The sequence below is a fragment of the Rhinatrema bivittatum genome, chromosome 10, assembly GCF_901001135.1.
Source record: "Rhinatrema bivittatum chromosome 10, aRhiBiv1.1, whole genome shotgun sequence".
NCBI lineage: Eukaryota > Metazoa > Chordata > Amphibia > Gymnophiona > Rhinatrematidae > Rhinatrema > Rhinatrema bivittatum.
The window spans coordinates 64,508,801-64,723,006 of NC_042624.1; the positions used below are offsets into that span (position 1 = coordinate 64,508,801).

At 46.9% G+C, this 214,206-nt stretch overlaps 2 protein-coding genes across 3 annotated transcripts; both read left to right on the forward strand.

The window, feature by feature from the left end:
- The first annotated feature begins 15,223 nt into the window (after nt 1-15,223).
- DHX9 (DExH-box helicase 9) lies at nt 15,224-179,320 on the forward strand. Of its 2 annotated transcripts, XM_029617881.1 has the most exons (28): nt 15,224-15,352; nt 24,810-24,960; nt 33,021-33,161; nt 34,730-34,826; nt 40,545-40,645; nt 58,977-59,125; nt 73,912-73,958; nt 79,875-80,011; nt 80,683-80,772; nt 80,866-81,027; nt 84,517-84,594; nt 93,672-93,863; nt 107,795-107,936; nt 108,069-108,151; nt 109,146-109,302; nt 115,885-115,985; nt 116,419-116,632; nt 116,890-116,984; nt 123,699-123,772; nt 133,579-133,731; nt 144,401-144,561; nt 144,877-144,988; nt 145,389-145,550; nt 145,689-145,816; nt 156,451-156,680; nt 162,519-162,634; nt 166,225-166,425; nt 178,501-179,320. In XM_029617881.1, the coding sequence occupies exons 2-28, from the start codon at nt 24,850-24,852 to the stop codon at nt 179,036-179,038; spliced, it is 3,972 nt and encodes a 1,323-aa protein (XP_029473741.1). In that variant the 5' UTR covers nt 15,224-15,352; nt 24,810-24,849; the 3' UTR covers nt 179,039-179,320. The 2 variants fall into 2 exon arrangements, with proteins under 2 accessions (XP_029473741.1, XP_029473742.1); XM_029617882.1 differs by lacking the exons at nt 15,224-15,352; nt 24,810-24,960; nt 33,021-33,161; ... (1 more) ...; nt 40,545-40,645; nt 58,977-59,125 and adding an exon at nt 72,605-72,704.
- Nucleotides 179,321-185,442: 6,122 nt separating this feature from the next.
- Nucleotides 185,443-190,544, forward strand: LOC115100394. Its single transcript, XM_029618841.1, has 2 exons — nt 185,443-185,909; nt 189,738-190,544. The coding sequence occupies exons 1-2, from the start codon at nt 185,732-185,734 to the stop codon at nt 190,268-190,270; spliced, it is 711 nt and encodes a 236-aa protein (XP_029474701.1). The 5' UTR covers nt 185,443-185,731; the 3' UTR covers nt 190,271-190,544.
- Nucleotides 190,545-214,206: the final 23,662 nt, after the last annotated feature.

Here is a 214,206-nt window from a genome sequence, read left to right on the forward strand (position 1 = left end):
ATGTAAGTGGCAAGCTCCAGCACTGTCCCTGGGAGAATGATAAATGCAGTAATCCATCTGTCTACTAGTGTGGGGCGTGGGTAGGATGAGGCACCCTGCCTAGGTAAGGGAGAGGAGTTGAACAAAGAGAGCTGCTGGCAATTAAAGGATGGCGGAAGTCTCATTGCTCACTTTCGGCTCGATACAGTAAGGCCGCGGTAAAAACAGTGCGGCAGTGTCAGGCGCACCCTTCCTCCCCGCACGCACAGTTCTCCTGACCTAACGCCTGATTCTCTCTTCTAATCGCATGCAAATGCATGCCGCGGTTGTGAAGCGTTAGGGAAGGGTTATGCCCGCGCAACCTATTTTACTGTATAGGCGCTGTAACAGCGCCTATACAGTAACCTGGGTGCGCTGGTACCTGTCATTTCAAATGACATTTGAAATGACAGGCACCAGGAAGTGTAAAAAAGTGTAAAAAAACAAAAAACCTGTGTGTTATATAAAAAAATTTGAAATACCTGTCGGAGGGCCGTGGGTCCAGGCGGCCGGTGGGCGGCGGGCAGCCATCAGCGGCATCCGGTAGTCCCTTCTCCCAAAATCGCACGGGCGGGTCGGCAGCAGGGGGGGCGGCAGCAGGATCCGGGAGCGGCGGGTAGGCAGCAGCGGGGTCCGGGGGGGCAGCGGCAGCAGGATCCAGGGGCGGCAGTGGCAGTGAGATCCGGGGGGCGAGTAGCGGCAGCGTGTTCGATCGGGCAGGCAGGTAGGTGGCAAAAAAAAGATGGCTGCCTGCACGGCAAAAGCGTGCAATTGGCCGCTGAAGACGTGACGTCACGACGTTTGGCGTCACGGGGTGTGACGTCACGTCTTCAGCGGCCAATTGCAGCTTTCCCCCGTGCAGGCGGCCATCTTTTTTTCCCACCTACCTGCCCGATCGAACATGCTGCCGCTACTCGCCCCCCGGATCTCGCTGCCACTGCTGCCCCTGGATCCTGCTGCCGCTGCCCCCCGGACCCCGCTGCCGCCCCCCCCCCCCCCCCCCCGCTGCCGACCCGCCCGTGCGATTTTGGCGCTCATCCAGGCAGGGGGAGCCGGAGGTCGTTCGCCGTCGGCTCCCTCTGCCTGGATGAATGCCCGTGCGAAATCGGGAGGAAGGGAGAAGGGACTACCGGATGCCGCTGATGGCTGCCCACCGGCCGCCTGGACCCACGGCCCTCCGACAGGTATATAAAAAAATAAAACAATTTTAAATAACACACAGGTTTTTTGTGTTTTACACTTTTTACACTTACCGTAGCAGGCCCGAGCCTTGCTACTTTTTCGTTTGTTTGTTTTTTTGCTTCGGGAGGAGGGGACCGGACGGGGCTGCAGGAGACCGGACGGGACCAGGGCGGGTAAGCAATGTTTTTACACTACACTACACTAACTCCTACTAGGGGGAGGCGATAAACTAGCAGGTTAAGGCCGCGGCAGAACAGCGGGTTACGGAGGAGATAATATCAGCGCCCGTTACAGTATCGCAGGGGAATAGCTAATTCCTTCATTATACAGCTTTTTCGTTCATTTACATGCTGGGTGCGGAAAGGGTTTAGGAAGCGCTAAGGACGCGTGAAACTGGAGACTGTATCGCTGGATGGCCTTACTCGTCTGTATTGTGCGCTCCCAGCACGTTACAGACGGGGAATCTTTAACTCAACGTTACTGTATCGACCTGTTAGTCCCCAAAAGAGTAGGGACAGAGAGTAATCGGGCTTGTATGGGAGAGAAAAATGTTCCTACTGTACTACACTTAATCCAGCATTTATCTGAACTCTTCTGTTGTACAGTGTTGTTGCATACAGGAAAACAGTCAACTAGTTCTTCTGGGAATAGACCATTTTCTTCTTAAAAGTGTTTTGTTTTTTTTGTTAATCCTTAGCTTTATAAAGTACCGATGAATATGAAATTCATATGCATTGTGAGCACTATTTAAGCTACATTCTTATGCTCGAAATTTAAGCCTAGTATCAAAGCTAAAGTAAGACCATTATTGAATTAAAAGATGGCATAAAGAAAGATTGATTTAGCTTTAGCATACTTTTTTTTTTTAATTTATTGCTTTTTCAGATAATTATGACAACAAACTGTCAGTACAAAATACAATTATCCATCATTAACACAAGTGAAGTCAGGAAAATATATAACAAACGAAGGGCAATTAGTACCATAGATGTAAGAGGAAATAAACATTTAGTAGTTAATCTTGATTTTTTTAAACAATGGATATTGTGTATTACTATGTAATATTACAGTATACATCATTTTGAGCTATGTAAAGGTAATATTTATTTTAATTTTTATATACTGACATTCTTACATTAAATGTAAATCATACCGGTTTACATAAAACTGAAAAAGCAGGAAGTATAATTCCATAGTCTGATACAATGAACATTTATAACTGAACTTGTTAACAAGCCAAAAAGGTAAAAACTTGGAAAAAAAGGTTAGTTAACAGAAAAAATAAAATAAAAGAATATTAAATGAGGCACCAAGGATTGCACGAAGGGGTGCACAAAGGGGAGAACCTATCTACTAATAATGAAGGTTTTGCACTCATTTACCTATTTAACAGCTACTGAGTTGGTTTATATTGCCCCCAATTAGTTTTTTTTGATTCTAAGAATCTTTAGTGTGTGTGTGTGTGTGACTGATATCCCTCCAAATGTACAATGAGATTAAACAACCATTTGTGCTCCTACTTGCTCTGCTAGATTTTTCAAGACTAGAAATTCTTTCCTTCTATGAGTTGACTTTGCTATATCTGGGTTAATCCATATTTGATAGTAACAAAATTTAACTAATCTATTATGAAGAAATTATCTCAAAACTGTGTCCTGCAGAAGGGAAAACAAATTTAACTAGAACTGTTCCTATCTTCTCCACAATAGCATCAGATGAGGACTCCAATAATTCGGAAACATTTAAAGGGGATATTTGTTTCTCAGTTACAGAACTTGATATGATATATGTTTGAGATTAGGGGGAAGGCATCTGATGGTATTTTTAATATTTCCTTTACAGGCTCAGTTTAAGAAATATATATAAAGTTGAAAGTCTTAGAGGAAAACTTACTATTCTTAGGTTTAAATACCTGTTTTTCATTCTCTAATCTTTCTAGCTTGGATTGTCTCCCCTTGTATTATATTTGCTTGTACTTTCTGTACGTGGGCAATTTTTTGTTCTAATTCTACCAACTGTTTTGTTTTACTAGATTTTCTTCTGTTAACACTCCGTTATTCATCTCCAATGTAATGTTAGTTAATTTTGAAATAGCTTTTTCTAGAGTTACAATCACAGTCCATACAGAGTCCAGAGTTGTTATAGATGGTTTCTCCAATTTCTTCATGGAGGTAATATTCACCAGTTCTGTCCCACTCCTTGTCCAAGATCTCTATTTGTATCTTAAGGATCTCTTCCATTTCTCTCTTGGAAGATTACTCTCCCAGCTCTTTATTCACATCCTTTTCATTTAATACCAAAGAAGATGACCTTTTAATTGCATTTATATGTAGTGCTTCTTTCGCCACTAAAACATCAGTTCCTTGTAACTGTATTTGAAAAGGAGGAGAGGGAGTAGCTGGTGCTCCTGGGCTAAGTGACTCTGAGGCAGGTAATTCTGTACTTGGCTCAGCTTCTGGACTTACAGTGCCTCCCTTGGGAGGTTTTTCAAGTGCTGGGCTGAAAAAACTCTAAATTTTCCTCTGAGAAGGTTCTGCTGGAGAGGATGATACTGCAGCCTCTCTGTTTCCCCTTCCGTTTAGTATGTGGCATATTTTATGCCTAATAGGGAAACAATATCCAACAAAAAAGTTGAGTAATCTGTACTTTCAGTTGGAAAAGTTGATATATACTGCAAACTGGAGTATCAGGAGAATTTTAATTTAACTTACATTTACTTACTTGGGGATAAGGAGTTCGGAAGCATAAACCTAAGAAGGATTTCTGGATAAGGCCATGTGTGCTGACTGTACCCTGTAAATAGTCTGTTTTTAAAGAGCCTTGAGGTGATGTTATCCCTGGAAATGGAAAGTCTCCATCAGGGCAATGTCCTCCCTGCCCCTGGTTCCCATGATGTTGAGCAAGTACTTAATTTTACCTGCAAACCTTGAATGTTCCTTTCTCCTTCCCCTCCATACTTTGTTTTTAAATGTTGCATGAGTGACAATATTGTGTAGGCTACCCTGCTCAACTAATGCCCCTCCACTACCACCTCTACCCACCCGCCTGGCTAGCACTAATATTCCATGTTGTAAAATGTAACAACCATGTGAGGGGAAAAATATGCCCATTTACAGATTGATAGAAATATCTGTAATGGGGTAAATAGGAGGAGAGGAGGAGAAAAGGAACCTGAAAGTGCAATAGTGTTGGATTATGTACTTAGATGCAAAAAAGTATAAAGCTATTAGTCTGGAGGAGTTTAACTGGAAAGTGCTGTTTAGGAAAGGGGTAATTATCTCAGATGGCCTGAAGATTGCTATTCAGATTCATAAAAGTAGCAGGACAAGCCAACCATTGCCCAATTGGCATATAGCCAAGGGGCCAATGTTGTCCTTGGATAGATCACGGGTAAGACTCCACCTTGTGTTCTGTTCTGGAAGCCATTGCTGAGGAAAGGTATAAAAGCATTTTAGAAAAGGGCTAAAAAAATTGTACAGAGCTTATACCAAAAAAATAATCTGTGGAAGAGAAGGGGAATGGAGATATAACTAAACATTCAAATGGGTAGTAGGCCTCAACAAAGCAGGAGTCTTTTTCCATAAAATTAAATTGTAGGCCAAGTGCTCAAACTGTAACGTTGGAGGAAGGCATGGAGAAAATATTTGAGTGGGAGGGTTTTGTATGGCTGGAAGCACTTACCAGCAGAAGTATGTACAACTCAAGTCATGACAAAATTTAAGCATCCTTTGGTGGGATAATGAGCCAGTCCAAGAGACAAGTGGGCAAGTTACAGGTTTCCAGAATACAAGGGAGCAGGATTGCTGTGCTCAATTGTTATGAAGCAGACCAGAGGGACGATGACAATTGAACCTACCACTTCTTGGAATCTTGATCCAATCAGGCCACTGCTGTGTGAGTTCCAACCACTATGAAACTGCAGGGAGCCTCTGAGCAGACTGTGTGAGAGAAATGGTCTTTATCTGCCATCACCTGTGATAGGAGAAGGCAGTATTTTGTATGTAGGTGCTTGGAGAGGCCTCTTTTTATTCATGAAAATTAAGCCTATGTTCAAGTATACCAATTTAAGAGGCATGTAACATTTTGTGTTGGCACTAATGTTCTTTGATAAATAGGTTCTCTAAGTATGATGTGAAGAAGGAGTTAGACCAGGCATAGGCAATGCTGGGCCTTGAGTGCCACAAGTAGGGTCTGGTTTTCAGGATCTCCACAATAAATATGCATGAACTACCTCCATTGAATGCAAATATATTACATAGTAAATGGGAGAAAAAGACTCAAGTGGTCTATCCAGTCTGCCCAGCAAGTTTTGCTTTCTTTCTCAGAGGTAGGTTACCCCCATGCCTTCTGGTAAGGGTGGTAACAGCCACTTTGTGCAGGTTACACCATCTTGTAATTGTACACCCAAAGTTGTTAAGGTTATCCCTTTTCTTAATTTCCTTCCTTTACCCACTAGGCCTTCTCTGTATTTATCCCACACCCTTTTCAATTCCATACCTTTCTTCTCTTCACTACCTCTGCTGGGAGGCCATTCCATGCATCCACCTCACTTTCTGTCAAGAAATATGTCCTGATATTGGTTGAGTCTAACCTCTTTGCAATAGCACTCAAAGAAGTTAAAGAGGACCAGCTCCAACCTCAAATCCTTGAAGCATTCCACCTATCACCCTTCTCTCCTCACAATAAGTTCCATTTACCACTACTCAATGGAGTTTGTCAATCAACCACTTTATAATCCACTCCCAGGCTTTTCCTTTTGTTCATCAACCTCCTAGGTGGGACCATTAAAAGCTTTGCTGAAATCCAGATACAATCACCCATCAAATTAATCGGATTTGTTTACCATGACCTTACTCTGCTAAAAAAAAAAAACCCAAAACAAAACATGTTGCCTCTGATCCTGCACGCTAATAGAGCAGTGGTTCTCAACCTTTTTTTCCTATCAGGGGACACCCACAAGATGATGCTCATATGCGTAGCACACTGAACCCATGCCCATCATGGGACTTAATATAAGCATATGCTCTGCATCCACAGGAATCCCCCACTTCCTCATGGGTGTAGGGCAGAATTAAAGACATTTCTCTGTACCACTCACAATACAAAAAAATATATTTTGGTGTCATCTTAGCATCACAAACTCCCTCTACTACCAGGTGCATTTTAAAATAATACAAATAAACCCCATTCTGTACAGCCGGCGCCCAACAGATTTTGATTGCTACTTGCCTGCAATCCGAATACTTGGGGATTTCCGGTACCCCTCTGTCACAGATTACACCTTCGGGAGTGGTTTTCCAAATCCTCAATTTTAAACAACCAGGCCTAAGTCCTGGTTGGAGCTTTGCAATTGTTCAAGCTTATTGGTCTGGGCATCTAGATGATTCTCAGACTCCTCTACTTTCTGTCCAATATCCGACACTGCTTCCTTCAAAGCAATGATTAACTCCATAATCTCTGCTTTAATCGTGTTCATATCCTGATGCAAATCGCAGAACCATGTGCAAAATTCAGCTCTCGGGCACATCACTCCCTGTGCACCACCATCATTAGTGAGGCCTACATCCAGGGATTCACAGCCTGCACCGTCTTCCATTTTGGCCTTGTCCTCTGATATCCCTGTCGTTCATATATGAAAATCTTGTGAAACCCACCAATTTTTTCTTAGTGGATGTCCGAGTATTGAGAGCACTGAAATTGTTTACAAATTCATTGTATACCTGGAGATGGATTATGATCAGGGGCATTCATGCTTGCAGGGTTTGGAGCAACTCATTCAGGTTGCTATGAGTAACAGTGATGTCTCTTTCCCCCCCCCTGTTTTTCTTTTAAGCAGTTCCCAATCCCATGACTTTTTATCTTTCTAAGAAGGCTTGTCATATCCCTAGACACAGCCATTGCAATCTTGGCCTTGTACAATTTCAACATCTCTAAGGGATACCTGGTTTTTTTTAGAGTAGTCCTGGAAGTTTAGAGACCACAGTTCAGAGTAGGGCTAGAGCTTGCTTATCAAAAGCCATTCTTCCTCCTCCCCCCCCAATGCCACCCCTGCTTGAGACAGTTTCAGAGGCTGCAAACAGTCTGCTCAGGCAGCCCCCTCCCTTCTTTGCTCCAGGACAATGGGTAGAGACCCTTCCTTGTTGAGCTACTTGTGTCTTTGGCGTGCTCCTTCATGGCAACTTCTGGAGTCATCTGTCCTGGGTGGTTAGAAACCACTCAGGGAGACTTCCCTATTACCTTCAGTGTAGGTCCATTGAGCAACAGTATTAAACTGGATCAATCAACTACAGGTTTTGGAGCTCCATCTCTCTCTTGAAAAGAAATCGGTTTAATATATATTTCAGGTCTCCCAGCACTGTCTGAGTTTTCTTATTTTTTAGGTCCCTATACAGAATGGCAGACTTTGTAGTCTGTTCCCCATATGGATTCATAGGGGTATTCCCCCTTATTGCCTCCAGGGTTTATTAGATATATCTCAGCTATGTTATCCTGGATCCCTTACTGAAAGCTATCAGACTCTCCCCTTCTGCTAAGCATTACCCCAAGTACTTGCTAGTTAAGAACATAAGAAAATGCCATACTGAGTCAGACCAAGGGTCCATCAAGCCCAGCATCCTGTTTCCAACAGTGGCCAATACCAGGCCATAAGAACCTGGTAAGTACCCAAAAACTAAGTCTATTCCATGTTACCATTGCTAATGGCAGTGGCTATTCTCTAAGTGAACTTAATAGCTGGTAATGGACTTCTCCAATCCTTTTTTTAAACACAGCTATACTAACTGCACTAACCACATCCTCTGGCAACAAATTCCAGGGTTTAGTTGTGCGTTGAGTAAAAAAGAACTTTCTCCGATTAGTTTTAAATGTGCCCCATGCTAACTTCATGGAGTGCCCCCTACTCTTTCTACTATCTGAAAGAGTAAATAACTGATTCACATCTACCCGTTCTAGACCTCTCATGATTTTAAACACCTCTATCATACCCCCCCTCAGTCGTCTCTTCAAGCTGAAAAGTTAAGGTGTAGTAAAGGCCTGCCTTTCCTAGGTGGGACTCTTGTTCCTTCTTTAATCAGGCATTTGACTATTTAGGGCCAAGTCAGAGTAAGAAAGCATTTTGGGCACAGCCAGGGTTAGGAGGTGTGGATCACCTAGGCTAACTGATGATTATCACAAAGAGGAATTAGTTTTTTCCCAGTGTCTCAGTATTGTTATGCATTTTCTTATATTCCACATCTCAAATTTGGTAATTGTGTGTATACATAGGGAAGCCTTACGGAAGTGTTTCCCAACCCTCTCCTAGAGGTACACCTTACCAGTCAGGTTTTTCAGGATATCCACAATGAATGTGCTTGAGAGAAATTACATACATTGGCGACTCTATCTATGAAATCTCTCATGCATACTCATTCTGGCAATCCTGAAAACCCAACTTGATAGATGTGGCTCCATTGGGAAATACTGGCTTATGGCCTTGGCTGTGAAAGGCTCAAGGCCTTAGTCTTTGTGTCCATATCTCCCACTTCCTTTGCCACATTTGAATAAAGAGACCTATGTGGCTTCACATGTTATACAGTAGGTTTAAATTTCTCTTCATCCAATGTGGATCAAGCTACTTCATTAAAGTATCACCTACAACTTGTCTCATAGCCTTTAGTTTCACATCTCTTAAGTGAACTAACATAGTAACCAAACTCTTATCCTTTTCAGGCCAAAAAAAAAAGTATCACAATCTACAACTGTTTCTGTGCTAGAGAATGCATAGCTAACTACATTTCCATGATATGCACAATGCATATGCCCTAAGATCAATTTACATAGATTGGACATCCAGTGTGTATCTAAAATTCTCATGAATCTTCATTATGGATATCCTAAAAAAAAAAAAAGTCTGAGTGGCTGTAGGTTCTCATAGACAGACTTGGAAATCATTGACATACATAAGAAGCCCCTCCTTTTCTCATGCAACTCTTTCATGCTATTTAGCCCAAGTCAAGCACTAATACCAATACAAAATTCTCCTGCTTATTTTCAAATGTATTTCTAGTCTAGCTCAGGGGTAGGCAACTCCAGTCCTTGAATACCACAAACCGATCTGGTTTTTAGGATAACTGCTGTAAATTAGTATGGACTGGAAATGGGTAGGTACTACCTCATTTACAGTGCACAAGGCTATGGGGCCATATGAGTTACATCCCAGGCTACTAAAGAAGTTCAAGAGAAAGGGTGGTAGGTCCACTGAAAGGCTTGAGCAATAGATCCTTGGAGACAGGAGTGGTGCTACCAAATGGAGAAAGGTAGGTGGGGTCCTACCTCACAAATATGGTAACATTGAGGAGGTTGGAAACTACAGGCTGGTGGTGGGAAAATTATCAGAGACTCTTCTGAAGGAAAGGATACAGAACTATTTATAGTCTATTGCAGTGGTTGTCAATAGGTGGGTCGGAACACACTAGTGTGTCATGAAGTCCCAGGAGATGTGTCGCAGAGGCAGCAGAAGACTGATCTTTCTTCATTAGTCTGGGCAGAAGTTGGCTGACTTCTCTCTTATTGGGTGTGACTGGAATCTGCTCTTGCTTTCTTCTCCTCTTCCTGGCCAGTGAGAGGTTGTTCTTTCCTCCTTCACCTGGATCATAGCCCCATATCACCAACTCCTGTTCATATGGGCCCGGCAGGACACCAACTTTTATCTTCCTCTGCTTGGTCTGGCAGTGACACTGCTGATGCTCTCTTCACCCCATGGGCCTGGATGTGAAAGCAGGAGCATAAAGGGAGAAAGGTGCATGCTCTGTAGATCTGCTGCTGTCTCCTCTTCCTCTCCTCAATGCTTCTTGCCCTCATCTACTGCTGATAAAGAGGAAGGGAGAGTGTGGATGGGACAAGTCTTTTCTGTTGGCTGGGAGCCCAGGAGCAGGAGAAAATGTACTGGGCAGGAAGGCATAGGAAGATAGGGAATCGGGTGGGGGAAAGGGAGGTTGGGGGTTGCTGGGTAGGGAGAGGATTGAGGGGTTGGGGGCTGCTGGGCAGGAAAGAGAGATGGGAGGTGTGGGGCAGTCAGGGGATGCTGAGCAGGAAGAGGTAGGAAAGAGGTGGTCAGATGTATTCTGGGTAGGGAAGGGGAAAGGGAAGGGCAGAAAGAGTTGAGCATGGGGAAGAGGATGTGGGGTGGGGGTGTTGGGAATGTTGGACAGGGGTATGAGCATCTGAAGGCACGATTGAGTAGTTGGGAGAAGTGAAGGGTGATGGGGGACTGGGTACAAGGGCCATACTATGTCCATTTTGAGAATATGCATTTCTTCTCTCTTTGAACTTTGCTTAGTGTAGGAGTCTCCAGTCTTGCACTGCATGCAGAAGGTGGTCTTGGGGATTCCATTCCAGGTTTTGTTTCCACATTTGTAATTTGTGGTCTTTTATTCCATATTTGGTGAAGGCAGGTCTGTCCATGTTCTGTGTATATGTGACTGAGATGAGGTACTTTACTAAAGGTTTGTATCAGCCCTGTTTGTTATATTTTCTCATATTATATTGCACTGGTGTTGAACTGCTGCCTTTTCATGGGTAAAGCTATTGCTGTTTCATTTCTTGGAGTTAGTCTGATATCTTCTAATCCGTCAAGTATCAGGGGGTCCCCAAAAGCGATAGGAAAACCCCATGAAATTTTCATGCGGTTTTCTTATTGGTTTGGGGGGGGGGGGGGGGGGAGAAAGGGCACACAGAAAAATAAATCCCCATTACCCCCCCCCCAAACTTTCCTAAAGTACCTGGTGGTCCAGCGGGGGTCCCGGGACCACTCTCGCGCTGTCGGCTGCCACTAATCAAATGGTGCTGATGGCCTTTTGCCCTTACCAGGTGACAGGGGCTATCTGTGCCATTGGCCGGCCCCTATCACATGGTAGGAGCAACGGATGGCCAACGAGGGGGTTCTGTGCCGGGAAGGAGTTTAATGGCACAGTCAAAAGGCCGATGAGGCAGGAGCTTCTCTGCCCTTCACTTGGAAAAAACATCCGTGTAAGTTGTGAAGAGTGTCGGCAGGACCTAGAGGGTTGCGATGGTGGTCGACCACTGCACTGGAACTACCGGTCAGACACAAGTGTCTTGACAAGTCTGCCCCATTGGGCCAGTTGTAAAGTTTTCCAGTCGAACTGGGGACAATGTTTTTGAAGCCAGGGGAGCCCCAGGACGATGGGGTGTATAGAACGTTCCAGAATGTGAAAGGAAATCCATTCGATGTGAAGAAGTCCAGTCCGAACTTGGACGGCTTCCGTGAAGTGTGTCACCCGCCCCGGGAGGAAGAAAGGACCAATGGAGCCTGGGCGCAAAGGTGTAGAATTTTTTAAATGGTCCACTAAACTCCTCATGATAAAGTTTCCCCCGGCTCCCGAGTCCAGCAGAGCTGAAGTATGGAATTTGCGGTCCCCAGATGTCAGTGTGACTGGTAGAGCTAGTGGAGGTGCAGGTGATGTTAGACCCAGAAAGAGTCCTCCGTCGGGTCCTAGGCCCGGGAGTTTCCCGGCCGCACCGGGCATGCGGCTAGTCTGACCCGCAGCGCCGCAGTAGAGGCAGAGTCCATCTCTTATTCGTCTTCGACGCTCCTGAGTGGAGAGCTTCCCTATGCCCAGCTGCATGGGTTCTTCGGCCGGTGCTCGGGAGGCTCCTGGTTCGGCTTTGGGGGAAGGTGAGCGTCGAGGGCATCTAAAGGAGTTTGGAGTTTTCTTGGCCATCTGGACCTCTTGGGAGCGTTCTTGATGGAGTCTATCAATACGCCCCGCCAGGTCGACGAGGGCATTCAAGGACCTAGGTAGCTCTCGACCCGCAACTTCGTCTTTAATCCTTGGACTAAGTCCCTGCAGGAAGATAGTTCTCAAGCAATCCAGGCCCCAGCTGAGCTCTGAAGACAGGGTCTGGAACTCAATGGCATACTCAGCAAGCGTGCTCGAGCCCTGGAGGAGTTTGGGCCCGGTCGATACCTCTTGAGTGGTATCACCAAAACTCATTCGGGAAAAGCTCCCAGAACTCTCTCAAATTACACAACACAGGATCGTCCCGTTCTCACAGGGGCGAAGCCCATTCTAGGGCCTTCCCTTCAAGGAGAGAGTCATCAGGAAAGAGGGTCGGCTCTAGGCGAAAGTGCATCTTGCACTGGTTGATGAAGCCCCTACAAGACCCGGGTTCCCCAGAAAGGCATGGTGGTGTAGGCAGGCAAATCACTGAACGGGCCCCGGGATCCAAAGAAGGAGACGGCAAGGTAGGGTTCATGGGCCCTAACGGCTCGAAGTGTTGGTTCAGGCTCTCCACTACGGAGACAAGAGCATCTAAGGTTTTTTGTTGGTCCATCATACATTGGGCCATTCCAGGAATGGCCGGGCAGGCAGAAGCCTCTGCCAGGTTCATGGACTTGGCAATCTGTTATGACCTAGAGAGATGTGAACCCTTGGACCGAGGGAGAGTTGGTACTACCTGAGGAGATGGCTCCTCGGGTTCCCCCGTCGGGTGGCGAAGCAGAGTCAAAGTAGGAGCTGGCCGGTTCTTCGCTGCTGGAAGCCCGTGGTCCCCCTGGGAGGAGCCCGTAGGGACCCAGGCTGCTGGGACTTAGGTGGACCTTTTGAGAGGTCGAAGAGGTGCGGAGTTGGTGCAAGGGCCAGCTGGATCTTCACCACTGGAAGCCCACAGTCCCCCCCGGGAGGTGCCCATAGGAATCCGGGCTGCTTGGACTTAGGTGGGCCCTTGAAGGTGGAAGATCAGTCAAAGGAGTCAGAGGTAGAGTACCAGAGAGTCACCGCTTGCCAGTCCGAAGTCACACGCCAAAGAATCACCGCTTGCCAGTCCGAAGTCACACGCCAAAGAATCAATCAAGAGGAAGCAGGAACCCAAGGCACCAGGAGACTCACCAAAGCAAGCAGACTTGTTGCCAAGTCAAAGGACAGGAAGAGGAAGCCTCCTTAAATACCTCCCTAACCCTGACCTATCTGCTGCAGCTGAAACTGGTTAAGGTGATGAGGCCCCTTTAAATGTGAGCATGAGGCGCAGCCTCGCGCCTAAGGGCAGGGCAGCCGGAGGATGTCCCTGGAATCGTGCAGTGTGGCCCGATGCCGCAAAGAGAAGCGCCCCCCCCCCTCCCGCCGGAGACACTGTTGGAGCGCGGCCCACTGTCAGCGGCCGGCGCCGTGGAGAAGACCAGAGGCCTGCCTCAGGGGGCTCCCTTCGCCCGTCCGCCGACGCTGACGGCAGCCCGGGAGCAGGCAGGAGAGGTAGGTGGGGCTAGCCGCGGCCGGCTGCGGGTAGGAGTTATAACATCACTAATCCACGTCAATCTCATGTTGACCGGAATTTTAAAGTTCCCAGGCATGGAGAATGACTAATTTTTTAAAAATTCTTATTGATTTTAATTAATTGGGTGTTTGATCTGTATGATGTTTTGAAATATTTTATTAGTGTTTGGGAAATTAAAAAAAATGAATTTTTAATTGTTGGATGTTCTGTGCATTGGCTGTTTTGAAATAATTATTAGTATGGTTTTACTCTTATGATTGATACTTTATATTTCTTGATTTTATTGTTTTGTTTTCTGAGGAATGGTGATTTTTCTGTTTTCCACTGGCTTGTTGTGGTTTCCGGTTCAGTTTTTGACTGCATTTTTCCATTTATACTTTATAGTCACTTTATTTTGTATTTGTGAGGTTCTGTCTTTGTTCTGCATCTGTGACTGAGGTTAAATATTCTGCTAACATATCATTTCTAGGTAGGGATTTATAGCATCTTGCCTTATTCTGTTTTTCTAATAGAAAGTATATTGGTGTTTTAGAGCCAGACAATGGTTGCAGTTAGTGCTGTTTTATTTATTAGTTGGTATAAAAAAGTTAATAAATTACATTTATATTCCACTTTTCACACTTCTTTCAGTGTTGCAAAGTGGATTACATTCAGGTACTGTGGATATTTTGGAAGGGGAGGGTCATTATATTGTAATTGAAATTTAATTTGCTCATGGCTTTCTGATGACCAAGCCCACACCTAAACATGAGTTAAAATAGTCCTGATACAATATGTGTTCCACTTGTTTTTAGCATTTATGCAGGGTTTTCTGGTTGACACCCCAGCAATGCATGTAAATATATACACTGTTGTGATACAATCTTTTAAAGTAAATGTATTTTGCATGTCCTTTTTCATATAAAGTCTTATTATAAATGTATCATTTAAAATTGTGTGTACAGGGGCGCAGGGTTGGGGAGGAAGGCTCTGCACAAAGGTGTACCCTTCACTTAAGGTGCCTAATACCCTTACAGTGGCCCTGATTAGAAAAAGAAAAACCAAATTAAATATTTAAAAAAAAGATAGACCAAGAAGGGGTCAGCACCGTAATTGTTTGTACGGAGCAGCAAACGACTATGCGTCCGTCAGTCTGTGTGTGTTTCTTGCTCCCCAAGCCACGACAATCTTAGGGTGACTGAAAATCAAAAGTTCCCAGGTATGTACATAACCACACAAACTCATACTCTATTATACCCGTCTCTACCTAAAGAAAACAAAACCACACATCCCCACTCACCCCCTACCCAAAAGCCATTCCTGCTCCCATCACCTCCGAAAGAGCAATGCCGTTTGCATCACCCCTTCGGATGCGAAGTGCCTCGGTTAGTATAGCATATTATTCAAGCCCCTGCAGCCAAAGTTAAGGTACATCAACTCCCCTCTCTACAGCTCGGTCTGGAATCACAGGGGATGGCTCCCTGGATAGCACGGAAGGTCGTTCTCCCTCGCGAGACCACGCAGCCACATGGTAACCCTCCCCATTGTGGCCGTCGGTTACCACCTCACCCAGATCTGCCTGCTCATCCAGTTCTGGTTTTTTTTTTCTTTTCATATTGCACACAAAAAGCAAGAGAACAGTACGCAACGGAATCTACAACTCGACCTGGATTAGCCTCCCGGTGCTAACATGGTAGCGGCACTGCCTCCTCCCCACCGCTAGGGACAGTCTCCCTCCGGCTTCCAGATCCGCCAGTCTCTTTCCCGCCTCACCTTTAGTCTTGAAGCGTGCGCATGCGTTGTTCTCTATTAGGCGGCGAGGGGCGAACGGGCGCTGCTGACTTGGAACCTCGGCCTTAGCGTGGTCTGTCGTCGCCGAGAGAGAGCGCGGAGGACGGCCGGACGGGGGAGCTGGGCTGGGAAGGGAGAAATAACTGCGCCGGAGCTGCGTGGTGCTAGTATTGGTGGCGGCAACGCTGCCGTCTTTGTTCTCAGGCGGTGGGCCGGATCGCGGGGTGCATCCGTTGTCCGTGAGGGAGGGAGGAGCGGGTCGGAGATCGGTTGCTGCAATAACAGTTCTTAGCAGCTGTCGAGAAAAACCGGCAGCGGCCTTTGGGCGAGGCGGCAGACCGTGTTGTTTCCGGCCCCTTGGGTTAGTAACGTAACGTAACCATTTACTGGCTTGGGAGGAAAAGTGAAACTGAAATAGCTGGCCTTTGAGTCATATGTGACGACTGTAGCTGTTTTCTCTTTCCTTACATCTGCATTGAAAAAACAATCGTTTTGCGTCCACTTGTGCCTCTCCTCCCCTCTTCCATGCCTTTGCTCACCCTCTCCGCCCCCTCCCCCCTCATCTTTCTAGCTTGCTTTTTGAAGATGTGGGACTTATGAGATTGTTCTGTTTGGTGTCCTATTCACAAATATTTTTAGGACATGTAGAGGGATAAATGAGGATGCTCAATGCCATGCAGGTGTTGCTATGGATGGTTTGGACTGCCAGTACTATGGCTCGTAAAACGGCTTTTGTTGGAAGACTAAAATGGCGGTATGGTGCATACATTTTCGTGTTAAGCAGGCCGATGCAATCAGTGCGTTCACGTGAACGCATACATTTAACTAGCGGTTGCACGCAATTACGTGCACAAAAAAGTGCGTTGAAAACGGAATCTTTCTCCCCCTCCGCATAGACATCCCAAGCAAATTAGCGCATTAAATAGTACTCTCCGATGCAGTCAGGCTGATACTGCAAGATGCGCTCTGCCGCGTGCACTGCTTAACGCGTTTGGACGAGTTAAATTACTCCTTATACTCGGGCTGATACACAGGTCGATACAGTTATGCCGCGTTAGAAAGAGTGCGGCATACCACCAATGCAAAGGGTGATTGAGATATCACCTGGGGAAACAGCCCAAATAGACTCCCTTAATGGGTCGGGAGTTAACACAGACCAGAATTTAGAGCATGAGGGAGGTGGCACCTCTGGGTCTGTGAGTGTAAGGGAGAGAACAGAAGCCACCGTTGGGTCCATGGAGATAACGACACGCCCTGCTGTGGTAACTTTGGACTTAGTGTGGGACTTGATGGTATCAATGTCAAAAGATATTAAGGTCTAGAGAAAAAGATAGATGTTGTTTCAGGGAAAAATCAGCAAGATATAGTACAAATTCAAAGTCAGATAAAGTCTGAAGATAGAATCGAGATATTAGAAGATCTTGGTAAGAGGAATATTGAATTACAAGCAGCTTTAATGAAAGATAGAGAGAGTTTATCTAGACGTATGGAGATATTTGAGAATAACTCCAAACGTTTAAATTTACCTGTACTTAATTTCCCTAGGGTAGCAGGGGAAATTGTTATAGAAACTTTAAAGAGATTTTTCTTGGAAGTATTATTATTTACAGAACAAGAATTTCCAAATATAAGCTATTGCTATTTCCTACCCAAGAAAAACTCAAATTTGAATGCTATGGAGCTACCTTTTCAGGGAAACTTAACAGATTTCTTGGAGGACTCTAACAACCCTATAATAGACAGGGGTATTCTTTTAGTATCTTTTATGAATTTTTCAGACCTGAATAAGGTCATGAAAAAATATTTCTCAAAATACCCTGTCTTATTTCATGATAATCCTGTTAAGATATTTCCGGATCTCTCATTCACTACTCAGCTAAGAAGAAAACAATTCTTGACTCATCGACAGGACGTAATAGATTTAGGTTACTCATATAATCTGAGATTCCCTTGTAATGTGTGGTAAGGAAAGATCAAGATGTCTTTATTTTTTTCTCGCCAGACCAATTAAAATTATTTGTAGATCAGAGGAAAGTAACCACCTCTTCCCCATTATCCAGAGAAGAGCAATGTTAATTTAGGGAACAGGTTCTGTTTTCTTGGTTAAAAAAATTTTTGTGTATGGAATTCTCCCATGTGTTTAATAAAGCCTCTACAAAAGGTTGACAAAAGTACAATTTTCCAATATGATATGTATAATTTTTCTATAATGTAGATAGGGAAGGATTTTCAACCCTATCGTGATTTCATATTTTGGTTATGTAACTGTTAAATATGTAAAGTTATGAAAAAGCAATAAAATATAAATTACAAAAAAAAAAAGAGAGTGCGGCAGTGCCAGGCGCAACCTCGTTCCCGCACTCACAGTTTCTCTTCACCTACCGCTCGATACTCTCTTCAAATTGCATGCAAATGCATGCCGCGTCTGCGAAGCGTTAGGCCCCGCGCAACCCATTTTACTGTACAGGCGCTATACAGCGCCTCTACAGTATCCTGGGTGCGCTGGTACCTGTCATTTCAAATGACAGGCACCAGGAAGTGGATGGTTCCCCCCCTCCCGAAGCAAGGCGCAAATTAAAACGGGAATAAAGTGTAAAAAATGGGGGTAAAACCAAAGGGAGTAAAGTGTAAAAAACCATGGACGACCTCCATATTAACATTGCAGCGTAAGTTGTTTATATGTATGTATAATACCTGTCACTTTCCGAATCCCCCAGGCGTGCGGTCATAGAGGCGGGAGCGGGCGGGTGGGCGCGCATTCGATCCAGGCGGCGGTGGGAGCCGGCGGGCGGGTGGGCGCGTGTTCGATCCAGGCCGCGGGCGGGTGGCCGTGCATTCATCCAGGCAGAGGGAGCCGGCTGCGAAAGCGGCCTCCGGCAGCCCCCGCTTTCGCCGCCGGCTCCCTCTGCCTGCATGAATGCATGGCCCCCGCCGGCAGTGAATGAATGCCTGTGTGATTTCGGCGCTCAAGGCGTGACGTCACGACGCTTGCACATCACGGCATGTGACTGCCTTGAGCGCCGAAATCGCGACGGGCATTCATTCACTGCCGGCGGGGGCTGTGCATTCATCAGGCAGAGGGAGCCGGTGGCGAAAGCTGCCGGAGGCCCTTTCACCGCCGGCTCCCTCTGCCTGGATGAATGCACGCCCACCCGGCCGCGGCCTGGATCCAACGCGCTGCCCACCCGCCCGCCGGCTCCCACTGCCACCTGGATCCAACGCGCGCCCGCCGGCTCCTGCCCGCCTGGATGAACGGGTGCCCGCCAGCTTCCCGCCGCCGCCTCCTCGATGACCGCATGCCTGGGGGATTTGGAAAGTGACAGGTATTTTATACATATATATAAACAACTTACGCTGCAATTGTTAATATGGAGGTCGTCCATGGTTTTTTACACTTTACTCCTTTGGTTTACCCCCATTTTTTACACTTTATTCCCGTTTTAATTTTCGAACACCACACTAACACCAAGTAGAGGGTAGGCGGTAAACTAACAGGTTAAGGACGCGGCAAAATAGCAGGTTACAAAGGAGATAATCTGAGCGCGCGTCACAGTATCGGAGGGGAATAGCTAATTCCTTCATTAAACAGCTAATTCGTTCATTTACATATCATATACATGCTGGGTGCGGAAAGGGTTATGCGTCTGTTTTAAGAAGCGCTAAGGACGCGTGAAACTGGAGACTGTATCGCAGGATCGCCTTACGTGTCCGAATTGTGCGCTCACAGCGGGTTACAGACGGGAAATCTTCAACCGCACGTTACAGTAATTGATCTGACAGAACGGTGCGCTCTGGCTTAGCGCAGGGGTTTAGCCCCTATTTGGCCGTGTGTTTTAGATGCGCTGTTATTACCTCCTTAGACGAAGGGCCGATTCAGTAAACATGCGGGAGAGCCGGCGCTCCGAGACCCATGCCCAGGCATTTCTGGGTGCGATTTTCTATTTAACAGGCTGATACAGAACAGTGCGCTCCAGCGGAGTGCACCGTTAACCCGCGGTTGGACGCACGTTTTCGATGCGCTAGCTTTACCCCTTATTCAGTAAGGCTGATACAGAAGGTGCGCTCGCCCCCCATTTGGCCGCGCTGTTATTACCCCTTATACTGTAAGGGGTAATAGCGCATGGAAAACGTGTGCAGCCAACCACCCCGAAACTAATAGCGCTCATCACATGCAAATGCACGTTGATGAGCCTATTAGTTATTACCCCAGAATTACTGAAAGTAAATGTGCAGCCAAGCAGGCGTTAACCTTAGAAAGCCCTAGGAAAGTGTAACAGAAAAGCAGAAAATAATGCTTTTCTGTACACCCTCCAACTTAATTTCCATAGCGATATTAAGTTGGAGGCTCCAAGCCCGTGGCTGTCAGCGGGTTCGAAAACAGCGCCATTAAAATTAAGTGTCAGTTGTCGGACCCACTGACAGGTGCAGCCTAATTTGAATAGAGAATTGTGTGCCCAGGCACGGGAGAGCGGGCGCTCAGCTCTGAGTGCCGGCTCTCCTGCCATGTTTTATTGAATCAGCCTGTGTGTATAAGCATTTAGCGCATCATAAAAACACACCCCCCTCCCCCCCTCGGAAAGTGTTAGTGCTCGTCAGAAGCAAGTGCAGGTTGATGAGGCTATTAGTTATTCACCTGGGATACTGAAAATAAAATGTGCGGCCAGTCAGCACATTTACGATCAGAAAAAGTGTACAGAAAAGCAGAAAAATTACTTTTCTGTACAACCTCCAACTAATATACTTGTGATATTAAGTCAGAGGAACCAAAAATGTTTAAAAAAAAACAAACCAAACAATAAAAGAAATGTGCTGGCCGGTCAGGTTATGAGACGGATGCTCAATTTTACTGGCGCCTGCTTTCTTAACTATGGCTGTCAGCAGGTTCATAAACCGCGCTCATAAAATTGTCGGTTTCCTGAACCCGCGACATTCACCTCTCCTGGTTGCGCTAATAAGGAGGTGCCAGGGACGTCCCCTCATCTCTAGCTCCTCCTTTTTAGCACAAACTTTCATTTAAATACTGGATCGCGCTCCCAGGAGAGGTGGCTGGGTGCACGTTCGGAGAGAGGGGTGCTGGACAGGGAGCGCCTGTTCTCCCGTGCGTCTTATTGAATAAGCCTGAGAGTGGTGCACTGGCCTAACAGATTTTCCAGATGCTGAAAATTTTGGGACTGATGCAAAACAGTGCGCTCAGTCGAGCAGGTGTTAATTTCTGAGCACCCTTCTTCTGATTTAATATTGTGGTGCTATTAAGTTGGAGGAAACCAAACGTTTACTGCGGCGCAGTAAACACTTTCGGGGCCGATACAGTAAAAATCGTGGGAGTCCCGGCGCGCGCACAGGCCATTCTCCTGTGCGCACGATTCAGTAAATTAATTTATTTAAATTAGGGTCCGCGGTAAAAAGAGGCGCTAGGGACACTAGCGCGTCCCTAGCGCCTCTTTTTGCACAGGAGCGGCGGCTGTCAGCGGGTTTGACAGCCGACGCTCAATTTTGCCGGTGTCTGTTCTCGAGCCCACTGACAGCCGCGGGTTTGGAAACTGGATGCCGGCAAAATTGAGCGTCCGGTTTTCAACCCATGATCCGAGGGCAGATTTTAAATTTTTAACTTTTGGGACCTCCAACTTAATATCGCCATGATATTAAGTCAGAGGGTGCACAGAAAAGCAGTTTTTACTGCTTTTCTGTGCACTTCCCCGGCGCCAGCAGAAATTAACGCCTACCTTTGGGTAGGCGCTAATTTCTTAAAGTAAATTGTGTGGCTTGGCTGCACATTTTACTTACTGTATCGTGTGGGAATGACTAATAGCGTCTGCAACATGCATTTGCATGTTGCAGACGCTATTAGTCTTGGGGGGGGTTTGGACGCGCGTTTGACGCGCTATTACCTCTTACTGAAAAAGGGGTAAAGCTAGCGCATCGAAAACGCGCATCCAAATGCGGGTTAACAGTGCGCTCCACCGGAGCGCACTGCACTCTATCGGCCTGTTTGTTAGCAATAACTGATGGTATTTTGCCTCTAATAATGAAAACATGGTAATGAGCTGCTTTGCATGCATTTGATCTAAAAAGTCAGCAGAATTGTGTGGATTACAAATGACACACAGATTATGGCAGATTGTTTATTGCAAATCAGTATGCTCTTAAAGTAAATTTTTAAAGTCATAATTCATTATTTCTCTGCATTTTTGGTAAAATAAATTTAAAATCTGAAAAATGCGACTTGCTTTAGTATTCAACCATGTCAGACTAGTACTTAAATCTGCTGGGGTAAGTTTCTGCCAGCTTTGCACACTGCTTGGGAGTGATTTTTGCCCATTCTCCTGGCAGATTTGGTCCAGGTTGTTCAGGTTGGTTGGATGATGCTTATGGACTGCAATTTTCAGATAGTGCCACAGATTCTCGATTGGATTGAGATCTGGACTTTGACTTGATCATTATATATCTTTCACCTTTTGGTTCAACCAATCCTTTGTTGCTTTGGCCTTGTGCTTGGATCGTTGTCCTGCTGAAAGGTGAGCTTCTCTCAAGATTTAGTTTTTTAGCAGCTGAAGCAGGTTGTCTTGTAGTATCTCCCTGTATGTTGCACTATCCATCCATCCTTTAGTTTTAACTAGTTGCCCAGTCCCTGTTTACTGAGGAATTTTGCAGTGTTAGGTTTATGCCACACATTGTTTTGAATTTTGGTTAAAGAGCTTTTTTTTTTTGTCTTATCTGACTACAGAAGTTTATCCCACATTTTAGCTGAGTCATTCTGACGCTTCTGACAAACTCTAGACATATATTGATGTTTTTTTCTTCAGTAATAGCTTCTTTCTAGCCACCCTTCCATGCAGAGCTCTTGATATGGTTGACTGGTGCACCTCCACTCCATTCTCAGCCTCTGAACTCTGTAGCTCCTTCAAAGTGATTGTTGGCCTCTCTCTGGTTTCCCTCACAAGTCTTCTCCTTGCTCTGATGCTGAGTTTTCAGGGACGGCCTTGTTGATATTATTCTAAGAAGCATTTAATGTTGTGTTATGCATTGTATATCGCTTTGAGAGATTTTTAATCGGGCAAGTGATTAAAAAGTTATTAAATACATTTTTTTAATTTCCTTAGAATGCTCTTTGGTCTTCATTTTCACAGCTTTCCTTCACATTCACAGTCTGATCATGGTACTGGAATTAGGGGGTCTTTTATCTAGAAAAGCTGACCTTTTTATGCTTCACAGGTAGAGGCCAATTGTAAGTCAATTCTTAGGGCAGTATCTTTCATCTGTGTAAATCTGGATCTTCCACAGCGCAGGAGTTGAATACTTATGCTAACAGCATTTTTTAGATTTTAATTTTATTTAACAAAAGTAGAGAGATAATGAATTATGACTGAAAATTTACCAACGAGCTTACTGGTTTGCGATAAACATACTGTTTGGCACAATCTGCAATGTCATTTGTAGTCTGTACAAATCCGTTGACTTTTTAGGGGGTCAAATATTTTTGCAAGCCACTATACATTGGAGAAAAAAGGGCAGTGCATTTGAAGAAAAGAAATTCTGGTTAACTGTGAAGTGGATGGGTGGGGGTTCTTTTATGCTTTGGGGTTGTGTGGCAGAGGAAATATTGTGTGAATGAAAGAGAGAATGGGTTCAACTAAATACTATGTCTTAGAAGCTAATGTCCCACAGACAGTGAAGGAATGTTAAAGCTGAAAAGAGATTGGATACGTCAACAAGTAAAGGATTCGAAACATACTTCAAAATCAACAATGGAGTTCTTGCAGAAAAGAAAGGAGGTTTTGGAATGGCCTTCATAGTCCCTAGAATTGAATATTATTGAAAATTTGTGGGGAGATCTCGTGCATGTAAGAAGAGCTATGGGTATTTCTGTATTAAAGTGGGAAAAAATTAGATGGCTACAGGAAGCTGATGTTCAGCCAAATGATGTTTGTTACAAAGTACTGAATAAAAGGGTGTACCAACTTCAGCATATGCCATATTCATTATTTTTCTTCTTTTGAATCTGTAGAGAAAACTGCAAATAGTAATTTATGTATTGAAATTGCAGAAAGATTGGTTTAACTTTTACCATGCAGTAGTTGCCAGCTTATTAGCTTAGATTATTGAAACATGCAATTTAAATGAGGGAGCCTAAACCTTTGCATATAACTGTGTATGCAAGACACCAGCAGTGGCACCTGATATTTTATTAACATACTTATTAATTTTGTATTTGAAGGCAAATAGCCTATATACACATATTGCACCTGTTCTTCAAGCATTGCACTAGCTTCCTGTTTTCTGGCGACTGAAGTTTAAAAGTGCTATCTTGATTCATTTTCTATTATACAATCCAGATACTTTATGGCTGAGCTCTCTTCTCCACACATACCAACCCTCGTGGAGTCTTAGGTCAGGCAATAAGGGAGATCCCTTCACTGAGTCTGGCCCGTCTAATCGAGACAGAGGACCGTATACCATGACTTCTCTATGGGCCTGGTTTCTCATTTCAGAATACGCTTTGTTTAGAGATACATTTTTCTGTGATTAACTTTTCTTTGGAGATTTGGAAAAACTGACTTTTCGAGGCATTATGGTATTAACAATCTGATTTCGCTCTAAATTTCTATTTGTTTACTATGATTTGTTTTTATCTGTAATCTTTTTTTTTTTTTTTTTTTTTGAATGAATATCTTGTGACCCACCTTGAACTTTCAAGAGGCAGGATGTAAATCTTTTAATAAAAATTCCTTAATTGTTCACACACTTCCAAAAATAAAATGGAACTGACTAAACTGTTCAAGAAAAGAAAATACCCCCAAGTGGAAAGAAAAAAAAACTATTAATATTATTATTATTTTTAATGAAAAGCAAAGTAATCCATTTCCCATCTAATATCCAAAGGTAGGAAATTCTACAAAACTGAGGCCATGATTGAAAAAGCCCTAGTTCAAAATCAGACCGTTCTCATATCCTTAAAAGATGGAACAACAAAGAGAGCTTCCTTGCACAGATATCAAGCTGATATCCAGGGGAATAGTACATAAATTTAATCTTAAGGCATTCAAGGCCTTTCCTTCTCAAGGCTTGAAAGCAATCAAGATTTTAATCAGGCACTGAATACTTATTGGAATCCAGTGTAGGGCCTGCACAGTCTGACATGACCCTATTTGCCACATTCTGGGCCACTTGTACTCTATGAATTTCTCAAGGAGGATTAAATACTGTTAATAGCTCTTTTGTAAAAATATAGAAGGAATTCAAAATCTGGCATTTAAAAAAAAGTGGTAATTTGAGTCCCAATGGTTTTCTTTCTCAAGTTTACAGAAGAACATGTTTTTAAAAATTACTGTATAATTGAGGCAAGCAAAGTGTTTGATGCAACTTTGCAATAAAATTAAAATTCAAAGCCTTTAAGTATAGCTAGGGACCTTTTATTTTCTGTTTTGGTCTTTATTTTTCCCAGGAATTTATCAGGGTTTATTATAAGAACAAAAATGGAGAAAAGGATTTTTGATATCTGAATGTGACAGAATAAAAAATCTCTTATGTGTGAAGTCTGTTACCAGGTGAATGATGTATTTTTATTTCTCCAGGATTTAAAGCAATACACGGCAGCAGTGTGAAGCTGCCCCCATGGGTGACATAAAGAACTTCCTTTATGCCTGGTGTGGGAAGAAGAGATTGACTCCCAACTATGATATTCGAGCTGCAGGGAACAAGAACCGACAGAAGTTCTTGTGTGAGGTACTGTATATGTCTGTCCTGTCATCTTAATATTTAAGAAGCTCTGGGTTGTTTTGAAATTGTACTACTAAAATCATTTGGCAAGCTGCTATTCCTGAACATACCCAGATCAGTCCAGAAAAGTGGGTTGTGTATCCCTACCAGCAGGTGGAGTCAGAGAACAGTTAGAACTTTGGGCATTGCTACATAATGAGAGTGCCACCTGCAGTCCCTCAGTATTTCTCTGACTCAGCAGGTGGTAGGGTGCATCTCCTGCAGTCTTAGTTTTTTTCAGGGTAGTTAGGAAATTTGTTATTTTATTTTTCCTTCTCGTTTGCTTCCTGAGGTGTTAGGCACCTTCGTGGACCTTCCCTCAGTGGCAGCCAGGCGTGCGGGGGGGTTAGACACCCCTGACTGTGTTTCGCCCGCTCCGTCCTGGGTGCACAGGCCGGGGGCTCCTGGTCTTCCTACCTCCGAAGCTGCTCCCTTGACCCCTGTTAGTGCAGGCTTCAGTAGTTTAGTTGTTTAAAGTTAGTTTAAAAAAAAAAAAGTCTCTTCAGTCTGAGGTAAGGAGTCGGCACCAGGGGATCCTGCTGTGGGGACAGCTTTGAGCCGTCACAGTTTCGTTTCCTTCCTCTCCCGGGCTCCGGGTTGATAGTGAAGGTAGGCAGTGTGTGTAACGGGTCCAGGCCGTGTTTTCAGCACCCGGGTGGCTGAACAGCGCGGTTCCTCGCGGAGGCCTTGTTTTTCTTTTTCCCGCGCTGCTGGTGGCGCTCACGCGGCTGCAGGTCCCTCAGCTGCTCTGACTGCGTGGCTACGCAGTCTGGCATGGCGCCACGAAAATCGGCGGTCTGCCGCTCCTATGGGGCATGTGGGCAGAATTTGAACTCTGCGTCGTTGTGCCCAGACTGCTCCGGTTTGGAAGGCCCGTCAGGGTGACTCGCAACATTCTGAGCAAGAAGAGGATTCCCCCCCTCCCGCTTTGGTCCCCATGGCTGTAGATCCGATGTTGGGGACTGGGGAATAGGCCCTGCAGGAACCCCCCCCCCCCAGATGGGGAGGTAGACACGGGAGATTTTTCCCCAGAGTTTATCTTGTTGATGCATCGGGCCTTTTTGGCATGGAGACAGCCTTCCTTAAAGAGACCTGGCGCGCTAGGGATCCTGCTGAGCCCCCTCTGAAGCAGGGACGTCCTGCAGCCACCCAGCAGCGCTTGGTGGTCCGCTCTCGCCCTGGGGAGGATGGTCGCAAGGATCCCCCATGACCCAGGTTTTGGGGCAGGGTTCCGAGTCTGGGGGTCGGATCTGCGCAGCTACCGGGTGCGGATCCGGACCAGACTCCTGATCCGGTGGATACGGATGATCCTGATGGGGATGACCTCCCTCCGGTGGAGAGTGGTGATCCTACTGTTGTCCGCCTGTTTAAGCGAGATGAACTTCGTCCGCTTATTCCCCAGGTACTGGATGTCCTCTGTCTTAAGGTTACTGAAGAGGATTCTGATAATGAAGGGGTTAATCAGGTTTTGGATGGTATTCGGGGACCATCAACAGCTTTTCCACTGCCTAAGAAAGTCCGAAAGCTGGTGACCCGCGAGTGGGATACTCCGGATGCGGGCTTAAAAGGTGGGTAGGGCGATAGGAAAGCTCTACCCGCTGTCGTCAGAGGTGCTGGACCTGCTGAAGATTCTGAAAGTGGACGCGGCCGTCTCGGCGGTCACAAAGATCATGATACCTGTGGCGGGATCTGCCACCTTAAAGGACACGCAGGACCGAAAGCTGGAGATCCAATTGAAGTGGGTTTTTGAAGTGGCCGCTTTGAACCTTCGAGCGGCAGTCTGCGCTAGTCTTATGCAACGAGCGTGCCTGTGCTGGGTCCAAGAGGCGAGTACTAATGCGGCAGATGCCAATGGTGGAGCGTTGCAGCTGGCCCGTTTGGAAGCCGGAATTGCGTATGGAGCAGATGCGCTATATGACCTCGTTCGGACTTCGGCTCGGTCCATGGTGTCCGTGGTGGCAGCTTGTCGCCTTCTCTGGTTACGGAATTGGGCAGCGGACTTCTCTTCAAAATCCCAACTTTGTAACCTTCCCTTCAAGGGCAAGCTTCTCTTTGGGGAGGAGTTGGATCAGTTGGTCAAGCTCTTCAGGGAGTCCAAGGGCCATAGGTTGCCAGAGGATAGAAGAATGACCAAGAACGTTTTTTCTCCTCGGGCTCGTTTTCGGGACTCTCGCCATTTTCGATCTGGCAGATATTCTGCTCTGGCGGGTCCTAAGTTGACACCGGGTCACCAACAGTCCTTTCGCGGTGGCCGCCGCTCCAGGAGGGACTCTGGACACCTTGGGGCAGGTAGCAGTAAACCCGCCCAATGAAGCAACGCGCACCCATTCTGTCGTAGAAGCTGTTGGAGGCAGATTATCCGGCTTTTACGCGGAATGGGCAAAAATAACCTCTGATCGCTGGCTCTCGGAGGTGATCAGGGACAGTTACTCCCTGGAGTTTGCGCGTCCAGTCCGGGAAATGTTCGTGGAGTCCCGTGTGCTCTCTTGCGCCAAACGCGAGGCGGTACAGGATACCCTGCAGCAGCTGCTCGACCTCAGAGCCATTGTCATGGTGCCGGAAGCGCAGCAGGGACGATACTCAATTTACTTCTTGGTCCAAAAAAAGGAGGGCACTTTTCGTCCCATCCTCGATCTGAAGAAACTCAACTGTTGTCTGTGTCCCTCGTTTTCGTATGGAAACCCTATGGACTGTGATGGCGGCGGTTCGAAAGGGAGAGTTTCTAGCGTCCCTGGATCTCACAGAGGCATATCTTCATATTCCGATCCGGATGAATCATCAGCGGTTCCTGCGCTTCAAGGTCTTGGGTCAGCACTTCCAGTTTCGAGCCCTTCTGTTTGGCCTCGCCACAGCTCCTCGGACTTTCACCAAGGTTATGGTGGTGGTAGTGGCTTTCCTTCTCAAGGAGGGTATTCTGGTCCATCCTTACCTGGATGACTGGTTGATTCGCGCCAAGTCTCGGGAGGATTGCGTATGGTCTGTCCAGACGGTGATGGTCACCTTACAGTTACTTGGGTGGGTCATCAATTTGCAGAAAAGTCATTTGGAACCCACCCAGAAGCTGATTTACTTGGGAGCGCGATTCAATACATTACAAGGCAAGGTGTTTCTGGCAGAGGATCGTCTGTGGAAGTTGCAAGAACAGATTTATGCTCTCCTGCGGAGCGAGCAGCCCACAGTGTGGCATCATCTGCAAGTCCTGGGCTCCATGGCTTCCACCTTGGATTTGGTGCCCTGGGGGTTCGCTCACTTGCGACCGTTACAATGTGCGCTCTTGTTGCGCTGGAGTCCGGTGTCGAACAGTTCCATCTCCCAATGCCGCTACTTCCCGAGTCCAGATTCAGTCTGTCGTGGTGGCTGTTGCGCGACAATCTGGAATGGGGAGTAGACTTGGATCCTTCGGATTGGATAATAATCTCCACCGATGCCAGTCTGTCCGGCTGGGGAGCAGTGTGTGCAGACAGAACTGCCCAAGGGCTCTGGTCTCCGGAGGGGTCCTAGTCCATCAATCGATTCAAGACGAGAGCCGTACGGCTGGCCTTACAGGCGTTTCTCCCCTGGATACGGAACAGCATGGTTTGCGTGTTCTCCGACAATGCGACGACGGTAGCTCACATCAACCGCCAAGGGGGCACAAAAAGTCCCGCAGTTGCGCTCGAGGCGTGCCTCCTGTTCACCTGGGCGGAGCGCCATCTCCAGGGAATTGCAGCTTCTCACGTCACGGGAGTGGAGAAAGTGCAGGCTGTTTTTTTTTTTTTTTTCTCAGCAGACAACAGCTCGATCCCGGGGAATGGCAACTGGCTCGCGATGCATGGTACCTCATTTGCGCCCGGTGGGGTGTGCCGCAGTTGGATCTGATGGCAACCAGGGCGAACACGAAGACGGACAGATTTTTCAGCCGTTGGCGAGAGCAGGGCTCAGTGGTTCTCGACGTGCTGGTGTGTTCCTGGCCCACGGCAATTCTTTTGTATGCCTTTTCTCCGTGGCCTCTCATCGGTCGACTTCTTCGTCGCATCGAACTACATCCCGGCAGGGTGTTTCTGATGGCGCCGGAGTGGCTGCGTCGCCTGTGGTTTGCAGATCTGATTCGTCTGGCCCTAGAGGGTCCGTTGCAACTCGCTCATCTACTGCATCTTCTCCGTCAGGGGCTTCAGCCTTCCATGTCAATCAGGCAGTGGATCTTCCCGGTTTTCCGCACTGGGCTCGGGATTCCCCTCAGGGCAGGGACCTTCATCTATTGGATGTCCAGCGTATTTTGCTGCGCTACCTGGAGGTTACTAATAATTTCCGACGTTCGGATTACTTGTTTCTCCTGTTTGGGGGGCACAAACAGGGTGACAAGGCATCTAAGGTGACCATCTCTCGTTGGATTAAGGAAGCCATTGGCTCCGCCTACATTTCCCCGAGGGCGTTAAGTACTGTTGGGTCTTGGAGCACACTCAACCAGGGCACAAGCGACCTCTTGGGCGGAGTGTCAACGCCTGTTGCCTCAGGAGATTTGTAGGGCGGCAGTGTGGTCTTCTTTACACACTTTCATTAAACATTATCGCTTGGACATTAAAGCTGATGATGAATCGTCCTTTGGTGAGAGTGTATTGCGTGCGGTTCTTTCGGGTTCCCGCCCAGTGCAGGGTGGCTTGGGTACATCCCACTTTTCTGGACTGATCAGGGTATGTTCAGGAAATGAAAATTGGTTCTTACCTGCAAATTTTCGTTCCTGTAATACCACAGATCAGTCCAGAGGCCCACCCCTTTCTTCAGATACCGAAAGACTGCATTGCCTTATGACTTGCTGTTTTTTTTAATTACGGAGCTCCGTGTTGACAGTTACTCGATGGAGCAGTTTCTGAGTCTGTCTGTTGAGGCCACAGGTTGTTGTTTTTTTGTTTGGGTTTCAATTTCGGCCGCTAGTTAGTTCTGTTAGTGTGGGCTTGGGTACAGGCCAATACTGAGGGACTGCAGGTGGCACTCTAGTTATGTAGCAGTGCCCAAAGTTCTAATTGTTCTCTCACTCCACCTGCTGGTAGGGATACGCAACCCAGTTTTCTTGACTGATCTGTGGTATTACAGGAACGAAAATTAGCAGGTAAGAACCAATTTTCATTTCATAGAGCAAGTGGTAAGCAATGCTCCTGGTTTCCTCTGGCAGATTTTTCAAGATTCTGCCGCAGTCGTTAATAGGTTGTCAGATTTTTTTCAAAATTCTAAAACAGTTGTGATTAATATGCTAATAAATGCAAATTTTATTTTTTTTTGAACTTGGTAAAAACTAATTTTCTGACATTTCAGTGTCCAGGTAATTTATTTGGCTCTCTATTGAAGGAAAAGAGATCTTAATAACTGGGGCTGGGAAGGAAGGCAGGGAGGAGAGGGTCTGAGGCAGGAGGGGAAGGGATGGAGGAAGATAGTGATACAGAGGAAGGGAGAGAATGGAAGGATGAGAGAAGAGGAAAAATTGGGATCGGAAAAAGGAGGAAAGAGGGAGGCCTGGGAATTGGGTTGGAGCAGGAAGAGTTAAGATCAGAATGGGGATGGAAAAGGAAGGAATAAAAATCAGGGATTGGGGGAATGGAGGTCCTGATATCTGGAGAGTGCAGTGGCCCTACCCTGCTCTGTTACCTTCTCACCCTGCACTCTCTCCACCTCATTTTTATTGTACGCCCATATACACAGACACCCATTCAGCCACCCTTCCCCAGCAACTTTCACACAAACCCTGATTCTCTAGCCTCCCCCCCCCCCCCTCACACATCTGTCCCTTTCCCATCATCTCTCCCTCTCTTCTTTCACAGCCCTGTTTCACGCAATCTCCCCAATCACACCCCCACCTTCTCCTTTGCTGCCCGGGCCCCAACTGTTGTGTTCAGCTGGGATGCCGTCCTACAATAGAAGTAGCAATTGGAATAGGCTGGCAGAGGAGGAAGAGGACATGGCTGAACAGGCTGCTGCTTTCCTCGCCACGTGATGAAACAAGAATGTGTAGGGGAAAATGACCCAAGAAGGGTTTAGCAGCTGTGACTGAAAGTGCCACCCTGGACAGCAGCTCTTCATCTGGCACCCTGATCTTCCATGTTGATTCTGTGGGGACCAGCTAATTCTGCTGCCAGTATCTGAGTTTGCAGCCCTTCCCACTGCTGTGGGATTGTGGGAAACCAGGTGTTCTGGTGATAGGTGGTTAAATTTATAAGACCAGAGAACCATCCAACAATTGTAGTGATCCTATGATTGAAACTTCCAAGGCTGCTGGTAAGATGGTAGATTTAATATAACAAAATACACAGTATTCTATTGCCATAACTATAAAATTTGGCAGCTGTTGCAAAGTGTGGTTATACGCTGCCAGTTCAGATGATAGTACCTGGAAGAAATGTTTTATTAATAATCAGACACTATATAACCACTGTCGAAAATCCAGTGCCTAAAAATTGAAGCCTGGTACCTACTGCTGTCTAAACTCAGGAGGAAATGCTGCCAGCTCGCGCCTACATGCTCCTATCAACCTAGGCCAGAAAAGAAACATGCACTGCCACTGGAGGGAATGGGATCAGGGAGGGCCAGATGTTCTGCAATAGGATGGAGAAAATAGGAGGACAGAGAAGGCTGGGATAGGGGTTTGCCTGAGAGCCATGTGGGAAGGGGGACTGCATATGATAGTGTGAGGGGAGATGAGAAAGCCAGGAATGGGGGAAGAATGGGTTTGAACGAACTAGGGGAAAAGCAGTAAAGGGTGTGCGAGAGCCAGAGTGGGAGGGGGAATGTGAAAGTAAGCTAGAGGTAGTAGTAGTGATGGAGGTGGTGTGGGAGTGGGGCAGAAGTGATGATGATGGTGTATGAATATGAGAGAGAATCTGTGAAGGGGGAAGGAGAGTGACAAACCAGAAGCATCAGGGGAGAGGTGGTGAGGATAGGTGACAGAAAGCTGTAGATAATGAAGGAGAAGAGGGAAAGTAACAACATAGCCAGAAGTGATGAGGAGGGGGAGAGAAAAAGGATGAGAGCTCAGAGGAGTCATGGGGTGAAAGAGCCAGAGCTGTGATTGGGAAGGGAGAGGGTTTGAGAGAGAGACAGGGGGAGGGTGGTGGTTTACTGTGTAGGAGAGAGACCCAGAGAGGGCATTGGAGGGGGAGAAGAGAGAAAAGGGGAGGGGGTGGGGCCATGGGGAAGAGAGCAAAAGAAAAGGATAGGGGTACTGTGCTGGGGGATAGATGTGTGGGGGCAGGGGGGGAAAAGAGGGTAAGGAGAGAAGGAGCAGAATAGCACAAGAGGTGGGGTGGGAGGTATTACTTTGCAGCCACTGATTTGCCATTATGGGAGTTGGGGCATGCAACACTTGGGTTGTAGAGAGAGAGACTGGTGGAAGAAGGGTGACAGGATAGAGAGATTGGGGTTAGGATGTGGGAGAGAGACTGGTAAGGGACAGGATAGGGGGAGGGGGAGAGAAGCTGGTGGGGAAAGATTGAGGGATTGAAAAGGTGAGTATGAGGGAGTCTTCATTGAAACCACCCCCCCCCCCCCCCCCCCCCTAAAAAAAAAAATGAGGCTTTTTGGTACTGAGCATTTTACTTTGTGAAAGATTGGCCACCCCTCTCATAGCACATGGAGTGTTTGTATCGAAGCACTGGATTTTATGGCTTTTCCTTTTGTACACCAACGACTTTACTCCTTCCAGTGCAAGATATTGGGTGATTTAGTACTTAAGATGAGCATGGTTCTTGGTTTTTTAAAAGATAAATATAAAAGTTTCCAAGATAGCTCATCAATGACCCCATGTCCTCTATTAATAGAATTAATAGAAATTCAAGAGATTTCAGTGTGTGACTGTCATGTAGCTGTTTCTTTCGACTGTTAATATTTCATTAGAACATATAGTCTTTGTCACTGTCTGCTTCTGGCCCTCCATTTGGCTCTGAGGATCTGCTTGTAGAGTGCTGCCTGGATGGTGGTATTTGAGCAAGTACTGGAACTCTGCCCTCACTACCCTCTCACATACTCTTTTACTGAAGATCTGGTTCTTGTCTCTTTTGCAGGTGAGGGTGGATGGATTCAACTATACTGGTATGGGCAACTCTACCAACAAGAAAGATGCCCAGAGTAATGCTGCAAGGGACTTCATCAACTACCTTGTTCGAATGGGAGAAATAAAAAGTGAAGAAGTTCCAGCTTTCACAGTAAGTTTCAACATTTCACATGCAGAATGCACTGTACTTTGCAAGCACATGGTATAAGTGAGAACTGAATATAAGAAATTGCCATACTGGGTCAGACCAAGCATCCTGTTTCCAACAGTGGCCAATCCAGTCTACAAGTACCCAAAAACTAAGTCTATCCCATGCTACTGATGCCAGTAATAGCAGTGGCTATTTTCTAACAGGCCGATTCAGTAAAAGTCGCGGGCGAGCACACAGGCCACTCTCCTGTGTGCACGATTCAGTATTTAAACGAAGGCCCATGGAGAAAGAGGCGCTAGGGACACTAGCGCATCCCTAGCGACTTTTTGGACAGGAGCGGCGATTGTCAGCGAGTTTGACAGCAGACGCTCAATTTTGCCGGCATCTGTTCTCAAACCCGCTGACAGCCACGGGTTCGGAAACCGGATGCCGGCAAAATAGTGTCCGGTTTTCGAGCCGCGGGCCGATTAAAAAAAAAAAAATGTTTTTTAAATTTTAATTATGTTTTGCTTTGTGACCTCCGACTTAATATCGCCATGATATTAAGTCGGCGGTGTACAGAAAAGCAGTTTTTACTGCTTTTCTGTACGCTTTCCCGGTGCCGGCAGAAATTAACGCCTACCTTTGGGTAGGCGCTAATTTCTGAAAGTAAAATGTGCGGCTTGGCTGCACATTTTACTTAGTGAATCACGCAGGAATAACTAATAGGGCCATCAACATGTATTTGCATGTTGCGGGCGCTATTAGTTTCGGGGGGGGGGGGGGGGGGGTTGGACGTGCGTTTTCGACGCGCTATTACCCCTTACTGAATAAGGGGTAAAGGTAGTGCGTCGAAACACGGGTTAAACAGTGCACTCCACCGGCCTGTAAGTCAGTTTGATTAATAGCAAGTAATGGACTTCTCCTCCAAGAATTTATCCAATCCCTTTTTAAACACAGCTATACTAACTGCACCAACCACATCCTCTGGCAACAAATTCCAGAGTTTAATTGTGCGTTGAGTAAAAAAGAACTTTCTCCGATTAGTTTTAAATGTGCCACATGCTAACTTCATGGAGTGCCCCCTAGTCTTTCTATTATCCGAAAGAGTAAATAACAGATTCACATCTACCCGTTCTAGACCTCTCATAATTTTAAACACCTCTATCATATCCCCCCTCAGCCGTCTCTTCTCCAAGCTGAAAAGTCCTAACCTCTTTAGTCTTTCCTCATAGGGGAGCTGTTCCATTCCTCTTATTTTGGTAGCCCTTCTCTGTACCTTCTCCATCGCAATTACAGAGAAGGGCTACCAAAATAGATATATTTAGTGACCCTTATTTGGAGAAAAATGGGTCAGGGTTACATCTGAAAGATTCTTTTTAAGTAAAATTTGACTAATACAACCATAACTTTAGCCCTGTGGTCTTTTGAGACTGTGCTTCTCTGGGCACTGAAAGCTAACTAGGAAAGGCTGGTAGCCTAAGTGGAAGGCTAGGTGGTTCTGTCTCTGTAGATGTCACTCCTTGTACACATTGAGAGAGGGTTGATCTTTCTGTATTTGTTCTGTTCACACTGTTTTTCCTTTGCAGGTGGGGCAGATGGATACTGCAGATGGTAAGGGTGAAGGGTTTGGTGATGCATCCAAAGGGCCTCTTTCTCCACACTTGAGCATTAAGAGTGAAGGAAGTAAGTATTTCAGATAGCTCTCTGGTGCTTTGCAGACATAGTGTCTTCAGCTACAAATGTTACTTGGAGCTAAATGTTGGCTACAATGTAGCATGCCATTATCAAAGAGTACCTGCTTGTTTTGTGATTTCTGAGGGCTGCTAGATAGAATCTCTGACAAAGAATCAGAGACATGCAATGTAAGGACCTGCCAAAAATGGCACAAGTGGCACAAAATTGTTCAGCAGCAGAACTATAGTTAGCCGTTGGTGAAAAGGTCTTTTGTGCTTTGAGAGACCCTGGTAACTCAACTATTTCCTGGATGAAGACACACAACTGTGATTTCCTAGCTTGTAGCCAGATGGACTCAGGACCAGAGGGTATTGTGCTCTTCTGCCAGCAGATGGGAAACGGAGTCAGATTTCAAAGCTGACGTCACTCTAGATATACTCCTGCAGTAACCTCAGCTCTTCAGTATCTCTCAGTCTCCTAGCAGATGCGGACACTATCCCACACACTAGAATATTGTTAAGAATTACAGCAAAGAAGAAAGAAAAAGAAAAATTTACCTTAAAGAAGATCGAGCCTCGCTCTCCTGTGGTGAAACCTAAGGGTCCCTCCCCCCCCAGTTGAGAATTCCTTAGGTGATTTCCGAGATCCCTCAGGAGTGCCTTGGTCCGGTAGCCGGTTCCCCCAGAGTGGCTGAAAGGCAGCAGGTGCAAAACCAAGCAATATGTATGTTTTTAAATGGGCGTGAGTATGGAATGAATGTGTTAGTTTAGGTTTTATTATGTTTAGTTAGGCAAGTTTGTTGTGTATTCAATAAACTGTTACACATTGAATTATATGTGTTCTCTCTATTTGTGATTTATTATTACCAACAAAATACCGGGCACTATTCCATCTATTTTATCGTTCCCAAGAAGGAAGGATCATTCCGGCCCATCTTTTATCTCAAGAACGTCAACAGTCATCTGCGGATACTACACTTCCGCATGGAGACTCTTTGCTCCGTAATAATGGCAGTACAACCAGGAGAGTTCCTGACCTCCCTGTACCTCTCTGAAGCCTACCTTCACATTCCAGTCCATCAAGATTACCAGCGTTTTCTACGCTTTGCGATACTGGGTCACCATTACCAGTTCCGAGCGCTACCCTTTGGCCTAGCAACCGTCCCCAGAACATTCTCCAAAATTATGGTGGTCGTGGCGGCAACACTGAGGAAGGAAGGAATCTTGGTACACCCTTACCTTGACGACTGGCTGATCAGGGCAAAGTCTCCGGAAGAGTGCCGGCAGGTGACCAGCAGAGTCAAGAGCCTACGGGAGGAACTCGATAGGGTCATGAACAGGGGCAAGAGCAGTCTGCAGCCCTCTCAATCCCTAGCCTTGCGATGCCGTGAAAAGAAATGGTGCCAAGACCCCGCCCTATCCCATTTAGCACTTTACAAATCCACCTTACAAACATACCGCACAACCATCCTTAGAACAAAAAAAGACTTCTATGCCAGCAGAATCCATGACCTATAATACAATCCTAAAGCCCTTTTTACATACATCGCTGAGCTCACCAAAATTCCCACCCTCCTCCTTGCCTGATGAAGATACACAAGCCAAATGTGATAACCTTGCACTCTACTTCTGCGACAAAATCTCCAAACTCATACAACGCTTTCCTTCCACATCCCAGCCCACTACATTTATTTATTATGTATTTATTTATAACTTTTATATACCGGCATTAGTATGCAAACATCATGCCGGTTTACATCATAACTAACAGACTGAAAATACAATTAACAGGGCAGGGTAAAACAGGGCGCATAAATACAAGTGCAGACAGTGAGGAGGAAGAGAGCAAACATCAACTTTGAACGGTGACAGGAAGGCAAACGAGAGTCTATATACAATTTAGGTACTATTTACAGGATATACAATTTAAGTACTACTTACAGGATTAAAGGAGAGGAAGAAGATGGAGTCAGTTATTCTGGGTAGGCCTGTTGGAAGAGCCAAGTCTTTAGTTTCTTTTTGAACTTAGAGTAGCATGGCTCAAGTCTAAGTATAGTCTGGAGGGAGTTCCATTGCTTAGGGCCTGCAATGGAGAGTGCACTGTCCCTTGTGGCGGATAGGTTACATCCCCCTTAACAATCCCCCTCTCCACACTTAAGACCTTTGAACTGACCTCCTTCACCGAAACAGAAGCTATTCTAAGGAAAATGAGACCAGCGCGGCACCCCTCCGACACCATCCCTACTAAAGCCCTCCTGTCCATCCCCAATACAATTGCCAAAACTAGGCTATTCCTCATCCCCTTCACTGACTCATTAACCAACACCCTTAAACATGGGAAAACGTCTTGTCATCTATCAATAGCCGCCTCACCAACCTGAACCTAGCCCTCAACTCATCCAAAACGGAACTTATCATCCTCTTCTCTTCCCCCCCCCCCCCCCCCCCCCCCCCCCCCCCCCCCCCCCAAAGCTTTTACATTCGCACAAGTACGAGAGCTTGGTGTCACCATTGACCACCACCTCAACCTAAAAATGTTTATTAGCCTGACAATGAAAGAATGCTATTTTAAACTTAACACTCTTAAAAAAGAGACCCAAGCCACAATCCTCACCAAAATAGACTACTGTAACTCCCTACTCATCGGCCTCCCCAAAGCTACTATTAAACCCCTACAGATGCTTCAAAACTCTGCTGCCAGAATACTTACAAACACTCATAAAAAAAACCATATCACACCCATACTCAAAGATCTGCACTGGCTCCCCATCTCCTACTGCATAATCTACAAAACACTCACCTTATTATATAAAACCCTTCACAACCAGAATATGTGCTGGTTAAATGACTCTATACTTTTTCATACCACTAACAGACCTACTAGATCTTCTTATAAAGGCACCCTTATACATTCCCTCACCTAAACTCTTCCACCTAAGCACCACAAAAGATTGTGCCATTTCCATTGCAGGTCCTTACACTTGGAGCTCCATGCCTCCCGACCTCCGACAAGAACAATGCATACAGAAATTTAAGAAAAAACTTAAAACTTATTTAAACAAGCCTACCTTTAATCCTCCTATCACTCTCGCATCTCTTATTTCGCATTCCCCATGCTAGCCCTATCCAATTAACCCCCCCCCCCCCCCCGCTGCTCTTTCTCAATCCATTGTTTCTCATCCTTTGTAATTGGTCATTTAATCATCTCTCTGGTCTAATTAAGATATTGAAATAACTTTAATGCCTCAAATACTTTTCTCAAATACCCTTGATTTATGTAACTTGTTTTATCCATTGATCAGTGCCCCATGTTTATTCCTATGTATTTGTTTTTATATGTTCAGCTTTAAATTGCTCTAGGCAATATCATATCATTTGTTTCAGCTTTTTCTGACGTTCAATTTAGTTTTTAATTACCCTTATTGCCTTAGGCCCTGTTTCAAATTCCCTTGTTCTATGTAATTTTTGTTTGTTAATACTGTTCGATGTAAACCAGCATGATGTACCTACGAATGTCGGTACGAATGGCCTGGGGGCCTGTTTCGACACCAAACAGAACAGTCTTCTGGACTTCCTAAAGGACGGTATGAAGAAAGGGTTGTCACTTAATTCCCTCAAGTTCCAAGTAGCCCGCACTGTCCTGCTTCAGAGCCGAAGTGGACGATATCCGACATCAACTCATCCGGATTTGTCCCGCTTCCTGAAAGGAGTTAAACAACTCTGGCCACTCCTAAAGTGGCTGCTGCCCCTATGGAATCTCAATCTAGTATTAGACTTCCTAGCAGGGACTTCCTTCAGACCAATGTGTGGTCTGACACTACGCCTCTTAACATTGAAGACTGTATTCGTGGTGGCAATATGTTCAGCTCGTTGTATCTCCGAACTACAGGCACTATCCTGTCGGGAACCATTCCTTAGGTTCACTCCTGGAACCATACAGCTGCGCACCGTCCCCTCCTTCCTACCGAAAGTGGTCTCAGAGTTTCATTTGAACCAGGCCATCTCCCTGCCATCTCCGGATGAATAAGGACTCTAAAGACTCAACGCCGCCTTCGCCACCTAAATGTCGGCAGACTCTGGTGCGATACTTGGAAGAATCTGAACTGGTACGCAAAACAGATCACTTGTTAGTTCTTCACAGCGGGAAGAAGAAGCAAGGAGAAGCGGCCTCAAGGGCAACCATAGCCCGTTGAATCAAAGAAGTAATCAAGGCTTCCTACATAGAGGCAGAAAAAGCCCTTACCACTACAGGTTAGGCTCATTCTACAAGGGCCCAGGGCAGTCTCTTGGGCAGAAGCCAAGCTGCTGTCGCCCGCCGAGATCTGTTGGGCGGCGACGTGGTTCTCCATGCACACCTTCTCCAGGTTCTACCACCTGGATGTTCAGGCCAGAGAAGATGCAGCCTTCGCAAGGGCAGTATTAAGTGGGCCAAGGGCAGCCTCTCGCCCTGCCCGGGAGTAGCTTTTGTACATCCCACTGGTCCTGAGTCCATCTGGCTACACGCTAGGAAATGGAGAAATTACTTACCTGATAATTTCGTTTTCCTTAGTTGTAGACAGATGGATACAGTATCCTGCCCACGGCTGCCCCAGAGAAGGAGAACCTCGGAAAGCGAACCTCAAGACTAAGCAAATATGGGAAAGCCACTGCCTACCCTTAGTTCAAGACACCCACAGTTTGTCTGGTGTCGGCGTTAATTGGTTGATTGCACTGGCGGACTCCAGTCTTGAAATCAGTTGAATCAGTTCAATCAAGTTTCATCAAGTTAATTAAGCAAAGATATATCCACAGTGGCTTTTCGAAGAGAATACTGAAGAGCTGAGGTTACTGCAGGGGTATATCTAGAGTGATATCAGCTTTGAAATCTGACTGTCTCCCATCTGCTGGCAGAAGAGCACTTAACTCACTGGTCCTGAGTCCATCTGTCTACACTAAGGAAAACAAAATTATCAGGTAAGTAATTTCTCCATTCCCTTGTTTAACATGAAGCTATTTTATTTTAAAAATAATAAGCCTATAATTTAAACATACACTTTTAGCCTCTTTGATTTGAAAAGAGGCTTATCGGATGATACTGAATGTGTGCATGTTGTGGTTTGTGTGTGCCAATTCATGACTGTGCAATGGCTGGATCACCAAGCTTTGTGTAGGGGCATAAGACTTTTCAACTTTCCAAAATGGTTGGGTGTGAGGCAGTTTTGGTACTTTTCCCATAAGAAATACATGGGTAGGGTTAAACCGAGCTATCTAGAATGTCACCCTTTCTACAAGTTTATTAGGACTGCATGTTTAGAGGGGAGAATCAACTAGAGTGTTTAGACAACCCTGGCATGCTTATCTAAATTGTTGCTATGGAGATTCACTAGGTAGACAAAAGATCAGAAAATATACTGTATATACACCATCCTTTAAAGAAAAAACATCCTGCCTTCTATTTAATTTTAACCATGCATGTAACAGAGAAGGCAATAAACAATTGCAATTTCTATTTTCAAAATTCTTAGATTGTATTACGGTAGCTTGATTCACAAGAAATGGAGAGCCCTATTAATCGTTATTACTGATGTAGGTTGTATCTCTTTAGTGCGGAGCCTTTTGAAATAAGTGTTTCCACTTTTCCTCTGAGCTGTTAATGTCAGTCAGACTCTACAGCAATAAAGAAGAAAGAAAACTGTAAACCACCACTCACCATGCATTTCAAAGGAATCTTTTTATGCATTCTTTCTAGATTCAATTCCCAGCTCTGGATATGGAGGAGGGGCTCAGTGGCATCGTGGTGCCAACCTGAAGGATTACTATGCCAAGAAGGAGGAGCAAGAGGCCCAGGCTGTAAGTTGCAAAAAAATTTCTTTAGCAAAATATTTTATGGGTATTAAAAAATATTATACCATTACAGCAAAGATCAGACAGACAATTTACGCATTTTGCCATACAATTTATTTATTTTATTTATTTGCTTTTTTATACCGACATTCAGCCATGGGTATCACATCGGTTTACATGGGAACTTTGTGTGATAGTATGACAACGGGTCATATTATCTTTACATTGTAACATTATTAATTTAACAGTATAGTCTCAAATTGTAGCATTTTAAACGAGGTAATAATAACTTTATATTGTAATATTATTCCTAACAGTTTGGGTAGCCATTATTCCTAACAATTTGGGTAGCCATCTGTTACAATACAAAAAGTTAACCACTACAGAAGTTTATTTTATTTAGTTTTTTTTAAATATAATATGATCCCCTATCTCATTAATTGTCACAGACTAAAGAAAAAATAATCTTGGTATAGTTGTTACAAACTTGCAATCATTAAAAGCAACTAATTTGGCTTTCTTAGCATTCGGATAGGTGGATCCAGAGCCAGTAGGTTATACATCTCTACCAGCATATGTATGGAGACAGAGTAAAGCTGACGTTACAGTATATAAATCCCTGTACAGACATCCGTTCTCAAGCATTCTCAGTCTCCAGCAGACGGTGAACATGCATCTCCCTACTGGGGATTATCTTAAGTTTTTTTTTTTATAGAAGGAAGGAAGAAAGTTTATTGCCCTGCTTTTGTGTGGTGATACATTATGGTCCCTCCCTCAGTCAAGTTTCTTGAGGTGATTTCTTCAAATTCTTCCCTCAGATGAAGGCCTTGGTCTGGTAGCTGTTTTTTTGCCAGCATGGACTTAACTGTTTAAAAAAAAAAAAGCTCAAAGGCAAGTGGGTGCAGGAAGCCGAGCGCAGCGGTGAAGCTAATATGCTCTCTCTCCCCGCAGTCGGAGACAGACTCTGTTCTTGGCCGGGTCAGGCTGAGTTCAGGTAAAGAGTATTTAAGATAAAAAAAATAAAAATAAAAACTAGGGGGAGTTGATTTTAGGGATACCTCTCCCCTCTGGTCTCCATGCTTGGCACGCAGATCTGACATCGTTCCTGTCTCCGGGGGAGCTTGAGGGACTCGGGCAACTTGGGTTGAGCAGTCTTCTGGGCTAGGCCCCGCTCTCAGGCTTAGAGTTTTTGCCGCATGTTGGGCCATGGCGGCGTTCGCACACTTTTTTTCTCTGCGCATAACGCTGTCCTCTTCAGGTATGTCTGTTCACGCTTGCACACCTGGCTGTGCATCTAGTTGTGTGCCTAGCTGAGCCCTCATTTGGGCGCATAAGGATGCCTACTTGTGTGCTTAGTTGGGTGCATAAGGATGCTTAGTTGGACGCACTGTGGTGCACTTCAGGATGTCTAGACAGGCGCTCAAGTTGGGCATCTATATGAATAGTACATTAGGCGCCTAATTTTTACCATATCAAAGACTGATGCAAACTCTTCACTAGTCTATATTTGATAACTATATTAGTTGAGTTACCAGCAACATCGGGCCATTGCTGTATTTAGAGATTGTTGTGATTGTTTATATTCATCCTTCTATTAAAACAAGGCATAGGTGAGATTTGATTTGAATAAGTGCCGTTGGATTTGAGTTGGACAATACAAGATCCAGTTGGTACCAGTTAACCATTTTTTGACGGTTGTGAATATAGATAAGGGGCTTCGGCCAATTTAAGTTATATGTATTGAAAATACTATTTATTTATTTTTATTTAAATTGTTTTACTATACCGATACTCAAGACGCGGTCTTATCGTACCGGTTTACAATATAACAGGGGGGAAACCAAATTAACAACTGTATAGAAGGTAAAGTTACATTAAACAGGGAGCGAAAAACATGGGAGCTGGAAGACAGGGAGCTATGTGTTTGGAATCTATGTAATTCCTATGTGTTTGGAATCTATGTAATTCCTATGTGTTTGGAATCTATGTAAAATATATTTTGGAGTTGGTCTAATTGTATTGTAAGTACCCCCTGATGAAGATTGTCTGGCACCATTGAAACTAGTTCCTAGTTGGGGTGTTGTATGTATTATAGGGGGTTTTCGGGTGGGTTTTATATGTACATTTGATATGTTTGAGTGTTAATAAAATGACTATATATAATGTGACATAAGTGTATGTGGGTTAGCTGCATGAAGGTTGTGTCACATATTGTTTACCCTCTGTTGTGGTCTCCATTTTGGTTACCCATACATTGGACAATTGGCTGATTGGGCCAAGAGTCTGAAAGAGAGCCTTTGGGTCTCACGAAAGGTGGTGATCTTGCTACAGAAACTAGAATGGGTGATGATGTTGGCCAAGAGCAGTCTACACCTATCCCAGACACTGGAGTATCTCAAATGTTTGCTTCAGCATGAAGCAAGGCGCAGTGTTCTTGCCGGAGGGCCTCATTCAGAAGCTGATGGTGCAGGTGTGAATATTGACAAATGATATGCCAGAGAGTGTGGTGTTATCTACAGGAGCTTGGCCAACCTAGAGGTAGTTCTGTGGGCAAGGGCACATATGAGTCCTCTTCGGCAAACTCTGGCTCATTGGAGTCCACAGTCTTGAGACTATTCAATACGGCTTCTCCTGCTGGTGAAGATTAGCATACAGCTGCAGTGGTGGTTGCAAGCAGACCACCCTAAGGCCAGGGGGTTTTCCTATGATCATAGGACTGGCTAGTATGACAGACTCCAACATTGCTCTATGCTTCAACGGCAAGAGGAAATGTGGAAAAAAGGATTTGCATCCACAAAAAAGCAGGGGAGTAGCTTGCTTATTACGGCGATTACTACCCCCAATCCAAATAAGCCTGATACTTCACTTTCAATGCATATCCAGCATAGCTCTCTGCTTCAATGGCGGGGAGAATGAAGAAAAGTTGATTATATTCAGACAACAACCAACAAGGAATGAATTACATAGTCTGGGTAAACAAATAAGCATGGGTGTAGCTTGCTTGCTACGGCGGTTACTACCCCAAATCAATTAAGCCTGATACTTCACTTGGAATACATATCCAGCGTAGCTCACTGCTTCAACGGCAGGGGGGACTGAAGTAAAGAGGATTTATATTCAGACAACCAACAAGGACGGAATTGCACAAGCAGGGTAAACAAGCATGGGAGTAGCTTGCTTATTACGGCGGTTACTACCCCAAACCAATTAGCTATATACTTCACTTAGATGCAGCTCTAGCACTGCTGTCTGCATCAGTGGTGGGGGTGGAAGGGAATTGGAACCAAAAAGTTACAAATAAGGGCCCTGACCTCAGCGGTCAGAGTAACAGATAAGTATGAAACAAATAGGTGTGAAAGCTTGCTGGGCAGATTGGATGGGCCATTTGGTCTTCTTCTGCCGTCACTTCTATGTTTCTATATATATGTAAGATGCGAGCCTTCCGGGTTGGGGGGCCCACTGTCAAGAGTTGACGGTACAAGGGCGCTGGAGTACAGAAGAGTGTCTAGAGCATCAATTGGCTGAAAGCCCGGGCCGTCTAGTTGGCTTGTTCATGATTGATCAACTGATTGCAGGGTCGAGCGGTCCAGATAATGTCAGACAATGCAATGACAGTGGCTTACGGCAATCATCAGGGAGGAACCAAGAGCCAGCAAGTGTCGCAGGAAATAGCCCAACTCATGGAATGGGTGGAGGTGCATCTTCATGAAATCTCAGCCTCCTACATTGCAGGCAGAGACAATGTAAGAGCAGATTTTCTGAGCAAGCAGTCTAGACCCACGAGAATGGGAATTGTCGAACAAGGCGTTCAGCTCATAGTGGAACGCTGGGGCTTACTATTTCTAGACCTGCTGGCGACATCTCACAGTGTAAAGGTCCCTTGCTTCTTCAGTCACAGGAGAGATCCAAAGTTCTTGGGCATCGATGACCTTGGGCAGGAGTGGCCAGTGGGCAAGCTCCTGTATGCCTCTCCCCCTTGGCCCATGTTAGGCAGAACGATTCGAAGGATCGAGTCACACGGGAATAGTGCTTCTAGTGACACTAGATTGGTCCAGGAGGCCATGGTATGTAGATTTGTGAAGGCTCCTGGTGGACCCTCCTATCTGATTCCTGGTTTACAGGAATCTATTACGGCAGAGGTCTATTCTTCATAAAGATCCAACTATTTTGTCTTATGGTATATGGCTTGGTTGCAGAGGCGTGGATATTCCACTGCGGTGATTGCCACCCTTGCTACGTGCGAGAAAGTTCTCCACTTCCTTAGCCGGTGTGCAGGTTTTGCAAGTGTTTGAGGCTTAGTGTGAGGGTCAAAGTATTCTCCTTCATTTGGTTAAGATCCCGCTCATTTTGGAATTTTTGCAGGATGGGTTGTAAAAAAGGTTGGCCTTTAATTCATTGAAGGCTCAGATGGTGGCTGTTGCCTGTTTCTGAGGTCATATGAATGGTGGACCCTTGTTTGTTCATCCAGATGTGGCTCGTTTCTTAAAAGGGGTGAAGCATCTTCGTCCTCCCCTACGGTTGCCAATACCCTTGTGGAGTCTTAACCTAGTTTTGGGTTTCCTGATGGGTTCCACCTTTCGACCGCTGTGCAGCCTTTCCTTGAGGTTACTTACGTTGAAAAACAGTGTTTCTTGTGGCAGTTTGTTGTGTGTGTGTAGCCTCTGAATTGCAGGCATTGTCTTTCTGGGAACAGTTTCTGCAAACGATTCCTGGGGCGATATACTGTGTACTGTTCCGTCCTTTCTGCCAAAGGTGGTCTTGGAATTTTCACGTGAATCAATACATTTCCCTGCCGACTCTGGATAGGGAAAGGGGTGTGGAGGAATATTGCTGTTATAGTCCTTTGATGTCGAGGCATATTTTAAGGCATTTAGAGGTTTGAGTCTCTCAGGAAGACGGATCGGCTGTTTATTCTCCATGGTGGGGGTAAAAAGGGTGAGCCGGGTATTGCAGGCTACAATAGCATGCTGGGTTAAAGGGGTCATGGCTGTGTATGTGGATGCTGAGCAGCCATTTCCTAGTCAGGTTAGGGCTCATTCTACTAGGGCTTAGGCAGTGTTATGGGCAGAGGTTAGACTGCTGTCTCCTAACGGGATTTGCCAAACTGCGACTTGGTCCTCCTTGCATACCTTTTCCAGGCATTACTACCTGGATGTGTAGGCCCAGGAGAAAGCAGCCTTCGCACATGCGGTGTTGATTGGATTCAGGGCAGCCTCCTGTCCTGTTCGGGAGTAGCTTTGGTACATCCCACTAGTTCTGGATCCATCTTATCTGAATGCTGAGAGGAAAAATTACTACTTGATGATTTCCTTTTCTTTAATAAGGATAGGTGGATCCACCTTCCCATTCTTGGCTCCCGGATGTTTGTGCTATTGTCCCCTGTGCGACTACGTGTTCGGATTACTAGTGTCAATCCAATCCCTAGACTAGTGTTATTACACTCATTGTCTGAGCTCAGTGTTTTCCGGTTAGCTGAGTGCTAGAGTGGTTGTCTGTTTAATCAAATTTTGTTAGTTTGTCCACAGTTGGCTTATACAGAGAATACTGGTGGGCTGATGTCTGTTCGGGGGTATATATACCGTAACATCTGCTTTGCTCCGTCTCCATCTGCTGGTAGATGTTCATAACCCAGTGGTTCTAGATTAGCCTATCCTTATTAAAGAAAAGGTAATTATCAGGTAGGTAGTAATTTCTCCATCCTGATTCATTTATAGTCCTTTACAGTTGGGGAATACAAATCAGCTAGCAAGGTAAGGGTAAACGGTCTTCAGATCATCAGACATTGTCCAGAGATGGACGTTATCGAATGCCATGAATTTCTCCATCACCATCATATAGTGGACCTGTGCTCTTCAGAATGCCTGATCTGGAGCGCCAATGTCAAGCCAGTGGATCATAGTACATTTCCTAGCTATTAGTAAACGTTTCCTAATAAATATATTAATATACAGTGCCTTGCCAAAATCACACCCTTGTACATTTTTCATATTCTGCTGTCTTAAGAATATATCATAAGAACATAAGATTTGGCATACTTAGTGAGACCAAAGGTCCATCAAGCCCAGTATCTTGTTTCCAAGTGGCAAATCTGGGTCATAGGTGTACCTGGAAGGATCCCAAAATGTTGATAGATTCCATGCGGCTTCTTAAAATACATTAAAGTAGGGTTTAATTTTTCCACTGATGTACATATGTTCTGTAGTTTTATCAAGAAAGAACAATTATTGAAATATTCCAAAAGTAGTAGTAGTGTTAAAAAAAAAAAAAAAAAAAAAAGTCTTGTTTGCAGAAGTCTTCACACCTTTTGTCATAGCAACCCAAATAAGCTCCGGTTCAAAAAAATGCCTTAAGGCTGTATTATTAAATACAGTGCACCTGTGTTCAGTTATAGTAGTTGAGCTGATTCAAATACTCCTGGATAAAGAATCAAGCAGTTTCTGTTGTATGGAGTGAATTTGAAGCAAAGGTCAAAATATGCAGAGCAAGGAGCTGCTGATAGAACTCCAGGATAATATTGTTGAAAAGTATAGATTGGGCAAGCTATGAGAAAATTTCGTGTTGGAATATGCAATGGGGCACTGTCAGGTCCAGCATTTTAAAGTGGAAGCAGTTTAGCACCATCTGAGATGGGGTTGCTCTTGCTGAAATCATTAACTCCAGTCTAGATCTTGGTATTTTCCCTTGTTCATTTAAATTGCTGCTGTTAGTCCTGTGTTAAGGAAATGCATTTGATGCTGAACTTCCTGAGAAATATCGTCCAATTTACCTTTCCAATTCACTTTTCCAAGCTTAATGAGAAGGCTATCCAGTTTCAGCTTTCTAGTTTTTTAGATAGCAGCTTAGTGTTGTATCCTAAACAGTTCAGCTACCAGAGAGGCCATAGTATAGAGACCTTAATGACATCAGTCCACATCTTGACAAAAGGGATATTTCTTAGTCTGTCTTGACATCATGGACCAATAGCTTTTGGTCAATCTTCTATATGATATAGGAGTTTGTGATCAAGCCTTACTTTGGTTCAGATCCTTTCGTGAAGATATATCCTATGTCATATGAAACTCCTTGCAGTTCACTCTCATAACTCTTATTTGTGTTCCTCAAAGATGCATCCTTTCACCTATCTTATTTAATCTATATTTTAGCATCACTTGCTATTTCAGAGTAAGGGTTTTATAAGTTATCTTTACGCAGTTGACATCTAGATCATTGCTAGTTTTGACTTTGTGATCCCATGTACCTTGTCCTCCCTCAATAGTTGATTAATTGAGATCGCAAATTGACTAAAGCTTTTGAATCTAAAGGTCAGTCCTAGTACATGAGGCACTGTGGTTTCTCAGGAAATCCTTTCCATGCTATTTCCTCTGCCTATTATGGTAGACAATCCCTTACAGATTAAAGACAGCATTATTACTTTAGGCATTAGGATTGACCCTTCGCTTACTTTTCAATCATATTTTACATCTGTTACAAAACTCGTATTTTTTCTTAAGGTTCATTTGCAGACTTAGATCATTTCTTGATTGCACAGATCTTAGGTCCTTATCTTTTCCCTTATTCTATGTCAGCTAGACTACTGCAATGCAGTTTTTTATGGTTTTTTTTTAATCTAAGTAGAAGACTTCAAACCATTCAAAATAATCTTTGGTAAGCGGATATTTGATCGTGTCACTTCTCTCCTGAAAGAACTGCATTGGCTCCTTGTCTTCATGCGTATCCAGTTCAAGAGCAGGTGTTTGACCTTTAAGAACCTTCACTGGGATACTTCTTCCTATCTTGCTAGTCAAATCGTCCAACACTCCTCCAGAGTATTGTGTTCATGCCAATAAGAACTATTAGTTTTCTCATCCCTGAGGGATATTAGTCTAGAGCGAACTAGAGAGGTTTACTTTTCATATCTAGCCCCCCAAGCCTTTGGAACACTTCCATTAGCATTACATATGGGGAAAGATTATACCAAGTTAAGGGAAGCTTTGAAGAAATATCTATTCTTACTAGCCTTTCCTTCAGATTACACTTTACTTAGGCAGAATTACTTAAAACTCAATACAGAATGAAAAAATATATCTATATGCACTAATTTTTTAAATGTCTTTTAATGTTTTATACAGTTTGGTTTTGGCTTCTTACTTGTATTGAAATATTCTCTGTAATTGAACCTCACTTTTCCTAGCTTGTAGCTAGATGGACTCAGGACCAGTAGGTTAATGTGCTCCCCTGCTAGTAGATGGAGACGGAGTCAGGTTTCAAAGCTGATGTCACCTTAGATATACCCCTGCAGTGACTTCAGCCATTCAGTATCTGTCTCCTAGCAGATGTGGATGTGCTATCCCCACACCAGCATTGTTTGTTTGTTTATTTATTTATTTAAACTCTTTTCTATACTGTCGTTTAGTAATGTACCATCACAATGGTTTACAGAGAGGCACGTATATTTAGTTTGGTTAAAAAATGTATCTATGAAAGGCCCTTACAGTGTCGGTACATGCTTATATAGTATAAGTTATAAGATAGGTGACATGGATCTAGTCCATTTATATAATTAATAGGGAAATCATACAAGAATGTGCTTAAATTGAAGTTCTCTAACATTATCAATTTGAGTATATAAAAAAAGATAAAAGAAAAGAAAGTGTGACCATGCATCCCAGTAACCTTGTTCTGTATTTTTTATTCTCCGTTCTCATTGTAAAATGCTTTTCTGAATAGCCATGTTTTTAAGCTTTTTGGAAGAGTTTTGGATCACTCTGTAATCTTGTTTCTAGTGGCAATGTGTTCCATAATGTTGGACCAGCCAAGGATAGTGCTCGCTCTCTAACTTGTGTTAGTTTTGCTGTCTTTACCGAGGGGATGGTTAGTAGAGCTTTATTGACTGATCTCAGATTTCTCTGGGGTACATGTAAGCGAAGCGCTGTTTAACCAGTCAGCTTTTTCTTCATTGATTAGTTTGTGAATTATGTATAATGTTTTATATTGCACGCTCTGCTCTATTGGTAACCAGTGTAGCTCAGCCAATGTTTGAGTGATCTCTTTTGCTCTTGCCAGTGAGTATTCTGGCAGCGGGATTGCAGAACTAGTTTGAAGAAGAAAATTTACCTTTAAATTGGAGACAGATCAAGCCCTGCCCTCCTACGGTAATACCTAAAGGCCCCTCCCCCAGTTGAGAATTCCTGAGGCAATTTCCAAGATTCCTCAGAGGTGTGCCTTGATCAGTTAGCCAGTCCCTGGTGTGGACTTTGCTGCTGAAGCAGCTGAAAGGCGTGGGTGCAGGAAGCCAAGCATGGCAGTCAGGGCCTAAGCCCTCTTCCCCCACAGCCGGAGACTGTCTCTGTACTCAGCCGGTAAGTGCTGAGCCCAGGCAAGTAGAGAAGAACTCCTCCGATTTAGAGACGTGGAAGTCGGTAAGTCTTTCCTCCGGTCTCCTTGCTCGGCGCGCCGTACCAATAACGTTCCCGACCCTTTAGGGCAGGGGTCGGGAACCCATGGCTCGCGAGCCAGATATGGCTCTTTTGAGGGCTGCATCTGGCTCGCAGACACGTGTCGCCATACTTCGCGGTTCCCCGCTGACCCAGCTGCTCCCCGGTCCTCCGCCGCCCGGGCTTAAAATGCTGTCAGCCCGGGCGGAACACGGCAGGACAGCTGGAGTCAGCGGCACCGGCGTGCTCTCTTCTCCTCCCCCCCGCGGCCCGGAAGAGGAAGTGGTGAGCATCGGGTGCCTGCGCGGAAGAAGAGACCACGCTAGTGTGGTCTCTTCTTCCCGCGCAGGCACCCGATGCTCTCCACTTCCTCTTCCGGGCCGCGGGTGGGGGGGAGGAGAAGAGAGCACGCCGACTGGAGTCATCCGGGTGCCTGCGCGGGAGTCATCGGGTGTCAGCCGGGTGCCAGCGCTGGAGTCATCGGGTGCCTGCGCGGGTCTTCCCGCGCAGGCACCCGATGCTCTCCACTTCCTCTTCCGGGCCGCGGGAAGAAGAGAGCACGCCGGTGCTCTCTTCTTCCCGCGGCCCGGAAGAGGAAGTGGAGAGCATCGGGTGCCTGCGCGGGAAGAAGACTGCAGCGCGGCTCGGAGGAAAATGAAAATCTTCAACCGCGGCCGATGGGACTCCGCCTTCGCCTCCGCGAGGGCTGAAAATGAAGGAGGTTAGCGTTGGGAGGTGGCTGCTGCTGCCGCGAGTTCCGGGGGGGGGAGAGAGAGAGTGAATGAGCGAGCAAGCATGTGTGTTTGAGATCCTGTGTGTGTGAGTGAGAGATTGCATGTATGTGAATGATTGAGAGCCTGTATATGTGAAAGAGAGTATGTCTGTGATTGAGATCCTGCCTGTGAGAGAGAGAGCATGAATGTAAGTTTACCATTGGGAACCTGTATGTGTAAGTTTGTAATTGAAAACCTGTTTGTTTGAAAGAGTATGTGTGTATGATTGAGATCCTTTGTGTGTGAGAGAGATCATGTGTATGTATGATTAAGAGCCTGTGTGTATAAGTAAGAGAGAGATCATGTGTGTCTGTGTCTGATTGACAGCTGGTTTAGGTGATGGAGCATGTGAGTATGTGATTGAGAGCCTGTGTTTAAATGAGAGAGAGAGACCATGTGTGTCTGTGTGTGATTGAGAGCTGATTTAGGTGAGGGAGCATGTGAGTATGTGATTGAGAGCCTGTGTGTAAATGAGAGAAAGAGAGGACATGTTTGTAAGCATGTGAATGAGAGTCTGTGTGTGAGAGAAAAAGACAGCATGTATTTATGTGATTGAAAGCCTGTGTGTGTGTAAGCGTGAAAAGATAGACAGCATGTGTGTAAATGTGTAATTAAGAGCCTATATAAGTGAGAGAGAAAAAACATTTGTATATGTGAGTGACTGAGAGCATGTGTGTATAGGTGTGTCATTGAGAGCCAGTGTGAGAGAGAGCGCTGGTATGTGACTGAGAGAGGAGAAAGTTCCAAGCAAACCACCCCACCTCCTGCTAATTCAGAACAATCTCAGGACACCTGGATATCAAACGTTCCCAGGTATGCAGAGCAAAAAAATTTTTGTATCCTTATTTTTCATTACTGGATCTTTGTGTCTGCTATTTTGAAATATTTTGTTGGTATCTGGAAATGTTTTATATGAGTTTTTAATTATTGGATATTCCACTCATCAGCTGTTTCGAAATATGTTCTTTTTGTTAGTACAGTTTTACTGATGATTTTATATTTCTTGATTTGTTTTATAAGGATGTGTGATGTTTCTTTTTTCCTTTGTTACACTGCATACAGAGACTCTGGCTTGTTGCAGTTTCCAATTCAGTTTTTGTCTGCATGCTTCTTGTTATGCGTTTTGGTCTCTTTATTCTATGTTAGGTGAGGGACAGCACGTGATTCAGGTGAGGTTTTCTGCTGGCGTGTAGTTTCTGTGTAGGACTTGGTCCGTTTTCCTAATAGGAGATGTATTGGTGTCTTAAGGCCTGGTGTAATATTTTCAGAGACTTATTGTACTTTAAAAGTGTGATCTTACATAAAATGCACACATTTACTTGTATTTAGTTTTAAACATATTGTATGGCTCTCATGGAATTACATTTTAAAATATGTGGCGTTTATGGCTCTCTCAGCCAAAAAGGTTCCTGACCCCTGCTTTAGGGCAAGGGAAGTGGGTTTCCGAGCGGATTGAGCAGCTCCCTGATGGGCTAGGCCCCGCTTCAGGCTCGGTGGGCATTCCACATGGCAGGCCGCAGTGGAGCCATCTTACACACGGTCTGGTTCGGTGCCATTTTCCCTCATTGACGTCGGTACGCGTGGTGTGGGCCAGTCCTGTTGTGTGCTTAATGCGCGCATAAGCACATGCATACATTCAGGGAAGTATCTTGTTTTTTTTTATCCTATTGGTCTTTTCCTGTGCTGGGGCTGCTATTTCTTGAAGAAAAGAAAATGTTTTGCAGCAGTAGCATTGGGGCCGTTCCTCACTGTGTCTGGGCATGCCTAGGCTGGGAAGGAAATGGTATTTTGGTGGTGGGCTGCTCTGGGAGCCAAAACCTGTGCTTGGCAATATCTCCCTTCTTGTCCGCGTGCCACAATCGTGCGGTTTTTGCAGCGATTAGCAGGCCTGACTGCATGAAAGCAAGATGGCGCCGGCTGCAGGTTCCCAGCGCAGGATCGCATGCCTTTCCTGCGACTTGCTTTGGGGTCGTCTTAATTCAGTGGCATTATGCCGTGATTGTGTGTTCGGCGGTGAGGGGTCCTCCAGGAGGACCGAGACAGTAGGAGGAGCACATGGTCTCAGGGCCCTGTGACAGACTCTGCAGTGGTTCTGGAGAGCCTCTCAGGCAGGAAGAAAGCGACAGACAGGAGGATGGCTGACCTCCACAAGCTTAGGGACTCCCCACTCCCATTGTCTCCAGCGGATCCATCCGGGAAAGAGATGGGGGAGAGGATGACGTGGGATTTTCCACAGAATTTGTCCTCCTAATGCATAAAGCTTTTCTAGCCAAAAAGAGTGCGGGTTCTAAGCGGTCTGCGAGCCAGCAGTCTTGTCCCTCTGTGAAGACACCAAGGACCTCTTTGTTCAGAGTGTCGGGAAGCTACCTGTGTTGCCTGGGCATGGACCACCCTAGAAGAGCAGGTAGTTTGGATGAATCTGACCTGGATGACCTGGGAAATTATATTGGGGTTGCTCCGGGGGTGGATTCTGTTGACCCAGCAGATCCCACATTGGATATTGTCCGGGGAATGGGTAGGCACAAGGTGGATCTGGAGGAGGTTCCGGTAGCTGAAGGGGATGACCCTTGTGTGGTTTGGCTGTTCCGCAAGGAGGAATTGAGGCCGCTTATTCCCCATGTCCTGAAGGAGCTGGATATTGGTCCAGGAGGAGTCTGATAGTGAAGGGGTTGATCTGGTGTTGGACGCCCTTTGGGGTCCTCATAAAGCTTTCCCACTCCCGAAGAAGATCCCACTCCTGAAGAAGATCAAGAAGCTGGTAATCTGGGAATGGGATTTCCCAGAGGTGGGGCTTAAGGTAGCTAGGGCTATGGTGAAGTTGTGTTCTCTAACAGAGGAAGTTCTACAGTTGTTGGAGTTGCTGAAGGTAGATGCTTTGGTTTTGGAAGTCACTAAGAAGACAACTATTATGGTGGCGTGGTCAGCGGCATTAAAGGACATGCAGGACTGTGAGCTGGAAATTCACCTGACACAGATGTTCGAAATTTCGAGCTGCACTAACTACCTTCTCTGGCAACAAATTCCAGAGCTTTATTGTGCGTTGAGTGAAAAAGAATTTTCTCCGATTAGTCTTAAATGTGTTACTTGCTAACTTCATGGAATGCCCCCTAGTCCTTCTATTATTCGAAAGTGTAAATAACAGTCACATCTACTCGTTCAAGACCTCTCATGATCTTAAAGACCTCTATCATATCCCCCCCCAGCCGTCTCTTCTCCAAGCTGAACAGCCCTAACCTCTTCAGCCTTTCCTCATAGGGGAGCTGTTCCATCCCCCTTATCATTTTGGTTGCCCTTCTCTGTACCTTCTCCATCGCAACTATATCTTTTTTGAGATGCGGCGACCAGAATTGTACACAGTATTCAAGGTGCGGTCTCACCATGGAGCAATACAGAGGCATTATGACATTTTCTGTTCTATTAACCATTCCTTTCCTAATAATTCCTAACATTCTATTTGCTTTTTTGACTGCTGCAGCACACTGAGCCGACGATTTTAAAGTATTATCCACTATGATGTCTAGATCTTTTTCCTGGGTGGTAGCTCCTAATATGGAACCTAACATCGTGTAACTACAGCAAGGGTTATGTTTCCCTATATGCAACTCCTTGCACTTGTCCACATTAAATTTCATCTGCCATTTGGATGCCCAATCTTCCAGTCTTGCAAGGTCCTCCTGTAATGTATCACAGTCTGCCTGTGATTTAACTACTCTGAATAATTTTGTATCATCCGCAAATTTGATAACCTCACTCGTTGTATTCCTTTCCAGATCATTTATATATATATATATTGAAAAGCACCGGTCCCAATACAGATCCCTGAGGTACTCCACTGTTTACCCTTTTCCACTGAGAATATTGACCATTTAATCCTACTCTCTGTTTCCTGTCTTTTAACCAGTTTGTAATCCACGAAAGGACATCACCTCCTATCCCATGACTTTTTAGTTTTCGTAGAAGCCTCTCATGAGGGACTTTGTCAAACGCCTTCTGAAAATCCAAATATACTACATCTACCGGTTCACCTTTATCCACATGTTTATTAACCCCTTCAAAATAATGAAGCAGATTTGTTAGGCAAGACTTCCCTTGGGTAAATCCATGTTGACTGTGTCCCATTAAATCATGTCTTTCTATATGCTCTACAATTTTGATCTTGAGAATAGTTTCCACTATTTTTCTCGGCACTGAAGTCAGGCTCACTGGGCTATCTAGAGCGTGATGGTAAATGGGCCCCACCTGGGAGAAGTAATCAGGGCAGTTTAGGGATAATCACATCATGCTGTTAACATGACAACCAATGTAAATTATTCTCTAGGGCAGTCACGCACTCTAGAATCTTCTACTCTTGTACAATATTGTATATTATCTATAAAAGAAGGATCACTTCCTGTATACAAGGAGATGCTAGTCAGTTTGTCAGAGAAAGGGCATCCAGCATCTCCCAAGAATACTTATACTGATCAATAAAACAAAATTATACTTTCTACAATCCCTCTAGAGCCAGCGACTAAGGAACGCCTACATTTCCCGAAAGTGGACACTATAGTCTGTGCCGTCTCAAAGAGAACAACGATTCCCACTGAAGGAGGGGTTGCATTGAAGGATACTCAAGATAGATGGTTGGAATCCATCCTCAAGCAGGCCTTCGATGCAACAGCAGACACTGCAGATTGTTTCCTGCTGCGCACTGGTGGAACGCTCCTGCTTGCTCCTCTCGAGAGAGGCAAATAACTCCGGAACTTATACCGATGAAATGATGGAACCTGCAGCAGCCTTCCTGACGGATGCAAGCTCAGATCTGGCGCGTTCCTCAGCCAGGTGCGTTGCCTCGGTAGTGGCAGCCAGAAGACAACTATGGCTACGGAACTGGTCTGCGGATGCGACATCTAAAGCGAATCTCACAAGAATGCCCTTTAAAGGATCTCTCTTGTTTGGAAGCGAATTGGAGAAGTTAGCCAGCAAATGGGACGAATCACCAGTGCCTCAGCTACTGCAAGATAAGAGTAAAAGATCTCTGCATCCCTTCCCCAGAAGAACCAAGGGCAAAGGCTCGCAGCGCTTCAGACCCTACAGGAATTCGCAGTTCCAGGCACCTCATCCCTCCGGAAGGTCCCAGCCCTTTCTGAACAGACAGACCGAGAGGAGCAGGCCCGGGGCAGGCTTCAGCCGTCCTCCACAGTGAGAATGGGCCGACCCATCCACAGGAAGAGGAGATAGGGGGTTGACTTGCCCTCTTCTACCAAAGATGGGTCAAGATAACATTGGACAAATGGGTACTAAACATCATTCGAGAATTACTCTCTGGAGATCCGCAGCATCCCGAGAGATAAATTTATGGTGTCACCCCTCTAACAAGACTACTCAGTTTGAAGGCGATAATTCCTGTCCCATGCCCCAACAAAGCATGGGGCACTATTCCATCTATTTTATCGTTCCCAAAAAAGAAGGATCATTCCGGCCCATCTTGGATCTCAAGAACATCAACCGGCATCTGCTGATACTACACTTCTGTATGGAAACTCTTCGATCCGTCATAATGGCAGTACAACCAGGAGAGTTTCTAACCTCCCTGGACCTCTCCGAAGCCTACCTTAACATTCCAGTCCATCAGGATCACCAGTGTTTTCTACGCTTTGCGATACTGAGTCACCATTACCAGTTCCGAGCGCTACCCTTCGGCCTAGCAACCGCCCCCAGAACATTCTCCAAAATTATGGTGGTCATGGTGGCAACTCTGAGGAAGGAAGGGATCTTGGTACACCCTTACCTGGACGACTGGCTGTTCAGGGCAAAGTCTCTGGAAGAGACTTTGAGTCTTCCTTCCTTCTCCTTGGAGGAGGGAGGAAGACTCAAACTGGATCAATTGCAACGATTGATGACAGCTGTATGGCCCAAGGTATGGGACTATCTTCAAGTCCTCGGCCTCATGGCATCAACTCTGGAGATCGTCCCGTGGGCAAGGGCCCATATGCGACCGCTCCAGCGCTCCTTACTGTCATGTTGGAGTCCACTGTCCCAGGACTACTCAATTTGCCTCCAACTACCAGCAGAGGTACGTTCTCAGCTCCAGTGGTGGTTACAGGAAGACCGCCTAAGCAGAGGAGTAAGCCTATCCCCACCGAACTGGACCTTGCTCACCGCGGATGTGAGCCTGGGAGCCCACTGTCAGGAACTGATGGCCCAGAGACAATTGAACAAGGGAGAGGCGAAATGAAACATTTACCGCCTGGAAGCTCGAGCAGTCAGACTAGCGTGCCTGCGATTCTGCCACAGACTCAGAGGCAAAGCGATTCGAGTAATGCCGGACCACGCTACAACGGTTGCTTACATCAACCACCAGGGAGGAACCAGGAGCCAGCAGGTGTTGCTGGAGATAGATCCTTTCATTGCATGGGCAGAGATAAACCTACAAGGGATCTCGGCCTCCCACATTGCAGGAAAAGACAAGGTCTCAGCAGACTTTCTCAGCACAGAGAGCCTGGTCCTGGGGGAATGGATGCTGTCGACCACAGCCCTCCAACTGATAGTAAATCGCTGGGGCCTCCCAGCCATGGATCTACTGGCCACCTATCTCAGTGCCCAAATCTCCAGGTTCTTCAGCTGCAGACAAGAACCACACTCCCAAGGGATTGACGCTCTTGTCCAGACTTGGCCAGAGGAAGACTTACTGTATGCCTCCCCCCCATGGTCGCTACTGAGCAAAATCATCCTCAAGCTAGAGCATCACAGGGGATTAGTTCTACTATTGGCCCTGGATTGGCCAAGGCGACTATGGTACGCAGACGTGCAAAAACTCCTTGCGGGGACTCGCACCTTTTTCGCCATTTAAATGTCGGCAGACTCCAAGTGCGGTACCTGGAAAGATCGGAACTGGTGCGCAAAACGGATCACTTGTTTGTTCTTCATAGCGGGAAGAAAGAAGGAGAAGCGGCCTCGCGGGCGACCATAGCCCGGTGGATCAAGGAAGTAATCAAGGCAGCCTACATAGAGGCTGGAAAGCTCTTACCACTACAGGTTAAGGCTCATTCTACGAGGGCACAGGCAGTTTCTTGGGCAGAAACCAAGCTGCTGTCACCCGCCGAGATCTGTTGGGCGGTAACACACACCTTCTCCAGGTTCTACCGCCTGGATGTTCAAGCCCGAGAAGACGCAGCCTTCACAAGGACAGTACTAAGTGGGACACGGTCAGCCTCCCGCCCTGTCCGGGAGTAGCCTTTGTCCATCCCACTGGTCCTGAGTCTATCTGGCCTCATGCTAGGAAATGGTGAAATTACCTACCTGATAATTTCGTTTTCCTTAGTGTAGACAGATGGACTCAGCATCCCGCCCACAGCTGCCCCAGAGAAGGAGGACCTCAGAAAGCGAATCTCGAGACTAAGCAAATACGGGTAAGCCGTTGCCTACCCCTAGTTCAAAGCACCTATAGTTGTCCAGTGTTGGCGTTAATTGCTTGAGTGCACTGGCGGTCTCCAGTTTTGAAATCAGTTGAACCAGTTCAATCAAGGTTTAATCAAGTTATTTAAGCAAAGTTATATCCACAATAGCTTTTCGAAGAGAATACTGAAGAGCTGAGGTTACTGCAGGGGTATATCTATAGTGACGTCAGCTTTGAAATCTGACTCCGTCTCCCATCTGCTAGCAGAAGAGCAAAATACCCACTGGTCCTGAGTCCATCTGTCTACACTAAGGAAAATGAAATTATGGTAAGTAATTTCTCCATTCCATCTGATATAAAGTGGGTCTGATGGGAAAATATCTCTTGGAAATATTCCAGTGCATTACCAGCTGGATTTAATGTTTTCTGTCAGTGGGTAATTGTGTTGAATGAGGTGATTTTTCCCATCATTTTACTTGTTTGTTATGCAACTATTACTGAATCAGCAAGGGAATTTTTGTATAATTCCTGAAGTAAGTGATTGGCTTTTTTTTGCATATAAAACAAATAGAGCAGTTTGACCATTTGATTTAGTATATAACAAGGTAAATTCTGATATTCCTCTTAATCTCTAGCACATTCCTATTTGTCTTTGGTATTAGCCTCATCACGCTTGTCAAGGGCAGAGGCGGATTGATATTTGGAATGTAATTTGAAGGTCCAATAATGTGTGTTAAATGAAAAATAAACCAACACTTTTTTTTTCACATTAGACTCTAGAGTCAGAAGAAGTGGATTTAAATGCTGGTCTCCATGGAAACTGGACCCTAGAGAATGCTAAGGCACGTCTGAATCAGTTCTTCCAGAAGGAAAAGACCCAAGGAGAATATAAATATACTCAAGTGGGGCCTGACCACAACAGGTTTGCCAATTTTATTTATTCCCTTCATGCTGAGAATTTCTAGCCAGGCCCTATCAGGGTGGCAGGGTTTCACCGCACATTGGTAGCATGTCTGGAAGAGAGGCTTTGAAGAAATTATTTACTGGACTTTCTTTTGATCTGTTTTCCTCCATGGTAACATGCTCACTGAAGAGCATAACCATTAATTTCTTAGCATTTAGACAGGTGCATCCAGAACACCTGTACCAGCAGATGGAGATGAAGCAAAGCTGACATCACAGTATATATAACCCTGCAGTGACATCAACCTGCCAGTATTCTCTTGTCTCCAGCAGATGGTGGATGTGGGGATTGCTTAAAGTTTTCAGAAGGAGAAAAGAGACAATTAATTCACCCCGCTCTCCTGTGGTAATACCATATGGTCTCTCCCTCATTTGAGAATTCCTGCAGTGATATATGTTGGATTTTCCCTCAGATGAGTGCCTTGGTCCAGTAGCTGGTTTCCAGCCGGCAAGAACTTAGCTGTAAAAGGTAGCTGAAAGGCAAGCTGGGTGGAGGAAGCAGAGCGCAGCGGGGTTGGTATATGCTCTCTTCCCCCGCAGTCAGAGACAGACTGTACTCGGCGCCAAAAAAAAGAGGAGGGTTTTTTGTATGGATTTCTCCGTGCTCCGCGTGCTCAGGTAAAGCACAGAAAAAAAGAGGAGGCTTTTTTTGTAGGGATTCTTCCGGTCTCTGTGCTCAGCGCACCAATCTGGCGTTCCCTGTACGTACCCGGATCAGTCCAGACCATGGGTTGAGCCTTCTCCCCAGCAGATGGAGACAGACTAAAACTGTATGGGTATCCTATAACAGGACAGAGCCTACCCTGCAGCCCTTCAGTATTTGTCTGTCTCCAGCAGATGTCAGGCAGCTCACCCTGTGGTTCCCTGGTTTTGCTCTTTAGCCCTTGCCCTGCGGGGTTCCTTTGTCTCTTTTCCTAAAGATCAAGCAAGTATTTCATCTAATATATTAAAAAAAAAAAAAAAAAAAGGAAATCTTTGAATTGACTGGGTTTTTTTCCAGTGGGGGGGGGGGGGGGCTTGCCCCTTGTGTTTTTGCAGCCTAGGCCCTCTTCCCGGTGTTCCTTGTGTGGGGCGATACTGGTGGTCCAGTCACTCTCCCTATTTGGCTGCCTTTCTCCTGGGACCTTTTCCCCGGTGGTGCCTGCAAGGAAGCTCCATTCCCTTGCTAGATCTGATTAACAAAATAAAAGCGAAAATGTACATAACAAAGGCAAAGACTTAATCCTCCTGGTCTTTTGCCTTACTCGGCAGCAAGTTATTTTTTAGCTGAGGAGCGTGCAGGGTTCACTCCACTGCCTCTGCTCCACCCCAGGCACCTCAGCTCAGCTGTTTCTGTTCCTGTTCCTGCTCGCGGCTCTCTATTTGATCATGCCGCGTTCACTATACTGCCTTGCCTGTGGAGAGCCCTCGTCGCGTTTCTCCTGTGAGGGACTGTGCTTGAGGTGTCTACCGGGTGAGGAAGGTCCCTCCCCGGCAGTGACCAAGCCGACAGCCCGGAGTCGATCCCCCCCACCACATGGCCAGGCTGTTCCCGGGTCGGCAAACCGTGGGAACGGCGGACATCTGGTGTCTCGGCAGCTCCCGATTTAGAGCTGCCTGAGAGAGAGGAGTCAGATTTTTTTTTTTTTTTTGTTCTTCCTCCCGTTTTGATCCCTGTGGTTTCTCAGGATGAGATTCCTGACCCTCCTCCCCCCCGGCAATTCCAAGCCACGTTTTACCTCTGAATTTGTGCTGTTAATGCACAAGTCTTATCTGGCCAGTTTGCAAGAGGAGGAGGATCCCCCTCCAGGTCCCTCTCCAGCCAAAATTCCACGGTTGCCTTCTCCGTCGCTCCCGTGGTGCCGGATGCGCACCCGGTACCACCCGCCATCAGGGTGCGGGTGGTACCGGGTGTCCCTACCCCTCTGGATCCTCTGGCCCAGCCTGCGGCTCCGGACCAGGATCCGGATGCCCACCTGGCTGGGACGCCGCCTCCTCTTGAGGGGCATGACCCCCGGGTGCTCCTCCTTTTTCAGAAGGAGGAACTGGAGCCTCTCATTCTGTTTATTCTTCAGGAACTGGGTATTGAGAGTCCTCCAGTGGACTCCCTCATGGCTGCGATGGCAGCCAACATGGACCTGGTCCTGGCAGACTTCAGGGCTCCTGCTCGCTCTTTTCCATCCCATCCCATGCATAAATTACTGCTCCTCCGGGAATGGGAGGCTCCAGAGGCAGGGCTCCGAGTGGGGAGAGCTATGGACAAGCTCTATCCTCTCCCTGAGGATTGTCTGGAAATGTTAAATTCCCAAGGTGGATTCTTCTGTGTCGGTAGTCACTAAGCACACCACTATTCCAGTGGTGGGAGCCACAGCCTTGAAGGATGTTCAGGACCGCAAGCTCAAATTCTGTCTCAAGCGGATCTTTGAGTTTCTGGGCTTGGGAGTTCGAGCGAGGATCTGCAGCAGTCTCATGCAGCAGGCAAGCATTCGGTGGGTTCAGCAATTGCTCAGCACCCAGGACCTCCTGTCTGCAGAGGCGGAGCAGGCTGAACGGTTGGAGGGTGTGATAGCATATGGAGCAGATTCTCTTTACGACCTACTCCGCGTCCAGGCAAAGGCAATGGTTTCTGCGGTGTCGGCCAGACGCCTTCTCTGGCTGCGCAATTGGTCAGCGGACTCGTCTTCCAAGACACGGTTGGGCACACTTCCCTTTAAGGGCAAGTTGCTTTTCGGTGAAAACTTCAAGCAACTTATTAACTCCTTGGGTGAGAACAAGGTTCATAAGTTGCCTGAGGACCGCCCTAAGCAGTCGAGAGCCTTTTTCCCTACTCATTCCCGCTTCCGGGGTCAGCGGAGGTATTCTGCTCGGGCGCGAGGTGCTTCTTCTAGAGGTTTCTCCTCCAGATCTCAGTCCTGGCCTCAGTCCTTTCGGGGCCTTCCGAGTTGGGGCCTCCCAGCATCCCACAGCCAAGCCTTCTCAATGAGATCCGGCCGGCCCATTCTTCCATTCCAGACTTAGGTGGTTGTCTATCACTGTTCTTTGAGGAATGGGCCAAAATCACATCTGAATGGTGGGTCCTCGAGATTATAAGCAAAGGTTATGCTTTTAGAGTTTTCTCGAGACCTTCTGGATCTGCACATTGTCTCCCCTTGTGGTCTTCAGAAGCGGCCTGCCATGTGCCAGACTCTCGCCCAGCTTCAGGGGCTGGGGGCTATAGTCCCAGTCCCAGCAGAAGAACAGGGCGCCGTCCAGTATTCCATCTACTTCGTGGTGCCGAAAAAGGATGGGTCCTTCCATCCCATCTTGAACCTCAGTCAACCGGGCCCTCAGGGTACCCCATTTTCGGATGGAAACTGAGGGCGGTAATCGCGGCCGTTCACCCTGGGGAGTTTCTGGCCTCTCTCGACCTGATGGAGGCTTACTTCAACATCCCAATTCGACGTGAGCATCAGAAGTTTCTTCTATTCCACATCTTGGGCCAGCATTTTCAGTTCAGGGCCCTGCCCTATGGGCTGGCCACAGCACTGCGCACTTTCACCAAAGTCATGGTGGCGGTGGCGGCTGCCCTCTGGTGAGAAGGAATGCTAGTCCATCCCTACCTGGACGATTGGCTCGTGTGGGCCAGGTCGGAGGACCTTTGCCAGCTGGCAGTCGACGGAGTCCTTGCTCTTCTCACCTCCCTGAGGTGGATAGTCAATTTTCCCAAGAGCAGTCTACAGCCCTCCCAGGTCCTGGAATTTCTAGGGCTCGCTTAGACACCCGGGTTGGCAAGGTCTTCCTGCTGGACGCTCGGGCGTTCCAGTTAATGGACCAAGTCCAAAATCTTCTTTCCATGCCACTCCCTACGGCATGGGACTACCTTCAGGTTCTGGGGACTATGGCTTCCACTATTGACCTGGTCCCCTGGGTGTTTGCGCATATGCATCCATTGCAGAAAGCGTTGCTATCCCGTTGGAAGCCGGTGTTGGAGCAGTTTCGGACGGCCCTCCCGCTCTCCGACTCTACCATCATCGACATACAGTGGTGGCTATTGTTAACGCACCTTTTGAAAGGAACCTCCCTACTGACGCCACAGTGGGTCGTTGTCATGACGGATGCCAGCCTCTCCGGGTGGGGAGCGATCTGTCAGTCTCAAGCTACCCAAGGCTATTGGTCCCCGGTCCAGTCTAGCTGGCATATCAATCACCTGGAGGCCCGAGCGGTCCGTCTGGCTCTCCCAAGTCCCGTTGATCCACCACAAGGCAGTGTGCATGCTCTTGGACAACGTCACCACGGTGGCCTACATCAATCGACGGGGGGGGGGGGCGCCAGGAGTCATCTGGAAGCCAACAAGTTCTTCACCTGGGTGGAGCGCCACCTGGAACGCCTAGCATCTTCTCACATAGCGGGCAAGGAGAATGTCCAGGCCGATTTCTTGAGTCGCCAGCGCCTCGATCCGGGCGAGTGGAAGTTGTCCGGAGTGATGGAGCTGATCATCCACAGATGGGGCTTTCCTCACCTGGACCGATGGCGACCCTGGGCAATGCCAAAGCTCCCAGATTCTTCAGCCGCTGGAGGGAGCACTGATCAGAAGGGGTAGATGCACTAGTCCTTCCTTAGTCCCATGATGTCCTTCTGTATGTGTTCCCGCCTTGGCCCCTATTGGGAAAGGTTCTCTGAAGAATAGACCTCCACACGGTCCAGTCCTTCTCGTAGCTCCCAAGTGGCCCCGCAGACCGTGGTTCGCAGATCTGGTCAACCTGGTGACGGATGGCCCTCTTCGCCTCGGCCATCTTCCAAGTCTGCTCTGTCAAGGTCCCGTATTTTTCGACCAGGCGTATCGCTTTTGTCTAGCGGCCTGACTTTTGAATGGCGGAGACTAAGGCAGAAGGGATATAAGGAGGAGGTTATCTCCACTCTCCTGCGCGCTCGCAAGACCTCTACTTCACTCGCCTATGTCCGGGTATGGAAGGTTTTTGAAACTGTCTGTGCGGAGTCGGGTGTGTATGAGCATGCGGCTCTGGTTTCCCTGATTCTTTCCTTTCGTTAGAGGGGCCTATCCTTTGGTTCGCTCTGGGTGCAGGTGTCCGCTCTCAGCTCTCTCTTGGGCAATATTGATGGTTCGCGGTTGCATCGCATCCAGATGTCTGTTTCCTCAAGGGCGCCAAGCATTTGAATCTGCCTCTCTGTTCCATTTGTCCTTCGTGGAGTCTTAATTTGGTTCTTCGGGCCCTCTGTCAGGCTCCCTTTGAACCCCTCCTACAGTCTACCATTAAGGATCTCAAACTTAAGATTGTTTTTCTAGTCTCTATCTGCTTTGCCAGAAGGGTGTTGGAGATCCAAGCGCTGTCCTGTAGGGAACCCTTCCTGCGTTTTTCTGATTCGGGAGTATCCCTCAAGACTGTACAGTCTTTCCTCCTGAAAGTTGTCTCTTCCTTTCATGTCAATCAGACGGTGGAGCTCCCTGCTTTTTCCTCTTGAGGATATCGCCAGTTCGGTTGGGGGTGACCTTCGCCGCCTTGATGTAAAATGCATCTTGATGCAGTATCTTCAGATCACCAATGATTTCAGAGTCTCGGATCATCTTTTTGTTCTTTGGAGTGGCCCAAACAGGGGCAAGCAAGCTTCTAAAGCTACGATCGCCCGCTGATTGAAGGAAGCGATCTCATCTGTCTATATTTCTCAAGGCCGCGCAGTTCCAGAGGGCTTGAAGGCTCATTCCTTGCGTTCTCGGGCTACCTCTTGGGCGGAGAGTCGTTTGGGGTCTCTGCAGGAAATTTGCCACTACATGGAAGTCCCTGCATACTTTTGCTCGGCACTATCGCTTTGATGTACAGGCTCCAGTGTTTGGTTCCTTTGGCAGGCAGGTGCTTCGAGCGGGACTATCTCGGTCCCACCCTGTCTAGGGAACCTTTGGTACGTCCCATGGTCTGGACTGATCCAGGTACGTACAGGGAAAGGAAAATTAGTTCTTACCTGATAATTTTCGTTCCTGTAGTACCACGCATCAGTCCAGACACCCTCCCATCTGTCCTCTGTCGCTCAAAGTTGTTTCTTTTTGTCCCTACAGGTACTCTGGATCTGTCCGTGGCACTGGAATTTCTCTACGATTATCTTTAAAGGCACCGGAAGCTTCTATCATGATGACGAGGGATATACAAGAGCGATCTTATACAGAGTCCATTCAATATTTGCAATTGCTTCTGTTCTGAGAGTTATCTCATTACCTGTTTAGATTCTTTTGTTACTTGCTTGATCTTTTACTGGTTATCTTTATTCTGCTTTGACAATGGTTACACTGAAGGGCTGCAGGGTAGGCTCTGTCCTGTTTTAGGATACTCTTATAGTTTGTCTGTCTCCATCTGCTGGGCAGGAGGCTCAACCTATGGTCTGGACTGATCCGTGGTACTACAGGAATGAAAATTATTAGGTAAGAACTAATTTTCCTTTCATTCCTGCCTTTGAGGAAGTTTAGGGGATGTGGGCAGCCTGGTGGGTTGAGCAGCTTTTTTGGGTTAGGCCTCACTCTTAGGCTTATCGTTGTGTGCTGTGTTGTAGGCTGCGGGAGCTTTTTTGCACGGTTTCATGTGCATTAGGCTGCCCTCTTCAGGACTGTTGGTTTCTGTGAAATGCGTCCAGTTATGTGCCCAGTTTTTTGATGCTAGGTTAGATGCCTGCTTGAGCATCCAGTTGGTAGAGGTGTCTGAGGCATGAGCTTACCTATATGCACAGTCTGAGCAGCAGTCAGGACGCTCATTTTTTGAGCACTTGTCGAGGCACATGGTTATATGCTTCCGAAGCGCCTTACTCTCTGTGTTGCTTGTCCTATTCGGGCATCTTGGCCTGGTGTTCCAGTGCTGCTTGGAGGCTCAGGGAAAATTGCCTTTGTCTGATTTTACTAAGCTTGGTTCTTCCCAGCCTGATGCAGGCCTGGGTAAAGATGTGTCAGAAGGGGCACCTGACCTTGGAACTCCCCTAACTGGTTCGTTAGCAGGGGAAGGTACTTCAGTGGGCACAGGACAGGTGCCTTCAGGTTTTGGCGTGGATCCTTCTGCATTTTTTTTGAGTGGAATTTTTTCAATGATTACATTCCTTTCTTCAGGCACAGTCCTTGGCCCTGACTAAACTCTCCAGGTCAGAGTGGCAGGTGGTGACCTCCCGCACGCCTGATGCTGCAGTTGAATAGCAAAATACACCTAGATCGGCAGCCAGTGTTCCCTATAGGGACCTGAATGGCATGGATGATGAAGCCGATCCTTACTCCTTGGAGGATTGGGAAATTCTTCCAGAATTGGAACTGTATAGGACTGTGTTGTGGTTCTTTCATAGAGATGAATTACAGGATCTGATTTCTCAGACATTAAAGGTCCTGGGAGTTCCTGGGGCTGAATCAGTGTCTGAGCCAAAGAAAGATCTATTTTGATTTCTTTGCGAAAAGCCTCTTTTTTTTTTTTTTTTTTTCCCTTTTATGGAGGCCATTCAAGAATTGATTGATCTTGAGTGGGGCAACCCGAAGCTAATTTCAAATGGAGACGAGTCTTAGGACTATACCCCCTGGATCCAGCTGCGAGAGTGCAATTATGTTTTCTGAAAGTGGATGCGCTTGTGTGTGCTTTCATCAAGTGGAAGACTATCCCCATAGAGGGAGGATTGAGGCCATCCTTAAGCAAACATTTTAAAGCAGTGGCAATGACTTTGCAGATAGCTTCTTCTTGTTCCCTGGTGACTCCCTCCTGTTTACTTCTCTCTCAGGTGGTCAATGAATCTGGCATGAATTCCAGGACAGTGATGGAGCCAGCAGCCAACTTTTTGGGAGATGCAGGCTGCGATTAGGTCCGCACCTCAGCCAGAGGGCTGGCTTTGGTAATAGCGGCTAGGCGTCAGTTATGGCTGAGAAATTGGTTAGCCGGTGTGTCCTCCAAGTCTAACCTTACAATGTTGCCCTTTAAAGGTTTGCTCCTGTTTGGGAGTGAGTTTGTGAAAATGGCCAATAAGTGGGGCAAGTCCACGATTCCTTGGTTATCGGAAGATAAGAAATGCTCACTCCTTTAGCATGAGAAGTCGTGCTAGGGGATCCATGCGTTTTCGACCCTATAGAGGATCAGGCTTTCAGAAGACTCGACTTTCCGGTAGTTGTCGGCCCTTTTGTCCCAGCCAGCCTAGATGGGGTGCAGGCTTAGGTAGTGGAACCCCCCAAGCCTCCCAATGAAGGTGTGCTGACCCACGCTCGAAAACAGGAGATATCAGAGGTGGGTCGAAATCATGTCAGGTCTGTGGGTCTGGGAGGTGATACGAGATGGATATGTGCTGGAGTCTCACAGTGTTCCTCGGGATGTGTTCATGGTGTCTCCCTGCCACTCTCCACAGAAGAGGCAGGTAGTGGAGTATACATTGTCAAGGCTTCTCAGTCTGAGGGCTATGTTTCCATTGGCGGTTCCTTGTTTATTCAGTTGCAGGAGAGATCCAAATTCTTTGAGAATCGATGCCCTCATGCAGGAGTGGCTGGAGGGCGAGCTGCTGTATGCCTCCCCCCCCCCCTCCCCCCCTATGATCTATGTTGGGCAGAGTGATCCGGAAGAATGAGGGTCTCAGGGGGAATGGTGCTTTTGGTGACACTAGATTGGCCAAGGTATGCAGATCTGAGAAGGCTCCTAGTAGATTTTCCCTCTTCCAGCTTACAGGGATCTGCTATGGCAGGGGCCTGTTCTTCATGAAGATCTGACTCTATTTTGTATGGCCCTTGAGAGGGCTCACTTGCTGAAGTGTGGATATTCTACTGTGGTGATTGCCACCTTGCTGCAAGCGAGAAAGTTCTCCACTTCCTTAGCCTTTGTGTGGGTTTGGCGAGTGTTTGACGCTTGGTGTGAAGATTGAGAGGTTCTTCATCATTTGGTTAAAATCCCGCTCATTTTGGAATTTTTGCAGGATGGATTGAATTAAAGGGTTGGCTCTTAATTCCTTGAAGGTACAGATAGCGGCTCTTGCCAGGTGAATGGTGGACCGTTGTTGGCTCATCCAGATGTGGCTCATTTCTTGAAAAGAGTGAAACATCTTCATCCTCCCTTGCAGTTACCAGTGCCCTTGTGGCATCTTAATCTGGTTTTGGATTTTTTTTAGTGGGCCCTACTTTGACTGATGCATAACCTTTCCTTGCTGTTATTGACCTTGAAAATGGTATCTCTTGTGGCAATTTGTTCTGCGCATAGAGTATCTGAGCTGCAGGCTTTGTCTTGCCAGGAGCAGTTCCTTCGTGTTACTCCAGGGGCGATTCAGCTGAGTACTGTTCCTTCTTTTTTGCCAAAAGTGGTTTCAGATTTTCACTTGAATTAGTCCATTTCTCTGTCATCTCTGAATAGGGGGAGAGATGTGGAGGAATATAGCCTGTTGCGATCTTTGGATGTTAAGAGACACATTGTGAGGTATCTGAAGGTTTATAAATCTCTCAGGAAGATGCAATGCCTGTTTGTCCTCCATGGTGGAAGTAAGGGTGAGCTGACTTCCCGGACTACAATAGCTCACTGGATTACGGAGAGTAGTCACGGCCCGTATGTGAATGCTGTGCAGCCGTTGCCTAGTCAGATTAGGACTCATTCCATTAGGGATCAGGTAGCGCCATGGGCGGAAGTTAGATTGTTGTCTCCTGTCAACATTTGCTGAGCTGCAGCATGATGCTCCTTACACATCTTTTGCAGGCCCAGGAGGACGCAGCCTTTGCACGTGCAGTTTTGACTGGACTAAGGCAGCCTTCCACCCTGTTCAAGATTAGCTTTGGTACATCCCACTTGTTCTGGATCCACCTGTCTAAACGCTAAGAAATGAGAAATTTCTACTTGCCTGATAATTTCCTTTTCTTTAGTATAGACAGGTGAATCCACTTTCCCACCCTTGGCTGCCAGCGGGTTGTGCTATTGACCATTGCGTGTTTCCAGGGTTACTGGTAAGTGTTAATCCAGTCCCTAGCCTAGTGTTAATATAGTCTTTGTCTGAGCTCAGTGTTTCCTGTTGGCTAAGTGCTGGAATGGTTATCTGTTATTAATCATTTTGTTGTTCTGTCCACAGTTGACTTTTGCAGAGAATACTGGTGGGCTGATACTACTGCAGGGCGGGTGTATATATACTGTGATGTCAGCTTTTCTCTGTCTCCATCTGCTGGTAGAGATGCATAACCCACTTGTTCTGGATCCATCTGTCTATACTAAAGAAAAGGAAATTATCAGGTAAGTAGTAATTTGTCAATACAAAGTCCTGCTGCTGCTCTAGATGACATGGATTTCAGGAGTGTGGTGAGGTGCAGGTTATACCATGGTGTGGAAGAAACAAGCAGTAGCCTTGCATCCAAGTGGAGAAGATGTACAGTCAAGCATCTCCTAAATATAGGACCTGCTTGAGTATAAACTTGTTCTAAGGCTTGAAGAGTGTTTTCTGATGTTCCCTTTTTGATGAACTGCCATATAACCCCCTCCATGCAGCAAGGTATAAGAACCTTTTAAGGGAGAGTTCATTGGGGTAAGGTGAAGAGGAAGGGAGATGCAGAGTCTTCTGGTTGGGAAGAACTTCCTCCTCCTAATGTCTGAGAAACATTTATAAAGGATATCTGAGATTCTAGGATCTGAAAACAAAGGTAGATATAGAGGATAATTAATGCCTGAACTGTTGGAGGAAGGAAATTGAAGCCTAGGTTTTGTGTAGTTTCTGAATAGAACAGAGGCATAGATACATCTTGTCTGTTCTTCTCAACTCTTACACTTTGAACCATAACAATGCATAATGAATATTTCATGGGAAAAAAAGTTCCGTACATAACAGAGCAGCTGAAGAAACCCTAGAACATTCTTCCTCTGTTTAATAAGAGAAAATAATTTTAATATCCTGTTATAGTATAACCTATCATGTTGCTGTAGAGCTGTTAGGAAATAGTTATGTTAATTTACGCTTACAAACCACTTTTCTTGGACAAAAGAGCACCCCAGAGCAGTTTACAAATACACAGGTCAATTCAGTAAAAGTCATGGGAGAGCGGGCGAGCGTACAGGCCACTCTCCTGTGTGTGCGATTCAGGGGGGAAGAATATGCTAATGAGGGCCCGTGGTAAAAGGAGGCGCTAGGGACACTAGCGCGTCCCTAGTGCCTCCTTTTTGACAGGAGCGGCGGCTGTCAGCGGGTTTGACAGCTGGTGCTCAGTTTTGCCGGCGACTGTTCTCGGACCCGCTGACAGCTACAGGTTCGGAAAACAGACGCCGGCATAATTGAGCGTCCATCTTCCGGGCTGCCAGCAAATCTAAATGTTTTTTTTTTAATTTTAGGGCCTCTGACTAAATATCATTATGATAATAAGTCGGAGGGTGTACAGAAAAGCAGTTTTTTCTGCTTTTCTATACATTTTCCCGGTGCCTGCAGAAATTAATGCCAGCCTTTGGGCAGGCGTTAATTTCTGAAAGTAAAATGTGCGGCTTGGCTGAACATTTTACTTTCTGTATCGTGCGGGAATAACTAATAGGGCCATCAACATGCATTTGCATGTTGCGGGCGCTATTAGTTTCGGGGGAGGGGGGGTTGGACGCGCGTTTTCAACGAGCTATTACCCCTTGCTGTATAAGGGGTAAAGCTAGCGCGTTGAAAAACGCACTGTATTGTATCGGCCCGACAGTAATTAGTAATACAATAAATATCAAAATAATAAATACAATCAAATACACCAATTAATTAAATATATCAATAATCTAGACACACAACTTAGCCTTACCCTGCTTTCATTAGGGATAGGTAGTTACAAATCCAATTTCTCAAGAAGTACATCACTTGAAAATCAAATTAATACCAGAATCTACATGCTATCTACGTATTCACCCTTAAACCATAATTAAATGTCAAATAACTCCGATCCTCCAGTTGCTCCCAAAGGGGTGACCTCTTTATGTACATCTGTGACACAAATATATACAATTTCTCCTCCTTTGTGCTTCTAGTTCAATCTGAACCAGTCTTTGTTGGAAAACAGTTCCATGATAATTCATTCACAAGTACCTGGGTTATTTTCCCTATTTTTACGATCTTTAGCCTAACTGTTGTGGTGACAGCCCTTTGCCAAAAGCCCCAGACTACAGTTTCCCTCTTGAACCTGGTGCACATGCACCTTACTTCTAGTCAGGAGGTGTCACTTTTGAGCAGTGGTCCCTACAAGATCCCCAGCCCTAACTGGCCTGGGAAGCAAACATTGGACTCTAGAATTAAACTCTGATTCTCCGTACAGCACTTGCTGCTGAGCCACTGGGCTGTGGCTGTAAGACGTTGATTTTACATTTAACCTAAATGCCTGTTTCTCTAGGTTTCCAGGTATTTGCTGGTAAATAAGATGTTTCAGTACTGCACAGTACTGGATACACAGTTGAGGGTCAATTAAAAGTTCATTCCCTGTACGTACCTGGATCAGTCCAGACTATGGGTTATGCCTCCCTTCCAGCAGATGGAGAAAGAGGAAATTTCAAAGGATGCCCTCTTAACCTGGTGTGCCTTCTGCATCCCTTCAGTCTTTCTCTGTCTCCAGCAGATGGAGGTGGTGCAAATCCTGAAGTCTTGCCCTGATTTGAGGGTGGACATGCGGTCCCTTTAAAAAAATAAAATAAATAAATAAATTAAAAAAAAAGTAGTACTTTAGTGTTTTCTCTGGAGAAAGTGATGAAATTGAAAGGGACTAAAATAATAAATCAGTTAGCATAAGAGATTGTAATGCTTGATCTTAACATGCATATTCTCTCCAGTAGTGACCCTGGGAAACATCTTGGTTTGATACATTGAACAGTTTCTCTTTGTGAGAAGTTAATGATATGGGACAGTAGTTAGTGACAGTATGTTTCTCAGCCTGCTTGTTGCTGTTCCAGAGAGTGTTCCAGGGACTGGCATATACTACTCCCAGGAAGACTCGCAGTGCTTACACTGTGGGGCGCAGGACTTCTTGCACATACTGACTGTGTGAAGACTGCTCTGGGGAAGAGATCTGAGACTTGTCCTACAAGTCAGTTTTTTCTTTTGGAGGGGGTTGGATTAGAAACGACTGAACTGTTTTTTAAAAATAAAATTATTTCGGGGGAACAGAAGATCCTTGCCACCATCCTGTGCAGTGATTTGAATTATCCAGAATTAAGATGGGAAATTGTTGTAGGATGTATTTGTGATGGGGAATTTGTACATAAATGTAAAGGGATGATAGTATTAAATAAGTTCAAGCACAGGTTCCCTGGTTCTTCACAGTAACATCAAAATATATCCTGGGGTGGGGAAGGTCTTTTTCAGGGAGCCCTGTTTGCACAATAAGGTGTGAATAGCATATGACTGCCAGAAGGCATTGCTGAAAAGGGATGATTGGTGACACCAGGAATCTGCCTTCATTCACACATGTGATACTGCTTAGGCTGTACTAAGCAATCCCATGGGAAGCTGTGTTGAACTCACTGATTCCTGGTGTCACTGTTCCCCCCTTCAGGTGGAGGAGAAAAGGTATTGAATGATGACTATTAAGCTTGGCTGAGAAGCATACTGTCTTGATCCTGGCAGTAATGAAGGGGCGGACTCTAGGCCTGAAGGTCAGTGATGTGTAGATGTCTGCTGTCAAATTTTTGTTTTTATTTGCAGCTAAAGATTGCAACAAACCCACTCCCCTTAAACTTGCAGCAATGGAAGAGCTAGTTAAAGCTTATGTGCAGACTAGTTTACCTATTGAAAACCAGCTGTAATTGTGGCTTTCATTGGGAGCCCATTCGAAGTAACCGGTGAAATGTTGATCTATTTCCAGTAAGCAATTGATTTTCAGTGTGATGTAGAGCTATTTTCAATTGCAAGGGATGCCTCGAGAGCATGGGCATAGACGCATTTTGAAGCTACCATACCCCCCAGTGTTATGCATTCTCTCCTCTGTTTCTTGTGTCTGCCTCTGTTGCTCTTGTCTCCTCTTCTGCTAAACAGATTGCTACAAAGGAGAATTCCAAGTAGAAGTTGGTGCTGTGTAGAACCCTGGCTCCAGCTGTCCAAGCAGCTCTGTCAGCTATCCACCTGCATTATCAGCCTAAGAAGAACATCAATAACTTAAAAGCACTAATTTTCGTGCAATTCTGTATTAAGTTTTTTTGTTTTTTTGTTTTTTTTTTGTTTAAAGGCTAGGGCTCATAAAAATTAGAACATAACCATACTTTCCCATCTCCCCTGCCCCAACAAAGAATCCCTTCTTTCTGCTAACATTTTGGAGTAACTCCAAAGGGTGATTTTACTGTTTTCAAGCACTTGACAACTGTGCCCCTAAATCTGCCTTGAAGCCTTCTTTAAAGTAATAATTACTTTCTTGATCCTTTAGACCTCTGAAAAGATATGAATGCAGAATAAACTCTGATTTGGGGATAACAGTGTTACTTAAAAAAAACAAAGCAGCCACCCTAATTGTAAAAACATCTTTTTATTGCCCTAAAACAGCCTCCTAGGCAATTGGCTGGTTTTGGAGGCTTAGCTCTTAGAGGGATTGAGCCTGCAAAGACCAAGAGCAAAGCTAATATGGCATTGAGAAATTGTTGAAAAAGTAAAAATATGAACTTTGAATCATATGTTTTGAGGATGGAATTCAGAAGTTATTCTGGACTGCTACCTTGATAAACTAGAACATTTGAAGCCAAATGTTATGAGCCCCCTCCTTGAAAAGTTATGGCTTTAAGGGACTGGATAACCTTATTCATTGCTCATAGAAGAGCTGCAGTATAGAAGCTGCAAGAAAGGACTTAATCCTACTTTTATCTATTTCTACAGGAGCTTTATCGCAGAAATGTCAATCTACGTCAAACAGCTTGGCAGAAGTAAGTGTTCCTCTTGCGTTAGTTCCCTCTCTTTGGCACATGGATTAGAATTTGGCGATTGATACAATGTCTGTCTTGTATGTCTGTTGAGCCTTCTGTGATGAAATATCCATACTGTAGGAATGGAGAATATTCTGTTCCTGTTCATACCCCAGATCAGTCCAGACAAGTGGTTCCCTGTACATACCCGGATCAGTCCAGGACAGCTGGGTCTTGCCTCCCCACCAGCAGATGGAGACAGAACAAGACTTTGCGGACTCTGTCCTATACCCCTGAGGTGCCACCTAGTGTCTGCCAGTATTCTTCTGTCTCCAGCTGCAGTCTGACATTTAGTTTAAAAAAGAGAGAAAGGAAAGAAGGAGATAAGTAAATAGTGGTGTTCCCTGAGGTGTTAAGTTCCTTCTTGGGCCATCCCTCGGGTTGAGCAGGGTGAGTGGGGGTGTTGGTAATCCCTAGCCAAGCTTGACCCTCAATTTCCAGGGGGAGGGAAAGCTAGGGGTCCTGGTTCCCTCACTCTCCCTGAGGCCTTCTAACCTTCCCACCCACTGGATCAGCCAGGAGCAGGAAAGTATATCCTCCTCTTTCTCTTTGGGCTGCTTGGTGGCTGCCACTCAAAAAAAAATAATTTTTTTTTTTCAGGACTTTGGTTGACTGTGTCAGGCAGTAAGCTTCCTCGGAGGTGAGAAGGGATGCACACAGATCAGCTGCAGCACCTGGGGTCAGGATCACGCTGGCAGCAGTGTCGCAGCGTTTTCAATGCTCTTAATGTTATTTTTGCCACGAGCCGCAGCAGAATCATGACACCTCCCGTGGAGCATGGGAAAGTTTGTTGGGACTGTGTTATGAGGCGATCACACCTCAATGGGGCCTCATGCACCGGCTGTGCCTCCAGAGGGGAAGGGGCCTCGACAGAAGGCTCAACAGGTATGCCCTGCACACATTCAGGCCCTGTTCAGGAGGCCCTGGGGGGGAGGTCGTAGGAGATAGCAACCATGTTGCCTCCACGTGGCAGGAGGTCTGCCATTGCTAGGGAGTTCAGAGACTCCCCTCCCTCACCTCCAGTGCAGCCAGGGCCTGTAGAGGACAGAGAAGGTGCAAGGGAGCCAGGAGAGAAGGAAGCCAGTGGGTCTAATAACTTTTCCGTGGATTTTGTTTTGCTGCTCCATGAGGCCTATTTCACTAAGTGGGAAGCAGCAAGTAAGTGGTCAGCCACCCAGGAGTCCCAGCGCTCGGCTAAGAAGCCTAGAGCAGAAGCACAGCCCAGGTTGGGGAGGGGGGCCATTCTTCGGCTACTGGGCCTGGGGCACCCGTAGGGGTAGAGGAAGACTCGGAAGGGGAAGCTCCCCAGGAGGACCCACGAGATGACCCAGTGCTGATCCTGCAATCACTCCAGCAGGTGGGGACCCTGATTGGAGGATATTCCTACCACGAAAGGGGACAACCCTAGGGTGGTGAGATTGTTCTGTAAAGGAGGAGTTTCCTGTACGTACTGGGATCAATCCAGAGAGATTGTTCTGTAAAGGAGGAGTTATGTCCTCTCATTCCCCGGGTAATGGAAGAACTGGAGATCAAGGTCATGCAGGAGGATTCTAGCAGTGTATGCATGCGGTTTGAACGGGCTGCGTGGACCGCCAAAGGCTTTACCTTTGCCGAAGAAAGTGAAGAAGCTAATTGACTGGGAGTGGGATTTCCCTGAGGCAGGTCTGAAAGTGACCAGGGCTATGGCCAGGTTGTATCCCTTACTGGAGGAGACTTTGGAGGTTTGGAAGCTTCCAAAGGTAGATGATGTGGCATCTGCGGTAACCAAGATGACGACCATTCCCATGACAGGGTTGGCGGTGCTAAAGGATGTCCAGGATTGGAAGCTAGAGATCCTGTTGGAGAGACTGTTTGAGTTCTCGGCTTTGAGCCTTCGAGCTGTAGTCTGTGCTAGCCTAATGCAGAGAGTTTGTTTATGCTGGGTGCGGGAGAAGACAGGGGCCTCTGCTGATTCCAACAGGAGGCTTGGTTGGAGCCGGGGGTGGCCTATTTGGCAGATGCTTTATACAATATGGTTCGGACATCGGCCAGGAATATGGTGTCCGTGGTAGCTGCCCGGAGACTTGTGGTTGCGTAATTGGGCGGCGGATATGTGGTCGAAAGCACCGCTTTGTAATCTCCCCTTCAAAGGAAAGCTGGTGTTTGGAGAAGATCTGGAGAAGCTAATGAAGCATTTTGGAGAATCAAAAGAGAATAAGTTGCCTGAAGATGAGGCCAGCAAGAAGACCTTTCTGCTATGTTCTCATTTTTTAGGCATTGAGGTTTCCCTCCAATAGGAGTTCTTCTGGATCGACGCAGAAACGAGGTTCAGGAAGGCAGCAGTCCTTTCGGGGGGGCTCGTAGACCTGCTAGAGATAGCTCCAGGCAGGGTACCGGAGGAGCTAAGACTGCCCAATGAAAGCGGGCTGGTCCACTCCTCACAAGAAGCTGTCGGGGGGGGGGGGAGGTAAACCTCCTTTTTATATATGTGTGTGATATATATATATATATATATAGAGAGAGAGATAGATAGAGAGAGAGATAGAGATATATATACCGTATTTTCCGGCGTATAAGACGACTTTTTAACCCAAGAAAATCTTCTCAAAAGTCGGGGGTCGTCTTATACGCCGGGTATCGTCTTATAGGGCACACCTGCTCTCTTACCAGTTTCTCTCAATCACACACACATGCTCTCAATCAAATGCATTCTCTCACTTACACACAGGCTGGCTGTCTCTCTCACTCTCTCTCTTTCACCCCCCCCCCCCCCCCCCCCCCGATCACAAATAGTAGCTGCAGCAGCTTCCTCCTCCAGCCCCCGCAGGCCAAGAAAGAAGAAACCCATCGGCCGCGGGAGGCTCATGCTGCTGTCTCCTTTCCCGATTACCAGCTCCTTCGACTGCTCGGGGCCGATGCTGCTATTTTTTCATTCGGCACAGCTTTCTTCTTCCCGCGCACCGCACTGCCGTTGCCGCTGGGCTATCAGCATGTTCAAGCCCAGCGGGAACGGCAGCGGTGCAAAAAAAAAAAAAAAAGCTGTGGCATCCGCAGCTGCCCTTTTCTTCTTCCCGCCCCCCCCCCCCTTTGAACCGGAACAGGAAGTGATGCGCGGGAAGAAAGAGCCGTGCCGCGTGAAAAAATTGCAGCGGCGACAGCAGGAACGGCCCCGAGCAGTCGAAGGAGCTGGTAATCGGGAAAGGAGACAGCAGCATGAGCCTCCCGCGGCCGATGGGTTTCTTCTTTCTTGGCCTGCGGGGGCTGGAGGAGAAAGCTGCTGCAGCTACTATTTGTGCTCGGGGGGGGGGGGGGGGGAAAGAGAGAGAGTGAGAGAGACAGCCAGCCTGTGTGTAAGTGAGAGAATGCATTTGATTGAGAGCATGTGTGTGATTGAGAGAAACTGGTCAGCGAGCTCATGTGTGTGTATATGTGAGAGACAATGAAAGTGACTGCTCAGAGAGATGACTGATGTGTATGTGAGTGTGAGAGAGAGAAAAAGCATGGAAGTGAGAAATCTGGGTATGTGAGAAAGCATGGGAGTAAGAAGCCTGATTATGTGAGAGAGCATGGGAGCGGGAGGGCTGGCTGTGTGTGTGTGTGTGTGCGCGTGCATGAGAGAGAGACTGGTTGATAAGGTGACTGTGTGTGTGAGAGAAAGAGACTGGTGTGTGTGAATGTGAGAGAGAGAATGTGATTCAGGGAATGAGAAGCCTGTGCACGTGGAGAGTGAGCATGGAAATGAGAGAGAGACTGGTGTGTGTGTGTGTGAGACAGAGAAAGTGATTATGAGAGTGAGAAGCCCGTATATGTACGGTAAGCAGAACACGGGAGTGGGAAGCCTGTGTGTGTGTATGGCATGAGAGAAACTGTTCAGGAAGGTGTCTGGTGTGTGTGTCAAAGACTGTTTGGGAAATGATTGGTGTGTGAGAGACAGAAACTGGTCATGGGGGCATGACTGGTATGGTGTGTGTGTGTGTGAGAGACATGGGCCCTGAGGAAGAGGAATAGGAGAGCTGCTGGAGGGGGTAAGGAAAGGTGGCTTTTTAAGTTTATTTTTCTTGATTGACTGCCATTTTAATTATTTAATATTATGTGTTGTGTCTGCTTTTTTGAAATATTTTATTGGTGTTTGGAGGATGTTTAATAGTTTTTATGAGTTTTTAATTGTTGGATGTTATTCTGTTCATAGCTGTTTTGAAACATTTATTCTGCTTATTAGTATAGTTTTACAATTATTTATGTGTGGGGATCTATAGCTGCTTGCTAGTTCTGTTTTCCTAATAAGAGGTGTATTGGTTTTTAGGGCCTGATATACGGTATTTGTAGTGTTGCCTTTTCATAGATAGGGTTGCTCCTGTTTGAGTGTAAAATTATTTTTTTTCTTAAAAATATGTATAAAAAAGGGGGGGTCGTCTTATACGCCCAATCATCTTATACGCCGGAAAATACGGTATATAGAGAGAGAGAGAGATAGACACACACCCAAAATCACTTATGATCAGTGGGTTCTGGAAGAGATAAAGGACGGCTGCGCCTTAAAATTTTCATGCCCCATTAAAGAGGCTTATGTGTTGTCACATTGTGTTTCTCATGTCAAGCAGGTGGCAGTATGGGATAGGTTACAAAGGCTGCAGTGCCTGGAAGTCATCGTCCCAGTTCCCCTAGGAGGATGAGGAAAATATTTGGTTTACTTCGTGGTTCCCAAGGAGGGTTGCTTTCGGCCCATTCTGGATCTGCAGAAGGTTAATGCAGTGCTGCGAGTGCCGTGCTTTCTTATGGAGACGCTGCGGATGGAGAATAGTGCACAAGGGAGAGTTTCTTGCATCCTGGGATACAATAGTAGCGTACCTGCACATTCCTATCCAATCAGACCATCAAATGTTTCTGCGTTTCACGGTGCTGGGAGAGCATTTTCAATTTTGAGCGCTTCCCATCGGGTTGACAACCACACCAAGAACTTTTTACAAAGGTGATGGTGGTGGGGCGGCAGCCCTCAGAAGGGAAAGGGATCCTGGTACATGTGTACCTGGACGATTGGCTCATTCGGTTGAAGTTAGAGATGGAGTGTCGCTGTTCGATCTGACGAGTAACTGTTCCTTCCTTTATGCCCAAGGTCATATCTGCTTTTCATCTCAGCCAGATGGTGGAATTGCTGGCCTTTCCGCGCCTGACATTGGATTCACATCATGTGAAGGAGCTTCACCTTTTCGACATTCGGGTTCTGTTGCAGTATCTCAGTTACAAATGATTTTCGGAGGTCAGATCATCTGTTTTATTCAGTGGAGCAAAGAGGGGGTTGCAAAGCTACTAAGAGCAGGATTGTATGATGGTTGAAGGAAATTATTATTTTGGCCTGTATCTGTAAGGGTTGCTGTGTTCCAGAGGGGATGTGAGCGCATTCTACTAGTGTGAAGGCAGCCTCCTGGGCAGAGTGCCAACTGGTGCAGAACTTGAATAAGATTGTACATAGTTTTGGGTTGAAAGTTTTTCATTACCCTAGGTTGAGGGTTCAGATTTGTTGGGGGTTCTAACGTTAATCCTCAGCTCATTCCAGTGGAAGAAATCCTTGGTGGTTTGCGAAGTAGACATCTTGGCTTGGGTACAGGTCAATACTGAGGAAGTGCAGGTGGCACTCACGGTTTAGCAGTGCCTGAAAGTTTCTATTCTCTGCCTCCATCTGCTGGTAGGGATGCAAAACTCGTTTGGCTGAACTGATCTGTGGTATTCCAGGAATGAAAATTAGCAGGTAAGAACCAATTATTCTTTCCTCAGTAATTCTGCTATTGGAATTGGCACTATTCCTGTATCATTTAATTTGCAGCTTTTGCCAGCATCTCTTTATAAAATTGTTGGTCTGCATTGAGCAAGTCGTCTTAGCCCTATCCTGATCTGTTGCAGAGATTTTTGGTCGTGAGCATGGGTCGAACAAGAAGCTTGCAGCCCAGTCCTGTGCTCTGTCCTTGGTTAGGCAGCTATACCATTTGGAGGTGATTGAGGCCTTCTCTGGGCAGACTAAGAAGAAAGAAGGCGAGGCGGTGAGTTCTTGTTGCACTTGTCATGATGTGACAAAGGGTTTCTGCAATGCAGAATTCTGCCAATTACTGGAATTAAAACAACTTCTGCAGCACTTCTTAGTGTGAAAAATACAGAGCTTGTGAGAAACAGAATCATTTCTGGTCTGCTGTGAGAAAACAAAAGAAATTGACATACTAACCGGACATCTTGTAGCAAACATCTGTAAGAAGTAGAGTTTAATATTTTCTGAAAGCTGGGTAAATGCTAACTACTGGTAGAATAAAATATCTGATTTTTGTCCCATGTGGGAACTGGATTGTGCCTAGCAGCTTCTATATTCTGGTAATGCTATGTACTACTTAAATACATTTGAAGCCATCTTGCTAATAGGTATCCTCTGTTTGACAGATTTAGACAATTCCTGCCTTTGAATCCTTTGCCTAAAGCAAGGTCTATGTGGATTTGAGTTTGTGAGGTGCTGACTATATTCTGTTTAGCTTTGGGGGAAGGATCTTTGTGGATTTAGCAGTGGGGGCATGAAATCCTGATCACTAGAAGTGCTGACTCTGAACTGGCAGCGTAGAATGCTACTGTACCCTGGATGTGTGCATATCCTTTGGACATGTTTTTGTGTTCTTATACTACAGGTTGGAGCACTTTGTTCATTCTATTCTTGCTTATTGTTTGTTAGGTTGAACCTTTTGAGGTGAATCTGTCTCCAGATATAGAAAAGCAGCTTCAGAATATTGTGGAAGAGCTGGGTATTGAAGTTGCAGTACCGGTGAGTGTGTATGGCACACAGGTTGCTTTCTGTTTGTAATAATCTGGGGCACCAACCACTTGATCCTTAAATTTATCCCATTTTCTCTTGCAGCCACAAGATCCCAGCTATCCTGTCTCACTTACCCTTGGAAAACTGGCCCATTTTGAGCCATCACAGAGACAGAATGTGGCAGGGGTCGTACCCTGGTCTCCCCCTCAAGAGAACTGGAACCCTTGGACCAGCAGCAACATTGATGAGGGTCCATTGGCATATGTAAGTTCTAGGGGCGCTATTTAGGTCCTACATATATTTCCACAAATGTGCTCATCATTGGTCAGTGCACACAGAATATGCCTGCTCCTTGTACATACCCAGATCAGTCCAGACTCATGGGTTTTGCCTCCCTTCCAGCAGATGGAGACAGAGGAAAGGCACCACCTTATAACCCGGTGTGCCGCCTGCATCTCCTCAGTATTTCTCTTTCTCCAGCAGATGGAGATGGTGCAAAACCTGCAGTTCTGATCCTGGTTAACAAAGTATTCATAATAAACATAAAAACATTCAAAGGAATTCCATACAAGGAATAAAAAATTCTGTTGGAACAGAGTACAGAATTAGCTGGGATCTCTTTTTCTCACAAAACGCGTTCACCTCCGCCTATTCCCCAAGTTGCACCAGCTAGGTTGGTGGGGAATCTCAGCATTGCTTCTTATACTTCCAATAGCCCTCAAAGCTGTAAGGCTCTAAGGAGGTACAGGGAAACCCAGGAGAGTTGGCAGCCTTTGGAAATGTACATGTATTGGGTGCTAGAGCCTATCAAGTCTATGGACTGTGTGGTATCTTTAATCCTGGCCCTCGTGCAATTTAATCTGCCTAAGGAGGGATCAGGAGTTAATGCTCAAGAGGAACCAATCGAAATATCTCTGAGACACATGGAGAGCAATATCTCGGATTGATAATTCTGTCGAATCTGGTGAATCAACTATGACTTATGCAGCAGCCTCCTTGAAATTTTCTGATATGGAGAAAAACTTCCAACTTGGAATCTCATGTAGTTTGCAGGCTGGGGCAATAGCTAAATTGCAATTAGCTTCAGAGGCAAATATTAAGGGCAACTTAATTATACATCAAACGTTTAAGGTAATGGGGATCAGATTATGTTGAAAAAATGTTACGTTTATTAAATTTTCCTTTTACTTGCTTCATGTCAGGAATAGAGTTATTTAAGAAATATGTAATAGAGGTTCTACAGTTCTCTCCTGATAAAATTTGTTATCTAATCATATTTACCCACTAAGAAGAGTCATTATCCCAGGACAAGCAGGATGCTAGTCCTCACATAAGGGTGACTTCATTGATGGAGCCCTATTGAGAAAAACTTTCTGTCAAAGTTTCTAGAAACTTTTGACTGGCCCTGTGAGGCCACTGAGCATGCCCAACATGCCATGATATTCTCTGCCACAGGGGTCTCTCTTCAGTCTTCGTTTTTCCGCACTGCTGTAGGCATCGTGGAGCAGGAGCCTTGTGAGTTTCTCAGTGTTTTGCTGACTAAGTCACTTAATTTTCTCATTCATTTTCTCCCACACGGGATCTCTCAGGTTTCCACCGGCTGGTGAGTAATTGTCTCGTTTTTACTTTGAGTAAAAATTCTCACAAATCTCCCCTCATTTCGTCGACGGCTGTTGACGTTAAAATGGCTACGGGATTTAAAAAATGTCGGAATATGTCCATTACAGACCCACACCTCAAGTGTGTCCTTTGGGGGGGAAAACATGTCACAACCTGCCCAAAATGTGCAGAAATGACTCCGAAGGGAAGAAAAGTTCGTCAAGAGAAGATGGAGCATCTATTCCATTTACAGCTTTTGCCTTCTCCCTCTACATCGACAAAATCGTCTCCGGCCGGAGTCTCAAAACTCATATTGAAAAAATGTCTTCCAGAAGGGTCGGGAGACCATCCATTGCCAACGACATCGATCGACCACTGACCTCGTCGATGCTAACACCGATCGAAACACCGTCAGACGCCGAAGGTGCTTCTCTCCCCGGAGGAACAGACTGTTAAGCGGCCAGAGATTCAGGAAACACAGGTACCTTCGCCGGGGCCTTGACCTCACTGAGAAACACCAGTTGTCACCTCCACAGGGCTCTGTGGAAGGGGCATCAACACCTTCACCGTCAGCGCGTACAGCTGCTCTGCCTGTACCAGCTGTTCCACAGGAATTGTCTGAATTCATCCGTCAAGCGGAGCTCCAGGCCCTTAAGGAACAGATGTCTATTCCAGCGCCTTTGCCGGTGCCTGCACCGAGGCTGGTGTCTTCACCGATGCCGGTTCCCGAACAGATGCCGGTGATTCCGTCTATGTCTGTGCCTGCACCGATGTAGACAACTCAGTCTATGGCCGGTGCCTGCACAGATGCCTGCACCACAGACTAAAGCGATGCCGAGGCGACCATCGTCTATGCCGACGCCATCTTCGATGCCGATGACACCTCTAGTGTCTCATCCGGATGTGGCTCGCTTTCTGAGAGGGCAAAGCATCTGCATCCTCCAGTGTGGAAGTTGTGCCTGGCATAGAATCTGAATTTGGTTCTTCGGGTGCTGTGTGGGGCCCCCTTTTGAGCTGATGCAGAGGGCATTGTTTTCCTGGTGGCTATTTGTTCAGCTAGATGAATCTCTGAGCTGCAAGCGTTGTTGTGTAGGGACCCCTGCCTCCATTTTTCCGACTAGGGAGTCTCCTTGTGAATGGTTCCGTCCTTTTTGCCGAAGGTAGTATCCTCTTTTCACCTTAACTAGATGGTGGAGCTTCCTGCCTTTTCGAACTTGGTGACAGATGGAGAAGGTACAGAGAAGGGCTACCAAAATGATAAGGGGAATGGAACAACTCCCCTATGAGGAAAGACTAAAGAGGTTAGGACTTTTCAGCTTGGAGAAGAGACGGCTGAGGGGGGATATGATACAGATGTTTAAAATCATGAGAGGTCTAGAATGGGTAGATGTGAATCGGTTATTTACTCTTTCGGATAGTAGAAAGACTAGGGGGCACTCCATGAAGTTAGCATGGGGCACATTTAAAACTAATCGGAGAAAGTTCTTTTTTACTCAACGCACAATTAAACTCTGGAATTTGTTGCCAGAGAATGTGGTTCGTGCAGTTAGTATAGCTGTGTTTAAAAAAGGATTGGATAAGTTCTTGGAGGAGAAGTCCATTACCTGCTATTAAGTTCACTTAGAGAATAGCCACTGCCATTAGCAATGGTAACATGGAATAGACTTGGTTTTTGGGTACTTGCCAGGTTCTTATGGCCTGGATTGGCCACTGTTGGAAACAGGATGCTGGGCTTGATGGACCCTTGGTCTGATCCAGTATGGCATTTTCTTATGTTCTTATATTTATTCCTTTGAGGTATCTGACTGTCCCTATCTTATCTCCCTTATGCCCTTCTCTCTTCTTAAGGAATATGTAATTAGGTCCTTTAAACTGACTTCTTAGTAAGATTGAAGGACCTAAGTGTGCCTTTCCTTGCCTCAATTGAAGTATGTAGATTTAAGCAGATTATCCTTTAATTTTTAGATAGTGTATTAAATTTTTGACATACCAGTAAGTAGTCATAGCTAGGTGCATTGGTATGGGATTCTCTTGTTTACTTCTCTTCCTCCTTATTTCTGTCCTTTCCTGCCCTCTTGTAAAGTGGTGTGTTGGAAGAAATTGATATTGATTAGTTCTGTTTCATGCAATATTTTGTGATATTGTGTTTTGCAGGCAACAAAAGAGCAGATCAGTTCTGACCTGAAGCGTGAGCTTATGTACCACCTGGAACATGATCAGAATCTGCAACAGGTAAGCCTGTGTCAGTTGAAGGGAGGGGGGAAAATGTATTTACAAGGTCTAAGATTTTCAGCAGTTCTGCTAGAAGTTCAGACACATGGGTTTATGCCCCCCTACCAGGAGATGGGCCACTACTTTCAGCAGCTTCACTGATATAAGGTAAGGTGTACAGGTACTTGCCAGTATTCTGTCTTCAACAACCAACCATCAAGGGAACTCCCTGATGTGCGGTTGCTATATGTGAGGGAACTACTCTGTGATTCTCTCTTTTGATAGCTACCGACTTTATTCTTAAATTGCTTTATTTTACTAATTTTTAATTTTTTCTTTTTTTTTTGTAATTTAACTATGTACTTCTCATAAACCAATCTGCCATATACTGCATTTCCAGTGAATGTCCTCCCCCTGGCATTCAGCTCGACCTTATATAGCATTCTTGCTCCTTTATGTGGGTACTTATCGGTTCTAGACGAACTCCTGCACTTCCATAAGCTCGAAGCCGCCTGCCCTACATCGGCCGTGTTTCGACAACTGCTTCAGGGACCTTCGGAGGAATTTTTTCCACCATCTCACGGTTTGTGCAAATACGAAGTACCTATAGTTAGTCTTTAAAAACCATTTTCATGAGCGACTCCTTCATTCTGATGACATATATCAACCACACATATAGCAACCGCACATTACCACACATCAGGGAGTTCCCTTGATGGTTGGTTGTTAATGTTCTTTTTGGAAGAGAACAGAGATTTGGTTGATGATTAATATTCTGTCTTCAGCAGATGGTGGCATATGTTGGACTGGTGCAGCAGGATTCCTTAGCTTTCAGATCTTGGACCCCAGGCCTTGTTCCTTGGTAGAGTAGGTTTGTTGGTTTGCTTCCCAGGGCAAGTTTTTCAGTTTTTGGGCTACCTTCCCTGATAGAGCAGGTACCTTGGTTCCTTACGAACTTAACTTGTTTTCCTGGTAGAACAGCGCCGCCCCCCCCCCCCCCCCATTTCAGGCTCCCAGGGAGAAATACTCCTTGTAGAGCAGGTTGGGTGAGGTGAATTGTGAGAGGATTCCTTTCTCTTTGGAGCCTAGGCCCTCTACCCCCACTTTAATTCCTCTATCTAGGCAGCCTTCCTAGGCAACTCTGATAAAGTTGCTTTATCTTAAAAAAAAAAACCAAAACAAAACCAGAGGGGGTACAGTTGTCCACAGATAAAGAGTCAGTTAGTGGTTGCTTTGCGGGGGTATGTTGTAATGCTCTGCAGTCTCTGAACCTTCTGCCCTCTAGAAGTTTGGCCCAGCCTTCAGGTAGCCAATCAGGAGGTTCTGTTCACCGATGGGGGAGCCAGAGCTGGAGAGGATTAGCAGGGCTGGCATGTAGAAATGGTGGCCAACTCTTTTATTCTCTTCCTGTGCTGCCAGAGCGGAGGCTTCCTTGAAGATGTAGGCATAGCAAGGTTCCCGGTTCTCTTGTATACAGGAAAGCTACTGAGCAAGGGAACAAGCGGCCTCTATTCCCACAGCGGACTGCACTTTGTGGGAGTAGCCACCATTTTGAATTTGTCATGTAGTAGTACTGTTCTGTTCCCTGTACGTACCTGGATCAGTCCAGACAGTGGGTTATGTCCCCAATCCAGCAGATGGAGTCAGCCAAAGCTTTGAGGGGGCGTCACCCTGAGTGCTACTACCCCCTCTGCAGGAGTTCAGTATCTTCTGACTCCAGCAGATGCGAGTAGTGAATCCGGGTTGCTCCCGATTACTCAAGCATTTCTTGTATTTCTTCTCTGCTTTGGTTTTCTCTCTGCCTACTTCTTTTCTGGATCAAGTTTGTTTAAAAAAAAAAAAAAAAAAAGTTAGAGGGCTCTAATTGGGAGGCGTGGCTTCCCTCGGTGTTTGTTTTGCTCTCTCCTTCTTCTTTTCTCCTTGCGAGCGGGGTAAGTGAGTGTTGTTTTCTTTTTCCCTTACTTTTCTCCCTGCTTACAGCTGATCTTCGACGGAGGGGCTCGCGGAGGCCTGTAGGACCGGCCCCTCCGTGTATCTCTCCCTTGCCCGCGGCCATTTTCGCGGCTCCTCGTGGGCTGCAGAGGCAGGCAGGGAGAGCGGCGTCGGCGGGTCGCGCGGCCAGGAGGCCCCCCCGCGGTGCCGTTTTGCTTCTTCTTCGGGTTGTGCGGCCAGGAGGCCCCCCCCGCGGTGCCGTTTTTTCTTCCTCCTCGGGTTGTGCAGGCCGCCGGGCCCCCTCCCGCAGCGGCGCTCCCGTTCTCGGGCCCCCCCCGAGGCTCTGCCGGGTGGTTTTACTCTGCCGGCCCTGTTTCCTTCTCAGCTCAGCTCCGATGCCGCGGCCAGAGCGCTGCTCTGCTTGCGGCGAGCCGGGATCGCGGATCTCGAGGGAGGGCATTTGTGCGAGGTGTCTCCCCGGGGGGGAGGGCACCTCGCAGCCCCCTCCTCGATTTCCCGCGTCTAACAGGTTTGCCCGGCGGCGGGGGCCGGCCCCCTCCCCCATTCCTGGCGGGAACGGCGGCCATTTTACACTCTGCACCCCCTGAAGGGGGACGGACGGCGCTTGAGACCGGGGATGCGGGGGAGTCCCCGCCACATTTACTCCCGGAATCGGACACGGAGGCAGTCCCGCCGGGGGCCCCCCCTCGGAGCCCCCCTCCGGTAGACAAGGGTTTTCCCCAGAGTTTATCCTTCTGCTGCACACGGCATATCTGCAGAGCCTTGAGACTCCCACGGGGCCTCCCCCACACAAGATACCGCGGCCCTCCCTACCTGTGGGGGCCCCTCTGCCTCCCCCGGCCCCCCCGCTCCGGCGGGTGTGGGGGCCCCCCTTCTTCCCACTCGCGCCCGGCTCCCGGGGAGCTCGGGGACTGCGGACACAGGATCAGGTTCCCCTGGATCGGATCCTGCAGACCCGGGTCAAGGGGATTCCACTTCGGAAGGTGATGATCCGCACACGCTGCGTCTGTTCCAGAGGGAAGAGCTGGAGGACCTCCTGCCACAGGTCATTAAGGAGTTGGACCTCGATCCCCCACCGGAGCCGCCCGCGCCCGTAGCGCCCGCTGTGGTCACTTCCTCAAGGAAGGGGGATCCGGTCTTGGCAGCCCGGAGGGCCGAGGGGCTCGGGCTTTTCCCATTCATGATTCCTTCCTTCAGCTTCTCACCGGGGAGTGGGATGCCCCGGAAGCTAGCCACCATTTTGAATTTGTCATGTAGTAGTACTGTTCTGATCTCCTTCATATTGTCCTCAGGCTGGGGTTCTGAGCCCTCCTGCAGTGTCCTGGAAGGGGAGGGGCCCAGGGAGCCTATTGGGGGCTTGTCTACTCTCTCCCAAGGCCAGTTTTCGCAAGATTTTGAGATTTTAATGCAGTAGGCTTTCTGTGCCATGCAAAAATCTGGTGAGAGATCGGTCTCTGAGATTCCTTGACTTGGGTTTGTGGTCCAGCCTCATGCTACAGAAGAGCTCAATATTCCCATTTTTGTGGTTCCAAGGAACAATGGTTCTTTTCGGACCCATCTTTGATCTCAAATGGGAGACCTGTCAGAGGATTCTTCATTTCTGGGATTCCCTTTGGGCACAGAATGCATGGAGGCAGAGTAGTTTGAAGGAAGGTGAAATGTCCTTTGAAGCAGAGCACCTCTCTTTTATGAATTACTTTTGGAAGGAGGGACTTGATTTGCTCTTCTCCAAGATGGTTTCTTGCTGTGAATGGCAGATTGAAATGTCAGGGAGGCTATGAAAGAGTTCCCATCCTCAAGGGGATCAAAAACACCTAAAGCTTTGTTGAGCCTTTAAAATCAGCTTCAAGGGTGCTGCCCCATAAACACAGAGGTACCATACAAAATTTAGTAGAAACAAATTTAAATTAATTATTGCATATCAAAAAGCAATCCTGGTACCCCTGGGAGGCACAGAGTAGCAGCTCCATCTTTTCAGAGCACCTCCTGCGTGTCTCCCCATATGTCAGTGAGTGCTGGCTTTTTATAGGTAAAACATACAATAATCCCTAATAGGAATCCATGAATGGGAGTACCATGTACCACATGTTTTGTGTTAAAACAAGTTAAGTTGAATCTAAGTTGTCCTGTCCCGCCTCCCACCTTGAGGCCCAGTTAAGGCCTAGTTGAGACCCACGTGTCTGCCACTTATTGTCAATCTTCTGTTAGTTCTTTGTCCTGTCAGTCTTTCATTCTCAGGGGGGGGGGGATCTCCAGGACTCTCTGATTTCACTGGGCCCCTGGTAGTCTGTGAGACTGTAACCTCGTCCATGTGCTCTTTGTGATCTCATGACCCTCCATCATATTTGAACAGCTCCCAAATGCAGGTCCAGAGGTCTCCCAGAGTCTATTCAAAGTTAGGGTCAATCTGAGGTTCTTATGGCAGAGTTTGTTATCCAGACTCCTTTGCAGCTTGGCCTAAGCCAGAATCTCTGTCTTGGTTTCAGACTTCAGGCACACATATCTCAGCTTTTACCCTACACAAACAGATAAATATATGGTCCTAGCTGAATGGGAGTGTCCTGTCAGGGTCTCAGAGAGCAAAACCATAGCCAGCTGTATCTTCAGTCGGAGGACAGGGAAGACTTGTTCTGGGTCTCTTGAGTTGATGATGTGGTGTCAGCAGTATTAGATGACCATTCTGATTAAATCTGGTCCAACATTCCCAGGATAGGAAGATTGAATCTCTCTCAAAGCAGATTTTCCCCAGTAACAACCTTAGATGTTATTCCTCTGTCATGTAATGCCTTAGTTTCCTGTACGTACCCGGATCAGTCCAGACTGTGGGTTGAGCCTCCTTTCCAGCAGGTGGAGACAGACTAAAACTGAAAGGATATCCTATGAAACTGAAAGGATATACCTAAATGTGACTAACGGGAAGTACAATGAGTTATTTATTTATTTTGTTCTGTGGACTTTGCAAAGGAAAGGCATCTTCAAAATCATGTTTGTCTATGTGGAGCAAAGATGATCTCTTCAGCATGTTTGCTGAAGGCCTACAGATTCCAAAGGAACTTCATGCTCATTAAGTGAGGGCTCAGCTTTCCTCTTGGGCGGAGTTGATAGTGACTGCTTTGGAAAACATTTGTAAGGCAGTCACTTGATCTTCTTTAAATTCGTTCACTAAACATTACAGATTAGATGTTTATAAATGGGGGAAGCTATGCCTTTGGGGCAGGCATCCTCAGAGCAGCCCCTGTCTTCTTCCCACTCGCATTAGAATGGGTTTGAGTACTTCCTACATATCTGGACTGGTCTAGCAGGATGATAAAGAAGGATAAATTTAGTCTTGTTAATTTTCTTTCCTTGAATCCTACTAGATCAGCCTAGTGCCTCTTGAAAAGTCAGTGGCTACTCCGTTCTTAAAGGAAGGTCCGTGATCTCTCTGTACGGAGAGAACTCAAGGATTGTCTGTCGCACTCTTTTTGGGTTACTGTTCGTTCTTTTCTTTCTTTTTCCAGTTAAGAATCCTGAGAGGAGTTTTGCTGTTGGAGGGTGCCCTCTTGTTGCATGGTTTTAGTTTGCTAGTTTGTTTCTTAGGGGTTTTGTATTTTCCATGCTATTACTTTGAAACAAGGATACTGGCAAGTGTCTATGCTGCACCACTCATAGCAGTGGTGATATCATGAAAATTGTGGTCCTCTGTCTCCATCTGCCAGGTAGGTGGCATTAAACCCCTTGCTTTCCTAGCATGAAGCCAGATGGTCTCAGGACCAATGGGTTTATGCTCCCCTGCCAGCAGATGGAGTCGGAGTCAGGTTTTAAAGCTGCAGTGACCTCAGCCCATCGGTATTTCTCCGTCTCCAGCAGATGTGGACATGCTTTCCCTATGGGGATTGCTGTACCATTCTGAAGAAATTATATTTTTAAATTGGAGAAAAGATTGAGCCCCGCTCTCCTGTAGTGATACCTAAAAGGTCCCTCCACAAGTTGAGAATTCATGAGGTGATTTCAGAGATCCCTCAGAGCTGTGCCTTGGTCCGATAGCCGATTCCCAGCATGGACAATGCTGCGAAGCAGCTGAAAGGCAGTGGGTGCAGGAAGCTGAGCGCGACGGGTGACGGCCAAAGCCCTCTCCCCCTGCAGCTGGAGACAGTCTCTGTATTCCACCAGTAAGCGTTGAGCCCAGGCAAGTTTAAAAAAAAAGAGGTTCCCTGTACTTACCCGGATCAGTTCAGGACCGTGGGTTGAGCCTCCTGTCCAGCAGGGTGGAGGACAGACCAAAACTGTGAGGTGATCCTATATCAGGACAGAGCCTACCCTACACCCCTTCAGTATTCGTTCTGTCTCCAGCAGGTGCAGGTAGCTGAACCTACGGTTCCCCTTCTTCTTCTTCCTTAGTTTCCCTGAGGGGATTTTCCTTACTTTTGGTCTGGATCAAGCAAGTATTTCAGTCCTTTTTTTTTTTTTTTTAAACAAGAATTAGTTTTCTCCCTTTTTTTCCTCACAGAGACAGTTCGGTCTCTTCGCTCTGCTGGGAGCCTAGGGAGGGGCTTTGCCCATCCTAGGCCCTTTTTTCCCGGTGACCATCTGGGGTGAATCTGGTGGTCCAGTCCCCTCCCCCATTATCTAGCTATCCACTGTAAAACAGTACCCTCTCAGGGAGTGTTTTTCCCCTGGCTTAGCTGAGCAGTTTAAAAAAAAAAAAAAAGGTACAAGCAGGCTGTATTTGTTACTTTTTGAGAACTGTGGGCAGCTCCGGCAGCGTGCAGAGTTCAGTCACTGCCTCTGCTGACCGACTTCAGCCCTGCACAGCTCAGCTATTTTTACTTTTTTAGTGATTTTTTTTTTTTTTTTTTCTTCAGCACTGATGCCGCGTGCTAGCGCCTATAAAGCATGTGGAGAGTCTGCCACGCGTTTTTTCCGCAGAGGCCTCTGTTCAGGGTGCCTACTGGGTGGGGAGGATCCCTCATCGGTCCCCTCGCCCACAGTGACCCGGGGGCGAGTTCCCCGCTGCATGGCCAGGCCGTTCCTGGCCTGGAAAACTGTGGGAATGGCAGCCATCTTGGAAGCAGGCTCAAATGCAGAATCGGATGTGCAGGAGGAAGGTGAGCCCGTTTTTTTTTGTTTTTTTTTAAGTTTCTCCTCCGAATTTGAGCCCCCCTCCTCCGGGAAGTCTTAAGTCTTGAATTCATTCTGTCTTACGATTTGGCTCTTGAAAGGGCTTGCCTGATGAAGCGTGGATATTCGGTAGCAGTAATTACCTTGCTCCGCATGCGGAAGTTCTTTACGTCCTTAGTGTATGTGCGGATCTGGAGAGTATTTAAGGTCTGGTGCAAGGAACGCGGTGTTGCCCCTCGGGCGGTCAAATTCCCACTGGTTCTGGAATTTTTGCAGGATAGCTTGAATAAAGGGTTTGCCCTTAACTCTTTGAAGGTCTAGGTAGCGTCGCTCTCTTGTTTCAGAGGCAAGGTGAGTGGAACCCGCCTGTTGGCGCATCAGAACATGACCCGTTTTCTGAAAGGTGTACAACGCCTCCGCCACCCCCTACGGTGGCCAGTTCCCTTTTGGAATCTTAATCTGGTTTTGGGAGTTTTTGGCAGGGCCGTCTTTTCGACCACTGCGCAGTCTTTCCTTGCGCTTATTGACCCTGAAAACGGTGTTCATTGGTGGCAATATGCTCAGCTCGTCACATCTCTGAAACTACAGGCAGCATTGTGTTGGGAATCGTTCCTCCGGATCACTCCAGGAGCGTTACAAACTTTGTACCTTTCCATCCTTCTTGCCCAAGGTAGTCTCTGAGTTTCACTTGAATTAGTTCATTCCGTTGCATCCCTAGGTAGGCACAAGGACATGGAGGGAATACTGCCTCCTCCGCCATTTAAACATCAGTAGGCTTTTGGTGCGGTATCTGGAAGTTTCAAAACCGGTGCGCAAGACGGACCGCTTGTTTGTTCTTCATGGTGGAAGGAGACAGAGTGAACCAGCTTCACAGGCTACCATAGCTTGCTGGATCAAAGAGATGGTCACAGGAGCCTATGTAGAGGCAGGAAACCCATTACCCTTTCAGGTTAAAGCTCACTCCAGTAGGGCTCAGGCAGTATCTTGGGCGGAAACTAGACTGCTGTCTCTCACTGACATCTGTCGGGTGGTGACCTGGTCCTTTTTACACACCTTTTTCCGGGTTCTATCACCTGTATGTTCAGGCCCGAGAGATCACAGCCTTTGCAATGGCGGTGCTAACCGGATCGCGGGCAGCCTCCCACCCTGATCGGGGAATAGGTTTTGTATATCCCATTGGTCCTGAGTCCATCCTGCTACATGCTAGGAAATGGTGAAATTACTTACCAGTGTAGACAGATGGACTCAGCATCCCGCTCTTGGCTGCCCAAGAATGGTGCTAAGGAATCGTCCATGAAATGAATATACATTCCAAGAGGTTATGGGTAAGCTGTCTCCCAGTCCCTAGATCAGAGCATCTATAATCTTGCTGGGATTCAGCGTTTGGTTGAGTACAGTTACGGTTATCTGTTTTTAATCAAGTTTTAATCGAGTTTTTTCAATAGTATGTCCACAATGGCTTTTGAAGAGAATACTGAAGGGCTGAGGTCACTGCAGGGGTTGTATCTAAGGTGTCGTCAGCTTTGAAACCTGACTCCGTCTCCATCTGCTAGCAGGGGGAGCAAATAATCCATTGGTCCTGAGTCCCATCTGTCTACACTAAGGAAAACAAAATTATCAGGTAAGTAATTTCTCCATTCTTCCTGTGGTTTGGAAGTACTACCAGAGGGAGAAATTGGTGGAGTGCATGTTTTTTTTTTAATTTTATTATTTATTTATTTACTTATTTTATAATGCTGTAGCTCCTTAATGTTTCCATCTGGTAACCACTTAGGACCTCTCAAAGTCCTAACACCACCACTACTTGCTCACCCTCTTCTTAAGTGCAATGGTTTCAGGTTTAAAATCATTTGCAAAGCAATCCTTTCTGCATAGTGCTGATTTTGTTTTGGTTGAGTAGACAAGGGAACTTTGAGGCCTCACCTGCTCATCATTTTTGAACTAAAGTTTGATGATCGCTCTTAGAGAGGACAACTGTTCTGTTTTTAGATTTGTTGAGACAGAATCATTTCCTTTTACACTCATATGCTCCTCCCTATTTTCAGATTATGCGTGACCGTGAGCTGCTACCCGTAAAGTCATTTGAAAATGAGGTCCTCGGTGCAATTCATCATAATCCTGTCGTCATCATCCGAGGAGCTACAGGATGTGGGAAAACCACGCAGGTCCCACAGTACATTCTTGACGAATACATTCAGAATGACCGCGGCGCTGAATGTAACATTGTAGTAACGCAGGTGAGGATTCCGTGTGCCCCTAGGCTGAAAGAACAATTGATTGCTCTGTAGCTTTCCCCATGACTATGCCAGGATTAGGCAACTCCAGTCCTCAAGGGCTACGTTAGTCAGGTTTTCAGGATATACAGAATGAATATGCCTAATATGTATTTGTATATACTGTCTCTACTACATGCAAATGCATCTCATGCATATTTAGGGTGGTTAAAGCATTTTTAAAGACTGGAGTTGTCTTCCCTGGACTATGCTATAAAATTCTTCTTCCATTTACCCTATATCCTTTTACTGTCTGCTTAATAGTGAGAGAGAGATTTTTTCAGTGGTCTCCTTTACAGGAAATGCAGATTTGTTGTCATAGCTGCATATTGACCTTTCTCTGTATTGCTACAGCTGAGGGTAATAGTGCAGAGTTTGCCATAACCATTACTACTTACACTGTAGTTTGAAAACATTTTGTGTTGAGGTATATAAATATGTTGTGTGCTTCAAAATCATGTTTTCTTTAGCAAGTTAATCCAGTATAAAGAATTTCCTGCAGCTCAATGGTGTATCATATAATCCTTTAATACTATGATTCTATATTGCATTTGTTTTACAATGCAACATTACAAAACAATTTTTATGTGGCAGAAAAATTCTCTAGCTGCAGAATTAGATAATCTGCTTCTGAATGTATTCTTACTCTCCATTGTACTAGATACAGTACTGTGCAGTGGCACTTAAAAAAAAAATTGTAATTCTCTGTACTTACCCGGATCAGTCCAGACCATGGTTGAGCTCCTTTCCAGCAGGTGGAGACAGACCAAAACTGAAAGGGTATCCTATATGAGGACAGAGCCTACCCTGTAGCCCTTCAGTATTTGTCTGTCTCCAGCAGGTAGAACAGCTCACCCTGTGGTTCCATGTTAACTTCTGCTTGTTCCTTCTAGGCGTTTTTTTTCTTCTGTGTGTCTATCGTGTTTGGATCAAGCAAATATTTCTGAGTTACTGTTTAAAAAAAAAGTCTGTGGATCCTTCACAGGAGACAGTACCTGTCTCCTCACTCTTTTGGGGGGCTTGGCCCCTTGTTCTATATAGCCTAGACTCCTTTTTCCCGGTGATCCTCGGCTGCAGGTGTGAAAATTGGTGGTGCCAGTCACTCCCCCTGTTCAGCTCCCTCTCTCCTTCTCTTCTGTACTGCTCTCCCTTCAATGGGATCCATGTTTGTGTGGCTGCTGACAGGGACATTTGTAAAAAAAAACAAAAACCAAAAAAAACCCAAAGACTAAATAAAAGATGATTTTACCTAGTGGAGTCCCTGATAACATTAACAGAAGGCTCCTACCTGCCTTACTTACTGTTGCAGCTTGAGAGAGTGAATTGAGAGCATGCACAGTTCATTCTTTGCCTCCGCTCCTTCAGCACCAGCAGCTCAGCTTATCTTAGTGCTGCCCCTCCCCCACCCAGCAGCATGCCAGGATCTCAGATGGTTTAGCCTGCGGGGATTCCTCGGTCAGGCTTTCGCGGGAGGGGCTCTGTTCGCTGCCTACTGGGGGAGGCTTCCTCCGAGGTCCCGATGCCCTCCGGGACCCGGACCAAGCCGCCAAAACGTTTTCCCCTGCCGTTCCTGGGCCGTCAAAACCGCGTTAACAGCGGCCATTTTGGGTTTTTCCTCCGGTTTCTTTATCGGAGTTCCCTGAAGCCCTGATCAGATTTTTTTTTTCGGTAACCCCCCCTAGAGGCAGGCAGTTGAACCTGCGGTTTCCCTAGCTATATCTGTTTTATACACTGGTGATTTCTTTCTTTCTCCTTCTGATTGTTTCCAGGATCAAGCAAGTATTGATTAACTCTATATGTTAAAAAAAAAAAAAGAATTTGAGGGGGAAATCAAACTTCTTGTCTATGTGAGACAGCTCTGTCTCACAGCTCTTACAGGGTCCCAGGGGGGATTTTCCCCTTGAGTACTCAGCCTGGGACCCCTCTTCCCGGTGACCACTTGCCTGGCTTAAAAGGCTGATTATGGTGGTCCAGTCACTTCCCTTTTCGCACCTGCCTCAGGTCTTTTAGCAGAAATAGAGGCTCCCATTCCTCTGCTTGTTTCTTTGAAAAAAAAAAAAAAAAGACCATCGGAGGCACAGCTTACCCACGCTTTTCATTGCAGGCTCCAGCAAGGTAAGCAGCTGGGGAAGTGATTACTGGTGGTCCAGGCCCTCTCTTCACCCGTGTGTGTCTAAGCACTGTGTAAAAAAAAAATAAATTCTTTTTTGGTCAGCCGCAATCCAGGACCCCTGCCCACCTGAATCGCCACGTTTTTTGGCCAATTTCGTGTTTTGTGAGCCGTTTTTCCCCCCCACCATGCCGCGGCCATCCTGGTGTATAGCATGTGAGGAATCGGCCATGTGGTTTTCTAGTACTGGAATTTGCTCGAGGTGCCTTCCAGGGGTGGTGGGCAGCTTTTTTTTTGTTTCAGGGTCTGCAGCAACAGCCAAGCCTCGTGGGGCTCAAACATGTCAGGCTCCGCAGGAGCTCAGACCTGGTCTTTTCTCCCTCAGTGCAGGGATGGCAGCCATCTTAAGCAAGCAGATGTCATGCAGCTCAGGCAAGGGCTGTGGGGGAGGGGGAGCTTCCTCCAACCTTGTATCCAGTCCCTGCAACTCCTGATGAGAATGCAGCTCAGGATCAGGTTTTTTTTACAGGAGGACCCTGCTTTTCCAGATCAGGATGTTGATTGTTTCCTTTTCTTTAGATTTTGTCCTCCTTATGCATAAAGCCTTCTTGGCTCCCTGGTCTATGCAAGGTGGTGCCTTGCCAGTCAGACCTACGCAGGGACAGCCCCCCAAGGTAGCCAAGCGTGCCGAGGTTCCTGCGTCTCTAAGGGTCGCGAAGTTTAAAAGGCACGGTGGTTTCAGACGGGTCTGCCACTTCCGGATGTGCCGGGCAGTGCGACTGCAGGTGCAGGAGCCTCTCCTCCCCCTCCCATGGGGGGGGGGGGGGCATGGATGAGGAGCAAGGGAAACAGGCTTCTTGGAGGGTGATGTCCCTCAGGTGGTTCGTCTGTTCCAGAGAGCTCGGGGTTTGGTCTCCACAGTCTGTGGAGTGGGCAAGCCTCAGGTGGGTTCAAACAATTACTCAGCACCCAGGACCACCTGTCTGCAGAGGCAGAAAGGCTGGAAGGCGCGATTGCGTATGGGGCTGATGCTCTCTATGATCTCCTCAGGGAGCAGGATCTCAAGAGGGTCAACCGGGCCCTCAAAGTGCCCCCATTTCCGGATGGAAACCCTTCGGCTGTGATAGCGGCGGTACAAATCCCGGAGAGTTCTTGGCCTCACTCGATCTGACGGAGGCCTACCTGCATATACCGATCTGTCCCGAACATCAGAGGTTCCTCCGATTCCATATCTTGGGCCAGCACTTCCAGTTCAGGGCCCTGCCCTCCGGTCTTGCCATGGCACCAGGCACCTTTACCAAGGTGGTGGTGGTGGCGGCAGCCCTCCGGAAGGACGGTCTCCTTGTCACCTGTACTTGGGCGATTGGTTAATCTGGGCCAAGTCAGAGACCCTATGCCACTAGTGGTGGAACCGCGTACTCGCTCTCCTCTCGTCCCTAGGTTGGATAGTCAACTTCTCCGAGCAATCTCCATCCATCTCAGGTCTTGGAGTTCCTGGGGGCTTGCTTCAATATCTGCATCAGCAAGGTCTCTCTCCTGGACTCGAGAGCTTTCAAGTTGATGGATTAGCTCCAGGGCTTCCTCTCCATGCCTCTCCCCATGGCATGGGATTATCTGCAGTTCCTGGGGACCATGGCTTCTACGATTGACCTGGTCCCCTGGGCGTTTGCACACATGCGACCGTTACAGAGAGCCTTGCTGGATCGTTGGCAGCCGGTATCGGAGCAGTTTCAGATGCAGCTCCCGCTTTCAGACTCTACCATCAGCGAATTACAATGGTGGCTTTCTCTCAAGCACCGTGGAGCGGTTTGCCAGTCTCGGACCACGCAGGGGCACTGGTCCCCAGCCCAGTCTCTCTGGCACATCGACAGCCTGGAGACCCGGGTGATTCATCTAGCACTCAAGGACTTTCTCCCTCTACTTTGGCGACGGGCGGTCCAGGTGCTCTCGGACAATTCTACTACCGTGGCGTACATCAATCGCCAAGGGGGCACCAGAAGTCGACTGGAGGCCGTCGAAGCAAGTCGCCTTCTCGCGTGGACGGAACAGCATCTGGACTGCCTCGTGGCCTCCCACATAGCGGGCAACTAGAACATTCAAGCCGACTTCTTAAGTCATCAGCGCCTGGACCCAGGCAAGTGGGAGCTGTCCTACGCCATGTCCCTCATTATCGACAGGTGGGGTTCCCCTCACCTGGACCTGATGGCAATTCTGAACATCGCCAAGGCTCCCCGGTTCTTGGCCCTTCCATGGCCGAGCGACATCCTGCTGTACGTGTTCCCTCCGTGGCTCCTCATAGGGAAAGTGCTCAGACTTATAGAGCTTCACAGAGGCCCGGTCATTCTCGTAGCTCCCGAGTGGCCCCACAGACCATGGTTCGCGGATCTAGTCAACCTGGCGTCGGATGGTCCTCTTCGCCTAGGCCATCTTCAGCACCTTCTCAATCAAGGTCCTGTATTTTTCGACCTGGTGGATCGCTTCTGTCTTGCGGCTTGGCTTTTGAATGGCGAAGGCTATGGCGGCGGGGATACACTGAGGACGTCATCTCCACTACTTTGCAGGCCCGCAAAACTTCTACTTCCCTTGCCTATGTCCGGTTCTGGAAGGTTTTTGAGCTGGCCTACGTGGAAGCGGGCGTTACGCGTTTGGCCCCAGTCTCGCTCGTTCCTCCAGCGAGGTCTCTTTAAGGGTCTCTCCTTTGGCTCACTCCGTGTTCAGGTGTTCTGCCCTCGGTTCTCTTTTGGGAAGCCTCAATGGCCACGTGGTTGTGTCTCATCCGGATATTGTCGTTTCCTCAAAGGGGTCAAACACTTGAAGCCACCGTTGCTTCCTACTTGTTCCCTCGTGGAATTTGAACTTGGTCCTTCGGGCACTCTGTCGGGCTCCCTTTGAGCCACCTTTGCTGTTCCACTCTCAAGGATTTGACTCTCAAGACGGTATTTCTGGTTTCTATTTGCTCCGCCAGACGGGTATCTGAGATCCAAGCGTTGTCTTGCTGCGAGCCTTTCTTACGTTTTTCGGATTCCGGGGTCTCTCTCAAGACGGTCCCGTCACTCTTACCGAAGGTCATGTCGTCTTTTCATGTCAATCAGTCGGTCGAGCTCCCCGCATTCTCTTCTGCGGACATTGCAAGCCCTGGTGGGGATGACCGACACCATCTGGATGTTAAACGCATTCTCATGCGTTACCTGGAGGTAACGAATGACTTCCGAGTGTAGGATTGTCTCTTTGTCTTATGGAGTGGCCCCAACCGGGGCAACCAGGCCTCTTAAGACTATGATATCTCACTCGCTGAAGGAAGCGATATCGTCGGCTTATATCTGTCAGGGACGCCCGGTCCCGGAGGAGGGCCTCAAGGCCCATTCCTTGCGTTCTCAGGCGGCCTCCTGGGCAGAAAGTCAGTCTGTCTCCCCGCAGGAGATATGCAGGGCAGCTACCTGGAAGTCTCTGCATACGTTTGCTCGACATTACCGCCTTGATGTTCCTGCACCAGTTTTTGGTTCTTTTGGGCGACAGGTACTTCGAGCAGGCCTCAGTCCAGACGCCCTTCCCTTTCTATCATCCTGTCTGCTCGAAGATCATTATGCTATGTATTTCCTCATTGGAGGCACCGGAAGCATCCATGTTATGATAGTGGACATTTATGCAAGAGTGTCCATGCACGGAGTTCATTCATTCATTCATCATTTATTCCCTGTTGTTCCTTGTTTAATTTTTTCAGAGTTCTCTTGTGGTTTGCTTGAGTTCTTCTGTTACTTGTTCCTTGGTGTTTATCTTCTCTTCTTTGACAATGGTTATACTGAAGGGCTACAGGGTAGGCTCTGTCCTCATATAGGATACTCTTTCTGTTTTGGTCTGTCTCCACCTGCTGGAAAGGAGGCTCAACCATGGTCTTGACTGATCCGTGGTACTACAGGAACGAAAATTAACAGGTAAGAACTAATTTTCCTTTCCTCTTCAGTCAGCCAGACCAGTACAGACAAACCAGCTAATGGATGTCACCCCTTATAACTTTTTGACCTCAAGTCTGTCAGTATTCTGTCTCCAGTATGTGAAAAAGGTTCATATTAATGATGAAGAGTGACCGTCATACAGCGCCCTTGCAACTTGTGGCTTATATGTGAAAAAGCCTTTACAAGCGCTGGGGCTTTATAATCATTGGTCACTTCTTATTGTGCTCTATAAAGTCTTGTATTCCCCTTCAAGGGCTATACCAAAATGGATTGTACTTATCTTGGTTTAGATAATGCAGTATATGCTTGTGCTTATAGTTGTGGTTGGAGTCTTCTGCACATGTCAATGAATAAACGATCAATGATGCAGCGATAATTGTGGCTTCCTTTGTGTCTTCTTTCCGGCTTCCTTTGTATCTTCCTTCCGACACTGCAATGTTTCGAAGCAAAAATTGCTTCTTCAGGGAACAGGAGCTGAAAGCTGTGCAAGCATATATTTTGTGGAATTGTGGTCAATATAACATTGGGAGAAATTTTAAGCTGTGTTTGGGTGCTAAAATGCTACCTGTCAGCGTTGCTTCCCGGCTGTATGATGGTCACTCTTCATCATTAATATGAACCTTTTTCACGTAGCGGAATATCTTTAATTTTGACTTTATTCAGTTTTTCTGCGGTTTTTTGGGATACTACTGTTATCTGCTGGAGACAGAATACTATGTGAGCATCCCATGATGTGGGCCAAGGCCTGCTTAGGCTGGATGAGAGGAATAGCAAATTGAAGGGCAGCTCCCGTTGTGAAAGACTGAAACTCCCTTCCTTAGTTGAGCATAGCCCTGGGCCCAGGGGGCTTGCAAATTATTTTGGATTGGGCTTCGGACTAGGTCTATCGTTAACTTCTCTTCGCCTCCCCCACCCGTTCCCCATCATTTTTTAAAGTATGAGTTCCTTGTACGTACCCGGATCAGTCCAGACAGTGGATTACGTCCCCCTTCCAGCAGATGGAGTCAGAGCAAAAACTGTAAGGACTGTTGATGCAACTGCAACATTGCTCTCTGCTTCAACAGCAGGGGAAGAAGGGGAATTGGATTCGTTTAGCATCCAAGGGCCCCAACTTTTATGGTTTGGGGAAACAAGTATGGGGGGGTAACTTGCTGATACGTCAGTTACTACCATTAACCAATAAGATTGATACTTTGATGCAACTCATACATTGCTTTCTGCTTCGACGGCAAGGCATAATGGGGAACTGGATTCAACAGCAACCAAAGAGGGTTTTTATGACTTTTATGGTCTGGGAGACTGATAAGCATGGGGTAACCTACACGGCACAGCAGATACTACCATAAGCTTATTGTGCAGACTGGAGGACCATTTGGCCCTTCTCTGCCGTCATTTCTATTTTTTCTATATTTGGATGTGTGAGCTACAGTGAAGACTGCTGTTGCCTCTGAGATCCTGCAAATGGGTTTGGAGGTATCCTGCCCACTTCAGGAATAGCTTAAATACATCCCATTTGTCTGGACTGGTCTGACTGAATGAAGAGGAAGGTGAAATGTGTCCTTACCTGATAATCTCCTTTCTTTCAGTCCATCCAGGCTAGTCCAGGACCATCCCTATTCTTCCAAATATTTCATTTTAGCATTTGGTATTTAGGGTAAGGTGTGCATGTGAGGTCTTCAACAGAAAAGATAAGTGGTATTCCCTGTACGTACCTGGATCAATCCAGACCCTGGGTTATGTCACAAATCCAGCAGAGGGAGGCAGAGAAACATTCTACTGACTCTGACGTACACCCTGGAGCACCACCTGCAGTCCATCAGTATTCTCTCTGTCTCCAGCAGAGGTGGACGTCCCTAACCCCCTGCAGTCTGTGGTGGTTTATTTTTTAGTCATGTAGTTTAGGAGTTAAATTTTGTAGACTTTCTATTTCTCTTTAAGAGAGGCTGCTGTTTTCTTTTAAGTTATTTAAAAAAAAACGTTTCTTTTCTTCACAGCCATTTCACTGCCTCCCGGGAGGCTGCCAAGTCCTGAGAGGACTAACCCTCCTGGTTCTGAGGCTGCTGGAGTTGGGGAGGTTTGAACCCAACAACCACTCCTGGCAGGGGTGATACCGGGGAGCCCGGCTCACTCACCCTACTTGGAGCAGCTCCTGGGGTCCACGCCGTTTGGCTAGGCAAAAATAAATAAATAAATAAAATAAAGTCTTTTCTGACAGCTGTATTGTGGTTTACTTACCTTTTTGGTGTTCGGTGGGCCCGTGCCTTTGTTTTTCGCGACGGTTTCTTTTAATTTTTAGTTTCTTTTATACTTTTTAATTTGCGCTGTTTTTTCTTTATTATGCCACGAGGTGCGGCCTGCCTCCCCGGGGGGGAAGGCTCGTCTAGTTTGCCGGTGAAGGAAGTGACTCTGCCACCTCGCGCTGCCCCGAAACCTCGAAGTGGCTGCTCTCCTGCCCCGGACCCATTTCGCTGCAGTGCTGGAACTGAAGCGATTTTATCTTCTCTGAGAGCGGCGACACAGCAAGTTATTCAGGGTGATTCGGACCCGCCTCCATTGTCGCCACAGCCGGTGGTCCCTGGGGGGACAAGCCGTGTGATACAGGGGCATGTTTATCTGACGACAGCCTGGAGGAGATTTCAAATTCTTCTTCTGCATTCTCAGGGGATTTTATTTGTTTTCTTCTCAAGGCTTACAAATCTAGGAAGTCTCTCTCATCTGGACAGGGTTTAAAGCCACGCTCCTCCAAACGGGCTAGATTTAGGGATTTGGGAGTTGAGTCCGCTTCGAAGTGTCCCCTTCGTCCAGGTCTGGTTCAGTCACTTTTTTCTTCTTCAGAGGATTCTGAGCATGTCTCTTTACCTGTCCCGGACAAGTCCCTGCCAGAAGGGGATCTTGATGGAGACCCTGCTTTGGGCACTAGTTCAGACCCTCACGTTATGGATGGGGATGATCCCAAAGTAGTCCGTCTGTTTAGAAGGGAGGAACTTAGTTCTTTAATTCCAGCGATTTTACTGGAATCGAGTCTGGAGGCTCCAGCAAAGGATTCTCGGATGGGTAGCATTGACCCAGTGTTACTTGGCCTTAGGGGTCCAACGACATCCTTTCCTTTTCATCTTTCTCTCACTGACCTTTTGTACCGGGAGTGGGATACTCCTGAGTTAGGTCTTAAGGTAGCACGAGCCATGGAAAAATTGTATCAATTACCTGAAGAGGCATTGGAAATTTTAAAATGTCCTAAGGTGGATGCCACTGTATCAGCCGTCACTAAGAGAACGACTATTCCAGTGACCAGAGCTAAGGCTCTTAAAGATCTACAGGATCGTAAGCTGGAGGTTCAGCTTAAGCAAATTTTTGAGGTTTCTGCTCTCGGTGTACGGGCAGCCATGTGTAGTAGCTTGGCTTTGCGAGCTGGCCTAAGGGTGGGTCCAGGCTTTACAAAACAATTCTTCCCTCTCTGATGAGGTTGCACAGGCTGGTAGACTGGAAGCTACAGTTGCTTACAGTGCAGATGCTTTATATGATCTCCTTAGGACCTCTGCTCGCTCTATTGTTGCTTCAGTATCGGCTCGCAGACTCCTCTGGTTGAGGAATTGGTCTGCAGAAGCATCCTCCAAAGCTCAGTTAGGGGCTTTACCCTTTAAGGGAAAATTACTGTTTGGTAAGGAATTGGAAGATTTAATTTTGTTCCTAGGGGAGAATAAGATTCACAAATTACCAGAGGACCATCCTAGACCTCGAAGCTCTTTCTCATCTTGCTCTCGTTTTCGGTCCAACAGAAGATTTCGTTCTTCTCATCCTTTGGCTCCTCCGGCTAAGCAGTCTTCAGGTAGACAACAGAATTGGTCTCAGTCCTTTCGTGGCCACCACTTCGGCAGACCTGGAACTTCCCAAGCCTCAGGCGGCACAAAGTCTGCCCAATGAGATGCGGCCGGTCCTTTTCCCGGTTCCCGTCATAGGGGGCAGGCTGTCTCTGTTTTACAGGGAATGGGCCAGATGTACGTCAGATCAATGGGTTCCATCAGTGATAAATCAAGGTTATGTTTTAGATTTTGTTCGCCTTCACCACCGCTTTCTAATTTCACCATGTTCTTCCCTAGAAAAGCGTCTCATAATCCAAGACTCTGCAGCGTTTAAGCGACCTAGGCGCTATTGTTCCAGTTCCAACATCAGAACATCGGAGGGGTCGTTATTCAACTTTCTTTGTCGTTCCCAAAAAGGAAGGAACCTTTCGTCCCATTCTCGATATCAAGAGTCAATCGTTGCCTATGGATTCCCAAGTTTTGAATGGAAACTCTCGGTCTGTCATAGCTTCGGTACACAGAGGAGAATTTCTAGCGTCTCTCGACCTCACCGAAGCTTATCTTCATATCTGCATTCGCTCAGATCATCAGAAGTTTCTCAGGTTTTATTTATTTATTTATTTCTCATTTTTATATACCAATGTTCCTGTATACAATACATATCGCACCGGTTTACAGAGAACTGAACTGTCGCCTCAGGGGCGGATACATTGGAACAAGGTTGAAAATGAACTTACAGTGAACAAGTGAACTGCAATTCGAAACATGATTAGCTAAAATAAAGCATTCTAGGGCAACATTATCAATTCAGGGCTCTTCCGTTCGGGTTAGCTACAGCTCCCAGAACATTTACCAAGATAATGGTTGTGGTGGCCGCACAACTCAGGAAGGAGGGCCTGTTGGTACATTCATACCTGGACGACTGGTTAATTCGAGCAAAGTCGGAATCTCTTTGTCGCTCTACAATCAACAGGGTAATTGACCTTCTGCAGTCTTTAGGCTGGGTGATCAACGAGGACGAGAGTCACCTAGTCCCTTCTCAATCTCTGGAGTTTTTGGGTGCACGATTCGACACTCGTCAAGGGAAAGTGTTCCTTCCGAAACATCGCCTTCTCAAGCTTCAAACGCAAATTCGAGACTTGCTGTCTATTCCTATACCATGTGTGCAGGATTACTTGATCGTCTTAGGCTCAATGACCTCTACTCTGGAGTTGGTTCCCTGGGCCTTTGCACATATGAGACCACTTCAGTCTGCATTGCTCTCACGCTGGAATCCAGTTTCGGAACTATACCACCTTCCCCTTCCTCTTATAGAGACAACTCGTTCCAGCCTAGATTGGTGGTTACAGCCAGCGAATCTACAGCAGGGTGTACCTCTAGAGATTCCAGAATGGACTGTGGTCACTGCCGACGCCAGTCTTTCAGGCTGGGGAGCGGTATGTCAGAATACATCTGTTCAAGGTCAGTGGTCCAAAGAGGAAGCGCAGTGGTTGATCAATCAGTTAGAGACCAGAGCGGTTCATTTAGCCTTGATTGTTCTTCAACCCCTCCTTTGCGGCAAGTCGGTACAGGTTCTTTCTGACAATGCGACCACGGTAGTGGACATCAACCGCCAGGGAGGAACCTGAAGTTTCCTAGTAGCGCAGGAAGCACGACAGCTGATTGCCTGGGCGGAACAACATCTGCTCAGCATCGCAGCCTCACACATTGCCGGGGCAGACAACGTTCAAGCCGATTTTCTCTGTCGGCATCATCTCAATCCAGGCGAGTGGGAACTGTGCGAGGAAGCCTATCAAATGATATGCAACAGATGGTCCACACCGGCAATGGATCTCATGGCCACATTTCAGAATTTCAAAGCTCCTCGGTTCTTCAGCCGCAAGAGGGAAAGAGGAGCGGAAGGAGTATTAGCTCTGGTACTTCCTTGGCCAAAGAATGTTCTTCTCTGTGTTTCCACCCTGGCCTCTGATCGGCAAGGTCCTGCGTTGGATAGAAGTTCAGCAAGTCAACGTTGTTTTAGTGGCACCAGAGTGGCCACGCCGTCCGTGGTTCGTGGACCTGGTCAGTCTAGCACTGGACGGTCCCCTGTGTTTTCGGGATCTACCGTGCCTTCTGTCTCAGGGTCCGGTTTGTTTGGAAGAGGTCGAACACTTCTCTCTAGCGGCATGGCTTTTGAGAGGAGTCGGTTAAAGAATAAAGGTTACTCAGATGCTGTGGTAACTACTTTATTACGTTCTAGAAAGCCCTTTACATCTTTGGCTTATGCAAGAGTATGGAAGGTGTTTTTGAGTCTTGGTGTAATGAGCATCAAGTAGATCCGGTTAACTGTTCTGTATCGAATATTTTATCTTTTTTACAAGACAGGTTAGCCAAGGGTTTGTCCTGTAGTTCCTTGCGGGTCCAAGTTGCAGCGCTTGGATGTTTTCGCTGTAAGCTTCGGGGATTATCCTTGGCTGCGCATCCGGATGTAGCGCGTTTTCTCAAAGGCGCACAACATCTAAGTCCTCCATTTCGGAACCCTTGTCCTGCTTGGAGTTTGAATTTGGTTCTTAGGGCTCTGTGTTCGGCACCCTTTGAACCCCTTAAACATGCGACTTTGAAAGATCTTACGTTGAAAGCTGTTTTTCTTGTGGCCATTTCTTCAGCTCGTAGAATTTCAGAATTGCAGGCCTTGTCTTGCAGAGAGCCTTTTCTTAGAATTTCCAATACGGGAATTTCATTACGAACTGTACCATCTTTTTTACCTAAGGTAGTATCTTCTTTTCATTTAAATCAGTCTATAGAGCTTCCGGCTTTTCTGTGTTTAGATCGTTTGGATCCTTCCTTTAAGGATCTTAAGAAATTGGATGTGTGGGTACTGCTGCGTTCTCTTGAAGTTACCAACAGTTTTCGATTGTCTGATCATTTGTTTGTTTTGTGGAGTGGCCCTCGCAAGGGTCATAATGTTTCCAAGGCTACTATTGCTCGTTGGTTAAAAGAGACAATTCGATCAGCTTATCTTCTGGCTCGTCAAGATCTTCCTGAAGGTTTGAAAGCTCATTCCACTAGATCACAGGCTACCTCCTGGGCAGAATGTCAGCTAGTTTCTCCTCAGGAGATTTGTAAGGCAGCGACTTGGAAGTCGTTGCACACTTTTGCTCGTCATTACCGTTTGGATGTCCAGGCTCCAAGTTCAGCAGCCTTCGGAGAGAGTGTTCTCTGAACGGGACTCTCTGGGTCCCACCCCAATTAAATCAGCTCTGGTACATCCCAGGGTCTGGACTGATCCAGGTACTTACAGGGAAAGGAAAATTGGTTCTTACCTACTAATTTTCGTTCCTGTAGTACCATGGATCAGTCCAGATGCCCGTCCTTTTATGTCTGTGTATCACAATTATCTTTTCGGAGAGTTCGCTCGTTCACAGTTTTGAGTGTTTAAACCGCTTTTCATGCTGTCTATTTTTGTTAATGTTTTCTTGTTTATTCCCAAGATTTTTTGGGGGGATTCTGCTTCCATTTAGGATTTGTGAGTTGGAAGTTCGTTATGCTGTTTAGATAGCTAGTTAGTATTTTAGTATTTACATTTCTGCTTTGATACCGTTCAATACTGATGGACTGCAGGTGGTGCTCCAGGGTATACGTCCGAGTCAGTAGAATGTTTCTCTGCCTCCCTCTGCTGGATTGGTGACATAACCCAGGGTCTGGACTGATCAGGTTACTACAGGAACGAAAATTAGCAGGTAAGAACCAATTTTCCTCTCTGACTGTAAACAATTATTTCTCTTGTTTGTCTCCTTGAAAGCCCCTTAGTTTGGTGTATTAAGATAATTTGTGAGTTAGCTTATTTCAGGTAATACTAGCAGGGTGAGGTCAGCATGGAAGCCTATAAACTGGTCACATCAGTGAACCAGTTCATCTCTATCTCCATCTTCTTGTTGGTGGCAATAACCCATTCATCTGAACTGGTCTCGCTGGAGTCAAGGAAAGGAAATTATCAGGTAAGAACAAATTTCATCATTGTAAGTTTTGTTTTTTGTTTTTAAATCTATGCAGCCCCGAAGAATCAGTGCTGTTTCTGTGGCTGAACGGGTCTCATTTGAGAGGGGTGAAGAACCAGGGAAAAGCTGTGGCTACAGTGTACGATTTGAGTCCATCCTTCCTCGCCCTCATGCCAGTGTGATGTTCTGCACCGTAGGTCTGTGATGATCTGTAATTTGGGGGTATACTACCATGGCAAGTTAGGGTTGGGTGGGCTTTGTGCTTTGGTTTGATTTGCACACTGTAGACTGTTCATTCTTGTATAGACAGCTGCTGTTCTTTGGTGCAGGGGTCCTCCTAAGGAAGCTGGAAGCGGGAATCCGAGGAATCAGTCATGTGATAGTGGATGAAATCCATGAGCGAGACATTAATGTGAGTTACAGATAGGCAGGTCTTTGTACTCTTACCCTGTGAAACACATTTCTGTCATCTTTCAGTTTTGCATTTTTCTCGTCTCACCCTTTGTTTATATATGTAGACTTCCAACTTCTTGGAAATTTTATTTAGCTATATTTAGTTTGATTGTTCTTTTGAGATAAGCTCAAAAATGTAACTATAAAAGGAACATGGTAAGACGCGCTCTCAATATAATAAAGAATGTTATATCCATTAAAAGCAGGGGAGAACATGACACATGCGCAGAATGTAAAAATCTCTTGAGACAAATTTTCATCTGCTCATTGATATACAAAATATTTTATAACTCGTCTTTTGTATTATTCAGAATCATAAAAAGATTAAACATAACAATTAAATCCAGTCCAAAAGTATAAATCGTTTTATTTTAACTGCTTTTAACTTGATCTAGAGAGGTTTTGTTTTTTTTTTTTAATTAAATAGCACTTGTCTGCAGCTTATGTCAAGTACTTGGATCAGAGCAATATTCTGTGTAACGTTTAGAAAATATTACTACCTGCCACAAAATGCAATATTTCCACAAGTTGATTACTAACAAGATAAAGAGGGATTCAGTGAATAGTTTCTACATTATTTCATCTTTTAATAAGATGTCACCCAACTCTACTTCCATATAGCTGCTCTTGTTTTGAAGTTACCTGCTCTCAGCTTTGACTCTGAGCATGTGACTTCAGCCTAGAGCACTGCTACATTGAGCCTAGCTTACATGGGTATAACTATCTGCAGCGTAATCAGTGCATTGCTAATATCCAGTTAACTTTTATGGAAAAGTCATTTTAAATGTAGTGCCACTTTCTGGTGTGACTTGTGCATCCCTTTAAAACAGATTTTGAATTGTAAATTGTAAACCAAAGATGTGACAAAATCATATTCATTGCTAAATTATTGGCTCTGATAAATTCCTTTTTATTCCTTGCTCGCTTGTCTCTGTTCCTGATTTTTATTGTAGACGGACTTCCTCTTGGTGGTTCTTCGGGATGTGGTCCAGGCATTCCCAGATATCCGGATCATCCTTATGTCTGCCACTATTGATACTAGCATGTTTTGCGAGTACTTTTTCAACTGCCCCATCATAGAAATCTATGGCAGAACCTTCCCTGTTAAAGGTAAGCGTCTACTCATTTTACTATTCCATGGAGGTCCAGTAATTTGCTCCTGTTCCTTTGGGCTTCCAACTCAATTGGAACCAGATAATACTGGACTATTATGCTATGAGCCACTACCTGGGTTTTGTGTTCTTTTTTTTTGTTATTGATTTTTAAATGTAGCTCATTTCACTTTAGCACAGCCATCACAGTGAGGCATGGGACTTCCAGAACCTGGTACATGTGTATCCTGCATGTGACTGCTAGCTGTTGCCATTGTGTGATGACTAAGACTCCCTCTCTCCTGTAAAGGCTTCTATACTTTTTGATAGACTTTGTTGGCATCTGCAGGGCCTGTCTTACTTTCTCTTCCTGTAATGTGCAAAGCATTTTAGAAATGTTCAACCCTTAGGTTCTTGCTTGGTCTCTGTCTACCTAGCATTGAATTTTTCATTCACTGTATGTACCCGGATCAGTCCAGACTCCTAGGGTTTTGCCTCTTTCCCCCCCCAGCAGATGGAGACAGGGAAGTTTTCAAAACAAAACTCCACCTTATATAGGATGATGCCACCTACAGTCCGGCAGTATTTATCTGTCTCCAGCAGATGGTGGAGGTGCAAAATCCTACAGTCTGTGGCTAGTGTTTTAAAAATTGAATAGGGAGTTTTTTGGTCTTAGCTAGTTTTTGGTGATCTTATATTGGAGTTCCTGTTTCTTTAAATTTAAAAAAAAAAAAAAAGTGCTTTCTCTTTAGCCTCCCAGGGAGTCGGCAGGTCCTGAGAGGGCCCTTCTCTCTGGTATCGTCGTGGCTTGGCTGTTCAGGGTTGAGAACCCGGCTTCACAGCTTGGTCCTTTGTCGGGGGTGATACCAGGGAGCCTGGCTCACTCCCCCCGAGGCAGGCAGGACCCGTTGGCCTTTTAAGGAGCAGGTCAGTAATTGCTGCAGTCTTTTTTTTTTTTTTTTTTTTACCGCATTTGTTCTTGAGCCACGGTCGCTGGCTTGGACTGCTGCTGTTTTCTCTTGCCGCTGTGGCCGAATATACAAAAAAAACAAAAAAGTTAAGAGTATCTTTTCTCCGCCATTTTGTGATGCCTCCTGGGGCGGCTTGTCGCTCGTGTGGGGGCTCGCGTGCGTGACTTTCGCGCAATTGTTTGGCCTGTCTTCCTGGAGGGGGAGGCACTTCAGCGTCCGGGGGGAAAGGCTGCTCCACAGTCCCGAGGGGGCTTGGCAGGATCGCAGCGTTCGCAGCCCTTACAGGCAGATCCGTTCCAGCTTAGTGCTGGAACGGCGGCCATTTTGGTCACGTTTCGCTTGCTTGAGCTGGTTACTGAGAGTTGTCAGAGTTGGGAATTTGGTGAGAGTTAGAGAGATTTTGGTCTGTAAAAACTTCTTTACTTGATTTCAAATAAATAAAGGGAGCAGTTTTATGTCCTGAGCCTCCGGGGGGGTTGTAAGGTTCTGAGAGGACCATCCCCTGCTGGTTTGTGAGGCAGCTGCATTACAGGGTCGAGGGCCCTCTTGTTTCCAACTACCAGCTCTGGGTGCGACACCGGGGAGCCCGGTTCACTCCACCCCAATGGATCAGGTCCTTGGACCACTGCCGGGCAAGTGTTTAAAAAAAAATAAAAAAATATTTTTATTTCATTTTCGGTCTGTCACTGGTGCTGCGGCTCTCTTCCCTCCCTGTCGTTGCGCTTTCGCGGGCCGCGGTTCTTTTTCTTTTCTTTTCAAGATTTGAATTTAGCTATTTTAGGTCCTCTGCCCAGTGCCGCGGGTGTGGCTTGGTCCGCGCAGTCTTTCTCGGGAGAGGCTGTGCCCAGTGTGTCTTCCCAGCTGGGAAGGTTTCTCCGGGGCTGTAAAAAAATAATTAAAAGCAAGTCCGCCGGAGCTTCTTCAGGGGGAACGGCATTGCGCCCAGCTGAGCGCGGGAACGGAGGCCATTTTGGGGTCGCTTAGATCAGCGACTCAAGCGGCCATGGATGGGATTCTCCCGCCTCCACTCTCTCCTCAGCCAGGGTTTCCCGGAGGGAGTGAACCTTTACAGCCTCACTCACCTGCAACGGAGGATAGCTCCGAGGGGGGCTTTTGACGACGACTCCTCTGAGTTTATTTTATTTTTACATAAGGCCTTTAAAGCCAGGAAGGTAGGGAAACTGCAGGCTGGGGGTAAAACTTCCTCAAATGGTCTTATGTCTCATTCTCGAAAGCGGTCTAAGTCTCAGGGAGATTCCAGGTCCTCAAAAGCTAATCAGATTCTACAGATCAGGATACGGATACAGGGGACCAGGACCCGCAGGGCAAGCCTCCGATGGGGGTGGATACAGACCCTGATCAGCTTCCACAGGATCCAGCACGGGGCTCTCACATTGTGGAAGGAGATGACCCTAAGGTGGTCCAGCTGTCTAGGAGGGAGGAGTTGGCTCCGCTTATCCCTGCCATACTCGGAGATCTGGGCATAGATGGTCCGCCAGAGGAGTCCAGACTAGGGGCCATGGACCCAGTGTTGTTGGGTCTGAGGGGCCCGGCTACTTCCTTTCCTTTTCTTTTGTCGGCACGGACTTGCTACCTAGAGAAGGGGATACCCCGGATCTAGGATTGAACGTTAGCAAGGCTATGGATAAGCTATATCCTCTGCCGGAGGAAGCAATGGACATACGGGTGCTCAAGGTGGACGCGGCTGTCCGCTGTCACCAAAAAGACCACGTTCCCGGTTACGGGTGCTACCACCTTTAAGGACTTGCAGGATAGAAAGTTGGAGCTGCAGCTCGAGAAGTTTTTGAGGTCTCTGCACTGGGAGTGCGGGCAGCTATGTGCAGCAATTTTGCCCTACGAGCTGGCCTCCACTGGGTTCAGCAATTATAGGCTAACGCTGGTCATTTCTGATGCTGAAGCACAGCAAGCAGGGTGTCTGGAAGCTTTGATCGCTTATAGTGCGGATGCACTCTATGATCTGTTGTGGACTTCAACCAGATCCATGATGTCTGCGGTCTCAGCACGTCTGCTCATGTGATTAAGGTACTGGTCGGCGGATTTTTCCTCCAAGGCTCAGCTGGGGTTGTTGCCTTTCAAGGGTAAATTGCTTTTTGGCAAGAACCTTGAGGATATGATTAAATCCCTGGAGGAGAACAAGGTTCTCAGACTGCCAGCGGACAGGCCCACGTTGGGGGGGCTCTTTTTCTTCACGGTCTCGATACAGAGGGAATCGGAGATTTCGTCTGTCCAGAGCTCCAGGTTCTTCCTATCGGCAAGCAGCAAGCCTGCCACAGTCCTGGTCTCAGCCCTTTCGTGGCCGACGATTTGGCAGAGCCAGTGCTACCCAGTCCGCATCTGGAGCAAAGTTTTCACAATGGTGGGACGCTGACCCATTCCTTGATTCCAGTTGTCGGGGCAGATTGTCCCTGTTATATGAGGAATGGGTCAAGGTGACACCTGACCAGTGGATCCTTACTGTGATAAATCAAGGCTATGCTTTAGATTTTACGTGCCACCTTCCAGATCTGTTTCTGGTCTCTCCATGCGGTTATAAAGAGAAACGACAGGCAGTACGAGACACCGTGCAACGTCTTCTGCAACTCGGTGCCATCACCCCAATTCTTCAGTTGGAGCAGCGAAAAGGGTATTATTCCATTTACTTCATAGTACCCAAGAAAGAGGGGTTCTTCCGACCCATTCTGGATTTGAAGCGCGTAAACCGCTGCCTCAGGATACCACGTTTTCGCATGGAGAGTTTCTGGCGTCACTGGACCTAACGGAAGCGTATCTTCACATAGACATCCAGGCCGACCACCAGAGGTTTCTGAGGTTCTCTGTGATGGGTCGCCATTTTCAGTTTCGAGCTTTGCCCTTCAGGCTTGCCACCGTGCCCAAACGTTTACCAAGGTAATGGTTGCAGTGGCGGCTCACCTCCGCAGGGAGGGATTCCTGGTGCATCCATACCTGGACGACTGGCTATTTCGAGCAAAGTCTGAGTCGCTTGGCCAGTTGGCAATCCACAAAGTGCTTCACCTCCTGCGGTCGCTGGGTTGGGTGATCAGCTGAGCCAAGAGCTGACTAGTGCCCACCCAGTCTTTGGAGTTTTTGGGAGCTCTATTCAACATTCAACAGGGGAGAGTGTTCCTTGCCTCGGACCGGATTGGCAAGCTACAAGGACAAGTGCGGGACTTATTGGCCAGCCGTCTCCCCAGAGTGTGGGATTATTTCCGGGTCCTCGGTTCCATTACTTCCACCCTGGAGCTGGTGCCCTGGGCCTTTGCTCATATGCATCCTTTGCAGTCAGCGTTGTTTTCGCGTTGGAATCCAATCTCTGTACAGTTTTGTCTACCTCTTCCCTCTTATGGATATGGCGTGCTCCAGTCTCGATTGGTGGCTTATCTCGGACAGCCTATCCTGAGGAGTTCCCCTGGAGGTGCCCGAATGGACAGTAGTGACCACAGACACCAGCCTCTCTGGTTGGGGAGCAGTGTGCCTGAGGTAGTTGGTGCAGGAACATTGGTCCCAGGAAGAATGCTGTGGTGGCTACACTCTTCCGATCGCGCAAAACATCCACTAACCTCACCTGTGTGCGCGTGTGGAGAATCTTTGAAACTTTGTGCGTGGACTGAGCGGTTGTGCCTACTCTGTCTTCGGTGTTGGATATTTTAGGTTTCTTACAATCAGGACTCGCCAAGGGTTTCTCATATAGTTCCCTGAGGGTTCAGGTGACAGCTTTCGGTTGTTCGCATGGTTCCATTCAGGGTGTGGTGTTGGCTGCTCACCCCGATGTGGCTCGTTTCTTTAAGGGGGCAAAGCATTTACGCCTTCCGGTCAGGCACCCTTGTCCTTTGGAGTCTGTACGTGGTTCTCTCAGCTCTGTGTACGGCGCCCTTTGAGCCTCTGAGAAAGCCTACGATAATGGATCTCACGTTAAAGGTGATTTTCCTTATAGCTATCATGTCTGCTCGCAGGATATCTGAGCTCTAGGCTCTATCCTGTAGGGAGCCGTTTCTGAGAATTTCAGATTCGGGGATATCCTTGCAGATGGTTCCTTCCTTTCTGCCGAAGGTGGTATCTGCTTTTCACGTGATTCAGTCAGGGGAGCTTCCGTCGTTTCCCATGTTAGACCGGTTGGACCCTATCTCTAAAGACTTACGGAAGCTGGATATTCGTCGAGCGTTGTTGCGTTATCTGGAGGTTACAAATGGATTTCGTGTGACGGACCATCTGTGTTATGGGCTGGCCTGATACGAGGAAATATGGCATCTAAAATTCCGATTTCTCGCTGGTTGAAAGAAGCCATAAGCTCGGCATATTTGCTGCGTGGTAAGCCAGTACCGTTGGGTCTTCGGGCTCATTCTACTCTTTCGCAAGCTGCTTCTTGGGCGGAATGTTAAATGGTCTTTCCACAGGAGATCTGCAGGGCAACGACTTGGAAGTCTTTGCTTACCTTTGCCAGCCGCTACAGACTGGATGTTCAGGCAACGGGTGAAGGAGGCTTTGGAGAAGCAGTGCTTCGAGCGGGCCTCTCCAGATCCCACCCCAGGTAAGAAAGCTCTGGTACATCCCAGGAGTCTGGACTGATCCAGGTACGTACAGGGAATGGAAAATTAGTTTCTTACCTGATAATTTTCGTTCTTGTAGTACCACGGATTAGTCCAGAGTCCTGCCCGGGGAAGGCATAGAAGTACGGGAGAGTCCGCTCCGTTGTTAATTGATTTGCTTTCAGGTTTGCAGACTTTTGACTGTCCTCCAGTGGTTCTGCAAGTTCGGTTCCTATGGGAGTTCAGAGTGCCGGTTTGTTTCTTGGCAAAGGATTATTGTACATAGTTAAAGCAGTTTTTGAGAGTCATTCTGCTTTGACATTGCGTAATACTGCTGGACTGTAGGTGGCACCATCCTATATAAGGTGCGTTTTGTTTTGAAAACTTTTCTGTCGCCATCTGCTGGGGGGGGTAAAACCCCAGGAGTCTGGACTGATCCGTGGTACTATAGGAACTATAATTATCAGGTAAGAAACTAATTTTCCTTTACCTAGTGGCAGAATTGATTGACGTGGTAGTAGACTTAACTGGAAAATGCCTTCCTGTAACCTCTCCATACCAATGACATTTTCATAATGGCCCAATGGGCCCAGTAGTTGGGCTCCTTCCTGCCAGGTAGCTTCCTGGTTTGTTGTCCCAGTTCAGTTTATTCTGCTGAAGAAGTATACTGTTAAGCATGTTGGTGAAGTAATGCTTGCAACGCTTTGAAGGGAGTGAACCCTAGAACCACTAATATGTGAGCAGTCATGCAGTTAAAGAGCTGAATTAAAAATAACTGGAAGAAGCCGCATTATGCTCTGTTGACCCTCAGAAGATCATTGTACTAATGCTTTGCTTTTATGAGGAAGGTGAAGTAGGTTTAAGAAAAACATTGAAGGCAGTACTTTATGACTTCCAGAAATATACAATGAAAGAGGTATTATGAGGTAGAATCAAAGAAATACCCAGTAGAGCTCTAGCAGAGGTAATTTTGGAATCTGTGGAAAACCCTTGTGGAAGAACTACCTTCCTTTTAGAATTAGCATTGACCTGCTGAGGAAATTAGCCACTGACTTCTGTAGTGACTTTGCTGTTTCATCTCTGCAGAGTATTTCCTGGAAGATTGCATCCAGATGACACAGTTTGTTCCCCCTCCAAGGGACAAAAGGAGGAAGGACAAGGATGAAGATGGAATTGATGATGATGATGTGAGTTTTTCTTAGTGCTCTTGCTCATAGATGGGAGATTGTGTTACTGGCCTGGGGGCATTGAAATAGTAGGGTGCTCGAAGATCCAAGATAGTTCATGCTTATGATGGTAGAATCTGTACTGTGGGAAGTAGGCGAGAAGGTGGTGTTTGGTGGTAAAGGGAGACAGTGGAACTATAGCAGTATTTTTGGTGGGGATGCTGCTTTAAAATTGAAAAAAGGTAATGTTTAATGGTACTGGGAATTGTGGGGCAAATAATAGTATTGCAAGACCCTGGACTAATGATTGGTGCTACTGATGGTGGAAACAATGGTTTAAGAATACCTATAGTACCTGAATGTAATCCACTTTGAAGCACTGAAAAAAGTGCAAAAAAGCGAAATATAAATCTAAATAAAATAAAAATAAAATTTTATTTCCTCTGGTTCTCAGACAAACTGCAACTTGGTTTGTAGTGATGAATATGGTTCCGAAACGAAGTACACCATGTCGCAGCTCAATGAGAAGGAAACTCCCTTGGAACTGATTGAGGCCCTGCTCAAGTACATCGAGAGCTTGAATGTCCCAGGAGCTGTGCTGATCTTCTTGCCTGGCTGGAACCTGATCTACACCATGCAAAAATACTTGGAAATGAGCCCCCACTTTGGTAGAAAATTCGTTTACTTCCCCTTTCTCAATTTCCCTCTTCCATTGGCTTCTCCTGCATTTTGCTAACTGTATGACAACTGATGTATACAAAATTCTTCCTAGTCCCTTTCTAGAAACCAAACTTAAATACTTAAATACTTTGAGTTCGGTGAGATGTGGTATGTGGAGAAGTAATCCATAACTGCAAAGTGATACTTTTTATGTTGCTGTTAAAGTTCTGAGCTTTCTTTATAGATGTTTCATTCTGTGTTGCAGGAAGTCACATGTACCGTATTTTGCCCCTGCATTCTCAGATTCCTCGAGAAGAGCAACGCAAAGTATTTGATTCTACACCTGATGGAGTCACCAAGGCAAGTCAGCTGCTTCTCTTCTGCAAGTCTAGCATTGTTGTGTACTCCTTGAGAAATGGTGTAATGTTCCTGAACATACCTAGATCAGTCCAGACAAGTGGGTTTATTCATCCCTACCAGCAGATGGAGGCAGAGGACAAAACTTTGGGCACTGCTACATATCCTAGAGTGCCACTTGCAGTCCCTCAGCATTTCTCTGCCTCCAGTAGATGGTAGAGGTGTAAACCTGCAGTCTTGACTGATCTGGTGTTCGGAAGATTTCTGCTCCCCAAGGTGCCGGGTTCCTGTGGAGGGCCATCCCTCACATTGAGCAGGGATGGCCCTCCCAGGCCATCCCTGCTCAATGTGAGGGATGGCCCTCCATCCCTCACATGGTCATGGGCTAAAAACCCCTGGCAGGTTTTTAGCCCATGACCCCGGGACCACTGATAGCCAGAGAAATGGTTCCCTCATTGGGACCCAAAATCCCCCTCTTTGGGGGTTCTCTTCCTTTTCTTTTTATTGTTAGCTGCGGTGGTTCCTTAATTTTTTTTTTTTTTTTTTTTTTTTTTTTTTAAGTCAAGTCTTGGAGGCTTAGCAGGCTTAGTGTCTGGGCAGCTTTTCAGGTGGCCTGTTCGGTGGGATCATCGGGGATCAGCTCCGGAAGATTCGGGCTAAGCATTGAGGGCGGATCGACCTGCCATTTTTGGAGGGTACCTCTAGATGGGGGAAAGTGCCTCTTTCTCGGCTCCATCGCATCTGCGACCACGCACACGTTTTCCGCGGCGTCAGCATTTTTCCTTCGCACTGTCGGAAATGTTAGCGGCAGTGCGCCCTCTCTCACCTGCTCTGTTGGTCTTCTCCCCGCGAAATCAGCGCACAGCCCTTCAGTATTTGTCTGTTGGTAGAGGCCTGCCGGGTCTGCGGAGTGAGCTCCGCATATCTTAATCCCCACTCCCTTCGCACGGTTTGTGCTGTGGGGGGAGGAGGGGGTTTCTGCCAAGCCGCCCAAATGGTGCAGATCCTCATGAGGGGGCACCCCCCCCCCCCCAATCCCCCATCCCCAGCAGTTCAGCAGCATGCGTATGGGCTGCTTGGATCAGGCCACAGCATCCCGGAAGAGCCCTCAGAGTCTGTGGGGCTTTTCGCCTGAATTTGTCCTCTTGTTTCATGAGGCTTTCCTGGCTAGGGAAGCGGGGAAGAGGCGTTTTAAGGACAGCCCGGGAGACTCTGCTAAGGGGGGACCCCGGCGAGATCCGCGGGAGCAGCCTCAGGGGCCCCGCCCTGCTTGCCTGGACTCAGATGCCATGGATTCTGAGGATTCAGATGACCCTCGGGGTAAGTGACGCTCATCTCCTGTAGAGGATCGGGATGCAGACCCAGATGGCCCTACGGATGATTAGGGGGCCTTGGAGGGGCCCGAGGTTGAGGGCGATGACCCACAGGTGGTCTGCCCGTTCAAGTAGGAGAAGTTGTGTCCTCTGATTCCCCATGTGCTAGAGGAGTTGGGGGTTAAGCTCTCCCTGGAAGAATCTGATAACAAAGGGGTTAATCCAGTGTTCCTGTACGTACCCAGATCAGTCCAGACCATGGGTTGAGCCTCCTTTCCAGCAGGTGGAGGCAGACCAAAACTGAAAGGGTATCCTATATGAGGACAGAGCCTACCCTGTAGCCCTTCAGTATTTGTCTGTTTCCAGCAGGTGGAACAGCTCCTTCCCCATTTCTAAGAAGATCCTGAAGCTGATCAGCCAAGAGTGGGAATCTCTGGACTCCGGCTTGAAAGTGGGAACGGCAATGGTGAAATTTTATCCACTGCTCCAGGATCATTCAGATACCCTCAAGGTCCCGAGGATACCACCCCGTATCAGCGGTCACCAAGAAGACCACAATTCTGGTTGCCAGGGCAGCTGCTCTGAAGGGACGTTCAGGATCGTAAGCTGGAAGTGCAGCTCAAACGGTTTTTTTGAGGTGTCCACTCTGGAGCTCCGAGCTGTGGTTTGTGCCAGCATGATGCAGCGTGCCTGTTTGTGTTGAATCCAGAAGCCTCAGGAACAGTCTGTCACAGGGACGCTGTCTCCACTCCAGGCGGCCCGCCTTGAGGTGGGACTCACGTATGTGGCCGATACCTTGTATGACCTCATGCAGACCACAGCGCGAAGTATGATTTCGGTGATGGTAAGATGGCTGTTGTGGCTGCGTAATTGGTCGGCGGATATCTCGTCCAAGTCACAGTTATGTAACCTTCCCTTTAAAGGCAAGCTTTTGTTCGGGGAGGACCTTGACCACCTCATGAAAACCTTGGGGGAGACCAAAGGCAACAGACTGCCAGAGGTTAAGAAGTTAATGAGGAAGTCTTTCTCCTCTCGGCCCCAGTTTCAAGAATCTAGACATTTCCACACTGGCAAAGCTGCTGGATTCTTTGCATTGCGACAGCCCTCAAGTCGGCAGCAGTCCTTTCGGGGTTCCGGAAAGTCTTCTAGGGGTGGGGTCGCTCAGGGAGCAGGTGGAATCAAGTCTTCCCAATAGTCGGGCAGGTCCACTCCTCTGCTTCGTCGATCAGGGGCAGGCTGTCTTTTTACGAGGAGTGGACCAGGATCACCTCCGACCAGTGGTTGCTAGAGGTTATCAGGAATGTTTACGCCTTAAGAGTTTTCTCACCCTCTCAGGCCAGTTTTTCTGGAGTCGCACTGTCTTTCCCAAAGCAAAAAGGGTGGCCATCAAGGAGACCCTCCAAAAGTTAAGTCTAGAAGCTATAGTCCCAGTTCCTGAACAATGGCAGGAAAGGTACTCCATATACTTTGTGGTTTTGAAGAAGGAAGGCACCTTTTGACCCATATTGGATCTTCAGAAGATCAACCAGAGTTTGAAGGTTCCGTTCTTCTGGATGGAGATATTGTGTACTGTAATAGCGGCAGTCCAAAAGGGGGAGTTTATTTGGCGTCTCTGGATCTCACCGAGGCCTCCCTGCACATCCCCATTCGACAGGACCACCAGAAGTTTCTTCGGTTCAAGGTGCTGGGTCAGCATTTTCAGTTTCGAGCCCTTCCCTTCGGCCTTGCCACGGCTCCTCAGACCTTCACAAAAGTGATGGCGGTTGTTGCGGCAGCCCTGAGACAGGATGGGGTTTTGGTACACCCCTATCTGGATGACTGACTCATCAGGGTGAAGTCACAGGAGGAGTGCATACAGTCTGTACTCCGTGTGAGTTCTCTCCTGGAGTCGCTGGGCTGGATCATCAATCTGCTGAATAGTCACTTGGTGCCATTCTCAGACCCTGGAGTACTCGGGTGCCCGATTTGACACTCAGCAGAGAAGGGTGTTTTTCACTGCCGACAGGGTGGACAAGATTCAAGCTCAGATAGCTCGTTTGCTTCGCCTGCCAGTTCCCAAGGTCTGGGACTATTTGCAGGTCCTGGGATTGATGGCTTTGACGTTGGAGCTGATTCCTTGGGCGTTTGCTCATATGCCCCCACTGCAGAAAGCAGTGTTGTCCCACTGGAGCCATCTGTCGGAAGAGTATTTTCTTCCGCTGCCCCTTTCCAAGGAAGCCAGGTCCAGTCTGGCGTGGTGGATGACGAGGAGCAATCTGGAGAAGGGAATGCCCCTTGAAGTCCTGGATTGGGTGTTGGTCACTGTGGATGCCAGTCTCCGGGGCTGTGGTGCAGTGTGCCTGGGCAGGTCAGCGCAGGGCCTCTGGTCGGGTTCGTAACGGTTGTGGTCCATCAATCGGTTGGAGACACGGGTGGTGCGCAGAGCCCTTCAGGTAATTCTTCCCTTGGTCCGTGGTCACATGGCGAGAGTGTTTTCGGACAATGCAACGACTGTGGCCTACATCAACCACCAGGGGGGGAACTAAGAGTCCCGCCATGGCTAAGGAGGCTCAGCTATTGTTCATGTGGGCAGAACTCCATCTCCAGGGTATTGCTGCCTCTCACTTCGCAGGAGTGGCCAATGTCCAAGCAGACTATCTCAGCCAACAGCAGTGGGACCCAGGGCAGTGGAAACTGTCCCTGGAAGCCTGGCATCACATCTACGCCCATTGGGGGACCCCTCAGCTGGACCTCATGGCAACGAGCCAACGCCAAGACGGAGAGGTTCTTCAGCTGCCGGAGGGAGATTGGGGCGGTGGGCCTCGAGGTTCTAGTGTGCCAATGGCTGTCCACAATCCTTCTTTATGTCTTCCCTCTGTGGCCCCTCATAGTGCGGGTGCTCAGGCGGATAGAGGCTCATCCAGATTTGATGGTGCTAGTAGCACCGGAGTGGCCGTGACTCCCGTGGTTCGCAGATCTAGTACATCTAGCAGTGGACGAGCCGCAGTGTCTGGCTCACTTGCAGGGGCTGCTGCGTCAAGGTCCCATATTTTCAGATCGGGCGGATCGCTTCTGTCTCGCGGCCTGGCTTTTGGGAGGTGGCAATTGCATCTGAAAGGGTATTCGGAACCGGTTATTGCTACCCTCCTTCAAGCTAGGCGACAGACTACCTCCCTTGCCTATTCCAGAGTATGGAAGGTTTTTGAGACCTGGTGTGGGCAGCAGGGTCTGGATCCACTGATGGTTTCTGTTCTGCACATTTTGTCCTCCTAACATCAGGGCTTGTCCAAAGGATAGGCTCATAGTTCACTTAGAGTCCAGGTTTTGGCCTTGGGTTGCCTCAGGGGGAAGGTGCAGGGCAAGATTTTAACTTCCCATCCTGATGTGGTGCGTTTTCTAAGGGGTGTAAACATCTCCGTCCCCCTCTTCGGAACGTGTGTCCAGAATGGAATCTCAATTTAGTGTTGCGTGTTCTCTACAAGGATCCCTTTGAACTGTGGTCTAGCATCTTTAAAGGTCCTTATCTTGAAGACTGTCTTTTTGGTGGCCATTTGCTCGGCTAGACTGATCTTGGAATTGCAGGCTCTTTCTTGCTGTGATCCCTTTCTGCAAATCTCGCCCAACAAGATTTCTTTGCAGGCGGTGCCTTCGATCCTGCCCAAGGTGGTTTCTGCCTTTCATGTGAATCAGATGGTGGAGTTTCTAAGATTTCCGGACTGGTCTCGTGATCCCTCTATGGGCAGGAATCTCCATTTTTTAGATGAGTGGCGCACCCTGTTGCATTATTTGAAGGTTACCAACTCTTTCTGTAGCTCTGATCATTTATTTGTGCTCTTCGGGGGACCTAAAAAGGGAGAGAAGGCGTCTAAGGCTTCTTTAGCTCGCTGGTTGAAAAAGACTATTTCCTCCGCCTATATTTCCAAGGGCCTCGCAGTGTCTGTGGGGCTTAAGGCTCATTCTACTTGCGCTCAGGCGGCGTCTTGGGCAGATTGTCAACTGGTGTCTTTCTAGGAGATATGTCGGGCCGCGGTCTGGTCTTCGCTTCACACTTTCACCAAGCATTACCGTTTGGATGTGCAGCCCCCAGAGGTAACTCCTTTTGGTGAGAGTGTACTAAGAGCAGGTCTTTTAGGTTCTCGCCCGGTATAGGGGGCTTTGCTATATCCCACTTATCTGGACTGATCTGGGTATGTTCTGGAAAGGAAAAATGGTTCTTACCTGCTAATTTTCATTCCTGTAATACCACAGATCAGTCCAGAGGCGCTCACCCTTGGGATCTGTGCCAAAAGACTGCTCTGCTGGGCCTTTGGGTTCATACAAAGATGGTTTCAAAGATCTGTTGAGATTGTTAATGTGTTCTAGAGTTTGTGTTTACTTTAGTTGGTGGCTATCCAGTTCAGGGGTATCCGTCTCAGGGGTTTTAGTTCGCGCTATTAAATTATCTTGGCTTGAGTACAGGTCAATACTGAGGGACTGCAGGTAGCACTTAGGAAATGTAGCAGTGCCCAAGGTTTTGTGCTCTGTTTCCATCTGCTGATAGGGATGAATAAACCCACTTGTCTGGACTGATCTGTGGTTATTGCAGGAACAAAAATTAGCAGGTAAGAACCAATTTTCCTTTAATGTGCAGTGGCAATTGAGTTGCTGATCAAATTATTTATTTAAAGTCTTTTCTATACCGTCGCTAAGTAGTCTACCATCGCAACGGTTTACATGATGGCACATAAGTTAATGTAGGGAAAGTGTACTATCGTACATTCTAACAGGTGCCGTCAAAGGTTCAGTTACAATAAATCATTAAAGATAAGAAAAAAAATTTAGTGAATTAGGTCATGACCGGGTGTACCAGGAAGGTACAGTTTACGGGTAAAATTCACTAATTATAGTGTTACAAATAATTTTTAAAGTGATGTAGAGTTCATGGATCCCTCTACTGCATGTTACTAATTGTTGTGTTCCGGTGCTCTTCTGCCTCTTCTTGAATGTTTTCTAATTTCTCGTCTCTTTATAAAATGCTTGTTTAAAAAGCCATGTTTTTAAACTTTTCTTGAATGCTTTGAGATCTCTTTGAGATGTGCAATGTTATTACAACCCACATTAAGATTTTCTGGTTTCTTTATGGAATTTGTTTTTTATAGTGCAAGAGAGGACATAGGCACAAATCTGAAAAAAGTAATACATTGTTAGGGAACTTCATTTTCAGTCCTATTTTATTCTTCCCAGAAATGTATCAATGTTTATTACAAGAACAAAGGTGGGAGAAAGCTGAAAAAATAACTTTTTCAGGTAAATATTTTTGTTCTTGTTACAACAAATGCTAATAAGTTTCTGGGAAAAATATAATAACTGAAAACAAAAGTCCCTATAAGTAGTAGATTAGTTGTAAGGAGCAAAGAAGAAATAAAGTTCATTCTTTTCTCAATAGGTCATCTTATCTACCAACATAGCTGAGACCAGCATTACCATCAATGATGTTGTCTATGTTATTGACTCTTGCAAGTAAGTGATTGAAAATTTTCTGAGTACTGAGAATGCAAGACGGCCCCCAAAGTCCTAGCGGAGAGGTTCCTGAACCGTCTCCACGCTTGAAAAAGCATACTCATGTGTTTAAAAAAAAAATGAAATGTGATAGTCTGCTGTCATGTAACTAATTAAGCTGTTCATCCAATTCTTAAGATTTTCTAGAGGGCACATTTTTCATCATTGATCTTGTTTAAATGTCTGGCATTTTTGTGCTTTTCAACAAATCTTCAATCCATCTGAAAGCACAGTAACTTCCTTTAAGGTGAATTTACCTTATTGAATGAAATTCATTAAAACTTGACCAAGGAAAAACTGAAAAGCATAGAAAATCGATATACATGCATGGCTTTCAATATATAATTAAACATATATGTAACAGTTCATGACAGTAAAATATAAAAAAATGGGAACAGTAACTTTCAAAAGGGTGCACATTGACACGTGTGTATCGGTGTGCACCCAGGGATGCAGCAGTTTTATAACAATTGCGCACATACTGTGGCTGCATGAGGGAATTTTATAACTAGTACATGTCCACACCATGACCAGTTTAACCTCTTCATTCAGTGTAGAGCTAGGTCCTCCAAACCCCTCAGGTTTAATAGCCTGCAATCCCTCCAGTTATCCAAGACCCTTTAAAACCCTCAGGATTAGCTGGGGGTTTTGTTTGGTTTTTTTTTTTTTTTGTTTGTTTGTTTGTTTTTAACTTTACTGTTGCTATGGAGGAGGTGTTAAGTTACACGGCACTAGACCTGAGTGCGTGCCCAGCCTTGTAAATATTTGTGCATGCATCTCTTGATCCTACCCCCAGATTGCCCAGACCATGCCCCTTTTTTGAATCGAAGTAGACTGCTTTTAAAATTGGGTGGACGCACATGTAGAACATGAGCATGCATCTCCCACTTTTGGCACACGATGGACTTTTAAAATTCACCCTGAAATGTCTAAAAGTATAAAAAATATTTGAAACTCTAGTGTTATACAGATAAAAGGTTAAAGAAATATATATGTAAGGTGATACCTTTTTTTATTGGACTAATTTCTAATACATTTCTTGACCAGCTTTTGAGAGCTAATAGTCCCTCCTTCAGGTCAGAAGGAAGTGGGTGTTCACGTCACGATTTATTAATGTTTGGATATGAAAATAAGCACAACACGAGAGAGAAAATCATTGCACTTAAGGCATTTCATTAGGCAAGAAGCTCCAACTTACCAGTACTCTATTGTTGAGATTTCCCTGATGCAGCCCTACGAACAAAACGCTGATGGCATTGGAGTTCAGTGGATTACATAAGTCCCAAGAAACCCTAAGCTAAATGTTATTTCATTTTCTAAATTTACAATATTTTTGTATGGGTGCATTGCTGAGTATTTTAAACTGGAAGCATTATGGCACTATTTATTTGAGGAAACGTTTGTCACGTATTATACATTCTTCTAGGACTAGCAGGATGGTAGGCCTCACATGTAGATGACATCATCAGATGGAGCCCGTCATGGAAACCTTCTGTCAAAGTTTTTAGAAATTTGACTAAGGACACTGAGCATGCCCAGCATGCCACTATCCACGTATGCACGTGGGGGTCCCTTTTCAGTTTTTTTTTTTTCTGCAGAGCATTTGTCTCGCAGAGGTAGAGCTCGCGCTGATTTCTTTGGAAAACTTCACTATCAAGTTTTTCTTTCTCGTTCTTTTTTTTCCACTCCGGGTCCCTCGATCCTTCCTGGTCTGAGTTACAAGGTGTCGTGATAAGTTCCCCGTACTTTATATTGTGTGGGTTCCACCACTGCCCCCGGACTATGTCCATTGCAGACCCTCCCGAGGTCTGTAATCTTATGCCTGGGGGCGTCGCATGACATGCGAGGATGTTCATTCTGTGCCCAGATGGCTGAGCGTGCTTTGATAAGATGGAGAAATTGTTTGGGTCCAGGATGTCTGAGCCTTCGACTTTGGCATCGGGGGCATCGACAACTCGGGGCAAGGAGGACCCTGCAAATAGCAGTCCCTTACTATCTTCTCCTTTGCCAGTTCCCCGGGTAGAATTAGGTGCTGGTGATCAGCCTATATCTGTTCCCATTCTGGGAAAGACCAGACCGAGCATCGTGGGAAGTCGAGGAAGCACTGGTATCGGTCGCCATCCTCAATGGCTCCAAGTTCGGGAAGGCACCGCCATCAACCGAGATCCTCCATAAGCGGCCCCATCCCGAGGAGGCGCTGAGGGCCCAAGGTGGTCCCCACCGGTTCTGGTGCTGGGCATCGGTCTTCCTCGAAGCTCCAAGGAGGACCAGGTTACACCGCTGCATGTAGCATGGGATCTTCTTAGTGTTTGGATAATTGCCAGGTTCTTGTGGCCTGGTTTTGGCCTCTGTTGGAAACAGGATGCTGGGCTTGATGGACCCTTGGTCTGACCCAGCATGGCAATTTCTTATGTTCCTTAAGCTGTCCTGTCTTCGTTAGCATTCAAGGAAGAGTTGGCGCGCAGAGTGCGGTTGGTGGCGGGTCGAGCCCTACAGGGTATCGGGCCGCCACCAGAGCCTACGCCATCGATGCTGGCACTGTTGCTGGAGCAGTTGCTCCTCGGTACACTGCCGACATAACTCGGACTGATGCCCCGGGAGCCCTCGTTGCCACGGGGGACACTGGTGCAGCTGCGATCAGAGACCATTCCCATCGCTGTTTCCTCTGGTGAGGGAGGGCTGTCAGGGCCAGAGGTTACTCCTCTATGGCCAATCCCGCAGCCACCGTGCCCTGAACTGCCAAGTCCACTGACACCTTTGATGCCTCTGGTGCCCTTGGTGCCCCGGCCCAAGACTCCACTTTGGGATCCCCCACTGGTTTCTCCAGGTGATCTGAGCAAGGATGGACCTCCTTTACGACTCTTGGGAGGACGAGCCTTCTGTCTCTTCCTCAGATGACTCTGAGGACCTTCCTTCTGAACCGTCTCCTCTGGAGGAGAGACGTCAATCCCCTCCAGAGGATATGACATTCGCAGGTTTTGTCCAAGCCATGGCGGAGTCTGTGCCTTTCCAGCTCTTGATGGAAGAAGACTCCAGACACAAGATGCTGGAAGTCCTCCAGTTTGTGGATTTGGCTAAGGGAGGTGGCTGTGGTTCCAGTCCATGACACATTCAGGGACTTGTTTGTCTGGCTCTGGGAGCTCCCCATTGTCGGTCCCTCCAGTGAACCGGAAAACTGACGCAGTGTATCTTGTGCAGCTAATCACAGGATTTGAACAGCGTCAGCTCCCACACCAGTCCGTGATGGTTGAGTTTGCCCTCAAAAAGGCAAAGAGGTCCCATACCCAAGCCTTGGATCCTCCAGGCCATGAGCACAGGGCCCTGGCTATCCTGGGGTGGAAAGTCTTCCAAGGCTCCATGTTGGCGGCTCGCATTGCCTGCTATCAACTGTATATGAGCTAGTATTCCAGAAACCTCTGGAAACAAGTGTTGTGCAGCAGGGATTGGAATGCGACAAACATGAAGTTAGGTCCACATATGATGTCTTTGAGACGGTGGCAAGAGTGGCTGCAGGTGCCGCTTGAACAGGGCCCAAAAAGCACATGCAGCAACTGCTTCCTGTCACCTCCGTGGAGGTCCCGTCCTTTCCGGAGGCACAGCCGGCGCACAACGAGGCCCCATTGAGGTGCGATCGCCTCAATCCGCAGGCCCAACAAACTTTCCTGTGCTCAGCAGGAGGTGCCATGCTTGTTGCAGTCAACATTAAACCTCCTGAGTGCCACAATTGCTGAGATGCTCTTGCCGGTACTGTCCTGGACCAGTTGTTTCTGCTGAGCCACGTATGTCCCTTCTCAACCGTACTACAGGCCTTGCCGCTCAGATACTGTCACCCAATCAGCCCTGCTTCTCTGACTGTTTATTTCTTTATTTTTTTAAGAAACAGTAACAAAAGTCCAGTGAAAAGAAAGATATACTTTCTTGCTTCTGGCTGTCAGCTGAGGATGAGAAGGCCTCAGAGGGAGCAAGGGAACCAGGACCCCTGGCTTTCCTTCCCTCTGGAAGACTAGGGCTAAGCAGGGATCTCCAACCCCCTGCTCGCCTTGCTCTACCCGAGGATTGGCCCACAAAGGAACTTAACACCTCAGGGAGCACCACTCTTCTGTATTTGTTCCATACTAATACTTTTTTTTTTTAAACTCCAAACTTCAGGTTTGCAGTTCTACCATCTACTAGAAACAGAGAAATACTGAGGGGACTGCAAGTTGCACTATTTGTTATGTAGCAGTGCCTGAAAAGTTTTTATTCTCTGCCTCTATCTGCTGATAGGGATACAAAACCCACTTGTCTGGACTGATCTGGGTTATGGATTATATTAGTTTGGGAAGGTGCAAGTAGTGTGTATTAAAGATGCAGTGGGTAGAGGGAAAAAGAATGAAAAGCTGTACAAAGCAAGCAGGTAGTTGAGAAAAGAGCTAGAGAGAATGAGCCTAAAGAGCATAAGCTGGAGACAAGTGTATGTATGACAATAAGCTTCAATTGGGCACAAAATATTAGGAGCCAGTAGAGGAGCTGGTTCGGATGTTTGGGAGAAAATAGAGTGTGATGTGTCGGTGTGAATGTAAGAGACTGATTAGAAAAACACAGTAGCTGAGAAGATTTAAAAAAATGAATAAGTACTGTGGTATAATCAGCCGAAAGGCACAAATATGAAAGGTTGAAGAGATGAAAATGCAAGAATGCAGAGCAAAAATTATATATTTTGCCTGCAAGCAGAGGACAGTTGGTAGCTAGCTAGAGAATCATTGAAGAATCAGTCATTGTAAAAAATTAAAATTTCCTATTCAGAATAGGAAGGAGGTAAAAAAGTTAATGACGAGAGGAACCTAAGGAAAGCTTTCTAATTTGAGAACTTGAAAAGTGGTCAACTGCTCAATAGCTGTGTTTCCTTTCAAAGAAGCATAGACCTGCATTTATGGTGCAGAAATCTATGATGTGATGTGAGATATTGATGTGAAACAGAAGAAAGCTCTTGGATGAGCATATATAATAATCTCAAGCTTGCAAACAAAGGAAAAAGGCGATGATCAGAGCCAAAGGACTGCGAGGGTATATAGGGAGAGGCATAACCAGTACAGTACAAGCTCTATACAAAACATTGGCGAGACCTTATTTGGAGTATTGTGTTCTGTCCTGGAGGAAGTACTTCCAAAAAGATATAAAGTAAAAACAATACAGAGGATGACTACCAGAAGGCTGCAGTCTCTGCACCAAAAGCCTATGTGATGAGACCTGAGGGTCTAAATATGTAAATCTTAGAGGAGACTGGTGGGAAGTCATAGAGAAATTCAGATACTCGGTTACATGAATAATACACAAGTAGTAATCCTCTTTTCAGTGTAAAGGAATTTGCAGAACAAGGTCTTGATGTTAGGCTAAAAAATAACATTTGACAGACTGTTTGTCTCTTATGGTACTTAGTTGCTTTCATTTTCTGCATTTCTCTGAGACGGTAGCATGGTGAAAGAGACTATTGAATTGGTGACTTAAACACATGCAGTGTCTGGAAGAATAGTAGAAGAGTATTTTTTTGGAAGGAGAATGATAGGAAAGAAAAAGGGGACAGGTAGTGGGCTCAGAATGAAGAATCAGGTGGGTGTTCTGAAACTTCTGAGCAGAAAGGGGAGACAGAGAAAAGCTGATGAAATTAGTGGCTGAGATTTGTGTAATGGATGGATTTGGTTTTGTGATGGAAGGAAAAAGGTGAGATGAGAGTGTGGAATGGATGTAGTAAAAGCAGAAGACATGTAGGAAATGAGTGATTTACCATATAATAGATAATAGGAGGCAAAAATATTGGAGTAGATGAGTTCAAGGAGAAGTAGATGACTGTGAATGGGACCATGGGAATATTCATGAACGAGGATTCGATTCTAGCTTTTACCAGTAGAGTGAGTAGGGATGTGGGGGATGAGGGAGCAGTTGTGCAGAAGTTCCTTGAGCCAATTTTGGAGCTCAGTGGTGAAGGCTTTTAGCCTCTTCCCCCTATAGGCTCAGAAGTTGCTTCCAGTGCAAGTAGGAAGCTTTGGGCTCTATCTTCTATGATTTTTTTTTCTTCTCCTCTGGGGCACTTTAAAAAAAAAAAAATAAAATAAAATAAAGTGAAACGGAAAGTAGCAGCAACAGTGTTTCTTCTCCGGGGGTGCAGCACAGTGCTTCAGGCGCCTCCTGGGTTAACAGTGGCTTTTTTCTCGGGGAATGTATTTCATACCGACTGATTTCCTCCACGCAGTGCTGAGCTCCTACTGTGCTAATTGCTCTCAGCTGTTTACACACACTTCCTGAGTGGCTGAGAGATGCCGCCATGTCGCCAGGCAGCAAACGCAGGAAGAGGCTTCCCATTTGTGTTGCCTGCTGCGTGAGACCAGTTCAGCCTTCTCTTTTACTTAGCTTGTGCAGTAAGCATTGGAGGGCTTGAGGGGAATTGTCCACCAAAGATTTTGCTGCTACAGGGGCTTCCTCCTCAGAAATGGAGAGGCCAGCAGATGGAGACACCCAATGAAGGGGGGAGCCTCTGGAATCAAGGGAGGAGGAGGAGGCGCTCCCACCATGCCTATTTCCACTGGTGCTGAAGGCTTGGGGTTTTCTCATCCTGTTACCAGGAATGGATCCGGCATCATTCTTTTGGGTGGAATTTTTCAAAGGACTGCAGATGTTTTGCAGAGTTCAAGAAGAAAGGCATCTGGGGTCAAGAGAAAAGATTCACCTGAGGTCACCCTCCCTGAGGAGCAGCAAATACTCAAGACCACTGTCTCCTTCAAGGGGGGCAGAGAAGATCATGTGGTGGAAGGAGGATAATGCTATCTCAGAGAACTCTTCTAGTGACTCTGCTTCTTCTCCGGGTGACTCGACAGAGATAGTCTTGGAGGAAGATGAGATTCCACCAGACATGAAACAGCATAGAATTAAAAGACCCCATTATGGTCAAGTTACGGAAGGCGTCCTATTTCTTTCCTCTTCATAAAACGGTTCAGGATCTGATTGATTTGGAATGGAGTGTACCAGAGGCTAAAGCGGGCAGTGGTTCTGATGGTCTCTTTGCAAAAGGGCCATGAACACTATTCCATCTACATCATTGTGCCTAAGAAGGATGGGTCCTTTTGGCCCATTTTGGATCTCAAGGGTGTGAATCGGTCTGATTCCTTACTTCTGCATGGAAACTCTAAAGTTTGTCCTGGTGACAGTTCAGCAGGAGGAGTTCATGTGTTCATTGGACCTGTCGGAAGCCTATCTCCACATTCCCATTTGAGACTAGGATCAACAGTAACTGTGTTTTTGGAGTGGTTTTTTTTTTTTTTTTTTTGTTCTTCAGAAACACTTTTCAGTTCTAGATGTTACCCTTCGGTTTTGCAATGGCGCCTCAGGTTTTCACCAAGGTGTGATGGTCATGGTGACAGCGGCCCTCTGCCATGAGGGTATTGTGGTGCACCCGTTTCTCAAAGACTGGTTAATCCAGGCGCTGATTCACAAGGAAGCAGAGTTGTATCGTTTTCAGAAAGCTTAGAATAGGTAGTCAGTTTCGCCAAGAGCTCACTCCCGCCCTTGCAGTCTCTGGGGGCGCACTTTGACAGATAGTCGGGGCAGATGTTCCTCACAGATGACAGAATATGTAAAATATTCAGTCAAATTCAGGGTTTTCTGGACCTTGCCATGTCATTAGTGTCAGATTATCTACAGGTGTTTGGTCTGAATGCAGTGCCTCTGGATTTTGGTTCCATAGGCTAGGGCTCACATGCGCCCACTTGAAGCATTGCTTCTGACTCTGTGGTCCATGCAGTCGCAAGATTACAGTTTGCTTTCTGTTGAGCTGGTGGCTGGCAACTGCTCACTTGATGAAGGGCATCAGTTTGGCTATGCCAGATTGGATATTGATCACGACTGACAACGAGCCTCTCAGGTTGGGGGGATGCATTGTCAGGATCAGGTGGCCCAGGTAACCTGGTCTCTGAAGGAGATTTTATGGTCCATCAGTTGGTTGGAGACCAAGGTGATCCACCTGACGCTCTTCCACTTTCTCCCGTTGATTCAGGGACATATGCAGTAGCATAAGTGAATCGACGGGTGAACCAAGAGTCGCAGGGTCTTGGCAGAGACATCTCTCCTTTTCCCATGGGCAGCGTGGAACCTATGGCTCTTCTCGGCGGCACATGTTGCAGGCCTGGAGAACGTCCAGGCTAACTTTCTTAGCCACACTGTGTTGGAGCCCGGGGAGTGCAACAGTATTTCATAGGATTTGTTGCAGATGGGATCATCTTAAGATAGACTTAATGGCAACCCGGTGAAATGCAAAGGTCGGTCGTTTCTTCAGTCACTGGAAAGAGCATGGGTTACTGGGGATTGATGCCGTAGTACAGCCCTGGCCAGAGGGGGAATTTCTGTATATCCTTTCCCCCATGGGCACTCATAGGCTGGCTGCTGTGGCGAATAGAACTGACCAGAAGCTGAGCTATTCTGATGACTCCTGACTGATAATGCAGGTGGACCAGCCCTTTTGTCTGCCAAGGGCACAGGGCCTACTACATTAGGCGCCCATGATCATGGAGGGTCCGGCTCCATTCTTTCTTACTGCCTGGCTCTTGAGCAGAAACAGCTCCACAGGAAGAGGTACTTGGCAGCAGTGATTTCGACACTGCTGAAGGTCCAGAAATGGTCCACTTCCTTGGCTTACTTTCAGGTCTCATGGCTGTTTGAACATTTTTGTAAGTCCAGGGCGGAGTCCTCCTGGAAGGCGTCAGCTTCCTGTATCTTAGCCTTCCTTCAGGGAAGGCTGGATAAAGGGCTGGCCCTGAATTCTCTGAAGGGGCAAGTGGCAGCTATCTCATACTAATGGGGGCCCATCGTGGGGGCGGCGATCACAGTGCACCCAGATGTGGTCCTGTTTTTGAAAGACATGAAGAGGTGGTGGCCTCCTTTTTGCCCCATAGTCCCTTTGTGGGATCTCAGTTTGGTGTTGCATGCTCTATTATGGGGCTCTGTTCAAGCCTCTGAAGCAGAGTTCCTTGAGGATTTGTTTTTGAAAACTGCCTTTCTGGTGGCAATTTGTCCGGCATGATGGCTTTCTGAGTTTGCAGGCGTTGTCCTGTCGAGACCCTTTTCTAGTGATTTCTTCAGATGCGGTGATTTTTCATCCTGTGCCGTCATTCCTCACTTCGGCTTTTCACATCAACCAGACATTTGTGCTTTTGGCCTTTGCTCAGGAGGAGTGTGGTCCTGAGTATCTATCTCTCATGGACCTGAATGTCCAGTAACTTGTTACCTGGAGGTCACTAAAGCCTTCCTCAAATCAGACAAGCTGTTTGTCCTTTTTGGAGGGCTGTGTAAGGAAGAGGCGGCTTCCAAGGCTACGCTGAGGCACTGGATCAAGGAGATGGTGGAGTTGACATGTGCTGAAGGGCAATAAGCCTCCAGAATGCAGACTGAGTACGCATTCCACCCGGGCTCAGTCTGCATCCTGGGCAGAGGTGCATGCCATTTCGCCAGCCAACATTTGCAGGGCAGCTACTTGCTCTATATGTGCATGATGTCAGTGAGTCAGTTGTCTCTGTTTCCATCTGCTTGTAGGAGCTCATAATCCACAGGTGTGGATTGGCCTGCCTTTCTTAGAGGAAAGGAAATTCAGGTAAGAAGTCATTTCATCATGTCTGTGAACTTGAACATATATTCGAAACCCTAGAAATATTGGAATCTCATGAATCCACATTAGCATTAATAAATCAAGCCTGGTCTTGTAATCTCCTTTCTCTTCTCCATTTTACTCATTTACATTGCAGGCAAAAGGTGAAACTCTTTACATCTCACAACAATATGACCAACTATGCCACTGTCTGGGGCTCCAAGACTAACCTCGAACAGCGGAAGGGACGCGCTGGACGTGTGCGGCCTGGCTTCTGTTTCCACCTGTGTAGCAGAGCACGTTATGAGAGGTGAGAAGAGTTCATGGACTTGCAAAGAGCATAGTACATGTTGGCACATGAGTCCATTTGGTCTACATAGTCTACCAGCTTTCAGCTGTACAAGCTCTATCATCACTGTTCTAGCTATGACCATTACCCTTCTTTACTCCTTTCATATCTATGACTGGACTAGGATATCTCTCAGCTGTTGCAGCTTTTCTGCCTATATGAGAATGTTCCTTTTCCCTAACTGTGTAGTGTGGACAAGTCAGCCTGAAGCCCATATTAGGAAACAAGCCACTCCCCCCCCCCCCCCCCCCTTATTTCTAAAAATATTCTTTGGATGTAAAATATTGTTTACTGCAGTTAACCATTTAAATGACTAAAGTTTACATGTTTGGTAGAAGATGCAGTGACAGGCCTGCAGGAAGAGAGACCATAGCAGCTGTCATTAGTCCAGGGTGGAGGTATCCTTAAGCGTAGTGGAGAAGGTGTTCAGGGACCTGGGTGACTACTGGTACTGAAGCCACTTCTGCTCAGTTTGGCCAGCAGAGGCAAGTTGCTGATCCAGGCCTACCCTCCCAGTTGCCACTGGATGTGGCCTGTGGGGAGCAGTAGCACATTGCCACTTGTTTTACCTGCTTGCCCAGGATCTGGAACTAAGTTTCCCCACCACAGCTCAATGCAGGGAGCATATTGCCAGCCTAGGCTGTGGAACTCAGGCTCCATGCTGCCCCAGCTCTGTAGTTTCTGGAAACTCTGTGACTCATCCCCATATGATGCCTGGACCTGCAATCCCCTACCCTCCAGCAGCCAACTACAGCAGAACAGGGGAAGTTCATAAAAACAAAACAGGGTGCTTTTAAAAAGTTGGTGGGATTTTGTTTTTGCCTGAAGCCCAAGCTAATATTAAACAGTTAAATGGAAAGTACTTTTTTTTACATCTCTAGAATATACCAAAAACTTGCTGCACTTTTTCATGTGGATTGACCTTACTTCTCTTGAAAACCTGATGCAGCCATAGCGGTGCTCCATGTATGATCACTTGTCTTCTGTTCTTTTTCTCCCTCTAATATTTTATGTGATTAAGCGTGTAGCCTTCCAACTTCATCTCATGACCCCTTGAATTTATTTTTTATGAAAAATGTTTCCTTTTTGTACTTCTTATTAAAGTCTGCTAAATATTTGAATTTTGTCTTTCTCTCCTGTGTGTTCCAATGAGTGCATTTTGAATTATTTAAGCTTCTCTGGGTACAGTTTGTGTTGCAGGCTCTGTATCATTTTGGTAGCCTTCTCTGAATTGCTTTTAACCTCTTAATGTCTTTCTGATATGGCCTCCAGAACTAAGCGCAGTATTTGAGTTGGGGGCATCACTAGTGACCTATAACAAAGGTAGGGTTGCCTCCTTATTCTTGCTGTTGGTACCCATGAGTATACTGTTAGCTTTCCCTGTAATTTTATTAGAAGTAGCCTAGTGGTTAGAGCAGCAGACTATGAACCATGGAAACCAGGGTTCAAATTCCATGGACACTCCTTGACATTTTGTAAGCCCTCTGGAGACAGAGAAATACCTACAGTACCTGAATGTAATCCACTTTGAAGTGTCATGAAAGACAGAAAAATAATAATAATAAAAAACAAAACAATTATTCTGACAACTTTTGAGTCATGTTAGATTTCTCCTAGATTCTTTTCTTGGCAGCTTTCATTTTTTTTGTCTTCCTGATATGTGGCTAATGAATTTCTGCATCCTCAATATATTATTTTACACATTTTTCCATCGATGCTTTGGCTTCCAAACCCGTGACCATTATTAAATTTTTTTCAGGTGTCCGTTCATTCTTTTGCACATCTGTGTGTGGAAAGAAACAGTGCAGTGATAGAGAAAGAAAGACGTACATCAGGATACTGCTTTCACAGTGGGGAGGAGTCTAGCATTATTAAAAGAGCTGCAGTATTTGACTTTTATAGATAATAAGTATGTGTGTGTGTGTATATATATATATTATAATGTGTCATTTTGCAAGGAGAGGGAGAGACACTATATGTACATCAATGTTAAACTGCTGCTGTTTGCCTATGAAGAGAATTTCGGGACTGATTTGCCTCCTCCCTCCTTTATTACCCCTTTAAAATGTCATTTTCCTGTTTGTACCCCAGAGAGTGGGGTTTATGCATCCCTACAACTTGGAGGTAGAGAATACAACTTTGAAGCACTGCTACATAACTGAGAGTGCCACTTGCAGTCCCTCAGTATTTCTCTGTCTCTAGCAGATGGTAGAGGTGCATACCTGCAGTCTGACATGTTGTTTTAAAGTAAAGAGAAGAGGATAAGTAGAAGATTCAGCTCCCTGAGGTATTAGGTTCCTTCGTGGGCCATTCCTCAGGTAGAGCCAGGGGGTTGGCAGTCCCTGTCAGGACTCGGCCCTTTTCTTGGCAGGGGGGTGGGGTAGAAAGCCAGGGCCCTGGTTCCTTTTCCCTCTCTGGGCCCTTCACTCCCTCGGTGTGCCTGGTTCCTCAGCGGGTAACCTCCAAAAGCAGGGGAGTAGCCTTTCCCTCCTGTTTTTCCTTTAGGCCCTGTCTCTTTAAAAACAAACAAATAAATAAATAAAAAGAAGCAGTGACTGGGAGCCTACAGCAGTGTGCAGACCTGAGGAGCAGGTAAATTTGTTTCTTTCTCTGCCGGGAGGCAGGCAGGAGGGAGTGGGCTGAATTGCCTGCCTTTATCGGAGTTAGGTAGTGCTGTATTTCAGCACCCGGACAGCGATCATTGTGATTGCTACAGCTATGTTTTATTTTTAGGCCTGACCATGTGTGCATCCCCGACCTGCTGGCTCACGCACAGCAAGATGCACTTTGCAACATCTGCAAGCTGAGGCACTCTTGCCTCAATGTGGCGTCATTTTGCTGTGATGGGCTTCGGGGGTGGGGGTGGGGGGGCTGTTGGGACGTCAGCGCGACCCCCCGGGGAGCGGTGAAAAGCTGCAGGCGGCTAGGTCATCTCCTGAGGCTGGGGGGGGGTGTCAGAGGAGCCAGCGGCCATTTTGGTAGAACATGCAGAAGTGCAGGCTGCCATTTCTGAGCCACGTGATTCCTCTTCCATACTTTTTCTTGTGGTAAAGGACCCTGCTGATGGCAGGGGATGGGGTAGGGCTTAGGAGGGGAGTCCATCAGGACTCTTCCTTCTCAGACCCGGAGGCCTTTTCCATGAGTTTTGTGCTTCTCCTTCATAAGGCTTATTTAGCCCGGAAGGAGTTAGGGGCAAAGAGGGTTTTGCCTAGGAAGTTCCAGATGGCCTAGAGGGCCTGTGGAGTCGGGAGGAATCCTGCGGATGCTGGGTCTCAGACGAACCCCGGAGGAGTGTGATTCTTCAGATAGCCTGGATGATCCTGAGCATCTCCAAGGGGGTTTAGTGGCATCGGACAAGGACCCTGTTAGTGCCCTGTGGGATCTGACACAGAACCTGGATCGAGATCCATTGGGGGTCTTGGTAGATCCCATGCAGGACGCTCAGGACCCGAAGGAGATGACCCGCGTGTGGTCCGCAGAGAGGAACTGGGTCCATTGATTCCCCAGGTGCTGGAGGAGCTCTGTATCAAAGATGTCCAGGAAGGCTTAGACAAGGAAGGAGTGAATCCGTTACCAAAGCAGGTGAAGAATTTGGTGGATAGGGAGTGGGAATCTCCGGGGGGGGGGCCTGAAGGTGGCGAGAGCTATGGGGAAATTATATCCCTTGCCGGAACAGACCTTGGAGTTATGGAGAATTCCCAAGGTGGATGCAGCCGTTTCAGTGGTTACTAAAAAGACTACCATCCCAGTGATGGGAGCGGCAGCTCTCAGGTATCTCCAGGATACTAAGTTGGAGATTCTGCTCAAGCGGCTTTTTGAAGTCTCAGCTTTGGCCCTTTGAGCAGCGGTGTGCAGAAGTCTGATGCAGAGAGCCTGTTTGTCCTGGGTACAGAAGGCACATGACAGCTGTTCCGGAACTGTATCTGAGGCAGCTCAGGCAGCCCATTTAGAGGTGGGAGAGGCCTATGTGGATGATGCTCTGTACAACATGGTCCAGACTTCTGCCAGGAGTGTGGTCTCAGTGGTGGAGGCACACAGGCTCTTGTGGCTACAAAATTGTCAACGGATATGTGGTCTAAGACCCAGCTGTCGAACCTCATTTTCGGGGGAAGCTCCTCTTCGGGGAGGATTTGGAGAAGCTCGTGTGAAGCCTTTGGGAGAGTCGAGAGGCAATAAGTTGCCTGAAACAGGAAAGGTCCTAAGAATTCCTTTCCGAGCCTGTTTTTGAGAGGCTAGGAGATTTCGAGCAAGCAGAGCCCTTGCACAAGCTTCTCAGAAACAGAGTTTGGGCAAACAGCCCTTTCGGAATCAGCGCAGGTCTCCTAAGGATGGTGGGTCCCAAGGGGGGAGCGGAAGTAAGGTCGGACAATGAAGATGTTAGGACCCAGTCCTCTCAGGAGACTATTGGGGGGAGGCTCTCATTTTTATGAGGCGTGGACCAAAATAAAGCCAGATCGGTGGGTCCTGGAGTTGGTAAGAGACAGTTGCATCTTAGAATTTTCTCAGATGCTCAGGGCGCCTTTGTAGTCTCCCACTGCGTCTCCTGGATCAAGTGGTAAGCGGAGCTGGACACGCTCCAGCACTTACAGCTTTTGCACGCCATTGTTCTGGTGCCCCCTCAGGAGAAGGGGGCAGGGCAAGTATTCAGTGTACTTCACGATGCTAAAGAAGGAAGGGACCTTTCAACCCATTCTCAATCTGCAGAAGGTGAATGCTGTCCTCCAGCTGCCGTGATTTCAGATGGAGTCGCTGCGCACAGTGATTGTGGCGGTGCACAAAGGGGAGTTTTTAGCGTCCCTGGATCTGCCAGAGGCCTACTTTAATATCCCTATTCGACACGAGCATCAACGGTTTCTAAGATTCATGGTTCTGGGAGAACATTTCCAATTTCAAGTCTTCCCTTTGGGTTAGCAACGGCACTGCACATATTCACAAAGGTGATGGTAGTAGTGGCAGCGGCTCTCAGGAAGGAGGGCATCTTGGTACACCCGTACCTGGACGATTGGCTCATTCGAGCAAAGTCGGAGGTAGTGTGGTCGCTCAGTCCAGCGGGTGCTCTAGTTTCTGGGGGCATTAGGCTGGGTGCGAACCTCACAGAGTCATCTGAAGCCGACCCAATCCTTGGAGTTTCTAGGGGCTCGCTTTGATACCTGACTGGGGAAGGTGTTCCTGACTTCGGAGAGAGTCCTCAAGCTGCAGAGTCAAGTGCTTTGGTTGCAGAGCATGGTAGTGCCCAGGGTCTGGGATTACCTGCAGGTCCTGGGGTCCATGGCTTCTATGCTGGATTTAGTACCATGGGCTTTTGCTTACATGCAGCCTCTACAAGGGGGTTCTGTAGAGGCGGTCCAGAGAAGGGCAACCAAAAAGGTGGATGGTCTTCATAAAATGACTTATGAGGAGAGATTAAAGAACCTAAATATGTACACCCTGGAGGAGAGGAGGAGCAGAGGTGATATGAATTTTAACATGCTTGTATATGAATTTATGACCTGTTTGTTAATATGTATTACTACTTGTGTATGTGCAAATATGTAAACCGCCTAGACGGATAGCCCCCTACCCATTGTGCGGTATACAAGAATTTTAAATAAATAAACGATACAGATTTTCAGATACTTGAAAGGTTTTAATGATTCATGGTCAACAACAAACCTTTTACAATGGAAAAAAATCAGTAGAACTAGGGGTCACAATTTGAAGCTCCAGGGAGGAAGACTCAGAACCAATGTCAGGAAGTATTTCTTCACGGAGAGGGTGGTGGATTCCTGGAATGCCCTTCCAGAGGAAGTGGTGAAGACTAAAACTGTGAAAGATTTCAAAGTGGCATGAGATATAAACACTGTGGATACATAAAGGCTAGAGGATAGGAATGAAAAGTAGAGCCATGGGGGTGGCTTGCTGGAATGTTGACTACTTCCTGGTGATTACTACCCTTACTCAAAAAATCCCTTGCACGGTTAATGCAACCCCAACATTGCTCTCTGCTTCAACGACAAAGGGAAATGTGGAAAAGAGGATTTGCATTCAAATAACAACCAAAAAGGACTGAACTTCACAATCTGGGTAAACAATCGAGGGGGGTAGCTGCTTAATACGGCGGTTACTACCCTAAACCAATTAAGCCTGATATATCACTTTGAAAGCATATACAGCGTTGCTATCTGCTTCAACGGTAGGGGTAAGTGAGGAAAACAGGATTTACATTCAGACATCATCCAACAAGGCATCGAATTGTGCAATCTGGGTAAACAAGCATCGGGGTAACTTGCTTGATGCGGCGGTTACAACCCTTAACCATAAGCCTTATGCTCGCCTTTGATGCAACTCCAACATTGCTCTCTGCATCAATGACGGGATGGCAGGAAATTTGAATCAAACAGTTACCAACAAGAGCCCTGAAGTTGGTGGTTGGTGAAACAGATAAGTATGGGAAAATAGGTGTGGAAGCTTGCTGGGCAGAGTAGATGGGCCAATTGGTCTTTTTCTGCCGTCATTTCTATGTTTCTATGAATCGACCTTCAGGGGAATTTCAGCTTCCATTGTCAGAGGATGCCAGATTCAGTCTCTCTCGTGGTGGCTGTCATAGGACAATCTCAAGAAAGGAATGGATATGGAAATATCTGACTGGGTAATTGTAACCTCGGATGCCAGCCTCTCTGGATAGGGGGCAATTTGGCCCAGGGTCTGTGGCTGCCAGAGGAGGCGGCTTGGCCGATCAATCGACTGGAAACCAGAACAGTGCTCAAGGCCTTGTTGGCGTTTTTTCCACTCGTTCGGGGCAAATCAATGCGAGTATTCTCAGACAATGCGACGACAATAGCGGTATGAAGAGTCATCTAGTGGCATTGGAAGAGCAGGAGCTGTTCCTGTGGGCAGAGAAACGTCTGCTTCTCATGGCCGGAGTGGACAACGTGCAAGCAGACTTCCTCAGCAAACAGCTTCTGGATCCGGGGGAGTGGGAGTTGTCAGCGGAAGTCTTTGCCTTGCTGCAAGCAAGGTGGGGCAGACCAGTGATAGACCTCATGGCGACTTCGGCAAATGTGAAAACGGATCGCTTTTTCAGTCGCAGACGGGAGTTTGGATCAGAGGGTATTGATGCTCTCGTTCAACCATGTCCGACATACCTTGTCCTGTTTGTGTTTCCTCTGTGGTTGCTTGTAGGACGGGTGCTGTAGCACATTGAAACTCATCTGGGCAGGTTCATTCTGTTGATGCCAGAGTGGCTGCGGTGGCCGTGGTTTGCGGACCTTCTGCGTCTCGCGGCAGAAGGACCCGTTCGCTTTGCTAATCTCTTAGGGTTACTTCGAAAGGGACCTGTATTTTCAGACTGGGAGGATCGCTTCTGTCTAGCTGCCTGGCTTTTGAGAGGTGGCAGCTCTGTTTGATGGGATATTTGGAGCTGGTGATTGCAACTTTGCTTCAGGCAAGGAGGCCTTCCAGTTCAGTGGCTTATGTCCAGGTATGGAGAGTATTCGAATCCTGGTGTTTGCTTAATAGAGTACAACCCTTAGAAGTGGACATCCCGCAGATTTGGAATTTCTGCAGTACGGGTTATCTAAGGGGCCAGCGTATAATTCCCTTCAAGTCCAGGTAGCAGCTTTGGGTTCCTTGCATGGCAGGATTCATGGAAAGCCACTGGCGTCTCACCCGGATGTGGCTCATTTTCTGAGAGGGGCAAAGCATCTGCGTCCTCCGGTGTGGAAGATATCTGTCTGGAGTGGAATTTGAATTTGTTTCTTCAGGGCCCCCCTTTGAGCCAATGTGAAGGGCGTAGTTGAAAGATTTAACCCTGAAGACTGTTTTCCTGGTGGCTATCTTTTCAGCTAGGTGAATTTCTGAGCTGCAAGCGTTGACGTGTAGGGATTCTTTCCTCTGTTTTTTGGACGATGGAGTCTCTTTATGAACATTTCCGTCCTTTTTGCCAAAGGTAGTCTCCTCTCTTCACCTTAAATCAGGTGGTCGAGCTTCCTGCCTTTTCAAACTTGACAGCCGATTCTTCTATGGCTAGAGAACTTCATTTGTTGGATGTACGTCATATCCTTTTGCAATATCTCAAGGTGACAAACCCCTTTCGGAGATCAGATCATCTGTTTGTCCTGTTCAGTGGAGCAAAGAAGGGAAAAAAGGCTTCCAAGACACGATTGCTCACTAGTTAAAGGAGACTATAGCTTTGGCTTACATCTGCAAGGGCCAACTGGTTCAGGAGGGGTTATGAGTGCATTCCACTGGGGCGCAGGTGACCTCGAGGGTGGAATGTCAACTGCTTTCTCCACAGGAGATCTATCGTGCAGCGACATGGGCTTCCCTCCATTTTTACCAAATACTATCGCTTAGATGTATGAGTTCCAGAGGTAGCAATGTTTGGGGAGAGTGTATCCTGCCCAGTATAGAGGGGCTTGGGTATATCCCACTCGTCTAGACTGATCCGGGGTACGAACAGGAAAGGAAAATTGGTTATTACCTGCTAATTTTCGTTCCTGAAGTACGATGGATCAGTCCAGAGTCCAGTCCCCTTCTGACGAAAGACTTCCTCTCTTCTGGATATGGCTAAGCTGATTGTGCTGACATTCGATTTGATAAGTGATGAAAACTGTACATAGTTGGTATATATGTATTGTTAAGTCAAGGGGGCCTAGTTTGCAGGGAGCTCCAACTTTAAGCCTCTGTTCACCCAAGGTTTATTGGGGTTTGTTAAAGTAGATATCTTGCCTTGGGTACATTTCAATACTGAGGGAATGCAGGTGGCACACTCAGTTATGTAGCAGTGCCTCAAAGTTTTGTTCTCTGCCTCCATCTGCTGATAGGGATGCATAAATCCCATTCGTCTGGACTGATCCGTGGTACTTCAGGAACAAAAATTAGCAGGTAAGAACCAATTTCCCTTTAAATAATGATGAATGTGTCAATCTTGACCTACAATAGTACACCCTGCAAATATTTTAAATCCTAAATCCACTCACCCCAACACATAGAACATTTATTGACTCATAGAATTGGAGAAAGATTTTTGTTTTTTTTTCTAATACATCAGTAGCATATTATGGTCCCTTGGAGAAATGCTAATATCTTGTGGTTCTCATGCAGAATTGGTCCTCCTTCGAGGACAGCAGGATGTCAGTCTTCACACATGGGAAACATCAAACACTGAAGCCCAGCACAGAATTTTGATCGCAAATATTCTAGAGCTTTTAGCAAGGTCTACTGAGCATGTGCAGCTGTAGCCCCTTCCCTGTCTCTCAGGTAGAGTCCTTCAGTCTTACTGGTGAGAATCAGAGTTCACTTTTAGGAAGTTCTTTATTGTGTTCATTTTTTGTGTGACTTAGTGGGTTTCTTGCCCCATGCTCACATGAAACACCTGCCTTTGGACGCCTTGTTGTATATCAGGGTTTGTCTGTCATCCAGTCTCTTTGAGGTGAAAAACCAAACTCTTTTCCCTCCTAGAGCCCTTATGTGTTGGCTGCCTCACTGAAAAGGGGCGAAAATGTTGGTGCTTCCGCACTAAAGAATTTACCCCTTTTTTTCAATAGTCTCTAGCTGGACAGTCACCCATGTGTGAGGACTGCCATCCTGCTTGTCCTCTGAGAAAGCAGAGTTTCTTACCTTTAACAGGCTTTCTCAGAAGAAAGCAGTCCTCATGAAACCCGCTTGCTTCCCCAGGAATTAGTTTTTCCATGTATTTGCTATGTCATGGACTTGAGGCACTCTGTCTCAGAGACAGGGAGGAGGAGGCTACGGCTGCACATGCTCAGTAGCGCATGCTAAAAGCTCTAGAATCTTTGACATCAAAGTTCCATGCCAGGCTCCATCGGATGATGTCACCCATGTGTGAGGACTGACATCCTGCTGTTCTCAGAAAACACCCGTTACAGGTAAGCAATTCTGTTTTAGGGCCATAGGAATTGACTGGTGACCCATTGCTGACTTCCCAAGCAATGAATGGGTTCCAAATCTGACACATTAGGATAATTTTCCTTTAATGTCTTTCCAGTTCTTTAAAGCATGAGTGTCTCACAATAATTGGATCCAGTCCTCTTGCAAAGGTTTTGTAGGGCTATACCACTGTCTTGCAGTATTCCACTAATGTGATTCTTTGTTCTAAATGGAACCTGCCCCTCCAGAGAGCCCAATAAAATTACCACTGGGTCTATCCGTATTAACATTACCAATATCTCATAGATCCAAGATAACACATCTGCCTGGAAGGTTTGAATTGTAGGACATTGCCATCACATGAGTCCTTTTTTCGCTACACCCCACCCCACCCCACCCCCCCAAGTATCTGAATCTTTAATAGCCACTTTTTTAACTTCCACTAGAGTATAGTGCCATCTATATACTGATATGTAATTGATCTCATGTATATTTGCACTAATGGAATTCCTGCTCCATGGTTTTTAAAAAAAAAATTCCATCCATTCTTGTGATGTCTAAACTGCCTTATAATGAAAGTTGTAGCAGAGCGTGTACACTATTCAAGCGCGTTTTGTTAAGCAAGAAATTAAGGGCATAATGCTGAAAGTATGAACTCTGTTGCATGATAATGCTAGTCCCAATAATACAATATTCAGGAAAATCTGGGAAAGAGACTGCAGATGTGGAATTTCCGTTTTTTGTTTTGTTATTTAAACAGACTTGAGACTCACCTGACCCCTGAGATGTTCCGAACGCCACTCCATGAAATTGCTTTGAGCATCAAGCTGCTGCGCCTCGGAGCAATTGGTCAGTTTCTGTCGAAAGCAATTGAGCCTCCACCTCTGGATGCAGTAATTGAAGCAGAACATACACTGAGAGGTACATGCGTGGACTGAGTGTGTTTGTGGATTGTGTGTAAGCTTTGCTGCAATATGCTTTTAACATTAGAGTATCTTCCTGCTGTCTGAAGACTAAGAGAAAGATGTTGGGAAATAATCCTTTAATTGTTTGAGTTCATGATTATTAGTTGGTGGGGCAAGCTCTTCCTTTCAGGAGTGAACAATAGATCTTGCGATGTAGAATAAATAACATTCTAGGACCTAGGCAAATGCCATTATTGGAAGGTTTCCTCTTAAAGGTCATATCTTCATGGTTAAAGCAGCTACTCAGCTGATGACTGCTGTTTGGTTTCAGAGTTGGATGCCCTGGATATAAATGATGAGCTGACACCACTGGGAAGAATTCTCGCCAAACTTCCCATTGAGCCCCGCCTTGGCAAGATGATGATTATGGGTTGCATCTTCTAGTGAGTACGCTTGTGATGTATTTATCCTGGGAGTCAGAAGTTCTGAGCTGTGCATGAAACTTGTGTCCAATATCTGTTCTTGATATGAACGCCTATATGGATTAGATGAAGAGAATTGGTGCACTACAGGGACAGAGTTATATATTACAGAGGGAGTTAAGGAATGACAATGAATTTTAGGGAAGTGGGGCAGGCATTTCTATGGAGCATTCATGGGAGGAGGACAGCTATAAAGATACTGAATGCTCTTCATGTGTTTTTTAAGCAACTGTCATTTGTTCCCCCACTCATTTCCACCATGTAAAGTAGCTTAGAAATTTTTACTGTTAAAGCTGCTGTGGTAGCAAGTAGTCTTGAAGTCTTGCCAAAATGTAAACTACTGTCTGCATTTTTGTTACAGTGTGGGTGATGCTGTGTGTACCATCTCTGCTGCCACCTGTTTCCCAGAGCCTTTCATCAGTGAGGGCAAACGTCTAGGTTTTGTCCATAGAAATTTTTCTGGGAATCGATTTTCCGACCATGTGGCTCTTCTTTCTGTCTTTCAGGCCTGGGATGATGCAAGGTATGTTGGTATGCACTGCCTCATATGAGAGTGACATTCGTTGGTAACTGATGAGGCATGTCAGGGCCTGGGATTTGGCTGTAGTAAGGGTCAGTGTCTTTGATCCAAGGAAGAGCATTCTGTCTTTTTGGTTTTTAGGATGGGAGGTGAAGATGCTGAAGTAAGATTCTGTGAGCACAAACGGCTCAACATGCCAACACTTCGGATGACATGGGAAGCAAAAGTGCAGCTCAAAGACATTCTGGTCAATGCTGGTTTCCCGGAAGGTAAATGAAATTTTTACGGTATGATACAGGCACCCATATCTTATAAAGTAAATACCATGTTTATAGCCTTTCTGGTAAAAAGTATAAATAAGACATTCGGTTTTGCTGTGGTGTTTGGGAAACAGACCAAAGTGAATCTAGTGTTCTCCAAGCGATACCATTGGGATTGGTTAAAAGGGAGAGGTGAGCACACTATGGCCCATGGTGATGACCGCTTGTCACTTCTGGCTGGAAGTGACGGTGGGCCAGAAGAAATGTAGCCATGGGACCTCCCTTGCTATACACTTCTCAGATTTGCTACCCTGGGGTGGACCTCCTAGCCATATCAGAATCCCAGTGTGGCCCTCAGGCCTAGTGTATAAGGTAGTAGAAGAGTTTTTGATTAACAGTATCTTTAAATTGTAACTTTCCCTGTGCGTACCCGGATCAGTCCAGACCATGGGTTGAGCCTCCTTTCCAGCAGGTGGAGACAGACCAAAACTGAAAAGGTATCCTATATGAGGACAGAGCCTACCCTGTAGCCCTTCAATATTTGTCAGTCTCCAGCAGGTGGAACAGCTCACCCTGTGGTTCCCTGTTAACTTCTGCTTGTCCCTTCTGGGCGTTTTTTCCTTCTGTGTGTCTATCGTGTTTGGATCAAGCAAGTATTTCTGAGATATTGTTTAAAAAAAAAAAAAAAAAAAAAATGCGAACTCTGTGGATCCTTCACAGGAGACAGTCCCTGTCTCCTCACTCTTGCGGGGGCCTAGGGGGGCTTGGCCCCTTGTTTTATATAGCCTAGGCTCCCTTTTCCCGGTGATCCTCGGCTGCAGGGGTGAAAATTGGTGGTGCCAGTCACTCCCCCTGTTCAGCTCCCTCTCTCCTTCTCTTCTGTACTGCTCTCCCGTCAGTGGAATCCATGGTTTTGTAGCTGCTGACAGGGAACTTTGTGTAAAAAAATAAAAATCTAAATAAAAGGTGATTTTACCCAGAGGAGTCCCTGATAACTTTAACAGAAGGCTCCTGCCTTCCCTACTCACTTTTGCAGCTTGAGAGAGTGAATTGAGAGCGTGCACAGTTCATTCTGTGCCTCCGCTCCTTCAGCACCAGCAGCTCAGCTTAGTGCTGCCCCTCCCCCACCCAACAGCCATGCCTCGATCTCTGATGTGTTTAGCCTGCGGGGATTCCTCTGTCAGGCTTTCGCGGGAGGGGCTCTGTTCACGCTGCCTCCCGGGGGGGGGGGGGGGAGGTTCCTCTGAGGTCCGGACCAAGCCGCCAAAACGTTTTCCCCCGCCATTCCCGGGTTGTCAAACCGCGAGAATGGTGGCCATTTTGGGTTTTTTTTTCCGGTTTCTTTATTGGAGCTCCCTGAAGCCCCTGACCCGATTTTTTTTCGGTGACCCCCCCTCCGATTTGAGCCCCACACACTCTCCTCTACTGAACCCGTTTTTCCACTGATTTTGCTGCACAAATCCTATTTCCCTGTACATACCAGGATCAGTCCAGACTGCTGGGTTATGTCTCCCTTCCAGCAGATGGCATCAGAGGAAAGCTGAAAAGCACCCATCATATAACCTGGTGTGCCACCTGTGATCCCTCAGTATTTCTCTGACTCCAGCAGATTGAGAGGCATAACCTGCTGTCCTGGTTCTGTCTAAATTTTCCTGGGATTTTCCCGACAGGTTTGATTTCTCACTATCAAGCAACCTTTGACTAAATCAAAGTTTACTTCCTATATAAAAAAAAAGGTTTTTAATTTGACAGTGAAGCAGCAGCTAACTTCAGGCAGGCAAGGCAGGGCTTTGCCCTGCAACTATTTTCCCGGAGAATTAATTTACTGACCCGGTGAGCTGAGGGAGAAAACTTACCGGTGGGCCAGTCACTCTCCCCCTCCTCGGACAGATCAGAGACATCTCAATTCCTCTGTTTATTGCCTTAATTAGCCTGGCTGTCCACTGAAGGCTGGCTTTTAAACAATAAATAAATAAGGTCAAAGACTTTATTTTTACCCGTGACCGATTATTTTGTCGGCCGTTGCCTGCCCAGATTCTCCCGGGCCTCCGGAGGGTGTGGAGATTTCACCCGGCTGCTGCACACGATCCTCTACGATCCTCGATGCCACGTGACAGTGTGTGTGCCGCTTGTGGAGAGCCAGGGGCCCTGCTCTCCCGCAAAGGCTTCTGCTCCCGTTGTATTCCTGGGGGCGAGGGGCCTTCGCGGCTCTCAAATTCGGCACGGGGGCGGCCATGCCGGGTCCGCGTGGATCCGCGCGGTCGGCAGTCAACTGTGAGGCAGAGGCCTGCCTCGCTCCCGATCAGCGCAGGAGTGGCGGCCATCTTGCCTCTAGCAGACAGAGACGCAGATTTGTCTGAGGAGGAAGAGGTTCTCACAGGACAAGCAGGATGGTTGTCCTCACAAATGGGTGACATCGGGGATGGAGCCCACCACGGAAAACTTCTGTCAAAGTTTAAACAGAACTTTGACTGGCCCCTACTGGGCATGCCCAGCAAGGCACTGACCCTGCAGCCAGCAGGGGTCTCCCTTCAGTCTTCTTTTTTCCGCGCAGCAGTTGCCACGCGGTGAAAGGAGCTCTCTAACCACGTTCCTGACAGGAATTGGAAATTAATTTCCTAAGAAAATTTGCCCCTCAGGGGTCTCCCTTCGACAAATTTTTAGTCATCTTACGGAACCCGGTAAGTTTTTTGCCTTTTTCCATCGACTACCGTCGAATTTGGCCCTTGAGGCCTGTTGGCACTTACCGATCCCCAGCCTAAATTTTGGCTTCAGGCCATGGCAACGGGGTTCCGCCGTTGTCCGGATTGTACCCGGACTATGTCCATCACAGACCCCCACAGGGTTTGTGTGATGTGTTTGGGTAGTGAGCATGATGTCCTGACTTGCACCAAATGTGCCTTAATGACACCCAAGGGTCGCAAAGCCAGGATGGAGAAGATGGGGCTCCTCTTCCATGCACCCACCCCAACGCCATCGATAGCATCGACGTCATCGGAACCGGCACCGTCGAAGTTGTACCATCATCGTCAACCCTCCGGTGACCGTCCGCCATCGATCGCTTCTCGGCCGTCGACTCCCGTCCCTTCCCCGGATGGGCGAGGGGATCGGAAGGAAAAGCACCGCTATCGACGGCACAAATCTCGGCCTGTCGAGGATCCACAGCCATCGACCTCTGCTCAAGCCGAGCCACCGACAAAGAAGCCGCGAACAGACCGGACACCCTCCACGTCTCGTTCGCAGGCATCGAGGAAACCCTCACCCTCCTGGGGTGCGGGGGCCGTGATCCCACCGGTTACGGTGGTCCCTCCGGCCCTGCCTCAGCCTCCCTCTCCCGTCGAGCCGGGTATGGTTACCCCTGGTCTCCGGGCAGAACTGGACCGGCTGGTCCAGGAGGCCATCGAGAAAGCGATGAAGAAATTGCAACCTCCATCGGCACCGTCTCCGGCACCGGTTCCAGTGCCGCCCCCGGCACCGACACCGGCACCGGCTTCGCCACCGAGGAGGGAACCGACCACCGAGCCGTTGATACAAGCGCTAGCACCGCTACTGAGCCGCATGGAGGCGCTCATGACGGCCCTTCCATCGGTGATTCCAGTGCCATCGACAACACCACCGTCTCCGACTGGATTTTCATCGGCAGGAGAAACACCGTTCCGGATTCCCCCTTCCGGGGTGGTTCCATCGGTGCCTTCTGGTATATCTCCACCGATATATCCTTCGGTTCCATCCATTCCACGCCAGGCACCGATTCCATCGACAGCACCGAAGCCATCGATGCCATTTCTGGTTCCACCTACGGCACCGATTCCACCTCGGTTTCCATCGATGCCTTTAGAGCCTCAGCCAGGTCCATCAGGGTTACAAACCCCACTTGATCCCTACGATACCTGGGGTGATGATGATGATACATCTTCTGACACGGATTTGCCTTCGCCTCCATCTCCTACAGAGAGTAGAAAAAGATCTCCTCCTGAGGATCTATCTTTCATTAACTTTGTGAAAGAGATGTCAGAAGTTGTACCTTTTCAACTACAATCTGAAGCTGATGACAGACACCAGATGATGGAACTCCTTCAATTTCTGGATGCTCCAAAAATCATCGCTTCCATCCCTATACACCAGGTGTTTTTGGATCTGCTCAAGAAAAACTGGGAATCTCCTTCATCAGTGTCCCCAGTTAACAAAAAAGCTGACTCCACCTACCTTGTTCAGTCAGCACCAGGTTTCCAAAAACCTCAACTGGATCATCGCTCTGTTGTGGTTGAGTCCGCGCAGAAGAAGGCCAAGCGTCTTAAGCCACACTCTTCTACCCCACCTACCAGGGACAACAAGTTCCTAGATAGTGTTGGACGGAAAGTCTATCATGGAGCTATGTTGATTTCACGCATAGCTTCATATCAACTTTACATGACTCAGTACAACAGAGCCATCCTTAAGCAGATGCAAGACTATGCTGACACGTTGCCAGACCAATACCAACCGCAGCTTCAAGCCCTTCTTCACAAGGGATTTGAGGCAGGGAAGCACGAGATTAGGACTGCCTACGACATATTCGATGCTTCCACAAAAGTTTCAGCCACAGCCATCTCAGCCAGACGTTGGGCTTGGTTAAAGTCATCCAACCTTCGCCCAGAGGTTCAAGATCGTCTTGCTGATTTACCCTGCTTAGGCGATAATTTGTTTGGAGAGCAAATTCAGCAGATTGTGGCGGAGTTAAAAGACCACCATGAGACATTGAAACAACTCTCATCTGTCCCACCTGAGCTGACCTCCAAGCAACCGCAAAAGAAAGACTCTAAGAAGTCATTCTTTCGACCACGCCGTTATTACCCTCCATCGGCCAGGCCTCGTCCAGCTCGATCCTCTACTAGGCCTCAGCCTCGTCAGCCTAGGAAACAAAGGCCTACTGTAGCCCCTCCTCCTGGGCCTGCGGCTGGCCTTTGACTCCCCTATAGGGAACACATGCCAAACCCCTCTTCCGGACATCCCTGTAGGAGGTCGACTGTACCATTTTCTACAACCTTGGTTACAGATCACCTCAGATCAGTGGGTGCTAACAATTATCGCACAGGGTTACCACCTCAACTTCATAACTCTTCCGGCAGACTCCCCGCCTCTTCAAGCGTGGAGTCTATCCACCCATTTGGCTCAAATACAACAGGAAGTATCCCTTCTTCTGCAATCAAATGCTATAGAACCTGTTCCTCCCTCTCAACGAGGCAAGGGATTCTATTCCAGATACTTCCTAATACCAAAGAAATCGGGGGGACTACGTCCCATTTTGGACCTTCGAGCCCTCAACAAATATCTTCAAAAAGAGAAGTTCAAAATGGTAACCCTAGGCGCGCTGCTCCCTCTGCTACAAAGAGGGGATTGGCTGTGCTCTCTCGACCTCAAGGACGCTTATACCCACATTGCGATCACACAATCCCATCGCAAATATCTGCGGTTTCTAGTTGGCCACGACCATTATCAATACCGTGTCCTCCCTTTCGGTCTAGCTTCTGCCCCACGAGTCTTTACCAAATGTCTCGTAGTGGTAGCAGCATTCCTCAGGAAGGAAGGTGTCCACGTCTACCCATACCTGGACGATTGGCTAATCAGGGCCTCCACCCAACAGATGGCTCAATCCTCCCTAAAATTGACAATTCAAACACTCCTTTCCTTAGGGTTTCTCGTCAATTACGAGAAATCTTGCTTAGTCCCGTCTCAAACCTTATCCTTCATTGGGGCAGACTTGGACACCTTACAGGCAAAGGCTTACCTTCCTCTTCAGAGGGTCCACACCCTAATGTCCCTGGCTCGCCAGCTCCAGTCTCAGAACACTGCCACAGCTCGCCAGTTCCTCATTCTCTTAGGGCACATGGCATCCTCGGTTCAAGTCACTCCCATGACCCGACTAGCCATGAGAGTAACACAATGGACTCTACGACACCAATGGATTCAAGCTTTTCAGCCTCTGTCCTCCATAGTCACAGTCACACAAGCGCTGCGCCTATCCTTAACCTGGTGGACGACTCAGGTCAACCTCCTTCAGGGCTTACCCTTTCTTCCACCGGATCCACAAGTAATCCTAACCACCGACGCTTCTCACATCGGTTGGGGAGCCCATGTGGACGACTTTCAAACCCAAGGGTTATGGTCCAAAGAGGAAGCCGAACACCAGATCAATTTCCTGGAACTTCGAGCAATCCGCTATGCGCTCCGCACTTTCAAAGATCATCTCTTTCATCAGATAATCTTAATCCAGACGGACAACCAAGTGGCCATGTGGTACATAAACAAGCAGGGAGGCACAGGCTCCTTCCTTCTGTGTCAGGAAGCTGCGCAGATCTGGGCGGAAGCCCTCTCCCACTCCATGTACCTCAGGGCCACTTACCTGCCGGGAGTAGACAATGTATTGGCAGACCAGCTGAGCCGTGTCTTCCAACCGCACGAGTGGTCACTCGATCCTCTGGTAGCGACCTCTCTGTTTCACAAGTGGGGTTCTCCCCGCATAGACCTCTTTGCGTCCCCTCAGAACCACAAAGTGGACGATTACTGCGCTCTCATTCGGAGCCAGCACTCTCGGCCGAGGGATGCATTCTCCCTCAAGTGGACAATCGGTCTGCTCTATGCATTCCCTCCACTTCCTCTTGTGTCAAAGACTCTCGTGAAGCTACGCCAGGACGGAGGAACCATGATCCTGATAGCACCTTACTGGCCACGCCAAGTATGGTTTCCAATACTCCAGGATCTCTCCATCCGCAGGCACATTCCTCTGGGAAAGGACCCGCATCTGCTCACTCAAAACGACGGATGCCTCCTCCATCCCAACCTCCAAGCCTTGTCCCTGACGGCATGGATGTTGAAAGGTTAGTCCTTCAGCCTTTCAACCTTTCAGATTCCGTTTCTCGGGTCCTGATAGCTTCACGAAAGCCTTCCACAAGACAGTCTTACTCATACAAATGGAAAAGGTACACATCATGGTGCACTTCTCAGTCCCTTGATCCCCTTTCCTGTCCAATCTCCAAATTCTTGGACTATTTATGGCATCTCTCTGAATCAGGTCTTAAAACCTCTTCTATCAGAATGCATGTCAGTGCGGTAGCCGCCTTCCATAAAGGTGTACAGGGTGTCCCTATTTCAGTACAACCCCTAGTAACACGTTTTCTTAAAGGCTTGCTCCATCTGAAGCCACCCTTACGTCCTCCGGCCCCATCTTGGGACCTTAACCTGGTTCTTGGTCGTCTAATGAAACCTTCTTTCGAACCTCTGCACTCCTGTGAGTTAAAGTATCTCACATGGAAAGTGTTATTCCTTTTGGCTATCACTTCAGCTCGCAGGGTTAGTGAATTGCAGGCCCTAGTTACCTATCCGCCTTACACTAAGCTCCTGCAGGACCGGGCGGTACTCCGCACTCACCCTAAATTTTTACCTAAGGTAGTTTCTGAGTTTCATATTAATCAATCCATCATACTACCTATCTTTTTTCCCAGGCCCCACTCCAACTCCGGGGAACAGACTCTGCATACCCTAGACTGCAAACGAGCTCTAGCTTTTTATCTAGACCGTACAGTTGCTCACAGGAAGAGCACTCAATTATTTGTCTCTTTTCATCCTAACAAGTTAGGACATCCTGTGGGTAAGCAGGCTCTTTCCTCCTGGTTGGCGGACTGCATTTCTTTTTGCTATCAGCAAGCTGGCATTCCCTTTCAAGACTGTGTGAAAGCACACTCTGTGAGGGCCATGGCGACGTCAGTGGCACACCTTCGATCGGTGCCGCTTCCTGACATCTGCAGGGCTGCAACCTGGAGTTCCCTCCATACCTTTGCAGCCCACTATTGTTTGGACAAAGCTGGAAGACAGGACTCCATCTTCGGCCAGTCTGTCTTGCGTAACCTTTTTCCAACCTGATGTACCAACACCCTTCCACCTACCCGGTAGGGTGCGGATGCCCTTTCCCAAATTTCTCCTCACTTGTTGTGCCTGCTGCACACCGTTGGGTACATTTGGTGCAAGTCGGGACATCCTCAGCTCAGAACTCACCCATTTGTGAGGACAACCATCCTGCTTGTCCTGTGAGAAAGCAAATGTTGCTTACCTGATGTAACAGGTGTTCTCACAGGACAGCAGGATGTTAGTCCTCACGAAACCCGCCCGCCTCCCCACGGTGTTGGGTTCGTTTTGTTTTTACTTTCTAGGCACTGCCTGTAGCTTTGAAAATCAGACTGAAGGGAGACCCCTGCTGGCTGCAGGGTCAGTGCCTTGCTGGGCATGCCCAGTAGGGGCCAGTCAAAGTTCTGTTTAAACTTTGACAGAAGTTTTCCGTGGTGGGCTCCATCCTCGATGTCACCCATTTGTGAGGACTAACATCCTGCTGTCCTGTGAGAACACCTGTTACATCAGGTAAGCAACATTTGCTATCTCCCTCCTCTATCCCCCGCTAGCCCTCAGCCCTCAACGACCACACAGCTTGCATGCTGACTACTCCTCCTCCACCTATGCCTCCAGGGGGGCCCTTAAAGCGGCAGCATCCTTTCTTCTCAATTTGTATTACTTTTACATAAGGCATACATGGAAGCTGAGACTGATTGGGAATTCCCTGTACGTACCAGGATCAGTCCAGACGGTGGGTTATGTCCCCCGTCCAGCAGATGGAGTCAGAAAAAACTTCTGAGGGTGCTGCTCTATAAGCCAGTGCACCCTCAGCATGCTCTCAGTATTCTTCTGACTCCAGCAGATAGGAGCTGGGGAGCCTTAGCTCCCCTGGGACTTTAGAATAAGCTGAAACGGATTGGGAATTCCAGTCTCCTTCCCAGGCTAAACTTTTTAGGGCTTCCAAGGATCAGGGGAGGCCTGAACCTCGCACTGCTCAGCCAGATCCGGGAGATGGGCTGTCGGACCCTCTTATTACAGCGGATCCAGAGATTCAGGATCCCTCCACCCAGGCTGGGGGTGAAGAGGTAGAAAATGCCACTGCGGTGGAGGGGGATGATCCACAGGTGCGCTGCTTGTTCCGCCTGTTTGTACTCCACAGCGGAAAGAATCAAGCTGCCTCACGAGCGACCATAGCTCGCTGGATTAAGAAAGTAATCAAGGCAGCGTACATAGAGGCAGGAAGGCCCTTATCCCTACAGGTTAAGGCTCATTCTACTAGGGCCCAGGCAGTATCCTGGGCAGAAGTCAAACTGCTGTCGCCCGCCGAGATCTGTCGAGCGGCGATGTCCTCCTTACACACCTTCTCCAGATTCTACCGCCTGGGTGTCCAGGCTAGAGAAGACGCAGCCTTTGCATGGGCAGTATTAACTGGACCACAGGCAGCCTCACGCCCTGTCCAGGAGTAGCTTTTTTACATTCCACTGGTCCTGAGTCCATCTGCTACATGCTAGGAAATGGAGAAATTACTTACCTGATAATTTTGTTTTCCTTAGTGTAGAAAGATGGACTCAGCATCCCGCCTACGGCTGCCCACAGAAAAGGAGGGCCTTGGAAAGAGAAACTCGAGATTAAACAATTACGGGTAAGCCGTTGCCTACCCCTAGTTCAGGACACCCGCAGTTAACCTGACATTAACTTGGTTGAGTGCACTGGCGGTCTCCAGTTTTTGAAATCAGTTGAATTAGTTTAATCAAGTTGTTATGCAAGATATACATCCACAATGGCTTTTCAAGGAGGACGCTGAGGTCACTGCAGGGGTATATCTAGGGTGACGTCAGCTTTGAAATCTGACTCAGTCTCCCATCTGCTAGCAGAAGAGCACATAACCCACTAGTCCTGACATTAAGGAAAACAAAATTATCAAGTAAGTAATTTCTCCATTGCATTAAACTTCTTGCTTTTTGAGAAATATTGTAGTAAGGGAGTTGTATAAGGAACTGATGACAACATGTCAAGAGAAATTGGGAAAAAGATTTGTCTTGCACAATAGATATTGATATTTGGGAAGTTATATGATAGTGGGTTGGAGAAACATCTATTGGTGCTCATCTGTTAGAAAACTCATTTAAAGTATATTTTTGCTGGTATTAAACCTCTCAGAGCTTAATAAAATTTATAAAACAACCTCTGATGAATGTTGGAGGTAGTGTGGGGAAATAGGGTCTATGGGACATATATGGTGGACTTGTGAGCAGAATGTTCTCCTTTGGAAAATAGTTGTGAAACTGATCCTATATCACTAGAGTATCGTTGTAACGAGATCTGACAATTATTTCTTGCACCTGTGGATGAAGTGATGAGAGACACTGAGAGAGTAATTATCCAAATACGTGTGGTGATGAAGTGTGAAATTGCTGCACATTGGAAAAGAAAAGATCCATTGAGTAAATTACCATTATATAAGAGACTATGGGACATTTATCACATGGAGCAGCTAACAGCATTAAGAAGACATGTTTGTTTCTTTGTCTGGGTATGGACTTTCTTTCAGTGGGATAAACAATAGAGTTGCCCTTTCTTGAATGCTAGCTAGAGACAAAAGGGTTGGACATGGAAAGTTAGGGGTGGAGGGATCTGGGGTCCCTTACAAAACAATGTATGGTTTGAATTGTTTGGATTGTTGCTTGGAAAAACCCAATAAACGTGTCTCTAATTGCATAATTTTGATGTCCTGTATGCGGTTTGGAGGTTTATCATCTCTTTGCTTGTTTCCTTCACAGAATGTCTAATGACACAAATGTTTAACAATACTGGACCAGACAACAACCTGGATGTGGTAATTTCCCTGCTTGCATTTGGGTTCTACCCCAATGTCTGCTTTCACAAAGAAAAAAGGAAGATTCTTACTACGGAAGGGCGCAATGCACTCATCCACAAATCTTCTGTCAACTGCCCATTCAGCAGCCAGGACATGAAGTATCCATCACCTTTCTTCGTCTTTGGGGAAAAGGTAAGGTGGTCTTCCAGGTGTGGCCTTTCTAAAAGATGGTGACAATGTTCAGAGTCCTACAGCTTCGATTTTTCTTCCAGGTTGTAATTTTCCCTCTCACCAGTAAAAATCAAAGCAATGCTAATGCTTCATTCCCTGTACGTACCCAGATCAGTCCAGACTCCCATCCCTGCCTGCAGATGGAGACAAAGTTTCACTGAAAATACACATAACCCAGTGTGCCACCTGCAGTCCCTCAGTATTTCTGTCTCCAGCAGATGGTAGAGGTGCAAGCCTGCAGTCTGGAGTGGAACCAAAAAAAAAGAGAGAGAGCTTGATTGAAGAAATTTGGAGCCTCCCAGCGGTTTGTTAGGTCCAGTGGGGCCATCCTTCCTGGTCTGAGGTGAGCTAGCAGGAGATTGGTGACACTTTTGTAGCTCAATCCTAATTCCGTGAGGAGGATATCTGGTGGTCCAGATCCCTAATCCCCCCACGAGGCAGCCTTGGGACCATCCATTTGCTCTGCACTAGCCACTCGCAAGAACAGGAAAAAGTATTGCCTTTCTTATTTATGGCCAGGGTTGGCTGGTGGCTTGGGGCATAAAGTTGTTTAAAAAAAAAAAAAAAAGCAAAAAAGCAGAGCAGGTGCTTACTGTGGCCAGGCTCGCAGTCAGGTTGCCAGCCGAAGTCTATACTTTGTGGGTCTGTACAAGGCTGGTTCTTTTCAGGTTCCCCCTGGTGAGTGCAGCTTTATCAGCGCACAGCTCAGCCACGTGGTCATGACGTGTGGCACTGTCTGCTGAGCTTGTGGAGGATTGCGTTTTTGATTTAATTGGGCAGGCCTCTGTTCCTGTTGTGCTTTAGGAGGTGAAGGCACCTGGGGGGGGGGAGGGGGGCTCTTCTTTTTCTGTGGCTACTTCAGTGAGAGCTCCCCAAAGTTCCAGGCTTCCCGCGGGTGGGTCTGATTTCAGCACGGGAACGGCGGCCATGTTTGATCATTCATCTGAGTCTTCTGCTGCAGCAGAGGGGATAGGGAATCCTCATCACAGCTGTCTCCTGCTGTTGCTGGTGCAGGGGAGGACTGGGGAGACTCAGATGGAGGTAATTTTCCCCTGAGTAGGGAAAATTGACTAGACCAATTTCCCTTTAGATTTGGACTCAGATGAGCCTCAGGCTTTTTCTACCAAATTTATTTTACTGATTCACAGGGCTTATTTAGCAGAGCATACATCAGGGAGAATTTCTAGGTCTGATTCGCGATCTGGGAGTGTCTGGGCTTGGGGGAAGCGCCAAGTCAGGTAAAAGGAAGCGTTCGGAGAGCGTTTGTCAGGTGCTGAGTCTTTCTTCCCATACACGTCGAGCAGATGATACAGATGACTTTGATCCAGGGGGTGCTCCAGAGGTGGACATGGTCCCAGATGCAGTAGACCTATTTGAAGGTCCAGAGGAGTTACCAGTGGCCGGAAGGGATGATCCTAAGATGGTGCGCCTCTTCTGAAGGCTGCTGATTCCTGGGATCAAGGTGTCTCGGGAAGAGTCTGACTTGGAGGGAGCGGACCCAGTGTTGGATGATTTGTGGGGTCCAGCAAAGGCTTCTCCCTTCCATAAGTCAGTGAAGAAGCTGCTAGTTTGGGATTGGGCCACTCCATAGTCTGGTTTAAGGGCTGGCAGAGCTATGGTGAAGCTTTATCTATTACCGGAAGAGACGGAGCTTTTGGTAACTCCCTAAGGTCATCACTGCTGTATCAGCAATCACAAAGAATACCACTGTTCTAGTAGCAAGAGCAGCTGGTCTGAGGGATTTTTGACGTGTCGGCTCTGAGTATAAGAGCAGCAATTTGTAGTAGTTTTATATAGAGCTTCTATGTGGTGGGTTCAGGAACTGCAAGAGGCATGGGCTGGGTCTGGTCTAGCAGCACAGCAGGCTGAACATTTAGAGGCAACGTTTAGAGGCAATGCTAATGCTCTGAATGACCTGATAAGGACATTATTGAGGATCATGATGTCTGTGGTATTGGCCAGGAGATTGCTTTAGCAACAGAATTGGTCAGCAGATGTTTGGTTCAAATCTCAGCTGGGAGCTCTTCTATTTAAAGGAAGTCTTTTGTTTGTAGAGGATTTGGAGCAGATGAAGAAGCACCAGGGAGAATCTGAGGTCCAAAGGATAGGCCTAGGGGCAGATGGTTTTTCTCCTCTCAGACTCTGTTCCAAGAGAATAGAAGGTTTCGTCAAAATAAGGGTTTTTCAGGCCCTTGTAGGCAGACAGTGGCAATATCTCAGTCCTGGAGTCAGTCCTTTCGCGGTAATAAGCCATCATGAGAAAACGCTGGCTGGGCGCTGGAGGGGTGAAGTCCTCGCAAAGAAGCACTGTGTGCCTGCTTCAGGGACTACGGGAGAATTTGCTGTGTCCTATAGCGGGTTCACAGCATCCTTGTTACTTTTCTTTGTATCGTGTGTCAATCATGCGACGCCCTTTGTGCGTGTCGGACATGCAGCTCCGTACCCATGAACATCAATAAAGGCGGCGACCTTGATAAGTATGAATTAGAAATTGGCGAGGGTCGGAAAAGCAGCAGGGGAGAAGGGATTTTAAGAGAAATTGGAAAAACAAAACAAATTTTTTTTCACAACTGTTTTTGAAAATAATTAAAGAATAATAGACGGAGGAGAACATAAGAGTAACTGCAAATCGGTTACCCTAGTTGGAAACCTCCGTACAAGAAAGACCACCAGACAAGGTTTCCCTTGTATTTTCAAGTTGGTGAATTGATTAAAAAGGGGAGAGGTTAGTCAGTGATTAGTGAATACTGATGCAATTAATAGCAGTGGCTATTCCCTATGTAAACTTGATTAATAGCAGTTAATGGACTTCTCCTCCAAGAACTTATCCAAACCTTTTTTGAACCCAGCTACACTAACTGCACTAACCACATCCTCTGGCAACAAATTCCAGAGCTTTATTGTGCGTTGAGTGAAAAAGAATTTTCTCTGATTAGTCTTAAATGTGCTACTTGCTAACTTCATGGAATGCCTCCTAGTCCTTCTATTATTCGAAAGTGTAAATAACCGAGTCACATCTACTCGTTCAAGACCTCTCATGATCTTAAAGACCTCTATCATATCCCCCCTCAGCCGTCTCTTCTCCAAGCTGAACAGCCCTAACCTCTTCAGCCTTTCCTCATAGGGAAGCTGTTCTATCCCCTTTATCATTTTGGTTGCCCTTCTCTGTACCTTCTCCATCACAACTATATCTTTTTTGAGATGTGGCGACCAGAATTGTACACAGTATTCAAGGTGCGGTCTCACCATGGAGCGATATAGAGGCATTATGACATTTTCCGTTTTATTAACCATTCCCTTCCTAATAATTCCTAGAGACTCCAAGCACATCTGTCAGGGTACTGATGTTCTTGGAGTCTCTGGGTTGGGTGGTGAATCTAGCAAAGAGCCACCTAGTCCTCTCTCATACTGTAGAGTATCTAGGAGTGCGGTTCGATATACAGGCAGGGAGAGTGTTCCTCATGGAAGAGAGAGTGCTGAAATTGCAGTGTCAGTTTCTGCATTTTCTAGGGCCTTCAGTGCCCAGAGTCTGTGACTATTTACAGGTCCTGGGCTCTATGGCATCGACATTGGAGTTGGTGCATTGGGTGTTTGCACGTATTCGACCTCTTCAGAGGGCCCTTCTCTCCCTCTGGAACCCTTTATTGGAGGAATTTTATCTTTCCCTTCCATTAGCGAGGGAAGGCAGACACAGTCTGTCATGGCTTACTCGCACCAATCTCGAGCTTGGGGTGGAATTGGAGTTTCCAAATTGGATAATAGTCACCACGGATACCAGTCTCTCATGTTGGAAAGCAGTGTGTCAAAATCAATTGGCACAGGTGGACGAAGCAGGAAGCCTCATTGTCCAATCAGTTAGAGATGCTAGTGGTGCGGTTAGAATTGCTTGGTTTTCTGCCATGGTTGCAGGGCCATCCAGTGTGAGTCCTGTCAGACAATGGAACTATGGTGACCTACATCAGCCATCAGAGCGCAACCAAGAGTCAGGTGATAGCTCGGGAGGCCTGGGAATTGATCCTCTGGGTGGAGCAGCATTTGGAGTGACTGGCGGCCTCTCACATTGCTAGGGTAGACAATGTCCAGGTGGACTTTCTCAGTCAGAGAAGGTTAAACCCCAGAGAATAGTAGCTGTCAGAGGAAGCAATGAGTCTCATCCATGAGAGATGGGGATACCCTCATTTGGACTTAATGGTAACCAAACAATGCCAAGCGTCCTGGTTTTACAGCCGCTGAAGAGAGCACGGGGCAGAAGAAATCAATGCCCTAGTTCTGCAGTGGCCTCAAGGGATTTTTCTTTTTCTTCCCTCTGTGGCCCCTGGTGGGTAAGGTGTTAACGGCAGTCTAGGCAATCTTCCACATCCTTGGCATGCGTGCACATTTGGAAGGTTTTCGAGTCCTGGTGCATTGCTAAACAGAGTACAGCCGGTTCAGGCTCCAGTGTCTCGTATTCTGGCATTTTTACAGAAAGGGCTGGTCAAGGGATTAACCTTTAACTTGCTGAGAGTCCAGGTGGCAGCATTGGATTGTCTCTGGGGTAAGGTGTGGGGGGTATCCTTTGTCTGCACATCTGGATGTCATGTGCTTACTTCAGGGGGGCTAAGAATTGGTGGTTTCCAGTGTGGAATCTATGTCCTTCTTGGAATTTGAATCTGGTCTTTAGCGGTTTGTGTGAGGCACTGTTTAAACCTCTAAGGAGGGCAACATTAAAGGATTTGATGCTTAGTGTTTTTTCTGGTAGCTATTTGTTTGGCCAAGATTATCTTAGAATTTCAGGCCTTATCGTGTCAAGATCCCTTTTTACAGGTTTCGGATTCAGGGATTTCTCTATGCATGGTATCCTCCTCTTTTTTTTTTTTTTTAACTAAAGGTGGTTTTGGTGTTTCATCTGATTCAATCTGTAGAGCTTCCTGCTTTTCCAGATTTGGAGTCCTCTTCACCCCATGTGAGGGCACTTAAGCGATTGGATGTAAGGCTAGCTTTCTTGCAGTATCTAAAGATACTAAAGATTTCCGCAGGTTGGGTCACCTTTTTTTTCTATTTAGTGCTCCTAGGAAAGAAGCTAAAGTGTCAAATGCTACAAATGCAAAGTGGCTGAAGGAGGCGAAGATTTAAGAGCTCACGTGACTCGCTGTCAGGCTATCTTGGGCTGAGTCGCAACAAGTTTCTCCACAGGAGATTTGGAGGGTGGCTACATGGAACTCACTGTATACTTTCACCAAGCATTATCATTTGGTGAGTGTTCTGCGAGCGGGACTCTCCAGGTCCCACCCAGTTTAGGGGATCTTAGGTACATCCCAGGAGTCTGGACTGATCTGGGTATGTACAAGGAAAGAAAAATTGGTTCTTACCTGCTAATTTTCGTTCCTGTAATACCACAGATCAGTCCAGAGACCCACACATTTAATGGGGGGGGGAGTCTGCCCCTCGCACTGGGTGTCAGTACTGTTTTATATATAGTGCAGAGTTGTTGGAGGTTTCCAATGTTGGTCACTTACTTTACTTTTGGGAAACGAGTTTCCTTTGCTTGGGTCATTTCATCTTCCTCCTGCTTGTGAGGTGAGGAAGTTCACTTTCAAAGTCACTATTGCTACTGTCATCTTGCTTGGGTACAGGTCAATATGAGGAACTGCAGGTGGCACACTGGGTTATGAACAATGTCAGTGAAACTTTCTCTGCTGGCAGGGATGCAAAACCCAGGAGTCTGGACTGATCTGTGGCATTACAGGAATGAAAATTAGCAGGTAAGAACCAATTTTCCTTTAATCCCACAATATTACAGCAGTTCTTTTCTGCCTTTAGATTCGAACAAGAGCAATCTCTGCCAAAGGGATGACTATGGTGAGCCCACTGCAGCTTCTTCTCTTCGCCTCCAAAAAAGTCACATCTGATAGTGAAATGATTGTGCTGGATGACTGGTAAGAAGTTCCTATTCTTCTTGACTGCTATAAAGCCTATCAAATTAAGAACACAGTGAGGTACCTGATCTGAAGAAAGCCAGTGACCATACCTCAATTACGGAAGGATAATGGCTGAATTGCATTAGAAATCGTAATCTGATTTAATTTATAGTTTTTAAATCTACCTGTCTCTATAATGTATTGTCATATTTAGAATAATAAGAAACTGTAATAGGAGCTGTTTTTATTCCCCAAGATCAATTCTAACGAGTTCTAATCTGAGATGATCCAATTCGTTATGCTGCCCTTCAATTTCCCTCCCAATATTCTACAATTTACATAAAATTTTAAGCACAAGTCGATACAATGCACAGTTACCGCCGCCAATGGCTCATGCAGCTAAGAAAAATAAGCGCCTTTCTTTCTGCGCTGCTTGTCATATTAGGGGTTCACAGTCTGACCTGGATTCCAACTTAATATCAGCACTGTGTGGAAGCCCAGGGAGAGTTGGCTTTCCCGGACTTTGCTAAGTCTAACTTCAGTCAGCCTGAGTGACTCACTGCTCTCTTGATTAACAAATGTTGGTCCCTATTCAAACCCAATCACATTACCTCAACACCTTTCCAAGGTGAGTAACTGAGCTGAACTATTCAACTTTTTTACTTAGGTATACACTGCTCCTAGCTTATTTGTAGCTTCTGGCTACTTTTTGGGTTGGTTTTTTTCAATACAAGCACTCAGTATTAAATACAAACACTCAGTTCTTTAAAAGTCTGGAGAACACTCAGTTCTGCAGACTTTTAAAAATAAACACACTACCTACTGCTACCTTATTGACTGACTATTTAAAAATACAAACAGTCTAACTTGTTTATTCACTGCCTTTCTGACTATTAAAGGCACAAACACACTAAATAATATTCCCAAATAGTTAACTTTGCCCCAATACTTTTAAAAAAGGCAATGTCCCAAGCAAAAGCTTACTGATTCCTTTCAGCCACCAGCAAGGTGATCCTCTCCTCTCAGTGTCCTCTCATCTCAGTGTTCGACAAGATTCAGCCTATGGACAATCTGTCTTAAAGAACTTGTTTCCAGCTTAATCCCAACTCCTTCTACATCCAACCTGCTGTGATCTTCGGCTGCCTCATTTTCACCAACAATATTTCACTGTTGCTTCACTATAAAATGACTCAGCCTATAGCTTGCTAATCACCCATATGTGAGGACTACATCCTGCTTGTCCTGGGATAAAACAAAATTGCTTACCTTGTAATAGGTGTTATCCCAGGACAGCAGGATGTAGTCCTCACGAAACCCACCCGCCACCCCACGGAGTTGGGTCCGATACGTTTTTTTATTTTATTTTTTGCTAAAGCTTATTGCTACATACGAGACTGAAGAGACACCCCTGTGGCAGAGAATATCATGGCATGCTGGGCATGCTCAGTGGCCTCACAAGGCCAGTCAAAAGTTTCTAGAAACTTTGACAGAAAGTTTTCCTGCAATAAGGCTCTGTCAGTGACGTCACCCATATGTGAGGACTACATCCTGCTGTCCTGGGATAACACCTATTACAAGGTAAGCAATTTTGCTATATCTTACATGTTCTTAATCCCAGTACCTGTGCCCCAGGAAAATATGTGGCGTTATTCCATCTATTTCATCGTACCCAAGAGGGAAGGTACCTTTCGCCCCATCCTGGACTTCAAGAGCATCAACCAACATCTATGAGTTAATCATTTCCACATGGAAACCCTATGCTCTGTGATAATGGCCATAATATCAGGATAGTTCTTAACTTCCCTGGACCTATCCGAGGCCCACCTGCTTATTCCAATCTGACAAGGACACAGTTTCCTACGCTTTGCGGTACTGGGTCACCATTATCAATTCCGGGCACTGCAGAAGAAATCCTGGTGCCACCCATACTTGAACTGGTTGATCTGGGCCAGGTTCTTGGAAGAGAGTTTCCGGGTGACCAGGAGGGTGACCTTGCTTCCGAAACTCGGCTGGGTCATAAATCTGGACAAAAGCAGTCTCAAGCCCTCCCAGTCCTTGGAATATCTGGGAGTCTGGTTTGATACCAAACACGGCAAGGTCTTTCTTCCGACCATGTGGATAAGGAAGTTGATGTCCCAAGTGCATCAGTTGATGAGCACGATATGCCCGACAGTGTGGACCTATCTCCAAGTTCTCAGTCTGATCGAGGCAACCCTGAAGGGTAATGCCGTGGGCGAGAGCTCACATACGACCACTTAAATGCTCACTACTGTCACGTTGGAACTTGCAGTCTCAAGACTATTCAATTCACCTCCACTTACCGATGGTAGAATCGTCTCAGCTCCAGTGGTGGCTGCAGGGAGGCTCATCTTAGCAAGGGTGTGCCCCCTGCCCTCTCCGAACTGACTGGTCCTCACAACAGACGCAATCCTCTGGATATGGGGAGCTCACGGTCAGGAACTGATGACTCAGGGATGTTGGAGAGGTTGGACCGAGGAAGAGGCCCTCTGGAACATCAACTGCCTGGAAGCCCCAATCTCTCTTCATCCTCCCCTCTTTCCTTTATAAACTTTCTCTATCTTTTTCTCAGCTGTCTGTACATAAAGATTTTAAAAAATATATAAAGAGGAAATCGGTCAAGAAAGAACGGAGGCTTTGTCTCTAGGAGCTATATGTATCATGTTATCCATGCAAATGCATTTTGATTTTTAATCTGAAATATGTATTTTTGGATCCTTTGCATTTAAGAGCCTTTATAGATTTTGGGGGGGGGGAGGGGGGATTGAGGATAGTGTCTGTCTTGGCATAATATGTCAAATAGATTTATGGGCCAGTTTTTGTAATCTAATTGGGTCGCAGTTTTTTCCTTTATTTTTATTTATCCTTCTGACCTAAGTCTGAATCCAAAGACCTTTCTCTAGATTCTCTTTATATTGGGGTCTAAGGTTGGATTGCATATCAGTGTAAAAAAGATTTGTATTTTTTCTTCATTCTCAGGTTGATTGTATATTCTTTTTTTCAAATGTTATGTATCTTAATGTACAAATTTAATAAAGATATAGTAAATAATAAAAATACTGGCCATGGGGCCATTCCCCCCCCCCCCACCCCATATGAATGCCAAAATAGGCCGTGACTCTGTGCTTCCCCCCTCTCCCCATGCTCCCTGTAATTTTAAGACAATGTTGATCAGAAATCTACTAGGAAGAGAGACAATCTTCCCTCTACCCCACCAAAAAAAAGCTGACTCCAGCATTACTTCCTAGTCAGACACCCCTGGACAGCAATGTAGGATCAGCAATCCTGCCTTCGAGCCTGATTTTTGGCATCCACTTGAAGGGCCATGGCTGCGGGGCCAGACTTCCTAAAATGTCACTGATTAACTGGCTATATTCTTTTGAATATAGTAAGTCGAACTTAGTTATCCATCTGTCTTTAGTTGGATAACTTTAAATTAACCAGCGATATTTAAAAGCTATCCAGATTGGGGATAATCTGTGGGGCATTTATCCTGCTGAATATCCAAGATAACTTACTTCACTAGATAGATAAATTTGCTTTTCTGTGCTGCTTTGAATATCTGCCTCATTGTGGTTTTCTTCTTGCAGGATCAAACTACTCATGCCTCATTATGCAGCAGCTCACATCACCAGCTTGCGTGCAGCAATGGAAGCCCTAGTGGTTGAAGTTACCAAAGAACCTGAAATTCTCTCTCAGTTGGATCCGCTGAACGAGCAAATGTTGAACATGATCCGCCTGGTTTCCAAGGCTTCAACTGCTGGTATTAACCTCATGGCTGGTAATAGTAGGTGAGTTTTTTGCTCCATCTCCTACTGTTAGATCTGAAGAGAAATCTATTGACTTGCAAGCAAATCCCCAATGGAAATTAGTTATATGACAAGTTCACTCTTTGATCTCACCCATGTTGTAATGTCCAAATAGATGCAGTACCGGTAGTTTGATATTTAAAATCTTTAAAATCAGAATCTATGTGGGCTGGACCAGTTATGCAGTAAACATGGATTCCCTGTACGTACCCGAATCAGTCCAGACCATGGGTTGAGCCTCCTTTCCAGCAGGTGGAGACAGACCAAAACTGAAAGGGTATCCTATATGAGGACAGAGCCTACCCTGTAGCCCTTCAGTATTTGTCTGTCTCCAGCAGGTAGAACAGCTCACCCTGTGGTTCCCTGTTCTCTTCTACTTGTCCCTTCTGGGCGTTTTTTTCCTTCTGTGTGTCTATCGTGTTTGGATCAAGCAAATTAAACAAACAAACAAAAAAAAAGTGTGAACTCTGTGGATCCTTCACAGGAGACAGTCCCTGTCTCCTCACTCTTGCGGGGGGCATGGGGGGCTTGGCCCCTTGTTTTATATAGCCTAGGCTCCCTTTTCCCGGTGATCCTCGGCTGCAGGGGTGAAAATTGGTGGTGCCAGTCACTCCCCCCCTGTTCAGCTCCCTCTCTCCTTCTCTTCTGTATTGCTCTCCCTTCAGTGGGATCTATGGTTTTGTAGCTGCTGACAGGGTCCTTTGTAAAAAAAAAAAAAAAAACAAAAAAAAAACCCCCCAAACTAAATATAAGGTGATTTTACCCAGAGGAGTCCCTGATAAGTTTAACAGAAGGCTCCTGCCTTCCCTACTTACTTTTGCAGCTTGAGAGAGTGAATTGAGAGCATGCACAGTTCATTCTGTGCATCTACTCCTTCAGCACCAGCAGCTCAGCTTATCTTAGTGCTGCCCCTCCCCCACCCAGCAGCATGCCATGATCTCAGATGTGTTTAGCCTGCGGGGATTCCTCGGTCAGGCTTTCGTGGAGGGTCTCTGTTCACGCTGCCTACCCAGGGGGGGGGGGGGGGGAGGTCCCTCTGAGGTCCCGATGCCCTCAGGGACCCGGACCAAGCCGCCAAAACATTTTCCCCCGCCGTTCCCGGACTGCCAAATCGCGGGAATGGCGGCCATTTTGTGTTTTTCTCTGGTTTCTTTATCTGAGCTCCCTGAAGCCCCTGACCAAATTTTTTTGTCCCCCCCCCCACCCCCCCCCCCCGATTTGAGCCCCACACACTCTCCTCTACTGGACCCTGACCCCCCCCCCCCCCCCCCCCCCCCCGAGGCGTTGGGACCTGTTTTTCCACTGATTTTGTGCTTTTGCTGCACAAATCCTATTTAGCGAGGGGCGCCCACAGAATCTCGGAGCTTCAAGCATCTCGTGTAGAGCCCTACCTTCATTTTACGGATTCGGGAGTTTGCGCACTGTGCCTGCTTTTCTGCCCAAGGTGGTTTCCAAGTTCCACTTGAATCAGACGGTAGAGCTTCCGTCCTTCTCGGCGGATCTACGCAAGCTAGATGTCAAGCGTATTCTCATTCGCTATCTGGAAGTCACTAATGATTTTCGCTTGTCGGACCATCTTTTTATTCTCTGGCATGGTCCGAAGAAGGGGGCCAAGGCGTCGAAAACTACCATTGCTCACTGGCTGAAGGAGGCGATCTCGGTGGCCTACATGGGAGCGGGTCAACCACCTCCGGCGGGTGTCAAGGCCCATTCTCTTCGCGCTCCGGCTGCTTCCTGGGCAGAGATGCAATCAGTCTCGTTCCAGGAGATTTGTCGAGCGGCAACTTGGAAATTGTTACATACCTTTGCTCGTCATTATCGTTTACACATACTCGCCTACTTTTGGCTCCTTTAGCTCTAAGGTCATTCGAGCAGGGCTTTCCGGAGCCCACCCTACCTAGGGAAGCTTTGGTACATCCCACTGTCTGGACTGATCCTGGTGCATACAGGGAAAAGAAAATTATTCCTTATCTGCTAATTTTCGTTCCTGTAGTACCAAGGATCAGTCCAGACGCCTTCCCTGACTGTTTATTGGGTTTGGGATTGCCTCTCTGCTCAAACTGTTCTTCAGTGCCTTTTTTCCTTTGGCTGGTTAATGGTTCATTCTGCAAGTTTGTTGTTTGATACTGTTTTGTGCCCATTGCACGCTATTTGTTGTTTAATTCTATTGTTCTTGATCCATCCTGGTTTTCCTCTTTGCTTTGATATACTCCATACTGAGGTTTAGTAGAGGGTGCACTACCTTATAAGGAAGCATCCTTCAAAGTTCTATCTGATTCAGTCTGCTAGAAAGGGGAGATAACCCACTGTCTGGACTGACTCCAGCATATAAGAGTAGGGGAACCTGGTGCTTCCCCTGTCTGGAGGATATTTCCTCCTCATCACTATTTCTTCACTTTCTTTCTTAAGGTTGGATCAAGTTGTTTAAAAAAAAAAAAAAAATTAAATTAGTTGCAGGAAGGTTTACATCCTGGTTGGACCTGGTCTGTTCCTTGCAAGTAGCACTGTTTGCTCACCTCTCCTTCCCTCATTTCTCACTTCGTGGGTAAGTGTTAGTTTGTTCTTTTCTGTCAATTTTCTCCCGTTTCTATTACAGATTCTGGTTTCAAGACTCTCAGGGCGGTGGATGCTGGTGGCGCCAGCCTCTCCCCCCACCTCGCCGCACCCCCCGGTCCGCTGCAACAGAGAGGTCATATTCCTCTGCTGCCGAGTTCAGGGACAGGGGTGTAACAGAGACGTTTCCCGCTCCCCGCGGCGCTGATTTTCATCCAGCCCCGTAGCGACGCTCACCCTTCCTGTCCCCCATTCGCCCCCAAGCATGCCGCAGCTGTCCCGCTGCTCGACGTGCGGCGAACTGGGGTCACGATTGTCCCGCGAAGGTCTGTGTGTCAGGTGCCTCCCTGGTGGGGAGGGCACCTCCATGCCACCGCACAAGCTTGCTTCGTGCGCCTCAGCGCGCCTTGGACAATAGGGCCTGGCCCTGTCTCCGCTTTCAGCGGGAACGTTGGCCATCTTGGGAACAGAGGACAGTGTGCAGCAGCCATTAGAAGATGAAGGGGAGGATTTCGCCAATTTGCCTCCACAGATTTTGACGCCGATTCCGGCACTAGTCCCCCAGGGACCCCCGGGGGACTCCTCCATTGCCCCCCCCGGGCCCCCCAGCTTTCTCAGCGGAGTTCACTGTGCTCATGCACAATACCTATTTGCAACGTTTGGAACATCCCAGGGCTCCCGCGCTAGGGCCACTGCCAGCTAAGGCCCCCGGTTATCGGAGCCACATGCGGGGACCCAGGACACAGCAGGGGGGGGGGGGAGGCCGCCCAGGGTACATGTTGCCCTCCCCCCGGCGGGAGGTGCGGGCTCGCTCCCGGATATGGGGGGGGGGGGTCTGCCGTCGCCTTAGGGTGATGATCTGCTCCTGGCAGCACAACTGGAAGGAGATGACCCTCGGGTCCTCCGCATCTTTCAGAGGGAAGAGCTAGATGATCTAATTCCTCACATCCTGCAGGAGCTGGACCTCGAACCCTCCCCCCCCCCCCCCCCTTCCCGCCCAGGGCCCTCCGCTCCGGTCGTCGCCTCATCCAGCAAGAAGGGGGATCCAGTTCTGGCCGGCCTGCATCCGTTGTCCCTTTCCCACCCATGCCACCTTCCTCCAGTTATTGGCCAGGGAATGGGATACTCTCGAGGCCTCACTCAAGGTTGGAAGGGCAATGGAAAAGCTGTATCCCCTCCCCGAGGATTTCCTGGAGCTTCTCAAGGTTCCAAAGGTGGACTCCACTGTGTCGGCGGTGACCAAAAGGACAACAATACCGGTTACGGGGTGGTACGGCCCTGTGGGACCTTAAAGATAGAAAGCTGGAAGTCTACCTCAAGAGGGTCTTTGAGGTCTCGGCTCTGGGAGTCCGCGCTGCCATTTGTAGTTCCCAAGCGCAGAGGGCAGGACTCCGTTGGGTCCAGCAACTCCTCACCTCGCAGGTACTGCCGCCGGAGGAAGCTAACCAGGAGGACTGCCTAGAAGCAGTTATAGCCTATGGAGCAGATGCTTTGTATGACCTGCTCCGCATTCTGGCGAGGGCCATGGTTTCCCCGAGGCGTCTTCTCTGGCTTCGCAACTGGTCGGCAGATTCCTCCTCCAAATCCAGTCTGGGATCTCTTCCTTTTAAGGGCAAGTTTCTCTTTGGGGACGATCTCGACCAGATCATCAAGTCACTGGGGGAAAACGTAGTCCATCGCCTGCCTCGCGGTAAAGGAACTCTGCAGAGATTCCTGACAGGAATTTTCCTCACGGAATTACTAAAAGTTAATTTGCCCCACAGGGGTCCCTCCTCTAACTTTTTTCAGACCGCGGGACGCTGGTAATTTTTTACCTGTTTTCCGTCAATTACCGTTGTTTGGCCCTCGCGGCCTACTGGCCATCGACCGTACCGCTGCTCGATTTTTTTCCATGGCTTCGGGGTTCCACTGTACCCACACCATGTCTATCGCAGACCCCCATAAAGTCTGTGTTGTGTCTAGGATGTGAGCACGATGTCTTGACCTGCACCAAATGTGCCCTAATGACACCAAAAGGCCAGAATGGAGAAGATGGAACTTCTCTTCCGTGCTCAAACCCCGACTCCGTCCATTGCATCGATGTCGTCAGAGCCGGCACAGTCAACTTCGCGCCAGCATCGACCACCGGCCGGTGACCGCCCAGCATGGACGACTTCTCGGTCATTGACACCCTCTACTACCCCTCAGGACCGAGGGGATCGCAGGGACAAACATCGCCATCAACACCGTAAGTCTCGGACCATCGAGGGAGCGAAATCATCGACCTCGCCATCGTCCGAGCCGCTAAGAAAACCCGTCCAGAAAAGGCATCGACTGTTTCTGCGACCGGGTCACCGAGGCAACACTCACCCGACAGGGGATCGGGAGCTGCGACTCCGCCTTTAATGGTGGTCCCTCCGGCTATGCCTCTGCCTCCCTCTTCTGTTCCGGAGCCGGGGCTGTTTGCTCCAGGTCTCCGAGAAGAACTGGACCAGATCGTTCACGAGGCCATCGACAAGGCGATGCAACGACTTCAGGTTCCACCGACACCGGTACCAATTGCGGAACCGATCATCGACCCGATTCCGGCAGCGCTGGACCGCTGCTCTCCAGGAAAAAGCGCCCTCATGGCCGCTTTTCCACCAATGAATCCCGGGTCTCCGATGGCTTCAGTGCCCTCCACACTTATAGTGTCATCGGGAGGAGAAACACCGTTCCGCATCCCTCCATCGGGAGTTCTGCCTCAGCCATCGATGCCGATACGTACCTCACCACCGATCCAACCATCGGTGCCGATACATCCATCGGCGCCACCAAACCATCCATCGATGCCTGCGCCGGTGCCTTCAATGCCTTCATCGGTGCCTCTGATAATTCCTCCGATTCCTTCGGAGCCTAGACCAGGTATTCCACCACCCTGTCCCCCTCTAATTCCTAGAGGGATGGGTGCTGATCCCTACGACACCTGGACCGATGATTCCTCTCCAGACACCGATGATTTACCTTCACCCATTGAAAGTAGGAAGCGTTCTCCTCCAGAGGACCTCTTCTTTATAAATTTTGTGAAGGAAATGTCTGAATTGGTTCCCTTCCAATTACAGACTGAACAGGATGAGAGGCACCAGATGATGGAGTTGCTCCAATTCCTGGATGCCCCTAAAGTAATCACCTCTATCCTTATCCACCAGGTGGTTCTGGATCTCCTGAAGAGGAACTTGGAACATCCTGGCTCCATTCCTCCAGTCCACAGGAAAGCTGACACTACCTATTTGGTGCAGTCAGCTCCAGGCTTTCAGAAATTCCAGATCACCACTCTGTAGTGGTGGAGTCTGCACAAAAGAGAGCAAAAAGGTTGAAGCCTCACTCTTCTGTTCCAGCTGGCAAGGAACAGAAGTTCCTAGATGCCATTGGTCGCCAAATCTTCCAAGGGTCCATGCTCATCTCCCGGATTGCCATCTATCAGCTTTATATGACCCAGTATAGTAGGGTCATTTTTAAGCAGATACAAGATTTCTCGGACTCCCTGCCTCAGCAATTTCAAGAACAATTACAAACCCTAATAAACAAGGGTTTTGAGGCAGGCAAACATGAGATGAGAACATCTTATGACATCTTTGATACTGCTACTAGAGTATCTGCAGCTGTTATTTCAGTGAGAAGGTGGGCCTGGCTCAAGTCTTCTGACCTTCGCCCGGAAGTACAAGACAGGTTATCCGACCTGCCTTGTCGGAGATGATCTGTTTGGCGAACAGATTCAACGGACGGTGGCGGAACTAAAGGACCATCTCGAGACCCTAAGACAGCTCTCTCTGATACCTTCTGACTTTTCTTCAAAACAGCCCTTCAGGAAGGACTCTAAAAAGTCCTTCTTCCGCCCGAAGAAGTCCTACCCGCCACCAACCAGATCCCGTGCCATGAGACCTTATCAAAAACCGCAGTCTCATCAAATACGTAAACAAAAGCCACAAGCAGCTCCTCAACCAGGGCTTGCTTCAGGTTTTTGACTTCCACCTAGAGAGCAGCAGCCAGATTCCACTGCCTCGCATACCAGTGGGAGGTCGATTGTGCCACTTCCACAATATATGGCACTCAATCACCTCGGACCAATGGCTATTGGCAATAATTGCTCAGGGTTACCATCTGAACTTTCTCTCCGAACTCCCCACCTCTACCGATGTGGAGAACATCCAATCACTCCATTCTTCTGGATCAAGAGGTCTCCCTCCTTCTCCAGTCCAAAGCAATAGAACCCAAACCATACTCTCAGCACGGCCTAGGGTTCTATTCCTGGTACTTTCTAATCCCCAAAAAATCGGGGAGGTGTTCGTCCTATTCTGGACCCTATGGACCCTCAACAAGTACCTACAGCGAGAAAAGTTCAAGATGGTCACCTTGGGCTCGCTTCTACCTCTTCTACAAAGAGGAGACTGGCTCTGCTCTCTCGACCTCCAGGACGCATACACTCATGTTGCGATAACTCCATCTCATCGCAAATACCTGAGGTTTCTAGTAGGCCCAACCACTATCAATATTGAGTGCTTTCATTCAGACTAGCGTCTGCGCCACGAGTCTTTACAAAATGCCTCGTTGTCGTCGCAGCCTTCCTCAGAACCCAAGGTGTTCACTTCTTACCCCTACCTGGACGATTGGTTAATCAGGGCTCCCACTCAGCAAGTTGCTCTGTCGTCCCTCAATCTCACCTTACACACTCTAATTTCATTAGGATTTGTCGTCAACTATGACAAATCCTACTTAGTCCCATCTCAGACCATGTTGTTCATTGGGGCAGACTTGGACACCTTGCAGGCAAAGGCTTTCCTGCCTCGACAACAAGCACTAACTCTCGTGTCTCTTGCTCACCAGCTGCAGTCTCAGCACTCTGAGACTGCATGCCAATTTCTCCTCGTCCTGGGACACATGGCGTCCTCAGTCCATGTCACACCAATGGTCCGTTTGGCCATGACACTCATGCACTGGAATCTAAGGTCTCAATGGACTCAATCCATTCAGCCCCTGTCGACCGTTGTCCACGTCACCAACTCACTCAGTCACTCTCTAGCCTGGTGGAAAAATCAGATCAATCTCCTCCAAGGCTTGCACTTCCAGGCTCCAGACCCTCAAATAACTCTCACCACTGATGCTTCCAGCCTCGGCTGGGGAGCCCATGTGGCTGATCTGCAGACACAAGGATCTTGGTCTCCAGAGGAAGCCAAACACCAAATAAATTTCCTGGAGCTTCGAGCAGTCAGATATGCTATCAGGGTATTTCAGGATCGCCTCTCCAATCAAGTCATCCTGATTCAGCAGATAACCAGGTGGTCATGTGGTACATCAACAAACAGAAAGGGACGGGCTCCTACCTACAGTCAGGAAGCTGTGCAGATATGGGCGGAGGCTCTTTCCCACGCGATGTACCTCAGGGCCACCTACATGCTGGGAGTGGACAATGTGTTGGCAGACAAGCTAAGTCGCGCCTTTCAACCACACGAGTGGTCTTTCAACCCCTCAGTGGCGAACTCGATCTTCCAACAATGGGGTTACCCTCGTATAGATCTCTTTGCGACATGTCAAAACCGCAAAGTAGAGAATTTTTGCGCTCTCACTCAGTCAACACTCACAACCAAGAGATGTGTTCTCCCTCTCATGGGCGACCGGTCTCTTATATGCATTCCATTCACTTCCACTTCTCTCGAAGACTCTCGTGAAGTTACATAAGGACAAGGGAAGCATGATCCTGATAGCACCTCACTGGCCACGCCAAGTGTTGTTTCCAATACTTCAGGATCTCTCCATTCGCAGGCACATTCCCTTGGGAAAGGACCCGCTTCTGATTACGCAAAACGACGGGTGCCTGCGCCACCCCAACCTTCAAGCCTTGTCTCTGACGGCATGGATGTTGAAAGGTTAATCCTCCAGCCACTTAACCTTTCTGAATCAGTTTCCCGTGTCCTGATTGCTTCACGGAAGCCTTCCACGAGAAAATCTTATTCTTATAAATGGAACAGGTTTCAGTCATGGTGTTCTTCTCAATCCCTTGACCCCTTTACCTGTCCAATTTCGAAGTTTCTAGACTATCTCTGGCACTTGTCAGAGTCTGGTCTAAAAACTTCCTCCATCAGAATGCATATTAGTGCGGTGGCCGCCTTCCATAAAGGTGTTGGGGTGTTCCCATATCAGTACAACCCCTTGTAACACGATTTCTGAAGGGCTTGCTTCACCTCAAGCTTCCTCTACGTCCTCCGGCCCCTTCTTGGAACCTCAACCTGGTTTTGGATTGGCTCATGAAACCACCATTTGAGCCTCTCCAATCCTGTGAACTTCACTATCTCACATGGAAAGTGATTTTCCTTTTGGCAATCACTTCGGCTCGCAGAGTTAGTGAGTTACAGGCCCTAGTTACCTATCTGCCTTACACTAAACTTCTGCAGGACCGGGCAGTACTCCACACTCTCCCTAAGTTCTTGCCTAAGGTAGTATCGGAATTTCACATTAATCAATCCATTATACTACTTACCTTCTTTCCCAGGCCTCACTCCAATCCAGGAGAACAGGCTCTGCATACCCTTGACTGCAAATGGGCTCTAGCCTTCTATCTAGACTGTACAGCTGCCCGCAGGAAAAGCACTCAATTGTTTCTCTTTCCATTCCATCAAATTGGGGCAGCCTGTGGGCAAGCAGACTCTCTCCTCCTGGTTAGTGGGCTGCATATCTTTTTGCTATCAGCAAGCAGGCATTCCACTGCAAGACCGTGTTAAAGCACACTCTGTGAGGGCCATGGCGACTTCAGTAGCACACCTGCTTCCTGACATTTGCAGGGCTGCCACCTGCAGTTCTCTCCATACCTTTACAGCCCACTATTGCTTGGACAAAGCCGGAAGACAAGATTCCTTCTTCGGCTAATCTGTCCTGCGCAACCTATTCACAACTTGACGTACCAACACCCTTCCGCCTGCTCGGTAGGGTTCAGGGTGCCCTCGGCCAAATTTCACCCTAGTCCTAGTGCCTTGCACACCTGGGTACATTTGGTGGACACTTGGACATCCTCAGCTCCAACTTGTATCTCAAGGATACACCATCCTGATGATGTCACCCACATGTGAGGACTACCATCCTGCTTGTCCTGTGAGAAAGCAAATGTTGCTTACCTGTAACAAGTATTCTCACAGGACAACAGGATGTTAGTCCTCACGAAACCCGCCCGCCACCCCGCGGTGTAGTTTGTTTCATTTCTTATTTTATTTTTCAGCACTTCCTGTAGCTTTTTAAACAAGACTGAAGGGGGGACCCCTGCTGGCTGCAGGGTTAGTGCCATGCTGGGCATGCCCAGTAGGGGCCAGTCAAAGTTCTAGAAACTTTGAAAAAAGTGTTTCGTGATTGGGCTCCATCCTGTGATGTCACCCATATATGAGGACTAACATCCTGCTGTCCTGTGAGAACACCTGTTACAGGTAAGCAACATTTGCTTTCACTCTGATTGGATTACAAGTATTTCAGACTCTTTCTATGTGGAGTTTTATTTAAATGTTTTTTGATTTTTGGTTTTTTTTCTTTTTCTATTTTGGTTTTCCTTGAGCCTCTTGATTCTTGTCCTTTTCCCTTTCCCCATTTTTTGGGGGCATACAGTTTGTTCTTTCAGGCCGATACAGAATGGTGTGCTCAGCCGAGCAAACAGTTTAGCCCCTGTTTGGCTGTGTGTTTTAGACACGCTATTACTACCCCTTATTACTGTAAGGGGTAATAGCTCGTGTCCAACCCCCCCGAAACTAATAGCGCTCATCACATGCAAATGCATGTTGATGAGCCTATTAGTTATTTCCCCGAAATACTGAAAGTAAAATGTGCGGCCAAGCCGCACATTTTACTCTCAGAAATTAATGCCTGCCCAAAGGCATCATAGCGATATTAAGTCGGAGGACCCAAAATTAAAAAACAAAAAGCTCTTTAAAAAAAATAAATAAATTCTGCCCGCCGGTTGCGGGTTCGAAAATGGACACTCAGTTTTGCCAGTGTCCGTTTTCTGAACCCGTGGCTGTCAGTGGGTTTGAAAACAGACGCCGGTAAAATTAAGCGTCGGCTGTCAGACCAGCTGACAGCCACCACTTCCACAAATGAGGCACTAGGGACGTGCTAGTGTCCCTAGCGCCTCCTTATTAGAGTGGGCCCGATTTTAAATACAGAATCGCTTCGGCGCGCATCGGGAGAGCGAGTGCTCAACATGGAGCACTAGCTCTCGTGGGTTTTTTTTTTTTAATCTGCCTGTCATGTCCTATGTGAATTTGAATGGGGTAAAACATGGGTTTGAGGTGTGGTTCTGATAGCTTGGTAAAGAGAGGGACAATTAAAGGGATATACACATTTTTAAAGGTTTGTCAAATGGATAAATCAATAATAAAGATTTAAAAGGTTTTCGTTAACTGATTTTTGTAAGCAATTCTATGTGACTGCTATTTTTTTAATGTCCTGATTATAGTGAGGACAGTTAAGCCGTTTTTGTTTATTTTTAAAATGCTAATCACAATGATTTCCCAGTTGTGCTGTGTAATACTGAGCAGTGTTTGAGTGGTATTAATAAATGGATGCATATTAATTATCTGATTTTAAATTTTAGTAAGACTGAAGTGGTGTATATTGTTAGCCATGGGAAGGTCTCTGATGATTTACTTCCTTGTTCGCTATCAGCGATGGGCAATTCTGTTCAGTTTTCTGATATGGTCTGTAACCTTGGCTTTGTATTTGATTCGCAGCTCTCATTTAGATTTCAGATATAATCGGTATTAAAGTCTGGTAACTTTAAGTTGAGATTAATATGTCACATTATATTTTGAATTTTTCTACTTTTAGAACCATTACACGGGCATTTATTTTGTCTACAATTGACTCTTATCAATTCTTTTTATTGTGGACTTCCTGCATCCTTTCTTGGGGCTCTGCAGGTTCTCCAAAATTCAGCAGCTTGCCTACTTTTGGGAGCACATAATTCTTATTCCATCAGTTGCACTGCTGTCCATTAGAGCAGAGAATCAAATTCAAAGCCTTGGTTTTAGTATTTAAATCTTTAAAAATAGAGGGACCATCATATTTTGCTTAATGTTTAGCTTTTGTGGCAATAATCTCACACATTACGATCGTCTAGCATTGTATTGTTAGAAATTCCCAGTTAAGGATGCCCATTTATGTGAAACTAGATGTCGTGCTTTTTCTATTATGGAACCACTTTTTTGGAATACTTTGCCTTCATGCTTACAATTGAATGATCTTGCAACTTTTCGAAAACAGTTGAAAACTTTTTTCTTTAAAGAGGCCTATCCAGAGTGCAAAGCTTAGGGTCAGCATAACTAATTATATATAATTCTATGGTCGTATTTTTCTTAGTTTTGTTTTGCGTTTCATTTGTATTGATCTGTTTGAGTGTGTGAATCGTGTGTGTTGTTATGGTGTATTTTTTGTTTAACATCATAATCTGCTTGGTATGGTATATTTGTTATAAGTGGAAAAGAAATATTTTAAATAATTTTGTTTTTGCAGATTTGGAGATGGTCCTCGTCCCCCCAAGATGGCTCGATTTGATGGCAGTGGAGGTGGTGGGTTCCGAGGCCGTGGAAGTAACCAGGGTGGTTCTGGATACAGAGGCGGAGGCTACGGTGGCGCATCCAATTCCTACAGGGGCGGCGGCTATGGAGGATCTGGAGGCAGGGGCGGCGGCTATGGAGGATCTGGAGGCGGAGGTGGCGGCTATGGAGGAGGCGGAGGTGGCGGCTATGGAGGAGGCGGCTATGGAGGAGGCAGAGGTGGCGGCTATGGAGGAGGCAGAGGTGGCGGCTATGGAGGAGGCAGAGGTGGCAGCTATGGCAGTGGAAACAGAGGTGGCGGAAACAGAGGCGGCAGCTATGGAAGCAGCAGAGGCGGTGGCTATGGAGGTGGTGGAAACAGAGGTGGCGGTTATGGAGGTGGCGGTGGTGGATACCGTGGTAGCTATGGAGGCGGTGGAAATCGAGGTGGCGGAAACAGAGGCTATGGAACTGGTGCAAACAGTGTTGTTTGTGGAGGTGAAGGTGAATTTTGAATATTTAGTAATTGCTGTTCTCCATACAGCAATACTTTCCTAGCAGTCAGTATTGGAAGATGTGCATCTAGCACTATTCATGGATGAACTTCCTTTCCTGCTGCTAATATAGACATTCAACTTGACCCTCCCCCAGTATATGTGAACTTTTGAAAAATACTGTTGCTATGCTGGTAAGTATTCTGTGTAAAATATTCAGTTCTGTATCACACTTCAATTTGTAATTTTTTTCCCCCCCCATTCTTAATAAAATGTGTTTTTATTTCTTTGTTTAGAACCTTCCATTTTCTTCCCTTATTTGAAATGAATAGATGCATTATAGTATAATGCTATATCAATCTGTGTGCATTATAAGTTAAATAAAAATGTTCTTTTTCATTTCTAAGAATATAAATACAAGGCATTAATTATCTCATATAAGTTGTATGCCCCTATTTAAAAATATGGCAGCAGGAAAATAAATAGCTTTAGAATATGAGTAATACTTTTTCTCTAAAGCAAAAAACAGACACCTTAATCCGTGGAAAGATTTAATTATTATATTCTATTATAGAGCCTGACTCCTGCCGAGTTTCGCCAATTAAGGCTGCATCAGGGGCTCAAGTTGCTTATGAAACTACATAAGCATTCTTTTATGTAGCAACAGAGTGTCAAACAAAAGCCTTAGTTGTGCGAGCCACTCACACTGCTTCAAAAATGAAGTGTCAGTCTAGATATTTTGCTTATCTGCGTCCCGACTTAGGAATGTATGACTAACTCCTTAAAAATCAGAAATTCGCCAATACAGAGTTTGCTGCTTACAGTGTAAGCTATGTGGGACCGCCTTCTGATTTGTTTTATTGGACCATACTTTTTCTCTAGACAGAACATTTATTTCCTAGCGTGTAGGCAGATGGACTCAGGACCAGTGGGTATTGTGCTCTTCTGCTAGCAGATGGGAGACTGAGTCAGATTTCAAAGCTGACATCACTAGATAAACCCCTGCAGTAACCTCAGCTCTTCAGTATCTCTCCGTCTCCTAGCAGATGTGGACACTATCCCACACACTAGAATAGTGTTGAGAATTACAGCAAAGAAGAAACAAAATTTACCTTAAAGAAAATCAAGCCCTGCTCTCCTGCGGTGATAACTAAGGGTCCCTCCCCCCAGTCGAGAATTCCTGAGGTGATCTCCGATATCCCTCAGAAGTGTGCCTTGGTCCGATAGCTGGTTCCCGGCGTGGACTTAACCCCAGTGTGGCTGAAAGACAGCGGTTGCAGAACAGAGCGCAGCAGTGAAGGTAATTCCCTCTCCCTCTGCAGCTGGAGACCGTCTGGCACACAATCAGTAAGCGCCAAGACCAGGTAAGAAAAAATCTTTAAATTCAGGTCTCCGGTCTCCAGAGCTCTGATTGCCTTACCAAATTCTTCTCCAGCGAGGTTAAAAGGGAGCACAGATCGGGTTGGGCTAGGCACCGATCCGGTGCAAGGGTCCACACACGTGGAGACCCTCGGAGGGCACCATCTTACACGTGGGGGTTGTCGGCGCCATCTTATCTTCTCGACCGGCGGTACGCATGAGGCAGGCTGGGCAACTGATGCGCCTAACTTGCGTGTGTCCAATACAGATGCGCACACAGCAGCGTATACAACTGAGCACACCGGTGTACATAGCTGCAAGCACAGCTGCGTTTACAACTGCATGCGTGCAAACTCATAGAGACAATGGCACTGGTGCCCAAGAAGGCCAGAAGGCACTCTTTGCACAGCCTGAATTGGAGTCCTGCCTGTGTCAACATTGCATAGAAGCCCAGGGGGAACCAAAGCCTGGTCCCTTACTGTTGGGAGATGGTTCTGGAACTACCGACGATAGCTCCCCGGATCTATGCATCTCTGAGATGGCTTGCCCACAGGAGGGCACCTCTGAGGCCCCTACTCCGACTCCCCTTGGGATTAACATGGACCCAGAGACCACCTCCTGGGTCCATGTTCATTCAGGCTAATCAGCCCTGGCTGCGCCCAGGGTTCAACCCCCGCCGGAAGCACAAGATCCTCCCGGCCCTGCTCGGATGCCTTGAGACATGCCTCGCCTAACTAAGAACTTCCCTGACTTGGACCCAGACACCTCAGATGATGAGGGTGACTCCCTGGAAGAAGGAGAAATCCCTCCAGGAATGGAACCATACCAAACCATGCTTCGCTTCTTCCACAAGGACAAATTACCAGCCCTCGTTTCCCAGACTCTGAAGACGCTGGGTATTCCAGTCAAGGCACCCCATGGTGGAACCAAAGAACCACCCCCATCTTGGCGTCCCTTCATAAGGCCTCATGCTACTTTCCAATGATGGAAGCCATCCAGGAATTGATTGACCTGGAGTGGGATGCCCCGGAGGCCAGCTTCAAAGGGGGTCGGGCCTTGGAAGCTCTATACCCTTTAGAGCCAGCGACCAAGGAACGCCTGCATTTCCTGAAAGTGGACGCTATGGTCTTTGCCGTCTCAAAGCGAACAACAATTCCCGTTGAGGGGGGAGGGGCTGCATTGAAGGATACTCAGGGCAGACTATTGGAATCCATCCTTAAGCAGGCCTTTGACGCAACTGCAATAACACTGCAGATTGCTTCATGCTGCGCACTGGTGGCACTTTCCTGCTTGCTCCTCTCGAGAGGCAAATAACTCCGGAACGTATACCAGTGAAATGATTGAACCTGAAGCAGCCTTCCTGACGGACACAAGCTCAGAATTGGTGCGCACCTCAGCCAGGGGTGTTGCCTCGGTAGTGGCAGCCAGAAGACAACTATGACTACGGAATTGGTCTGTGGACGCGACATCTAAAGCGAATCTCATAAATGCCCTTTAAAGGATCTCTCTTGTTCGGAAACGAATTGGAGACGTTAACCAGCAAATGGGGCGAATCCCCCAGTGCCTCGGATACCAGAAGATAGGAGTAAAAGATCTCAGCATCCCTCCCCCCAGAAGAACCAAGGGCAGAGGCTCGCATCGCTTTAGACCCCACAGGAACTTGCAGTTCTAGGCACCTCGTCCCTCGGGAAGGTCCCAGCCCTTTCGAAACTGACAGACCAAGAGGGGAGCAGGCCCGGGGGGACAGGCTCCAGCCGTACTCCACAATGAGAATGGGCAGACTCATCCACAGGAAGAGGAGATAGGGGGTCGACTTGCCCTCTTCTACCAAAGGTAGGTCGAGATAATGTCTGACAAATGGGTACTAAACATCATTCATTCAAGAAGGTTACTCTCTGGAGTCCTGCAGCATCCTTCGAGACAAATTTGTCACCCTGCCACTCCCACACCAAGAGACTGGCAGTAGAAACCACTCTAACAAGGCTACTCAGTCTGAAGGCAATAACTCCGGTTCCCACGCCCCAACAAAATATGGGGCGCTATTCCATCTATTTTATCGTTCCCAAGAAGGAAGGATCATTCCGGCCCATCTTGGATCTCAAGAACCTCAATCATCTGCGAGTACTACACTTCTGCATGGAAACTCTTCGCTACGTAATAATGGCAGTGCCACCGGGAGAGTTCCTAACCTCCTGGGACCTTAACGAAGCCTACCTTCATATCCCAGTCCATCAGGATCACCAGTGCTTCCTGCGCTTTGCGATACTGGATCACCATTACCAGTTCCGACGCTACCCTTTGGCCTAGCAACCACCCCCAGAACTTTCACCAAAATCATGGTGGTCATGGTGGCAACACTGAGGAAGGAAGGAATCTTGGTACACCCTTACCTGGATGACTGGCTGGTCAGGGCAAAGTCTTCAGAAGAGAGCCGGCAGGTGACCAGCAGAGTCAAGAGCCTACTGCAGGAACTCGGTTGGGTCGTGAACATGGGCAAGAGCAGTCTGCAGCCCTCTCAATCTCTAGAGTACCTGGGGGCCCGTTTCACCACCAAACACAACAAAGTCTTCCTCCTCCGAGGAAAAGGAAACTGATGGAACAATTATGATGATTGATGACCAACGCACGCCCCAAGGTATGGGACTATCTTCAAGTCCTTGGCCTCATGGCATCAACCCTAGAGGTCGTCCCGTGGCAAAGGCCCATATGTGACTGCTCCAGCGCGCCTTACTGTCACGATGGATGGACCCCACTGTCCCAGGACTACTCAATTCGCCTCCAACTACCAGCAGAGATACATTCTCAGCTCCAGTGGTGGCTACAGGAAGACCACCTAAGCAGAGGAGTAAGCCTATCCCCACCGAACTGGACTTTGCTCACCACGGATGCGAGCCTGCGAGGATGGGGAGCCCACTGTCAGGAACTGACGGCCCAGGGACAATGGAACAAGGAAGAGGAGGAATGGAACATAAACCACCTGGAAGCTCGAGCAGTCAGACTAGTGTGCCTACGATTAAGCCACAGGCTCCAAGGGCAAATGATCTGAGTAATGTCGGACAACGCAACAACGGTTGCTTATATCAACTGCCAGGGAGGAACCAGGAGCCAGTAGGTGTCTCTGGAGAGAGACCCTCTCTTGGCATGGGCGGAGATAAACCTACAAGGGATCTCAGCCTCCCACATCGCAGTAAGAGACAATGTCTCAGCAGACTTCCTCAGCAGAGAGAGCCTGGACTCGGGAGAATGGACGCTGTCGACCACAGCCTTCCAACTGATAGTAAATTGCTGGGGCCTCCAACCATGGATCTACTGGCCACCCGTCTCTGTGCCCAAGTCCCCAGGTTCTTCAGCTGCAGACGAGAGCCACACTCCCAAAGGATAGACACTTTCGTCCAGACTTGGCAAGAGGAAGACTTACTGTACAACTTCCCACCATGGCCACTACTGGACAAGGTCATCCGCAAGATAGAACATCACAGGGGATTAGTTCTACTAGTGGCCCCGGATTGGCCAAGATGACCATGGTACACAGACATGCAAAGACTCCTTGCGGGGAACCCTCTGTGCCTACCTCCACACAGGAACCTTCTCCGGCAGGGCCCGATTCTCCATGAAGATCCGTCTTGATTCTCTCTTACGGTCTTGCCCTTGAGAGAACTCTCCTGAAGAAGCGTGGTTACCTAAAGGCCTTGATTGACACCCTGCTCAGATCGCGCAAGTTCTCCACATCCCTGTCATACATATGGATCTGGAGAGTATTCAAAGCCTGGTGCGAGGACCGCGGGATACTCCAGTGGACAGCCAAGATTCCCATAATTCTGGAGTCCCTACAGGATGGTATGAAGAACGGGTTGTCACTCAACTCCCTCAAGGTCCAAGTAGCCGCACTGTCCTGCTTCAGAGCCGAAGTGGACGGTATCCGGCTATCAACCCATCTGGATTTGTCCTGCTTCCTGATAGGGGTTAAACAACTCCAACCACATCTCAATCTAGTATTAGACTTCCTAGTTGGGGCTTCCTTCAGACCAACATGCAGTCTGTCACTACGCCTCTTAACATTGAAGATGGTATTCCTGGTGGCAATATGTTCAGCTCGTCGCATCTCTGAACTACAGGCACTATACTGTTGGGAACAGTTCCTTAGGTTCACGCCTGGATCCATACAACTGCACATCGTCCCCTCCTTCCTAGCCAAAGTGGTTTCCGAGTTTCACTTGAACCAAACCATCTCACTACCATCTCCGGATGAACATAAGGACTCTGAAGACTCACGCCTTCTTCGCCATCTAAATGTCGGCAGACTCCTAGTGCAATACCTGGAAAGATCGGAACTGGTGTGCAGAATGAATCGCTTGTTCGTTATTCACAGCGGGAAGAAACAAGAAGCAGTCTCGCGGGTGACCATAGCCCACTGGATCAAGGAAATAATCAAGGCAGCCTACATAGAGGCAGGGAAACCCTTACCACTACAGGTTAAGGCTCATTCAACGAGGGCACAGACAGTTTCAAGGGCAGAAACCAAGCTAATGTCGCCCGCTGTCATCTGTCGGGCGGCAACATGGTCCTCCATACACAGGGCCGCCATCAGGGCAGTATTCTTGGGCCTGCAGTATGGGGCCCCAGGATCTACTGCCACATATGGGGGCCCGCAGCCGCCAGGCGGCAGGTGCGCTTGGGGGATGTATTAGTTCATGGCAAAGAGGCCCACTGAGGCTCTCTCCGACAGTCTGTCGCCCAGGGGCCTACTGAAACCTGGAGCCGGCCCTGGGTGCGGGCCCCAGAGAAGAGAGAGAATCAATGCTATGCGTGTCTTTTAGACACACATAGCATTGATTTACAGAGCACCGCAGACAGAGACTCGTCCGCGTGCTCTGTCCTGCCAGCGTTCACTGTCTGACGCGGCTGTGACGTCACCGCCGCGTCAGACAGTATGCGCCGGCAAAGCGTGCGGGCCGTCGCTGTCTGCTTGCTAGCTGGAGGCCGAGGAGCCGCGGAGTCCCCGGAGCGCAAAGGGTAAGTAACAAGTTTGTTTTGCCGGTGCATTATCTATTTATTACTGGGGGGACGTCTGGTGCATTATCTATTTATTACTGGGGGGAGCTGGTGCATTATCTATTTATTACTGGGGGGACATCTGGTGTATTATCTATTTATTACTGGGGGGCTGGTGCATTATCTATTTATTAGTGTGAACTAGGCCTAACAAGTCAACCGCTGAATGAATGGCCACATGAGGGAGGGTTTACGTTGAATTTTCGGCTTCCGTAATCAAGCACATAATGTGTATGATTCTGGGTAAAAGTGCTTACCAGCTTCGAGGAGAGAAACAAAATACTTCAATCAAGGTCTATTTCTATGGAAATTGGTGTCGCTAACATTAAAGCTCTCTCTGAAGAGATGAAACTGCTTCGAGAAAAGTGGCCTGTTTTACTTTCTGAAGCTAAAGCTGTGGCAGATTGCATGGAGATTCCCAAGGAACTACTGAACCCTCAACAATTGCGGCAAATAAAGTCAAGGCATCATGATGCAATAGATCCTGCCCCTTTGTTTCGCCCCTTCGGTTCGCCCCTCGCTCTCCCTGAGCTTTACCCCATCGGTCCCATGACAGTGCTAACCCAGCGTTCACCCTGCAACTTCCATCTAGCGCTCATCCTGCAACTTCCATCTAGCGCTCATCCTGCAACAACCACCCAGCGCTCATCCTGCAACAACCACCCAGCGCTCATCCTGCAACAACCTCCAGCGCTCATCCTGCAACAACCACCCAGCGCTCATCCTGCAACAACCACCAGCGCTCATCCTGCAACAACCACCCAGCGCTCATCCTGCAACAACCACCCAGCGCTCATCCTGCAACAACCACCCAGCGCTCATCCTGCAACAACCACCCAGCGCTCATCCTGCAACAACCACCCAGCGCTCATCCTGCAACAACCTCCAGCGCTCATCCTGCAACAACCACCCAGCGCTCATCCTGCAACAACCACCCAGCGCTCATCCTGCAACAACCACCCAGCGCTCATCCTGCAACAACCATCCAGCGCTTAACCTGCAACAACCATCATCCTGCAAGCAACCATCCAGCGTTCCTCCGACAACCTTCCAACCAGTTAACCTTCCAAAATGTCTCCAGCTCTTCCAATCCCAATTTTGCAACACCACCTCCTACCTAAAAGACCATCTGCAAGACAAGCCCTTCACTACAACTTAAAGGCACTCACCCCTATTCTGACTGCACCTACCACCCAGCTTTTAGGCCTCACCCTCTTTTCACTCTCACTTTTCAATGCACAACCCCTAACAAAAAAAACCTTAATTTTCAATGATTACCTCACCGACGCCAATCCAGATATTTGCGCAGTAACTGAAACATGGCTCAAGCCCTCAGACACAGCTCTAATAAATCAACTCCCTACACAGACCTATGACTTCTTTTCACTCCCAAGACTGAAAAAAAGAGGAGGTGGAATCCTTTTGGCTACCAAAAAAAGCCTTAACTTTACCCAACACCCATTCAGTTCTAACTCAAAATTGGAAGTTGGTTTCTTCACATCACAACATCTTCAAATCCTTCTTGTCTACGCCCCCCCAGGGCTCCTAGAATCCGATGTCTCCCCCATCCTTGAAATCACCACCACTCTCATCAACCTGGATTCCCCAGCATTCATCTTAGGAGATTTCAATCTGCACATAGACAATCCTTCACCATCTAACAGTTGCGTATCCCTCCTCACAGCCCTGTCAGCAATGGGTTTCCAACAATTAGTCAATGAACCCACACACAAAGCGGGTCACACCCTGGACTTGATTTTCATCAACAAAGGCATTACGAATACATCCAATTTGAATAATAAAAAGGTTCCATGGTCGGACCACACTCTCATCTCCACCTCTTTCGCTCTGAAAGAAACCAATACTGCTAATATCCCCTCACCCTCATTTCAATACAGGAGGCGATGCTCCCCAGAAGACCTTAACAACCAGTTGGATTCACAGCTCCCTCTATTAGATCTCACCGACCCGAACACTGCCATTCGTTCATGGAACAACATAACAGAAAATATAGCTAACAAGCTCTGCCCTTCAACTACAAAAAAAGCTCACACCAATGCCTCCAACAGACAACCATGGTTCACCAAAGAACTTAGAAAACTAAAACAAAGCTTAAGAAAGAAAGAAGTGACTTGGCGTAAAACCCCTTGTGACATTACCATTTCTTCATACAAATCCACTCTATATCCAGTACAAAGGCCCTCACCTCAAAATCAAAAAAGATTATTTTGCATCTAAGATTCACAACTGGTCTTTGATGCAAAAGCTCTTTTCGCTTATGTCTCCAGCCTCACTCAAACCATTACCGCGAGAAATCCCCGGCGACATGGCACAGTCTAAAGCTGATGAACTCGCTCAGTTTTTCCAAGATAAAATCAACAATCTTTTAACTCAACTGCCTTCCAATACTGCTGAGGCCCTTCCAACATGTCAACATTCGACCTTCAAAAACTCCAGCCTAAACACTTTTGAACCCGTCTCTTCCACCGAGATACAATCCATCTTGAGAAGAATGAAACCTTCGTCTCATCCTGCAGACCACATCCCTACCAAACTTCTTCTATCTAGTCCAGACACAATAACCACATCATTGACTAACATCATCAACTGCTCTCTAGCCCAAGGATCCTTCCCAGATGATCTCAAAATGGCTTCAATCTCACCCCTCCTAAAGAAGCCTAACCTTGATCCGAAAGACCCCAACAATTTCCGCCCCATAGCTAACCTTCCATTCATCGCCAAGATCATGGAAAAACTAGTCAACACTCAACTCTCAAACTACATTGAAGACAACAATCTCCTCTTCGCCCCACAACACGGATTCCGAAAAAATCGAGGCACAGAATCCCTCCTTATCTCTTTGACAGACCATATCTTACTGGGCCTTGACAAAGGAAATTCATACCTGTTGATCTTGCTAGACCTTTCCGCAGCGTTCGACACGGTCAACCACGCCATCCTCCTAAACCAGTTGTCATCCATAGGAATCAGCGGCACCGTCCTTTCCTGGTTTAAAAACCTTTCTCAACAATAGAGGTTACAAAGTTAAACTCCAAAATAAGGAATCCTCTAGATTTAACTCTACCTTAGGAGTCCCACAAGGTTCGTCTTTATCTCCGACTCTTTTCAATATTACCTTCTTCCTCTCTGCCAACTTCTCACCGACCTCAATCTAAAGTTTTTCCTATACGCAGATGACATTCAAATCATCATCCCTATCAAAGACACATACTCTAACACTCTTGACTACTGGGAATCATGCCACAAAAAAATCAAACAAACTACTCAACAGTCTACATCTCATCTTAACTCCTCTAAGACTGAAATCCTACTCATCTCTCCGGAGAACACCTCCAACAGTACTCTTCCCACAAATCTGCCTACCACTCAAGCTAGAGACCTAGGAGTAATAATTGACAACCGGCTTAACTTCAAGGCACACATTAACAAAACAACCAAAGACTGCTTCTTTAAACTCCAGGTTTTGAAAAGGATAAGACCTCTGTTCCACGCTCAAGACTTCAGAACGATCATCCAAGCAGTTATCTTTTCGAAACTGGACTACTGCAATTCCCTATTGCTAGGTCTACCTTCATCATACTCCAAACCCCTACAGATGGTTCAAAATTCTGCAGCCCGAATTTTGTCAGGCGCAAGGAAAAGAGACCACATATCCCCCGTCCTGAAGAGCTTCACTGGTTACCCGTATACTTCCGCATCATGTATAAAGCCATAACTACCACCTACAAAACTATACATCAAACTCACCACTCTCGATCTTCAATTCCCCCTCCTAGTACATAATTCTACTAGACCTACTAGAGATGCTTTATAGAGGCTCCCTCCAAGTTCCCCCAGCGAAAACGACCAGACACATTACCACAAGAGATCGCGCCACCTCCACAGCTGGCCCTCTTCTGTGGAATTCCATTCCCACAGACCTCAGACAGGAGCCCTGCCTCCTAACTTTTAGGAAAAAACTCAAGACTTGGTTATTCAAGCAAGCTTTTCCGGACACAACCCAATGACACAATCCAATGACTCCAAAAACACCATTCTCTTGTATTTAACATCTATTTTGTATATTAGTTTGTACACTATATTTAATTTGTATATTGTTTAACTATTTCTCTTCTCTCCTTTCTCTTCCTTCTCCAAGTCGGCTTCCCTTGTTAAATGTAACTGTACCTTCCGTCACCACAGTTCTAGTTTTTGTATATAATGCACTCCTGTTCTATGTAAACCAGCAAGATATGTCTTCATGATTGCCGGTATATAAAAATCCTAAATAAATAAAATAAATAAATAAATCCTGAAGATCATTTTAAAGCTAATGTCTTCCTTGTGGCAATGGACACAATTTCTGACCTTCATCAACGCTTCCAGTCTATGGAGGAAGTCTGCAAGCTATTTTCTCCAATCTTAAAAGTGAGAACAATGAGTGAAGAAGATCTGATGGCATCGACTGAGGAATTGATCTCAGCATACCCTGAAGATTTTACATCATCTTTACTCAGTGAGCTGCAACATCTTCGGAAAGTGTACGAAGCTACATTTCCAGAAGACATGGGTCCCTTAGATTTGCTTAACTCAATCTACAAACTAGAGCTTCAAGGAATATTCGGAGAGGTGTGTATTGCTCTTCGGATTTTCACCACCCTCCCACTTTCAGTGGCGGAAGGAGAGAGGGCATTTAGCAAACTTTCATCAATCAAGAACTATCTGCGTTCTACAATGAGTGAACAACGTCTAAACGGCCTGGCAATTCTCTCTATTGAGCATGAGCTTGCCAGACAACTCAGTTACAAAGACTTAATTAAAGATTTGCAAATCAGAAAGTAAGAAGACTGATTGCTTCATAAACCTGAATTTGCTGTTATTTCCACTATGAGTCGAGATGGACACAATTCAGTACTCACACTGAACTGCTTTATTGGATAGAACCCACTGGATTTCTCAGATACTGTGCATTTATCTAAGTGATTTGAGTTTGTTGACTTGTTTTTATTTTTTTACACCTATGGTGGAGTTTACACATAGGTATAAACATTGTTGCATATACTTTATCCACTGAATGCTTGTGGCCCAGACATTTTGGCTGTATGGGGCCTCAAAATTCCTGATGGCGGCCCTGTCTATACACACCTTCTCCAGGTTCTACCGCCTGGATATTCAAGCCTGGGAAGACACAAGCCTTTGCAAGGGCAGTACTAAGTGGGGCCACAGGCAGCCTCCTGCCCTGTCCGGGAGTAGCTTTTGTACATCCCACTGGTCCTGAGCCCATCTGGCTACACGCTAGAAAATGGAGAAAATTAATTACCTGATAATTCGTTTTTCTTAATGTAGACAGATGGTCTCTGCATCCCACCCATGGCTGCCCCAGAAAAGGAGAACCTCGGATAGCAAACCTCGAGACTAAGCAAATACGGGTAAGCCGCAGCCTACCCTTAGTTCAAGACACCCACAGTTTGTCCGGTGTCGGCATTAATTGGTTGAGTGCACTGGCGGTCTCCAGTTTAGAAATTAGTCTAACCAGTTCCAAGTTTTAATCAAGTTTAATCAAGTTATTTAAGCAAAGATATTTCCACAATGGCTTTTTTTAAGAATACTGAGAGCTGAGGTTACTGCAGGGGTATATCTAGTGACGTCAGCTTTGAAATCTGACTCCGTCTCCCATCTGCTAGCAGAAGAGCACAATACCCCACTGGTCCTGAGTCCATCTGTCTACACTACGGAAAACGAATTATCAGGTAAGTACTTTCTCCAATTGGTCGCCCTTTCTGTCTGGATTAAACACTTCCGGCTTCTTCTGGGACCTTCAATTCAATCTTGACATTAGGGTGTTAATTTTAGTCCTAGGACATACTTCCTATATTGGGGATAATTGTTCTGTAAAATAGTTCCTTCAGGCTGAAAAGTTTATACTAATCTAACATTATACAGCTCTTCTCCAGGAGCTTCAGAGGGGTATGATTTTCAAGATAATCATCGAAGGCAAATTAACTTGGTTCTTGGGTCCTGATGTGTGCAGATGTGGTAAAGATTAACCGAAATATCCTGAACGCCAAATCTGTTGTTCAGGCAATGAGGATTGAATGTGTACACATTTGCATTTTGTTTTTGAGAATTTTATTATAAATCCTGCTACAATATGAAACTAATGAAATGGAAATAGGGGCCATGGGCTATATCTGGCCTGAAGCCAACTTTACCCAGCCAATGGCCCCAGGCAAGGGACTGGATTACGTGAGGTCCATGGCAACAAGAGGTTGCATCTGGTATTTGGCAGCAGAAGGAGGCACGAGAGGACATTCGTCCTCTGCCACCCACTCTGGTACATACTGCCCATACTATTACCTTGTTGCATGTGCAAAAAAAGAAAATTGGTTCTTACCTGATTACTGAGGAAGTCCGCTTGTATATTGTCCTTCCCGGCGACGTGGGAAGCTGCTAGCATCGCAAAATTTTGCTCCGCCCAAGCCACGAGTAGCTCCGCCTCGTTGGCTACAGCTCGACTTCTGGTTCCTCCTTGACAGTTGATATAAGCCACCATCGTCGCATTGTCAGAGAGGACCCGAACCGCCTGATGACGTAACTGTGGAAGGAAGTGTTTCGAGCCCAAGCGAACCACTCTGGTCTCCAGGCAATTGATCGACCATCCGGACTCCTCAGGGGACCACCTGCCCTGTACTGAAAGATACTGGCAGACAGCTCCCCAGCCGGAGAGGCTGGCATCCGTAGTCTGTCCAGCTCGGGGACTTCCACATCCACTCCTTGAGATATTGTGCTACCCTGGCCGCGGGAGGTTCTGCTTTACTTATTACCCCCTTGGTCTCTGGTAGGCAAGGTATTCTGCATCGGATAGAGAGACAAACCAGGCGAAAGTGGTGTTGGTAGCCCCGGAGTGGCCACATTGGCCATGGTTTGCGGATCTGGTCAACTTGGCAGTGGATGGGCCGTTACGCTTCAGTCATCTATCAGGCCTCCTTCGGCAGGGCCCCATTTTTTCAGACCAGGTCACTCACTCTTGTCTAGCAGCTTGGCTTTTGAGATGCGGCATTTGATATCCAGAGACTGTCATTGCTATTCTTCTTCAGGCTAGACGAACATCTACTTCATTGTTATATGTTATTAATATTAATCCCAATAAAAAAATCACTAGAAGAAACATACAAATTAACAGCCACTTATCTAAGCAGTATAAAGGAAATACTAACCAACTTAAAACTCATCCTCAACTTCGACAAGACTGAAATATCATATTAGACAAAACAACTCTCCTCAACTACCACCACTCAACCTAATGAACCAAATACGGTTATATCTCTGGTCAATCATGCTCGCAATCTTGGAGTAACTAATTAACAAGGAACTTTCTTTCAAAAACCATATCCACAACAAAATCAAAGACGGATATAATAAAACTATTTTCACTCCATTTAAAACCTTTCCTTTCCACCAACTTCAGATCAGTCCTTCAATTACTCATTTTCTCTAACATAGATTACTGTAACTCACGCCTTTTCAACTTACCTCTAAACACTATCCACCCACTCCAAATCCTACAAAACACAGCTGCAAGAATCCTCACTGGATTCTAAAAACATGACCATATCACTACACTGGCTACCAATAAAATTCAGGATTGAATACAAAATACTACCCATTCTACATAAAATTATATATGAGAACCATGAAAACTGGCTAAGCTCCTCCATAATACTACATACCCCAAACAGAAACCTCAGATCAGCAAATAAAGGACTCCTAAAGTCCACCACCTAATCGTTCCAAACAAATCACCTCAACCCAAAAGAGAAAAAAATCTTCCTAGATAGCCCAAAACTCTGGAATTCCCTCCCAACCAAACTCAGAACTCAAGAAAACCTAAAACCTTCAAAAAAGATCTAAGACATGGATGTTCACCAAAGCATACCAACCCCCCTCCAATCTAAACTGAACAAAAATGAAACACACAACAGTGTATTATAACAAAGAATTGAAACGTAAAAATGAATTAACTTCTATTTGATATCCCTATCTTAACAAGTTTTTGAACTTTTTTGAAACCCTTGTTATCCTCCTTAACCTTGTACCCTTTGTATTTTTGTAAACCGTTATGATGGCAAAACCGAATGACTGTATGTAAAACTCGATAAATAAATAAATGTGAGGGTCTGGAAGGTTTTTGAGTCCAGAAGGGTTCTAGACTGTTCTGACAGGACTCAGGAAAGGAAAGTACCAGGTAGGCCTAATTGTCTCCTTCCTCTTTGTCCAGCTAGAACCAGTCTAGCTGCCTGGGTTCACCAAGCTATCCTTAAGACTGGGTGGCATACTGCCAGCCTTCTCCGTATCATAAAATACATTTAAATGTAAAAAGTACAGTAATGTATTTCTCTTCTAGTTGTATTTTATGATATAATTGACCAAAGAAGTGTTTAAGGTTTACCCGGGTGTTTATAGCCCTCTCAGTATGGCAGAGTGAAAAGCAAACATCCCTCTGGCCCGAACATCGAGATGGTAATACTTTTGTGAAAAGAAGGCAAGGTTGCCAAGTAGCTGCCTTGCGATTTCTATTGGAATACCAATGAGATTCTGCCCATGATCAGTCCTCTGCCTTGGTCCAGTGCATCCAAATACCTTTGGGAACTGGTAAACCATAAGCAATATACTCTGAGCTGATCAATGCCTTAATCCAATGAGCTATTGAAAATTGAGGTTGCCTCATCCTTGGCCATTGAAAAAGATGAATAAATAGTTTGACTTTCTAAAGGGTTTAGTAACCATCAACTATCATAGGAAGACCTGTGATGGAAGGGAGGAAAACCATCTGATTGAAATGGAATTGCAATATTTCTTTGGGTAGAAAGGATGGAACCGTATGGATCAACACTGCCTCTTCTGGAAACTTCAAAAAAGGTTCCCTATAGGAAATGGCTAGCAATTCAGAAATTCCTTTTGCCAAGTAAATTGCTACTGCGAAGACTATTTTAAGTCAGATCCTTTATCTGAGAGGCTTAAATGGAGGATCTTAGGACCAAATTCAGGTCTCGGAAGGGTTCAGTTTCTTGCAGAGCAGCTAAGAGGTTATGCGTGCCTGTGTGTTTGGAAAGCACATAGTCCCTATGCTGTCTGTCTATCTGCACAAAGATTTGTTGCAGAGGCAGTATTGGAAGGCATAAGGGTATAACGCATGGCTACAAGCTCCAGGAAGTTCATGTGAAACTGTGCTTGGAATGGAGAAGACGCATATTGGGTTGAGAAGCTTTTAGGTCAAACTTTACAACCCTGAGGAAATGCGAGCATGAGCAGAATCAGACTAGGTTTTGGTTCTAGATCTGCAATATGGATGAGGGATGAAAGCGGTTGAACAGCTTAGACCCACTGATAATGGAATTTCACTGAATCTAACTCAAAGCAATTTTCTATGAGGAAAGTGCATAGTGAAAAATCCCCATGGCCCGACAATGAAGAATTGAGGGGCTGAGGTTATGGAAAATGCACGCAGGGAAATGTAAGAATTTATTAGAGTGTCTGCGCATATGCTGGACAGGAAGGTCATTATGACTCTGGTGTCCAGAAGTGTTGTATAAGGGTTTTATGGCAGTAACAGTAATCCCAGTTAGTAAATGTATAGTGAGTCATGAAGAAGTCAGAGCTCCTTGCGTGGACTGACTGTGGTTATGCAGCTGTCCATGCAAGGAAAAGCGTGAATGATGTTGCACTCCGCAGAGAAACAGCAGTCACCGATAGTGATTCAATGAATATATCCCAGTTGCCGAAGCAGGTGCAACTGACAGAGCTTGAGATTGTAATATTGTTGACTCACCATGAAGTACATAGAAAAATTAGAGGTAATGTACTTACTGCGATATGGAAGCATGGTAACGAGAGATACCATTTTACCTGTGCCTTCTGAAGAAAGTTGGTATTTCTGAGGTCCAAGATGGGCAGACAGTAACTACTTTCTGTTGAAAGAAAGAATAGTGTAATTAAATCTCCCCAAACCCCCCCCCCCCCCCCCTGCGCTTTGTAGCATCTGGGGGAGTGTACCGGGAACTTTGGTACAAGGTGGGGAGGCCGCTCTGATATCCGGCCAGTTGAGAGATCTGGATATCATGTAACCTCCCACGGGAGCATGAGCGGTAAAGTCTTACCCGCATTTCTGTGTGCCGTACAAGGAGACATCGAGACCTGTCGTCCGGCTTCGAGGTGGACTTGCACTTGAGGCAGTATTTGCTGGATCTCGTGTTTAGCAGATCAGCGAATGCACCTGGAACTTTGGTTCTGAAGCAGAAACCAGAAGCTAGAGCATTAATCAGTACGGAGCCTCATTGCTGAAAAACAGCTCAATACTGTAAAGTGCGACTGGAGATTCCCCGTCTGTAACTCGCTGTGGGCGCACAATTCGGACGCGTAAGGTGATCCTGCGATACAGTCTCCAGTTTCACGCGTCCTTAGCGCTTCTTGAAACCGACGCGTAACCCTTTCCTCACCCGGCATGTATATGATATGTTAATGAACGAATTAGCTATTTAATGAACGAATTAGCTATTTCCTCCAATACTGTGACGCGCACTCCGATTATCTCCTTTCTAACCTGCTATTTTGCCGCATCCTTAACCTGTTAGTTTACCGCCTACCCTCTACCTGGCGTTAGTGTGGTGTTTGAACAGCTACGTACCGGACTGCACCATGGACGACCTGCTTGTTTTGCTCTGGCGCTATTTATCATTCGGTGGAGACGAAGATATGCTCGACTGAGCCGGCGGGCGCGCGTTTATCCAGGCGGCGGCGGTGGGAGCCGGCGGGCGCGCGTTCATCCGGCGGGCTGTCATCGAGGCGGGCGGGTGGGCGCGCGTTCATCCAGGCGGCGGTGGGAGCCGGCGGGCACGTGTTTATCCAGGCGGCGGCGGTGGGAGCTGGCGGGCGCGCATTTGTCCAGGCGGTCGGCGGTGGGAGCCGGTGGGCACGCGTTCGTCCAGGTGGCGGGAGCCGGCGGGCGGGCGTGTGTTCATCCAGGCTGCGGCGGCGGGAGCCGGCGGGCAGGCGTGCATGCATTCATCCAGGTGGAGGGAGCCGGCGGCGAAAGCGGCCTCCAGCAACCCCCGCCGGCAGTGAATGAATGCACGCCTGTGTACGCCCGTACAATTTTGGCGCTCAAGGCAGGGCATTAGAGAACGCCGACGTCACGTGCCATGACGTCAAACGTCGTGACGTCACGCCTTGAGCACCGAAATTGCACAGGCGTACACAGGCGTGCATTCATTCACTGCCAGCGGGGGTTGCTGGAGGCCGCTTTCGCCGCCGGCTCCCTCGGCCTGGATGAACGCACGCCCGCCGGCTCCCGCCGCCGCCGCAGCCTGGATGAATGCACACCGGCTCCCGCCGCCACCGCCTGGATGAACGCGCGCCCACCCGCCCGCCGGCTTCCGCCTCGATGACAGCCCGCCGGCTTCCGCCTCGATGACAGTCCGCCGGCTCCCGCCTCGATGAACTCACTCCCGCCTCGAACGTGCGCCCGCCGGCTCCCGCCAGTAAATTTACTTTTTTTACACTTTTGTTTTAATTTTCGCCTGTGCCTTGCTTCGGGAGGGGGGGAACCATCCACCTCCCTGGTACCTGTCATTTCAAATGTCATTTGAAATGACAGGTACCAGCGCCTCCAGGATACTGTATAGGCGCTGTATTAAGCACCTATACAGTAAAATGGGTTGTGCGGGCCTAACCCTTCGCCTAACGCTTCGCAGACGCGGCTTGCATTTGCAAGCAATTTAAATAGAGTATCGAGCGGTATGTGAGCAGGACTGTGCGTGCGGGGTACTTACCATCTGACATGGATCGCCAAAGGATAAGCCGGTGATGATTGCTGGCTCCGTGGATTTCAGGAGTCATCGAGGGAGTAGACGCCCGTCTCAACTCTAATGCCTGGTATGGTGGCGCAGGTATAGAGGAGACAGGCAGAGTGTGGCTGGTGCTACCACGGTAGTATTTTGTGGAGGGCCACAATCCCACACTGATGTCGGTGGGGCACGCCTCGGGAACAGGGGAGCTGATTAACAGCTCGTGAACCCGTCCCTCGTCGCAGCGGCTCGATGTCTCGTGACGCCAGTGCAGAATTCTTCGGAACTTGTTCTGGTGTTTCTGGAGCACCAAGGACTGCCAATATTGTGTGGAACAGTGTTGATGGCATAGGTGATGTTGCTCGGCCCGAGCATTGTCCAGCATCAAGAAGGATAGCACCGATGTGCTGGATGGCGTCTGTGGAGGACGGTCACCATGTCGGTGACTATGCATGCCACAGTGCTCGGCCCGATCTTTCCCCAGCGCCGAGATGGATGCCCTCGCTGTCTTGGATGGTGACTGATGACGAACTGTCAGCATGCCTGCACTGCTCCTGGCACTATGTAGTGTCGTAGGCTAATACGGGGCTTTAATAAGAACCCAAAGCATGGAGCACTGTGTTTAGGCGAGGGCATTACGTGGCGGTGCTATGTCGGTATTGACGGTGTCTATTAAGGCCGAAGCGGCCTCGAGGGTGTCGTCAAAAATATATGAAAAAACGTCGATGGCTCGGCCAGAGCAATGATGATAGTGACGGAAGCACTGACGGCATTGGCGTAGGTATCTATGGGAACGATGTGGCATTGAATAATCAAAAAAACATCATTGGCATCGTAAAAATGATACCGGCATCAACCGAGTTGATGACCGCATCGATAGGAACATCGAAGACACCGATGGAAACGACATGGGCATAGAGGGGATTGATGTATGGAGGCGGGCGCCGACTGCATCGGTGGCATGGCCACGGGTGTCAACGGTATCTATTTGGATCGACTCGGGCACCAATGGCGTCCATGGCATCGATGAAATCGACGTTGCCATCGATGGAATGGACCCGGGCATGGATGGCACAGACGAGACAAGGTGTATGTCGATGGCATCCATCCGGGCAATGATGGCACCAATGAAATCCAAGGAAAAATCAGTGCCATGGATGGCACTGATAGAAATGATGCAGGGACCGATGGCATCAGTGTACCGCGGGGGGTGTGGGGTACCGATGGCATCTAAGAATCCAGGACGGTCTGAAGGGGGTACCAACGGTAGCAATGGGGGGCATCGACTGCACGAGGGTACCGAGGAAATCGAAGGACCTGAATCGACGGGCCCTGGCGGCAATGGAAACCATGGAAGTCCCTGTCCCACTAGCGCTAATAACGAGGCAGTGTCACAGAGGGACGCTCGCAGGCTATGTGTGGCTAACTGAAAACATAGGGAGAGGGAAGGCCACAGTCTGTTGGCAGGCCAGGGAGGTGACAGGAACAGACCGAAAAAAACAGGGCATAGTACTCGCCGAGCGTCGAATAAACATACGCGAAGGGAGACCCATGCAGGGAAAAGTGTTTGTAAAGTAAAAGTTTTAAAGTAAAAGTTTGTGTTTCTGTGAGGAAAAAGTGTTTAGAATTTCTCACAGAGCTCCTAACCGTTATGCTTACTGCAAAGCGGAAAAAAGAAGACTGAGGGAGACACCTGTGGCTCACAGGGATAATTTGCAGGCTGAGCATACTCAGTGTGCCAGTGTCAGTCAAAGCTTTGTAGAAACTGTGACAGAAATGTTTTCCGTACAGGGCTCCATCCTGTGATGTCACCCATATGTGAGAACTACCATCCTGCTTGTCCTGTGAGAACACCAAATACTAATAACTTATTATACAATTATGAAAAGCATCAAATTAAAAGGGCATCCTCAATTAGAGACTTAGGGATATACCTTGACCAAGAACTAAACTTTAAAACACACATTGCGAATAAAACGAAAGAAGGATACCATGTTACTAATATATCCTTAAAAGTAAAGGAAGGATACGCTAAACTCATGGTCCTCAGAAGACTTAAACCACTCCTAACAACTGCTAACTTTCGACCAGTACTACAAGCGTTGATATTTACAAGCACTGATTATTGTAATGCACTTCTACTAGGTCTACCATACACATCACTAAGACCACTGCAGGTTTTGCAAAACACAGCTGCAAGAGTTTTACCTGGCAAAAAAAGGAGAACACATCACAAAACACTGGCTGAACTACACTGGCTTCCCATTGAACAAAGAATACAATACAAAACACTGTGCACCATACATAAGTTAATACATAACAAAAACGCAGACTGGTTAAATACAGCCCTTCGTGTACACGTCCCTAACAGAAACCTAAGGTCAGCAAACAAAGCACTCCTGACTATTCCATCAGTCAAAACAGCAAGACTAACACAAGTAAGAGAGAGAGTGCTATCATTGGCAGGACCCATACTATGAAACTCCATGCCCTTGGATTTAAGATTACAAAGAGACAGCAAAACCTTAAGAAAAAGTTTAAAAACCTGGCTCTTTAAACAAGCTTTTCAAAAAGAGAAGGGAGAATAGAAGCCAGGGATGGGCAAAGCACGAACAATTAAACACCCACACACACTGCAGAATTCATTAAGTGTGTAGTTTTTAATAGACAGTGTGTAGTTTGTTGTTTTTCAATAGATAGTGTGTAGTTTTTCAATAGTTAGTGTGTGGTTTTTAATAGCGCATCATCACCAAAGGACAAGTTACAACTATAAAGTTAGTTCTGTATGCGAAACTGAGATAGAAAGACATGGACATGATTCATCACATATAACAATTAACATTATTCACAAACTATGTTACCGAATCTTATGGCACCTATGTAAACGGATAAATTGTAGTATCATCACTTTTTATGTGCTTTAATGTAAACCGTTGTGACTGTCCCCACCAAACGACGGTATAGAAAAAGATTTAAAATAAATAAATAAAATATTGAGAAGACTAAAACCATTACTAAAACCAAAGGATTTCAGAACTGTCCTTCAGGCCTTGATCTTTCAATCCATAGATTACTGTAACTCCCTACTCCTAAGTTTACCCTATACAACACTCAGACCATTACAAATCAAAGAGAAAGGAACACATTACGACAATTTTGCAAGAACTCCATTGGCTGCCAATTGGAACAGTGAATACAGTTTAAAACCTTATGTATCCTCCATAGAGCGGTACATGGTGAAAACTTGGAAAGGCTGAACGCTGCAATAAGGGTACATACACCCCAGAGAGATCTAAGATCCGCCAATAAAGGCTTACTGTCCATTCCATGATGATCTCAGCAAAACTAACACCAGTAAGGGAAAGAGCCCTATCACTTGCTGCTCCAAAAATCTGGAATAACCTACAGCTGACGTTCGGCTAGAACCAAATAGAATGGCATTTAGAAAAAAAGTCAAAACATGGCTTTTTCAGCAAGCGTTTAATGATGGTGACAGTAATTTGTGAAGTAAAAAAAATCACAAAAAAAGAAAAGAATTAAAGGCTGAGGTGAAACAAAGTTGAGTTAATCACAGTGTTGAATGTTGTCTAGATGTCTCACTGTTAGGCCATTATTATGAAAATTGTAATGAAGCTTTTAACGTTTTAGAATTGTCATTATATTATTTGTAATTTTGAGTTTAAGTATAAATGTTTTTATGTAATTTTGTAAACCAATATGATGGTTCCCACCAAATACCGGTATAGAAATTTTAATAAATAATAAATAAATAAATACTAAAGAGTGACAAATCCACCCCAGAATCTTGAAAGAGCTCAAAATGAAATTGCAAACCTGTTAGGTCACAGATTACTATCATTTAAAAAAGTCACAATACCTGAAGATGGAGGGTGGCCATTATAAATGCCAATTTTTAAAAAGGGCTCCAGGGGTGATCGAGAAACTCTAGTACCAGGCAAAATGATAGAAGCTATTCTTAAAATCACTGGCCATATAGCCATGGCTTAATGGGGAAGAAAAAAAGGAAAATTGGTTCTTACCTGCTAATTTTCGTTCCTGTAATACCACAGATCAATCCAGACAATCGGGTTTTATTCATCCCTACCAGCAGATGGCGATAGAGAACAAAACTTTGGGCACTACCACATATATGAGAGTGCCACCTGCAGTCCCTCACTATTAATCAATACCCAAGCCAAGATAAGAAAAAATAGAGCGAACAAGGCTCCCAACATGGATACCCCTGACCAACTAGATAACCATGCAGAAAACGCTAAACCTAGAAATTGAACCCAAAAAATGGCAAATCTGCTTTGCAAATAAATACGACCTGTTACATAGATGTCTAATTGGAAATATGTGATGCTGAGGTACACTCAGCATCACATATTTCCAGTTAGACATCTATGTAACAGGTCTTATATAATTCAGGTTGAGATTACATGTTATATTATTAAGGGTTTCATATTTTACAAGTTGCAAATAAATACAGCAGTAGACCAAGCAGTCTTTCGGCAGAGATCCTCAGGGCGGGCCTCTGAACTGATCTGTGGTATTACAGGAACGAAAATTAGCAGGTAAGAACCAATTTTTATTTCCTGAACATACCCAGATCAGTCCAGAAAGCAGAATGTATCAAAGCCCTCTTACACTGGGCGGGAACCCAAAAGACCCGCTCTAAGAACACTCTCTCCAAAAGGGGGCCGCCTCCGGGGTCCGCACATCCAAACAGTAATGCTTGGTAAAAACGGCTCTACAGATCTCTTGGGAAGACACCAGCTGACACTCAGCCCAGGATGGCGCCTGAGCTAGAGTCGAATGTTCTCTAAGACCCACTAGAACCGCTCTTCCTTTTGATACATAAGATACAGAGATTGTCTCTTTCAACCAACGAGACAAAGAAGCCTTAGACGCCTTTTCACCCTTTTTTTGCTCCCCCGAACAGGATGAACAAATAAGAACAAAAAGCATTAGTGACTTTCAAGGAACGTAATACCATCATCACATCCAAAAGGTGAAGTTCTCGTCCCATCGAGGGATCCCAAGCCCAATACGGAAACCCGGGAAACTCCACTGATTGGTTTACATGAAAAACAGACACCATCTTAAGAACATAAGAAATTGCCATGCTGGGTCAGACCAAGGGTCCATCAAGCCCAGCATCCTGTTTCCAACAGAGGCCAAAACCAGGCCACAAGAACCTGGCAATTACCCAAACACTAAGAAGATCGCATGCTACTGATGCAATTAATGTTTGGTGGTAATTTTGTACGGAGGTTTTTCGGCAAGGGTAACCGATTTGCAGTTATCCTTTCCTTGACCTCCGTCTATTATTAAGTTTCAAAATATTTCTGTAGACGCTCTTTTTAGTGTATTTTTTCAATGAATTTTTCTTAAAATCCCTTCTCCCCTGCTGCTTTTCCGACCCACTATAATTTTTATTTCATACTTAACAAGGTCATCGCCTTTATTGGTGTCTCATGGGTACGGAGCTGCATGTCCGACACGGGCCATGTTTCGGCATTATGTGCCTGCTTCAGGGACTATGGGAGAGTGTGCTGTGTCCTGAACGGGGTTCACAGCATACAGTAGACCTTCAATATATAAAAATGTTAATTTTGAACAAAAACTCTATTTCACATCCATTACTAGCTTTTAAATTTTTACCCACCTTTTCATTAAAAACTTACTTTTGGAAATTTCTTCTGTCTTACGTGCGACGCCTTCTGTGTTTGCACGGGCGTCTGGTCTATTCTGGCTGCTTTTATAAGCCTGCCTAGGGAGTCTACCTCCTGCTCTCAGCCAGATCGAGGCTATCTCAGGTGTGTACTATGAAACTGATTGGGTTTTTTATTAGCTTGTATATACGATCCAGAACACTGTGTATGACTAATATTGATCGATAATTATCCTTACAAAATATTCCTGCATGCAACCATACCAAATCGTGTTGTTTAGTGCTGTTCTTCTTAATTTTATATTCTCGGCATAAGCGGACCTGATGGTGAACCGCATCTAATTAGCAACGTGTTACCTACTCGTGTCGGGCGGACTTGGTAGGTAACACGTTGCTAATTAGATGCGGTTCACCATCAGGTCCGCTTATGCCGAGAATATAAGTATGAAATAAAAATTATAGTGGGTCGGAAAAGCAGCAGGGGAGAAGGGATTTTAAGAAAAATTCATTGAAAAAATACACTAAAAAGAGCGTCTACAGAAATATTTTGAAACTTAATAAAAGAATAATAGACGGAGGTCAAGGAAAGGATAACTGCAAATCGGTTACCCTTGCCGAAAAACCTCCGTACAAAATTACCACCAAACAAGGATTCCCTTGTATGTGTAAGTTGGTGTATTGCTAAAAAGGGAAAGAGGTTGGTTGGTGACTGATGCAATTAATAGCAGTGGCTATTCCCTAAGTAAAATATCTTAGGAAGAAACGAAGGTACCGTACGCAAGGACACCGTATCGGACGATATACGGAGAAACGGATCACGGCACGAAAGCGCCTGCAATTCCGAAATCCTTCTAGCCGAACAGATAGCTACCAAAAAGACCGACTTCAGATACCCGATTCAGAGGCTCGAACGGCTCCTCGCAAAGGACCCGTAGCACGAAATTAAGATTCCATTCCGGACAAATGTGATGCAGAGGTGGTCGGAGATGTTTGACTCCTCGTAGAAAACGCACCACATCCGGATGGGATGCCAAGGCCTGCCCCTGGACTTTCTCTCTGAGACAACCCAAAGCAGAAACCTGGACCCGAAGGGAAGTATGGGCTAATCCTTTGGATAAACCCACCTGCAAAAAAGACAAAATATGGGACACAGACACCTGAAGACTGTCCAATCCCTGTTGTCCACACCAGGTCGCAACACTTTCCATACCCTGGAATAGGCTAAAGAGGTAGCAGGGCGTCTCGCTTGGAGCAGCATGGTAATTACTGGTTCCGAATATCCCATCACGCGGAATCGCCTCATCTCAAAAGCCAGGCCGCGAGACAAAAGCAATCCTCCCAATCAGAAAATATAGGACCCTGACGCAGGAGATCCGGTAAATGGGTCAGGCGTAGCTGTCCGTCCACTGCCAGCCGCACCAGATCCGTGAAGCACGGATGGTGAGGCTATTCTGGAGCCACCAGAAACACTGACCCCGCGTGGCCCTCTATACGTCTGAGAACCTTTACTATCAGAGGCCACAGAGGAAAGACATACAGGAGGACTCCAGTCGGCCACAGACATTCGAGGGCATCGATCCTCACCGCCCCAGACTCCCTCCGGAGGCTGAAGAACCTTTGCGTCTTGGTATTGAGACTCTTTGCCATGTGATCGAACTGTAGGGTTCCCCACCGTTTGCAGAGAAGCTCCCAAGGCCCTCTGAGAGAATTCTCACTCCCCCCGGATCCAACTGCTGCCGGCTGAGGTAATACACCTGGACGTTGCCGACTCCTGCGACATGGGAGGCGGCGATTCCTTTGAGATGAAGCTCTGCCCACTCAAACAGCAGCTGAGCATCCTTCGCTACCATGGAACTCTTGGTTCCCCCTGGCGGTTGATGTAAGCCACCATGGTCGAATTGTCCAAGAAAACTCGCACCAGGCGATTGATGGACCGTGTCTGTTCTGACATCGACTAAAGGCCCCAAGCAGATCTGCCCAGACAAACTTGTCCCCAGCCCCGAAGACTTGCATCCGTGGTGACCACCACCCACTCCGGGACCTCGAGAGGCATCCCCTTCTCCAGATTGTTTTGCATCATCCACCAGCCAGACTGGCCCTGGCCGACTCCATCAGAGCCAGGGGCAGGAAATATCATTGCGATAGAGGATCCCAACGGGACAACAAGGCTCTCTGCAGAGGCCTCAAATGGGCAAACGCCCAGGGCACCAGTTCCAATGTGGACGCCATCGAGCCCAGGACCTGTAAGTAATCCCAGATCTTCGGCACCTGTAGACGAAGTCGACGCCTATCTGCCCCTGAATTTTGTTCACCCTGTTGTCTGTAAGAAACACTCTACTCCGCTGGGTGTTGAAACGGGCACCTAAGTATTCGAGGGAATGGGAGGGGCCCAGATGGCTCTTCTGCACATTGATAACCCAGCCTAGAGATTCCAGGAGCGACCGAACTCGGTCCACGGACCGCACACATTCCTCTAGTGACTTCGCCTGTATCAGCCAATCGTCCAAGTACGGGTGCACCAGCAATCACTCTGGTTGCAGCGCTGCCGCCACTACCACTATCACCTTTGTAAAGGTCCGCGGGGTGGTGGCCAGCCCAAAAGACAGCGTTTGAAACTGATACTGCTGTCCCAGAACCATGAATCTTCTTGTGCTCCTGACGGATGTGATATGCAGATAAGCCTCGGTGAGATCCAGAGAAGCCAAAAAACTCTCCTCCCTGTACCGCAGCAATTATGGTGTGCAATGTCTTCATCCGAAAACGTGGTACTTTCAAACTCTGGTTGACTTTCTTCAGGTCTAGGATAGGTTGGAACGTGCCTTCCTTCTTGGGCACCACAAAATAGATGAAATATTTGCCTTGTCCCTGTTCGGACACTGGCACCGGTACAACCACCTCCAGACTTAACCGCTGAAGCGTTTTCTGGACCGCTGCCCGCTTGCTTAGGGAAAGACAACGCGACTCCAGAAAGACCAGTCATACAAGGCATCCGTGCCATAGGCAACCTCTGCCTCCAGGTGGGCCACCTGGACTGGGGAAAAAGGCCCGGAGGCCGATTGTTCCTGCGGCTTCTGGATCCAACGCAAACAGGCCGCTGTATCAGACTTGCAAACAGGCCCGCTGTATCAGACTCGCAGGCCGAGCGCCAGGACCTCAAAAGCTCGCTTGAGATGCACTTCCAACTTCCAATTCTGAACATCCTTCAGAGCGGAAGCTCCAGCCACCGGAATAGTAGTGGTCTTAGTGACTGCTGAAAACTGCCGCATCCACCTTCGGGACCTTGAGAACGTCCTGATGGTACTTGCAGACCTGAGTCGGGGGAATCCCATTCTCGGTTGATCAATTTCTGGATTTTCATCGGAATTGGGAAAGCACTGGGGGTCTCCATAGGCCATCCAGAACCAGATTAACCCCTTCAGCATCTGAATCCTCCAGGGTGAGCTTAATCCCCAGCTCCTCCAACACTTGAGGTATAAGCGGGCAAAGCTCCTCTCGAAAAGCCGGATCACCCGCTGATCACCTTCAGCCGAGGTCCCCTGTTCAGTTTTAGAGTCCTCTGGGTCCAGAAGGTGACCCCCAATTGGGTCCCCATCCTGATTGGCCTAAGGAGACTTCATCCTCCTTAGACTCGTCCAAATTTTCCGATTCCAATCGCGCTAACCGTCCCTCATGAGGCAGAGTTCACAGGCCCATGGAACTTTTAGGGGGACCTTCCCCCACTTTACCAAACCCATCGGGCCTTCTGTGACACCGCACTTACCTGCCTGCCTAGCCAGGAAGGCCTCATGCAGTAAAAGTACGAATTCGGGCAAAAACCCCCGGGACCCCCGAAGAGTGCTTGGAACTGCTAGGGCCCGAGACATCCAGACCATTTTCCCCAGGTCAAACCATGGGAGACAGGAGCAGCGGGGACCCCCCTGGACCCTCAGGGAGAAGCCCCCCTATCCAGCTCCGCTTCTGCAGCCATAGCCACTCCCTTCTGTGATCCCAGCGCCGGGGTCTGCGAATGCCTCCACAGCTTTGCTTGCCTTTCAGACCCCTCTCCCCCTCCAGCACACTCCGTGCAGAGGTCATTCACGATGGGCTACCACAGGCCCTACAGGTCTCTCTGAGCTGCTTGTCTGTCATAACAAGCCCCAAGAAATAAAGCAAGGCAAAATAAAAATCCAAACAGTCAATCCTATGCTTGCCGTACTTCCACACGGTCCGGATCGCAAGGGGGAGAGGGACGCACCACGCGGCAGCTGTCAAACCCTAAAGAGGGCGCACAGCCCCAAGAATTTCCTGCCGGCAAAGTGAACAGGCTGCTACCGCGACTGAGCTCATTTGGTAGTACAGCCAGCAAAGATTTAAAGGCCCAGACACACAGGAAAGCACAAAAATAAAAGTAAGGGTACTTCCCTGTCCTGGGCAGGCAGGGGGCTTTGGGTCCACTAAGAGAACCAAACCACTGGCTGTCAGTGGTCCCGGGGTTGCGGGCTGAAGCTGGCCAGGGGCATCCAACCCCCCATTCACCCGGCTCAACCCAAGGGACGACCCTTCTGCAGGAGCCTGTCACCTCGGGGAACAATTTTCCTTAAAATATCCAGTCAGTACTGCAGGGTTAGCACCTCTACCATCTGCTGGAGGTAGAGAAATACTGAGGGACTGTAGGTGGCACTCTCGTATGTGGCAGTGCCCAAAGTTTTGTTCTCTACCTCCATCTGCTTGTAGGGATGAATAAAACCCACTTGTTTGGACTGATCTGGGTATGTTCAGGAAACATGAGTTTAGCAAAGGGAAAGCAGAGTTGCTTACCTGTAATAGGTGTTCTCCCAGGACAGCAGGATGAAGTCTTCACATGTGGATGACATCAGACTGAGCCCCTTCACGGAACACTTTTGTCAAAGTTTCTAGAACTTTGGCACACAGAGCATGCCCAGCATGCCATAATCCCTATGGCCACAGGGGTCTCCCTTCAGTCTCGTTTGTAGCAAAAGGTGCGAGTGAAAAATAAATAATAAAACCCAACTCCGCGGGGGTGGCGGGTGGGTTTTGTGAGGACTACATCCTGCTGTCCTGGGAGAACACCTGTTACAGGTAAGCAACTCTGCTTTCTCCCAGGACAAGCAGGATGGAAGACCTCACATGTGGGTGATTAGCAAGCTACAGGCTGACTCATTTAATTTGAACCAACAGCATACAGCTTGTGCAACAGGCACAACTGGTGTACTGTTGGGGGAAAAAATGAGGCAGCCTGAAAATCACGGCAAGTGGATGTGGTAGTTGGGATTATACTGGAAATAAGTTCTTTAAGATGGATTGGCCAAAGGCAGAGTCTTGACTACTTTCCTTGTCCAAGCACTAATGTGCTGCAAATGTGTGACTAGAGCTCCATGTTGCAGCTTTACAGATCTCAATTGGTACTGAACGATAGTGTGCTACTGACGTTGCCATGGCTCTTACTGAGTGTGCCTTCACTCGTCCCTGAAGAGGAAGGCCTGCTTTCTCATAGCAGAATTCGATAGTCTGCTAGCCAGTTGGAGAGAGTTTGTTTGCCCAGTGCAACTCCTGGTTTGTTTTTATTGAAAGAAACAGAGTTGGGTGGATTTCTTATGTACTGCAGTGCGGTCTAGGTAAAATGCAAGTACATGTTTACAGTCCAAGGTGTGTGAAACTCTCACCCTGGTAAGAGTGAAGCCTTGGGAAAAAGGTGGGCAAGACTATAGACTGGTTTAGGTGAAAGTCGGTTACCACCTTGGGAAGGAATTTAGGGTGAGTACGTAAGACCACTCTGTCATGTAGGAATCTTGTATAGGGTGAGTATGTGACAAGTGTTTTGTAACTCACTAACCCTTTGAGCAGATGTAATGGCTATTAGGAAAAGAACTTTCCATGTAAGAAATTTAACATCACAGGAGTGCAAAGGCTCAAACGGGAACGCATGAGTCTTGAAAGTACTATGTTTAGGTCCCATTAAGTAACTGGTGGCCATAGAGGGGGCTTAAGTTGTAGTAGGCCCCTCATAAACCGACTCACAAGGGGTTGTGCTATTATTGGGGTATCCCCTAGTCCCTTGTGGTACACTGAGATGGCACCGAGGTGTACTCTTACTGAGGAAGTCTGGAGACCAGAGTCTGAAAGGTGCCAGAGATAGTCTAATAGGGATGGAGTGGGGCAGGAAAAGGGGTCAATACCTTTTTGAGTGCACCACGTGGTAAATCTATTCCACTTAAAAAGAGAGGATTTTCATGTAGAAGGCTTTCATGAAGCTACAAGCACTTGAGAGACCTTAGTTGAAAGGTTGAGTGGTTGTAGGATCAGGCTTTCAAAATCCAGGCTTTGAGGGATAGGGTCTGAAGGTTCGGGTGGAGTAAAATGCCTTGGTTCTGAGTTATGAATTTGGGGTGCTGTGTCCAGGCGAATTGGTTCTCTGATGGAGAGGTCGAGAAGCATGGGAAACCAAATTTGCCGAGGCCAGTACGGAGCTATGAGTATCACTGATCTTTTGTCCTGTTGTAGCTTCATGAGAATTTTGGCTATCAGTGGTATTGGAGGATACGCATATAGGAGGCCTGTGTTCCAGGGGCGAACAAAGGCGTCCATGGCTAACGTGTTTTGTTGCCTGTGCAGGGAGCAGAATCTGTCTACTTTATGATTCAGGTTTGGATGCAAGAGGTCGTATGGTTGGTTGACCCAGTACTGGAAGATTTTGCTCGCTGCACCGGGATCCAGAGGCCACCATAGGGATTGAAACATCAAGTGAGGTGATCTGCTACTACCTTCCTGTATGCCTGCCAGACAAGTGGCCAGGAGATGCATGGAGTGTGCAAGGGCCCTGGCCCAGATCTGCGCAGCTTCTGGCAGAGGAGGTAGAGCCTGTGCCTCCCTGTTTTGTTCAAGTACCACACTGCAATTTGTGTTGTCTGTCTGTATGAAGAATGTTTTGTGTGAAAGGCAGTCCTGGAACTGCATATAGAGCAATAAGCGTATGGCTTCGAAGCTCTAGGAAATTGATCTGAAACTTTGCTTCGAGTTGTCCAAGTCCCTTGAGTTTGAAGGTTGTTCACATGAGCTCCCCAACCCAAGTTGGATGCATCTGTGGTTAAGGTCACTTGAGAAACTGGTTGCTGGAAGTATAGACCTGTTTGCAAGTTGGCTTTGTTTTGTTCACCAGAGAGGTGACAGATGCAGCTGGTGGGTTACATGGATCTGGGATGAAAGAGGTTGAGTGGCTTGGAGCCACTGAGATTTCAAAGTCCATTGAGTTATTCTCATGGCTAGCCTGGCCATAGGAGTGATGTGGACCGTGGAAGCCATGTGGCCCACCAACGTGAGGAATGGATGGGCTGAGACTGTTTTGGTATGTGCGCAGAGATGTAGCCAACTTGGAGAGTATGTCTGCACGGTCATTAGGCAGGAAGGCCTTTGCGACTGTGATGTCCAAATCTGCTCCGATGAATGTAAGGAGTTGAGATGGATTCAGGTGGGATTTCTGGTAATTGATCAGAAATCCTAGCGAGTGCAGAAGATTTGTAGTGAGCTTTAGAGAGTAGAGAGCTCCCTGCTTGGACCAACTCTTTATTAGCCAGTCATCCAGGTAAGGAAACACGTGTACAGTGTTTCTGCATAGATGTGCGGCAGCCACTGCTAGGCACTTTGTAAACACTCTAGGTGCTGAGGCTAGACCGAATGGCAGAACTCTGTATTGAAAATGATTGTGACCCACTATGAAGCTCAGGTATTTGTGGTGATGTGAAAATATGGCGATGTGTGGGTAGGCATCCTGAAGGTCCAGAGAACAGAGCAAATCTCCTTGTTGTAGTAGGGGAAGCATGCTGCCGAGAGACACCATCCTGAATTTTTCTTTTTGAAGAAATTTGTTGAGGTTGTGGAGGTCTAGGATGGGGCGGAGACCGCCCAATTTTTTTGGAATCAGAAAATAACATTAGAACCCTCTGCTCCTCTGTGCCAGGGGGACAGCTTCTACAGACCTGGTTCGCAGAAAGGTGGAAAGTTCTGACTCTAGAAGCAATGTGTGGTCTTTTCGGGCCCTCATTGGATTGGGTGGAGAGTCTGGGAGGTACTGTGAGAAAGTTTAGACTGTAACCCTGGCCTATGATGGATATTACCCATTGATCTGTTATGAAGCACCAATTGTGTTGGAAGTGGCGCAATCGGCCTCCTATGGGTATTTCTGGTTTTGGGTTCATGGACAAGTGGCCGCTGTTCTCTGGAAACGCATCAAAATCCGGAGGCTGGACCAGCTTGTGGGGCTGGCTGTGCTCTGGGTGCTTTGGGCTGGCGTGTATGTCCCCTCTGAGGGCCTCTGGCTGGTCTCGCGCTAGATGCAGGAGGATAGTATTTGCATGAGCGGTAGAATGGTCTTTGGGGGTCCTTTCTCATGCTTTTGCGAGATGAGGGAGCAAAAGTTGTGACTGTAGACAATTGACGTAGGGTCTCGTGGTAGTCCTTCAACTGAGTCACTGTGTCTTGTATTTTATCGTCAAAGAGGTTATCTCCAGTGCAAGGGAGATCATAAGAACATGCTGGATCAGACCAAGGGTCCATCAAGCCCAGCATTCTGTTTCCAACAGAGGCCATAACCAGGCCACAAGAACCTGGCAATTACCCAAACACTAAGAAGATCCCATGCTACTAATGCAATTAATAGCAGTGGCTATTTCCTAAGTAAAATTGATTAATAGCCATTAATGGACTTCTCCAAGAACGTATCCAAACCTTTTTTGAACCCAGCTACACTAACTGCACTAACCACATCCTCTGGCAACAAATTCCAGAGCTTTATTGTGGCGTTGAGTGAAAAAGAATTTTCCTCCGATTAGTCTTAAATGTGCTACTTGCTAACTTCATGGAATGCCCCCTAGTCCTTCTATTATTCGAAAGTGAAAATAACCGAGTCACATCTACTCGTTCAAGACCTCTCATGATCTTAAAGACCTCTATCGTATCCCCCCTCAGCCGTCTCTTCTCCAAGCTGAACAGCCTTAATCTCTTCAGCCTTTCCTCAAAGGGAAGCTGTTCCATCCCCTTTATCATTTTGGTTGCCCTTTTCTGTACCTTCTCCATCGCAACTATATCTTTTTTGAGATGCGGCGACCAGAATTGTACACAGTATTCAAGGTGTGGTCTCACCATGGAGCGATTATAGAGGCATTATGACATTTTCTGTTCTATTAACCATTCCCTTCCTAATAATTCCTAACATTCTATTTGCTTTTTTGATTGCCGATTTTAAAGTATTATCCACTATGATGCCTAGATCTTTTTCCTGGGTGGTAGCTCCTAATATGGAACCTAACATCGTGTAACTACAGCAACGGTTATTTTTCCCTATATGCAACACCTTGCACTTGTCCACATTAAATTTCATCTGCCATTTGGATGCCCAATCTTCAAGTCTTGCAAGGTCCTCCTGCAATGTATCACAGTCTGCTTGTGATTTAACTACTCTGAATAATTTTGTATCTGCAAATTTGATAACCTCACTCATCTTATTCCTTTACAGATCATTTATATATATATATATTGAAAAACATCGGTCCAAGTACAGATCCCTGAGGCTTTCCACTGAGAAAATTGACCATTTAATCCTACTCTCTGTTTCCTGTCTTTTAACCAGCTTGTAATCCACGAAAGGACATCGCCTCCTATCCCATGACTTTTAGTTTTCGTAGAAGCCTCTCATGAGGGACTTTGTCAAACGCCTTCTGAAAATCCAAATACACTACATCTACTGGTTCACCTTTATCCACATGTTTATTAACCCCTTCAAAAAATGAAGCAGATTTGTTAGGCAAGACTTCCCTTGGGTAAATCCATGTTGACTATGTTCCATTAAATCATGTCTTTCTATATGCTTTACAATTTTGTTCTTGAGAATAGTTTCCACTATTTTTCCCGGCACTGAAGTCAGGCTCACTGGTCTATAGTTACCTGGATCGCCCCTGGAGCCTTTTTTAAATATTGGGGTTACATTGGCCACCCTCCAGTCTTCAGATACAATGGATGATTTTAATGATAGGTTACAAATTTTAACTAATAGATCAGAAATTTCATTTTTTAGTTCCTTCAGAACCCTAGGATGCATACCATCCGGTCCAGGTGATTTGCTACTCTTTAGTTTGTCAATCTGGCCTACTACATCTTCCAGGTTCACAGTGATTTCATTCAGTTCGTCTGACTCATCACCCCTGAAAACCATCTCCGGAACTGGTATCTCCCCAACATCCTCATTTGTAAACACGGAGGCAAAGAATTCATTTAGTCTTTCTGCAATGGCCTTATCAGCAAGCTTGTCTTGGACCTCAGGTCTTAAATCAGAAGCTTTTAGCCAGGCCCATTTTCTAGCACTGATTCCTGTTGCTGACAAATGGGAAGCAGTCTCGAAGGAGTTATATGCCGCTCTTACTTCATGCTTCCCTGCTTCGAGGCCCTTGTGGATGATGGCAGTCAGGCTTTCTTGTTGTTGTTGAGGCAATGAGTCTGTGAAATCTTGGACCTGTTTCCAAAGGTTTCTTTGGTACTGGGTCATATATAGCTAGTAGGAAACTATCTGGGACACCAACATGGAGCCTTGGAAGATTTTTTGACCCAGTCCATCTAAGAACTTCTGGTCCTCACCAGGAGGAGCTGAGGAATGTGGATGTAATCGTTTTGCCTTTTTCTGTGCAGATTCCACCACAACAGATTGATGAGGCAGTTGTGGTTTTTGAAAGCCTGGGACATGTTGAACTAGATATGTTGCATCTGTTTTACTATTTACTGGTGAAACAGTGCCAGGATGCTCCCATAGGTGGTGTAGGAGATCCAACAGGACTTCATGCACTGGAATGGCCATAATTTCCTTGGGGCATCAACAAATTGGAGAACCTCCAAGGTTTTGTGACGCGTGTCCTCCTCCATCACTAGATTGAAGGGGATGGTTTCGGACATTTCCTTGATAAAGTTGGCAAAGGAAAGGTCCTCGGGAGGAGACTGCTGTCTTTCCTCTGGAGGAGAAGGCTCTGAGAGCAAGTCTTCTGATGTAGAGGTATCTGTATCCACAGCCTCCCATGGGTCATAGGGGAGTCCGGAATGCGCCCAAATTTGGGAATGTTGAGATCTGGAAGGAGGGAGAATATCCAACACTCCAGGGCATGTGGGCGATGGAGGGTGTATTTGCATCGAGGGGAATGGTGGACGTTTAGGTCCCGAGAGCCCCAATGGACCTGGAAGTGGTTCCAGCATCGATGGAGTTGGAGTCGGATTGGAAGCAG

Coding starts and splice junctions, on each gene's coding strand:
- LOC115100394 (XM_029618841.1), top strand. CDS start 185,732: ATGGAAATTGGTGTCGCTAACATTAAAGCTCTCTCTGAAGAGATGAAA. Junction 185,910..189,737: donor AAGGCATCATGATGCAATAG/ATCCTGCCCCTT, acceptor ATAAATAAATAA/ATCCTGAAGATCATTTTAAA.
- DHX9 (XM_029617881.1), top strand. CDS start 24,850: ATGGGTGACATAAAGAACTTCCTTTATGCCTGGTGTGGGAAGAAGAGA. Junction 116,633..116,889: donor GGAAATGAGCCCCCACTTTG/GTAGAAAATTCG, acceptor TCTGTGTTGCAG/GAAGTCACATGTACCGTATT. Junction 156,681..162,518: donor TCTTCGTCTTTGGGGAAAAG/GTAAGGTGGTCT, acceptor TTCTGCCTTTAG/ATTCGAACAAGAGCAATCTC.